At 30.0% G+C, this 255,687-nt stretch overlaps 32 protein-coding genes and 2 long non-coding RNA genes across 50 annotated transcripts; 18 read left to right on the forward strand and 16 right to left on the reverse strand.

Annotated features, from left to right (window-relative positions):
* Positions 1 to 5,479: 5,479 nt before the first annotated feature.
* Positions 5,480 to 7,103, forward strand: LOC139086019 (glycerol-3-phosphate dehydrogenase [NAD(+)], cytoplasmic-like). Its single transcript, XM_070634290.1, has 5 exons — positions 5,480 to 5,665; positions 5,729 to 5,787; positions 5,851 to 6,066; positions 6,129 to 6,238; positions 6,294 to 7,103. Exons 1-5 carry the CDS (start codon positions 5,625 to 5,627, stop codon positions 6,915 to 6,917), a joined length of 1,050 nt encoding a protein of 349 aa, XP_070490391.1. The 5' UTR covers positions 5,480 to 5,624; the 3' UTR covers positions 6,918 to 7,103.
* Positions 7,104 to 32,809: 25,706 nt separating this feature from the next.
* On the reverse strand, positions 32,810 to 34,773 carry LOC139086140 (SOX domain-containing protein dichaete-like). The gene has a single exon (XM_070634471.1). It carries the CDS (start codon positions 34,390 to 34,392, stop codon positions 33,403 to 33,405), a length of 990 nt encoding a protein of 329 aa, XP_070490572.1. The 5' UTR covers positions 34,393 to 34,773; the 3' UTR covers positions 32,810 to 33,402.
* Positions 34,774 to 51,746: 16,973 nt separating this feature from the next.
* Positions 51,747 to 52,669, reverse strand: LOC139085938 (uncharacterized). The gene is made up of 2 exons (XM_070634160.1): positions 52,533 to 52,669; positions 51,747 to 52,477 (listed from the first exon to the last, which is right to left on the reverse strand). The coding sequence occupies exons 1-2, from the start codon at positions 52,555 to 52,557 to the stop codon at positions 51,789 to 51,791; spliced, it is 714 nt and encodes a 237-aa protein (XP_070490261.1). The 5' UTR covers positions 52,558 to 52,669; the 3' UTR covers positions 51,747 to 51,788.
* Alg1 (ALG1, chitobiosyldiphosphodolichol beta-mannosyltransferase) lies at positions 52,633 to 54,292 on the forward strand. Its single transcript, XM_070634159.1, has 3 exons — positions 52,633 to 52,862; positions 52,925 to 53,871; positions 53,937 to 54,292. The coding sequence occupies exons 1-3, from the start codon at positions 52,707 to 52,709 to the stop codon at positions 54,142 to 54,144; spliced, it is 1,311 nt and encodes a 436-aa protein (XP_070490260.1). The 5' UTR covers positions 52,633 to 52,706; the 3' UTR covers positions 54,145 to 54,292.
* A 157-nt stretch (positions 54,293 to 54,449) lies between these two features.
* Positions 54,450 to 58,525, forward strand: Opa1 (Opa1 mitochondrial dynamin like GTPase). Of its 2 annotated transcripts, XM_070634156.1 has the most exons (10): positions 54,450 to 54,611; positions 54,717 to 54,984; positions 55,103 to 55,238; positions 55,308 to 55,427; positions 55,545 to 55,586; positions 55,698 to 57,645; positions 57,706 to 57,820; positions 57,878 to 58,007; positions 58,067 to 58,141; positions 58,205 to 58,525. In XM_070634156.1, exons 1-10 carry the CDS (start codon positions 54,583 to 54,585, stop codon positions 58,267 to 58,269), a joined length of 2,928 nt encoding a protein of 975 aa, XP_070490257.1. In that variant the 5' UTR covers positions 54,450 to 54,582; the 3' UTR covers positions 58,270 to 58,525. The 2 variants fall into 2 exon arrangements, with proteins under 2 accessions (XP_070490257.1, XP_070490258.1); XM_070634157.1 differs by lacking the exon at positions 55,545 to 55,586 and having other exon boundaries at positions 54,454 to 54,611.
* Positions 58,526 to 59,570: 1,045 nt separating this feature from the next.
* On the reverse strand, positions 59,571 to 89,173 carry cno (adherens junction formation factor afadin). 6 transcript variants are annotated; one of them, XM_070635126.1, is made up of 19 exons: positions 89,026 to 89,173; positions 78,440 to 78,877; positions 78,200 to 78,341; positions 77,858 to 78,141; positions 77,713 to 77,794; positions 70,949 to 71,301; positions 70,488 to 70,609; positions 69,488 to 69,775; positions 68,572 to 69,247; positions 67,991 to 68,515; positions 67,809 to 67,931; positions 67,563 to 67,749; positions 67,441 to 67,500; positions 63,820 to 63,933; positions 63,606 to 63,762; positions 62,657 to 63,512; positions 61,358 to 62,542; positions 61,170 to 61,291; positions 59,571 to 60,438 (listed from the first exon to the last, which is right to left on the reverse strand). In XM_070635126.1, the coding sequence occupies exons 2-19, from the start codon at positions 78,854 to 78,856 to the stop codon at positions 60,258 to 60,260; spliced, it is 5,874 nt and encodes a 1,957-aa protein (XP_070491227.1). In that variant the 5' UTR covers positions 78,857 to 78,877; positions 89,026 to 89,173; the 3' UTR covers positions 59,571 to 60,257. The 6 variants fall into 6 exon arrangements, with proteins under 6 accessions (XP_070491227.1, XP_070491228.1, XP_070491226.1 ...); XM_070635127.1 differs by lacking the exon at positions 89,026 to 89,173 and adding an exon at positions 88,172 to 88,530 and having other exon boundaries at positions 67,809 to 67,928; XM_070635125.1 differs by lacking the exon at positions 89,026 to 89,173 and adding an exon at positions 88,172 to 88,529.
* LOC139086615 (uncharacterized) lies at positions 66,039 to 67,426 on the reverse strand. The gene is made up of 2 exons (XM_070635131.1): positions 66,358 to 67,426; positions 66,039 to 66,155 (listed from the first exon to the last, which is right to left on the reverse strand). Exons 1-2 carry the CDS (start codon positions 66,803 to 66,805, stop codon positions 66,148 to 66,150), a joined length of 456 nt encoding a protein of 151 aa, XP_070491232.1. The 5' UTR covers positions 66,806 to 67,426; the 3' UTR covers positions 66,039 to 66,147.
* LOC139086552 (uncharacterized) lies at positions 73,173 to 73,641 on the forward strand. Its single transcript, XR_011544033.1, has 2 exons — positions 73,173 to 73,225; positions 73,370 to 73,641. It is a non-coding gene; the product is annotated as an uncharacterized lncRNA (long non-coding RNA).
* Positions 89,174 to 89,312: 139 nt separating the features above from the next.
* On the forward strand, positions 89,313 to 92,076 carry GlnRS (Glutaminyl-tRNA synthetase). Of its 2 annotated transcripts, none has more exons than XM_070634779.1 (4): positions 89,313 to 89,438; positions 89,518 to 89,886; positions 89,954 to 90,601; positions 90,665 to 92,076. In XM_070634779.1, exons 2-4 carry the CDS (start codon positions 89,524 to 89,526, stop codon positions 92,006 to 92,008), a joined length of 2,355 nt encoding a protein of 784 aa, XP_070490880.1. In that variant the 5' UTR covers positions 89,313 to 89,438; positions 89,518 to 89,523; the 3' UTR covers positions 92,009 to 92,076. The 2 variants fall into 2 exon arrangements, with proteins under 2 accessions (XP_070490880.1, XP_070490881.1); XM_070634780.1 differs by having other exon boundaries at positions 89,319 to 89,442.
* A 62-nt stretch (positions 92,077 to 92,138) lies between these two features.
* On the reverse strand, positions 92,139 to 95,245 carry LOC139086355 (protein ABHD18). The gene is made up of 4 exons (XM_070634781.1): positions 94,891 to 95,245; positions 94,769 to 94,797; positions 93,523 to 94,121; positions 92,139 to 93,452 (listed from the first exon to the last, which is right to left on the reverse strand). Exons 1-4 carry the CDS (start codon positions 94,948 to 94,950, stop codon positions 92,395 to 92,397), a joined length of 1,746 nt encoding a protein of 581 aa, XP_070490882.1. The 5' UTR covers positions 94,951 to 95,245; the 3' UTR covers positions 92,139 to 92,394.
* A 1,617-nt stretch (positions 95,246 to 96,862) lies between these two features.
* LOC139086356 (aldehyde dehydrogenase 1A1-like) lies at positions 96,863 to 99,218 on the forward strand. The gene is made up of 4 exons (XM_070634782.1): positions 96,863 to 97,019; positions 97,556 to 97,761; positions 97,812 to 98,206; positions 98,307 to 99,218. Exons 1-4 carry the CDS (start codon positions 96,984 to 96,986, stop codon positions 99,137 to 99,139), a joined length of 1,470 nt encoding a protein of 489 aa, XP_070490883.1. The 5' UTR covers positions 96,863 to 96,983; the 3' UTR covers positions 99,140 to 99,218.
* LOC139086357 (NADH dehydrogenase [ubiquinone] 1 beta subcomplex subunit 2, mitochondrial-like) lies at positions 99,210 to 99,943 on the reverse strand. Its single transcript, XM_070634783.1, has 2 exons — positions 99,774 to 99,943; positions 99,210 to 99,548 (listed from the first exon to the last, which is right to left on the reverse strand). Exons 1-2 carry the CDS (start codon positions 99,869 to 99,871, stop codon positions 99,341 to 99,343), a joined length of 306 nt encoding a protein of 101 aa, XP_070490884.1. The 5' UTR covers positions 99,872 to 99,943; the 3' UTR covers positions 99,210 to 99,340.
* A 979-nt stretch (positions 99,944 to 100,922) lies between these two features.
* LOC139086330 (mRNA export factor GLE1) lies at positions 100,923 to 102,189 on the forward strand. Its single transcript, XM_070634749.1, has 3 exons — positions 100,923 to 101,347; positions 101,413 to 101,947; positions 102,005 to 102,189. The coding sequence occupies exons 1-3, from the start codon at positions 101,007 to 101,009 to the stop codon at positions 102,086 to 102,088; spliced, it is 960 nt and encodes a 319-aa protein (XP_070490850.1). The 5' UTR covers positions 100,923 to 101,006; the 3' UTR covers positions 102,089 to 102,189.
* A 103-nt stretch (positions 102,190 to 102,292) lies between these two features.
* Positions 102,293 to 102,854, forward strand: LOC139086421 (uncharacterized). The gene is made up of 2 exons (XM_070634873.1): positions 102,293 to 102,536; positions 102,628 to 102,854. The coding sequence occupies exons 1-2, from the start codon at positions 102,293 to 102,295 to the stop codon at positions 102,852 to 102,854; spliced, it is 471 nt and encodes a 156-aa protein (XP_070490974.1).
* On the reverse strand, positions 102,843 to 104,387 carry LOC139086333 (uncharacterized). The gene is made up of 8 exons (XM_070634751.1): positions 104,139 to 104,387; positions 104,002 to 104,070; positions 103,890 to 103,923; positions 103,591 to 103,671; positions 103,443 to 103,532; positions 103,307 to 103,379; positions 103,204 to 103,250; positions 102,843 to 103,146 (listed from the first exon to the last, which is right to left on the reverse strand). Exons 2-8 carry the CDS (start codon positions 104,047 to 104,049, stop codon positions 103,001 to 103,003), a joined length of 519 nt encoding a protein of 172 aa, XP_070490852.1. The 5' UTR covers positions 104,050 to 104,070; positions 104,139 to 104,387; the 3' UTR covers positions 102,843 to 103,000.
* Positions 104,379 to 105,368, reverse strand: LOC139086331 (collagenase 3-like). Its single transcript, XM_070634750.1, has 2 exons — positions 104,677 to 105,368; positions 104,379 to 104,618 (listed from the first exon to the last, which is right to left on the reverse strand). The coding sequence occupies exons 1-2, from the start codon at positions 105,196 to 105,198 to the stop codon at positions 104,589 to 104,591; spliced, it is 552 nt and encodes a 183-aa protein (XP_070490851.1). The 5' UTR covers positions 105,199 to 105,368; the 3' UTR covers positions 104,379 to 104,588.
* Positions 105,369 to 108,432: 3,064 nt separating this feature from the next.
* On the reverse strand, positions 108,433 to 112,925 carry LOC139086316 (uncharacterized). Its single transcript, XR_011543997.1, has 3 exons — positions 112,825 to 112,925; positions 108,655 to 108,707; positions 108,433 to 108,584 (listed from the first exon to the last, which is right to left on the reverse strand). It is a non-coding gene; the product is annotated as an uncharacterized lncRNA (long non-coding RNA).
* Positions 110,276 to 112,536, forward strand: LOC139086013 (peroxidase-like). The gene is made up of 5 exons (XM_070634277.1): positions 110,276 to 111,355; positions 111,414 to 111,583; positions 111,645 to 111,972; positions 112,023 to 112,327; positions 112,389 to 112,536. Exons 1-5 carry the CDS (start codon positions 110,276 to 110,278, stop codon positions 112,534 to 112,536), a joined length of 2,031 nt encoding a protein of 676 aa, XP_070490378.1.
* Positions 112,926 to 115,185: 2,260 nt separating the features above from the next.
* Positions 115,186 to 127,969, forward strand: LOC139086022 (transcription factor kayak-like). Of its 2 annotated transcripts, XM_070634294.1 has the most exons (5): positions 125,117 to 125,410; positions 126,193 to 126,294; positions 126,389 to 126,496; positions 126,566 to 127,395; positions 127,460 to 127,969. In XM_070634294.1, the coding sequence occupies exons 2-5, from the start codon at positions 126,241 to 126,243 to the stop codon at positions 127,827 to 127,829; spliced, it is 1,362 nt and encodes a 453-aa protein (XP_070490395.1). In that variant the 5' UTR covers positions 125,117 to 125,410; positions 126,193 to 126,240; the 3' UTR covers positions 127,830 to 127,969. The 2 variants fall into 2 exon arrangements, with proteins under 2 accessions (XP_070490394.1, XP_070490395.1); XM_070634293.1 differs by lacking the exons at positions 125,117 to 125,410; positions 126,193 to 126,294 and adding an exon at positions 115,186 to 115,476.
* Positions 127,970 to 129,573: 1,604 nt separating this feature from the next.
* Positions 129,574 to 133,175, forward strand: ro (transcription factor rough). Its single transcript, XM_070634879.1, has 5 exons — positions 129,574 to 129,797; positions 129,860 to 129,975; positions 132,230 to 132,402; positions 132,464 to 132,525; positions 132,593 to 133,175. Exons 1-5 carry the CDS (start codon positions 129,574 to 129,576, stop codon positions 132,738 to 132,740), a joined length of 723 nt encoding a protein of 240 aa, XP_070490980.1. The 3' UTR covers positions 132,741 to 133,175.
* Positions 133,176 to 133,216: 41 nt separating this feature from the next.
* LOC139086384 (nucleolar pre-ribosomal-associated protein 1) lies at positions 133,217 to 139,179 on the reverse strand. 2 transcript variants are annotated; one of them, XM_070634822.1, is made up of 4 exons: positions 138,907 to 139,179; positions 138,763 to 138,843; positions 134,272 to 138,688; positions 133,217 to 134,203 (listed from the first exon to the last, which is right to left on the reverse strand). In XM_070634822.1, exons 1-4 carry the CDS (start codon positions 138,968 to 138,970, stop codon positions 133,246 to 133,248), a joined length of 5,520 nt encoding a protein of 1,839 aa, XP_070490923.1. In that variant the 5' UTR covers positions 138,971 to 139,179; the 3' UTR covers positions 133,217 to 133,245. The 2 variants fall into 2 exon arrangements, with proteins under 2 accessions (XP_070490923.1, XP_070490922.1); XM_070634821.1 differs by having other exon boundaries at positions 138,763 to 138,846.
* Positions 139,180 to 140,072: 893 nt separating this feature from the next.
* On the forward strand, positions 140,073 to 141,955 carry LOC139086360 (probable serine/threonine-protein kinase kinX). The gene is made up of 3 exons (XM_070634785.1): positions 140,073 to 140,235; positions 140,298 to 140,414; positions 140,480 to 141,955. The coding sequence occupies exons 1-3, from the start codon at positions 140,212 to 140,214 to the stop codon at positions 141,887 to 141,889; spliced, it is 1,551 nt and encodes a 516-aa protein (XP_070490886.1). The 5' UTR covers positions 140,073 to 140,211; the 3' UTR covers positions 141,890 to 141,955.
* A 1,224-nt stretch (positions 141,956 to 143,179) lies between these two features.
* On the forward strand, positions 143,180 to 143,864 carry LOC139086426 (cuticle protein 21-like). The gene is made up of 4 exons (XM_070634880.1): positions 143,180 to 143,194; positions 143,262 to 143,420; positions 143,593 to 143,720; positions 143,780 to 143,864. The coding sequence occupies exons 1-4, from the start codon at positions 143,180 to 143,182 to the stop codon at positions 143,862 to 143,864; spliced, it is 387 nt and encodes a 128-aa protein (XP_070490981.1).
* A 175-nt stretch (positions 143,865 to 144,039) lies between these two features.
* Positions 144,040 to 147,618, forward strand: LOC139085919 (uncharacterized). 4 transcript variants are annotated; one of them, XM_070634125.1, is made up of 7 exons: positions 144,040 to 144,115; positions 144,237 to 144,359; positions 144,421 to 144,590; positions 144,655 to 145,133; positions 145,402 to 145,546; positions 145,621 to 145,820; positions 145,892 to 147,618. In XM_070634125.1, exons 2-7 carry the CDS (start codon positions 144,263 to 144,265, stop codon positions 147,249 to 147,251), a joined length of 2,451 nt encoding a protein of 816 aa, XP_070490226.1. In that variant the 5' UTR covers positions 144,040 to 144,115; positions 144,237 to 144,262; the 3' UTR covers positions 147,252 to 147,618. The 4 variants fall into 4 exon arrangements, with proteins under 4 accessions (XP_070490226.1, XP_070490228.1, XP_070490229.1 ...); XM_070634127.1 differs by having other exon boundaries at positions 145,895 to 147,618; XM_070634126.1 differs by having other exon boundaries at positions 144,073 to 144,124.
* Positions 147,619 to 147,993: 375 nt separating this feature from the next.
* Tis11 (Tis11 zinc finger protein) lies at positions 147,994 to 159,321 on the forward strand. Its single transcript, XM_070634129.1, has 4 exons — positions 147,994 to 148,304; positions 155,856 to 156,196; positions 156,292 to 156,465; positions 156,663 to 159,321. Exons 1-4 carry the CDS (start codon positions 148,242 to 148,244, stop codon positions 157,123 to 157,125), a joined length of 1,041 nt encoding a protein of 346 aa, XP_070490230.1. The 5' UTR covers positions 147,994 to 148,241; the 3' UTR covers positions 157,126 to 159,321.
* A 314-nt stretch (positions 159,322 to 159,635) lies between these two features.
* LOC139086056 (DDB1- and CUL4-associated factor 5) lies at positions 159,636 to 163,684 on the reverse strand. Its single transcript, XM_070634345.1, has 10 exons — positions 162,789 to 163,684; positions 162,623 to 162,727; positions 162,119 to 162,566; positions 161,787 to 162,061; positions 161,598 to 161,728; positions 161,413 to 161,532; positions 161,128 to 161,353; positions 160,834 to 161,066; positions 160,501 to 160,778; positions 159,636 to 160,442 (listed from the first exon to the last, which is right to left on the reverse strand). Exons 1-10 carry the CDS (start codon positions 162,889 to 162,891, stop codon positions 159,764 to 159,766), a joined length of 2,598 nt encoding a protein of 865 aa, XP_070490446.1. The 5' UTR covers positions 162,892 to 163,684; the 3' UTR covers positions 159,636 to 159,763.
* Positions 163,685 to 163,868: 184 nt separating this feature from the next.
* Positions 163,869 to 165,104, forward strand: LOC139086077 (cyclin-dependent kinase 7-like). Its single transcript, XM_070634388.1, has 2 exons — positions 163,869 to 164,002; positions 164,056 to 165,104. The coding sequence occupies exons 1-2, from the start codon at positions 163,946 to 163,948 to the stop codon at positions 165,022 to 165,024; spliced, it is 1,026 nt and encodes a 341-aa protein (XP_070490489.1). The 5' UTR covers positions 163,869 to 163,945; the 3' UTR covers positions 165,025 to 165,104.
* hrm (solute carrier family 16 member hermes) lies at positions 165,068 to 172,551 on the reverse strand. 3 transcript variants are annotated; one of them, XM_070634384.1, is made up of 6 exons: positions 172,432 to 172,551; positions 172,084 to 172,308; positions 169,419 to 169,651; positions 167,685 to 168,125; positions 166,682 to 167,389; positions 165,068 to 166,621 (listed from the first exon to the last, which is right to left on the reverse strand). In XM_070634384.1, exons 3-6 carry the CDS (start codon positions 169,582 to 169,584, stop codon positions 165,861 to 165,863), a joined length of 2,076 nt encoding a protein of 691 aa, XP_070490485.1. In that variant the 5' UTR covers positions 169,585 to 169,651; positions 172,084 to 172,308; positions 172,432 to 172,551; the 3' UTR covers positions 165,068 to 165,860. The 3 variants fall into 3 exon arrangements, with proteins under 3 accessions (XP_070490485.1, XP_070490487.1, XP_070490484.1); XM_070634386.1 differs by having other exon boundaries at positions 172,084 to 172,326; positions 172,432 to 172,464; XM_070634383.1 differs by lacking the exon at positions 172,432 to 172,551 and having other exon boundaries at positions 172,084 to 172,414.
* Positions 172,552 to 172,708: 157 nt separating this feature from the next.
* LOC139086076 (oocyte zinc finger protein XlCOF6-like) lies at positions 172,709 to 175,359 on the reverse strand. The gene is made up of 9 exons (XM_070634387.1): positions 175,183 to 175,359; positions 174,539 to 175,119; positions 174,278 to 174,473; positions 173,935 to 174,195; positions 173,744 to 173,809; positions 173,529 to 173,673; positions 173,366 to 173,468; positions 173,177 to 173,298; positions 172,709 to 173,101 (listed from the first exon to the last, which is right to left on the reverse strand). Exons 1-9 carry the CDS (start codon positions 175,279 to 175,281, stop codon positions 173,067 to 173,069), a joined length of 1,608 nt encoding a protein of 535 aa, XP_070490488.1. The 5' UTR covers positions 175,282 to 175,359; the 3' UTR covers positions 172,709 to 173,066.
* A 139-nt stretch (positions 175,360 to 175,498) lies between these two features.
* Tango9 (transport and golgi organization 9) lies at positions 175,499 to 177,263 on the reverse strand. The gene is made up of 4 exons (XM_070634395.1): positions 177,048 to 177,263; positions 176,830 to 176,980; positions 176,692 to 176,766; positions 175,499 to 176,630 (listed from the first exon to the last, which is right to left on the reverse strand). The coding sequence occupies exons 1-4, from the start codon at positions 177,122 to 177,124 to the stop codon at positions 175,800 to 175,802; spliced, it is 1,134 nt and encodes a 377-aa protein (XP_070490496.1). The 5' UTR covers positions 177,125 to 177,263; the 3' UTR covers positions 175,499 to 175,799.
* Positions 177,264 to 177,949: 686 nt separating this feature from the next.
* On the forward strand, positions 177,950 to 179,209 carry LOC139086312 (farnesol dehydrogenase-like). Of its 2 annotated transcripts, XM_070634731.1 has the most exons (5): positions 177,950 to 178,013; positions 178,080 to 178,203; positions 178,261 to 178,327; positions 178,380 to 178,839; positions 178,897 to 179,209. In XM_070634731.1, the coding sequence occupies exons 2-5, from the start codon at positions 178,143 to 178,145 to the stop codon at positions 179,077 to 179,079; spliced, it is 771 nt and encodes a 256-aa protein (XP_070490832.1). In that variant the 5' UTR covers positions 177,950 to 178,013; positions 178,080 to 178,142; the 3' UTR covers positions 179,080 to 179,209. The 2 variants fall into 2 exon arrangements, with proteins under 2 accessions (XP_070490832.1, XP_070490831.1); XM_070634730.1 differs by having other exon boundaries at positions 177,985 to 178,203.
* Positions 179,210 to 179,714: 505 nt separating this feature from the next.
* Positions 179,715 to 180,401, reverse strand: MED21 (mediator complex subunit 21). The gene is made up of 4 exons (XM_070634338.1): positions 180,275 to 180,401; positions 180,191 to 180,218; positions 180,038 to 180,133; positions 179,715 to 179,979 (listed from the first exon to the last, which is right to left on the reverse strand). Exons 1-4 carry the CDS (start codon positions 180,314 to 180,316, stop codon positions 179,741 to 179,743), a joined length of 405 nt encoding a protein of 134 aa, XP_070490439.1. The 5' UTR covers positions 180,317 to 180,401; the 3' UTR covers positions 179,715 to 179,740.
* Positions 180,402 to 181,295: 894 nt separating this feature from the next.
* Cdc42 (Cell division cycle 42) lies at positions 181,296 to 185,355 on the reverse strand. The gene is made up of 6 exons (XM_070634337.1): positions 185,278 to 185,355; positions 184,023 to 184,238; positions 183,809 to 183,951; positions 183,632 to 183,741; positions 183,351 to 183,548; positions 181,296 to 183,273 (listed from the first exon to the last, which is right to left on the reverse strand). Exons 2-6 carry the CDS (start codon positions 184,055 to 184,057, stop codon positions 183,184 to 183,186), a joined length of 576 nt encoding a protein of 191 aa, XP_070490438.1. The 5' UTR covers positions 184,058 to 184,238; positions 185,278 to 185,355; the 3' UTR covers positions 181,296 to 183,183.
* Positions 185,356 to 185,808: 453 nt separating this feature from the next.
* On the forward strand, positions 185,809 to 241,350 carry mura (murashka). Of its 2 annotated transcripts, none has more exons than XM_070634719.1 (9): positions 185,809 to 186,189; positions 219,171 to 219,512; positions 230,595 to 230,928; positions 232,034 to 232,757; positions 232,816 to 232,976; positions 233,083 to 233,396; positions 233,467 to 233,651; positions 233,739 to 233,851; positions 233,956 to 241,350. In XM_070634719.1, exons 2-9 carry the CDS (start codon positions 219,274 to 219,276, stop codon positions 234,031 to 234,033), a joined length of 2,148 nt encoding a protein of 715 aa, XP_070490820.1. In that variant the 5' UTR covers positions 185,809 to 186,189; positions 219,171 to 219,273; the 3' UTR covers positions 234,034 to 241,350. The 2 variants fall into 2 exon arrangements, with proteins under 2 accessions (XP_070490820.1, XP_070490821.1); XM_070634720.1 differs by having other exon boundaries at positions 230,835 to 230,928.
* The last annotated feature ends 14,337 nt before the right edge of the window (positions 241,351 to 255,687 follow it).

Here is a 255,687-nt window from a genome sequence, read left to right on the forward strand (position 1 = left end):
ACATGCATTGTCACTTCTATACACTTTCTAAAAAGAAGATAAATCAAAAAAGCAAGCATTTATGTCTTTTATTCTCACACATTGTATGACATTACATTATTTCCCTAAATTTTTCTTTCCATTCTATTTTTCACATTTTACATTCTTTTTTCTATTCACCTAAAACGTGCAATACATCAACTTCCTTTTCTTTTAACTCATTTCTTTATATGCTATCTTGATTTGAAAAGAATTGCAGGGTTCCAAGCAAACACTTACAATAATATTCATTCACATTTACAATGCACAAACAAAAAATCTATATCGTTTTCAAAGACGATCTATGTAACAATAACTTTAAGAATTTCATTCACTAAAATAGAATGTCCATTGTTAATATTACTTTTTTTTTCTTCCTATTTAATTTACAGGTCTTTCTCGGTAAAGTCTTAAGTTTTACACAGAGAGAAAAAAATTATCATTCATTGTTTAGTGCCAAAAATAGTGAGAATAAAGTTTACAGGTATCCAAAAAATAATACACAAAGAATTTATAGAAAATACTAAAAGGTAGGTGTTACTTTTTATTTTGTTTTTTTATTGGGAACACAGAGACATCAATTTTGTATGGTTAATGTCCACAATGTAGTATTAATAAGAAAGAAAAGGTAATGAAATGAAATTGATCGGGGCCAGGGATGAGGAAGTAAACTCAGTTTTATGAGACTTTTTTTTTTAAATTTTCACAAGATTTAAATCAATATAGCCTCAACATTATGATCTAGATATTTTGACCTAAATTTCTATGAAGAAATTGATTCAAAACACCAACTTTCTTACTTATGCATGCTCGCCTGCAACAGTCATATTCCAAGACTCCAAGCCATATAGCGCTGCTGATGACTCTAGTTGTTACCTTACTGCGAAATAAATACGCTGCACCGCCAAGATCCTCCACTTAATCAATGATGTGTCGATGATGTTGCTAACAATCAAACATGCTGTAAATCCAAAGCCCTGTGTAAAACTTTTAATGAAAAAATAAAAAAAAATTCACATAATCATAACAAAAAATTATCACAATTGAATGAGCAATAATCAATTCACTTCTCTATTTTTGGCCTGAACAAGCCCCAGGTTTTTCATCATATATAGAGAATCCGCACTGAATAAACAGGAAATCGAAATAAATAGAGAATATTTTTTTTCGGATTCATTCATTCTTTTTGTTCTTTCATCTTCTATTTTTTTCGCCGATTGATTCTCATTGTTAATTATTGTCGATTTTCCTGTGTGTGTTAAAAACTTGTTGAATAAAAATAACAATTTGAATGAAATAATTCATGAATTGGTCATTGAATTAGACGACTTTTTATGTTGCTGATGAGAAATGAGAAGCGGATTGATAACAATGGAACATACTAAAAAGTTCTATAGCATGACATTTCGATGAACCAGAACAGACAACATAAATATAAATCATACATGAATTATACTCAGCACTTCACAGTGCTTTAATTAATAAATGCTGGAAATGCGCCTCGAATCATTTACACTTTATCAGTTATTTATACATTTCTCAATTGAAAAGGTCATGAAAAAATTATGAGCTACTCAATTTCAATTTCTATATTATGCGAAATTGCTCAATTGAGTGTGAAACATATGCAAAAACCGAGAAGTATATTTCTTTTACCTTAGCATTATATCTTCTTATTGGAAATCCATTCTGTTACATACAATTGAAGGATGAGATACATATGAAAAGGATTCTACTTGATTTGGCAGCAAACTCATAAATCCTTCAAAGAATTTCATATTTAGAGCATTAAGAATGAAAGAGAACAAACTTCAAAGGATTCAAATTCTATAGAAGGATTTTTATACCAATCGATTTATTATAAAAAGTTGCGCGTTTGATTGTGTTATTTTTTTCTTCATCATTATCCTCTCGTACAATACTGAATGAATGGAAATAATTCAGATATTTTAAACCGATTGATTCTTCTCATTAGAATATTACCTTCTAAAGATTGAAACCTCTGAGCGAATGTGTATCATAGAATTTTTTTATTATAAATAATGTGTTTTATTAAGTTGTTTCGTTCTTATGTTGCCACGTCTTATTCTATCGTTCTATTCATAAACTCTTTCTGTATTTTACAGGTCTACAGCAAAGATGAGTTTGGTAAACCAGATACTTTGTCGTTTTTTGATGCTGTCACTGATTACTAGATTTGTTTGATTAATTTGCGAAATTTTCAAATTTGTAAATTCTATTGTTTACCTTAGCATACGAAATTCCGTTTACTCGAGCTCGATTGAGTAAAATTTTTATGAGAGAAAGATATGGAAACTAATGCGCTACAGAATCTGAACAAGCAATAATACTTTTACTATTTTCATTGAACATTTTTTTTTATAATATTTCTAGAGTTCCTCTCGAATAATGGATATACAATTTTTATTCTCTTCTGTGAAAACAAGAAGAACTAAAGAAGAATGAAATATCTTAGAGTGGAAAGAATAGACAACAAATAAAACGAAATTATGAATGATTTTTTAAGATATTTATGGAATTTATTCAAATATTTCATTGAGAAAAAAGAAAGAGTATTCAATTGATGTTCTTTCGGGATCTAATTTGAGTACCTTATAAAATCTTTTTGGCGGCACAACGGTCTTTGAATTATAATTTATTAGCATAATACATCGAGAAACTGTTTCAATAAAATTTCTTTGTGATTAGATAAAGGACTATAAATTGCATGTAATCGATACTTTTTTCTAACGCAACAGAAATCTCATTTCGCATTCAATTGTCATCTTGAGAACTCTTTAGAGTTAACAGATGCTCCTCTCTGCATTCATTCTAACTTCCTTTCATTAATCGAAATATTAAAACCGTTTCGGTTTTTTAATCAGTTTAATTAATTTTATTTTTAATAGAATTAACATTCTTTCTCATCATTCTAAAGTGTAATTCAACGGTTTAGAGACACACTCTAACATACATGCCATTCTTTTTTTTCGTCTGTTGTTGTAATCCACAAAGTGTCCTTCAATCAAGATCCTTGCCATCTGTTTTTTCCTCTCAATTGTGTCATTTGATTAAGCATAACATTAAGATCTTTTTTTACTCTAACTCATCATTGTGAATGTTGTTGTGCCTTCTTCTTTCTTTTGTATATAGATCGATTTTCATTCTTTGATAGGCATGTCCTTATACAGAAAAATGTCAAATGAATAAAGGAGAAAGGAATGAATGACGATGAGAAGCTATAGATCGAAGATTATCGATTGACAAAAAAAAAAAATTGTTCAACAATAGAGAAAAATGAAATTTTGCGTGTCATGTTCAATGTTTTCTTTTAATATATCCTTTTTCTAAAGAAAAGGTATTATTAGGTTAGGGCGCTTTTCTGCATTTGACAAGACAAAGATTACTTTGGCAACTTTACTTATTATTGATCGTGTTTGCCACTGTAGATGTTTTCATTTTTCGTGTTAATATTTAGCGTGTTTATAGATCGAACATCCACGCTACTTCTGTAAATGTGGCGACTGTGGTTTAATTAAAACTATTTACTAACTGATTAATAAATAAATGAGATGTTTATTCTTCGAAGTTCAAAAAAAAAAAATTGAACTTTTGTATGAAAAAGGGATTTCAACTAAATACAATAAATATTATTGAAATCTCAAATGAACGTTACAACAACTACGATTTAGGAAAGAAATTGAATTTGGAGTTTGGTTACCTGAGCAGCATGGAAGTTTAATCTTCTTGCAGCTAGTTGTGTCTTACTTTTTAATCTTCCAAGAAGAAGTGCGAGAAACTGGGATTAAAAAATCGATAACAGGCTTGAGTAACAGTAAGAGATTGCCAATTTTCTATTTTACTTCAATATCCTTACACAATACGTAATGCTTTGTTCGTTTCGTAACAATACGCCGTTGTTGTTTTTCTCTCATTTGAAAAATGTGAAAGACAATATCACAAAAGTAGATGAATAAAGAGATTTTTCTGTTTCTATGGTGTCCAATTCATTTTCCTCTCCTGTTCACATTCTACAACATCCATGATAATATCCTGTTCAACCATTGTCTTTCAACTGTTTATCTCAAATACCTTCCATTTCATTCCGTGTGACAATATCGAAAAAGAATGCCTTTATCTTACTTTTTTTTCCTATAGAAAGCATACATGTTAGTTGTAATTTTTATCTTTTGTTTCTATATTTTACTATTATGAGTTCAAGTTACTAACAAAGAAGATATTATTCATGAAAAATAGTAGACTTTGCATTATATTGCACTTATGCAATGTTGAATGTTTTAATATTTTTCTTGAAATGATTGCTTGACGTGGCAGAGAAAATGTCATTGCAGGGACAGCTTGGCTTCCTTAGTTGAAATTCGCAATGGCAACGGTGGCCAGGAGCTCCAGTAATGTCAGCTCAACCTGTAGACAGAGGATTTGTGCTTGATGTGGAGTTAATTGTAGTCATCAGTATTAGGATAGCAGGTCTTATACGCACAGAAAAGATAGTAAAGCAGAGAAAAAGTTCTCATAAGAATTAACTTTGAATACCTACATGAAGAAACATTCATAAAACTTTTATTAGAATATTCAAATGTTAAAAAAAAGGAAACGACGATGAAATAACAATGAAAGTTATAATTGACGATTAGATTTTTGTTTATGTTGTTTTTCAGTATCTCTTCACTTCTCTTTTATTTCATCTTTTCTTTGTTTCTTAAATCTTCTGAATATATCCGAACAACAAAAGATGAAAATAATTTAAATATACCAACACTTAGTATATGACACTTAAGTTGAATAGGTGAGTATGAATGAAAAATTTGGAAATGATTCATTTTTTATTATATACACACACCACACCGTCTCTTGAAAGAAGAGATGAGAGTGTCAAGAATATAAATATGAGAAAGACTTTTTGAGAAGCAATCATTGAATGGAATTTTAGTTGTTACTTATTCATAAGTAATAAAGAATATAAAAATTCTTAAAAGAATCTGAAGATGAAAAATATGTACTTTGTAATGTAGGCATCAATTGTGTGCCGGCTGATCAGTCTTCCGCTATATCTAATATATTGAAATTTTCTCTAGAAAGTAATCTATTGGCACACATGTTGATTGAATATAAGAAAGTAAGTGCCGACAGACACTTGGAAATATTTTTTTTAATATGTAAAAGTTAATTGAGACTTCGAGAAGTTAATCAAAGTTTAATTTTAGTTATTTTTAACGAAGATGTTCCCGATGCTACACCCCGAATGTGATCTAATAATAGATGGAAAATTTCGAAAGAAAACAATCTTACATCGCGTGTTGTTTTTCTCGAGATTCATCGAATAGTATAGATGTTTACAACTATCTATATAGTAGTAATCATACAAATAAATTTAAAGTTAGTTTTAAAAGTAATTGAGAATTAATATTTAACGTATTTAGAATATTTGAATATCTCAGAGAATTTGTACAAAAATAGTCAGTCCGACATTTGAAAAATATTTTATTTTTGTTGTGATAAAAAATTCGGGAAAACAAAAGAAAATTAAAAATAATATTTTAAGAAAATTAGGGATTTTATTAAGCATCTGTTCAGTTGATTCAGTCATGTCCAAGGTTAACGTTAGTATTATCGGATCTGGTAACTGGTGAGTTCAAAAAAATTTGTATTTTGAGTTAATTTAGCTAATATCAAAATAATTTTTGTTTAGGGGTTCAGCTATCAGTAAAATTGTAGGCTTAAATGCAAAAAGACTTCCAGAATTTGAAGGTAAATAACTGCATAATTAAACTTTATAGATCCAGTAAAGCTAATCCAGCAATTGTTATTTAGAACGTGTTTATATGTATGTTTTTGAGGAAATCGTTAATGGCAAAAAGTTAACTGAAATTATTAACGAAACTCATGAAAATGTCAAGTATTTGCCAGGATATTTACTCCCAGAAAATGTTTACGCAACATCTGATATTGTTGAAGCTGCCAAAAATGCCGATATTTTGATCTTTGTTCTCCCACATCAATACATAAGTAAAATTGGATCCCAGCTAGGTAATTCATAGATATATCAATTGATTCAATTATATTTAAACCAAATTCTCTCTTAATTAAAGCTGGAAAAATAAAGCCAACAGCAATGGCTTTGTCTTTAACTAAAGGCTTTGAGATTGGCAAAGACGGTGGAATTGAATTAATATCTCAAGTCATCCATAGACATCTAAATGTAAGTAATAAGATTTTATGTAAAGTAGAGTATGTAGCATGTATTTCATATGTAGATTCCTTGTGCAGTCCTAATGGGTGCAAATTTAGCCACTGAAGTGGCCGGTGAAAAATTTTGTGAAACAACAATTGGCGTAAAAGACACAAAAATGGCACCAATTCTTCATAATTTATTCTCAACACCTAATTTTCGTGTTGTAATCAGTGACGATGCTGATACTGTTGAAATGTGTGGTGCTTTAAAGAATATAGTAGCAACTGGAGCAGGCTTTGTTGATGGATTAGGATATGGTGATAATACAAAAGCTGCTGTAATTAGACTGGGTCTAATGGAAATGATTAAATTTGGCAATGTATTTTATCCGGGTTGTCAATTAGCTACATTTTTTGAATCATGCGGAATTGCTGATTTAGTTACTACGTGCTATGGAGGTCGAAACCGTAAAGCAGGAGAAGTTTTTGTTAAACAAGGAATGAGTTTTGCTGAAATTGAGAAGAAAATTTTGAATGGACAGAATTTACAGGGTCCAGAAACTGCTGCCGAAGTCTATCATATGCTTAAAACAAAAAACATGGAAGACCAGTTTCCAATGTTTACAGCAGTTCATAAAATTTGCATTGGTGAATTAAAGCCCGATCACTTTATCGAATGTGTACGAGAACATCCTGAACATATGTAAAAATAGAGTAAAAGTCGATTAAATTTATTATATAAATTGTTCAAAAGTCATGGAGCGACTTCCACAATCATTAAAAAATTTCTTTGTACCTATCATAAATCTCTATAAGCTTTCATAAAGTAGTTGTGAATGAAATATATTCTTTCACGTACAATAAAATCATCGCATAGAATTTCATTCAAAATATCTACAAATATTTTGCTTTGAAGCCTTCTCATCTTTTTAATTCATTCAAAAAGGTCCTTCACAGTCTCTTTATTCATCTTTTTATTGTGACTCACGTGGCGAAAGGAATGTTAAATATTTCACTAAGCAATAACAGACAACGCAGCGAAGCCATTTAACACCCGCTGATTTTACTTCTAACTAGTGATGCCCCGAGAAGAATTTTTAAGACACCGCCGAAAAGAAACAATATTTCTGTTAGTTATTTATAAACTCTTTATTCGGATTCTTCTTAAATATGGTCGTACTTAAAAAGTGTTTGATTAATATAACAAGGTGCAACCTCCAACCTGACGAACATTATTATTTTTATCAATAGCTAGTAATGTGATTTCTTGTTGTTGTTATTCATTCTTTATACACGAAAGGTTTTATTTATGAATGTGGTATGGAGCGTATGCTTATAGAGTAACTATGTCATGAGTCAATGCTTCAACATTTGGTCCATAGAGTCTATAAACAAAATTATTGGAGATATAAAAGATTTATGTCTGACCAAGTCTGGATCAACAGCACTGATCTTTTGATATTCAAAATGCGCTTTAATACCTAAAAACTTGTTGGAATCGCCATTATTTACTTACAATGCAATGCTGCCAACTGCTTTTTGTTTGCAAATTGGAAGATAAATTATTTTATCAATTAACAAGAGGATGAACACAATTTACTGGCATTATTGTAAGTATTTAACCTGACTTTATGGAAATACTTAATCAATTGTTCGCATATTCATGCACGTCTTCTCGATCTGTGATATTTGCGATTTTCATTTGTTAGTTAGAATAGTATAAAGATTATTTTTCATCTATAGACATGTTTTGTGTTTTGTTAATGATTCAATTGTTTGCTTGGCTGAATACCAAAGACATTATATTTAAGAATGGTTCAAAAGAATCGAGAGAAGATGAAAATGCCAGATTAAAAATCACATTTGATGGACAATAAAACTGCTTTGAGCATAAAACTGTGGTCAAAATTTGCAAGCAAAAAATTAGAAATGAAACATCGTCAATTGGTCATAACTTTTTATTTTAAGTCTTATGTAGCACGCGACGAGAACATGGGATATAATACATTTCATATCCACACCGTCTTACATGAATTAATATCAATCCATAATTACAATCACTGAGATTTTGACTTTATACGGTTTGAATATGAAACACCACAAGACTGCGCGAACACTAAAAATAATAAATAAATACCCATAAAGAATATTTCTCGCCAAAACTGAACGAAAGCAATATTATATAGCTTGTCGTAAAATATAGGAAAATATTTGTGCAAAAAGGAACGCTTTTAATAATTGGAAGACAAAACGAATTCGGTCATAAAATGAATAAAAACGATATTTGATAAACATTAAAATATTGATTGGATGCGAATATATAAAAGATTTTTGAGATGTGGCAAAATTGCTGTGGTTTTAAGATGCTTCAATATTTTATAATTTTAATTGAAAACCAAAGGCAAGAAACAAGTTTGCTATATGGAAAAAGATTTAAATGAGCTATGCTCCCTAACAACCCCGTCCTGTTCAGTAGCTAAGAGCATTTGACACGTAATCAAGGAGGCGTGAGTTTGTAGTTTGATCGCCGTTAAAAACTCATTAACCAGACACCGTTGAGAACTCAAATTTGTTTTGTTAGAATAGTTCAAATAGTTATTGCCATATCAGATAGTCTTAAATCTTGTAATCATCCCTAAATTCGATAAATATTGATTTATAAACCAACCTGAAGTTGGCAATGAATGAAAGATTTCACTCAGAAATTTGAATTTCGAATAACCGTTACAAATATTATTTTCTATTCTGAAACACACATATGAACACAAAAACCAATGTTGGAAGATGAGATAGTAACAAAATGTATAAATAATTTGATGGAACTAAATTCCAATACCTATAGCAAGTCTTTAATTGCTATTATTATATTTTGAGATGTCATTAAAATATTTACTGAAGAACACTTCATAGCTTTATCATGTAAATTCAAGAATATAAGTGTCGAGTGTCCCTATTAAGTATAAATTCAGAAGTGACTTAATCTTGCACTTTATAGAACCTTACGTATGTATTTGTCATTATTAAAAGGTAATTTAAAAGTTTATTAGATGACAATGAATGAAGGTATTTTGAAGTGAATAAGTAAGTAAAGTGAGTAAGTGTTTAAAGAAAGGCTTGGAGAAGAGAGGAGAGAAATATGTATAGCACATAATGTATACATAAATTTTGTTTATAAATCCACTTTTTTATTCTTGTTTGCTGTTTTGATTAAAGTTAATTCCAATTTATTAGCCAATAAATTTTCTTTGTATGTTGTGTATAGCAGGCTCTGTGTTGTATATTTTTTATTGCGGGCATCTCATCTTCTTATTATTACTCATCACTTTTTTCCATTACTATATTCGTATTTATTCTTCTTTTTATATCAAAGATATATTTTTTCAGTTAAATAAATGCCAACCTAACAATGGCATAATTCGAAAACAGACACTTTGTGTGTGCTTGTTACACATTCGTATACAGTTGCCTTATACCTTCGGGGGATGCATTTAATTCTTTTGTATACACAAATACTGAATTATTAATGTAAGTTTTTCGAAAAGAGATTAGAACCTTTTAACCTGTACCATTTTATGACTTTTTATTTAAATTTCTGATCGTTGCAGGTCTCATCTAGTTATCATTGACTATCCATACAATCTACTCCCTAGAAGGGAAAGAGCATGCTCATTAAGTATATTCAAAGTTAGCAAATTCTTAAAAGCATGCTCTTCTCTGTAACGAACTTAAACGCAATTGCGAAGATATTAGGAACATCCTGTTCTATTTAGTATTTGACTTTTAGTTTCTAAAACGAGAACATAACTGTAATTGTAAGAATTGTAGATTTAATTACTAATGAATGTCTGTTTAATACTTTTATGACCTTTCCCAATCATAAAGAGACAGGAAAAGAGGTAAAAAAGCAACAAATTTGATTCGTTTGCAATTTAAACTCTATAAATTATTTTTTGCTTTGTATCTCAGCAACAAAAGACAGATAATAATAAAGGACAATAGATATTTTTTTGGTAATCAAGGAAAATCCTACATTAACCCCTTAAATTTTGAAAGAATTGTCTGTTTTTCGCTCCAAAATCAGAGCAGTCGAGTGAAAACGTTCTAAGACATCTGGAATATGGATCAAGTTAGGGGTTAAAGACTGCAAGCATAACAAACAAGTCCAAATGTAATCTTTTATTTTCAATATAAAATGTTCTGTAAATAATTAAATCGAGCAAACCGAAAAAAATAACTTTTATTTATTTTCATGTTGTACACACCCTTGCGTTTATCTCTTTGATGATCGGTCATAATTTATATTCTTCTTACCTGCTTCAGCGGCTTCGCTAATTTTCCAAGAAATTTCATCTCTTCCTTTTTTTGCTCTCTATCCACTCTTGAATCCTTTTTACTGCTTCTCAGGAAGAAAAATGTTGTTGTCAGAACAAGTTGAGGGTAATTTTTCTCATGTAAGATATGAGCAAAAAATTATACAGCACAAGTATTGTATTCTATAATTCTAATGGGTCTTAAACGCATCATTCATCTTATAATTGATATCAAATTAGAATAATTTATGCAAATGAATTCTGTAATAAATCCTAACCAATTGACCTATTATTCACTTACTAACTGGAACTGTGCTCCGACTTGGCACTTATGAAACACTAGGGCACTTCTTACCTAGTGGATCCGAACCAACGGCGATGAAACATGTTATGTGATGGGTGTTTGGGAATGTGGGATCTGGAAGCAAAACCGAATTCAACAGAATTTTACCAACCTAAGTAGCCTATGCCCTAGTTCAGCATCACCCTGAAACTAGCTGAAATAAGATATGGCTCATCTTGAACATTTTTCTTTCGCTTCCTTTTAAAAACACCTCAAGAGAAACAATAGAATAAATTGAAAAGTACATTCTGTCATTCATCCCTGGCTTTGACACTCAACGAGTATATACGAGCAAAGGTCTTTCGAAAAATGAAAATAAAATCATTGTTTTCTTATACAACATTCTTACTTTTATATTAATTTTTTTATGAAGCATAAAGGGATACATTCACGCTTCAATTTTTCATTCAAAAAAATATATTTTTTGTCGGCATTCATGATGACGATTATTTTAAGGACTAAGGACTATTCAAGGCTATAAATGAAAATTTTCTTTTTATTTAATAAAAGTATTTAAAAGAAGTGAATAGAAACAGGATATGACACAAAAGTATGTATTTGATGAAGATTCATTAGATACAAAGTTAACACATTGTTCCATTGTTCAATGATTATTTTAGTTCAAAACTAGCTACAAATTTAGAGTTTAAAGATATTAGAGCAGTAGTCGCAAAAATGTCACAAATGTCTGTTTCTTGGAATTACTGAGCTTCGTGCCAAAAATGCACCAAAAAAACTAGAACAATGAAAATTTTCCATTGTTCTCCGTGTAAAATACATTTAATAGTGTTAGTAATATTTGAAAATTTAACGGTCACTTATTCATATGACCACATATTTATATATTGGATGTCATAATTGTTCGCTAAATCAACTTTCAATTTATCAAGTCGAGTATAAAACAATACAGGCAAACTGAAGAGTCAAATAAATCCCTTAATAGTTGAATATGAAAAGGTAACAACAGAAAAATGAAAAACGCATTTAAAATCAAATTGAACTTTATTTTGAAAAGGTTCACATGAGTGAGAAAGAAAGATGTCGAAGGAAAAAACAAGATCGCAAAAACATGTCATGCCGAATATCCTTTATATTTCACAACAGATGAGTACAATAGCAGGGGTCTCTAATAATATTCTTTGTTACAATTTTTTTTCATCCTGCGTTTCTCTTTTCATTGTCGATTAACCCCTCGCTATTTTAAATTAATTGAAAGAAAATTATCTTTTCTTCCTTTTACTTATGCGAAAGAAGAAGTAGTCTGAAGTCCTTAAATCATACATCCATGTGACATTTCCTTCATTCTTTACGCTAAATCGAATGTGAAATGTTTTTGAAGTTATCGATTTTCACAAATCTATCGAATTCATCCCTTAATATTTTACGTGGAAACTTATGTGTGCAAAAAAACAGAATCGACCCTTTTAGGTCGATTTTATAATTTTTTAGCATAAACATTTTGCTTTAACTTTCAAATTTCATTGACAATTGTTTACTACAACTTCAATTTTTACACAGTTTATTTATATAGATCAAAGCAGGCGAAATCTTACAAAAACGTTTTTTGCAAAAAAAAAGCCTTTGTCAATTTAAGTGAAAGAAGTAAATTAAGTACAAATAAATGTATGAATTCAAAAATTCTATGCTTTAATTAGGTATTTGAAGTTAGAAGGATTCAGTTTAATTACAAAATGTAACTGTTGAAACGTGTTGTTTTGGCTACCTCCACAATTTGCGTTTTGCTGTGTTTTCTATTATTAAAATACCCTTTAAATACATGTAGTTCCTTTTTTTTGTTCAATTTAAGTAGGATTTCATTCTAACTATTGAAGGATGTTTGTTGAATAATCATTTAAGTTTGTATCCAATGTTGTATTTGTGGTGTGGTCCACGATTGCTTTGCGATATGCTCCCTTACAACCCCCGAGAGCTTAGTTGTAGGAGCAAGCGACCGGAAATCGTCATGTGTGCAGGGTGTATACCTAAAGCCATTAAAATTAACTTTAGTAATTCAAATCACAAATAAAACATTGTTCAGAGCTTGTTGATTACCTCGTATAATGTATGAAAAAGTTGTTTCGAGTATATAAAAATGATAGGACATAAAAAAAAATCCCAAAAATTTTTCTGGACCATTTTGAATAACAGACAATTTAACAAAAGGAGCTTCACAAAAAAATATGGGAATAAATAAAAGTATTTACTTTATTATTAATAAGAAGTTTCCTTTTGTTACCGCAAAAAAATCTTTTTTTTTTTTGTATTGAAAAGAGAAGAAATAATAAAAAAACATAAATTTGTGTTCGATTGTATCCAGAATTTGGTTCTTATATTCTTATTGTATGCTTTCTTATTAGTTAAAAAGGATTTCTTTCTCTGCTTTTGTTCACCATTCTTATCCTTGACCATTTGATTTTTCTTCATTTATCTAGCTTTATTTTGAAAGAAAACAAAAAACAATGGTGAATAGAAATGAGCCTCAAAACCATGCCGTGTTTCTCATCCAGACAGTGTGTCGACATACCTATGTGAACTTTTTTTATGCTTCATATTGTTCGTTACTGTTTTCATTTTAAAACATTTTCTCTTAAGGATAAGATGCTGTTCTCAAGAATTCATTATAATTTGGGAAAGTCCGGAATTAAAGATACTCAATAATGATTAAAGAGTTTAAAACTACATTAGAGATTTACATATTTATTAAAAGATCTATACTTCTTGGATGCTGTAAATTTGAATATGTATGGAAAAATCTGATCCTTTTTAACCTTTATTCGAAGATTGTGCTTAATCTAAGCATGATCAAGTTTCTTAAGAGGCAAATTCATCTCATTTTCTTTGAATCCTTTGTGACACAATTTTTGTTTGTGTTATAACGGTCATTTGTAATTTAAATTATATTTGAATTTAACATAGTTCTTTACCCCCTTTAACATAAAAATTCAGTCTGTTTCTGATCACTGAAGAATAAACATCGTTGTTATTAAATAAAGCTGCCTAAGTAAAGATATTTACTAGAATCACAAGAAGCAAATATGAATATTTTGGATATTATAATGTGTAAATCACTTCATTATGCAAAGTACTTAACATGAAAAATGATGAAACATTGACTGTTTATTGTTGTGAGTAAGTGATCGTTTGATTATTTTTTAAATCATTGCGATATTTGCTACATTATGCTCATTCACGCAAAAGACCTTGTCAGGTGTTCGTTAGCAATTGCTTTGTTGTTTTGTCTCTCTTCACATTCCATTTTCATAAATACCTTTTCTTGCTGTTATTCTGATTCTTTTGTATCATCTTTGTGTTAATAATATTATGCTTATAAAAAGAAAGAAAAGGCAAAAAGAAGAAGAAAATTTAAGAAATTGTTTTAAAAATGAAGAAAAAAAACAAAAATTTAATTTGACCTGCACGTTGGAGATGTTTATGAATAGCAGGTATAGAGTATGGAATAAATGGGTGCTGTGCGATCACTTTTAAATGAAACTCACCAGACATTTCGGCTCCGAGATGTCAAACAAAAAGTTTCATGGGGTGCATCTTGAGGGAACGTAAATGCTCAAAACTTCTTAACCTATAAATTTTCTGGATGTGCTAAATTCTAACTAATTATATTAAAATCATTGAAATTTAAGCATATCTAAAAATGTTGTGTAACATTCATAATCACTTCATTGACCATAACCTCTGGATCACCCCAATTTTATACTACATGCTCGACAGTCTTAAAATTCACATTGCGTTGCATTTTATTTTATTATTTCATTTTTACAACCTTTTAACCAAAAATGAAAAAGAAGAGCATATTTTTATAATCATAATTTATGATCATATCACTTAATTTTAAATTTCTTGGAATTTTTTTACACCTTTTATTCCTTCATATTTTGATATGAACCAATAATTTCTTGAATACAACACTCATTTTTGAATACGAAAAATGACATTTGTCATGCATTGAACTATTTTTTCACATAAAATCTCAAGTAAATTCCTCAGAAAATGTATAATTGATAGTTTTTACTTTTGCTAAAAGGATGTCCACATGCAAGAAAGGAGAAGAAACAAAAAAGTAAATTTGCATGAAAAAGGAATGAAAAATCGTCTACATCGGCGACAAGCTGTCTGACACAAAAAATAGAAAAAAGAAAAGATCCCAACATAAACTCCTTACAAAAAAGTCCTTACACGGTCCCAACTATTAGTTGAAAGAATAGAATAAACGATGATAAATTACCGCTCAGAAAGAATAGCCAAAAAAAAAACAACTAACACAATACCATTGAGAACTAGAAACTTACTAATTCTATAAATGGACGTTTGAAATAGAAAAGGAATTTCAAATACAATTCTCAGAAAATATATATGACTAACAATGTGGAATGTTGAAGAGAGAAAAAAGGATTTTAATGCACAGCCTGAAAAGAAGTCGGTGGAAAAAGAAGAAAGAATTAATAATCATTACACACATCCACAATGACAATGAAGAAATGTATATATGTGTATTTTTTTGGCAAAGCACAGAATAATGGTTTAATTTACAAGTATTTTTCTTTATGATTATGTTAATCCATAACAAGAAGAAGACAAAAGATTAAAGAAATGTTCCTCATATATACATACACTAGAAATGCAAGGTACACATTTTGATAAGATATATTTTTGATACTTGAATGTAGAGTTTGTCCAAAAATGCAAGCCTGCAAGCCTAAAATACAAGCCTGCAGCCTTTGATGAACTATCAGGTACAGCCAAAATATGCAGGCCTGCGTATTTAAAACGCAAAAGATGCACTCCTAAAATTTTTGACTAAACCCTACTAAAATGGAAGATATGCAGATATACTAATACAAAGTACACTCGACCATACGAAATTGCGTATACTGAAATCCAGACAATCCAGCAATCTTCATCATTTACATTATAACTGAACGACTCCCAAAAAATATCTTGCTTAAAACAATTTGTTGAACAAAAGAACAAAAATTAATTATAAGAAGACAAGATAAAAATACCTTGAGGTAAGAACATAAAAAAGCATAAGAATTAACTATTTGTTTTTGGGCTGAAAACAATGAAGAAGGTGTTAAAAGACATTTTAAGCATCTAAAGGCGATTAACAATTGCCCAGATGTTGTTTCAACTTAAGCTTTTGCAAATCTCCACTTGCTTACCATTGCTTACTTTTCTTATAATAAATTTTTGGCACGTATCTGCGGTTAATGTTTATTACCTGATGCATTTTTAATGAATTTGAAAATATGCTGATCGAGGCATGCATGCATGATAAACTCAATCAATTATTGCAATTAAAAAGAAATTACATTAAGTATTTTAATGAGTTGATTGGAATATACTTGATTATTTCTTTGAAAAATGCGTTAAAAAATCTCATAATTCCAAAAAAATTAAACAAAAGTAATTTTTAGGTACACAAAAGAAAGACAAAACCACACGAGAGAAAAAGAAATTTTTTGAAAATTTGCATATGGTTCAGAAAATGTTTTTATGAATGTACAGCTTTAACAAAGAAAACCTCAAGACTTCAATCTTGAGGCATGGACAAACAATAATGAAATAGACACAAATTTATTTTTTCATCTCTTTTAAAAAACCCATATTTCCTGAAGTAAACAACAAAACAACAAGCGCAACCATTATCTTATCGCATCAAAAGCAGACACTTAAAATAAAATTTCAAAAAGCTGCAAACAACAGAAGTAGCAACAACCAAAACTGTGTATATAAAGTAGAGTGAGGTGAAGTGGTTTGGGAACGAGATCTGCAAGGCAGGATATATCAGGATGTAAACAATATTGTTTTACGCTCAACAAAGCACACAAGTGGGATCATATCCTATTGATTAAATCAAAAATAGTAAAATTGTAACCATTTAATGATGCTTAAAAGCATAGAACCGCACTTAATCAGACTTATTATGTGAATCCAGAGCACACTTGAAAATCCAGTTCCTTTGCCAAAAATATAATTTTTTTTAAAAGAAGAGTCTCCTCTCGTTTCCTACTATATAGTAATAACTGCGTGTTGATATTTTAGTAAATCATTTCTTATTCATTGCCGAGCCATTCTTATTGTTCGAGTCTTTTGCATTGTTATGGAAATCCAAAATCTCATTGTACACAAGAAATGATTTGATTCTTCTCTGAAAAGAGATTCCTTTAATACTTCTCTTTGTCGGTACTTGTAAGTTAGTTTTGGTATTAACCACTTTTCAGCTTTATTATGATTCTTTTTCTCTCTCATTGCTACAATCATAACATAGTATTGTACATAGAAATCCATTCCATTTCATGACTGATGCTATTAAATTGAATTTTAATTAGACTATATGCGCTCTTCTTTTTTCTTTCGTTTATATCAGTGTTGTCCAAACTTTTTTTAAGCGTTTGACTTTGGATGTAGATGTGAAGCACTCAGTTTGGACAACACTGGTTTATATGATACATATTTAAAATACTCATGTTGTTCAAATAAAAACGATCGCAGTAGACACTCTCTACTCTATGAAATTTTTATATTCTTCTTAAATGGTCAGTATTGTAATTGTGGCGACTGTAGTTTATTCATAACTACTTACAAATGGATGTAATTACTAACAATGATGTTTATTCTTCAGAGTTCAAAATCAGACTGAACTTTTGAACTTTTGAAAAGGGGTTTTAAACTGTGCACAATAAATATTGTTCAAATCTCAAACAAACGTTATAAAAGTTAGAAGTGGTCAAGCCTTGTCTACTTTGAATATGTACCAAAAAATTATAATGTGGAAATAATGTTGTGTGAAAAAGAAAAAAAATAATTCAAAAGTACTCATAAAATTATATTTAGCTAAAAAGATGAGTAAGAGAGCAAGAGTAATGAATAATGTAACAAAAAAGTTATGTCTATTGTGAAATTAAAAAGAAGGTTTCATTAATCCATTAGCATATGAAACTTGAAATTGTTAAACGATTAAATTCTTTTACAATCATATTAAACATGAAATTCGAATAATATAAACGTGTGCACGGTACAATAAGTCTATTTTTTTCATGATATAATTTAGCAAACAATAAGTAAGAGCGATATAAATCGTTTAAAATTACCAACAGCACGTTCTCGAGTATGAGAGAAGTAATAAATAAAAAACAGTAAAACGGCCTTTTCTTTCAACCATTTTTTTTATTGCTGAATCAGAGAAAATTAAATTGCTTCTAAATTGAGGAGGTGTGGAAATTAAGATTATTTCAACAACTTGCTAAATCCAGAAGCTAATGGAAAAAAATTAATTTTCACCGATTTTATTGAATTTACAAATTTTTATTATGCTGTGATCTATAAAGTGAATCGGGCTCTACCTTTTACTTCCACTTGGTGAAAATTGAATAACAAGCAACATCCAACTATTGTCCAAATATAATTTAAGTGATCAAAAAATGGTAACTCATCCATAAATCTAGAACAATTCAAAATATTAAGCGATAATAGTTCAAACTATTGTTCTGTATTCAACGTGCGACAGTTCATTGACATTAGTCTTCAAAATCATTTTACGCTATAGTACTATACAATAAAGTACTATAATGGTCAACAGTTTAAAATAAATAATGCATGGAACAATTGAACGAATAATTGGCGAACAAAAAGTTGACTTATTTTACACAATATGATTATTAAAGTGATAATCAAAACATGAACTAGGAAGTTTAAACTGATGTGATATCAAAGCACAAAAAAAGACTGAAAAGAAAATAAATAAAAAAAATTGCTGTTGTTGTAAATGATATAAATGTGTTATGAATGAAAAACGTGATAACGATCGGAAAGTTGAACCATTTTAAAGCATTAATGCTTTACTGAAAACGCATTTGCTCTGCTTTTGTAACATCACTTAGGCAAAATGATGCCTTATGGCTTTAATTAATAACAACGATGTTTGTTCTTCAATGATCAGAAACAAACTGACTTAGAAAGGGGTCTTCAACTATGTAAAATATTTATATAATTTGAATTTTAAATGGAAAGTCTGTGCCGTTAAAACTTGATTGGTGCTTCCTGTGCCGAGAAATCGCAAAAAAACACTTTCTGTTATTTAGTTAGTTAGTTAGTTAGTTAGTTAGTTAGTTAGATGCAGCAGATATCTCTCTTCAAACTCAATACTAATTGTTGTTTTTTGACCTTACAGTTCGTCCATCTTACTGGATCTCATTTTAATGGTCTGGAAGTGAACTGGATCCTACTGGATCTCATTTTATTGGTCTAGAAGTGAACTGGATCCTACTGGATCTTGTTTTTATGTATCTGGAAGTTGTATGGATCCTACTGGATCTCATTTCAATGGTCTGGAAGTGAACTGGATCCTACTGGATCTTGTTTTTATGTATCTGGAAGTTGTATGGATCCTACCGGATCTCATTTCAATGGTCTGGAAGTGAACTGGATCCTACTGGATCTTGTTTTTATGTATCTGGAAGTCGTATGGATCCTACTGGATCTTATTTTTTGGGTGAACCCTATAAAATTTTAATGAATGAAAATTTCTTATAGTCATTCAGCCATGCCAACTGCTCTGAAATAGCTTAAAATTCATCGAAACAATTTATGAATCAACAAACAGAAAAAAAGTTTTGATGAAAAGTGCAAAGCATCCGGTGTGCACTTACTACAAAATCACTGAGCATGAAAACTGATTGCTGTATTTAAAACTACAGTCACTTCAAAATGTGTAGATTTATTTCATATGGTTGCTATATGCTCTCAGTTGTTATGTGCATATTTTTGCGACATGAAATTATGAATTTTAATCCCTTTTTAATCAACATCGAGAGCTGCATGGAGTCTAAATGATGAATCTAGATTTCCACATTTAGAGATTCTGTTTTTGGCTCAATAAAGTCTTTCAACTTATTATAATGGTGTAGAAGTGAACTGGATCCTACTGGATCTTGTTTTTATGAATCTGGAAGTTTTTTTTCCATAATAGTTGCCTGCATTCAAACAGCTAATGCGTGAAATTTAAAATTAGAGCAACACGATGTGATTCAATAAATGTAAATTTGCATGGAATTCGGCATGTTCTGTCTTACGGTTCAAATTTAACATTCATTTTTGGCTTCATTTTTTGTTGAACTGTGCTGAGCATCATAGATGTAGGTCATAACTCAAAGTAATAGCGAATCTCAATTTTGAGACCCCCTTGAGACCGCAATCAATACGGGGTACATAAACTTCTGTCCGTCATGCTTGACGGAACTGTTTCTAGGTTATTTAAGAAATTAACTAGACTTCTTGGAATGTCATGATGAGTTTCTAAAGTTTAATTCGAAGCTCACAAATTTTGCGCCCTGAACGGAGCGAAGCGAGTGAAGGAGTGAAAATTTTCCCAAGCAATAGGAACTGCACTTATATCAAAAATGTTGCCGCGAGAAGAAAAATAGTTCGAGCGAAGCTCGAACATTAATAGTTCGAACACATACTTCATTTAAATAAAGTAATCATTATTTATCACATTTATTTGATGAATCTATTATTTTGTACAAGTTGTGTTTTTAATTCTTACTTTTCTGTACAGTTTTCTGATCTACGTATGGTGTGAATATTCCCATGAAGCGTGATCCGCTTCATTACTAGTTTTAATCCCTTTTTAATCAACATCGAGAGCTGCATGGAGTCTAAATGATGAATCTAGATTTCCACATTTAGAGATTCTGTTTTTGGCTCAATAAAGTCTTTCAACTTTTTTTTTCCATAATAGTTGCCTGCATTCAAACAGCTAATGCGTGAAATTTAAAATTAGAGCAACACGATGTGATTCAATAAATGTAAATTTGCATGGAATTCGGCAATCAAATATCGATTAAATGGTGGATTAAAGAACTTTTTAAACGATTTTTTTTCCTATTCTTTGCCTAACTATATCATAAACACGTAAGAAAATCTTTTCTGTTTTTTCAAAGAATGCCGAAAGTTACTGCATTCAGCGTTAAAATAAAATTTTATGGTATAAAATGTAAGATAAAATTTTGAGCATCTGCTTCGAATAGGATATAACTTTGTATTATAAAACTTACTCTAATAGCTTTAATTATAGAATTTCCGAAAGGATCCTTCTTGTTCGTAGTAGGATTCTCACCTTTTTCTGATGTTTCCATTTTAAACGAAAAAAAAAACTTCTCATTTTTTTTGATGGATGAGTGCGGCTTATAAAAAAAACTTAAATTAATCTCATTGTTATTTAACATCCTAAATTTTACGCTAAATATATTCATGTTGTACTTATGAGGAGATCAAAATAATTCAAATACAATGGGAAATGTTGCAAATGTGCATGTACAGGTACGTTAAAGATTTTTTTTGTATTCTATTTCCCTCTTCTTTTTATATTTGGACAGACAAATATTACAGTTGCTGGCTGTTTGATCTCATCATCCCCTAAACGATATAACGATTTCACCAACGATCAACAATTTCTATATCTACTTGAAATCTCGGAGAATATTAGCAACATTATATATTATCCTTTTATTGTTATTGTTGCATTAAGCGTAAATAGATGATCCCTTTCTATACATTTTATGTGTGTGGAAATGTACAGATTGCTTCAATAGAATAAATCTGTGTTACATATTCAGGAATACGGAATTACAAAAGTAGGAAGAACAAAACGTTGCTCGAGATCAACTGGATGCATGTGACTGTCTAAATCTCATCTATTATTTCATTTTAAGTTTTCCAATTGTTTTCGGAAATCAACAAAAGAGATTTTTGATGTTGATAGGGCATAAATGAAAGATTTTTAAACTTTTTTGCAGTGAAATGCATAAATCTCCTCCTTTTATGATGTATTTTAAATGTTTGTTTATGGAAAAATGCAATCCATTGTGTGAATCAAATTTCATTACGCTCATCAATGCTCAGATTTTCATTATTATGTCATACTAGATTACAAAAATTACTGTTGACACAATAAACATCATGGAAATGTTGAATGAAGTAGATATGCATAAATCTAATTTCTGAATACATTTATTGTGGTTCAGGTGGTTCCTATTTTTTCATGTAGTCAGCTCATTGTATGTTATTACAATTTATGTTTCAAATAAATGATGAGTGATTTATATAAAAGAATCAAGGACAATGTGAGGCAATAATAATTCCAAATTGTGCCTTCTTAGATACAAATTTTACAAAAAAGTACCAATTTTATATTTATACCTAATTTCCTGTTTTCATAAGCATTATTAACAATTGATAAATAAGACGATAAATAGAATTCTTGAAATACAGGTTTAACTAATCCTTTCTTTTTTTTATAAATTAAACTATTTGTTAGCAATTTCAGTTTCTCAAAATTAGAAAAGATACAAATTTGTATTAGCAAATGTGTTCTACAGCATGAAAAAGGGCTTATGGAGTTTGAAAATTTTCTGATCTGTTCTTTTCATGCTTTTGTACTTTATGATTTTTAGTTGTAATATAATGGCAATATTGTACAAAATCTTTTTGAGATACAGAAAAAAGCAATTAAACATGTTTCAATATTGAGAGTTTCATGAACCCATGAAAAATTATCAAATATAAAGTTACTTTGAAAACTCAAAATTGTTGTCGCTTAAAAGGTTCAATAATTCAATTATTTACGCGACATTAACTTTAAATTCATAACAACAATAGAAGAAGAATGAAAAAACTAAGCTACAGCATCCTTTTGATCGTAACTTTTATGGTGTCTCGAAAAGGTGAAAGATAAAAACAATTATGACAATTTTTATTATCGTGGCAACTGTAGTTTAATTAAAAAACTACTGATTCACAGTTTTATAAATAAATGAGATGTTTATTATTCGGAGTTCAAAAACGAACTGAACTTTTATATGAAAAATTTTGTCTTAATAGGTAAGATTACTTAATGCTATATGAAAATTTTCGATACAATTGGGTTTTCAACTATGCTAATTTAACATTTTTTGGATTTTTAGAAAATAATTTTTTCTGTGCAGGATCGATTGACGCTCAAAAAATCAAATTTTCTCTTTAACAAGTGACTTATAGCATCAGAAAATCACCTAAAATTGTTCATTTGTTGTTATTACACTTCATTTGATACCACAATAATAAGTGCTGAATTAAGAATAAATTTGTATTTTGCACTTTTTGAACTTGGCGGATTTGTCCATAAATGAGATGTTTATTATTCGGAGTTCAAAAACGAACTGAACTTTTATATGAAAAAGGGGTTTTCAACTATGTACAATAAATACTATTCAAATCTCAAATGAACGTTATAACAATAATAAGTATTTTAACAATGAATTATTGATTTTAACTAGTCAAATATTTTATCAATTGAAATTACATCCACAAAAGTTTCTTAAAATCTACAATAATTGAATTCCCAGAACTTTTTAAAATAGAATTCTATTTGAATTGTAGGTACATTCATTAAACAGCAAATAAAGCTATAAAAAGTATTGAAATGAAGTTTGCAAACAGAAAACAAGAACAAATACAGAAAAATAAAATTACAAATATTTGGAAATATTGCAAAAATAAAGAACACAACTTGATACTATTGTTGTGATCAATAAGGAAAAAAGACCAAATGAGTTGGAAACTTTTTAAAAAAATTCAAGTAAATCCTTGTTACAGTATTGTTCATTCCTTTTCTGCCTCAAAAAATCTGTTTAACTATACAAAGAAAAAATGAGAACATGCAATTGCCAAAATCATACGCATCAAATTGTAAGAATAAGATGTAATGGTAAATGACATTCGATGAAGGTGGTCGCCAGAGGGTCTATTCATCATCACGTTTAACATTTATGTCCTATGAATAGAAAATTAAGACCAAAGAATATTGTATTGTTGTTATAGAACAATACATTTTTATTGTTTCTCATTCAAAAGGACGAAAGTGACCAGCTGGATGACTTTTTAAATGACAATGATGCAACAACATCATGCTTTATTCGTTTACACATGAAGATGTTCTTAGTTATTATAGATACACAGAATTGCTTACCTAATGGTTCGCCATGTATTTTGTTCTAATTTGGTGTATCTAGTGTATTATTATTGAAAATTACACATTTTCATCAACGGCTATTTTATATTCAAATAATCTTTGCAACTATTATTAGTTGATTTTCCCCTTTTATAGTTATTAGTCTTCTTAGAAATGCTAAATTTGTTTTCGATCTTCAAACAATAAAAATCATATTATTTTGGAAATTGTGATTTCTCATTAGCAACTTCTAAGATCCTTCATTTACAAGGTACAGAAGTGATTCCAAAAACTATTTATTAAATTAAGTGCAAATTTATGGATTGTTAATAATTTAGATTTTTTATTTAATTATTGTCTAACAAACAAAAAATAGAAAAAGAGTAAGCTATACAGAAATGGCAAAAGGTGAGTTCACATTTTTAATCTAAAAAAAGTGAATTAGTTTTTTTCTCTTCGATCATTCAAATTTTTCTGCAATATCATTGCTCTTTTGTGTCTAAATTGTATTTTTTATATTCATAATATTGTGTACTAGGCTATAGAAATGGATAGATACAAAATTATATTTAATTTAAAGGGCCGTTTCGGCATATAATGAATTTTAGTTTTTTTTTTTTTTTTTTTTTTTAAAAAAAGAATAATGATTGCGGTATAAATGAATAAACGAAGACCTCCTATGTCGCAAATGATAGAAATTTTTAGATATGATATTGCAAATAACCTAGTAGTGCTTTTCTATTCATGTTAAATTTCGCAGTTTATTGTTCAAATGATCCGCTTTAATTTGTAATTCGATATCAATGGATGTATGAATAAAGTAACATAATACACAATAGTGTTTCACAATAGCTTCTTTTTGTATCGGCAGTAATTAAAAAACGATTGGATATTAAATAAGATTTTTTATTCGATATTTGGATTGATCAAATTGTAGACCGTAAATAAATGTTATCAAATGCTAAGGTATGCTTATCATGAAACTTTTTATTAGAAGATAACTCATTGATTTAAACTGAATATTAATTTAAATCACCTGCTGTGGATTAAAATGCTACTGATGCCTTAAAATAAACATAAATTTAGTCAATCAAGAAAGAAAAATCTTAAACTTGACAGCTTTCAATTTATATTTAAAAGAAGATCCAACTGTGCATAATCAAAAGACACATTCGATGGGAAGTGTCAATGAGGTTTGTCTTCTTACAATAAATGTCTATTCATATTAACTTATGAAAAATAATTTTGAATGCATTAATGTTAATAATTATTTCCGGCATTTAATCTTTCAATGAAAATTCTCTTCATCTTAAGAATTGGATAAAACAAAAGGTAATCGACTGAATAGAGGCTGCTAAGCTTCTCTATGTGGAAGAAGCCATTAAGAGAATAATTTATTGTGAAATCATCAATGGACATTGAAATTTTTTCTCTAAAAATATCAAAGTAAATATCATCATTAACTGAGATGAATATTGAAGCGCTTTTTTATGCATCACACAGTCTAAAATCTTGTAAGCATTCCTAAATTCGATAGTTAATGATTCTAATTTCATTTGCAAACATACCTGAAGTTGGCTGTGATTGAAATATCTTTCTCAAATTTCTTAAAAATACGTTACAAATATTATTTCGATAAGATCGAGTTTTTAACTTTTTTAAAAATTCAAGAAATTTAATTGATTAAAAAAAAACTTGTGACTTTTCCAACCAATTTACTCAAAAAGCTAGATGTATCAAACAAAAAATCAGATAAATCAGTTGGAGTGTTTTTTAAGTATGAATTTGAAATTATTAGAAAGATTGAAAATGTGTGATATTTTTTTCAAAGCTAACGTCGATTCGCTAACGGCGTAATGAATAATATTCAAAAAAGATAATCTCTAGTGAGAAAGAAAATACAAAATAAAAAAAAAAACATTTGTTCGAATAATCGTAAAGAAAATCTACAAGAGCTCCTCTTCAGCTACTGAATTTAAGCTCTTAACTTCTTTAATTATTATTAGTATGACTGTGATTTATGGGTAAAAAGCAATTTCATTCACAATTTTTTTAGTTTTGCTGTCTTAATTTAAGCTTTATAAAAATAAGATTTAGGTCCACTTGGACTTGAATCGACTCTATTCCATACAAAATTCGGATTGACTTAGAGCTCTGTACGAATTCTAAGTTGTCTTTTCTTCTTGTTATCCGAAGATCAAAAGACTCTATTTGGAAGCTAAATGGAGTTCTGAGTCCATATCGACTCCTCCTTCTATTTTGTGATGCTTGAATTAACGTTATTAATTAATTAACCCCAATATTTTTAATCTATTAAATCGATAAAAATACACAATAATACAATAAGCCAACTGTGTATGAAATGAGTCATTGATGATTAAAGTCGTTTCTATATGATAAAAATTCTGTTGTTATGTAATGGACGATTATGAATTCTTTAACATTTCGTTAATGAAATCGACACAAAAGACTCAAAATTGTATTTTTGTTAGTTCATAATATAAAATAGCATGTCTTTGTTGTGGCTACATCCTCAATGAATAGTCGATATAGAGTACGGAAAGTTCAATCAATTCTATGGAAAATTAATCATTACAATGAGGTGCTATATTAGGAGCTATAAAGGGGTCCTTTGCTTATTAAGTCCGCTTTTAAGGGGGGAAGGAGTTACGTTACAATGAAATTGTGGATATGATTTTTGGAATATTTATTTTCACTGATGGTGACTGTCTGTATTTATCTAACTTCATTTTTTTGTCTCACTTAATATTTTTCATTGCTTGCTTAGTTTTTTCTTCAGTTTAGTTTCTTTAACAATTCTAAGCTCTGTTTGCAATGCATCTTTTCAATCCTTTGTTCAACAACGATACAAAAAATATCTCAAATTGCCCATTGAAAAACTACAAAATTCTCCTATATGTTAATTATATTGACAAATAGAGCTGCAAGGTATATCCACTTATCTACTTCTCGAACAATTATTTACAATTCAAACGAAATTCGTTTAGAAACAAATTAACACATACGTATCGTCATTATTATCATCACTTGTACGTTAATACAAAACTGCTTCATGAAGACAAAATGTTGTAATTTATTTTATTTTTGTGACTTCTGTTAGTAAAAATGAGGAACATGTTTACTTTAATGATTGAAACTAATTTTCTGGTAAACTAGCCATGCATGTGATTTGTATTTGAACCAAACGATCTTCTTATTGTTCAAGATTTTTTGAATATTTATGTTAAAAAGAAAGAAATCAACAAATTTACTGGAACAAATTTCCAAAATTTGCAAACTTATTTGTTGTAAAAATTTCAAATTCAGACACTCAGAAAAGCCGTCAATAGAATGTAAAAACGGAAATAGCTTGCATGAAATAAATCAAATTCCATTGCTGAATAAAGCAAATAGTGGCGTTAAAGTTTTGTTTTTTCTTCAGTTTTGAATGTCAATAACAGAGACGACTCTTCGACAACAGGTTTGTGTGCTTTAGTCAGACAACATTCATCATCATTCTATTATATTATTTAATATATAAATGAACGTTTCTCTTGTGATGTAAATAAAGTTTTATTTTTTCATATTCCATCTCTTCATTTCACTAACTTTTTTTTTCTAAAAGCAACTACTTGTATTTTCAAAACAAAGATTACCTATGGAGTGTTAATAGATATATAGTTTGGGTTGTTGAAAATAAAAATTTATGAAAACGTGCTGTATATAAAACTATAGAGACAAAGTAAGTCAATAAAGATGAATAATAAGGAATACTTTTTCATGAATGCTGAATCAATGAAATTGAAAGAATATCGATTTATCATTTCACCGATTAGTTTGTTATAGATTGAAAATGATCAATTGAAATTTATAAAAATATATACATATTCAACTTTTTCTTTGTTATTTAATTTAGATTTAATTTCATTGTATGTATGTAGAATAATTTACATGATTACTTTTTGTCCATAAGTTTCTAAGACGCAAATTGCCCAGAAAACAATATTTAATTAATTAAATAATTCTTTTCCATAATCCTTTTAACTAAACTTAATTGTACAAAACATGCAGAATATTGAAACAAAATATGTTGAGAATTGAAATTCAATGCAAAGAAAAATAACGATTTAAAAAGTAACGAAAGTTCAAAATTCAAAAGGAAAGTTCAAATTTTGAACTGCGGAAATGATTCGGAGAGAAATTCTTTCGAGTTTGAAGATTCAATGAGGAAACATCTAAAGGAAAAATCGTGGATCACAAATGACAGTGCTTCGCTAATCGCATATAATTTTGTTTGTGATGGAAAGGATAATAAGGCGAAACAATAAGAATCCCAGGCGAGCATTCCATTTCTAGATTGGAAAATGTAGAATAACAATAGTAATAATTGTATCATTATATTTAAACATTCTTCTTCTTGCCTTTATGTTCACTTTGGTTTACTTCAATGTGTTATGTGCTATAAAATCAGTCTCATTCGCTCTATCTGACTCATTCATTTCATTTTTATTGTGACTTTTGAAGATATTAATGAATTCTCGAGCCATGAAAATATGCGGATTAAATGTGCGTTCTTTATAAATCATAAAAACATTAATAACATTATATGGTTATGTTATTTTATGTAAACAGCATAAAAATCATCATTAATCATCCTCTACAGATTTTTTTTCTCTCTTTCTCTCAATTCTTCCTTCATCCAAATGAATAGCAACGAAGAGGAGGAAAAATTATTATGAATTTATATTATTTTATAAAAAGTGCAGTGGTGTAGAATGTTAGTAGATTCTTATGGTCAAACGATGGTGATGATTAATTCAAATAATAATTTCAATTGTTGCGTTTTTTTGAAAAATTGTTTTTTATTAGCTAAATCAGTGGTGGACAACCTATGTGCCACTGCACACTTGTATTTTCTGCAAATTCCATGAACCGTATGCCGTAAGTGATTTAAGTCGAAGCAACGTCGAGGTGGGCCGCGAAGAATAAAAGGTTGCCCAACACTGAATATTTCCACCATCCCTGGTCATGCAAGAATTAATTTTAAAGTGCAATAAAATAAATTTTTTTGCTCATCAAACAACCTTCCATCTTTCATCCCCTTGTTCATTTGACTTTCTCGCTGGTTATAATATATAATTTGAGGGTGGTTTGACAAATTATTTTATTAGAGCTTATTAAAAATTATTTTTTATCCTGTAACAATTACAGTGATAATATTCGCTTGTTGAGATTTATTATGTATTTCATAAGTTCTCATAACCATTACCAGCAAATAGAATATTGCAGATGTTTGTATTTAATAATAAATTTAAATAATTTTAACCGTTTTCACTTACTTGAAATGGATAATGTATGATGTGGAGTGTGTATATGATATAGTAAATCTCAAGTATGTGATTTTAAAAATGAAATCAATTGGAAAATCATAAATATGTCATAATTGCTTGTTTATGACTCATAACTTTATCGATATTTCTTTGCAAAATTTTCTTTACTTTAATATTTTGTTCTTTATGTTTCAAAAATGGATACAGACTTTAGGAGAAAAACGAATAACTCATAAAACAACGTGCAATAATTTTTAGTTATGAGCTGTAAGGGTTCCAGCTTTGCTAGGAAAGGAGAAATAAGTGTGGTAATTTAGGGTTCTTTATTGCATTATCTCTCGTTTGGCATTGAACCGTAAACATAGTCAAGATTCTTCCTTAACCCTTTTAATTACTTTATATCCATTTCTCTTGTTTCAGCTATTTCGTTACGTTACCTCCTTTCATATTATATTATGATTATCGGTTGAAAAGAAGGTAACATAACTTTTTATGGCATACAACAAAATATTATCGTCCTTGGCTCAACACACGCACAAGAAACATCACAGTCATAAAAGTTCCTCCATTTGAAATTTAATTGAATAATTAACTAATTAATAAATGATTAAAATTCCTTGTTTTTGGTTACTAGAATTATGTATCGCAAGTGGTTGTAAATAAAACATGATATACGACATACAATTTATTGCCTTTTACTTTTAATAATTTGATAGATTATACTGAATTTAACTGTTGGGAATCGTAAAACATAAGCTTAATATACATTTTTTTCAAACATTAAGGTTATGTTTTTAACCAAATATATTAATCCCGAGCGATATAAGTGAAGAAGGCTCCGCTAAACCACTTTTATTAGCACCATATGGAAGTAGCTTAAATTTGGCATCTCAATGACTACATTTGGCTACTCTGTGGTGAAACCTTCTTCATTTGTGTCGCTCGGGTGGAAGCTTTTGATGAGAATATATAAAATTAGTTTTTCATTTTATTTTCCGAGTACGTAACTCACACTTACACAAGTCAGCCATAAAAAAAACTAATAAAACCACCCCTTTCACTATCCTCAAATATGCATTACTACACGCTAATGACTATTGTTTGTTGTTATAGCACTTCAATATGTTACGATGTGTGGTGTGTGCCGCGACAGAATTCGACTCGATATATGTATTAAAAAATATAAAAGTTCCATAGAAAATTATCATCAATTTCCATCCCCGCACCCGATAATTTTATTTATTTTTTTCCTCCTCTCTATTGTAGTAAATGTTACAGTTGAATATTACAGATACTTATACAGAGGATATAAATTTAATTTATTCATTAGACTCGTCTTCATCACAATAATGGATTACGATCCTTTTAATACAAATGCGTTTTTTATTATTTTTTTCTATATCGAATAAACAACGAACAAAAAATGGCAAAACAATGAGAGTAATATAGGAATTGAGTATGAAGGACGAAGCGCATTTTTTTAGGGATATAAATTTTAGGTATTCAGATATTGAAGAACCAAAACTTCGTCATTTATACGTCTTAGGATAGTTTAACGAGTGAAGGCCAATCCACCTATTTCAAGTCTTAGTCTCCAATTTATATTTGGATCATTTGACGGCATTAATGCTAACAGGCTTCTAAGCGAACTGAATCAGTTTGCTGTTGACATGCTTATAAGCCATTTCCCAAGGCGTTCTCGAACCTATGATCGCTGGGTAGTGTGTCATCGTCAGTCCAGAAAACATGTCAACTACGCCATCAAATCACTTCGACTCAATCAGAACTGTCAGACAGAACAGTCAATAACTTATTTATGTCACAGAAATGGTTCGCTTAAAAAATGAATAGAGTCCATATCGAAATGGAAAAATTGAAGAGGATAGTGGAAACCTATAACCTTTATAAACAATTGACAAAATACAATTTGCCACTGACTTGATCGTCAAACAAATACGAGAGGATAGTTTTATATATTTTTTTTTTGAAGGGGAGGGATAGTTACTGAAAATATAAAGGAATTGTTATTCTGTATTGATGGTGAGGTAATTCAGTAATTGAGTGATTATATCAGTTTAATTATTCAATAATCGATAGGAATTGAGGCATGAAAATATACATACAAACGTATCAAACTCATCTGCAAGGGGATAGATCTTTACAAAAAGAGAAAATTATAGAAAAAATCTCAATTGAAGAATCTTACCCATATTACTTAGATTTCATGGTGTATATACTCGAATGCATGTTGTTGAAATAATAAAAAGAGGGTGAAAAAAATCTCTGCATGCAATTTGCTTTTATGCATGGAAAAAATACTCATGTGATAATTTTTTATGATAGCAAATTTACAGTGAAAACAGATTGTAGCAATTAAGTGGTTATTATTTTTTTAAAGTGAAAAAATAAACAACTATGCAATAAAAATAATAATACTTTTACCGAGTCCTGAGTTGGAGGATCGTTCACTTATTGCGTTTTCTTTTTAGAAGGAAGGAGGTCTACGATTTTGTAACAATCTAAACTAAGGTTCGTAAAAAAATTGCAGGCCTAAAGACAAAATACGCAAGCATGCATCCTTAGACCAACGAGTCACTTCGACTAACATCGACTCCTGACAAAAAATAAATAAATTGCCAATTTTCAATACAAAATACAGTATTGTCTCCTAAATCTTCAATGCTTACCAAAATTATTAAACATTTTCATGGGCATTTTTATAGACAAACTTAAATATTGACCTATTTTAGACAAAAGAAAAACAAAAATTCAAATTAAACACCTTCAAATTGCAAATTTTTATATATTAAGTAAGTATTAAAACCTTGTCTTTAAGAGAACTTTTTCTTGAATTTCATGAAAATCTGTAATTAAATTTAAATTTCTAAATATCAACAATTTATGAGTAAAAAAATGGTAAAATTTAGATTTTTTAATGTTCATATTTTTTTTTTATTAAATTTCTTTTTGTGAGTTTTTAATTCTCTGAAAATTAATTTACAATCTAATGAATTTTAATGCAATTAATCTAATATTATTTCAATTATATTTTCATTTTAAATACAGCAATTAAAATATATCTGCATTAAATTTAATCATAAATTTTTTTATAAACTTTTTTTCTATTTGTTTTAAATTTTTTCATGAGAAATTGTTTCAGTTTTTCTTATTCTTCACTTTATAATGATGATATAATGAATGAATGAATGAATATAGAACAAAGTAAACCGCTATTAAAACACTTTTGTTTTTCGTCTTTCACCAACACAATTCAAATAATTATCTATACACATTTGAATATCTGTTTTGCCGTCGTTAAAAAACATTTTGCACGATTTTGGTTTCGTTCTTTGAATTTTTTTTTTTTGTTGTTGTTCCTCAAAAACTAAATTTTGTCATAAAAATATTTTAAAACCTTATTGTATAATCTTGTTTTTTTCTTTTTGTACATCAGTCATTGGATTTATATTTTTATGAAAAGAAGACAAATCTATGATGAAGTTAGAAAATCTTAAATTGACTTGAAACATAATGATTAAATTGTTTAAAAAATATTAATAAAGATAACAACAAAGTAGACATAGAATGTCACCTGATTATTTTAAACACTCAAACATTATGAAACAGACATTTAAAATAAAAAAAAATAATAATAATATTAGATTATATAAATCTGTTTATTAGCATTCAACTAAATTAATCTATTTATCACCTTTATTTACACAATGATGTGAGAAAATAAGTTTCTTCACTGAACTGTACTCATGAATTTCAGGAATGAATTTACTTTAATCTAAGTAAACTGCGAAAAAAACTAATTTAATTTGAATGATTTTTTGGTGAATGTTTGGATCATAACAGGCAAAGATCATGTTACAGAAAAACCATTACAGTATCTTTACCTGCTAGGCTTATGGAAGTAAATTGAAATATTTCCAAAGTACAAAATTATTACACTATTTCACATACTGAAAAATTCAATTAAAATGTAGCTTTGTGAAACTGTTGAGGTGTATCTATGATTAATATTTACTTTATAGTACAATTATCAAGAGTCATTAACACTTACTAATTTAATCTAAATAATTTTCTTATTTCGAAATTTTATGAAAATTATAAGAAATATTTTTAAATCTTTTTTTTTTACAATAATCACCCTGAATTAAAATTCAAATATCGTTTTTACATATAAGTAGATCTTTAATATAGGACAGGAACAGGTCGTCGGAGTGATGAGGTATCAAGGTCCGGTAGTGCTGATTGTGATCCAGTACTTGGACTTGATCCTGGTGATGTTGATGAAGTTGATGATGGTGTGTACATTCCGGCGACGGCATTTGAATGCATTTGTGAATAGAGTGCAGCTGCAGGTGATGTTATATTATTATAAAGACCTGAATAAAATGATCCAACTAATGATTGTGGTGTTGATGTTGCCATTTTTGCTGATTCCATCGATTGATGGTGTGATTGATTCATCATTGTATTGGCATTCGTTGTCTGATGATTGTTATTTGTTTGTGCTGATAATTTTGATAATGCAAGTGGATCAAAACCACTGAAATATGGAACTGAATAATGTTGATCTAAAGGATGTGATGCAGCTGCAAAATATGGTGGTAATTGTGGGTGGAATGGATTGTATGAATTTTGAAGTGCTGATTGTTTGGCTTGTTGCTGCATTGACAATGAAAGATTCTGTGATTGTTGGGCTAATGGATTTTTTGGTTTTCGTCGTGGACGATATTTGTAATCTGGATGTTCTTTCATGTGAAGTGCTCTTAAGCGTTTTGCTTCATCAATAAATGGACGTTTTTGCATTTCTGTTAAGAGCTTCCATTCAGCGCCCAATCGTTTTGAGATCTCAGAGTTATGAAGTTTTGGATTATCTTTTGCAATTTGGCGACGTTGCATTCTCGACCAAACCATAAATGCATTCATTGGACGTTTAATATGTCCATCTTGACCAGGGCCTCCCATTTGTCCTTGTGCTTGTCCCATACCGCCATTCATCATTTGATGATGTTGATGTCCAATTGATGCCGAAAATGAAAGTCCATTTCTTTTAAGATGAGAATCATTTGGACTATGATTATTATGTGGTGCAAAATCACCAGCGGCTGGAATTTCTAATCCGTTCGATGGTATTCCAAAACCATAAACTTGATGTGGATGTGCTAAACTTGCCATGTTTTTTAATTTTTTTTTCACTTATCACAATATTTATTTGAATTCACTTAAAATGTCTTTTTTTCTCAGTTTTTTTTCTTGTTAATTATAGTTTTTTTATTCCATTTGCTGAAAATCTTCTTTTTTTTCCTTAAATTTTCAGTATTTTTTAATAAATTTTCTTCTTATTTTTTTCTTTTACTATTTTTAAATGTTCTATATTTTTTTTATAGTTAAGTATGCCTTGAAATTTTTTTAATAATTATTTTTTGACACTCGGTTACAAAACGGTGTTCACACGTCGACGCAAAAATCTGTAATAACTTGTTTCTTCAATTCTTGTTTTTTCTTTCCTTTCTTTAATTCTCCCCGGTTAGCTTTGTGTGTGCTCAAACCAAGGTATTGTTGCTATATGATATAGTTGAACACAAAAAAGGTACAATATATAATGAAAAGAATGGGCAAAAAAGAAAGAATTATGAAACAAAATTGTGCTTTGACTATGATATACGGGATTTATTGTTGTATTGTGTATTTTTTTGTATATTTTCTTCTCTTCTCTCACTGTTCTTCCTCTCATACTCTCTATGTATATCTATACATATATGCATGTATTGTGGGCTCTATTTGCTCACTCACTCATATTATAAAAGAAAGAAGGGGCCCCTTTTGTATTCGCGCTTGGCACAGCTTTAAATCGCTTTTGTTTGGGCAAATGTATTGTGTGCTAGTGTGTGAAGTGATTGTTGCGATTGGTTCATTTCTATCCATGCCTTTTTTTCTTATTATTGGTTATTCTATTTCTTTCTATTCTCTTCTTTTTTTGCTTTAACTATGCTACATGCCATTACTCTCCCCTCTTAAATCATACAATTCGATTGTATTCGATTAAACATTACCCTACTGTACCTATTTTATATTGTATCATCATCATCATCAGTGGTAAAGCAACCAAACATGTATGTATGCACGAGTGATTATTATATTTCGAAATAAGTTTTTGTATGATATTTTTCGAAATATGAGTCAAAGTGAGTGTGTTTCATGCACAATGATAGAAAATTACTATTTTGTTCTCTATGTTTTTATACGTGCCTCATTGTAAGGATCCCATTGTAATGTGACTTTATACACTATTTTCATTGTACATACTCAATTTTCTTATTTTCATTAAAACGCCTCCCTTTTGGCATCAATGATGCATTATGTATGTCTTTTTTTCTGCGCTTTCTTGTAATAAATTCCACATAATGCAATATAATGGCGTTTCAAAATAATACATAAATAAAAACTGTCTATTCATTTTAATTTAATTGAATACAAGAGGAATGATCATGTATATGACTTCGTACAAATGGAAATGAAAATTGATTGACAAAATAAGTTCAGTTGCGGAAACTATTTTTGGTCAATCAAAATTGAATTCAATTGTCATACTCAATGTTATGTTGAAGATTTCTATTCTCTATTAAGAATAATGGAATTTATTGTTAATTGAATTACTAAATTGCTAAAAATTGTATTATTAGTATCATTCTTATTAGTCATATGACTATGATGTATCGTATTCGTAATGTTATGTCTATGTTTGAATTTATTGATGCTTAAATGAGATATTTTGTTACAATTTCTTTTATATTGTGATTGCATGTATGTCTCATCTCTATTGTGTGACAGAAAAAAGTTTGATGTAGGGGAAAAATGTATGATATAGTGTGCATATATATCATACAATGATGATGAAAGTGCAGTCATATAGCATATTTACCGCAATAATTATTATAATATTTGATTAACTCAATCATCATATGAGAGATAATTAAGGTTTACTTAATCATTTGTTATAAAACAGAAACAAATGTTTTGAATATTACCAGTAAGTAAATGCCTGTGTCTTGCAGGAAAATATTGTTTTGAGTAAATTGTTTCTTGGAACTCCGATTGTAAAAAAATTTGCATTTATGTTATATTGTATCCCATAAAATATTTTCAAAGTGTACACACTAACTATCTGATTTGTTCTTTTTTTACAATCCTAAGGTTACTGTATTTGGGGAGACCATTATTGCTTTGTAATGCACTTTGGGTTATATCCTAACATTGATTTCATACTTAAAATCTAATTCAAATGCGATGAAACAAATGTTGTCGTTTTTAACGGTCAAAAATTTGAATTTTTGGTTAGCACTAACTAGTGTTTAAAATTTTTAATTTCACTCTTGAGAGCGAAAATCAAAGGAGTCGAATTGAATAAAAAAACTCTTATTTTTATTTTACTCTTGAGCGAAATTGATCAATTTTCCTCACGCTCCTGAGAGCGAAATTTTTTATTTCACTCCCAAAAAATTTCACTCTCAGGAGCAGGAGTAAAATTCTGAATTTCGCTCTTAAGAGCAGGAGCGAAATTAAATGTATGGAAAAATATTTTGGTGGTTATTGGCCGTTATAGGCAATCATTTGATTATTTCCGGAGTCCAGAAAGGTTACTTTCTTTTATGTTTGGACCCAAGTTGTTATTTTAAGAACTAGACATGAACTTTGAACGTCTGGAATTACTTCCTTGTACCATTTTTCTATGCCAAATTAAGAAATTGCACGAAAATTCTCAAAAAGGAAGGCAATAATGATGCAAAAGTTGTGCTATTGCAAAGTTTGCTCTAAAATCGACCATCTTGTGCATTCGGAAGTGAGGAACTGACTGTATCCAGTGCCTGAACTTCCAAAAACTTCATTTTCTTAAATTTCGTTCCTAATTCCATTTTCGAACTTTTTTGAAAAACATGTGGAACCGTCCACTTCCGCTACTTCCAGCACAAATTTTGATGTTCCTATCCACTTTAGATGATGCATATTACCCAATAGCCCTATAAAATGTTCAAAAAGTTACCAATTTCCTTAGTAATTCCAGTTAGAAATTTTTTATTGCGTAATTCACAAGAAAAAGGGATTTTAGGTAAAGGACTCATTGACTTTTCGAACATTTTATAGGGCTATTGGGTAATATGTATCATCTAAAGTGGATTGGAACATCAAAATTTGTGCTGGAAGTAGCGGAAGTGGACGGTTCCACATGTTTTTCAAAAAAGTTCGAAAATGGAATTAGGAACGAAATTTAAGAAAATGAAGTTTTTGGAAGTTCAGGCACTGGATACAGTCAGTTCCTCACTTCCGAATGCACAAGATGGTCGATTTTAGAGCAAACTTTGCAATAGCACAACTTTTGCATCATTATTGCCTTCCTTTTTGAGAATTTTCGTGCAATTTCTTAATTTGGCATAGAAAAATGGTAAAAGGAAGTAATTCCAGACGTTCAAAGTTCATGTCTAATTCTTAAAATAACAACTTGGGTCCAAACATAAAAGAAAGTAACCTTTCTGGACTCCGGAAATAATCAAATGATTGCCAATAACGGCCAATAATCACCAAAATATTTTTCCATACATTTAATTTCGCTCCTGCTCTTAAGAGCGAAATTCAGAATTTCACTCCTGCTCCTGAGAGTGAAATTTTTTGGGAGTGAAATAAAAAATTCGCTCTCAGGAGCGTGAGGAAAATTGATCAATTTCGCTCAAGAGTAAAATAAAAATAAGAGTTTTTTTATTCAATTCGACTCCTTTGATTTTCGCTCTCAAGAGTGAAATTAAAAATTTTAAACACTAGCACTAACACTATAAAAGAAAATTGTCAAAATTTGATTTAGCAAAATGTCTACTTCCAATTAAATTTTGTTAGCACAAAGCATTGCAAATGATTCGTTATATACTAATCTATCTACCTCAAGTCAAAAAACAACGTATCTTTTGATCTTACTGTAAAAATTTTGAATCCAATTCTGCAAATGTTATTGTTTACATTAGCATACGACATTCCGTATGGTTGAGTATGAAATGCGCATTAGTTCTATGTATTTTGGACTTTCCATTTTTCTTCCAAAATGTATTTTAGATGCAAATCAAAGCATCACAACACAATAATTACAGTATGTACAAAAGAGCCAATAAAATTTAGGTTATACATGACCTTTCTTTCTTTTTCTATAGAACAATAAATGCTGGAAAAAATAAGGAAAAGGTAAATAACAATATTTTTTTGACTTTAATTGTTTGAAAGTACTGAAAACAATAAAAGTCAACAAAACTAAAAGGAAAACTAATAAACAAAATTATTTTTTGGCGTCCAACTACCTGACTCCCGAACAAATTCTCATTTTCCCTCAATTATTTTATTACCTTCACGTCCCATTTTTATATATTTGATATTCCTTCTTTCGTTAAAGCTTGTGCCGTGCACATCATATAAAAACAATTGCTAAAGTAAAAACAAAAAATTGACTTTTTAATTTCTGATAAAACGCCCATTTGACTTTTAATTGTCTTCAGTCTATTGGTGACAATAATCTTTTATTGTTATTCAGAAGAGCCTTTTGTCCGTACATAGAAGAGAGAATAATTATCGCATCATGTTGTAAAAATTATTTTAGTGTCATTTGAAAAGCCTTGACTTGGTTTAACATCAACTACTTTTTCCAAGTAAAAGTTATAAAAGTCAACTAAATATGAGAATGTATTGGTGAATTCTCATTGCATACAAAAGAGAATATTGCCAATAATTTGATATAAAAATTTGTCCGATCTTAAATTTCTATAAAAGGACTCAAAAATGTTTAAAAACACTCAACAATGAAGCAAATCCAACCTTTATTATTATTTTTCACACATTTACTTAAAAACCGTAACAATCTCATTCAAAATAACAATAAAAATCAGTTTTGTAAAAATATAAAGCAAAATAGATCGGGGGTGCAAAACACGACATTAAATTACAATGAAATGCAATATGTGTGTCAATTTTCATTTCTACTTCTATTCACACATGTTTATTTAAAAATAAAAATATTTTGAAAAACCGCTTAATATGGCTCCAAGCGACAAGAGACTTCATTTGACAACTATGTGGTAACCGTATATTCGGAGTATATTTGGATTCCTCCTCATATTACCTTGTGTCGTTCGGGTTTGAGTACGTAATATGCGATTTATAAATTTAGGGTTCGTCCTAAAATACATTCCTACAGCCAAAAATGCAGACTTACAGCCTTGAACGAGCTATAAGGTATAGCCAAAAAATTCATTGACTGCCCATTTAAAATGCAAAAAAAATCAGGACTGCGGTTTTTAGTTAGCTCTAATTATAATTAGTTTTCGAAAATTCGATTGGACCATACAAAATCTTAGTCGACTTCGAGCACTAGCTATTAATATGAGTCTTAAAACATGAAATGCGCTTTATGTCATTGCCATTCCAGAAACTCAATACATTTTCAACAAATTTATATCTTTAAATTATTTTGTATACACAAATTGTAACCAAAAGCGGAAATATGTTATGACAGAACTATTGTTATCCATATCCAGTGCTAAAAGAATTTAATACATGATTTTTTTTACTTCCATTTAACACTCCTCTTTCTTATGTTTCCCATTAAATTTCTTTCTTCCTTTATTTCATGAATTCTTTGGCCTGGTATTTGACATTTAGATGAAAAAAAGAAGAAAAGGATCGAAAAAAGTGTGAATTTGACATGATTTTGATATTTAAATTATACATTTTTATTGTTATTTATTTTCACTGTTCACACATACAATTACAATGGAGTTTTATCCATTCAACTTCTTCAAAATTTGAATAGAAAGGACAACAATTTATAGAACGTATTGTATTCAATTGCGATGCGAGAAAGGAAAAACAGCCTCAAAAAGTCCCTCGAGCAATGTGAAGTGCAGATTTAATATTTAACCCCTTAAATTTGATTTTTTTTTCATTCTAAAGTGCTGTGAAGCTACAAACAATCAAGCAATTTTATGGTGATAAATCACACGATAATCTTATAACTATTTTTCTCTTTTGTGCTCCTTCAGGGGATGTATATTATTATTTTTTCTATTTAAATTCCTTAATAGATTTCTAATTCATTCATTTATAGCACTTGTTGCACTATTATAATCCTCTTTAGAAAAGGATTGGTATGTTAACTTTTTATTTGTGTATCAACTGGACACAATATAAAGGAATTTCTCTCTCTATCTCAAAATTTTTACTATGCATGTTTATGGTTTTGAAGATCCAGAGCTGCTACTCTACTAAACCATTCAGACAACGAACCACTTTGACTCACAATAAAGTTACGGTATATTCGCTTTGAATTTAAATCCTATTATGAAGGATATTCTTTTTATTAATTAAGACAGAATTGAGCAGTTCCATTGAAAGAATTTACTGTAATTATTATTTTCGTGTAAATTTTCTCACTGTTCAATTACAATCTTGTATATAGCATATAGCATACACTTATCTAGCTTTTTAAGTGTAAACTCTATAATTACAATGTTGCCTATTAATATCTGAGCGTGGTAAGTAAAGTGTGGGGCGATGAGCATTCACAATTGAAAGAAACTATTTTTAAACTCCAATTTTCATTCAAGAACTTTTTTTTCAAAAAGTAATTTTGAAAAAGGAACTTCCGTTTCATTTGAAGTTGTTATTTTGAATGGACATGAGTACAATGGAGGTATAAAGCAATTGAATAAAAAAATCTCAGAATGAAATTCTTTCTCTCTTTTTTTTTAATTCTTTCATTTCTTCACTTTTCTACAAATCTTAAAGAAATCTTTCAGATCTATTGGACCTTCTTTAATGAATTTTTGTGCAAGTCATTGAAGCATAACTACAATTTTCTCATGAGATGGTGATAAACTGTTTACTCGAAAACATTCAGCAGTCTGGCCACAACCACATTAAGCACCTTCAAGTGCCTCACTAATAATAATTTTCAAGTGCTGATTGCTTCTCCATCACCAATGAGCTTTGATTATATATCATTATTGTAATTTTTTAAAATTTCTTATAATTCATGTGAACTGACTTCTCCCATGCCTATAAAATTCAAAGGCGAGCAATCTACATCTACAATTTTACTAAGTTGTTAATTAATTTAAAATAATGATTTGCTCAATCACCATTAAACTTCGCGCACAGATGGCTGCCTATAATGGTGTTTAATTCCATTTAAAGTTAGAGTTTCTCAAACATCGAATGATTTTCTGTAGTGTTAATGAAATTTTATAATATCCTAATAACAACATCAGAAGCTAAGTTTAAGTTTAATTTGATTTGCTCAGAAGTTTTAAGGAATCCACAATCAGAAACCCTAATTAAAATGTATACAACTACACATAATGTGTGTTGCATGGAATAATAGAATTAAGTACTTCAGCATCTGCGAGCGATTTAAAAGTAAGTTTGCAAAAAATGGAAGAATCAACAAAAGAAGAAAATAATAATCATGTAGATTTATCTAAGTATAAAATAATCATCTTCAAATAGATCTGAACTTTAATAAGTTTTTTCTTGAAGTTTTCCATTCTGTTCATATCAACTTGTAATGTATCAAAAATTACACATTTAAGACAATTAGAAGCAAAATTGTTTGACCGACTTGAGTTTTTTGCACAATGTTTATCATTAATGTTGTAATTGTGGTAAATGTAGTTTAATTAAACAACTTCCAAACGAATTTGATTAATTGTTTATAACAATGTTTATTCTTCGGAGTTCAAAAACAGATTGGACATTTTGCACAAAGAAGGGCTTTGAACTAAGTACAATAAATAATATTTAAATTTTAAATCAACGTTAAAAAACTTACCAATTTTTTTAAATGAATCACAATTGTGTATGTAAAAAAATAGGAACTGCTTAGAATCTGGCAAAATAAAACACAAATCCTTTTCGGAAATATCCAAAATTATTCTCCGAAGGATAAGAAATAAAATAATAGATAAAAATAAGTTCCCTTTGTAGGACTTTTATTTTGCAATTCCAAAATAAATCGATTTCAGAAGAAAACATATTAAGGATTAACTGAAGGACTTGATAAAAAGGGACATCTGTCAAAATATTAAATCTTTTATGAATTACCTTATTCAATAAAAAAGTTAGTCAGTTGACAATTGATGAAAAGGTGAAATATATTTTTTTCTTCGGGGCTGAACTGATTTCCCACTCACATTTTCTCACCGATCATTTGTCAACTGATCACTTACTCAATGGTACTTTTTCATGTGCAATACATTACCCTTTTGAAATGTTTGGAAGCGTTACATAACACTTAGGCTGGGAAAAGGGGGTTTACAATTTAATTATCAACCATGACTCTATTTGATAGGTATACTCCGTATGGACTATTCCTCCACTCGTAATTAGCCGCGTATGGCGACTTCATTTGGTTGACTTGACATCAACTGCTGTTTCATAAAATTTAATTTTCTTGTTTCTCAATTGGCCGTACTTAAAGGGACATCAAAATTCGTAAAAAGTTGATTTCTTTTCATATTTTTCGCTCTTATTTTTGTCAACAATTCTTTTTTATCAAGAAATTATGATAGGGTTGACTTGCGTTATAAGTGTAATTTGATGTAAAGGAAATTGATTTTTTTTTTTCATTTAATGTCTTTAGTATAAATTGCACCCTCCTTAGAATTTTTTTACAAAAATTATAATTGAATTTTTAAGATTGATTGAAATGTCTGCAGAAGTTTTAAACATTCAAATAATTCTATTTTTAGAGAAATTTAGGTAAGAAATTTTGATAATTAAGACAAATAATAAATATTGAGAAGTTTTCAATTGACATGACTTATTACTACATCGATTTTTTTACTATCACTTCATAAGATCCAGTCGATTATTTAAAAATTTATTAACATAATCTTTCACATAATTCATGTGAAAGAAAATATAAGTGACAATGAACAGCGTCTGAATACAGCACATATGATCAGTTGAAAAACATGCATACAGTGCATTGATATTAGTCAATGATCGTTTAATATATTCTCAACTTAAGGAGTTTTAAATGCATTCAAAATCGTGTTTTCTATAAATAAATCATTTTCCATTAAATGGACATACACTTTTGGCGCATTATAATCTCCAGCTTCAGTTCATTTTAAGAATATGCAATAAAAAAGAGAGAAGTTTTTATTTTCATTTAATGGATGAACTGTCTCATGATTTATTGATTTTGAAATAAAAGAGACAAAAAAATGTTCATTTTTTTATTTACTCCCGAAAATCCGTTTCTCTTGTTGCCATAATAATTGCTCCAAAATTAAGCAATATTTCATCCAAACAGTCTATCTTTATGTGACAACTCTTAGTGGACTGTTTGCTTAATTATTCTTTGGTAACATTTCAATTTTTCAGTGATTTATGAATTATGAAGTTGTGTAGTAATTAGATTATCGTCAGTGTTATAACGTTCATTTGAGATTTGAATAATATTTACAGAACTTAGTTGAAAACCCCTTTTAATACAAAATTTTCAGTTTGGTTTTGAACTCCGAAGAATAAACATCTTAGTTATTTATAAATCCGTGAGGAAGGAGTTTTAATTAAACTACATTTACCAATCTCTATGTCCCACAGACCTTGACTTTTAAATCCAATTTTAATTTCGATATCTTCATTTCTCTAAACAAATCTTTTTAATTTCAACTCAACATCGTAAATCCCTAAAGTAAATAATCTGTTCAACAGTAATTAAATAGCATTGTGGGCTGACGTCAAGCATTAAGAGATTAATTTTTCATCACAGCTTTTTTTATAATCAAAATCAACTGCAGAATTACCTGAATAAAAAACATTTTAGAAAGATATAATTATTTGATCAAGTAGTCACTTGAATAAATTGTATTTCACCTCATTTTCTTTTTTTAATTCGTTTCTGAATCTAAGTGGATTTTCAGGTAGGAAAATTTGAAAGTTAGAATTTCGATGACTAAACACTTGATTTTGAAATGGATTGAGATAATTGAATGATTTTTCATGTCATTTTTGTGGAATAAAACTCGGGATTGTTGATAATTTATTGATTTTTCTAACCCATAATGATAGACATAGATCTAAAAAGATGCAAATAATATAATACAGAAATGAATAAATAATCTACTACTTAAATATTAATTTGAATGATTGTCAATTGAAATTTTTGCAATCATCAGCAAATCATAATTCATCGAATACTTATTTGATTGATTAACTGGGAATTATTACAAGTGTCAATAAAATGCGTGAGAGAATCATTTCAATAAAAATACGTTTATGACCTCAAAGTTGTGTAATATTTTTGTCTGACATGAGTTGATTGATTCGAAATTTGAATATATGTGTACGTCTAATTTACATGACACCCAAATAATACAGTGCAATAGACTCATTCAAATATAAAATTCATCCCTATATATTTACTTTAAACACAATAATTAATGAATTGTTGAAATTGAGTGGAAAATGTTGGTTGACAAAAAAGGAAATAAATATAATTTCCTTATTTTCATCAAACATACTGATTATTTTTTGTTAACGTCACTTAAGCGTCCCTACATACTGCATTGCATGCTAGAATCTTAATTTTGAATTTCTCCTTTTTATTTGATCGGAAATGATTTTCAAGAAATTTTCATTGTGTTTATTTTTCGATGAACAAATTATCGAGTAAAAAAGTATAACTAGTCATTCTAAGGAAGTATCCTGGGACGCATATGTTTTTAGAAAATCTAATAGTATCTGTTGAGAATATGTCAACTGTCGTTTAATATTTAAATTATATTTACACCTACAATTAGTTGATATTCCCCTTTCATAGTTGTAGACCCCTTCATGTAAATATTTAGTTTGTTTCTGATCACTGAAGAATAAACATCGTTGTTATTAAATTAAATCCATGTGGAGTCTTTAATTAAATTTATTAATAAGTCATTATCCTGCTCTTAGCATGATCAAAGTGATGATTTTGATGTGGAAAAATATTTTGTTTTTTTTCTGTTTTCTTTCTCCTTTTTTGTGATTGTCACTTCTACATGGAATATCTTATAATCATTATTTTCTATAAAAATCATAATAAACGATACAGAAAAACTTTTTGTAGTATGAATGAAAGGACTTGCGTTCATAAAAATAACATGCATAATTTAACAGATTCATGCAAAGTCATTCTTTCAACATCAATTAAATATAATTGTATTCGATTGCATCTTTTATATTAAAATGTACACTTTGATAGTATTGACGATGATGTCGATGACGTATGATTAAAATAAGAATATTATAAAAAAGCATTGGCTGTCTCATTATACAGAAAAATCTTAACAATTGTTAGTATGTAAACAATGAAAGATGTTCGAATAAAAAATATCTCATCATTCAACACCACATTCATTGCCAATTGATTAATAATATCATTGACCATTACAATGATTCCGTCTTTGCGGCATCAAAAGAAATAAAATAAATCAAAATAACACATAAAAACACATCGTTGATCGTCAATTTATTAAAATCATCACATCATTATTAATTTAAATCTTTGAAAGGAGACGATCACTAATGACGTCTGTCAGAAAATATATGCTGTCTAGCATTAGTTTACTTACATCCAGAGCCAAAAGTCGATTTGGATTCTGTATGTTAAAGTCGACTTCGAGCTCTGTTAGGTCTGCAATCTTGATCGAACGAAAAGGTTCAGTGGATGACTGCAGATCTGTGCATCTTAAGCATAGGAAATGCAGGTCTGCGGTGCCAGGCCCAACTTCAATATTTTTATTATTTTAGAAAAATAACATACAATAAATTCCGTAACTGAATTTCCAATTCCTCGAACACTTCCATTTCATCATATTTATGAACACCAGATATAACAATACAAAGCTTTTATTTAAATTTTGTGCTGACACATATGGATGATTTTATGTCTTCATTTAAATGCCGGTATTTATTCATCATCCCACATTGCGCTATTGCAAAATGAGAAAAAAACGACAATGGTCTATTTAATTGTGCCTGATTATTGTTGCTGTTGTTATTCATTATTCAAGTAGATGCCGGTAAATGAAAAAGGAAAAATATGGTAAAAAAAGTATATGAATAATATAAATATTCATGAATATAATAACTTTTCTGACTTCTGCAATAGAGACTGACAAATGAACGACTACATGCTTAAAAACCCAATAATAATAAAAATGGAAATTTTTCTGCGACAATTCAACGAATGAGAAGAGTGAAAAATAAATTAATTAAAAAATAAGAGGGAAATTCCGGCATTGCTTTGTTCACGTGAATAGGAAAAACTTTTTTTTCGCATTATCCTTCCATAGCTCATCTGAATGGCAAACAGTCAAGTGAAAAACGTATTCATTCGGCTTTTGTATCCTTTTCTACATTATTCTGCACATAAAAAAAGAAAAATAGAAAGAGTCTATAATAATATGATGATGACGATGATGATGAAAAAAATTCCCTTTCACATTTTATATTGCAATAATGAAAAGATTTTCCTTTTCTCATATTTTTGTGCTCTTTCTTATTATTTTTTCTTCTTTTCTGCTTTATCTTCAAGTGAGTATTTTTTATTTTATTTGTCGTGACATAAAAGAGATAAAGAGTCGAACATAATATGATAGGATATTTCATTATAATTGAAAAATGTTTCAATTGAGCCAACATGAGAATTCATTGACCTTAAGTAGCTTAGAACTGCTAATAGGATAATATCATAATATGTTTCTAAATTACAGGTCGGAGTAACTCTGGCTTTGAGTTGAATTTGACAAAATCTGACCCCACGCTTACCTGATCTTCCGACTTTTTCACACAGTGTGCCTTGACTAGAATCTAGAATAAAATTTTCATAACTAAATTTGGAATGTATTTAGGATCTCGTTTTGATCTTCGAAGTGAGTCAATGTGGCTTGTATTCGAAATGGTTTAATACTTTGATACATAATTTTTTCAATACCGACCCAGTGATCACGGGTTCAAGACTAGGCAATTTTAGGTTTAAGGTTTCGAACTTCAATTGACATAACGCGATACTTTCAGGTCTATTCTATCAATACATCATTCCACAAACCGACGATTTTTGAATAAGCACACAAAATTTTGTGGCAAGCGTATTGCTTCTTCCTTCAAAGATATACTTAACTGTTTTATTTATCTCACAGTATATTAAGTATTTATTTATGTGACAGTGACATTTCGGTTGAATCACATTAAGCTAATGCAATCAATTAAACACTTCATGATTCTTTATGCCATTAGAAAACATCATCGTTTCCGTTCAATACGAGAGAATTATTAATAATTTCTCTTAATGCTGACAATTTCAATGATAATTTGTTTGTAAACAAATTTATTGTAAGTAACCCTCGATGAAAACAAGCAACAAAATTGTCAAAACGCATTTTTGTTCCAATGACATAGAAAAAAAGAATAATATAAAAATTGGGGGAATATATTGGGAAAAAAGGCAAAAAGAATTTTTGTTTCCGAAAACAATTGGTCATAAGCTAGTGTCTATCAATGTGCATGGCAATAAATTTCCACTCTTCCTTTATTCTTTCTGCCAAATATTTAGTTAACAGAATCTGATTCAATTCACATTGTCCTGTCTAAGGGTGAGTATATGAGATGTTTAAGCTGCAAATGCGTTTAGGTCATTTGAGTCTGTAACTTTTATGAAAATATATATTTATGCTATTAGCAAGCATATTGTAAATAAAATTGCTTTATGCTGCTGTCTCTCGATTCCTATTGTATATTATCATCATTTATTATTTTATTAGCAGTTAATTTGTCATATTGTGATTCAAAATATTGAGGAAAAGAGAATTGACAGGAAGAAATAAATTTTTCGCATGCTTCAGCAAAATCGACTTTTGTAGTTATCCGTCGGAAGCAAGCGAAAAATTTCAAAACTCGTTTGTCTCCCTTAAAAAATGGAAAATTTTCTCAAAATCTCACCACTATATTTAAGTACAGTAATAATAATAACACAACAATGATTGAAGGAAGGAGGTAATTGAAGGTCTTAAAGATTTTTATTAATTCGCCCTATGAATATTGTAATCAACAACGAAGTCACACGGTTTTTGTATGGCCACAGAAGCTGCAGGGTGAAAAAAATTGGAAGCAGAAGGGTTTTTTGAGAGTTAAGAGGTCCTCGCTGTGCAACGGTATTCGCATGCATGAAAAAAGTATTTCATTATTACTACACGTTTATGTGAATTCTTGAGTGCAATTCAGAATGCTTTGCGCAGTTAAAGATCGATTACAATTTAGAAATAAAAACTCTATATATTCAAGTATGACGACTTTTATTTTAGAATATAGTATGCAAAAGAGGTATAAATTTCAAGTGACTCATGAATAAGCATCTTGATTAAAATTATTTTTAATATATATACCCTCTTAACTATGTGCTCCAATTTTTATTATTGCAATATTTTATGCAATGCATGAGAATTCTTTTTTTTTTTAAGCATAAAGCATGTTGAAATAATGATCTCTTTCTTAGTCAGCTCTTACAGTCCAATCGACTGAAATTTCTATACTGTATTTGCATATTTTGCACATTTTGGGGTTGAATTTTATGTATTGAAAAATAATTTTTCCTTATCTAAAAATAACAATCCATTTTGATACCAACTATTTCCTTTATATGCTATATATCAACTGCTTTTTCTATAGAAATCTATATAATAAATCTCTATTTAAGTCAGTAGTGGGCAAACTTTTATTTTTCACGACGCACTTCGGTGGTAAGCCTCAATCAAAGCCACACACGATATATGGTTCATGACATACTATAGTGGACCGCGACATCTATATTACCCACCCCTGATTTCCTACATTGAAAATTAGAATTTCCTAAATTGTCATTATTTATCGTTTTGTATAGCTTATCAAATAGTCACTAAGTTAATAGCATGATGCATAATCGTTATGAAGTTTTCAAACTTCACTAAGTTTTACTAGAAATCCCCAATTCGTTACTTCAACAATTCATTGAGCAATCAAAAGTTCTCGTTATTGTAAATATTGATAAAGAAAAAGTGATGAAAGTCCTCGTGATGTCGAGTCGGACTTAAGCGCATTGCTTGCCCAGCCATTAGTATATGGTTGGCCAAATGTGTAGAATCAGTAGGATTCTCAACGAAATTTTTCATGAAAATTAACAACCGATTTGTTTTTGAAAATTCAAACTTTAAACGAAGGGGTATTGCAGATTAGCAGAAAAATCACTAATTAAAGCATTTAGCGATATATTCTAGCTTCAAAGCCAAGGGATAAGTCCAAAACTGGATAGCACAAAGCTAATAATTCAAACCCTAGCTCTTAACAATGTTTGGATGCTGAGATCTCACAACTCAGCATGTCACCCAACCCAGCAGATCAAAATGAAATTATAAGCGTCGTATTTTCCAAAAAAGCGCTAAAAAATCAAAATACAATATCAATAAATATTTCATTTTGTTGAATAAATATTGAACACGACAAAATAGCAAGCAATGTGGGTGAGTTTATAGCGAACGAAAAAGTTTAGTTTGGAGGAAAATAAAGAAAATTCTTAAGAAATAAAAATGTTTTTCTTTTCCTTCTTTTCATTCATAGAAATTGCACAATGGACTGTCGCGAAATCTTTTTTCTCTCGAATACGAAGTAAATACATTTGTTTACATATCGGATTAACATTTTTTACGTCTTCCTCAATAAGAATAAGGGAAAAATTTCCCCATGAGACTTTTCACATTTTTCAGCGGTTTATTCAAATATTTTTTCTCATTTTAATATTTCTTTCTATTTTCCACAAAAGAATGAAAATTTCTTTCTATTATTCCAAACATTTTTTACTTACTTTTTTTCTACTGCTGCTGCAAATCTTTCTTTTATCCTCTATTGATAACGTGAAACCTTGCAAAACTTTTGCTTAACTCTCATTTCTCAAAGGAAATAAAATGTGAAAAAATAACGTCTTTTTTAGGGGTTTTTAGATAAATTTAAATGTGAATAGGAGAATAATTTTTTATAGTAATAAATTTAAACCGAGATGATTCCTTATTGGATATAACCTTAAATGTTACACATTTTACTAAAAGTGACTTGTGTGACTTTTTGAAGCAAGATTTCTCTTTTGACTTAAGGTCGCATGAAAATATCCATGTTGTCAATATATGGAGGATCAAGCATATTAAACATAATTTTAAGATCTAGGCAATCTTGTAGCTCTCGTTATTCAGAAATCCGCTAATTGCTTAATTTCGTACATTAAACGAAGTATCGAAGTATCTTATTATATATGGATGTTAATGTGTCTTTGCATATACGATATGAATCATTCTGAGATAAAATTTGCATCCATTGAAATTCTAAAATCGACGTTTAATGGATCTCCCATCTCTCCCGCAAATTGTTCTTTTACATCGATTTTGGTTATGTGGGGAACGACTGATAATTTGAGTTCAATCAACTTGTCTTGTATTCTTTTCAATAAAAAAAAATCTTATTATATCTTAACGCATTGCAATTATTCTTTCCTGCAGGAGAAAAAAAAATTCTGTTCGGCTTTTCATACACAAATAAAATGTAGATTATATTTCTATTGAAAAAATATTTGAATAGATATTAATAAAAAAAGAGCAAATGGACTAAATGGAATGACTCAAGAAAAGGGACAGAATACATTAAAAAAGGTGAAAATCGAAAAAAATATATTAAAATGCTCATTCATGTAATGTCCAGTACTATGGAGATGAAAGGGAAAATTGAATCGGATTATCTGTTTTCATCCATCAATCATAAATTGAATTTCACACATTGTTGAATATCATCTGATTTATACTATTATCATCCAAACAGCAGAAAAATTACTTGACCAAAATTGGCTTTTTCCACTTACCGGTAAGAATACACTGATATTTCTAGGGGAGATTTCTTTTCTTTTCCATTATTCTATTACTGTTATTAACACATGCTCTTATAGACATAAAACTTTATACAATTTTCTCATACGTTTTTGATTGTAGAATTGTAAATTTAGGTCGGAAACTCCTACTTTCCTACTTTTAGTGCAACTACCCTTCTTATTCTTAAGTGAGAAAAGTGGGATGATATGTGCGAAAAAAATAATGGATATAATTGTACCCTCAATGCATGAAGTTGAAAAATAAATGAATAGGTTTTTAACTAGAGTTACAGGAACTTGAGAACACATTAAAGCTAATTAATAATAAATTGAAGCATTTCCCATGTGAATGTATTTAAGTCATGTTTATACTATCTTTCTCAACAAAGCTGTATTTAAGTTAATTTGACCAAACAATGCTCTTCATACCATAACATCACACTGAAATCTACACTTTATAGTGGGATCTGGACCAGTTCAATAACATATCACATTGTAGTTGAATCTCCTTCTAGGCATGTCCTGGATTATGTAACAAAGCTCAATTAAATAGAAAGTAAGACAAAAGACTAGATTTACTTAGCTAAGTCCTAAAGTTCTCTTTATTTTATCAAGCTCATTTACCACATTCTTCCCAGAACTTGTATTTTCTGTCTAACTTCTTTTGCTTCTCTTTCTCAAGAATCTCAAGGATCAACCATGTTGGCATACGACGATTTTTATAGTATTTTGGAGGTGGACTTTCGGTTGCCTTGCTAATCATTTCGTTAACATATTCCTCAGCTGAAAACTTCTGGGCTGTTTTAATTTGATTTAAGAGGCTGTTTAAGAATCGTTTTTCTTTCTTCCATTCTCGTCGCTGTTTTGCTTTTGCCCAAACGAACTTCATCTTCTTTCTTAACTTTCGCAATTTGTGTTTTCTCATTTTTCTCTTTCTGATAACTATCAAACGTGCTGCTTGTTTTATATTATCGCTATTTTTACCATCAGTTGGAAGGTCGATAGATTTATTAAAGTTCGGAACATCCTCAATCACTTTGTTGTTGATCTGATTTGGGATTTCAATAACTTTATTGGTTAGCGGTAGCTCGAAAATTTCTTTCTTCCATAATGGACGTTGAATACCTATCTCATTAATTATCTTTCCATGACTACTTTGCAGATGTAGAGGATATTGACTTTTATTCGGTTCATTTGTGTTGATTAATAATGTTGGAATAAAATTTTGTGTTATTCTTGCTGGATTTGTCGAAATGTTATAATTTCTGCATGAATTTGTGATTAATCTTGTGCAAAATGATATACCTGTAATTTATCACTATTTAGTTAACAGTATTGTAGTGTAATTAATACAAATTACCTTTTATTTGACGAATAAAAAGCATTTTTTAAATGAATTCAATATTTTTAATATGAAAAAGTTCCAACTCCCTCCATTTGAATTTTATTTGACCGTTAATTTGTGCAACAACTAAATCAACAACAACAACAACAATTATAATTTTTTTGTAAACACAGTAAATTTTTAATTAAAATGAGCACAATTAATTCGGTTAATACAAAAAGAGTGTGGGTTGTTGTTTTAGGAGATATAGGTAGAAGTCCTAGAATGCAGAACCATGTAAAGAGCTTTGCAGAAAATGGATATTTAGTCGAAGTTATCGGATATGTTGAATCAAGAGTAAATCAGGTAAAAAAGTAATTTACGCAATATCTAAAATGTACGTAAATTAAATTTTCTACGCATTTAAGGAGATTGCATCAGATCCTAGAGTTAATGTAAACAAACTGACATCATTTCCAGAACTTCAATTGCCACGTCTTGTAAAATACATATTTAAGATTTTCTGGATTATTTTATCGATGCTATCGATTTTCTTTAGCATTAAAAAAGCTGACATTTTGATGCTTCAAAATCCACCAGGCATCCCAGCATTAGCATTATGTTATCTTTATTGTAAAGTCGTTAAGGCCAAATTCATTATTGATTGGCATAATTATTCATGGACCATTATGGCACTAGAATCATCACCAAAAAGTCCTGTTGTAAGATTTGCAAAGACAATCGAATATTATTTTGGACGTAAAAGTGACTTAAATTTCTGTGTCACAGAAGCAATGAGACAAGATTTGCTTGAAAATTATGATATTGAGGCCACAGTACTCTACGATCGGCCGCCTGAGAAATTTCAGTCTGTCTCCGTTGATAAGAAACATGAAATATTTCAGAAGCTCGCAAAGCTTTATCCTGAATTTCGATCATTAGACAAGTATGATGAAATGACAGCTTTTACCGTTACAAATAGTAAAGGTGAAATAAAATTAAGAGACGATAGACCCGGCTTGATTGTATCAAGTACGAGTTGGACGCCTGATGAAGATTTTCAAATTCTATTGGATGCACTTATTCAATATGATCAGATTGCAGTAAATGACGATGTAAATTATCCAAAATTAATATGTGTAATAACTGGCAAAGGACCTCAAAAAGCTATGTACCAACAGAAGATCATAGATCATAAATTGAAGTTTGTGAAGATACTCACACCTTGGCTCGAGAACGAAGATTACCCGTTAATGCTTGCATCTGCTGATCTTGGAGTTTGCTTGCACTACAGTTCTAGTGGCCTCGATTTACCAATGAAAGTCGTCGATATGTTTGGATGTGGACTTCCTGTATGTGCAATGAATTTTAAATGGTAAGCTAGTCAATCGATAATTAAACAATTATTCTCATGAATTAATTAAATTTTATCAATTGCAGTCTACACGAATTAGTCATCGATGGCAAAAATGGATTTGTATTTAATGAAGCCAAAGAATTAAGCGATCATTTAACAAACTGGTTTTATGGTTTTCCTGGAAATGTAGCTTTATCAGCCATGAAGGATGAATTTTCGAGAAATTTAAAGAAGTTCCAGTCTTTGAGATGGACAGAAAATTGGAAGAGGATCGTTTTAAATCGCTTATAATTAGGATTAGCTTAACGCCTTTAAACATAATTTTAATAACTTATCAATGAGCTTGTTTTTTATATCTGAATTTTTTAATTAAGTTTTCTAGCATTTTTGTGAATTCAACGGCTAAAATATATTTGAATAAATTTCATTACCTATTGCACATGAAGTTGGCGACAATTCAAGGTTAAGACACTTTGATCATATTATACATAAATTTATTAATATCAGTTCCTTAATTAATTATTACAGCTTTCTTCTTTTGATACTTTCTTATTAATAATATTAGGTAGCCGGCAAAATATTAATTTTATTAAAAATTCTGATCAAAAAACTCACGGGTGTCTCTTCCTTGCAAAAAAAAATATTGATTTATAAAAAATAATGTGAAATCATAAAAAATAGGAAAAATCATAGTTTTTAATCGTTTTTAAGCTGTAAACTGCTACCAGGATGTCTCAAATATTACGCCGAAATACAAGGTATTAAATTTAGAATAAATTAATTGTTAATTTATCCTTAATTGTCAATATTTGATTATTCAACATTCCTAACTTCTTCTTCTATTGCCAAAATTTACTTTTCAGGATCAACTTTATCTACCGCTCGCTTAGACCGGTAATAATAAATTCAACTAAGCTTAATTATTCAGTATTAAGTGGCAAAAATCAGTGGAATCGATGTGGAAACCTTAAACATAAACAACAACTTTTAGAAAATCAGTTGCAACGATACAATTCACCCCAAATATCTCGTAATTATGGAATGCTTGTTGGAAGAATATTAAGAGGAGCTTTGAAATTACGCTATTTATTGCTTGGCGGTGCTGTAGGTGGAACTGTGACTCTCAATAATGTAAGTTATTTTTATCACATCAGAGCTAATTTTAATTTGCATATCTAGCCTGCCATTTGCTATTACATTGATCATCCTATATTACTCTAAAATTAACTATGTATTTATTATGTTCTAGAAATATGAGCAATGGCGTGACGGACTTCCAGATATGAAATGGTTAAATGAAGTATTTCCCGATAATGATCAATGGCAAAAATTTTCAGCGTCTCTTATAAACGTAACGGAATCACTGAAGAATTCTATCGAAATAGGTATTTCCATAAATTACATCATAATTTTAAAAATACTAAATGCCAAATTGTATTTTTCGTGTATTGTAGACCCCAGACTTAAAACATTGAGTGAACAAAAGATGAATGAGTGGAAAAAATGGTTTGACAGTCGATTGGATAATGCGATAGAGATGGCAGAGATAGAGACACAACTCGAAAATGCCGAAAGTATGCATAACTCATTAATTTCAAATCTTCTTCTAGTTTTAGCCTATCTTGATCGACATTCAAGAATGATTGTAGTTATTAACGATTTTATTCTTTACATCCTTTAATGTCATATAGGACACCATGCGATGCTGGTGATACTCTTTAAATTTCTTGAAGGTAATCTAAATTAAATTAATTCAATCATTCTTGAATTCGCATGACTAATTAACTTTCTTCAAATTTCGTCACATCTATTGCAAAACAAAACTTTTCATTTAAAATTTGTAGATTTAAAAACGGATTTGGTGAACTCATCGAAAGTGGCAGCAAAGGAAATGAATTATGATGAACATAAACGGAAAAATAATTTACTCCAAAAACAAATTGATCAATTACAAACAGAGATCATGAATGTTCAAATTAAATATCAAAAGGAACTAGAGAAGCTGGAGAAAGAAAATCGCGATTTACGTCAACAATATTTGTTAATGAAAAATAATAGAAAAATTCCGACTAAGAAGATAAAGAAATCATTGATTGATATGTACTCTGAAGTTCTTGATGAGTTGTCAGGATACGATACAAGTTACTCTACTGCAGATCATTTACCAAGGGTTGTCGTCGTAGGAGATCAGAGTAGTGGAAAAACATCAGTTTTAGAATCAATAGCACAAGCTCGAATTTTCCCAAGAGGAAGTGGAGAAATGATGACCAGAGCTCCCGTAAAAGTCACACTTTCAGAAGGACCTTATCATGTAGCAATGTTCCGTGACTCAAATCGAGAATTTGATTTGACTAAAGAAAGTGATTTGTCGGAATTGAGACGAGAAGTTGAAATAAGAATGAGAAATTCAATAAGAGGAGGCAAAACAGTCAGCAATGAAGTCATTTCGATGACAGTAAGAGGACCAGGCTTGCAAAGAATGGTTCTTGTTGATTTGCCTGGAATTATTTCAACACAAACAGTAGATATGGCTGCAGATACAAAAGATTCAATTGCTATGATGACAAAACATTATATGAGTAATCCTAATGCCATCATTTTATGTATTCAAGACGGTTCTGTTGATGCAGAGCGATCTGCTGTGACGGATATAGTGTCACAATGTGATCCGCTAGGAAGACGAACAATATTTGTGTTAACAAAAGTAGATATGGCTGAAAATTTAGCAGATCCTGATAGAATTCGTAGAATTTTAAGTGGAAAACTGTTTCCAATGAAAGCTTTGGGATATTTTGCAGTTGTTACTGGTCGTGGACGAAAAGATGATTCAATAGACACTATTCGTGATTATGAGGAAAATTTCTTTAAAAACTCAAAGCTTTTCCAAAGTGGTGTCACAATGTCACATCAATGTACTTCAAGAAACTTAAGTTTAGCAGTTGCTGATCGTTTTTGGAAAATGGTTAGAGAAACAATTGAACAACAAGCAGATGCATTCAAAGCAACGAGATTTAATCTTGAAACAGAATGGAAAAATAACTATCCTAGAATTCGTGAATTAGGACGTGATGAGTTATATGAAAAGGCAAGAGGCGAAGTACTTGATGAAGTTGTTAATTTATCTCAAATCAGTCCAAAACGATGGGAAGAGTTGCTGAACAAAAAATTGTGGGAAAAAATATCAAATTATGTCTTTGAAAATATTTATCTTCCAGCAGCTCAGTCTGGTTCACAAAATTCATTTAATACAATGGTTGATATTAAGTTGCGTCAATGGGCCGAAGATGTGTTACCAGCAAAAAGTGTAGAATGTGGATGGGAATGTCTTCAAGAAGAATTCTTCAATCTTAATGAAAAAGCTAAAAAGAATCCAGATCATGATGACATTTTCGATCACTTGAAAACAGCAGTTATAGATGAAGCAATGCGTAAACATTCTTGGGAGGATAAAGCAATGGACATGCTTCGCGTAATTCAACTTAATACATTAGAGGATAGAAATGTGCATGATAAAACAGAATGGGATCAAGCAGTTAAATTTTTAGAAAGCTCTGTTAAGGATAAACTTCATAACACGCAGGAGACAATTCATGAAATGTTCGGACCCGGACGTAAATATTTCTGGAAATCATGGACAGATGAACAAAAGAAGAGAAGATACGTAAAAGGAGAGCTCGATAAAATTTTATCTAGTGATAAGAAACATCCTCCAATTTTAACTTATGATGAACTTACAACTGTCCGTAAAAATCTTCAAAGAAATAGCGTTGAAGTCGAGACAGACTATATTAGGTACTTAATAGTCATTAAAATTTTTTTTAAATTTATTTATGTCATGTTATTTACTTGTAGAGAAACTTGGTATCCAATTTATCGAGAGCATTTTCTTAACCGTGCATTGTCACGCGTTTATGATCTAAGAAAGGCTTATTATTACTATAGCACAAATCAACATGAAACTTTCGACGTAAGATTTTCTATGAAAATTTATTGAAAATACCTAATTAAAATTGATATTTTATAGATTAACGTTAGCGATGTAGTTCTCTTCTGGAGAATTCAACAAGTTATTAAAGTCACTGCCAATGCTTTGCGTCAGCAAATTGTTAATCGTGAAGCAAGACGTGTAGATAAGGAAATCAAAGAAGTTTTAGGTGAGATTAAGCTTTATTTATTTCAAATGGACTGCTCTATTAATTGTTCCTTTATTTAGATGATTTTGGTGAAGACGAAGATAAGAAGGTTCAACTTTTAACGGGTAAACGTGTGCTATTAGCTGAAGAATTAAGTAAGTAGTCAGCAATATTTTATCTTAACTAAATTGACCTAAAATGTTCTCTTTTATTTCAAGTTCGTGTCCGACACATCCAAGAGAAATTAGAAGAATTCATCAATGCTTTGAATGCAGAAAAATGAAACCCGTACTTTTATTAGAACAGACGAGTGATTTAATTTAGCTTGATACCGGTCATCAGTTATAATTTCAAAAATTATTATTACATCCAGTTTCCTTCCTTCCAAGATTAAAAGTTTTGAGAAATAGACATTTTGAATATAATGTAAATTAATTATTAAAATTTTATAATGAAATGTTTATGTTCTTACTATTATTATTATTGTCTTCATTTGAAAGCTTATTAAATAAATGTTATTGAACTATCATACTCATGAATTTTGTTGCATTTAGCGATAGTGTTGGTCACTTCTACGAATTAGCTCGTTTCAAATCAGTTTAGTAACTGAATTTGAAAATTTGAATTTATTATTATTATTATTATTATTATTATTATTATTATTGTCTTTTATTCATTTCTGAATTGAAGGAAAGGAAAAGCCGCCTGAATAGTATCAAAACTAGTTCAGACTGCATAAAATTTGTTATGTTAAAACACTCTAAGCGGTTGTCTTAGTTTGACACCCCTTAAAGCATTCTTTTGCAAAGCTTTTTGAAACAGAAGCTTTTGCTATAATTAGAATAAAAAACAATACGACAGTAATTCTGTAATACACAAAAATCTTTTTTATTGTTATTATTTTCATAATTTTCCTTTTTTACAGCTCTTATAGCCTATTTTTACTATTCTATCTAAATTTCGATTTTTGAGGATAAATTTTACTTTTTTTTTTATTTAATTAAATGATTTTTCATGTACATAAAAATAACGCTGATAATAAAATTAGAATAAAAAATATGAGTTTACTTCTTCATAGTATAGAATGTTTGATTCTCGTATCATGGTTTTAAATTTATTAATTAATAAAGTGTGTTTTGTTCAATATTCAACAGAATAGATTGTGTAATTAAAAGGATTGGAAATAATTGGGGTAATGCCTTTTTTTGATTAAAATGCTTCCTTACAATTATGCAAAACTTCCAATTCTTTAGAAATAATAAAAATAATATTGATAATTAATGAAAAGGATAGTAACAAATAATAAAGACATAATTAACAATGTCGTAACGCAGTCTAACGTTATGCTTGAAATTTTACATCAAGAGCTTTTTAAAAATACTTTTTAAATTGTTATACCATCCTGTTAATAAATTACGTCTAACTTTTTCGTGGAGGGAAATCTAGTGTTTGTGTTGGGATAATACGTAGAAAAAATGGTATTAAAAAATAGGCATACTGCTGTTCATTATGGTTGAAAATGATCAGAATCCTAAGAAGTAAATATAAATACTTAAAAAAGATGAATAAAATCATCAATTCAAGTCATCAGGCATAACTCTTATTCATTTATTTAAATAGTTTTTTTCATAAAAATTTGGTCCACAGATAATGTTTCTCATAGTTACATCAAGTTATTTATTATTATAATAATTATTATAACGTTATCAAGATATGTTTCTCATTTTTTATAAAGTTTTTCTTTCCTTCTCTTTAAGTGTCGATAATAGTGCATATTTAATATTTAGAGGGTTTTTTTTTTAAATCTCATTAAAAAATAGTGATAATTGTATCAATAATAATTAAAAATGACATTTCGGTCATTCTGAAAGATATAGATAGATGACATGAAAAGGAATCCTTTTGAAAGTTCCACACATAATACAATAGATGAATCATGTCGTGTTATTTAAGTAGCACTTTTGTGTTAATTATATAACATTGCTTCTCCGGTTCATATAATAAGATTATATTCATTGTTTAATTAATTATTTATCGCACCGCGAATCATTTAAATATATTTATTTTCAATTGTTATGATATTCGAACGACTGTTTAATAATATGTCCCATTTATGCTTATTCATTTTTTTCTTAACCAGCAAATCTTCTACTTTAAAATGACACAACTTATGTCACATTGCATAGTTATTTTAAATCTCTAAACTACATACTCTACATAACACACAATAAGTAAATTCCCTTTTAAAAAGGGAACAAAGGATGGACGATATTAATGAACAGCGTCAATATCACGTTGTGCACGAGAAATTTTCAATTTATCTTTTGGAGTGTTATCTTCGCCTGATTCAAGCGCAAACATTTTCATCTTTTCCTTAAATGACAATTTTTCGGGTACTGGTGTTTCCGTTTTCTTTTGTTGCTGTTCAGCTAAACGTCTTTGACGTGGATCACTGTAAAATAAAATAAGAGAATTAAATTTAATATTGACATTTTGAACATTAATAACCCATAAAATATTGTGACACGAAACTGTTTGGGAAAGGCGATAAACCAAGAATATGATGATATCATAAAAAGGAATTACCCATTTAAATATTTATTCATTAAAGCTTAGAAAGGAGCATTCTAGAATAATTATTAATGATTCCTTTAAGTGAAGCATTAAAAGTTATTTGGTTAGGACTTTTAAGCAATCCAGATGTGTTTATGAACATAATTAAGTGTTCCATAACTTTTGCTTCATAAATGCCATCAAAAAATTCTTGGGTACGCCTATGATAAGTACATCAAATACCAGCAATATATAAATTTGTAAATCAACGATCTGAAAACCGCCTCTTATCAAGTAGAATTGTATCCTTGAGAGATATTAAAAACAACCCTTTGAATTTTTAAAAGGATCGGAAAAGAGCATTATAATAAATGAAGATTATATATGCTTTGTTGCTTTTAAGTACAAAATATAATTAACTTGACGATAAAATATAATTGATTTGCATGAGAATTTCAACTGATAATAAAAGGGGTTGAACTTGAAGACAGAAGTGTCTAATTAGTCTTACTAATTACTAAGCAGATTCTTTTTTACAAAGGACATACGAATCATATTACGGTCACATAGTGATGCAACTCAAAGAACTTTTAAAAAGTGAACCCAAATGAGATTTTGTAATATAATTACCGATAAACTTCTTGAGCCCCAATTACGCCTGGCGTTGATTGCATTCCACCACTCCAATTTGTGTCTGACATTTCTGGTGTTTGTGGACTTTGCAGCATGGCTGTTGTCTCATCAAGAAATCTCTGTATAAAGAGGTAGAAAAGATTATAATAACAATAAAATCAGAGAAAAATCAATTCAAAACTCACACTAGGATCCTCACGAATAGCTGATAAATCATGCTCCGATGATGATGACATATCGTATGTATTATTATTTTCATGATCATGAAATGAAACACGTTTATTGTCTCTAATGAATGGCATTGCATTGTTGTTATTGTTGTTAATAAGATTCAATTGTTGCTGAATTTGATGAGCTGTGAAATTCCCGGGGCCAGTCATTGTAGTTGGTGATAACATAGGAGAATGTTCATTAGATGTTATATATTTAGTATTAGTATTTGTAATGATTGGATGTTCATTAAATGATAATTTTTGGAAAGTTCCACTACTTCTTATTTTCTGATGCTGCATCACAGCAAATGAACTTCCTCTCTCGGGTGGTGGAGGTGGAGGATTGTTTTGCTCGTCTGATTGATATTCGATTGTCAACTCATTCATTTCTTTATTTAACTGAGTTAGCATTTGATTTGCATTTGTATTATTCATTGTAATTTCTGTTAGATTTTGAGTCTTTGTGTCAATATGGTGTTGCGATGCAAAACTTGTTACCTTTCCGTGTTTTGAAGGCGATGATGGATTACTATTATTATATGCGTTAGTTGATTTTAAAATACTTTTCGGTTGAACAGGCGGTGGTAATGTTGATTGTGAAATGTTATCTGTTGCTATTGGTGAAATATCAGATGATGCTGGCGAAATATTTGTCGGTGTTGTTTTAATATCAACTTGCTTGAGACGAGTTGTTGGGACAGTAATTTGACTAGGATTGACTGAATTTGACTGAAGACGTAAAACTTCTTGAACGGCACTGTTATTTTTTTGATATTGCATATCATTTTCTTCTTCATTCTCTTCTTCTTGTGCTCGCCTCTCAAAATCCCGCTCAAGAACTAATGTCTTTAATTGCTCTTCTTGTTGTGGTGTTCTCGACGGTTGAAGTGAAAGTTCAACGATCTGTTGATCTCTCCACTGACGAATTTGTTCACGTCTTATTTCTAGTTCCTTTTCTCTCTCCTCTCGTTCCCAAGGATTTGATGCTGGTGCATTTTTTCCAGTATTTGGCTGCGTTGGATAAAGTGCAGTTTTTGGTGCTTCCGTTGCACTATAATTTAATGCTGGTGCAACTTGCGACGATGATTGTTGAGGAGTTCCGTTCTTAAATAAAGGATGCGTGGATGTGGGCGGAAGTGGAGGTTGGTCCTCAATACGCTACAAAAATAATGTCCATGAAATATTAGAAATCAAAATATTCAATTTTAAATTTTGAAATTAAGGAATTTGTAATGTGAATGGAATTAAAAACGTGTGAAATTGTGCTTTTACCTGTGGTTTTGGTGCAGTATTAGGTGCTAATTGTTTTTGTGGGCTTTGTGGATGAAAAACTTGTCGATTTTGAGTATTTGGCGATAACATTTGTGGAGGAGGCATATTTGATTGTGGAATGTGAATATTATCCATTGAATTTGCAAATGGAATTGGTCCATTTATTGGATGATTACGTTGTTGACGCTTCAATAATTCTCCCATTTCAGCCATTTTAGCAGTACCGCGAAGAAGAGATGCTTGATGATTTGGTGACAATTGTGGATTATGCTGTTGTTGCTGTTGATATTGCATTTGTTGAACAGGATCTTGGAATTGTTGCTGAGGCATGTAATAATTGCCAGGAATTTGGTTAACACTTTGCATACTTTGACTTGCTGGAATGTTTGTAGCGTATCCACTACTTGTGTGCGCAATATTTGGCATTGATGGTGCCATCATTTGTTGTTGAGTATTCATTCGTGCATCTCTAATGAAACCTACATTTTGTTGTGTCATTTTATTTGGCATAATAGGTGGTCTATGCGGTGTTATGGGTGAATTAGTTATTGACGACGATGCATTCGACATTCCACCTAAGTTTGGATGCGAAAGATGTTGTTGTGCAGGTGTAGGCATCATATTATTGGTGTTATTATGATTAAATCCCATCAAATTACCCGTGCTAGTGCTTTGAGTTGTGTTAGGAATGCTGGGCGTAGATGATAAATTCATTACATTGCTATTATTGCTACTATTAAAATAGGCAGATGTTGGACGGTTCATCGAATTGATCGTTGTTGGTACATTACTACTGTTTCCCATGCTATTACCCATTTGTGCAACTTGAGGAGTCACCTGATGATTCATTGAACGGCTATAAAAATGTATATAGTTTATGAGCATTTAGTCACAACATAAAAATGTAACAATTTGACAATAACATAGATTAAAAGCTTAATAAACTTACTTATCTCCAAGATTTGGATGACTTTGATTTTGCTGACGATATACGCTTAGATTTTGGTAAAAGCCTTGATCATTTGCCGATGTATTGATATTTCCTGCACTACTACTGCTTTGCGCTGTCAAATTCTGTGTGCTTTTCGACTTATTGCTTGCATTTCCTGTAAGAAAGGTTATTTATTAAGAAAAAGTACATGGCGATAAATTGATTTACATACCAATATGGTGTAATGCTGGAACAGACTTGCTATTTAAGAGTTGAGAACCTGCTATTGGTGGTTTTGCTTCAGCACCAACTTTGGTCATGTCTCTCTCAGACATTCTACGACCTCCTAATAAAAGAAAATACATTCATTAATTTTCGTTTTCCAAACACATAAATCCATGAAAAATACATAAAAGCACAATAAAGATAGTAACAATTATGTAGCAAATAAATTGAAAAAAAGCTCATCCAAAATTCCGTTTATTAGTTTCATAAGCTGTGCACTTGTCACACTACACAATACAGAATAAGGGTAAATAGCAACAATAATAAAAATCATACTACATGCATTCTACATAAATGCTCATTAAAATTTTATATCATAACAATTGCCTCGATGTGGTTCCACATCACGCTACATGTTTTTTCACTTTTCATTAGAATTTTCAGCATAACCAACGTAATTTAAAGTACTTTTAAAATGATTTTTAACCATATTTTCCTATTTGTAAAGATTCTTGATAATGGCATAAAAAATCGAATTTAATTGATTATAAAGTTAATGTATAATGCATCAACAAAAGTCAATCTGAGTGAACTATTGGATATTGATTTTCCAAGAACAAGTCTCCATTCATTGTAATAAAATCTCAGGATGTGTGATGCAATGTTGATGTTCATGAATTACATGTTACAAAAATGTCAAAGTTTAAAACAGACAGTCATCAGAAGCTCTACTTTAAATAAGAGAAGACTTATACTATAATCCCCATAGCAACAGCACTTTGCGGGTTACGTACATTTTCATTCATCAAGCTTTGATGGGTTTTTGTACCCTATAGCTGAATAATCTGTGAAGATATCACAATTGAGAATTATTTGTCTCGGTCGAATAGCTGTGCTTGCAGCCAAGACAAATAAATTCATTATTTTTCGTCCCAAAGCATAAACAGTAAGATAAATAACTAAACCAATAAATTTGTGAAAACTAATTTCGCAAAGGTCAATGATTGTAAGGTAAATAAACACATAACTGAGTAAATCACGGAACTATATCCGTTTTGGACGGCTACGGAAAATGATTTACAGAAGATAAAAAGGATAATAAATTAAACGTCAAGTGAGCGAACTTGTGCAAAACATTAATTAAAGAATTGATTGAATTTTATTTATTCATCAGCCTTTAAAGTCAAAAACCAAAAAAATCAATGTTGGAAAAGTTAAAACGAAGCAAAGGAAGAGCTATAAAAATGAAAATATCATAAAAAGTTCGACATTGTGCATCAATGATATTAAAAAGCAATCGAAGTATAGTCATCAAAAGATAAGAGAATGAGAGAGATTTACAATAAACCAAAATCAAGGAGATTAATAACGGAAGATAAACATCAAAAAAATATTGGAAGATGCATCCTACTGTGTCAAATTATTAGGCTTTCATTGTCATCGTCATGCTTTTGATGGTTCTGTTGTGGCTTTTGATGACCTGTTATCGTCGATTTTGATTTTGAGCTTTTCTTTTTGCACTGTTTCTCCAAATCTCTTTTAAGGTTGTAGCATGGCGATCGACATTTGTGCTTTCCAAAATTATACGAAAATGGAGCTATATTCTCAATATTTGCACATTTTGACTGGCAATGTGTTGATTTTGTTAAGCATTCTGGCAATTTCGGAATATTTTTATAATCAATGTCAGTAAGATCTGATAAACTTGATTGATGACTTTTCTTCCTCTTAATTTTATCTAATCGGTTTAAAATCTCGTGATATTGCTTACAGTCACCATAAAGTTCATTGTCTAGGCATATAATGGGAGATGATGTTACATCCTGCATAAACGTACATACTAATTTATCTTTAGTAGATTTAGGAGATTTTTTCAGCCTATACTCGCTCCATTCCTTCAATTGTTTACGCACAATTGCCATTTCATCATGAGACAGTTTATTATTATCACTATTGGACATGATTGATAAATTTGGTGTTGATTGATGAATTATATTTATGCAATTACATTCAGTTGACATAAAAGGTAATGAATTAAAATAGGATGTTAAGGCTTTTACTTTTCCAGAGCATATTTTGTCATTTTCATTGCGATTAATTTCATCCCATTTAATTTTGTAATTTTTTAAATCTAACTTTTTATCATGATTGTTATCATGCTGGTGTTTTAGTTTAATTTGTTCACGCTCGTCTTGGTACTTTTCTTCCATTTTAATTTTAATTAACTTATCAATTAAGGTACAATGGTCATCATTAGACGATAATGATGAAAATTTAGATTTGGGAACTGATTGTGAACGTATCACATAACCATCCTTTGTACGTCTCACATTACTTATTGCTCTAGATGCATGTTGAGAGGAAATATTATTATTGATGTTGTTATTATGACAGTGATGAAAATGATGTTGATGCGTTGAAGAGCAGGAAGTATGAAAGGAAGGATTAGTTGTACATTTGGAAGCATGAAACAATTGGGGAGTATTATTTTTATTTTTATCAGTGTTATCAAATTTCTTGTGGGGAAGTTTGGGGAAATTTTTACCATTGCTAGCTGAGCTATATAAGCATTGCTGCGATGGTCCACTCTTTAACATGTCAAAACTAACGGTCTTTCTGCATGTATTCATTGATTCCTTTTTCGGAACTATCTCATCACTACTTTGAACACGACATGGCACAAACTCATTTGAATCGTCGTCAATAAAAGGAATTTCAGTTAAATCTCCAAACGACTTAATATCATGTACACTTAAAGCTGGTTGTAAGGAATCATTGCTCGTACAAAGAGTTTCTTTTGACGTTTTTTCATTCTCACTTTTCATTGATTCAGACTTGTGTGCTTCGTCATCACGATATTCTTCGATAAAAATTGATGGATTAGTATCCCACCGTTTTTGTGGAATCAATGGAGCTATTAAAGGTGGCGACTGACTTGATACTCTTCTAAACGGTTGATATTGTGGCACTATTATATTACCAGTACTGGCCATTGAATGTAAACTATTGCTACGAGTACGACAATTTGAATTATTTAGACTTGATGCTGAACGATAATCCCGATACCGCGGATCAAAATGAATTTGATCTAATTGATCATTCGATAAAATATCTTCATCTGAATAAGATGTGCTATAACGACGAGTTCCGGGATAAATATCAGGATTAGAGCATCTACGAGAATTTAATTGATTGAGCGATAAGGTACTCGAAGGACGTGGGTTGAGATGCTGTTTTTGATAGGACGACGTAATTGGTACATGACCTAATCGATAACGACGAATATTTTCATCAGAATCAGATCGATATATATCATCATCTTTTTATACAAAACATTTTTTAATCACACATGAAGAAAAATGCAAGCATTCCCATTATTATTAATAATAATATTAATATGATTATTATTCGATAAGCATGTGAGAAAGAAAATAAGAGAAGAAAAGATACGGGAGAAAGAAGAAACAAATCGACAGAAAACTTTGTTAGCATTGAATAAAGAACCATGAGCAAAATTTTACTTCTGTTAGTATATTTCTAATAATAAATCTTCATTTTGCTAAATAGCAATACAGCACGAAATATTCTAGAGAAAAAAACACAATATACAAAAAACAGAAAGTCTTACCTCTTTGAATTACGGGACTTGGTTGTTGAAGAAGCGTTGCCAAACCATGAAAAATGGCACCTAAGGCATTGAATAAAACATTAAATTGCTTTATGTCGAATAATATTCTCGTTAAATTTTACCTTGTTTGGCAACTTCCAATGTGACGATTGGGCCTGTTCTAACTAAATAGTCGGCAGCACGTTCTTGTGTGATACCAATCAAACTTTGTCCATCGACTCGCAGTAATTGATCGCCAGCTTGTAATCGTCCATCTGCATCGGCTGCACCTCCGGCCACAACAGATTTTATATAAATTCCCAAACGTTCCTATTTAAAAAGAATTTCAGGAATAAGTTTTTACAAAAATAAAGAAACAAAATTCTTACTTGTCCAGCGCCTTTAGCGGCAACGATTGAAAGCCCCATTCCATTTGAATTTTTATGAAGCTTTATTGTTTGAACTTCCGGTTGTGGCATTTTTGTTGACATGACGCTTGGAGAACGACCCTGCTGAATAATAAAATACCAAATATTAAATCGTAAACAAAAATAAATTTAATTCTACTTACATTGAATTGATGCATATACACAGTCCACAATCCTATGCTTGTTGGTTGTGAAGCAAGACGACACCATCCAGCAGATTGAAATTGTGATAAAAAGTCCACTAAACCAGCAGGAATTCCACGAACCACATCACAACTAAATCCATCAACTGGCAATAACAATGCTAATGGTAAATCTGGAGATTCCTCCAATCGAATTTCACGTCCATCTGCTCGAGTCAATTCATCAGCAACGGATTCTGCCATTCTAACTGTTGCATCAATCAGTGCGCGAGAAATTGTTTCTTGTGAAAGTAATGATGCCATTTGTAATGAATTTAATCGAAAGCATGAACATGCTAATTGTTGAACTTCTGTGACGGATGTTTTTGGTGCTTGAAGAAACTCTGCACATTGATTTATTTTCGCTAAATGGCAATCAGCTGCTAATTCTAGGCCTTGCTTTTCTGCCCATAATTCAAGCAGTGCCAAACGATCGCTTAATGCTTTACCCCATGTACTAGTGCACATGTGTGACGTCGTTACAAACTGTTGGGATAAAAAATTAGTAAAATATAAAAATTTGCTCCTTCCTATATGCTTACCTTATTAAAACAAACAACATTGATATAGTGGAATAGTTGAGAAAACAATTGAATTGTAAGCGCCGCATTTACTCGACATCTTCTTAGAAGTGCCATAGCGGAGCCAAGAACGGATAAAACAAGACCAGCTGCAGAATCATGATCTATATTCTCAGACAGGAATTGATTTAACGTTTGTGATAATTCTGAATGAAAAATTGATACGAGATTTTGAAATGCAGCCTGTACACATTCAGCTAAAACTTCCTGTGCTTGCACACTAAATGCAGATATATGACGATCTGATTTTAGAAAATGTAGAAATTCACTGCTATTTGCCATCCAGAATGATAAAATTTTCGGGTCATTATATTTCTCTTGAATGATATTATGAATCAAATTTGCGACATGATGCAAGAACACGGTTAATTTATGAGCTCGTTCAGTCGGTTGTAAATCTGGACGATAATGAGTAGATGCACGATATCTTGCACACAAATAAAGTGTATACACAGGAGCGAGTTTAAAATTCGGTGCATTAACGTCTAGTTCTGTAATAACAGATTTCAAAAATTGTTCTTGGCTATGCTCGGGGAATTCAAGAACTGCCGGCAATATTGCTTCTTGTCCTTGCTGTTCCAACATTGTTGGGGTAGCAGACATTCCTGCTGACTGTTTTGCGAACGATTGAGAACGACTGAGGAAGGAAGAAAATAAATAATTTTATAAGTTTTGGTTCGATATTCATATTAAAATAAATCGTTAGTTCGCGATATGACGAGCTTTTCCCAACTTTAAAACAATATTAAACATTTAACAAAAACAACAAAACAAGTACATCGAACAAAAAAAAAAAAATAGTGACAGCTATAATTTATATAAAGTTAGAAATAAGGGATAATAAAAAAGGCGTTTAAACGTGGAGTGAATTTATCACCTGTCCTGACTCCTCATACTCGACACTGATTTAGTTTCATTCTCAATATTTCCTGCGTCATTATCAAACATTGATTTATCATCACTTGATTGCTGTGCTGTTAGTTTGAGTTCATTACTTCCTGGACTGTGCTGCTGTTGTGAATGGGTTATTACTTGCTGTGGTTGTTGCTGTGTCATTTGCATTGCTTTTTGTGGAATTGCTTGTTGCTTTTTATTTGTGTAGTTTGAACTCGATATGCTAGTGTCTTCATCTTCATGCCATGATGGAGGATTTGTGGCAGATCGACTAATGTTTAATTTTATTATGCATTTATGAAATGTTTGTGATGTGATACATGATTATAAATTTTTATGATGGTAACATTGACGATACACATTGACATGGATTGAAGAAAAAATGATAAAACAATAAAAAATAAATAAAATAAATAATGACAAGCAATATGAAAAATAATAAAAATAATAAGAATTGACATAAAATAAGCTCTTTAATGTACACCAATGTTTTTACATATTTTACAACATAAACCAAGATGATTTAGACTTCATTTGAATAAAGGAAATTCCGTGAAAAGTTTGGCATTTATACATCAGCATTTACAGTATACAAACATAATATCATTAGTATTGTACAACGTAAAAGCAGTAGCTTGTGATCTATCAGATTATCAGTTGGAGGTTTAAATATAATAAAGTGTCATCAAATGTAATTACATTCTATGAAGAAGGTTTTCTTTAGTCACGTACAAAATAAATGCCAATCATGAAAATTATTAAGACACATGAGGGCTAATAAATCAATAATTATTTTTTTCATCACAGAAAAATATAGAAATAGTTGAGAGAGAAAGGAAGAGAGAAAAGTAGCAAAAGATGTGGTCAACAGCATAACGACAACATGCTGAGAGTCAATCAAATTTTGTGTCATAGGAAAGTATATAGCTAGTAAAACATGCACCCCAGTCTCCTTAATTGAAAAAATCCTTGATATTACTCACCTCTCATACAAATAGGCTGAATCTAATTGAGATTGTGATAACGCTAAATTATAACGTCCATCAGATGGAACATCAACAAAGCGATATGATGCCGTTCTTCCAAACATCACTACCGATCCATTCTATAAATAAAATATGAAAAGAAAAATAAATTTCATTATAACGACTGATTTTTAATGTAAACAGACGAAAGTTTCTCTTTACTCGTCTTTTCCTTTCAACATTACTTTCTGCTCATTTTTGTAAAGAGATTTCAGAATACAAAGAAATATAAAAATTTTCATTAACGCATTTCTTCTATACATTTTATTTTTTGTTTGTGCAAGTTCAAACTGATGTTTTTATTGTGTTTTAAACTTAGATTAGTTCGGAAAAAAGGATGTCATCTGGGAAAACGTTTTCCATTCCAAATCGTTATGACACAATAAAAAATAATATGTATGTGCATAATATTGACTTACATGTAGTATTGTTGGTTGTGTTATATGATGTCCATTAACAAATGTTAAACCATCAGCATGAAGCGGTGTCACAGTACATACACCCTCGTGCAATGATATCAAGCAATGGCGTGGCTGTATTGATGGTCCAAATAATTGTAAAGCATTTGTATTTGCCGAGCCTACTTCAATGGGCTCAATAGTTAATTTAACACGACGACCGCCATCTCCCGAATGTGTGATTTCTACGAGCATTGGGCCTTCACGTTCTGCAGTCATATTACCGCTCCCATTGCTTATTCCGAGTGGCTTTTTCTTCCGTCGTCGTGGTTGTGAATCAGCTGGACGTCGACGGACATGAAACATAATGGATCCTATATTGACGAGAATAAGAAGATAATATTGAATCAATTACTATCAATTATTAATATATTCTAACAATAGAGTTGCCATTCAAGTTTAATATAATTTCGACAAATTGCAAATTTAATTCAATTAGGACATTACTCAAAATGTCGTCAGCAAAAATAAAAGCTAATCTTCATATCAAAGAGAGCTTTAAAAATATATTTAATTTTGTTTTTCGATCGAAATTGAAATTGGCACGAAAAAGTGTATAAAAAAAGGATATATTGTATAAATAATGTATAAAATCAATAAAGCCGGTGACACAGATTTTTTCACATTTTTATTTTAAGTCTATAATAAAGTGCAAAAGTTGGTTTGGTTTTTTATAAATCCAATTTTCAACCGTAAATGTGATGTATTGTGTAAATTTGTTTTAGTAACCGAGCAGCATAATGTAATCGCTAAGTCGTCATGTTAATGACAAATTGAGAAATTGCCCTGACGGCAACGTAATGTAAACTTTAAGTCACTGAATCACTAAATAGAAGCTAATAGAACAAACCTAAGAACAACCTCGCAAGCACAGTTGGAAGTGATATTATAAGATATTTGATACTTAAAATTGAAAAATTGAACACAACTGTGACGTCACTTTTAAATTAAACTCATTCAACAGCAATGTATGAATCATTCGACACATTGTAATGAGTGAATGAAAATGAATTTTCACATATGAAAACAAAATGAAAATGTGCTGTATAATATTTTAGTGAGCCATGTGTTTAATATTGTATCATAAAGAAAAATGGGTTTGAATTATTTAAATTCCCATGGTTCGTAAAAGATTTTTTATTCCTAAAATCCATAAAAAGAACAGTTTTTAATATTGAATATTCACATTTTTCAATTATTTGAAGCTAAGAAACCGAGAAATTTTTAATAATTAAAAATTAATTCGAGGAATTAAGTGCGATGAAACCAATCAGATAAATTATAATCATCGACATGAAATGGAACATGTAGGAATGATTTTTTGATTAAAGCACATGTTTATTGTGATATCAGAATGCAACAAGGTCGTAATTAATTTTTCACTATAGTTCCATTATTTTGATAAATATTTCAAATTCGACAGGATTTTTCACATATACCTCAGATATTTATTATCTTCCTTAATCCTTATTAACGCAAATGATGTTGACAACAACCAGTGAATTTTGTAATATAAGGTACTCATTCAATAATGATTGAAACTGACAGAACCTTCTATTTGAATGATTATTTACTTCCATTTGAACACTTTATGGTAAAAAATAATAAACTATATGGATTCGTTTGAATTCATTAGATTCAATGAGACAAAAAAAATTATATTTTTTGACACCACATCCACAGTACTTTTTCAAATTTTGTATATACTCAAATACTCGAATGTTTTTTTTTCACACTAATGCAAACTTTAAAGATAATATTAAAGAAAAAGTTTAAACTTAGTCTATGCCGACCTTTTAAACAAATGAAAAGCACCTTGCCGAACACTTGTTTTTCTGATGAACTTGAATTAACAATGGTATGCGATTCTATGACGTTGAAAGCACCAATTGCTTCAAGAACTTTTGTTTTTACTCGGTTATTTTTTTATTATTATTATTTTCTATACTTCTAATATCCTCACATGTCGTTTCCAACTCCTCGCATCGTGTCTCTGTAAGAATGTTAACTGAAAAATGTAGGCAAGAAGCTCACTACAAAGCTATTATTGTATGCCAAAGCACACAAAGAAAAGAAAAAAGCTTATGACACAATAATAAAAGCAATGGAAATGTGAGAAAGAGCACGAAACCGAACTTCTCTTTTTTCTGTTCATATTTTTCATTACAGTACTTAAATTTACATCAGTCAATGTAGTTATGAATTCATTCATGTAAGGACGAGGGAATGATGTGGAAGGTATATTTCTTTTGAGTTTCCTTCGGCAAACTGATAATGTAATGGTACATCATAAGAAGTATCAGTATTTCTTGTTCTTTTATGGTTTCATAACATTGTCAGGTTTTAAAACCTATCAATTCAATATTTTATTGTATCTTTCAGAAAAGCGTAACATCGATCGAAAAAGTTTGGTATAAAAGTATTGACATGGACACAATGAAGAATTACAACAAGGACAAACTTTACTTTTTTCAACAAATGCTTGACATAAAAACAAAAATTATCGATTTCTATGTTCTATTTCATTACAGACGACGAGTTTTAATCAATTAATTTACTCATTACATCTATCGCACCCCCAAATTTTGATAACTTCACCCTCGACTTTCTACTAATTTTTAAGATAAATAAAACACAAATTGTGAGGATCTAAATATCAACAAGAGATTTAAAGTGAGTAAACTAGCTTCATGTAGATCCTGATGAAGATTTACGAATAGCAACCGGAAAGGAAAGGAAATTTCACCACGAGGGAAATTAAAACTAATGACTAAATGGCGACCTAATATTAAGCAAAGAAAATGGAATGACTATTGTAGCTTTGACAATATTTAATTACAGCTGTTTTTTAGACAAAGGTCTAAACTTAGTAGGATTTAGTATATATTTAGTTCTTGTAGATCCATCGAGCATTTCCATTCAAATCAAATTTTGAATAAATTTATAGATTTAAATTTAGAATAAACTTGTTTATTATGCAAAAAGTAGGAAGTGCTCTGGAGATTTCTAATAACTGTTCAGTTTATTCATTCATCAAAAATGTCTTAAAATGAGAATAATAGAGAAATTTTATCTATGTAGCAATAGACGAGATGATTTTTGTTTGAATTCTAAATTATTCAAATGTACGTAGATGCATACTTACTTCGTATACCCCAATCAAGCATATCTCTATCTCGTGTTTATATCCAAAAATTTTTATGAAATTCGTATTTTTTTATTAAATTTAATTTCACTTTTTACACCAAATTCACTTTTTTATTTTAATGTCCATTTTGAGTAGATAAAGTTACTAATAAAATTACTCAATTTCAGCATTTTAACCTAGTTTTGTTGGACTTTCTAGAATCTAGAAATCCAGCCATGACTGTTCAAAAACAATTTATGTTTAAACTAAATGTATTATATTAAAAGGATAATGGAAAAGAGACGTAAACGTTTGGAAAATATTTTCAGTGGATTTTGAGCAGTGCTCTTGTCTGTATAATGAACTTTAAACAAACGTTTACTTTAATATTAATATAACATTACGAAAAATAAGTAAAATTTTCATTCTTTTTCTTCGCAGTAAATAAACTCATAAGGATGGGATCAAAAAATACATAAATGTAGGAAAAACAAGAGCGTAAATTTAATGAAGATTAGACTTTTTCATCATGTAGAAATTTAAGGTAATCTTCCTTAAAAAAGGCTTTAATCCAAAAATGTTTTTCAAAAATTTTGCACAAAAAGAATTGTAAATCCAATAGAAATGAAAAAGTGTTTACATCTTATTTTCAATGAAAAAAAAAAAGGAAATTAAATCTCCATACAGTTATTCTCAAGCATGATAAATATTTATAAAATCTAAATAGATTAGTATTATTTTTCACATTCGTTTCACTTATTGTGGTGGAAATACGAATTTATGCAAAATTTTCCATTTCTCTACCTAGTTAAAATTAAATTATCATTGCCTAATGAAATTACTATACATTACTGAACTTGCCAGACTTTAAAAATGCAACTAGAAATTTCAAAATTCTATCATGCAAAAATGTATGAACTTTAATAAATTATTAAAGAATTCTACTTTGCAAAGCATGCTGGCATGTACTCAAAGTATGAAAAATGAACACAATATAATATAATATTAATTGATAAAGGATTAGTCAGTGAAATGAAAATCGTAGATTCATAAACATTTACATATTTTATTTTATCTACATTCACTGAATAGACATTATCATGGCGCTATGTATATGGTTTAGTGACGTCGATAAACTTAAATTGAATGAAAATGAAAATGAAAATGTTTTGAAGAAACAGCAAACTTTATCTTTCCTATCGAAGTAAATGTGTCGAACAAAATGAAGTTTAGCTAAGTAAGTAACCCCGATATTGAAGAAATTTTAAGTAATAACTGATTTGTCCTTCAATTGAAATGAATTACTGAATAGGGTAGACCACATAAAAGTTTTTAAGTTAATGTGTGTTATATTATCCTAAATAATTGAGTTGATGCGAAAACAAAGAAAAAAGGAACTTTCATTCTAGTAATTTGAGCTGTATTGTACTACTTCCTTATGTACATAAACGATATTTTTGGGAAAAAGGATGTCCTTAGTAATATCATTTATTTTTTATTTGTGAAATGTTTGATATATTGATTGAATAGCACACTTAAAGCTATTTTACGTCCATTAAATACAACTCAAGTGGAAGGATACATTAAGTTTCTGTTTTGTAAACTTTTTCAATTTATCATTCACATGATTTAAAATTTTATGTTTTCCTCTTTATTAAGTATACCACTTTACCGTACAATCTCTTGTATTTACTACTTTTTTAAGTGAATTCCTTATCTTTAACAAGGAAGCTCTTGCTTCTTTTCCATTTATGTTTATAAACTTTATGAGAGGATGTGTGTGCTTAATCGTGAACAGTCATGAAAAGCTCTCGAATGAATAACGAGAAAATATACTTTAGAGATCAATTGATAACTTTTTTCATAAAAACACATAAACTTTATGCTCGTACTGTGTGTTAAGCATCACTTAATTTCCTTTTTAGCTTATTCTTCTCTTTCTTTCTCCCTCTATCCACCACCTACTCGTTATTTCTAGTGCTTCTTTAAATTAATCATGATGAAACAGTAAGACAGTAAGAATTTACTTCGTAGAATTAAGTAAAAGAATGAGAATTTTGAGGATAAATAATAAAGTTTTTCACAATAGATGGATGGAAGGAAGGAAGGAAGGAAAATTAAAGAGACACGATTTAATTTGCCTTAATATTTTCACTGCTTGTTAACTGTATAAATATTTTATCTAAATAAATATTGTTTCGATGGTGCCGCTCGCGCGCGATTTTTCTTAACCATCGCACAACCATCGAACTGAACATAATCACTGAAACTGACTATTTACAATTGAAAAGAAAAAAACGTTTTTTTTCTCTGATTGAAACGTTTCTTTTCTCAACACAAACCGAACAACGATTTTATTTTCTTCTTTCTCTACGACGACTGCCAGATGATTTTCTCGTGTGTATATTTTCCTTTTTTTCCTTCTATAATGAAGTTTAAACACAAAAGAGACGAGAATGTTTGTAAATGAGAGAAGAGAAAATTGAGAGAATTTCCCTTATTATGGAGAAAGAGTGGAAATTCGGAAAATTGCATTGTTATAAATTTCAATCTATTTTTTACATACAACAAAATAAAGAATAAAGTTTGTCAGCATTGTTTCCGTACTGTGTTAAAACTTGAAAATTTATCCAGGCATGAGTACCTTGTCTTTCAAACTCGACTGATTTTGCATTTTTTGGCAAAAAAATTCAGTCGTTCATACAATAATGTTATCATCCCTAGAAATGTGAGCGAAAAATGTATGAGCAAAAAGAAGTTGTTCCAAAGTGGGAGAAAATGTATTAAAATTTAATTTATAACACAATTTTTCGCTTCAATCATTTTATGAAATTCGAGACAAACAAAAGCTTTAATAAAATCAATATCCGACCTTCGCTTCAAGAGATAAAAAATTTAATGCGGAAAATATGAAGAAAGGTTAAATACCATGTGTAAGTATTTGTATTCGTTTTTTGAAATATGATATGTTTACTTGAGTCTCATGATAGCTTTTCTTACTGTTTGATATTAAGAACATTTTCTCATTCTTCGTCTTCTTTGTTTTTGTAAATTCAAATGTGAATTCTCCGAATATTTTTCTCACAAAATGAAATATTTAAGAGCAGTATCTAAGAACTTTTTCTGACTCAATTCTTATTTTGTATTCAAGCTATATTGACAACTAAAATAAGTTTAGTTTTTCTTTTTTAATGGTTGCTACCCCAACAGAAGTTCCAGAAGTGATCCCATCGAATGACATAGATAATAAATGGATCTACTGAATAAAAGAAAAATTTCCGTTGAGTTTGAATTTTCAAACGTTTTTCATCATTTTTACTATACGCCTGCCTAAAATACAAATATGCTTGGATCTGCAACTTTTTTGTCTTGACTACTCAAAAGTTGATGATATTAATCATGAAATTTATCAATAAAGTAAGTTAAGGGTAAATAATTTAAAAATACTGAAGATATGCATACCTCGATGCATAAACATTTAGGAATGTGAAAAAAAGTGCTCGAAAACCTTTCAAATGTTTTGGCTTAAACATTTGTATTGATTCATACGGAGTTGGATTACAGTACTTATTTTGAAAATGTAGTAAAATTGACTTACCTCTAGACGTCGGGTGATTCATTAGTATTGATAAAGGACATTCATCGTCGTCAAGAATATACTCAGACCCATCACTATTAACCTAAAATAATAAATAATAATTTGTTTAAAAATTTGGATTATTATTTGGTAATTACTTTCTTACCTGAACTAGACAAAAGTGACGATCGTCTGTTTTTTCCATTCCATATTTTGATAACATTTCTCTTACAACTGCTTGAGCACAATCACGTATTGACAATAATAGTGTTTTATAAGGCACTTCTCGACACAAACTCTCTCCATAAATTTTTAATGTTCCTCCCGTATCCGGTTGTCCATCTCTTGATCTAAATTGTTGTAACTTCTTTTCAAGTTTCTGTTGACGTCTTCGTCTCATGACAGCTTCTGGATTTGATATTGAACGAGTAAATGATGTCTCTGGAAGCTCTATAATAAGACAAATGGTTTTAAACTTCTGAATGATCCAAAAATGCTTTTAAATTACCAGTATACAATTTTTCAGCCACATGATTTTCTGATTCGTCAGCATTCGAATTAAGTTTTTGCAATTTTTCTTTTTTCTTTTGCTCCTTCTTTTCACGTTTCGATAATTTTCTTTTAAAGTTTGTGTCTGTACTGTCTAACGTCTGTGACGAATTTAATGTGAATAAAGATAAATTCTTTTTATTAGTACCTTATTGTAACATAATTGAAAATAATAAAAAAAATAAGCTTTAAAACTTACTGTGGGTTTCTGATCTAAATCTTTTAGTAAAAATCTTCCTTCGCGATCATCGACATGCCAATTAAGCTGTACCAGTAGCGGTTTCTCATCTGGATTTAATTTTCTTTCTTCGCCATTTGCATGAACTTCATATAATGCATAATTTGGGACGGATAACATTCGCATATCAGGACGGAATTTTTCAATCAGAGTTTCAATCACATCAGCAACAGTCGCGTCAGATTGAACTCGAATACATTTAGTTGCTACTTTTTGTCCAACATCTTGAAAATAAAATCTCATTACACCATGAAATTCCAGATTTTCACTTGGCTCTGATAACTCAAACAAATCTAATCGGTTTGCGTTCCATTGCTGGATCACAGTCCGCAATGCTTCGCGATCCAGCATTCGTTTCTCATTTAATGACATTGTCATTTATAATATTGTTAAATTATTCTGAAATGATAGGAAAGAAGGACATAAGTATAAGATCATCGATGAATGTATCTTCTTTTCAAGTATTTTCTTGGATCTTGTTATTTTAAGATTTTCAATCGTGTAATCTTATTTTGTTATTAGAAATCCGCTCATGCCCTCAAGGTCATGCATTATTTTATTTTATTTAGTCTAAGAATTAATCTAAGGTAAAAATAATAAATAAGGAAAAGGGGTTGAATTACAGTCTAAATCAAAGGAGACATTGAGAAATAATGGAGAAAATATTTCTCATGTTTAATATTTTGTGATCAACAAACAAAAGCCTTTATTCAAAAAAACGCCAAAATATAGCATTTCCTGTATTATATCTTCCTTCAAATCTTCAGTTTATTGACCGATTAGAGAGCATTCAAGGATTTTTCCCCTTCAGCTATTTATAAAACAAATGTATTTTTGAAGATGCAAAGCAATCTGGTTTAAAATGTAAAAAAACCTGAAGAATGTCTAGAATTTTTGTGGAAATATTTCACAATCCAAATTAAGCATGTGATGCTAAAAATTACTTTTTATCTATCAAACTTTCCTCTTGAACGATTTTTAATTTTTGATTTAAAACATTATTTGAAATTATAGAATTCAGCCATTCTCCTCACTTTCACTTCTTGACTGATTCGTTCCATCAATTGCAATTCAATAAAAGAAAGTACCAATACATTTTTGAGTTGAAATATTGGTTGCAAAACATCATCATGATCGTTAGATCGTAAAAATCATATTAAAATTTATGGACTATATGACAGTTCATGAATTAGATGAAAATGTATAGAAAAGAATACAGGATATAATAAAAAAGAAAGGTCCCTATTGAAAGAATATAGTTCAATAGTTTCATTCTTTTGTTACCATATACAACGGGTGATAATGCATACTACACATATCCCTTCAAACTATCTATCATAGAATTGGAATGCTATATTTTTGAATAGCATAGCAATGCAGAGTTGTAACATGTCAATCAACTTAGTCAGTAGTGTGCCTATGGCAATGTTATGTTTCAAGTTTTAGGGAAGTTTCCGAGATACACTTTTTGTGCATTAAGCATTAAGATATATTTTTAATTTATGATACAAAATATTAAATATATTTAATAAATAGCAACTAAAAGAAAGCCTCTTTCCGGGAATGTATTTTTAAGCCATTTGAGGAAGGCTGATTTGAAATTTTATATCAATACCATTGTAATTTGATTAGCATGACAATTTCACATGTGTAATCCGACTAAGTCTTTCTATGTTAGCCTAATTTCAATATTATTTTGCATTAAGCACTGTGATTTAAGGATATAATCCTATATATTTTTCCGTTCACTACAGAAAAGTACACAAACGTCATTCATTTGTCTCCCCTTAAATATTTAGTTCAAATGCTGAATAGGAATAAGAAGCGATGAATGAGAGCGGATTTTGAATGGTCAGTAAAATTGCAATTAAATTTTAATTTATCATTTACTTCTTTTTTATGTTTTGATTCATTTTATTCTTGTTGCGCGTCACAGTAAAAGAATGAAATTCAATTAAAATTTTAAAAATGTAGTTCAACGAGTTTCTCCATTGCATATGCGCTAGCTTAAAATACTAGTTACTTTTTGTGAGTTTGATTATTAGAACACCAGAAGAATTTGCGCTCGTTATTGTGCAATTTATCATTTGATAAATTAAAAATATAATAATTGCAGCGTTGATGGCTATTCAAGGCAAATGCGACTTATCATAACCTATGCAACTCGCCTCTTCTAATAATATGTGAAGTTTTTGTCATGCAAAATGCATAATTTCTGATTCATGTAAATTCACAATGGATTTATAAGACTAATTACTAAGCAAATTACATCTATAACTGACATCACAAGAAAATTAATTATTTCTTCTAATTATCTTCTGTTCTCTGCATTTTTTCATTCTAAAATATCTAAATTGTTCTTATTTTCTGTGAAAATGCATGTACATGTAGTGATGATTAAAAAAATTAGGGCACTCAATTACTGTAGTTCTTTTAATATATCAAATTTTTGTGTGGGCTGTATTTAACACGCAATCGTCATTGTTATTAAGTGATCAAATATAAATACCCGAGCAATACAAATCAAGAAGGTTGCGGAACGGATCTATTTTATCAACACCAAACGAAAGCCGCCTCCGTTTGTCTTAAAGGATCATCAATTGTGTCGCTCGGGATGTAAAGATATAAATCCAAGATTACATTTTTCTAAGAAATTTATAGAATTAAACACAAAATCTCGAAACGAATTAAAACATTATTCATATCATCACCATGACACCGTGTAGTCTACTCACTAGAGTGATATTTTGCTTTGTATATAAAAGCAGACATGCTGAGAAATTTGACTCTTGAATAAAATTCGATATCACGAGTAGGGTATCCCGATTCCCGAAATCTGACGGGAATATTCCCGAATTATAAAAAACATTTTAACCAAACTTTTTTTGACTTAAAATTTTCAATTTTTAGAATTTTTTTCTGAAAAAATGTCTTTTAATTAATAATTTAAAACTAATGTGTTTATATACATTATTTATTGTATATTTATTCAAGTTTTATCAATTTTTCTCAAAAAAAAAATTCAAAAATTGGGAGTAAAAATTACCCGGGAAAATTTATATGATACAGTTTTCTTTTCAAATTTGCCATTACAATCAAATTAAAGAAACAGAATAGCTAATAAAACTGCAATAAATTTGTAAATTATACTAAAAATGAAATGAATAAAAACTCTTAGCTTGTTTACAGAAAGGAATAAAAAAATAGAGTGGCATTGCTTTACAAGTTACAATAATAATCATAAAATAAATAGAAAGAAATGAGACTAATTGCCCTTTTTGAAACAAGTTCTAGTCAAAATGTAATTGAAAACGATACAAAAATTCAAAGTAGCATGCATTTATTGAAAATGAACAATACATGTCATAATGTATTAATAAAAACAAAATAAAATAATCCAGTGATGAAGGTTTAACGATGCATATTTATAATTCCTTCAAAAGTAAACATTACAGCAGCAGACCCCCTAAACATCATCATGGTTTTCTTTTTAAATTTTAAAAGGTTTCAAATTTCACTTCTAAAACACAAAGTAATGTATACATGCAGCGAACGTAATACTCACTAAATCTATTGTGTTTATCATCAACAATTAAGAAAAGTTTTATACCTTTTTTTCTCATTTTGTATTCAATGCGAATTCATATTTCTTTTCTTTTTGAAAAAATTCTCATAAATAAGCAAGCAGCACTTTTTCTTTTTGCTCGTATTTATAAACTCATTTGAAGGAATTTTAATTTGAAATATTAAATAAACTCTTTTGTTCATTCATCCAAGTGCTTCAAAAATGGAAAAATTTGAGGACGTCTATAATATTCATGTCAGTGAAGTATTCCCTGTTGATAACGAAAATACACAGTGCTATTACTATGTGGGTAAGATCTTCAATACCCAAAATTGTATATTCTTATAAAAATAGTTTGATCAATAACATTCCAGAACTTCTGAATGTAAAAAGCAGTTGATGAATCAACGATGAGTAAGTAACTTAAAATAAGCCAAAAAAAAATAGTTATTGTTGACTATTTTAGACACGTATTGTACGTGTTAGTAGTTATATATATAATTGTGTGCCACATTTTCTAGTTTGCTTCCTGACTAAAATAAATTTTAAAATCAATCATTCTATGCGATAATAATGAAAAGTTTAGTAAAACTTGAAAAGACTAATACAATATGGTGTTAAACGCTATTCCAATATATGTTAGCATACAATGTTGATGATCGAAGCGAATCACATTGTAACCAACAAATAAATCCCATAAATCTTCCTAGAGTATTTCCCGCCGAATTCAATATTTTGAAACTATTTTCAATAAATCACTTTATTCGAGCCATTTTGAAATGAGAAGGAGGGGATTCTAAGGGGTTCGTTTGTTTATGTAACTTAATAAGCAAACAACCCCTAACATTAAGACTTTAATGATGATTTTGCATGTTTTTATATTTTTTAAGTCTTACAATCCTTCTTGACATACAATTTTAAGGGAAATATTACAACTTATAATATTCCAGATTTACTTCTTTAATAAATATACAGTATACATCATGCATGACTCATGAATATCAATTACTATAAAATAAATAAGTTTCATTTCGATGGAAGAAATGTAAATAAGCAAAAGAATTGTTAACAAATTGAAAACATATCAAGGAGTGTCTTAAATTCTATCACACTTTGTATGCATCATACATGCTTATAGCAACGCAATAATAAGATATCTATCTTTCGTGAAGATATGCTTAATGATTATCATAAAAGGGCTACAATAGTCTTAAACAAATTAATTGTTTAACCAGACTGTCACTTGAAGTTTTATGGATTTTTCTGTGAAATTTTTTACGAATGGACGTGATGAAATTAATTAATGAGAAGACATGATCTTTTGACCAAGAAATTTATAATTTTCTAAATTATAGCTCATTGCTGCGATATTTATCTTGGTTGATGATAAACAGAGAATTTTAAACTATCAACAAAAAAATTGCTTTACATAAATGATAAGGCAGAAACCAGTTATTGTCTCATTTTATTGATACAACAATACGCCCAGCAATAATAAAAAGCAAAACAACCATAAATTGCAATGACAACGATCGCGTGGCTCACATTAATGATTCAAAGTTTATAAATTGAATAAAAGAAATTAAGTCGAACGGAAATTGAATTTATGTTTTATCAATCAAAATTTAACGGATTGAGACAAAGCAATATTGCAATAAACTTTATAAATTTATCCAAAACAGGTCAAAATGAGAAAGTTTTTATAATTGGGGAAGTATATGATTGGATTTAAATATGATTTTTATCTTATTAACACGAATTGGGTCCTTAATGCTTTAACTTGGCACAGTCTGAATTACAGGAAGTAATTCGCAATCAATGTTTTAAGGATTATAAGGTAGAGCTATAAGTCTCTAGGATTTTGCATGAAGAAGACGACGACTCCATATAGCGAGCTCTAAAGTGACAAAGTATTATCATTTTAGATTCATGCTAATAAGGTAATCATCTTTCTTAACAAAGTCCAATTGTTTAAAAAAGTCCAAAAGTGCTTCTATTTTAAAATTTGTATATTACTACTACAGAAAATAAAGAATTCAAACTTAGTCTTCCCCATTGTTATAATTTTTAGTTTGATTTCCGTTGTGTCATTCATGATCCGTAACGCCGCACCTTCTATACATAATGTTTTTTACTCTTTGAATCAACCGTTTTCTAGTTTGTTTCCTCTACTGACATGCATAATGAATAAATACATTCAGTTCTCATTAAAACTAATATTTTCATCTTCTTTTCTACTAAGATTTGCAGGAATTATCATTATTCTGTATTAGCTTAGTGTATAAAATTCATATGATGTATGGAAAAAGTAAAATGTTCAGTTCAGGGTACTTCCGTTTTGCATTTATTTCCATTTTCCCCCTTTTTTAAGTTTCAACATGCGACTAATAACATAACATTGTAGGACTTTGTAGCAGATTTAATTTGCCGACAAGTGTCAAGTAGCCCGTGAATTAAAGTTGCATTCTGGTGACATTCCTGTATGTCTGTGTAAGATTCCTGGATGTAATAAGTTGAAGTAAATCAACTTGCGGAATTACCTAACGGATCATTGGAGATCAACACTGGTGTACCATATGTTTGTGAATGAACTTCATAAAAAAACTTCATTAGCCTAAACATGTGCAGTTATTTGAGCTATATGCTGTAAATAATTTTCGCAACTTCTTACCGCCAAAAATTATGCACTCAAAGGTCAACAATACTGATTTTTAATTAAATTTTTGAAATCTAGCTTTTCTGTTACCTAGCTCTTGTAAATTGAAGATCTCAATATTTCCTTGATGAGTGAAAATTAGTGTTCCGCCAAAATAATAAGAAGGCTAATTTAAACCATAACACATGATAAAAATTAGCATTTCATTTACACTATAACAAGAGTCAGACTTCTTTGAGATCTTTTAACAATCGTTCTTATTCTCTTTATATTTCTTACTTTTATATAAATTTTTGAGTTTTTTCTGTGTTTTCTATAAATGCAGTTTGAATTAGTTCCAATTATGAATTAAGCAGAAGAATAATACATTCTTTCTTTATACCACAATATAATATAATAAAGAATTTATGTTTAGAGCACACAAACAGAAAAACCAGATCAAAGGCTTATTTTTCGCAATGTTAAGCTACTCATGCTTTGCATTGTTGCCAGTTTTTATTCTCATTCAGTATATTCACATTTTTTTTAATCCATGTGAATATGTAGAATTGTTGTTTCTGTTGATATCGAAATGGAAAAGAAGAGAGAAGAAAAGTTGAATGGCTTCTTTCTTTGGCGTATTAAAGGTACAAAAAGAGCGAAAATAAAGGAATACACAATGCTGGTGTTCGCCATCCGCCACTCTCTCAGCTCTTCGACAACATTTTGTGTATACTTTTTAAATTGTAAAATTAAATTTATTTCACAAAATTATAAATGTGTTTTGTATTTCCCGTACAACGGTATGAATCACAGACTCTATTGAACTTTGTGTGCTAAATCCTTTCATGAGGAGCAGAATATGCATCATAGCACTACAAAATTAAATTGAATGACTTATTAAATAAGAATTTAAAGAGCACATGATAAAGAGGTTATATATCCCACTTTCACTTGTTATCAGAACGACATTATGTTATGACCTTATCTTTATGTCTTTGTAAATATATCAAATGAGGTAATGTGTCGTTCACTAACTTTATTCAGAGGGTTGAGTACTTGCAATTAGAAATTCGAGGAATTCCATTATTTTGTAACGTAATAAGTGAACGACCCCTAATTATGCCAATTTCTATCATTATAAAATTTACCGAAAAAATCACAATTTCTTCACTGCTTCAATAGTGTCAAATGACCTAAATATATTTCTTAGATAATTGAATTTTTGGCAAATAAAAAAACTTATTAAACATTCACTAACGCAATGAAAATAACAATTGAATTTTTGGCATTCACATGTTGATGCCGAATGTATAAAAAAATCAGTTTTATTGTTTTTTTTTAAAGAAAGTTACGAAGAGAAAAAAAAATGACTGTTTCCCAATTAAAAATGCAAACACATATGACTGAGTAACTGTACATGGAGCAATCTCTTGTTTTTCATTCCACGAGGTTTTCTTTTATCGTAAGACATAATATTTTTGTTGTAACTTGAAGCACACATATTTTCTCATTTGTTATTTCTTTCGTTTCGTCACATTATGATGACGTGAATAGTTACAGTACACACACATATTTTTTTCTCTGCTCCAAAAGTGAATAAGAAAGAAGAAGAGAGAATAACTTGGTAGCAGCTCAGATTCTTTTACCTGTTGAAATTTTAAAATTGACGGATTTTTATAACTTAAAAAATAATATTCTATTTATGATGTTCGAACATACAAGAAACAACAAGAAATGGAGACAAGTTTGTGTCTTTACGTATTTTTATGGTTCTTAGTTTCTTTCTATCATACACTTAAATCCTCTTTATAATCGCATTATCCCTAAAAATTTAGGCTTTTGCTTCTAGACATATGACAATAAAAATGCTTAGATTCAGCATTCAGTGACATAAACGAAAGTGAAAGAAATAACACAAGCTATTACGGGAATTCTGAGCTCAGTTTAGTGACTCAAATGCATTTTTCATATGAAAATTTATACAACTAAAGTATAGTTGACACTGAAAATTTTGCACCGTATATGACCATGCGATGTATAAATATGTGTATATTATAACAAAATGCTTTTTTCATTGAGGGTAAGAATTTTGAAATTTTTTTCATTTTTATGTAAATAGTTGCGTGAGAAAAATTATTCCCTTAAAAATTTCTAGTTATTTTGCAAGAAAATTTACAACCCTAATATATTTAAATCATAAGATGAGAAGATTACGGTTTTTGATCATGGAAATTCTATAATGAATTTTTAATTATGATAAAATGATATTTTTTTAATAGATAGCATCATATGTTTACTTTTCACAACACAAAATAATGCATGACATTGTCAAACTATAGTGAATAGGACAAGAAAATGAATAAAACTGTGATGTTGATGATGATGCATAAAGAAGTCTATCACAAAGAGTAATAATGGATAAAAAAAATTGCGAGACATGTCAACAAAGTCGTTGACGGTAAACAAATTCGCGAACTGAGTAATGTATAAAAAGAAATTGTTTTAACCGAAACCTGTTTTCATTTGAGCATGTATTAGCGACCTGAACCCCAGTTATATTAAAAATTCATTTTCAGACATTGAGCGGCAAATCGGAGTGCAAAAAAAACAGCACAACACAATATTATCGGAAGCACAGTAATAATAATAATAGAAATAATAAAACAAAAATTAAAATGGTACTGTCTAAAATTGCTGACCTTTTCATATATATATACGAAATCATACATTTTATTGCTATAAAAACTGTTTTCTTATTAGATATACAAATAGCTTTACACAATTGAAGATCACCATATCTTAAAACATCACCGAAAATTTTAAAACCTGTTTTTGTTTTACTCGGTATCAGTCATACGATTAACATTGAATAATAATTTTCAAGGGTTTTAGATTAATAAATTAAATTAATGGGTTGTAAAAGATATGTTTTATTGTTATTTCTATTGCGTGTACTTTTTCCAAAAACATACATCAGAGACTTTATTTGCACTTTTCTATTTCAGTATAGGTATTTCGAAACTGAATGGTATATACTTGGGGTCAGACGTATATTTTCTCTTCATAACTATTTATTAAAATTTAATAATTATTAGAGGCACATTTGAGGGAAGCAGCATTGAAAAACACTTGATAGGTAATAATAAACTGTTTTGTTATGTCAGCTTCTCACTTGATGATTCAAGGTCTTAAAAAACAAACAGACAAACAGAGAATCGACTTGAGGAATGTGTGTCGCACAGTCTCATATCTTGTTTTGCCAAAGTTCAATAAAAAGGAGAGAACACACATTGCTGAATGTGCACGAATAAAATCAAACTATTTCTTCTGCCGCGTTGCTTATTTTACAACCTGTTGATCATGATCGAAACTTATTTAAATATTTGAATGCGCACATATACTCGGATTTATTTTATTCTTTTTCTTTCATATAGTTAGGTATACAGCAAATATTATCGCATTTTTTCGCTGATTTTTGTATTTAATTTACCTTTACGTCGTTCACTGTAGCTGTAAAGTATTAAAACTGATTTTGGTCGTAGACAAGCAACACGTTGCTAGTAAAATTTCTCTTTATAAACGTGTAATCCAAATAACGACAATTTTCACTTTTTCTTGGTTTTCCACAATATTTTACTTCTTTTTAATTTTCAATATATTTTTTTTGCTTATTTCATCACATTTCTTTTTTCAATTATTTTTTACTTCATTTCATTTCTGCTTTACACAGCTCTGACAAATTAATTAAAATTGAAAAGTATCACAGGAAATAACAAGAGATGCACTTTCAATTTTATTATAACTGTGGTTCTTTAAAAACTTCTTTGGTTTTCAGCTATAACTATTTGATTTGATTTATGTTAATTAAATATTAGGTCGGTAATGTAAATAAATTTAACATTATTAAATTATATATTCCAATATATTCCTGATCTAATTTTATTTATTATTTGCATAAATTAACAAAACGTCTTAACATGACGAGAAGTAAATTTCGACTAAAGTGTGAGTCTGTTTCTAAAAAAATGAGAGGCTCTTTTGCTGTATGTTGTTAAGCAACGTACATAACTTAAGCATTTTTTTTCTTCAAACCAACACATACAAACTATATAATCGCTCTCCAAAAAATATTTTTCCAGGTAAATTAAACAATGTCTTAAAACATCCAGCAAAAATGTATTTGCTTTAATTAATTTTCAAACAATCATTATACTATGATTGCATTATCACTACTTTAGCAATGTCTAATGACTCACAATATAAAATTTAATTCTTAATTAATGATGTATACACAAGATCACAATACAAATACACAAAAATATTAATTCTAACGTAATTTTTTACCTGTTTAAAACATAATGCACAAAAATTAGGCACTAAAATATTGATATTAATGTTATTTTTCACTTTCCAAAGGCACTTTGCTTTATTATCTATATACTTTAATTATTTTTTCCAGCTTATAATCACGATTTTCTTGATTTTTTAAGAAAAATTAATTTTTAACAAAAACAGAAATTCAGAATCTAACGAATTTTACAGCACGGAAGTTAATGACATATCTTCCACGATGTTTTCGATCATTTACATCAATTTTAACGGTTTTCAAAAATTTGAATTTCAGACATTCCGTCAAGTTGAAACCAAAAACATACTATAAAGCAGTCGGCTATTTGCAAAATAAAAAAAAAGTTCTCCTTCCACGCTGCTTAAAAATCGAGAAATTAACATTATCTCAGTGAGCATAGTTAATCGACGTAAGTAAGATGTTTTAATGAATAAGTAGACGATTAATTTAATAGTTAATTCTTATCCCTTTAAATATTTTAATTTTAGTCAAAAATGGCAAATTCTGATGAAATAATTAAAAATTTCATATCATTGGGATTGAGCGAACAAAAAGCTAAGGAAACGCTTAAGAATGCATCTCTCACGAAGAACTTAACGCTTGCATTAAATAGTCTGGAAAGTCAGAAGAGAAAAATCGAAGATTTGCAAAAAACTTCCGGTTTATTAATTTATCATTTGTGCTCAAAAATAAAGGCGCAATCAATGCAATATCTGGATCTTTTAGTTGGAATGATCGCAGACAATAAGCTAGATAATACGCTTCGAGTTGATTTCTCGTTGGAATATGTTTTAACACACAGTGTAAAAGCTGATTTAATCAACGTGGCAGAATTGGAGAAATTTTGTGGAGTTAATGTAATTTGAATCTCTCTGTGAGCTGTGTTATGAGCAAGTATTATTATTTTAATATTCTGTCTTTTAGGTAATTGTAACACCGGAGGAGATCGACAAAGCAGTCGAAGAGATTATTAAGAAGAACAAATCAGAATTAATTGAACAACGCTATCGTTTTAATGTTGGAAAGTTATTAGCCGAAGTTCGTACTAAATTGCCTTGGGCCGATGGTAAGGCAGTGAAATCGGAAGTAGATGTTCAAATTTTTGACTTACTAGGACCAAAAACTGAGGCTGATTTAGCTCCCCAACAACCAGTAAAGTCCAAAAAAGCAGCTAAGCCGGCTACTAAAGCAGTCGAAAAGAATAAGGAAGCAACAAGTGAGAAGAAGGATGATGATACAGCACTAACAATTATGGAATTAATGAAGACTCGAGTTAATTTCCATAAACCTGGTGAGAATTACAAAACGGATGGATATGTAACAACACCAAATACCGAAAGACTTCTAAAGGAACATTTAAAATTAACGAATGGTCAAGTTAGAACTAGATTTCCACCAGAACCAAATGGAATTTTGCATATTGGACATGCTAAAGCTATCAATATTAATTTTGGATATGCTCAAGCTCATGATGGAATATGCTTTTTGCGTTATGATGACACAAATCCAGAAAAGGAAGAGGAAAAGTTCTTTGTTGGCATTAAAGATATGGTTGAATGGCTTGGTTATAAGGTATTAAAAACATTTTTTAAGTCATAAGTGACAGATTTATAATACATTTATTTATTTTTGTAGCCACATCAAATAACACACTCATCAGATAATTTTAAACAACTTTATGAATGGGCAATTGTACTGATAAAGAAAGGTTTGGCGTATGTGTGCCATCAAACAGCAGAAGAAATGAAAGGTTTTAATACTGAATTGAGTAAATGGCGTGATCGTCCAATTGAAGAGAGTTTACAGCTCTTTGAAGACATGAAAAATGGAAAAATTGATGAAGGTGCTGCTACATTACGAATGAAGATTACATTAGAAGAAGGTAAAGTCGATCCAGTTGCTTATAGAATAAAATTCATTGCACATCACAGAACTGGAAATGATTGGTGCATTTATCCAACTTATGATTATACACATTGTTTATGCGATAGTATTGAACAAATTACGCATTCATTGTGCACAAAAGAATTTCAATCAAGAAGATCTAGTTACTACTGGCTTTGCAATGCATTAGACATCTATTGTCCAGTACAATGGGAATATGGTCGCTTAAATGTAAACTATACAGTAGTTTCAAAAAGAAAAATTGCTAAACTTATTACTGAGAAAATTGTTAATGATTGGGATGATCCTAGACTATTTACATTAACTGCTTTAAGAAGAAGAGGATTTCCAGCAGAGGCTATCAATAGTTTCTGTGCAAGAATGGGAGTTACTGGTGCTCAAGGAAGTGTTGATCCTACTATGCTCGAATCAGTTGTACGAGACTTCTTTAATACAACTGCTCCCCGAAGACTTGTCGTTCTAGAGCCATTAAAAGTTACTATAAGTAATTTTATTAGCGATAAAGCTATCAATTTAACTATACCCGATTTTCCTGCTCAACCGGAAAATAAAGCAACGCATAATATTGTCTTTGATCGCGTCGTTTATATTGAACAATCAGATTTTAAGGAAAATCCAGAAAAGGGTTATCGTAGATTATCTCCGAATCAAACGGTTGGCCTTCGACATGCAAGTGTTGTATTGAAAGTGGAAAAAGTGATTAAAAATGACATTGGCAAGGTTGTCGAACTGATTTGTTCATGTGAAAAGGTTGAAGTTGCTGAGAAACCTAAAGCATTCATTCAATGGGTGTCTGATCCTTATGAAATCGAAGTTCGCTTGTATGAACGATTATTCATGCACAAAAATCCTGAAGATGTTAATGAAGTTCCTAATGGTTTCCTTTCTGATTGCAATAAGGATTCATTGAAAATTCTCAAATCATATGCTGATAAATCTTTATCAAGTGCAAAAGTTTATGATAAATTTCAATTTGAGAGAATTGGTTTCTTCTCTGTTGATCCTGATTCTAAGGATGGAAAACTTGTTTTCAACCGTACTGTGTCATTAAAAGAGGATAGCACTAAAGAATAACTTTTAATTTTTTACATTGTTAGCATTTTTAAATGGTTTTCAATAAAAATTAAACATTATTCAATTTATTGTATTTGCATTTCCATTTCTTCTAAGTGATAATCGGGCAAGGATAAGAATTGTTCTGAAGTATTGTATAAAAACTTATTTTTTTTATTTTATTAATTTCTGTGTAAAATATTAACAATCCTTTTATGTGTTTAAACACATATAAAAAGTTTACAAAATGTTCAATTCAGTTGCTCTTTGCGGTTCATCAAAGATAAAGGAACAAATATAAAATATTGAAATTTATAGACAATGTTATCACATTCAATAAATAACTAAAAACTTGTATTACTAGACAAGCAGTGTTTAGCAATTTGTTTAGCCCACTTAACAAAAATTTATGAGCTAGATACTTTAATTTGGTTAGGAATTGCATTGGCTAAAGCATTTTCAGTTCCTTCCTTTTCTTTGTGATCATTTTGATTGTGGTACTTCTTCTTTGCCCTTTCAAATGCTTCGATGATTGAGCTTCTAAATATTTTTTGGTGTAAAACATATGCTGATACGTGACCAGCGTCAAGATACTTTACTGTAGCACCTGGCCAAATATCCTCTAAGCTCGAACAACCTTCTCTTGGAACATATCCATCATCTTTAGCACATACAGCAATTATAAGACTAGTATCGAGAGGTACACTGAAATTTTTCAAGTGCGTACATTCATCCATCATTCCTCGCATAAATTGAGTAGCTTCACGTTCCCACCAATTTGTTTTACCAATAGTAATTTTCTCTCTTACTGGCAAATTAGGAATATCGCTCTTCGCACTATCTGAGGTTGATGATTTTGTAAGCAAATTCATCAGTCGAGTATATGAAAGATTGAATGCTGTAGAAAATATTGTGCTTGAATCGTTTGATGATGTGTCAGATTGAAGTGAATTTGTTGTCAAAGCAGTAGATTGTGGCTCTTTATTATCAGCTACTGTTGAATTTGTTTTCTCTTCAAGTACTTTTTGGTTGAACTTTGCTGTCTTTAATTGTTTTAATGCAATTTGAATTTTTTCATTTAATTCATTAATCTCGGATGCTGTTAATTCACAATTCTCCCCTGCCAATAGCTTGTTGAGCAAATCCATTGATAAATTTAATTTATTTGAGCGACCATTTATTTCAAGAAACTGTTTCTTAGCATGTAAAGGATTTGTTTCGTTGATAATTGTTAAGTTGACTTCCTTGTCCATTTGTAATATTATTTTCGTCGTATCCTTAATGTCTTCTTTTAATTCCTTCATAGACTTTTGGAAATTTTGTATAAAATGTTTCCCTGCGATAAAAGCGTCATCAACAACTGTAACCATTTTGCTAAGTTTCTCACGATAATTTCCATCAGCATAATATTGTGTCTCTAGCATATCCCAGTTAATAGAATGTGACATAACACCCTCTGTAAATACTATAATTTACATAAAGTAAAGAAAATTAGTTCATTTGTTCTAATTTATTATGAATATGTTGTTAATTACCAGAACTAGCAGTAGACCAGCTGAGACATGGTACCAAAACTAAAGGTTTTTTATAATTACTAGCTGCTAAACTTGCCATATGTCCTCCCATGCTTAATCCTGTTATTCCTAATGGACCAAGACCCATCTTTTCGCACCAATTTAGCAATACCATTGATTCTAATATTAAGCAGCCACCCATGACGAATATATCAGAAACATTATGAAGTGCGGATGCAACTTGATCTGCTGGTTTTCTTAAACCATAAAATGGATTTTCAAGAATAATTGCACCAAGTCCAGCCTCTTTCATTAATGGTTTACAAAGAAGATTACGTCTTCTCCAAAAATAATGATCTCCAGTTCCAGCAAGATGTAAACAAACAGGCTTAAAATTCTCTTCTCTCCATTTCTTCGGTAAAATCATTTGAAAGTGAGCATCTTGAGCTTCTTCAGGCACCAATCCAGGCAAATGTAGTTCAAGTGGTGTCATAAATTTTCCTTCGATCGTTATACAGTCTGATGATTCCTCTTCCTTTGTAATTTGTATTGGATAGTCTTCAGGAACTAATTTTATACATGCTTCACGATTTGACATAATTTTTCGGAATTCAAACAATCTAAAATTAACATCGAAAAAAATGAATGATCAGTTAATTTAACTTCTGTGTATAAATAATGTTGTATGTTCTAATAATAGTGACATGTAGTAAAATTAGCCGATAAAAAATAAGAGCAAACTGTATTTAAGAAGAGTTTGAATGTCATCGACTCACTTTACGTAGTACATCATCATCATTGAAACGATGATTTTCTCGTGTACGAAGAAATATCGTACGATATGCTTGTTTGTTATGAAAGAAGATGAAAATATAATTTTCTTGTGGACTAGCTATATACAACGAAATCTAATCTAATGATTTTCATTCATTTATTTATTTGCGCTAAAAATCATCTGTTGATACATTACATACGTAAAATCACATTTCCAAAAAAAACCCGAACAAAATACAAAGTACATAACGAGGTAGTGATAAGAGTATCTTGTCAGGATAGAATAAGAAAACTATTATATATTAAAATCATGAGAAAACTATTGACTTTATGCTAAGTCGTAATATTTTTCATTTAATACCGGTCAATTATGTCATTTATTTACTCTTTTCATTTCTTTAATGACGATTTTGCAATCATCAATATGATTTTCAATGATTCACAAAATATCACGTAGTACATATTTTCGTCACTAAGTTATTTATTAGCTTACCTTTGTAAATTTTTCGGTTCTCCCCATCCCTATCGAGTCATTAGAAAATCAGGTGATGTGGATAAACAAGAAAGACAATTAGATAATGACTAATAAATTAAATTTTCTCGTTTTCTTCTTACTTTTGTGAAGAATTTTCCGAGTAGTAATGATCGATATACTGCGTCTAATTTTGATGGCATCTTTAACTTTCTTATCAATATTAATTAAAATTATATTTGACACTTAAAAAATGTTCTAATTCACTGAAGTATCAACTGCTTTTTAAGCAAAAAGCCTTTTGCTTCCTGAATGTTCTGTATCTCTCTTGTTATTGTTTTTTGTTTACAATTTTTCACTTTATTTTGTTGAAGTATGACAAATTATCTTTAAGAGAAATAAGTAAGCACGATTATTAATGTCTCAATAAAATTTTATTTATTTTCACTTCTATCACTTTTAGAGTTTTTAGTTAACTAAGTTCTTTCGCCAAATATTCGTTGACTTTTATATAGTTACATACAATTTTCTTCTGCTCATCTAAAAATCAGACGATATTTTATTCTCTCCCGCTCACTTTTCTCAATTTTAACTATATTTTTACAATATCAATTATCAATTTTAGCCACTTTGTCCAATTGTTGATATATGATCATGTAAACAAACTTCGTCCTAAACAAAACTAACAATTTAGCAATTTAGATATGAGAAGATCCAAATAATGTTTATTAACACCCCGAATGGAACAAGAACCTACGTCTTACGAGGTTGATAGAATGGGTGTCGCAAAGCACACTTAAACTTACCTATTTTTTGTATCCAGCGATCATTACACAGCACAAATCCATCACGACAGATCTATCTTCTGACGAACCCAACATGAGCTCATGGATCACAATTGATCTGTACAATCAGTAAAACAATTAAGTAATAAATTGTGTTTTACTCACTATGAATAGAAAAATGCGTTTAGATTACTATGATCACAAATTAATGTACTCGTTTTAAAAATATCATGAGCGTTATAATAGACCAGTCAGAAACATCATTTTAGAGACTATAATTTATTTTTATGAATCGTAGATAAATGTGACCGGTTTATAAAAATATGCAGTACTGAAAAGATGTTTTTGTTTATCGATATTTCAAGTTTTGGTGACGATCGTACGATTTTTTAGTTTTAGTATGTAAATAAGCTTACTACGATTTATTTGGGGGCTCGCTCATCGCAGATATATAAATTTAGCCTTGATTATTGTTTACAATTTCTTTGTGATTTTCAGTTTTACGTACAAAATAAACAGCTGAAAACGCGACTAGATTTGTTTTGGAACTGATTTACATACATTACCTAACAAAATAAATATTGAGTCCCTATTTGCACATTAATCATTTTGCATAGTTAACGATATGTATAAATGCCTGCTGATAAGCTATTCTACAGATTCACATTTCAACAACAATCATTTGTTATGAGCAGTTACGAGCTATAATGTTGATTATTGAAGAATTTGATTGTTTTTTAACCTCAGTCACCCAATACATGTACATTAAAAGTTATTTTGGTTCCAATCATAATGATTTGCAATTCCTTATTTTATCTTATCGGACCAATTTTGATACCGAATACTTTAAGTGCTTACTAAACAAAATTACCCTGTTTGTTGTTCTCATTTAAGCCATGTAAATTTAATGATGTGAATTAAATTTTTTTAAAAATTTATGTTGCATGCTTTATAATGCACAGGATGGGAATGCACAAGTGTTCAACTCATGAAAGAAAAAAAATCAAATACATTGAAGACTATTCACACATGTGTATGAAATTGATAAGAGTATGAAATGTTTATTTTGCCGGCATTTAAGTCTAGAAGGGGTTAAAACACATAAATAAATAAAGCCTAAAATCGCTAGATTGCTGTGGTTGGTACGTCAATGCTATTTTTAGTAATATTTTATTTATCGCGTTGTGCTTCTTGAGGACATAGTTAGGAACCAATATTTTTAGAAATGCTGAATCACGCACTAGGTTAAAAAATATTCCAACCCTTTGAAAATCATTTAAGCCAACACCAATACTTAGACACTTGCTAGCTTATTCTTCCATTGTTTTCTCAGCTTTATTGTATAAAACAGTAGTCTGACATGTGATGAGCGCTCATTCTCGTTTTATAGCTGGAGGTGATCAAATCGTTTTCAAGTGAAGCATTTCTATTAAATTCTTTAAGCATTAAATATGGCAAATCCAAATCAAGAGATTAAATATACTAAAGTAAGTACAACTAATAATAGAATATCAGAAGATTTAATTGATTGCACAGACATAAAGTGACATTTGTGAGTTTTGGAGATAAGTGACAATGGCGAGATTAATGTTATCAAAAGCTAGAAATCAGTGTGTCTTCTTATTTAATAATTTAGTTCTTTTGTGCTTTAAAGCGGCATTCTATACATTTTGTCTACAATTTATTAATTCATAAATAATTTTACTGACAATTTCCAAATTATTGTCAATCATACGCCTACTTGGCTCTAATTAATTCAATTCCAGGCATGGACACCTAATGAAATATTCTTTTGTTCCAAATGAAATTTTCGTGTCCATGCCTGAATTGTATTAGAAATGTTAAGCTCAATCATTAATATTAAATGCAATGCTCACAAATGATAAGATATCATTAATGCGTTTGAGCATTGCATGTAAGGAAGCTTAATTGACATTTAGAGACAAATTAGGCAGTCCAAAGTTCAATTTCAAGTGTTTTGAGCAGCTATTGATTTTGCTTTTTTATTATATTTTATCTCTAGCTCTTTATCAACAATGAATTTGTTGATTCAGTAAGCAAGAAGACATTTGAAACATTAAATCCTGCAAATGGAAAGAAGCTTGCTGATATTTCTGAAGGTTTCAAAGAAGATGTTGATATTGCTGTTGAAGCCGCAAAGAAAGCATTTAAAAGAGGATCGGAATGGCGTAACACAACTGCTGCTCAACGTGCAGATTTGATGCTTAAGTAAGTTAATGCGATTTTATTAGAAAAAAATTAACCAATTTCTATTACAGACTTGCTGACTTGATCAAACGTGATATTGACATCCTAGCTAATTTGGAATCATTGGATAATGGAAAACCATTTGAAAGTGCTAAAGGAGACATGTATTTCTGCACAATGTTGCTTCGTTACTACGCTGGGTATGCAGACAAAGCTCACGGCCGTACAATTCCAACTGAACCAAACATGTTTAGTTATGTCCGTAAGGAACCAATTGGCGTCTGTGGACAAATCATACCTTGGAACTATCCAGCCTTAATGGTTGTGTTCAAATTAGCACCAGTTTTGGCCACAGGATGTGTTACAATCCTTAAACCTGCAGAACAAACTCCATTAACAGCATTATATATCGCTGCTTTGACTAAAGAAGCAGGAATTCCAGCTGGCGTAATAAACGTCATCACAGGTAATAAAACTTGACCTTTAATTGTCCGTATAAATGGACCGTAATCTAAGTTACAGTAGATCCAGTGAACAGTTATTAAAGAAATTTAATTTTTAAACAGGATTTGGACCAACAGCCGGAGCTGCTATTTCAACGCACAAAGACATCAGAAAGGTAGCATTTACAGGTTCAACTGAAATCGGAAAATTGATAATGGAGGCAGCAGCAAAATCAAATTTGAAAAAGGTTTCACTTGAATTAGGAGGAAAGAGTCCATTAGTTGTGTTTGATGATGTAAATCTAGATGAAGTTGTTCCTTTAGCTCAAGAAGCTATATTCACCAACTCAGGACAAATTTGCTGTGGTGGAAGTAGAACTTTTGTTCAAGAAGGCATTTACGATGAGTTTGTTAAACGTACTGTTGAACATGCTAAAAAGAGAAAGGTTGGATGTCCATTCGATTCAAACACACAACAAGGTCCACAAGTCGATCAAGTCACATTTGATAAAATCCTTACTTATATTGAATATGGAAAGAAGGATGGAGCAAAATTGGAATTCGGTGGAAAAAGATGGGGAGATGAAGGCTTTTTCGTTGAACCAACTGTCTTTTCAAATGTAACTGACGACATGAGAATTGCACAAGATGAAATTTTTGGACCAGTACAGTCAATCATTAAGTTCAAGACATTAGATGAAGTCATTGAAAGAGCAAATAATACTGAATATGGCTTAGCTGCAGGAATTTTCACAAAGAATTTAAATAATGCCATTACTTTCGCTAATTCCGTTGAAGCAGGAACTGTTTGGATCAATTGTTATAATGCTACAGCCGTTACAAGTCCATTTGGCGGCTACAAACTCTCTGGAATTGGACGTGAACTTGGCGAAGAGGGTATCAATTTGTATATGGAAACTAAATCTGTTTCGATCAATCTTGCAGCAAATGTTTAAATTCCTTCTGTGGCAAATCTGTTGTCGGTGGCTATACATATAAATCTTGAATAAAAATTGATTTCGTTCATTAATTTCACACTTTGAATTTTATTTTTGGATAGAAATTTGTCCATCGTTTAGTTTCTTGTTTCAATTATATACACTTCACGAGTAGTTCTATTGGCTGATGACAAACTTTATATATTTATTCTAATAATTTTATTCATCTTCCATATCATCTGGAATTCCAAGTTCCTTATCGGTCCATAATCTTGGATCAGGTTCTGGAAATTCGCCTGTAATATGTTCTGGTTCATGCCATAAGTGCCACAAAACCCACCACCACATCAAACCAGCTACTACTGGAGCACCGTAACGAACATATGCAGGATGTGAAGAATCTGGTGGTCCTTGACGATAATTCCACCTTAAAAATTAAAAATAATAAAAGCCGTCAATTATATAATAAAATTGAAATAAATTAGTAATGCTAAATAACACTTGATTTGATTCAATTTATCATGTTGTTAGCAGTGTCGAAATATATCTTAACATGTTCACTTGTATGTAAAATTCATTAAATTAATTAACTTTTTCTTATTTGTAAAATTTTTACTCAAATTTCAAAAATTCCTTTTTTGAGGATACTCACTCAGCGTGTGCTCGACGAATCGGCTGATTCTGGACTCCTTTGGATCTTAAACTATTACTTAAGATCCTACTAAGCAGAACCACTCTAGATTGTATCATTTTCCTTGTTTAATAAGAATTGGAAAAACTAGAAAATGTTTTCTTTAATTTCAGAGTGTGCTTAGAAAAATAAATTCAAAAATAAAAAGTCAGTTAAAAGCGACAAGAATATTTTTTTCACATCAGATATTTTTATTAATATTATTAATTAAGAAATATTGTTCACAATGGAATATTTATATCATTTACTTTTGCTTAGTCTTTTTAGAACTGCTTGGTTCAGCACTTTCCGAGCTAGCTTGACTTCTTGATTTTTGCCAGTTCAAAGGTTTTTTACGATAAAGTGGATATGGAGGAATGGTAATCAATAATGCAAGAACAAATCCAGCAGCTAAAATATAGATGGTTTGAGAGAATTGTTGAATTACAGCTCCGAAAATCAGTCCAACAAATCCAAAAAGTGTAATTATCAATCGAGATATTTTTTCGGCTTTTGCTTGCCCTTCAAAATCCTAGATTACAAATAAAATAACAACATTAATATCTTTATGTACTTCAATAACATTTCAATTTTCGCTTACCATATGAGTTTGAACATTAAACATGATTAATATAATTAAATTTCTATTTTTTCCTTCTTAATATTTTTGTTGTCGTGGATTTTATTTTTATTTTGTTTCTGAACGCAAGTTTTTCTTCACTGAACACCTTCAATGTGGTCTAGAATTTCAAAGTTATTGGCACTTATTGTTTTATGATAGAATTTTAATTTCAAGACATCTAATAAGAAATCAAATAAGATTTTCTAATATTGTAAATCTCTTATAAAGTAGAGCTTTTATAACGTTCGTATAAGATTTAAATAATATTTATTATACATAGTTGAAAACCCTTTATATACAAAAATTCAGTCTGTAATTGAACTCCTAAGAATAAACACCATTATTAGCAATTAATTCGTGATAAAGAATTGACAGTAATTATGCTGCCGCATAATTGCACAAAAATTTCCTAAAGAACAAGCATAAGCATTCCTATACATGAATCTTATTTGAAAAGTGCTTTCGAAAATCAAAGTAAACATTCGAAAAATATTTTTACATTGCAAATTTTTTTATAGATTATTTTCATTCCTATAGTGCTTGTTTAATGTTAATTTTTATATATTTTATTGTAATATGATTTATATCAAGAAATGAACGACGAATTTTATTCAAAATTCCCTTCATTCAATAAGAATTCAAAAGAGAATCGACGACATCAAAAGTTTACCGTTGATTATAATGAATTTCTAAGAACGAAAAAGGATGTTCCAATTGAAAATCGGAACAAAACTCTTAAATCTAAGATTCCAGTCTCAAAACCTCAATCTATAGATGTTTTTTCTGTAGAAGAACGAAATAAAAAAGCAAAGAATGAGTCTAGGGAGAAGCAGATATTGTATCAAAAACTCCTTTTACAACAAATTGAGGAAGAAAAAATTAAAAGAAAAATTCAGAAGGAAAAGGAACGAGACAATGAAAGAATTTTAGAGGAGTAAGTTATTAATTTAATTAAATGTCGAATGACCTTAATGACCATTGCCCCATGATATTTTTTAGGCGCTTGCAAAAGCAAATTGAAAGTATGAATATTAAAAACAATGATCCTTGGCCAAGTAACAGAGTAGTAGAGAGAATTTCATTATCAGAAAATGACAAATATTCATCAAGACGGAATAATGATGTTTATCGGTACTTCAGTAAATCGTCCATTAGCCTTTTTAATTATAAGGATAAATATTTTAATGATTTAAATTTTGGTAAACACAATCAAGAAGTAAGACAATTAGCAAATTGCTCACAATGTCACAAAAAAGTTGAGATTTTATGCAATGAGTGTCAACATCATAAACAATACAATCATTTGAATGAAGCATTAAATATCGACTTTCCACCAAATCGCACAAATCGTCCGCTCAAAATGCTTACCTATAGAGACAACTATGCTCCTTATACTTTCGACAATTCTACTAGGCTCCAAAAGAATACTCAAAATGATCTCGAAAAATACAACTATCCAAAAATTTACAAGGAATTGAAGAAGATGAAGAATCCCAATGAAAATGTGATAAAAAACGACGTTATTATTGATAAAGTAAGTTCAAAAAATTTAATAGTTTCTACAAATTTAGTTTCTAATGATATATTACAGAAGGATGAGCTTGAAGAATTGTTAGGAGATCAGCAATATACAGTCATTACTGGATATGCAAAGAGCTTATTAGAGAAAAAATAAATTTCTTCCAGAACTATTAGTATTAGTAAATGCTTATTTTTAAAAAAGAAAGCAAGTTGCTCAAAACTGAGCAAATAAAGATATTTACTGTTATTACTTCACACACCTGACTACCTTTTATTGTTTCTCCAAATCGTCATTATCATTAATAATTTTTTTTTAAAAAATTTTAATTTTATTAGTTGTGAATTTAAGTTTTTCATAATGTCGCAATATTTGAAACATTTTACAGAGCAGGACATCGACAGTTTCCGAGAAGCATTTTATTTATTTGCTAAAAATCGAAATGAAAATCCAATTTATATTAGGTCTGTAGATGAATTGGTATTAATTATGAGAAGTCTTGGATTATCTCCAACTGTAAAGGAAATTACAAACTATATGAAGAAATACAACAATAAAATATCATTTTCCGATTTTCTTGAAGTGGTTCATATGCATTCTAAAGGTATTTTTGTTTTTGTCATAAACATTGTTGCCATACTTTCAACAAAAATCACAAAATAAATAATAATCTATATGTTTTATGCTCGTTTCAGTTGAGAAACTTCCGGATGAAATTTTAGAAGCTTTTCAAGCATATGACACTAGAAACACTGGTAAAATAAATGCTCGTATATTGCGAAACATTTTAATGAATTGGGGAGAGAAGCTAACTGAACGTGAAATACAGGCAACATTCAGAGAAGCAAATATTTCTATGAACGGAGATGTTAATTACAGAGAATTCTTGAAAATTATTTCAACACCCGCACCTGATTATTAAAGAAACCGCAGCAGCAATTATGAATTTTCTAAAAATTCTTTTATTAACTACTCTAATTTAAGATTGTTTAAAAAGTGCATCATAGTATTAAGAAAAAAGATTGAATTGGATAAAACAAATACTTGAGTCACTCCTTGGTGTGATAATTAGATTTTTTGCTTATTTTGCAAACGTCTTTTCTTAAGATTTCCAATTTTTTTAAGCAATTCCGAGTTTTCATCTTCCGCATCCGGCATTGGTTCCCATAATTTCATTTTCTTTGGCAGATAATATAGTCCGGCAAGAGTGATTGCTAAAGTTTAAAAAATAAAGCTTCAGTATAAACCTCAATATATATTTTTATACGTACAGTTTAAGATAAATGGAAAAACTACGTAGAAATTCATTGTTGATGATCTAAAAATGAGGCATTTCTTAATGAAAAAGTTAATTTTTTTAAATAAAATAATTACTTAAAATACAGGCACTCAGTGATAAAAAACAGCATTGTGATAACTAATGCCAATTCTCCCGTATATACTACAGCTGTAAAGACATACAAGAGCTGATTAATAAGAAAAATATTTTTACTTAAGATGCAACTTTTACCTTTGAAATGTATGTATAAAGTGGTCTGTATCAATGTCAACGCTTTCAAAAGTGAATAAACTCCCATTACTCGACTTATTGTAAAATCGGCTAAAAAGAGACTCTTATAAGAATTTATCACAATTTTTGAGGCTTAACAAAATTATACCTTCGATTAATTTTATATCAGTCAGATCTTCATTTCCAGACATGAAGCTACGTCTTTCTACATAATTTCTTAGTGCAGTTCCTAAATTCCAAAAATGTAATTTTAAATTAATCTATTTTATAACGTTCATTTAAGATTTGAAATATATTAATTGTACTTAGTTGAAGACCCCTTTTTATATAAAAGGTCAGTCTGTTTTTGAACTCCGAAGAATAAACATTTCATTTATTTACAAATTCATTAGGAAGTCGTTTTAATTAAACTGCAGTCACAATAAATATAAAAGTCTAGCTGCTTACCTAGATCAATAAATGCTACAAATCCAACAAATCCCTAAATCCGAGAGAAGAAAATTATGAATATTTATAGATAACTTCTTATTTTTTTCATCACGAAATTATGTACACTTACTCTGAAAGCGTACAAAATTTTCGAGTTGCTTGTTTTTTGTACAGGCATGATACAGTGCTTTTGTTTTAACTAAAAATGAATACAGTAAATAGGAAAAGTATGTAATATAAGTTAAAAATCAATATTACAATATATACCTATAAATCACAAATTAGTCTTTATATGTTTTATCTACTTTTTCTGCATTTACTGACTTATTAATTTTTTCACAATTTATTACTGTATTTTTAACAAAAACTATTGCTTTTTAAGTGAACACATATAATTTTACGATTATATACTATACGGTTCTGTATGATAAAGTCAAATCAAAATACAAAGATTTTCGGAAAACTTAATAAACTTTATTAAACAAGAAAAATTAATAATGCGGGAGCACACTATGTTCTTATTTTTATTTGAATAACATAAAATGTGAAACTTTTTACTACACTGAAAGTCAAAACATCTTCTACTTTTAATGCGCATGTGTGATTGGAAATTTTTTAAGACATATTACACAATAGGAAATTGTGTGAGACCACGTGAAAATACTTTGGAAAGTAGATCTATTATAATTTGAAAACTCCTTTACAATGCTGTTGCTTTTATGGTGTTCCATAACGTTTTTGAAGTTCCTTAAAAATTTAAAGAATTTTAAAAAGAATTAATTATAAAAAATTGTAAATAATTTACTTCTCGATCTCCATCATCAAGTTGACGTGCAAAGCATTTCTTGTTTGGATTCATAACTGACGTTTCACGATCAGTTTCCTTTAATCCAATTGATTTTCCAATTTCATAAACAATTCTTTTAAACAAGTCGAAAATTCCTCCATCGGATGTCCATAATACATCATCATTAAATGTAATATCACCAGATAGTTCATGAGGACCGGGTGGTATACTAAATGAAATTTCATCTCCAGATCGAAATATTCCGTGCTCATTTCGTCTATCGAATTTAATAATTATATCAACTTTGCTATCATTCACATGTTTAAAATTGATTCCTGCATTTTGACTCCACAATTTAAATGCTGTCTTGAATACATGATCTGTATAGTTCTTACTATATTGTCGTGGATAGTTAATAATTCGATATGTCAGGAGATTTTTATTCCAACTTTGCCAAGAGTCCTTCACTTTACAGCAAAATAAGTCGACTGTTAGAACAGAAGAAGCAAGAATAATCAGCAAAAAATTGTATATTTGCATTTCACGTATTACTAAATTAACACTGGATGAGATACTGTTGAATTAAGCGCATAAATACAAATTTTTATGCATTCTAAGCTCAGCTAAGCTCAGCTGATGAGCATCATTAATCAATTTTATTCTAAACAACAATTTAGATGCATTGTATTCATATTTTATCATCACATGGCTAACGAGTTGCTTAATAACTGCATGACAAAATGCACAAGTGCATAGAAATAAACGATTGAAATTGCTGCATTTGATTAGTGTATCTTAATATTTTCTTTTTTGTATCTTTATAATTTGTGCAATTAAAATTTTTATTTGTTTCTCAATTTGTTAGTCAATCTTCAGTCTATTAAAAGATTCTTCCTCAATATGAAGTGTAACAACGTTCATTTTAGATTTGAATAATATTTATTTTACATAGTTGAAACCCCCTTTTGATATAAAATGTCAGTCTGTTTTTGAACTCCGACGAATAAACATCTAAATGAACGTAGATGAAGATTTTCATCTAAATGAACGTTACAACATCTCGTCACTATGCATATCAATCATAGAAACATTGAAAATTGTCTCCAATAAGTGTTATCATATTTCTGCTTCCGCAAATAAATTAACAAGATTTTTGTTTAAAATATAACACACTTTGAAACATAATAATAAAGATAACGTGACTCAAAAGCGAGAAAATTTTCAAGCATGCTTCAATTTTCGCCACACTTACTTTTTTTAATCATCCAATAATTGTCTATGAAAATACTTTAATAGCATATTATTATTATTTGTTTATTTGTTATGTATTATGGATGCAAAAGTGTCCTATTTATTTACTGTTAAAAGTTGAATGAGACAAAAGTATTGTATTATGCAATAACTGCGGTAATATTGATTGCTGGCGTAGAGTAACGGAATAATTGATTTATTTTGATCTTTTTTTTTTTTGCTTCTCTCACTTTCTTTTTTGATAGACAAATTCAGTGTTAAGAATTAAAAAATTAATAGCATTTAATAGTTCAGTACACAAAATATTATGTCATTTTAATAATTTTTCTCATTATTTGCGACATTTTTTCAAGTTTATTAATGATATTCAAAGAAAAATTATAAATTTTTAATTAAAAACCTGAGCGACACAAAACACTTTTGCTGTACTGTCAGGCCAAATTCAAGTCTTACCGACAAATCAGCAGTGCACTAGCGAGCACATCAGGGACGTTTTCAGGGAGGGAATGGTTTGGTGGTCAACGCTAGGACTTCGCAACGTTGCCGTATTGACGTGACGTGCTCTATCGGATAAGTGATGTTTATAAATTTGCTGCACTTTCATATTAAATCCATCGGTGCATTCAGGGAGTGGAAAGTTTAGTTTCCAAATGGAAAGGGAAGCCATTTCTTTTCAGGACAAAATTGTTTAAATTGTTAATATTGAAACCCGGTAAATTTATGGATTGCCATGAGACATTTTCCACACTCAAAAAATTTCGATGACCCTGATTAAGTCTTTAAAATGAATTTGTAGTTTTAATTAATCGTGCTGGTTATCTTGTTTCTAATTACTTATTTACAAATTGAAATGTATAAATCAAGATATTTTTTGAGTATTAACTCAGTAAGCATGCTTGAACATAATAAATTAGAAAATCATTTAGAAGAAAAACCTTGCATTATTTGACAACTGACGTAAAAAAAGATTTCTTTAAAATTTGAAATTTTCCCTTTCAGTCCATTGTAATGTGCAAAAACCATCAATGAGTGTGAAAGTGTTTATTTGCCAAGTAATTTTGTCTACTCGCTATTTAGTTGCAACTGTCATTCTTTGACATTGCATAATTTTTTATGCATTCAGTATTTTCACTCTAATTTTTCTATTGCTAATTGTTGTGAACAATTGTATATGAATATGACTGAAAATATGAAATGTACACATTCTGTGTTTGTTTAACAAATTATTCTCTTTTATTATCGATTATGCTCATCATTACGTAAAAGAATTGCATGAAGCCTTTTTTTGTCGTCTTACAAATCTGCATCTTCATGTTGAAAAAGGATGTGCAATCAAATGATATTAAGATTTCTAGCAAAAATATTCTTATAACTCAAGATATATAGATGCTCGCATATGCTGATATTATATGCTGATATTTTTGTAATTATGGTGACTGTAGTTTAATTAAAATTACTTCCTTATGGATTAATAAATAAATGAGATGTTTATTCATCGGAGTTTGAAAACAGACTGAAAATTTTATATGAAAAGGGATTTGCAACAAAGTACAATAAATATTATTCAAATCTTAAATGAACGTTATAACAGAAAATTTGAAAAATTCCATTTTAATTTGTTTTTCAATTGATTATCAAAGATAGATTAGATTTAGCTAGTTAAATTAGTATAAAATAATACATATTCAATGCTACATTTTTGATACCTATAGAAGAGACCTATAAATGAGCGTACCTAACTCGTTAAAACTTTTAAATTATTATTTAAATTAATTATTTTTTAACATTTTTTTGTTTATTACTTTCTTACTTAAAGAGCACTACTAATTGGTGAGCATAAAAAGCTTAAAACAACACTAAAGAGTAAAAGCTCTTTTCGCAAAAAGTGGGATTTCTTTGGAGCTGCTTTACTTTTCTTATGGAAAATGTTCAAAACTATAAATCTTTGAGCGCGGTAAATTTTACGAACAGTTTATAAGCATTTGTTTATTTATCAACACGTCAGTTTCAAAAAATAAATAAAATAAAACAATATTATAAATTGGACAAAAAAGGATTAAAGTTAAAAAGGAATGAGTTTGTGAAATTAAGAAAGAGAATTAAGAAAAATCAACAAAAAATAAATATTAAAAGTAAGAAATGTGAATTTAAGAAGCTTAATGGAAGTGATTTATCTCAAACAAAAGGATATATGAAGCCAAAGAAATGTGAATTTTGAAAGATTTTAAGTTCCAATAAGAAAAAGTTACAAAAAGAAATGAAATTTACAATTTAATAAACTGTTTGAAATGAAAATAAGTTTAATTAGTGGATTAGTTACTACATATGCTTGCTATTTATTAAGTTAATGGATTGAATTCCTGTGGTCATAATCTGTGGTTATGAGTATATTTGTCCTTACCAGTTATGAAAACTGCGGCATTATTTCACTGCAAAAAGTCAGCATTATGGTTTCATTCATAGATGAATATTCAAAATTGTTTAATAGAATTACCTGTTCGAGACTCGTATTTGATCGATTTAAATGGATGGATAGAAATTTTGCATGGATTGCAAAAATGTTAAGAGTTTTGGAATTTTTACATGAAAAAAACTAATAAATTGAAGAATATTTTCAAAGTTGAGGGGAAGTTGGGGCTCGACTGAAAGTAGACCCCCTCGGAATGTGTACACCCCTGAAAGATAGAATTTTAAAAAAATTCAACGGTTTTTCGATCAATTTTTCGACAAATTTTTAAAAATTACTATTGAACATTCCTAAAATTGGGAATTTAGGATCGTAGCCATAAAGGGTCCACCTTTGTAAATTAAAAAAAAGGATTATAGAAGCATATTAAGCGAGAATCAAACAAAAACTATCCATGCAAGATTGTATACAAATGTTTCTGATCCTTAGTCTTAATCTAGCAAGCGAGCCTAACGAGACGAAAAAATGTGTAATTTAGCTATTAACTCAATTTTCATTTACTATGAAATTATGAAATAGAGTTGATTATACGCTATTTTTAGGGTTCGACAAATATGCGCATATGCATGCATACATGCGCATACAGTTAGAGATGTCAATTATTTGGGTTTTTAAATTTTAAAAAAAATTTTGGCCTAAAAAGTTAAAGTCTTTTATTTTTCACGATCAATTTTTCGACAAATTTTTACCCAAAAATTACTAATGAACATTCCTAAAATTGGTAGGATTTTGATAATGATTATACTGAATTCATGCAACTTTACTAAACTTTCTTCCAAGGTACATTATATAACCAAAATATAACTTATATTCAACATAAATGTCTTAAAAATGATTGATTTTAGAAATTTAGCTAAAGCTTTATATTCCAAAATATGAGATTAAATTCAAATTGGCAAAAAATTAACACTATAAATTTTAATGAAAATCAGAAATTTTATGAAAAATTTCCTAAAAAGTGATGACTTTAAGAAGACCCAATTATATTTGGGTTTGTACCCAAATACCCCAAATAGCTCGAAATACCCCAAATATTTGGGTAAATGTTTCTGATCCTTAGTCTTAATCTAGCATTTTTTAAGCGAGCCTAACTAATTTAAGAAAATTTTTCAAAACATTACATATTATAGGGTTTTATTTTTCCTAAAATAAGAGAATTAACTGGGAAAATTAGCATTTTCTTGGCTTTTCATCTTAATATTAGAAAGTTAATGCTAAAAAACACACTTTCTAGAGTTATGTAAAAGTTAAATATTGAAAAATCAAAAAAATTGTATTAATTTCATGCAAACAAAAATTACTATGAAATTATGAAATAGTGTTGATTATACGCTATTTTTTATTTTAAAATTAACTACCTACATATATGTGAATTTGTTTACATAATTTTATATGCTAAAATAGATTTATGAGAAATATTAGCTTATTTTATCATACAACACGTGTGTAAGGTTCACGCATGATATAATTATAACACTATTTAAAACAATAACATATCAAAGTCATAAAGGTATGGAGATGAGAGCATAATAATAAAAACATTTCAATTAGTTTAAATAAGTATGCAGTTTCATAAATTTATTATGTAATTTATGCTGTAGATTAATGATTAACGTTTAATTGATATTTAACAAGCGGTCCAAGACTTATCAAAATGGATTTGACACAAGCATTGCACAATAATTTTCGCGTTTCAACTTCCGAAAGAATATTTGAAAGTATGGAAACGCAAATTTCATGCTCAACATTTCACACTTGATAAATAACTTCCGACATTTTTTCTAGAGTGACATAATTGGAAAGACTTGCTAATTTGGTGTAAAATGGTTTGAATTTAAAGACATTTACTTTTTTTAATTATTATTGCAGATGACTCTATTTCTGTTACTAATAACTCTTATGATAAATTGTGCATTGAGTATAAATGTGCCAACAACATCCTACATATCATATCATGGAACATCACCAAACTATAATCCATTTATAAAGAAACAATATTCAAAATCAAATGGACCTTATGGATCATATTATTCATCACAAATCCATCAATCAAATGCAAAGTCTGTGTTGCCAGTTCCATCACAAATGTGTCCAGCCATATCATCACAATGTGCAAAGTCATTATATCGAACACTAGACGGATCTTGCAATAATCTTAAAAATCCATTATGGGGTGCAGCTAATAATCGGTATGGACGATTGTTGACTCCGCGTTATGGAGATGGAATTTCAGCTCCAACCCTTTCTGTATCTGGCCAACAATTACCTAATGCACGTCTTGTGTCCTTAGTTGTTTTTGGTGAAGTTGATGTACCGGATCGTGAATTTACAATTGCCAATATGCAATGGGGACAGATAATGACACATGATATGAGTTTAGGGGCAGGAGCTACACAATCAAGAAAGCATGCAATACAATGTTGTACAGAAGATGGGAAACTAATAACAAATGGACAAGCTCCATCATGTTTCCCAATTTTAATTCCTAAAAATGATCCAGCACATTCGCAAACGAATACAGATTGTATGAATTTTGTTCGCACACAAACTGATCAGGAAAATAATTGTCCTGGAACTGTACAAAATCGACCTGCTGAACAGCTTTCAGTTGTCACAGCTTATTTGGATCTTTCACTTGTATATGGAAATTCTGAGCAACAGAATCGTCCTATTCGTGCATTTACAGGAGGTAGAATGTTAGTAGAAAATAGAGCTGGAAATGAATGGCCACCACAAGATACAAATGCTACTGCAGCTTGTGATGTACAAACACCTAGAGAAACGTGTTATCTTGGTGGTGATGTTCGAATGAATCAGAATCCTGGTCTAACTACAATGCAAATTTTACTGTTACGTGAGCATAATAGAATAGCTGACAATCTTCAAACAATTAATCCACAATGGGATGATGAAACAGTATTTCAACAAGCACGTAGAGTTAACATTGCACAATATCAACATATAAGCTATTATGAATGGGTAAGCAAAATCAAATTTTGGGATAATCCATCACTATTTCTTTTAATTTTATCAACAGCTTCCGATTTTCTTGGGACGTGAAAACATGTTAAAGAACCGCTTGATCTACCAAACAACTCATGGCAGCTTTGTAAATGATTATAACCCAAATATTGACCCATCTGTGCTTAATTCACATGCAACTGCTGCTTTCCGATACTTCCATTCCCAAATTGAAGGACGTTTAGAGTAAGTCTTTAATTGTTCCTAATGGATGTTCCTTAAATTAATTATGCAAAAATCATTTCAGTTTAATTTCGGAATCGAGAACACGTGTTGGATCACTACGTCTATCAGACTGGTTTAACCGACCAGTTATTGTGGAAGGTGGAGATAATTTTGACTTCCTTAGTCGAGGCATGACAACTCAACCACACGAAACTACAGATATTAATTTTGATGTTGAAATCAAACATTTTCTTTTCCGTCGTGGCATGCCATTTGGTTCTGATTTGCGAGCAATTGATATCCAAAGAAATCGGGACCATGGATTGGCATCCTATAATGATTATAGAGAATTTTGTGGAATTCGTAGGGCAAACAGTTGGGATGATTACTTAGACTTGATATCACAAAGAGTAAGAATTGATTCCTTAATGTTTTCAGTATCTAACTTGCTTTATTTCAGGATGTCGATAATTTAAGATCCTTGTATGTTAGCCATGAAGATGTAGATTTAACTGTTGGTGGATCACTAGAAGCTCATGTAAATGGCGCTTTGGCAGGTCCAACATTCTTGTGCATTTTAACGGAGCAGTTTTATAGAACGCGTGTCGGTGACCGGTATTTCTTTGAACGTGGAGATCTTGATATTGCTTTTTCACGCGAACAGTTGATTGAAATTCGCAAAGCAAGTATGGCACGTCTATTTTGTGATAATGGAAACAACATCGAGCAAATGCAGCCGTCTGCATTTTTAAGAATTTCTCCAGAGTAAATACTTTAAATCTCCAAATACAAACAGATTTATTAATTATAATCTTATTTATTTTAGGAATCAAGTGGTGCCTTGTCCACAACTTCCACAAGTAGATTTGTCGCTATGGCGAGATTCAACAAGCATTCCATCCTACGGAAGCAACTACCTTACATCTCAAAATAATTATCCATCATATTATACACAATATAATGTGAAAAAATGAGAATGGATATCTTAAGCAATTACTAAATATCTTTCGAAAGTTTTGTAGAAGGAAAATATAATTCCTTGATTTTTCTGCCATTTCTTAAGCCTAATCTATTTTTAAATTCAATTTCTTAATTTAATATTTTAATTTAAAAGTTTTTTATATCAATAAAATTTAGATCTGAATCTGATAAAATAATTGAGTCTTTATAATTTGGGAGGTAACCTGCTAACCCAGTGGTGTGCTTTGTATCGGACTTGGCTTACCAACAAAGTGTGCCATGAAAAATAAAAGGTTGCTCACCACTCGATGGCAATTTAATGTCCAGTTGATGACTGGTTCTAACGCATTTCCAGCTGTAAAAGCATAAGTCACGTTGGGCAAACAACTGTCAAATGACGATTCATAATGGAATAATCGACGGCTTTTTTTTTGTCATCAAAACATCGTGTCACTGATCTTTAAAAGCGAACCAAGAATCAAGATCATATAAAACAAGAATATAATATTCCCCATAATGATATCATAATCAATTTTTAAATACATGTAGTTGCACATGTAGCTAAAGAAAAAATAAATGGAATATAAGAAAGAAGAAAAAAAGATAGGAATGAGTCATCAGTTTGTGGAAAATGAAGATCACCACGCGATCACACACGAGTAGCGTAAGAATGTGAGCCATTTCCGGAAATTTTCTCTCCGTGTAGTGTGTAGTAGACAATTATTGTCTTAAGCTCATTTTGAATTATATTCAGCAAAAATAAAATAAAGAACAGAAAAAAAAACAATTCTATTTCAGTGAAGATACATACTAGCACTTAATTTACTAAATTGAATTATTTTTGTATTCTCAATAAAAAAAAGTCCGTCTGCTGATTGTCGACGTAATAAATATAAAGTAAATAAAACAAACATTCTTCTTCTTTTTATCTTCTTTTTTATACAGGTACCGATGACTCATTCAATTGCCAAGTTTTCTCTTTTTCTTTCAATATTTATGTGGATGCATGTTTCTTGGCTTCTTTTCTTATCTCAATTTTTGTAGATAAGTTAAGAATGTGTTCTTGTTCTTCTTGTTTGGAATTTTATTGTAAAAATATTTTTATATCCTTAAGAAAGGTATTTCAGTATTTATGTTTGAGCATTTTTTTGATTTTATATATTTCCTTAGCTATCCTATTAAGTAACACAATGAATGGGGTTTTTGTGGCACCATCCTCTTTCCTCCCACATATTTCTTGTTATGCTTTCTACGCTTGTCGTATAGATGACGCTTGAAGCTGGTTTTACCTCTTTATCCAATATCAAATGCAATGCTGTCTTTATCAACAATTTCGTTTTGTAATTGTGGTAAAAGTAATTAAATTAAAACTAATTCCTTGCGAATTTATGAATTAATAAGATGTTTATCCTTCGGAGTTCAAAATCAAATTGAACTTTTGTGAGGAAAAGGGTCTTCAACTATGTACAATTAATATTATTCAAATCTCAAATGAACGTTAAAACAAAAATCTACTTTTGGATGTTCCTTTTTCGCGCAATTGATATTTTACATTCTACAAGGTCAAACTTAAAGACCTCAAATCATGATTTATCAAACAAAACTCAGATCCCTCTCCATCCTACCCTTCCTTTGCCTTACTTCCGCAAACGGCACTTGTTAAATAATTAAACTAATTTATTATCAAAAAAATGCTTTGCTCTACATTTAATTTGAACATACGTATTCATACTCAACGAATTGAATGTTATTTCAAGATTTTCAATGCTTTCGTAATGGTTATGTCTATAAAGAGTTTATTCAATTTCCAAGAAATCGTCTGATGTGGCGGGAAAATCCCAAAAAACATACTCTTGTAAAAGAATATACGCACATAGTGAATTGCATGAAGGAGAAAGAAATTTGAAGGCAATGTGCTCTTTTATGAATACGAAAGAAACTGGTGTTAATTATTGAGTTATAATCAGTGTATTGGCTAAGGAATGTCGGTAAATTATTTAAAAGATCATGGTAACAAATACGAATATACTCAATATATTTTAATATGAAACTGTTCTTGGTATAGTCCATTGCGTCATCATCGAATTTTCGAGAGAATTGAGCAGAGCAGCAAAAAAATGAGAGAGGATTTTGTGAGAATATGAAAGTCGTTTCGCTTCCATCGAATTGCATGTAAAACGTTTGGGGAAATATTTGTGTATTGAACGTCAGTATCTTCAGGTGTTTTTTTTCAAATCGCAAAGCAAATTTTACATAATTCAAGGACCTAGAAAATTACATAGCAAGTAACAATCCGTACTAAATAAGTTAAAATTCATTTAATAAAGGAAGAGATATAAACAAATAACAAATAAATACACAACTGAGAAAATATGAAAAGACATCATCATCACCCTGTGCTTGCGTTTCTTTCTGATTGAACAAAAAATAAAAAAATAAATATAAAATTGGAATGTTTGCGAGCAAATCTTAAGCATGTGTTAGTAACTGACTCATTTCATTTTCCAAGAAATTCTCCATTTGAACGCAAAAAGTATTATAAAAAGATTCCAAATTTGAAGTCACAAAAAAATATTAAGAAAAAATATTAAAATTAGTGTATTTTCTTGTAAATTTAATTTATTTTATTTGTGATAATAAGCAGTGCAATTTATTGGTGGACTATAGTAAATTGAAAAGCTTGATTAAGCGAAAATTTCTTGGGTGTTGGCGAAAGCTTAATTAGTGAAAAGCAATATAGATTTTTTTTGGATTAAAAGTAGCAGCAACAATATATTGCAATAATTATGAAATTACGAATTCCAAGACGAATTAAGGTAGAGGATGATTCGTCCGACTCAGAAAATGAGCCCATCACATCAACATCAGCTGGAAATTTAACAAATGCACAAAATAATATTGAGAATGGAACTGAAAAAGACAAGGTGCCACTAGCATCAAAGGTCACGCTAGCGGTAAGTTAAACAAATTAAATTTATTTCAATGTTTGAACATATACAAGCTTTTGCGGATACGATACATTTATTATTTTGTATTAAGGCTTTATGTTTTAAAAATAAAAAGAAACAAAGAGACTTGACTTTAAATGAACAATAATATTGGCTTATCACTCGAAATAAACTAAATGTGTACATTTATCAATGAATACACATGTAGTGGTAAATTGAAATCCTATGTCATATTTATAAGTAGAAATTGTTGTTAATATACAGTTACATCTCTAATGTGTTTATATGAAGCTCACTTAATTCTTTTTTTTTTTTTTGTGTATTAATATAAAAGCAAGTAAGGGGGTGGCACATGCTTGTTCATTTAAATAAACAGAAATTAAATTTTTACCATTCGCACATATGAAGAACTTTTACTCATGAGTATTGCTGAATATATTAAAACTTAATGGGATTCCGAACAACACCATGTGGTCTGAACAGGAGCGTACTAAGGGCTTTGACCTCACACACCTCCCCTATTTTGCAAAAAATACTTCAATTTGTTTGGGTTTTCCCAAAATTTACTCTAAATTTATGCAATCCATAACTGGTAACCCCGGCTACCTAATGACACCCCTGGGTCAAGACATCCTCATGTCTACGAAGTAGCAATCCTCTAGATCCTACATTGTGAAATTTGGGAAATCTCTTGTTACTTGAAGAAAAATGAAAGGGAGTCTGAGTTTTGAAGTGGGAGGGAGGCTCTCAAAACCAAGAATTTCAAATTTGATATCTTATCATGATCGCTCATATTACCATGCGTCCCCCTCATTCAGAAAACAATAATTAACACATTTTGCAGTAAGTACAAAGTTGTGTTTAGCACAAAATAAAATGTATACATTCATAATGTAAGTTGAAAGAAGCGTCCTCTAATCTTGACTCTTAGGGCATGGTTGAATGATTTGTAACACTTTGATGAAAATATTAAAGGTATTAATGAATTTGATGCTTTGTTAAATTTGTCAAACTTTTTTTAAAAATCTCCAAATGGAAAAGGATTTTTGCTTAACTTGTGTGCTGTGTGTGCATTATAATTTCATTACTCTGACGAGAGCAAGACACGAGACATAAAGAAAACTGGAAATGACTCTCACATAAAACTAAATATAATAAGAAGGGTAGAATTTTTGTCGCCGATTTGTGTATGAAAAATGCGGAAAAAATCAATAACTTTTTGGTTGCAAAATTCTATTCAGAAGAAAATTTAATTTGCTCATTTTTTTTGCATCCAAATCGAACAAAGGAGGCATTTAAAATTTAAGATTTTACAGATTAAATCCCCAAAAGACATGTTCCTACAAGATAACTTTTGCAAGTGCAAAGTTCATTCAGACGATACAAAGAAAAGATACTAAGAAACAATAATAAAGATGACGTCATCCTACAGCAATCTTCATATATTTTCATGGTTAATGGTAGTTATTTTTACGCCTATGGAAAAATGACGTCATTCTCTTTTTTCCTCTCTTCTCTTATTTCTCTCTCTCTCTCAGAGAGAGTTTCAATACATTCAATAACTTGATATTGTTGGGATAGATTCTAACATGTGAATATATATTTGATTGATCAATTTCGTGTATGTTTTAGTAGGTGAACAAATAAGTTACTGGAAATCAGAGATTATTTCTTGGAAAACAATGACGAATGCGCTAAAAATATTGACGATATGTTACAATCCTAATAAGTACAAGGTTAATAAAATTGGAAAAATTACCTATGTGATATCAGACAGACATGATTTTTATTAATAGAAGTATTTTCGCATTTATGTCATTTACGATAGAACTGATAACAAATCTACCTCAATTGTCTCTTCTAAGAATGAACTGTGCTATAATGAAAATAGCCATTCACACTTAAAATACACTTACTGATAACAAGATATCATTCAAATGAAGATACAGATTATAATTTACTATAATTCTATGTAAATCATCTAAAATCATTGAAAACAACAAATAAATTGAGAATATCACGTGCTTATTAAAACAATATGATTATGCTGAATACACAGTATAACAGAGTAGCATACATAATCGTATCATAAGAATGACGACATCGTTTTTATCCAATAGAAATCAAGCAAGTCTGCAAAAAAACAAAGTATAAAGTATATGTGAGCAGTTTGTGACGTCACAAAATCTCTCACAAAAAACCTCTCGAAAATTCTCTTATTCTCTCTCATATTATTTTTTATTAATGTTTGTAGTATATAGTATAAAGCAATGATTCACACTGGATTTCTGTTTTGTTATTTTTCAACTGTGAAACAGTAAAGATCGTCCCAAAAAAAGTAAAGTTAAATATATATAATATATAAGTTTTTTGTTAAATGTTTTTCGAGAAAAGAAGAAGTTTAAGATAAATAAATTATTGAAAATATTTACAAGAAGTACCTAAGAAAAAAATAATAAATAATTAGGAAAAAGACATAGTGAATAAAAAAAGTGAACCTATACAAATATAGAGTTAATTAAAGAATAAAAATGACATTGGATAATTCGCTAATAAATGATCCCTTCATGTATTCCTACTCATTGGATTATAATGCACCAACTATCACACCGGTTACATATTATAGTAATAATAACAACAATAATAATTTTATGTACAAAACGGTGAGTTTAAATAATAAAATGTTTTGCTTTTGTATTAAAATTATTTTCGGCAATAATCAACATTGAGGTCAGGAGAAGGTCTTAGAATTTTATACAGAATAGTATTTTGAATATTAATGAAATTAAGTTTTTCTATTGACAAATAATGTAAAGTTCAGCATTTAATTCCTGACAGACAATGAGTATACTACTCTCCTAGATGAGCATGCTTCTTGTCTGTTCTGGAATTTCAAAGGAATTATGAACATACATTTATCAATTTTAGTTAGATTACTCCGCACATGTCATCCTACTGCGGTTTTTCTTAGCTCATGCTCGTTATCATTTATAAAAGATTTCATATGTCATATTAGTTTTGTACAATAATTCTTGCGATACTGCAAACCGCAGAATCCTTTTCTCAAAAATTAAATTATGTGGTCGATAAAAAAAATGATTCAAAACTTTTTTAAGCATGAAAACAATGATATGAATCTTTTCAGCCTTTATCTATCATTAGCTGGTTATTTTGTTGGCTCATACACCGAGCGACATAGATAATGAAGGCTCTGCCACAAGCCTAAAATGTATTAATACATGTATCCATGACAGAGGCTTCATTTGTCTTTCGGGTATCTTGATAACATTTATTAGGATAAATCATTTAATCTTCGATAATAAGCTAATACATTCATATCTAATTTAATGCTTGAGCTGGAATAAACAGTTGTACTGAAGGGACTACTATAATATGAATATTATGGATCAAGATTTTGATCATTTAGAGGGGTTTAAAATCTGTTCGCACATTTAGCAGACATTTTTTCATTACTGTTCTGTGCCAAGTAGCTTTTGAAGCTCCTGTCGCCAAAGCAAACTTGTGTTTCCGTCCCAACAATGACATTTTTGTCACTAAAACTTAAACTTTTATAACAAAATCTAAAGCTTTTTATTTGTGTCAAGTTTAAAAGATTTAAAGATATCCTTTAAGGATGAAGAAAACCCCCCAAAAGTTTAAATTCTTTTAAAATCAATGTAAAATAAATCCCTGAACTGATCTCGGTTATGGAATTCCAATATTTCCATGAAGGAGAAAACGTAAAACATTGCATAATTTTGGTTTAAAAAATAGATGTATCACAACTTACCAATCTCCTTCTCTGATTTTAAATTTAAAAGAGTGTTGTGCTACATTCGACTTCTTAAGAAACTGATAATGACGTCATGAGACGGAACTCACTTAAATGCGTTTTAGTTTCTTGGTTTTTGGCGCACGATCGTTTGAATTTACAACATAATTGAGGATTCTTTTATAATTTCAATATATTCTTCGTCATGCATAAATGTAAAAATTATAATTACTTTCATGAACCTCAATAGAAATATTCTTTTTCGGGTGTGAAATCCCAGATGGTTTTCGTTGATGAATTTATGCATCACGAAAATATTTGTGTCAACAATTCTTGTTTTTTGCATGGCTGAATTGAACAAAATAATGATGCGATTTAAAAGGCAATAAAAATTTATTTCACATTTTGGAATGTGCCATGATAAGTAATTGTAATTGAATTCCCCAAAAATATAATAACATTAACAATAATAATTTTTGATGTACAATTGAAATATTGTAACGATTTAGTAATTCTCATACGTGTCAAATATCTAAAATAAATTTACACAAAAGTTGCAAAATACCTAAAAGAAATAACAATTTTTTTTTCTTATGGGGTCGATCAGAACATGATAAAAATTTACAAAATTAAGTGCAAGTGTTGATTTTTTCATATTGACTAGCGTCTCGAACTACAATAGCAACTGCAACTGCATGTTACAACTGGTTCCTTTCACTCTTATTCATACAATCTTTCTTCTATATACATTACTATGCTTACTAAGTTGAAACTATTATGAACCAAATCTAAAATTCATTTTTACAAAGAACTTCCAATAAGATTTCAAAATTGGACAATTATTTACATGTTAGTCTTTATAGATATTGTAATTGTGATGGATGTACTTTAATTAAACTTATTTCTTCGCTAATTTATCAATAAATGAGATGTTTATTCTTCGAAATTCAAGAAAATAATGAAATTTTGCATAAAAAAGGGGTTTCAACTATGTACAATAAATATTATTCAAATCTCAAATGAACGTTACAACAATAGTAATGAAAAAATGCTCAAAAAAAACTTCGCATAGCCAATAGTTTACATAGAAAATGCAAAAATAATTTCGACCAGCTGATCATTTGAGATATACTAGTTAGAAATAAAAAAATAACTGGATAAAAATATATAAAGCAATAAATTATTATTTCTTTGAATGTCTCAAGACCTTTTTTCTTTAGTTCATGTAATTTGTTGCAAGACGCACGTGTGTTTCAAGTATAAAGCCTTTTTGCTGTTTGTTTCTTTTCGCTATATAATATTGCTTTCAATTCTCCTAAATGATCGTTGTATATTTTCATTGTCTCACTATAAGAATTGAGAAATTAAGCAAATATAGAAACGAGATAAAAGTTGTTTGTGAGGCAACAAGAAATTAGCTTTAACTTAACAAATATGATAATTTGGGTAACTGCATTTTCTACCTTCAGTGAGTTTTTTTTATTAACAAAGGATAATGATCGACACTTTAATTTCACTTTATAGTTTTTAGTTATTTTAATTTTTTCATGGTGGTCAATCAGAGAAGGCACAATAAATTTAATAATTACATTCCTTCATGCAACGCTGATGAGCTTGTCCTCTTTATTATAATATAATGCAAATTATAATTTAATGCATATGATTGCAAAATAGAGAAATTAAATCTGAATGTTAAGGAATATTAAGGAAAGAAGATTGTATTGTATTCAATATTAAAGAAAAAATCACATGTCAACTAAGTATGATACTTATGAATTTATATAAATGGTAAAAAGAAGGTAATTACAAGAAAAGGATGACGATGGCGAAGAAGAAATTAAAATTGTAAATTTAATTTAAATTCATTTGCACATCAGAGCGGAAGTTCATCATTTTAAACCGAGAGACAAAGCTTTGTTGCATGACAACTCGAATGAAATGTATCAGGAACATCTGAAATAAAATATATAAAAAAGGTTGCAAACATTTGCAAACAAAGAAACTCACAGAAAGTAATTTGTCGTGTATGGTTTTAATTGAATTTTATCCACATGCGAGTAGCACTATAAAAAAATTATATTTTCAATATAAGCTGCGAGAAGAAATGTCAACAAACTTAGAAATTTTATAAATTATTAATTTGTACTTTTTAAAAAATATACGTTAAGGTCAAAAACAAGGAAAAGTAGAGTCAACTTTTGTAGCAACTGCGTAGAGTAGAATCTGGGATGTCAAGCCATATAGGGGCTGTTTACTTATTATGTAACGCTATTTGGGGGTTGGGTAAGGTGGTGGTTGAGGAGATTCTGTCATTATAAAAGCAAGCCCTCTAAGGTCAATTGGTACAGCCACAGATCTATAAATTACATAGGGTGTTGTCCTAAATGACAAGGATCCGCACTATGCTCAACGACAGTACTTTACGGCAATAAAAAATCAGTAAAAACTGAATGCCACGTATTAGCCTAATAACCAATTGAATTACTTACATTAACGCGTGTCATTCCATTTTGCCAATCAAAAAATATATGTGTCCCTGTATTCTCAGATTTCTACATCTCGTCTGTCACATTTTCTTTTTCAAAAGCGAAAATGTGCACATTTAATAAAAAAAAAAAGTTCTCATTTACAGTTAAAATATAAAATTATTATAACTGAAAATAATAATAATAAGGAAAAAGTATAGTTACTGAAATTAGTAAAGTTCAATCATTCTATATACTGTTTATAATTGCTAATTTGGTTGCTTTAAAAGTTAAACTATTGTTTAGTCTTTGAATCACATAAAGCAAATGCTCTAAACGAACACATGTCAAGTTTTTAATTGCGTTTAGCTGGACAGTTTTATTTGGTTCAGACTAATCTTCATTGGGCTTTGTTCATGTATATTTGCTTTGATTATCGTCTCTAGTATTGCTGCTATATTGCTGCAGCTTTTTTATGACGATCATACTTCCTTACTTAATTGTTTAATTTAATTAGCTTGCAGTTGTTAAAAACAGATTGCATTTATCGCTGAAGCACTTGGACAATATTGCAGATTACTTTAATGTCGCGGCCAGGTTTAAGAGATGAATTGATACTTTAATCACATTGGAGGACATTAAAAAGTAGAAAAAAGAGAAATAATGATCATTCGTAAAAGATGCAATGTATTAAAATGCATACGAGTATATGTGAACTATCATATACTTGACAAAAAAAGAATCTGTTGAACTTTGTGGTTTTTATGGCTTATTGGGGTGTAAAATTAACAATATATCTCTTTCACAGTACGAATGGATCATACAAAGCTTTGAAAAATAAGAAAAAAAAGAAACAGCAATAATAAAGAGGTCAGTTACCATAAAGCTGAAAGTCCTTAATTGAATGTAGGCGTCAATGCCTGAAAGACAGTCAATGATACAGACAAAAGAATTATTAAAAACATTTTTTTGCGCTTTGTTAAATATGGAAGAGAAATAAATTTTTTTGACAATTAATGCCTGGATGCAACTCTGATAAATATTTACATAAATATTACAATAAAATGTCTTTCCGTTGTGTTTGCTGTCTTCACAAAAAGACTTTCGAGAAATTCGGATTGACCAATCTTCTTTGGTCTTGAAGAAATTATAATCAACTTGTTTTAAACATTTTCTTTTACAAAGTGCTTATAAGGATCTTTTCAGAGATCGAAGTCGACACGGATTTTCTATGGAATCGACTTCTTTAATTGCTTTACTTAGGCTTTAATTAATAACAACGATGTTTATTCTTCAGAGATCAGAAACAGACTTAATTTTACTAGAAAGGGGTTTACAACTATGTAAAATTAAATACTATTTGAATTATAAATGAACGTTATGACAACTTCGAGAACAATTGTTCTTCCTTCATGAAAAGTTGCATAGAATCTAATAGGATTTTCGTATTTTGATTCTATATGCGCACATGGCCACACATAAGTTTTTAAATATTATTCACTGCCTTAACTGTATATTTATTGCTTAAATATGTCTGTCAAATCAAGTTGTCGGGCAAAGGAACAGTCTTAGTCAGTACAAAGCAAACTTTACATGTGTGAAAAAGAAGGTATTAAAAAAGGCAGACACACCTTTTAGTCAACATGAATTGCGCGTCGCTCGCAAAAGTTACAATGGATTGTTACTGAAGTAAAAATAATAATGAAGTTAAGAAATAAGAAAACTAAAATTTTAATATTTTTTTAGCATTTGTGTACAGTATTGTTGGAATTTCCTTCTTAGAATGATATCTGAGTTTATATCTAAAAAGGATCCATTGTTGACTACTGTAGCGACACAAGGCTCGATTTGAAAAATTGTATACCACCAAAGGTTGTTGATCGGAACATTTCGATTCATAAGACAAAAATCTATTACCTTGACCGAATTCGCGTACGATATTATTTGCTTATTTTTGATGCAATGAATGTGTACGGGAATTCCCAAATCAAGACAACGATATCATTTTGTGTGACATCCTTTAAGATATATTTAAGGGTGATGAACAATTTCAAAAAAATTAAAATAAAAAGTTTCCGTCAACACTTTTTCTTTGTAAATCTACATTTGAATCATCTAAATTTCCAATAATAAATTAAATGATCAGATGAGATCTCTTAATTTTTCTCTTGGCATGTTGCCCAAAGTGTTTCTTCTCTTAAGTATTCGCATTGATATTGTGGTGAAAGAAGTAAAAAACTGTAAGACAAGCTTAAAATCGCAAAACGAATCAATATTTTCATATAAATTTCTGATATGTGCTATGTCCTCAATAGATTAATCTGTAATATATTTTTTGTTTTGTGGTTTTGAATTAAAAGTATTATAATTCAAAAAAATTAAACTTATCTCTCTAATCAAGATTAAGGATTACTAACAATAAAGTTTTGATAATATTATTCATACATAATTCGTAATTCGTTAGGACAATTGGATCTTATCTAAATAAAGTAATTTAAAAGTATCATATCAGCTTATTGCTGAAAATTATTCTAATCAGGAGCTGCCAAAAAACCCCACCCTCCCCTACTTGTTACAAAAATTCCATACAAACTTGTATATTGGGTAGAAACCCAATGCGGATATATTCACACTGTACCATAATAAAGTCTCGCGGGTAGGCCAAGGTCTTTGCTTGGCGTATATTTGAGCGATCAAGCTCAGCGGGTAGGACAAGTATAGATTTGTCTAAGCTGTTATGAAGTCATAGACAGACCCCCACCATACCCCCTAAATATACTTTTAATATACAAATAGGCTGAAAATATTGAAAATTGTAGGTTCGATCGTTCATTTCCTGTAAAACACATTTTTTAATTTTATGAGTCATCATTAAGTCTTTCCTATCATGTATGACACATAACACCTCTATCTTATCACTTGTTAGAAGAAAAAAACTGCTAGCTTTAATTTCTCTCCTTTACTTTTTTGAATGTATTTTAAAGAAGAAAAATTCCTTATCACTTATAATATTTTCACACAAGCAACCATTGTGAACCAATACACAAAACTTTTATTAGGTATTCAAAAAAATATTTATTTAATATCCTTAATTATCATTTTATATACAAATAAGAAAATTCTTGCAATTATTTCCATTTCTTTGAAATTTCTTCATTCAAAAATTGAAATTCTTCTCCCACAATGATCGTCGTCGATTTCGTCTATAATTAAAATATTCACTCACTTATATTTTTCGCACACAATGAAGAAAGAGCCATGAAAATATAGCAAATTTTTTTGAAGCTCTCGTTGTAGCTTTATATATTATTTTTCAACGACAAATAACGTGTCGACGAACACTTTTTTTTTTCTTTTCGTACACATGTGTTTAAAAAAGTTAATGAAACACAAGAAAAAAAAAACTTTAAAATAAATTTCTCTCAGTCGACCCCGAAAGCCGAATGGACTAGAACGGGATAGTGCAAAAAATTTGTTAATTATCATTTTATTTTTTCATTCTTTTCTTTTTGAAACCAAAATAAATTAGAGAAAAAAAAATTTCATATCGATATCGCGCCCCATGAGAAAACTTAACTAATAACATACGAGAATTGTTATATTGAAATCGAACGAACGAACGTTGCGAGTGGAGCATAAAGAATTTTTCGTATACAACAAAGAATTAAAAATACGCTTTAGTGAAAATTTATATTTTCCACACGTAAATATTTTTCTAGCTAAATGAGAAAGGAAAAGTTCAAATTTTAAAAACAATTTATTAATTTAGGCTTGCAAAAAGTTAAAGAAAATGACGTAATTTTAAGTTTTTCGTCATTTTGACAATTTTTCAGTTAAAATCTCAAACATAAGTTACAACGTGCATTTGAGATTTGAATAATATTTATTGTACATAGTTGAAAACCCCTTTCTATCCAAAAGTTTAGTTTCATTTTGAACTCCAAAGAATAAACATCTTATTCATTGATAAATTTGTGAGGAAGTAGTTTTAATTAAACTACATGTACAACAAATTGTACATTCTTGAACACCCCTTTTCTTACAAGAGATAAAGAAAATCTGTTTCCGATATTAATACAAGTCAGATCTTGTTTATTTCTCTGATAAAGAATTCTAAATTGCTTCATTTACAAGGTTACAGTTACAATACTTCCTTTCTTGTTGTCTAAAAATTTGGTAATAACAATAAACATTGCGAAATTTCAAACAAATTCAATTACTTCTCTTTGCATTTACTATGTCAGACAAAAATGTTCTCTTCTTTTTATTCTCTATTTCTTATTTTACTCTTATTTATATACCGAGCTTATTTAAAAAGAAAAAAAGCGTGGGTGATTATACCGCGCAAGAATTAGCAATGTCGCAAAATTCTAAGAATTGCTTATACTCTCGAATATGAGAAGACTAAATACTAAAATTTGAACTTTTCTTAGAAATTAAAAGGGAAATTTTAAGCATATCCTAATCTTAATTTAATTATTAAAGTCTCCTCTCAACTGAAATAAACGAAATACACAAATCACCAAAACTGTCATGGATGCTTGTGAAATTGCAAACTTTTTAGCTAGTGAACTTTTTATGCATCAGGTTAAGATAAACACTTGACTTATATTTATAATATAATCTTTATGGTCATCATATTTCATAACTAATAATATTGTTATATTTTATTTACTTCTAGTTCGTAACAAGTGATACGGGATACAATGGTGGACTTAGTGTGATAAGTGGAGCACCGACAAGAACAACATCCACATTAACACCAACAACTTTAAGAAATATTGAACAGGTAATAATTAAATTTTAAGTTCTTCAATGTGAAGCAATACTAATCCCTTAAATCTTCTCTTCCTTTTAGACATTTCAAGATCTCACAAATGATTTATCACAATCCGCTCCTTATCAAGCCGGTTTTGTTCCACCACTTCCAGCACCTATTACAAGTCAAGATCAATATGTAGTGCCTGCGTATCAGCAATCACAAGCAATGATTCCCTCATTTTTAACTGAAGAAGCAAATAATAGCATTGAGTCGTTAGAAACAAGTTCAATGTCAGATAGTTCATGGCATACACCACCGCCACCAATGGATGACATTAAAGGATCTGGAAAAGGTCGTCCAAGAACAAATTATGCATCTAGTTCAGCATCAACACAAAGTAATGAAAAACCGAGACGAAATGTTGGAGGAAGGAAACCAAATAAGCCATCAAATATTTCACCAGAGGAAGAGGAAAAGAGAAGAGTACGCCGTGAGAGAAACAAACAAGCTGCGGCAAGATGCCGTCGTCGGCGAGAAGATCATACGCATGAACTGCAAAAGCAGGTTGATGATATGGAAGACAAAAAGCGACAATTAACAGCAGAAATTCAACAAATGAGCAAAATGCGTGATGAGTTATGCGAATTAATAGAAGAACATAAGCGATCTACTGGTTGTATTATAGGCGATAGAGAGTCACCAGCTGACGTAAAGCCAAATGTTAATGGAAGAATCGATAATATTCTTACGACATTTACATCGACATCGACGATGTCCACACAACGTCCTGCGAGTTTCGCAAATCCACTTAGCAATAATAATAACAATAATACAATGAATGCCAATAGTAAATTATCTCTCAAAATTAAAGCTGAACCTCTCGATCTCTATGACGATGAGCCACCGACTAAAAAACGATGCGAGATGTAAGTTCTATTTTTATTGAATGAATTATTAAGGTTACTAATAAATGATTGTTTTGTCTTTTAGGCTCTCAGGACAAGAATTTGATATTACAACTCCAACAACACCGTACATGCCTCAATTGAATACACCAACATTTATTCCAAATAAACAGTCACCGATAAATAAACCAAATCGTCCATCCTCACTTAATGTGCCTGCAAATTTGAAACCATCTGAAGCATTACAACGAAAGAATGTAACAGACCTTGCTGGCATTAACGTCTGTACACCATCAACAGGCATGTTTAATTTCGAGTCACTCATGGAAGGTGGTACTGGCTTAACACCAGTATCAAATCCTCTTATTCCATGTTCAACGCAAAATCGCAACCCATTAGAAATGCTTCATACTCCCACTAGCGGAAGTGAGCCAAGCAAACTTGTCAGTCTTTGAAACATCGATACGTATAACAACAAAACTAAGCGTATGCATTCATTGCTCCTCTTACTTTCTTTTACTATTATAATTTAATTAAAAAACAAAAACGCATGTAAAATTTCAAGTCAAATTATGCAAATGAAAGAAAAAAACAAGTCTTTTTAATTTTTGCTTAGCATAGATATAAGGTATTTCCGCCCATGTTTTATAAATTGTATCCTTTACCACCCTATCTTCTCATTTCTTGTCGATCAAGTTTCTAAATTTAATATTTAAAAAATATACATATAATTTTATAAAAATTATTATCTTGATGCTTCCTTTTTATTTTCATTGTCCTTTTTGCTTAAAGACATCAAATATTAAAAATTATTATTATTATTATTATTATTTCATTTTAATGCTTACTATTATTATTATTATTATATATATATTTTAATGTCTAAAATATCTGATTATACTGTTAAAAAAATGGCGTTGTGATTTATATCGATGATTCGATTAATTACCATTTTAAAATATATATTTAAACATTAAAAAGAAAATCAAAAAATATACCTACATACATTAACTAATGAAAATAAACAATTTAATTTAACAATTTTGTCGCCATTTTTTACCAAAAAGCATAAAACATAAAATATGAGAAAAATGAAAATGAAAATTATTTTTATGAAAGAGTAAAAAGATACATTTTTTTAAGGTATACATGAATAAAAAATTATATAAAGTATATTTACATAAATTACATACCTATAAAAAATTAGAGTGCTTAAAATCGCATAAATAAAATTTTCATAAAAATTACTGTCATTGTTATTATCTGCTATTGGAACTGTGCCTTTTTATGACAGAAACTTATTATTTCTTTTGGATTTGAAGATGCTTCATTTTTAATTTAATTCAAATATTTTTCATGCAATTTTTTGATAATTTTTAAAATGTCAAATTAAAACTTTAGATGCCATTTCATATATTTTGATAAATAAAGTTTATAAAACAATAAAATTTAACATTTTATTATCTATTCATGCTTTCACTTTCAGTTCTGCCAATGCTTATAATCATTCACAATTAGCCAGTCCCATGCCTTACTAGAAATTTCAAATATATTTTGACATCTAGATGGCGTTGACTTTTTAAACTAAAACTTACAGTTAAAGAATTACTCTTCAAGCTTTCAATCTGATCTCTGATTGGTTCCTCTATAGCATCTTAAGGCAGCCAATGGGAACAAAGCTTTTAATTCCCATACCCATAATTACGTTCGTTGTATGCATTGTAAAGTTCCAATTACGATTATTATTAGTTTAACCATTATTACAATATTAAAATATTAGCATTGCCTATGCCAATATCACTACTAATTTAAGGCTAAATGTAAGGAACACTAATTGAAATAAAAATTGTCACTTTAATATTGAATCAAATTTGAATTTTTCATAAGAAGTTCCTTATTGTATGATTTTAATCGCATTATCTTTCATTATGTCTACATAATAATTGTTATTGATATTTGAGGCATTTTAACTCTGATTGTGTATGTATGTATGTGAGCTGTGTATTGTTGTTGCAGAATCACTTAAAATTTTTCGTACTTACCCCTCAATTTTCTCTGTTATTATTTTTTGTTAGGATGTGAAAAAAAATCCTCTGTTTTTTTTTTTTTTTATTTTTTTGGTCAGTTTGAGTGATTACCTCCGCAGTTGTTATTAAACATTCGGAGAGGTGTGACGGTTTAAAAAGAGATTCCATAGTGATGTCAATAAAAGATAAAATCTGCGTTCAAGTGAATTCTCAAGAGAATGAAAAAAGTCATAGTCGAACTCATCATACAAGCTTCTTTGAGAAGCTATATGGAAATTTAGAAAAATCTAGTGATCATGAGGAAAAATTAGAATCAGAAAGTTTAATAAATAGAGATGCAATTCATTCACCTTCAGAGTCAAGTGGAAGTTCATCTAGTGATATTAATGTTGAAAGGTTGATTATACAGCATAAATTAATTAGTGATAAAATATTAAAATTAAATATGTTCAATATAGGCCTAGCATAAAAGCTCCAAATAATTTTGTGTCATCAACTATTTTACCTACGCATTTTGCTGCAATAAGATTGCCATTATTTTCAACAGATCCTCATAGTCATTTTGCTGCATTTCGTAAGTAAACCTTTAATTATTAACTTAGTGCTTGAAGTCGATTCGGGGCTACTTGACTCTTTATAAAAGTGTCGAGTAGACTTCAAGCTTTTGGGTCGATTTCTTCGGTATGGATACGGTACGGCATTGATGTAACACCTTACTATAATTAGTGCACCATTATATTGGCACAGTGGTTTGTCTATACTGTACCGTACCATACTCAAGCCGGCCTAACTCTAGTCTGGAGTCAGAATAGTTGAATTCGAATTTTTCGCCTCTAGTATGCCATGTGTCTTTAAGGACCAGTAAACATCAAAAATTCTAATTCTTCATCCTTCTATCTCTTCTGTCTCAAAGCAAAAAGATGCCAATTGTCACACAACCTCAGACATAACTCACGCTTTAAACGTAATAAGTGAACAGTCCCGAAGGGAAAACTCACAAGTGTCTTGAAATGCTCATGACTTTTTACATCCACTTTCTGGCTAAGAACGGAAGCCATTTTTTCTATTCATATTTTGCACTTCAAAAACAAATCAAAGAATCATAGTTATTATTCATCCACATTTCCGCATGACTTGTTTTGACATGTAAATTGATCGCAAAAATAAAGAACTACTCATTTATACATTAGAGCGATATTCTTGAGTAGCATAAATTAATATAATGTTACGCATATTTACAAATTAAAGGATATTATACATTTACTGTGCGTATTTTAAAGCCGTCTCGGGACTATGGTGTTGTCAAATCTTAGTGGTAAGCCACAACCGAAACCAAAGCATGCGGTTCACGATATTTATAAACGATTTCGACGGCACACTAGTTTGCCGCGGTACACAGTTAAAACAACATTGCACTACTATATGTGAATTTCAATTAGATATCTAAAACTCAGTGGTCAGTTGGTGATCAGGCAGTTATCATGATGCTTTGTTCGGTAACTAATTAATGGATTAGTTAGAGTCCGTTTTCTTTTTACGTTTGCTTTTTAAGAAGAACTATGAGTCTGCCAATTCTTAAGAGTTTAAACTAGGGTTCATGAACCGCAGGCTTGCATTTCCTTTGTTTTTGATGGGTTGGGTCGTAATTATAAATACAAGATGATTTCGTGTTGTAAACCTAACCATCTCTAATCTGATTGTGGGGTAGGATAGGCTACCCTTCTGTTCAGGTGGTTTGGATAGTATTTTACTTTATCCTTTAACGCACTTATCCCGGCACACAACTCAGTCGTCAGCGGAAAACCACTAGAAGGTAAACACTTGACATTTGGTCAACGTCTTAGTCAGAATTAGAATTTTATATGGAGTCGAGTTGACTTTTTTCATACAAAATCCAAATTGACGTCAAGCTAATAAATTCACAAGCTAAAGAAAATAACTTCAAGTGCAAAACATGCGGAAGATGATATAAAATTATTAACGGAAGGCGAAAATTGATATATCAGTATAAAAAATACCAAAAAATCTCTGCTTCATGAAACCTTAAATATGCAGTTAATTGAATTAAATGAAAGGGAAAAAATGTCTAACCACAAAGTAATATAAAGACATTAAGGTAATTTGTCACTCATTTAATAAAATGATATAGATGTTGAATGAAACATCACTGAATGGTTTTAAAAAGCAATTTTCATGTTTGTCTTCTAAATTGAGATGAAATCAACAGCTTATTAAATGTACGGTAAATGATAATAAATAGAAAAGGGAGATTCCAATTGAAAAGGAATGAAAACACATGTTTGTTTTCACACAAATGATTTAAACACTTGAATAATACTTCAAATAAAAATTATAATTCTCAAAATATTTTTGTTAAAGGAGACAATAAAAAATAAGGCATGAATAATAGTGGAAGGTATTTGAGTTTTAATTTTTAGGGACGCAAACAGCAATCATGTAGTTAAATATGTGTGGTTGGAAAGTATTATGCGATAAATGATATCTTAATATGAACGTTTAGTGTCGTGCATATATGTGATTTATGTTACTTCAAAAAATAACAACAGGACATCCTTTTAGCCCTAAAACATCCTCTTTAAATATGAAAGTATAAATAATCATGACATTTATGAAATTGATATAGAACTTGTCGCATATGGCATATTAGTGAGAATCTGTATTTTTTAATTAAATTTTCAAGTATAATACCTAAATGAATATCATTTTTCATGATGAGTACTATATAGAGTAATTAGGTTGTGAGAATTTTTTCCATATCAATGCACAATTATCAAATTGAATTTAATTTTTTGTGAATTATTATGTAGTTGCAAGGCGTCGGAAAAAGGAAGGAAAGCAACGAAGACAACGGACAACATTTAGTAGTGATCAGACACTGAGATTAGAAGTGGAATTTAACAGAAATGAATATATATCTCGTGGTAGACGATTTGAACTAGCTGAAAGTCTTAAATTATCTGAAACGCAGATAAAAATATGGGTAAGTTCTTAATTAACTTGGTATGCCTGCATATATTACTTTTTAATTCCACATCTTTTAGTATCAAAATAGACGAGCTAAGGAAAAAAGGATTGAAAAAGCTCAAATAGATCAGCAATACAGGTAAATAAGACTATAACTATATCCATAAGCATATGATTAATCATCCTTATTTTCTTATTAATCAAAGAAACTTGGCGGCGTCTACTCTCATTCCGTTTAGCCTGACTTATTCGCAACCGTGTACTGCTTTTAGTCAGCCAATTCAAAATCAAAGCAATTTTCAATTACTTCCAGACTCTACATTTTCACAATTCCAATCTTCAACAACAACTTAGTAATTTTCCATTATACTTATGTTCTACAAAAAAGACAATAATTAAAATGAAGAAGGATAAGAAAGAAAGTAAAATTGTTATTTGAGGAAAGGAGATTGTAATGATGATTTCTCATGAAGACTCTATTGTCCGTTCCCTTACTCGCGACTCGTGTATAATTTTCTAACAATACAATATCTCACAAAACCTTTATAATTGAAGGAAAATTGTTGTATTGTAAGATATGCACGCAATGAAGGAAAAGTTCTTCGGAAGTAATGATAATAACTAGACAGAATAATGAAAATAATTAAAAAGAAGAAAGACTTGTGCATTTTACCTATTTTTTGGGGGATTGGAAATAAAATTATTAATTTCGAAAAAAGAAAAAGTTTTTAAAATTTTGATTAAGGAACCTAAGAATAGGCAAATAAAGATGTTAATTACAAGATTAGATACACATATCATTTAAAATTAAAAAGTTTTTATTTCTGTAACTGTATTTCAATAAGTTCTCAATTCTAGTTTAAGAGTTATTTGTATTGTAATAATTAATCATAAATTCTCTAACTTGAGCAATAACATCTATCGTAGATTGATCAGCAGTAATTGATTTTGTATACAAATCAGTTGCTTCAAGATATTTACAAGCTTTGCTATAGTTCTGGATGTACATTAATTGTTGCATAAATTCAGTTGGGATAAAAACACTAGCTATTTCCTGGATTATAATACAGTCATCCTTACTCACAAATTTAAAATCTTTCATTTCATTAATGACCTTCAGCACATGCAAAAATGAATTGATTGATAATTTGGTTTTGGTAAACTTTTTCAGCAGTGTCAATGTGGATTCTCTCAATATTTTCAGCATGTGTTCATTTTCTTTGCTTGAATGGAAAACATGATAAATCAGTGAGACAATCACTTCAATAATATCATATTCAAAAGCTTCAACGTTTACAGATGTTTGGAAAATCCACAGTCCAAGTCCATATTTATCGATTAAATACTGCGTCTTGTCACATTTAATTACAAGCTTATCAACAATCTTAAGAATTAATAAGTCAATCTTTCGGCTTGATAAAGGACATTTATAGCATGATAAAATCATCTTTAAGAATGGTGTATTGTTTAAGATTTTAAAGTCTAAACCATCATTAATTCCATTATTGATCATATTGAGAATAAACAATCTAGTTTCTTCATGTTGAACCTCACTGCTGTGAAAAAGTACCAGCAGCTCAGGAATAGTGGAGAACTCAAATTTATCTTTTATGATTAAATAATTTGACACAGTATTATAAATTGGATGAAGCTTGTTTGGAATTATTCTGGAAAATTCAGCCAACATGCGTGTTGATATCGACGCTGGACGTGGAAAATGCTTTTCATCTTTATTTTCAGATTGCGTGCCTTCTTTTACATCCGCTATACCCTTTTGCATTGAATCATAATATCGTATCCAAATTCCTTTTGTTTTTCTGTAGATAATGTAAATAAGTATAAAGTCAGTCAAATTGTCATGGATAAAAATAAAATAATAACTTACTTCTTTGCTTCGGTGTTTTCACGACATTTTAAAAGAATGTGAGCAGCAAGTAGTCTCATATTTTCATCTTCACAGGATAGTGCAGGTGGTATAAGAGAAATCAACTCATTTTTGACCGCAACTGATAAAAATTTGAAAGATGAACCTGTAAGGATCATTTCAAATAATGGAAGGAAATATCCTGGATCGTAAATGTTGTCATCACCATCATTATTGAGAAGGTGATTCATATCCTTTATATCAACTCCGGCCAATTGTCTCTTAATTGGATAATTATTTAATGTATTCTCGATAAGTGACTTCTCAAAAAGGCTTAGGAGTTTGAAGAAGACGCCATCCATTTTATCAAGTGAAGTATTTTTGATAAATTTCAATTCGTTGTGCTCATGAGATGTAAAATGAGTTAAAGCTGCTTGTCCGAACAAAAGCGGATTATATTCGTGAAGATCAATTCCACATCGAATCTCGTAAAATCGGAGTAAATTCAAAATCAATTGATCACAAGATGACATTGTGGCTTGATATGATGATAAGTATATTGGGATGTGTTTTTCGTGTGCTATTTCCGGATTTTTCTGTGCTAAGACATTAATGAGGTAAAATAAATTACGTTTCCAATTACGAGTAAGTGATTTCATGTTGAAAGCAAGTTTGAAGAAATTTGAATGGGAAAATATCATGTCGAAAATAGTAACGATTTCCTTCGGTTCCACATTGATAGTAGCAATAACTTTTCCCAAAATGACCAACATTTGTGAATGCTCAATAGATTTTAATCCATTTTTTAAGCAAGTTTTGTAAAACTTATTCCAGTTTTCATCATTCACTTGAATTCGTTCATCCTCAGTTGTTGGAACATACTCAATCCATTTTGTCATTATATCAAGATAGTCTCCATGATCCTTACTATCAGATAATCCAAAAAGTTGAATCCAAAGACTAATAAAATTGTAGAAAACTGTATCGTTTTGTTCAGCTTCAAGGGCTTTTGTAAATATAGCATGTAACATCTTAGCTTGAAAGATAGCACTTGATTCAAATTTAAATTTCTTTGTTGTTATATCTCGACACTCATTTTGTGGCATTGCAAACTTTATAAGTTGTATCGATGATTCAACATTTTCACGATAAATTTGTGCAGCTTTATTTGGTTTTTCGATAGCTCTTACGATACCAGATTTGAATTCAGCATAGAGAGGCTTAAGCATATTATCACTAACGATGTTTTTCTTGAAAGCAATGTGAAGAAGTGGATATAAATATTCTTTCTTAACTTTCATGGCATCCTTGATGAAAAGCTCATTCCATTCATTTTTGCGACTAAATAGCAAAACTACCAATTGCAAGAAAGTTTTCGTTAATGACACATCATCTTGAAATACGATTTTAAAAATTTCACATGACATATCTTCCATGCTGTGAGGGAAAGTTAAAAGATAATTTTTTAAGCTTTCATCAAACTGATTTAAATCAAGGGTCGTATTAAGAACTGAATTAACATAAATTTTCTCCAATTGTTGAATTTGTGTGGTCGATAGCGGTGTTTCCTTCAATTGTGTAATTTTATCGATACACAATTTGATTGCTCTTATTGATTTCTCATCTATAGGCTTATTCATTAATAAAGTCATCAAATCATGATATTGATCACTTCCAAATGGAAACATTTCAATGACATTTAAGGTTGATTCGGTAATTGTAGTATTCTTCAATTGTGTAACGATTTTCAAGCAATATTTCTCAAGCTTCTGAGCAAAATTATCACTTGTGTTGAATACAGAAAGAAGACTTTCGATTAATTTTGTAATTTGATTCATCTCAATAATGTTGAAATCATTCAGGAGAATTGAATTGTGTTCGAAAATGTAGCTAACTAAACTTGACGATATTAACTGCATATCATAATCATATATTTTATTGGCAGTCTTTCCAACTGGTTTATTATCATCCTTTAGTAGCAATTTATTCTTATGATCAGCTTCAAGTTCAAGAATCTTATTGTAAAAACATTTGATATATTTTGTTAATTCAATCACTTTTTCATCCGTTAATGAATCACTATGAGAAAGCTTTAATCCACAGAAAACTGTTTGCAAGATTAATAGTTGTAACGATTCACCATCAGCACTTGAAACGCCTTGAAACTCGCAATCATTAACGATGGAATTTTGAAATTCCTTATAAACTGAGGAACTACATCCAACTAAAATGTCGTCAAATGTGGTCAGACTTTTCTTTTTGATGTAATTGACAATTTTAGTGTTTAGTTCCAAATTTTCTCGTTTTAGTAGAGTTATAAATGACTTTTTCATCTCCGGAAATGAATGATAAAGCAATAGAATCAACACTTCAACAAATTCAATGATTCTGTTAAGTTTTTCAGGTTTAAACGTAAGTAATATTGGTAAAGCATTACTTAATTGGCAACTATAGTTCACAACACTATCATCAGAACGTTCACTATTATTTATCGAATCAAATAAATTTATGTCGTATGTTGAAACTGTTCCTGAATCCCATTTAAAGTTCACTTCGACTGTATTTTGATTGGATTTTAAGACTTTAATGAAAGTATTGATAGTTTCCTCCAAAATTCCTTGTGGTATGATTCGGAGAGCTTCCAGCCAAATCGATATTTCCAAATCACTGGCGGACGAAAAAAGTGATATGTTTTTGATAATCTTAAACAATAAAGTCCTCGATTCTTTTCTATAAGCCTCATTTGTACTACAGCAATAAACTTGAACCATGATCGTGAAGATTCTAGTAAACATTTCGGTTTCTAAAGAAAGAATGTTTGGTTGAAGAGCCAAAATAATCTTAACAATTTTCATTTCAATTTCGATGTTTTCATTCTTATTGGTTTCATCTGTAGCTGATAATTGATATTCGTAAACTTGTCTCAATGTTTCCAAATAATCAACAACTGAAGGAATCTTTTCAATAGTTGATGGAAAGCTTTCAATAAGTAGCAATAAAATATCCAGCGTATTCTTCAATTGTGATTTCACAAGTGCTCTGTTCCTGTCAGACTGACTGCGTTTACAAATCACGATGCTTCGATATAATGAATTCAAAATGATATCGATGTGAGGAAAGAATGTAAATAAATGATTGATTAAATCAAATCGTATTCTGTGTTTCTCAAAATCTTTTAATGTGTCAATTTTACTCAGCTCACTCAAATATTTACAGCATTGCTTAAGCATCAAAAGTAATAAGTCCGCGGATATTTCTCGGATTTCTAAGTTGTCTTGTTGAATAAGAGCATTTTCACTCATATGCTGAAGAATAAACTGTGACATTGAAAACCGTATAATGTTGTTGGAAATCTTTTTTGGTTCCAACGGAGCGATTAGTTTCATCATTGCCGAGGGATCGATCTCAGAAATTAATTTTTTTGTAAAATTTGCACACATGAACCAATTCGTAGTTACTTTTGGAGCTAAGCCAATAACTAAACGATGCAATAAATTTTGCATTAGATCAGGACATGATTTAACCATCTCAATCGTAAGTAATGAAGGATATTCATGCATCCAAACATTCTTGAAAATTCCCAAAATATGAAGTTGTCTCAAGTTTTGACGATGTTCAGTTATTCCTTTAAATGCTATTCCATATTTTCTATTTGTAAGCAACAATATCAAGAAATGGTGTGCTAGATTTACAACATTATCTTTTTCATCATCAGATCCTTTCCATTCGTAAAGTTTTAAAAGATGCTTGATTGATTCATCAGTAAAAATTTTCAATTTCTCTGGCTTACTGAATGAAGTTGATATTAAAACACTTTTCGTAAGGCAACTTAAGACGTCTTTAATTGTTTCGTATCCATCATGATATAGGTTTTGAAGGAAAAATTCAAATAGTGCATGCTTTTGCAAAATCTTCTTGCACATTATGGCATCCGTTTCACGAAGTAAGAAGCTCATAAAAAAGTTGACGAAAGATTCTCTAACAGTCACAGTAGATACAGTTTTCTTTCGTTTTGATTTTACTTCCTCTTCAAAAATTGCGAGATCACTTTTTTCATTCACTTTTGAGAATATTGTGATATTCTTTAAAATATCATGACCGAGTTCTCTGTCAATTTTTACTGCAATTGTTAAAATGTTCAGCATAGTTATTTTATCAGCAACATTTGATGACGATAACATCTTCATTATAGATTTATTATTCTTATTCACAAGATATTTTAATGATTGCACAGTTGACTCGGGACGTTGATTATCATCGTTCATGATAGCTTTAATGATAAAATTTAGCATAGTATACAAGTTTGAGAGTATTTCCAAGCTCGATTCTTCATGACTTTTTATTGTTTCCACAACTTCTAATGGCTTGCCACCGCCGTTTATAAAGTCAAAAACAATGTCTTGAGTTTTAGTTGCAATATTAATAAACAGTTTCAGATCTATAGAGATAACGAGAAAAGAACATGTATTAATTTTAGAAAATATGAGAAAGCAAGTATATAACAGTATTTACCATCAAAAAAATTTCCAGATTTCTTCAACTTTTGTCTGAACTGTTTAACATCAAATTCCTTCATTTTCACTTCCGCTCCTGCTGCTGATTTCAAATGAGTACATATTAATATTAACATTTAACAGAAATAATGCTAGAACTTACCATTTTCAATCTTTGCCTTCTTGTCATCCTCCTCTTCATCTTGACTGCTTAATTTTCGTTTCATTTTGGCACTTATTTATCAAAACAAAAACACGTGTATGGCAATATTTATTAAAAATATTTTTCTTAGTAAAAGACGAACCGACAGTTTCTATTTCCGATTTTAATAGATCACTTAAGGCTTTATAACTAGTATGAATGCTTATAAATCAATTATTTCCATACAAATTCACTTATTTAATTATTTTAAATAAATTGCCGAATTAATTTGTTTCTTTTTTGAAAATCCAAGAGAAAACTACTATTTTGAAATTTCAAAATACGTTAGACATTTGACAAAATTTTAAATATAGGTGAATGTATGTCACAGTATGTCAATTTATAATATTAACTTAATAAAGGTAATAACATTGAATTTAAACAAATAATAGCCTTAAAAAGAAACATGAGTTGCTAGATGAATTAATTAAATTCAATATTTGGAATACATTTTCCCTAATGACGTACGTAAAGTTCAGATGGCTTGAATTACATTTATTAGCTATTCACATAAAATTTCAATAATTTATGAATGAATTGCTATGTGTCTTGCTCAGGTTTATTGAAATTAATTACATAGATACATGCGCATTTGATTTTGTGCCATTTTCAAGACTGCTCTACGGAAGAATGTCAATTTCCTTTTCTTTTTGAATTGCATAATATTTGTGTAGTAAGCTAATAATATAGCAAGATCAACATTTTATGGAACTAGTTTGCGGTGCATATCCAATAATATTGATCAAAAGCACATGCAAAATTAAGTTTGATAGCTCTGTTCCATTGAAAAATAATGCTGTCGATCATTCAGGGTCGTATTCAAGAAGAGGATTTTGGGGTCAAACCCCAAAACCACCACCACCTCTCAAAAATCGAAAGCATCTCCCCCCTAAAAAGTTAACATAATTAATGAGCGACCCCATAAAATTACATTTGATGACATTTGCAGACAAATGTACAATTAAAAATGTATTTCCCATTTCCACTTCTTAATGCTTATGACTCAATCGATTACCGCATATCACAGACATTTTCCTCCATATTCAGAGAAAGTATGGAAAACTAGTTTTTTTACTTGAACATTCTTTTTCATCTCCACAAGATTTGCCACGCACTATTTCAATGAGGAAGCGTGAATTGTTTTTCTTTTATTTTAAATTTTCAAGCATTATTGCAACACTGCTCAGACGGATAGTGAATGTGATAAAGTAAACAGTTATCAAAAGTGAAATTAAAGTGCAATATATTTCTTATTTTAAAAACACAATGACTTCAAATATATTTCTTATTGTGAGTAGCATAATAAATGATTACTAAGATGAATAAAATAATGTTTTCTTATATCACAACAGTTTAGTGGCCTTATGTTGATAGTTAATTATTCGAAGTGTGCTAACTATGAAAGAGATAGTAACGTAAATCATCAATTAAGCTCCAATCGAAGATCTTTTATTAGGTTCATAGACGAGGTATTTTATAGCTAAAGATAGAATTTCCCGCGCTTTTCTTAACTTGTGTGTTTATATCTACTTAGGATAAATTAATGTCATATTTGTCATCTTTTGGAGGCAATCCTAATGCAGAAGAGTCAAGAAAGCATATGGTTTACAAGCGAGCATCAGGTCGGATTAAGAAGGTTAAGAAAAACTCAACAAACAATTCAACACTTACAGTATTAGAACCAAACAAGAAGAAAAGAAGTGAAAAGAAAAATCATGTTCCAAAAAATTTTACTTTACCATCGCAATTAGTGAAATTTGAACTTGAAGATGCAAAATACAGTGAAGAATATGAACAGTTGAAGAACAGTAGAAAATTGCGAGTTAAAAGATCAGCAGCTGGCAATAAAACAAATGTTGAAAATAGAAAAGAAAAACAATTTATGAAGGAAAAGTTTGTACAGCCTAAAGAATTCTTAAAATTCGTTTTATCTGATGCTATCATTGCTGTTTCATCAAAGGCTTCTGCTAACGAAGATAAACAATCAAAAGGCGAAAAGAAAATAAAAAGGGAGGTGAGCGCTACTGATTCCACATCAAGCGATACAACACGAAAAATTAAAATTACACATCCATTATCATCTACTTCCCGCATCAAACACGTTTCATTCGAAGAATTACCATCAAAGATACAAAAAGTAATTGAAAGTACAATTAGTGATGCAATATTAAAAGGAAAAGCTAGTGATGGAGATTATTTGAAGTTTTTTTATGGAGACCGAATTATAAAAGTGCCAGTATCACTATCGAAATACATTTCGCCAATGAAGGAAACTCCATCTAAAGGACTCTCAGATTATTATAGTACAATAAAAACTCAAAAATTCCAAAAGGAAGATGTAGTAACTGAGGCACCATTTTTACCAGTTTCTAAAAATACATTTGCAAAATATCAATCATTTGTTAAGCATGAAGTTAAACCCTACATGCCAGAAAAACCACAATCTTATGCAAATTACGTAACTCCCATCAAGGAAAATCCCATGCCAAAAATTGAAAAAGAACCTATTCAGGAATATCCAGCAAAAAAATCAATTTATTACTATTCAAATGAAAATGAACAAAAATTGTCAAGTCCAGTCATATATGAAAGCCCTTCACAAGAAAAAGAAACCAAAGAAATTATACGAGAATCGATTCCAATAACAGAAGATTTCAATGAAAGTAAATATGATGAGCAAATTTATCCAACAAGTTATATGGAATATGATGACGGTTTTTCAAAAAAATCTATGGATTACCATGAAGACAAAAACTATGCTTTCGGTTATCACGTTTCAGACTACAAATCAGGTAATAATTTTGGACATACTCAATCGAAAAATAATAAAGAGATAAAAGGAGAATACTCAATTTTACTTCCCGATGGAAGGGTTCAAACTACAAAATATTTTGCTGATGATTCTGGTTTTCATGCAGACGTTTCCTACCAAAATATCCATTAGCTGTTTAGCAAATATGTTTAGTAAATAAGAGTAATCAATGTGCAATAATGATACTTACTACCTGCCATTTCCATAATGTTAATAATTTTAATTTATAATCATCTATGTTAAATTGTTTTAATAAATTGATTTAAATTGTCTTAAGCATTCGAAACTTTTTTTGTTGCTTTTCTTGATGTTGACGATCGATCCCAGATGTTGGTAAAGATTTTCTTTTACAAAGCATACTTGATCATACGAAATTTCGCATACTAATATAAACAGTAAAATTTTTAAAATTAAATTTTAAATTTTTTTACCGATATATCTATTGATGTATTGCTTTAGGTAGTTATATTAGGGTATATATCATTTACAATGCATCTGAACTAACAGAAATCACTTGAAAGTAGAAAACTTTCCAAATCAAAATTTGAAAAATTTCTTTCGTAATGTTAGTTTTATTGTTTACAGAAAATTCAAATACCTTTTTGACAGTTAAAAGTTGCAGCAACTTTGTTCGGGAACATCTATTCATCTTCGACCGATTATTAGAGCTGTGATCTTTAAAGCTAAAGAGTTTATGTATAATACATTTATTGATTTCTTTTTTTTATAATGTCATCATTTTATAAATTCTTACAGAAAAATCAATATCACATTTTAAAGATCTTAAACAAACCTTAATTTATATTAAAGCATGTACGTTATGAAACCCACAGTAACTCGAGTCGAAACATGAATTGAACTTTTATTACAATTCAAGATGAATTACACAATTTTAATTCTCTACCGTTTTGATTTTTATGCATATTATATATGCTACAATAACATGACAGTTCTTCTTTGTTATTGACCTTCGATTTTCTAAACCCTACCATGTGTTCTTGTTAAGCCTTATAAGAATCTTGCTACTTGTAAAATCTTTCTTGCTTGAATAAATTTACGAAATTTGCTCTTCTGATATGAAGCAATTTGATTTTTCAGCTTTTTTTGCAGGGCCTTCTTTTGTTTTTCCTTTCACATTTCATTTCATTTCATTTAGAAGAATGCTACATTATTACAACTAACTATTATTAAATTCTACATTTTTATTTTTTCATTGAAATGCAATACACTCTGCTGTTGCTGCTGCATTCATTCGCGAATATTGCATTGATTGTATATTTTATTAATGTTAGGTAGGCTATGTATTGTATATAAGAAGATGAGTGTTCTTCAAGAAGACATCCATTCAAGTGTAAATCTTCGAGAAAAACAGATCAGACTGACTATATTTTCCGCATTGCTTTCATATCAAGATAATTAAAAATGTTCAAATTGTTTGTAAGTTTGATTCTATCCCAAAGTGATGTAGATTAAGTGATGTGTAAATTTTGATTCTATCTTTTAGATGCTTTTTGGGATCTTGATTATCGTGCAAAAAGTTTCAGCGCAAAAAAGCAATTTGTATCTTCCTCCAGAAGAAAATGGATATGACTATCCTCAGCCTCCAGCTGGAAATAAACCAAATAAGCCTAACGCTCCTGGAAAACCACCCGCATCAAATGAGGTATGAGTTCCGAGTGTGATTCAAACCCACGTTTTCTGAGCTACCATGTGTTTTAGACAGCATGTCACTCATTGTACAGCTCTTATTGTTGTGTTGGACCAAGCAACAAATCCAACTACCTATAATTTATGACATGATTTCAATTGAATTGCAAATATATTATAATTTACAGGCTCACGAACCAGGAATGCCTTTCGATTTTCAATATGCCGTGAATGAAATAGACACAACAAATCAAAACGTGGATTTTGCTCATACTTCCAATTCTGATGGCGACGTGACAAAGGGCGAATATAAAGTGTAAGTAATTGAATTTTATGCCTAATTTAAACTAGAAATTAAACTTTTTATGATTGCAGTGCTTTACCCGATGGACGTTTACAAGTTGTGAAATATACAGCAGATTGGAAAAATGGATATAATGCAGAAATTACATATGAGTAAAAATGTTAATGTTCTTAAGCCAAAATTTATGTTTCTATTACCAATATATTGACGTATACTAGTTAAATATGTACTACATTTAATAAACAATATCTTGTTAAAACAAATTAAAAACGTGCCCTAAATTATTTATTGTTATTTTTTCTAACGGTCTTTTAAATTTTGAAATGATGGCTTATTTTTTTCTGAAGCTGAGTTTTTTTTTAGCGCTGGATCTTTAATATCTTTTCACGTTTATTGCAATTAATAAGGTAAATTAAGTGAGTTAAATTAATGTTTTGTATTGTTTATGCAGCTAATATCCATTGTATAGTGAAGTTATTGGGTAAATTTGTCAATAAATTATAATATTTGTGATTTTCCGGTTTTCAGCGAAGAAATAAATTTACCAAGCTATTATGGAGAACGTTTCTAATGAAGGAAACGGGAATGTTGGAATTAAACGCTCGTTGTCGTGCTCAGAAGATGAAGATGGGTTTTTAGGATTCGATATCGGTAAAAGATGCTTAATTATTTAATCCAGTAAAGAAATTAAATCTAATTGTCTTGATTTTAGCTGAACAAAATGACAGCCAGCATATGATACAGAACATAAAGAAAATATGCACAGACGAATCTTCGGATGCTGAATCATCGATATTAAAAAAGCATTTACCTAATCGTTCAACAGATATACTAGATCCTGCTTATAAATTGCCTTTTAGATATGGCTGGAAACGGGAACTTGTGAGAAACTTGATTATTCTATTGATTTTGCATTCCAATAAAATGTTATTCAATCTAATTTAAGGTTTTACGTGCTGAGCCGTCAATGAGTAAAGAGAAAGGTGAAGTTTATTACATTACTCCGAGTGGAAAGAAATTAAGAACAAGACATGAAATACAGACGCATCTTCACGATGACCTAACTATAAATAATTTTACGCTTGTAAAGGAAGCTATTGGAGCTAGTCCTGATGATGAAATTATAAGACCTGCTAAATATTACAATTATGCTCGCCGATCAAACGTAGATCCAGTAATTGGAGAGGCTAATCAGCAGCCGTTACTTGGAAAGCGAATTCCAAAGCCAAAAATGCGTTTTGGATCGAGTCCGCCTCCACCGAGCATTAATAACAATAATAATAGTAATATTTCGAATAATTCGAATAACAGTTCTTTATCGCCATACCAATTAACTAACAAATCTTTATCGAGAGACAACAGTCAAGACGCAACAAAAATGGGATCATTTAAGAAGCAAGGCAGCTCAGTAAAGTCCAAAACAAAGTGAGTATTATTATTCGCAGAGTTCGAAGCCAGTGAAGTGAAATCATTTTGTACTCGCTTCGCTCTTCGATGGGCAATTCCACGATTTACATAAGTGAATCTAAAAGTTAGTCGTATCATATTATTTAAAACGAAATTTTTGGAAAAGAAATTATCGTGGAATCAACCCTAGACAAATTTGATTAAGAATAGCGCGAAATTTTGTGATTATATTCGGCTGATGATGCTTAAAAATTTGAGCTAAATTTATGTATTTTCTGTCCATCAGAACGGGTGACGCGAGATGTACTATAAATTGTTTGGCCGCATTAGGGAAAATACCACAATTGCAATGCAAAATTTGTTTATGTCTATATCACCATGAGTGTGCTAACAAAACCGCGAATATCGATGGCACAACTTTCACATGCGAGGTAATATTTGACGCGATCACTTTTGTACTTTAATTTAAGTAGTTGCCTTCAATTGTTTTTGTTTGTTCTTTTAGAATTGTAATTTCAAATTTTCCAAAAGTGCTCAAAACACTCCAAAAAAGCATCATCAGCCACCACAGCCTTACAACTCAGATAAACCTCCTCATAATTTTGAAAATCAACCACAAACGCTTGTTACATATAACGGAAAAAAATTCATCATGTTTGAATCTGACGAAAGCAGTAATGATGCTAAAAAGATCATTAATCGCGCGTAAGATCATGAACTAACTTTGAAAACGAGAAAAATATAAATCTATCCTTTATTTCTCTGTATATTTTCAGAAGTGTTCAGAAAACTGCCGATACAAATGCGAAACAATCCAATAACTTTGTTCAGGAAGCTGCAACAGTTCAAATTTCACCTTTCAATTTCTCCTCAAACTTTCTTCGTAATGTATCAATTGGATTTGATGTTCTATTGCATACTTTTCAATATCTCAAAGTACAGGAGTTACAGCGTGCAAGCCGAGTTTGCCGAATGTGGAATATGATTGGAAACAGTAGCATATTATGGAAGACAGTTCGTATGAAAAATTCGCATGTAAACGATTGGGATGGATTTGTCAAAACTTTAAAACGCAACGGAACTATGCATTTGGATTTAAGAAAAGTTTTGATGGGAAATCAGGAAGAATCGTGGCGTGAATTTTCTGATAAAATTGGAGAGATTGATCAATTACAAGGCATTGATTTATGTCGTTGTACGTCGAATGTTGTTGAAAATTTATTCAAGTCAAATCCCGCACTAAAAATTATTAATGCTGTGTCACTAAAAGACGAAAAGATTAATCTTGAGAGCTTAAAGTTGAGAGATTCCAGTTTAGAGGAATTGAGACTCCGAACAGTTCATAGCAATAATCTGACACTACAAAATTTTGATATCCTTCCACTCATCAATGTCCGACACCTTTCGTTGACTACAATAGAAAATTTGCCGAGCATATTTAATGAAAATAATTTTCTACGGAGTATGACAGCATTGGAATCACTCGAATTAGGATTTTGTGAGCAATTAAATGATCAGCAAATTGCAGAAGATTTAACTTATTTGAAATGTCTTCAACGTTTCCGCATTGAGAAAGGTTCAAATAATTTCAGCATTAATAAAATTTTAGTTTCTATTGCAAAATCACTGCCGAACTTGTGTCAACTTGAGCTAATAAATTGTGATGTTAAGAATAGTTTTGTAGAATCAATATCACAATGCCAACAATTGAAGCGATTACTGTTGATACCGACTTATGTTTCTCAAAGCGCTGCTACAAACTACATGATTATGCAAGGAGTGATGGAATTGCAAAACTTATTAAGTCTTCATTGGGTCGTAACAAATGAATTATTGCGCGTAACTGAATTATATCTCGATCAATCCGACAGTAGAGAGAAAGGCAAAAAGTCACCTGATAAGCATAGCGGAACATCGCCGACAAAAGTCAGAGATTGTATTCCTGTTTTAAAGCCGGTACCTGGAAAACAGGAGGATGAGGAAGTCGAAAGTGCTGCAAATAAGCAACAACAAGTTGAAATCGTTGCTCTTAAAATTGTCGAATCAATACTGTCCAAAAAACTCGACAATACAAAAGTAAAGCTATTGAAGATTCCTCATTCAAATACTTGGAAGCAAGTTCTAATTGAATCATAATCATCAGAATTCAATGGAAGTAAAAAGAAGTGAAGGAATGAAGAATGTTTTTAAATAAAGTTCAAAAAAAGTAAATAGATATGAAATCATAAGTCTTGATTATCAAGGTATTATCTTGTGTACATAGAATGTAAGTTCTCCCTTTATCATACATACTATTGCTCTACTCATGTCATGAAATTTTAATGGAGAGAAGCAGCAGTCAGTTTACTACAAAAGTCCTTGTTCATTTCAATATTTTGTTATATTTCTTATACATGAAAAGCTCAGAATCCGCCGCGATAATCTTTTTGAGAAATAAATAAAATAAAATTACATATTAAAAAATTTAAGTCAATAAATGTATTGAGAAACTTGCGAAGAATTACTTACACACGACTCTTTTCTTCTTTTTGTTTTACAGAATATACGCGTCAAAATAAATATAAAGTATATAAAGTTCGGCAACCGGCAAACTGCTCTGTTTTCAAAAATATTTATGCATGATAATTGAGTTCATTTTTATTGGCTTGGATATGATCAGTGCGTCTATAAATTCAAACAATATGTATTTAATATCAATCGTCACATGTGTTGGTAGTTTAATGGCATGCATGTGTAAAAATTTAAACTTTTCAACGAATAACGTATTTTAGAAATTTAAAGAGCATTCTTTCAAAACATTCGTAAAAGCTTAAGAAAGCTTTGGTTTGTTTGTATTGGTAAACTTTATTATTATTTTTTCATTCAACTAGTAAACAGTCAGTCAGTTTATATTGAACATCCGCAGCGAATAGTTCGGTCGGGTTTCTGCTTAATATTGTTCTTTAATTGTGTATTTTGGAAGAATAAAATAAGATTAAGAAAAGAAAAATTGAAAGAAATTCAAAGAGAGAAGAGAATAATAATATAACCAGTGCTTTTAATTAGAGTTACAATTATATATATATTTATATATAGTTTATTATTATTTTTATGAAATTGAAAGTGATATAAAAGCAATTAAGAAATATGTCTACTGCAATTTTACATGCTGGAAGTTTTATTCATGACTTTAATGATATTGTAATTAAGGTTAGTATATGATTTTTTATCATCTTATTCAAAACATTATCGCTATCATTATTCTAAATATCGAAAATGCTTTGTTAAAAGCACATGGTTTTAGCTTCCATAATAACATCGTCTCGTCTATTTTACAAGCATATATAATATCTACAAACACCACATTAGACTTAAATATATTTACAACATATTTTAAAGAAAAAAAAAAATATTGTTTGCCCATTTTCAACAGCAGATAACGTGTGTATACAACAATTTTTAACAACAAAAACTCGTGTAGAAGGCAAACAGTCTCTTTCGTGCATATTCACACATGATATTTTTTTATTCCTTAATAATATTAATTTTGTGGACATAAATCCTATATGATCGTTCCACGATCATGAACTATATAGTCTCAAACGGTGTGAATATTGAGGATCGAGGACTGTTGCGTAAATGATGTGTATGTCATTTAAAATGAAAACTGGATCTTTCATAGACAAGTTGATCACTCAAAAAAAAAAACAGGCTCTGAAGGATTGTATAAATATACATTTTGCTGTGTGTGAGACAAATTTTGTTGAAATCGACAGCATAATGTAGAGTATAGAGATATGATCGTATATATATTATATAGAAATAATAATCCACCCTCAAAAAATAAACTTCAAAATCAAAATAAGAAAGAAAGGAAACAAGAAAGAAAGAAATGAGAAAAATATAACAACGCCATTCTATGTGTTAATATTTGAGCACATATATGTACACATATTTCGTTTTCATGTTTTCTACTTCATTTCTTCCTTCTATTCGCCTATATAGACATACATATGTGTAAATTGTTGTGTGTATATATAGGCTCACTTTAGAGTTGTTTTCGTTATTTTGCAAAAGAAGAAAAAAGTATAAAATCGTATGTTTGCATAACAATAATTCGTAATATTTTATATATACATGGCATAAGCTGCGGCAAAAAAAAAACTTTCACTGAATAAATAATAGTTTATGTCATCATCATGATCATTGCCGTACTTACCATCACAATATATATAGGTATATAAATATATATATATTTTAGAAGAAATTGAACTATGCCTTTATTGTTATTTTGTGTTAATGAATGTTTTAATCAATTTTGATTACAAACTTGTTGATTACATACATGCGTTCGCCTACTTTATGTCATATAATAATTGCTACACAATTTATTTCTCCCTTCCTATAAAGGCTTCAATATATTAAAATGTCAAGAAAGCTACATGTTTATTTAAATATCCTTAAAAGTTAAAGAGCAATTCAAACATCCGGTCTGTTACCTTATCTTAGATATCAGCATTTCACCTCAATATAGATTAGCTTTAAGCAGTAGTTGAATTGATAAATCACTCAAAATATTACTTATTTTGAAGCGGACTTGAATTTTTGTCAACGCAATACTTACCACATGGAGTATCTCTACATTGACTTTTTATGATACACGAGACAGTTACAGATTATATTATATTAAATAAAAGAAATGAAAAGAACTGATCCCCTAGAACGTTACGATCTTGATGATGATAATAAATATAAAGCGTTTAAATAAAGTCCCTCCACTGCGCTGATGATGCTCTTAAAAGTTTTGTGTGAGACAAGTAATGAAAACAATAAATAATAAGAAAAACCTGCTTTGTGTGCACTTCAATTTTGCGTTTTGTATATAATTTTATTATTTTTTTTTTGTTGTGTATCATATACATCTCCATCTCTGCTATACTCAACTAAGTGAGTACTTATTGAAAAAATTCTTATCATTACAAAAATAAAGAAGAAAAATATATATAAATACATTTTAGCACACTCGCTTGATAGAGTAAATAAACGAAAATATATGTATATATACATCTATGTATAAGAACTGACTGGAAAGGCGGCAAATCTTTTCTATAATATTCACACCTTATTCTTCTTGACTGTTGAATATAGATGGGCTATTAGTTGCTTCTTACTAGGGTTTGTTATGCAATGCAAGGCCTGCTTGGACAAACTATAAGGTATAGTCCAAAATTGTATGCTCGCTGCCTTGTACGAACTGTAAAGTACAGTCCAAAAGTTCAGACCTGCACATCTAAAATGCAAGAGAAGGTCAAACTCTATTAACTGCGAAGTTTCTTTAAAATGAAGCAGGTAAAGCATAAGTCCACACAAGTGTGAACATTCAGTAAATGACATCAAATCGGTTTTACGGAAGAAATTAAGTGTGCGAGTTGATAAAAATTATCCTAAAGTAATGATAACATAAATCTACAAGTTTATTACTCTTGATAACTTCTTTTTTTGCTATTTTTTCCATGATTCCCACATTTCACTTCGTCGTATACTGAATAGCAAATTATTGGATTGAAAACAATGCTAATCTTCTCATAATAGACTCGCTTCCTCAAAAAGTAAAATCTTTTAATGTAACAATTAGCAATAATTAACAAAATAATAATCTTCGTAATGGAATGAAAAGCCTTTATAGAGTTTAAAGAATCTTGGTTCCTCATAAAATAAAGGAATACATGATTTTCTTAAAAATATGAACATATCTTTTTAGAATGAGAATATTTAAAAGCCTGTTATAGTTATGAAGGTTCCACTTTTTTAACTAACCGAGCTGAACATGCTTGTATGTGTAAAAATATTCTTTCATTCCTTCTTTTATGCTGTTTATTTACAAAAAAAAGGACCAAAGCAAGTATGAAAAAGACGAGAAAAAAATATCATAAATGTATTCTTTTTTTTCATTTTTTGGGTATCAACAAATTAAATGATCTAACTGACGTGCTGTATCTTTGGGTATCTTTTTTTCAAATCTCATAAAACATACAAGGATTTTTGAGTTTTGGATCATTTGTTATGCTACTTGCTAGAACTTGCCAGATTTCTAAATACCCATTAAATATTGTATTGCTATTGTATGACTGGCATAAAGGATCGATTGTGTGACGAAATCGTAAAATGGATCCCTCTAAAGACGAAAGAGAGGCAAAAAAACTTGAAATCCGTTTTTAAAAAAAAACATACGAAGCACATGTGTATGCGTGAATGTAATTTTTTCTTTTCTTCATCCATTCAAGAACTCTAAAAAAAGAGCCAAGATGAATAAATTTTGTATGGAACACATGCTAAGTTCTCTTTTTTATTATTATTATTTTTTTGTTGTTGCCAAAAAAAAATCATTCTCAATAGAAGGTTGTGTAAGATCTTTTTATCAACATATTCTCACTAGTTTGGGAAAGAAGAAAAAAATGAAGAAGAATACTTGCACATGGAAGATTAAGCTTCTGTGCTGCTATTATAATAAAGTAATTTTCAAATCAAATATTAATCTGACTACAGTCAAAAGTGTATTTTTGATTATTTTTAGACATATGCGTTATCAATATACACATATTAATGTCCATGAAAACAAATTGAGCTGCTTTTAATAAGATCACCGACAGTAAGAGTTGTTTCAAGTCAAAAAACTACTTTTCCCATACATTTATCCTCATTTTTGTCAAAAATATAGCTGAGAATTAAGATTCCGAATTAATAATTTGATCCAATTGCTAGTCTAGACCGATAAAGTGTAAAATGTTTGAATCAACTACTTTTGTTCTCCGTAGTGGTCGTTCATGTATTACGTTATGTCAAAAAACGAAAGGTTTCATCACCCTCGTTACAAAAATGTCATTTCCCATGAAACGTTTCGAATTCATAGACTTATCTCTCCAGGAGCTTATCTATTAGGGGGGCTCGACGGAAATTTTGTTCTATATATAGTAATTATTAGTATTTCACATTTACCTCCTTTGAAGGCGAACGGACTATGTGAACGACCCCCTTAACTGATCAAGAATAATAAGTATCCGTAATCAATTTCTGGATTGTCAATATACACAAGAATAAGAATGAAATAAACAACAACAATATAACGTATCTAAGCTACATCTTCGCATTTGTAGAGAGACGAGAATTGATAAAATGCTAAACTTATTCTTAAGAATTAATAGTTTTGTTATGCCTCTCCTGCTTACACATGTGTCTGACGAACTCTCGCCTTTTCACTCGGTCTTTGCTTTAAAAAGTGTGAAACAAATAAAGACCTGATCTGAAGCTATTGACGAAGCGCATTTTGTATAAAGCAACAGCAGTCAAAATGTAGATGTTTGGGAGAAAGAAGCGCTAAAATGGAAACAAAAAATCAAGAATGAATTTTAAATAACGAATATTTTTACTATATGTATAATTTTAAACATTTTTTGTTTCTTCTGTTTAGAATATCAATGTTCTTTATTCTTTTCTGCACTCATACAAAATCGTAAATGAGAAATGTGGTAGTAAAGTTTTTTCTGTCACTTACTTTGTACATATACGTCGCGTTGCGTTAAACATTTTAAAATGCTTATGATTTCCTTTTGAAATTGATTTTAAATTTTTCTCTCATAATTCACAGAACATGTCACAGTCAAGACAATATTGTAATGGACATTATCAATATGCTGTATGATAATTGCATATTTTATAATTGCAAAATTCCCCAACCCAATATACTGTATGTAGATTACAGCTTAAAATTATTAATACTATTGATGTATATTTAAGTTCTTTCAACATATTCACAGTCAGTATATATATAAATGCTTTGAGAATGTTGTCTCGAATGCAAAAGAGAATGTACGATAATATGTGGAAAAAATAATAAGTAACGATCATTTTGTTGAAAAAAGGGAGAGAAGTCTATGGTTTCACAATTGAAATTTATTGATAAGGGTATATTATGCATTTAATGATTTAAATTTTATTCTTCATAATTCTTTATTGTGTGAAAATTTGTACTGATGTGGGTAACACGTGTCGCATTAATATCAGAATTGCTTTATCAGCCTTAAAGATAGATTTTCGCAATTTTTGTAATTTTTAACATAAAGGTCATGCACAAATGTAGTCTATAAAATTAAAATAAGTAATGTGACCGACTAGCTACCATTATATACAAAGAACATCCTTTCATGGTATTATTAGGGTTCAGAAATACAGCTACGGTAACTAAAAGCGGTCCCTTTGCCTATTAGGGCTACCTTCTGGATGAGAAAGTCATTTGACATCCGGATTAATTACAAATAACCTATAAACACAGTTTAATTGATTCTCATTTCATTATTCATCGAGGAAAAGATTTAGACGTCAAAAATCCTTCAATCAAGATCTGCCTGATTTTGTGCTATCTAAATAACGCTTGAGAAAATGTTATAAAATTCAATTCTTCCGCATTTCGCTTATTTACCGGTTCACTAACAAACACGTTGTACGCGCTGTTACTTGCTTTGTGAACGTGAACCAGTTATGTATGAAACTGAAATGCATTTCTATGTGCATTACATGAGAAATTCCGGAAATAAAAAAAATAACGCTAATTTACTAATTTTGTAATATTTTTTTTTCTTTCCTTTTCCTTCTTCTTCTTCTTCTTCTAGTGCACTAAACATTGTTTTTATGCTTACTGCTAGTTAAATGCACTTTCACTCTTGTCTTGAAGTCAACAGTTTCCCGTATCTATTTGAATGGTTTTCGTGGGCTCATACTTATAATAATGTAAAACAGTTGGCTGTGAAAAATTATGAACAAAGTTGGAATAAACTCACAAAAAAATGACTTCTGAAAAGTAATTATTCAATTGAAAAACTTCAGAAAGCGGATCCAAATTAAATTCAACGTAACAGCAACAATAATAATAATAATATTGTACATAACTTGCTTCAATGTTATCGCTTGTCGTTCAAGTATTTATTTTCAAACGCTCATTTTTTCGCATCGTTGCAAAAGTCATAAAACTTATCATCCCTCGTTATTTGTTGTTGTCTTGCTAATATAACGTCAGATTAATATTATGCTGGTTCCTAATACATTTCTACTTCCGAAGTTGTAGATCAATAATCCAACCAGAGTGTGGCAAAAATTCGTTAATTTTCAAATTTATTTTGACCGTTACTTTCACTTTTCTTCGTAACGTAAATTTTGATTTTAAAATGAGTTGAGTTCGAATTTTTCGACAATCTAATGTCTTTAAAAACTCGAATTTGAGACGGCCATACTCTGATTCCAACGTGGTTAGATACATGACCAATCAGCTGTTGCGAAGCAAAAGCCAAATTCTCACCTGAAGAATATGTAACAGTCGTGATATAATTTTAATAATAACACTTAAGTAACAACTATATGTTTACGAAATGGATGAGATAAAAAAAGAAATGAAATATAAAAATAAATATAAATGCCGGAAAACCCCATTAAAAAAAACTACGAAAAGAAAGAAGGAAAGAAGAAGAAAAAATGTTACAAGACGTATTGCGCAACTTTCGCTGACCATTTAAGTATTGAAGTAATAATGTTTAAGCAACGACTCAGCTGTGTCTATTGTACATCTTTAAAGGTTGTATTAGTGTCAATGTAGTGAAATCGTTATATTGGCCGAGTTTAATTCAACTCCAGGATCTTATAATATATGTAGTCAGTCATTTATTTTTTTTGTGTCTTGGCAATATGAGAAATTATTGGCTTTGGCGCCTTTACACAACAACAAATGTCTCAGCATTCAATTTGCATCATAAATAGTAAAAGATAATAAAGCTTAAAAAATACACTCCATTGAAAGTGAAACCGTACCAACCGTTTGCTTGCTTGCATGCTTTTTCACTCTCTCTCTCGATCCAAACTATTGGAATTATTTAGTATTATGTAAGGTTTAAAAACAAGAAAGAAGAAAAAAAAGTGTTATGCCGCTGTTGCTTTGAATGTGTGTAGTCAAGTCTTGTTTTCTCGTATTTATGCTATATAATATATATACTTCTATTTCGCTTTTAATATCGTCTTTCGCACATGACTTTCTTGAATGGGCTTCTATAAATGTGTAAATAATGTGCTTGATCATAGGGAATTTACTGGTGATTTATTATGCGATATGCTGACGAAGTGCACTTTATTGTTGCTATTTCTTCTTTGTGTTAAATTAAACAAGGTATTACATATATATCAGGAAAAGAAAGTATGTTTTCGTAAGATACTCAGCTGCATAGTAGCAAAATTTTAGGTAAATGGGCCATCGATTTCTTCTTCATATTACTTTTGCTTTTTTTCGTCGTTATTACTCATGGTGTTACATATTATTACTGTACTCTAGTAGTAATAAAAAAGTATTGCATTAGCGATGAAAATTAACATTGAATACGCAACGAATGCTGAAATTGAGAGTTTATCGACTGTTAAACTCTGCTATATAGTAATTATTTAGATTTACTTCCGTTTAAATAAGGAATTGTTAGATTATACAATTTCACAACTTCTGTTCTAATTGTCATAAATTCCGATAGTTTTGAATCTAATGTATGTACGAACACATGTGGTATAGCATAATCGTGTGATCTCCATTTTAAGTTTTCCAAAACAAGATAACAAACTATGTTAAATATTTACATTCTCAAAACATTCTAAGTAGATACTGTCACTTGTTCAAATATATGATTAAGAATAGAGCATAACAAATAATTCTATAATATATTTCCTTCATTTTAGAATCAAAATTCCAGTGCAAAGATAAATGGATCTATTAACAATCAAAATTATAAAGAGAAATATCAACGAACTGAGGAAATGTATTTTTCGAAGCAACAAAATGACGCTTATGTGACAAGTTTATTTGCAACGACTCAACAGAAGAGAACAATAGACGCGGGCAATCATCATGCAGTTCTGGCGAGAACGGTTTCAACACCAATGACAGATCAGGCAGCCGTTAATAATCTCTTTACTTCCCTCAACGACATTTTAAATGGTACTGGTGCAGTTCATCGTAAATTGGAGCGAACACAATCAGAACCGATACCTCAATCGATTTCATCATCACACACATCACGGTATTTACCATAATCCAATGATTATTCATTTCATTTTCTGTCCGTATTAATAAACTTTTTCTACGCCTTTTCTTTTTTTCTCCTCAATTCAAAAGCTATAAGACGGAACTCTGTCGTCCTTTCGAGGAAGCCGGAGAATGCAAATATGGTGATAAATGTCAATTTGCACATGGTATGCACGAATTGCGTAACTTGCAACGACATCCAAAGTATAAGACCGAATTGTGCCGCACTTTCCACAGTGTTGGGTTCTGTCCATACGGCGCGAGGTTTGTAACGCAATTATATAATTAAAATATTTTAATACTTGAGATTTCTATGTATGAATTTTACACATGATCAGTCTGGTCTATGGATTACAATTCCAATTCCAAAGAGCTGAAAAGATAAAACCTCTAGAAACTTAAAACTGATTTTCCTGTATGAAATCAAGAAAACTGATATTTAAATTTATATATTTTTGCAGATGTCATTTTATTCACTCTTCTCAAGAAGCACTGACCCATAACAAAAATGTAGCTGCTTATCAAGCACGTTTACAGCAATCACGTATGAAAAGTTTGAGTATGTCGACAAGTTCAGATAGAGAAACATCTTCAGTTGGTTCTTTGTCACCAACGATGACGAATGTTCAGAATCAATCGGCAAATTGCTTTAGTGATCATCAATCGTCAAGTCCAACTAACATATTTTCATATTCATTTAGTCCATCAAATAGTCCGATTCTAAATGAAATGTCATCATCTATTTCACCACCGCCTCAACAGCAACAACATCCAACTCAAATATCTGGCACAGGACTGTTTGTTAAGCCAACATTCATTGATCAGAATCATGTCAATGTTATGAAGCAAATTCCTGAAGATCGGCTGCCAGTTTTTAATCAAATCAGTTCGGTTATTGATTCTATGAGTACTTTCAAAATTTAACCGATAAAGGATATAGATGAAGTTAACTAAATAAAAATACATAGTTAACATCTGTATTTATAAAAAAAAAAAACATCCAGACACAAACAAACATACATACATAAGAGACACACTTGCGTAATTTTTTGATTTTTACTACATTATACCTCTACTAGCACCATAAAGAAGTACTCAATCTATGTTGCATTTCATGATTTTTTTTTATAATATAAACGAAATTTATATTATAACTACATACCTGCGAAAAATTATTGAATCTTCATTTGAAACTATAATTAGAATTACATTTTTGAAATCTGTATCAGCTTCCGATTGATTTTTTAAAGAAAAAAAAAAGAAATGAAGAGTTAATATGTATAGTTTCAATAAGAAACAGAGATAAACTTCAGAGAACTATTTTATACTTCACAAGTCTTGTAATTAATCAGAAAAGAAACGCTCGGCACATTTAATGCCAGTAAGTTATAATCAATATTTATTTCTCATATTTTGATAAATGTTATTTATTATTTTTGTGCTCTCCGTGAAAGAAGTTAAGCAGCAGCACATAAACAAAGAAATATTTAAAAATGTCTTGCTGATTTGAAATTATTATCTAACATATTCATAACTTAATTAATTTACATTATTTATCTAATATCTCTGCAAGTTTTCTTTTATATTATTTTTTTTCCTAGAATTAAGTTTATGCCTTCTTTTTTTTACTATACTTCCTTTTTTTTATTACTTTCTATGAAATACATTTAATTTAAATCGCTCATGAAAACCGAATTGCAAATTATATTTTATTATTATTATTTTTATTTATATTATGAGAATTCATTTCATGTTTGCTTCACATACTACATATTAGTGTGCACACATTTCCCGACAAGCTATATATCCCTTTGAATAGAAAAAAACATTGAAAAAATATTCAAGGATCATTTGGCGTAATTAATATAGAAATAAGGGAAATGCAGTGTTTTTAAATGAAATATTTAACGGAGAGTCATATAGAGGAACCAAATATGAAAAAAAAAAGAGATAATATTGAAACGAAAGTTGTTAGCCTTAAATATCTACACTTGTTTTGCTTTTATCGCACAAAGAGAACTATATTATGTAGTAACTGAATGAAGTGTCTTCCTCCCTAATAATAAAAAAAGAATGTAGTTTTCTAAAGACTTATTTGTTAAAAACTAACTAAGACGTAAAGTGCCTTATACTGCAATTAGCACTTGAGAGTGGCTTCCAATACTTTTTTACATGAATTTTTATGCTAAATTATTAAGAAAAAAGAAAAAAAAAACAGAAGAAAAATTCCTTAAATTAATTTTTTTTTCATTCAGATATTAAGCATGCGATATTGATTGATTGATGAGAGGAAAAGACTCATGTCTCATTAACTTTTTTAACTTTACTGAATGGATTTTTTTCTCTATATTTTATAGTTTTTTGTCTTCTCAAGAGAAATAACACATAAAAGATTTCGTGATATAATGTAAAAGACGTTAATAATTGATAATTGAAATGATTCGATATAAAAGTCAGAGATAGTCAGTTCTTCCAAACGATTTCTTCCTTTAATTTTATGAATAAAAAAAAATATACATATATATATTAAATTATATTACAATGATGATGATACACTCTACTTTGATAAGGAATTAAGCTTATTTATTATTATTAGTTGATTTTTGAATATGACTTTAAGGATTAAAATCTATAAAAAAAAATGAGAGTTCAATGCATTTGTGAAAGGAAACGGTGAGAATATGATGAGAAGGTAAAACGAAATACCAAGATTAAGTTGCCATATTAATTCTTTTTTTGCATTGTTGAGTAAAATAACGATACTGAATAGCTTTTATCTTACACATATTGGACCTAAAGACAGACAGAATTGGGGATGTGATGAGATATTGCCAGAAATGCATTGAACAATAGCTTTAAAGTAAACAGCTAGAATTTAAAGCTCTATTTCTTATGTAAAACTTATTTAATTTTATTATATCTATTTAATTTTTTCATAATCTTATTAATTATTTAAATGATGTGAAATACGGTTTGTCTTCCACTTCTAGAAACCCGTAAAAGATTTCCTTTTCAATAGATTTTGTTTGTTACATACCTACATTATAATGTTAATTATACAATTTTGTATGAAGATCATTTGAATTAAATTGAAATTTGTACTTTTATAACAAAAAGAAATTTCGTTGTTTTATTATTTTTTATATCCGTTTTCAGCACATGACATTCATACTTCAGATATTAACCAATTTTATCAGTTATTTGGTTACCAAATAACTTCGAGTACAATTACAAATATTGTTGATTCAGTAGAAATCAGGCCACTTCCACTGTCAAAAAAAAAGAGATTCAGCAGGATCCGAGTCATTCTCGAAACCATGGTGGGTGTCAATATCGATGTCAAGTTCCAAAATTCATATCGTCTCTCCAATGAACAAATTAAAAAGCTTTTTAAAGCTCTGAAAAAAGCTTTTATATAAAATTGGAGAAATTAATTAGAGAATTAAAAATAAAACTAATATTTTATTTCATTAAAGTTAATCAGTATATGAACATACAATGGATGAGTTTATAAAAATGATTTTGATGAATTTTCACAATAATTTTGGACATTAACAAGTATTTAGTCAGAATCATCTGATGTAATCATGTTTTTTCTGTAGCTTCTTTTTACAGCATCAATTTTAGTTATCACGTTATTAAAAGAATTACTAGCACTTCCTCTCGAGTTACTAGAACTAGGAGTCATTGTATCATCGGCAATGCCACTATCAGGAGTTTTCTTCATTGGCGGTGTCTCAAATATATTGCTACTTGAAGCTACACCATTATTTGGAAGAATTGTTGATTCAGTTTCACTTGTTTGATCGAGTTTCCTCTTCTTGGCATTGAAATATTCATGATAACTGTCATTACTGCTGCTTTCAGTACTTGATAAAAGTGAGTTAGAATTGTTGGTTGAAACATAATCTTCAAAATCATGCTCACTCTCGTGAATTTTATACTTTTTTCGTCTTCCGTTCTCGTGATTCTGAATATGATAATTGTGACTTTTTTGTGATGAATTAAAAAAGCTTCGATGAGTACTTGTACTTGCTCCATCATTATAAACCAAATTATTAGAGTTTGAATTTATTGCAGAATTATTAGAATGATTGTGATTATTGTTAGATCGCAAAAGATGATTATTAGTTGATTGGCTGGTTCCAGGAAGTGGCTGGTCATCATCTGAATCGTATGTATTGTTTGGGGCACTTGCAAAACGAAATATGAAATTCTTTCCATTTGCTGTTATACCCGTACTAAAAAATTAACAAAAAGTCATTAATTGGTCGAGAATGTTTCACAAAAAAGGCATACCTGGTACTTGGAATAGGAATAGAAGGACTTGATGTGTCGTTGGCATTACTGATATTATTTATCGGATTAATATTGTCATCATCATCATAGTCTGAGCTAGAATCAGATTTATCGGCAACTCTTGTGCTTGTATTTGAAGCTGCTGACGATAATGGAGTTTTGGCTTTCCTTCTAAATGAGCGATATGACAAATTCCCCGTATGTGAACGATTTCGACGTCTCTTAATTGGCACTTCTGAATCACTTGTCTGCTCTCTTGATACTGGCTTATATTTACTCTGCAAAAGGATTATGACTCAAAAATATTTCATGACCATTGAATAACATTCATACCTGAACGCTTAGTCTTCTTGTTTTCTTATCATAAGGTTTTCTGGTTACGTTTCTCAAATTTGCTGCTCGCTTACTTTGTCTTGGAACATACTTATTCTTCATTCTTCTAGAATTTACGTTTCTGGCACAACGCTTTAATGCCAATCTTTTAAGGGATTTTCTTTTTGTTGCTATCAGAAATGCAATTCTATTTCGATATTTATGACGCTGACTGGCTTCACCTCGACGTGAATCTATTAAGAATCAAGAGATTATTTCTTTAACTTAAGGAATTATAATTTATATAGTAGTTACCGCGATTTCGATTAATGACTGTTTTTACGGTTTGAAAGTTAACTGCTGTATCTCTTTCTGTATCACTGGTAGGACTATCGGGACGTGATTCAGAAGAATGATCTGAGGTTTGGTTTGAACTCTCACTACTCCATCCTTCAATTTCTTGTTGCACTAGATAATCGAAAAATGCAATCATTCTTGGATCTTCGTTTGTATTTTGATTGCTATAGTCATGAGTCATATTCTAGGTAAATAAATTTATTATTAGAGATTATTTCGAATTTGAAATAATTGTTGACTTACTTGTCCATTAGAATGAACTAGGGAAATATATTCTTCATGTGTAAAGACTTCTCGAACATTATCAATTTGAGTCTCCGCTAAGCTACCAGTCCAATTATCTAGTTCAAAGGGCGTCCATAGCTGTCATAGAAACATATTTTTCATTCAGCATATGTTAAATTTCAAGCATAATTGTGAAATAATACCTTAATGATTTTTTCAACCCCTGATGAAGCCAGCAAACATCGTTGTGGGTTGTAGCGCACTTGATTGACTATAGATCGATGGCCATATAGAACAATTTGATTTTTATCAACCCATTGATGACGACTTTCAACTAAATAAGATGAAAGAATTTATTTAAATGTTTTAAAAGTGAAGCTAATAAAACTTACGATCTGCATCATTGACTCTCCACACATACAAGTTAAAATCATCTGAACCGGACAGAACATACTCATCATAGGGACCTGCAAATGTGCAACTCTTCATTGTGCATGAATTATAATAGTCTTGATTATAAAATTGACAGATGGGTTCCTGATCAATTGTTGAATATAATATAGGAGGGAGACGTCGACGGAGAGCTAATAGAAGTGTACCATTTGCATTAAAACGGACACTCATGCAACTTTGTGACGCATCTTCACCACCGTAACGAATAATAGGCCTATTTTGGAATTGCACTTTGTTAAGAAAGAACTGATTATCATGAAATTATACATACATTCTCTGAGATCGATTATCCCACAATGCAGCTCCTTCTTTTGCATTAGCCGTAATCATGAAATTGCTATCAGTTGGATGAAACTGAACAGCATGAAATGGAGCACGATATTTGACGATAGTTTTTGGCTCTGCATTAGAAGCTCTCAAGTCAAACAGCAATACACGTCCATCTTCACCAGCTGTTGCAAATAGATTATCATTAAATGGATCAACACCTAATCCATAAATTGGTTTTGTGTGATAAAATACATCAATACAATCGCCACTGGCAATGTCATGAACAATGGCCATATCATCATTTCCACCCGAAAATATTCGCGTGTTTTGTGAATCAAAACTTAAGCAGAAGATATTACTCAAATGCTGTTTCAGCATAACTTTAGGTTCTTCTCTATTAAGGATACTCTTGTGCAAGTTCCACAAAAGTACGCGACGATCATCTCCACCTTGATTAGAAATTTCAAATTAATATTTAGTCATTAAGATCAATTAAGTATCTTACCAGATATCAGCCAATTGCCTTCTCTTGAAAATTCAATTGCATTAATACAGCCATAATGAGATACCAAGTCTCTTTTAAATAGATTTTTGGAAATCGATAAACGATCTGAAAATACCATTTAATGAATTTAATTTTATTGACATCATGAATATAAGGTTCCATTTACCTGCAAAGAGCTTTGATTGAAAGTTATATGAAGAACTGATTCCATTTTCCCTTTGAATAATATTTCTTAAAATATTATGAGCTATTGGATTCGTATTTGCCATACTCTAATATCACTCATTCAACTAATATATTCTTAGTTCAATCTTGTTACTTGTTTTAACTTAATATTATCACTATAATGAGTGAAAAATCGCATAAATTTCTCAAAAATTTTCAATTTCTCACTGCATATATTTTTTTATAAACCATAGATATATATACATATATAGGTATATACTTTCAGGGCTGTAATGGCTGTTTTAACTTTCTCATATCTTGAACAATTCTCAATTCTAATTGAATCAAATTATAATCACAATTTAATAAAGTCCATGTTTATATTCACATAAAATCAATGCTGTTTTGATTGGGATTTTATGAAATCTTTTAAAAGTTATCAGAATAACAAATCTAATGACTTCGCCTCTGCTAGATTTTTCAATCAAATACTTTTTCACAATTCAAAATTTTAAACTTTATCACATTATTAATGCATAGCTTATATCTATAATAGGTATTTGTATACTTTATGATTAATACTTTTTAAACTTTAATTTTCTTTGTATTAAATGTTAAGTTAAACAATGGATTATCTATTTTTTTAGAAGTTTATTTTCCACAAATCTTGTATGTGAATGCGCCTGTACGAAAAAATATCATCTGATTTATGTAAACATTTGAATTACAAAGGTTGCTCCTCTTAACAGATTTGTGTAGTCCTTCTCATGTATGTCAAATATCTATTTGATCAAGATGCAATTTACGAACAACAAAAACATCGGTTGTTCATTCCTTTAACATCAATTTCAATGATAAGTCAACGATTCAGTCGAGAATTCAACTAACGATTCACAATATTTCAATGATTTCTAAGATCAGTCACTTAATAGTTAATAAATGAATTGTTTACTACTTTGAAACAATGTTTAATAGTTTTGTTTACTGTGACGGTTGCATGATTGTTGATCATTGATGTTGCGTAATTTTGAATTTTTAATGGCAGTTATAGTAAAAACATCAACAAAACATCATAGAACAATAACAACAATATTTCAAATTCGTCAACGACACCTTTGTTCCTTAATTTTAAATAGTAATTATAGTTTAATTAGTCAAATGGCACCGTCAAATTATAAGAAATATGAGAAAATATCCTTTCTCGGTGAAGGACAGGTAAGTTCCTTATTAATATCATTAAAAATCTTTAATTTTTAAATTTCATCTAGTTTGCAATGGTATACAAAGCAAGAAACATTGAAACCGACGAAATAGTAGCTGTAAAGAAGATTAAGCTAGGAAGTAAGGAAGAGGCAAGAGATGGAATTAATAGAACAGCATTGAGAGAAATCAAACTATTACAGGAACTGAGTCATGAAAATGTGATTGGTTTACTGGATGTTTTTGGACATAAATCCAATGTCTCGTTGGTTTTCGAATTTGTAAACACAGATCTAGAAATTATTATTAAAGATCCAAAAATAGTACTAACACCGGGCAATATTAAGTCATATTTGATACAGACATTAAAAGGATTAGAATATTTGCATCGATCATGGATAATGCATAGAGATTTGAAGCCTAATAATTTGCTTGTGACAAGTGCCGGCGTATTGAAAGTTGGTGATTTTGGTTTAGCTAAGTTTTATGGATCTCCTACGCGAATTTATACACATCAAGTTGTTACAAGATGGTATCGTGCACCAGAATTACTTTTTGGAGCAAGACATTATGCAACAGGTGTAGACATGTGGGCAGTTGGATGTATTTTAGCAGAACTGTTACTTCGAGTTCCTTTCTTACCTGGTGACAGTGATTTAAATCAATTAGATAGAATATTCTCAGTATTCGGAACTCCAACTGAAGAGATTTGGCCAGGAATTAAACTTCTTCCTGATTATATCCAATTTAATCCATATCCAGCAATTCCATTGAAAGAAATTTTCACCGCTTGTAGTGATGACTTGATAGAAGTAGCTGAAAGTATGTTTTCTCTATATCCTATGAAGAGATGTACAGCAACAGAAGCATTAAAAATGTCATACTTTTCGAATCGACCACCACCAACGGAAGGAAGTAAACTTCCAATGCCTGTAAAACAAACTGAAGAGGATTCAAGTTCCAAACCGAGTCTGAAAAGAAAATTATTGGACCAAATATCTGATAACATACCAGGTAAAAAAAGATTGCAATTTTAGACATGCATTTTTGGATTTAATTTTATTAAGTTAAATCTCAAAATATTTCTTATCATCTTGTAAAATTCTATCTACCCTGTTATATAATTAAGTTTAAAGTTATTTCTTCTTACAAATCGTCATTAAACTAATTGAAGAAAAAGAATACAAAAATAATACTCGCATTTTATTAATTATATTAACTACTTCCTTTGGAGATTATTATTTTGTTTTGTCATCTAATTTTTAAGGCCATCATATCAATAATAGTAAGGTATATTTTATTTATTAAAACTAAAAAGGAAACAAAAGGAGGAAAATTTAATTATCACATCTTGTCGCAGTTACTGTCAAAATTCGTCCTTTGATTCCTTCTTATTTATTAAGCTTAATAATATCACTTAAATATTTTCTACTTCCGCAATTTGTTTAAGTCAAAAATTTTCATCATGCTTCTCATATAGTGTAGACTCATTCTTTAAAGTTTTACTTTTGGCATAGAAATAGCATAGTCATATAGCCTCTCGCAAGGATACATTGCTATTAAATCTTAAGCTAGAGATATTTTCATTTTTTTTAGTGGTGATTGCTTCAGTGTGTGAACTTTTCTAGATATCTATGCTAAAAGGTCACCAGTAGCAGTGCATTTTTGCCATAATCAATATTGGTTAGTTAGTCAAACAGCAGAATTTTGGAATTAAAATGTAACGTATTTTTGGAATTCAAAATTATAATGGATTTTCGAAAATTAAAATTTTGCAAAAATGCACTTAATGTTAGTAGGTAATGTAAACTTAGCATAGTTCACGCTACTCTTAATATACGATTTGTAAGCTACTAAAAGTCATGAAAAATAATTAAATCATTAATTCTTGTTGTGCTTCTGCCAATTTAGCTTTCTTTCTATTTTGTACACATGGCATAAAGCACCACAAACTGCTTCCAGCTATAATAGTCAATCCAAGTACGAAGAATATTGGTTGAAATTCACCAATTCTTTCAAATGCTGATAAACAGATTGGCGGACCTAATAATTGCAAGATTCCATTGACAAACAAACTAATTCCATACGATGATGTCAAACGTTCAGCTCCCAACATATCTACCATGACTATAGACGTAATTCCAACATAAGTTCCAGTTGCAAGACCGAAAATTGAGCAAATGGCACTAACCCAGCCATATTGAGCTACAAATGGGAGTCCAGTTAATCCAAATCCAGAAATTACGAGACCTCCAACAAAGAACCAACTTTTAGGTATCAAATTTAAGTCACTAAGTGCTGAGCCTCCTATTCGTCCGATAAGATCAAAAGTCGAAACAATAGATAATAAGTACGCAGCTTGATCTTTGGTAAATCCAAGTTCCAATGCATAAGAAGGTAGTAAAATGATGAAATTTGTGTAGGATATTGCATTTGTACAATTTGATATCAACAGAATTAAGTATCCAGGATCACGAAGAAGGGACAGATCAAAATATTTATCACATCCAGACTGTTCTTCTTCTTTCTTTGTATCAGACTTACGACATGTAGTCATCGGATTGAATGAACTAGCAATTGAGCGCAAAGATAAGTGCGAAGAAAATTCATTGGGTTGGAGTGAAGACAAAGTACCTATAATACGAGAATAAATTCTATTAAGGAAATTTGGAAATATAAATTTCTTAACAATACCATGATAAGGTGTTGAAATATATTGAAAGCTAGAGGTGGAAGGTGACGCTTTTAATCCTTTCGGTCGACTGCTGACACGATTTGAATTAAGTCTATGTAATCGCATGCTCGAATTATGATTATCAGTTAGAGACAAGTTTGAGTTTAATTGTGTAGTAAATGAAGTAACAGTGCCATTTCGTTGCACATTGTCACCACCCTTCATTGGGGTGCTGATTTTACGAGTTCGATCATTTGACATTACGGCTGATATTGATCGTTCAAAGCTATTTTTAGGATATTTGAAAATGTCATGTTTATAGTCCATTGTCGGTGTATTTGCAATTGGGGTTGCACAATCATCATGAGTAAGGATGAATTTAGCCAATTTCTTTGTTCCATTCTCCATGCCTTCGCTCGGTTCTTCTTCTACGTCTTCAAGAATTTTATCATTTCTAAATGACTTTCCAGCTGCAAGATCTTCTTGTAATTCTTCCTCATCATTGTCCTCTACTCTCACTCTTTTCAAATGTTTACTGACGTCATCGTAAAAAAGTGCGGCAATAAAGCAATTAAGTGTAATACCACCCATAATAAGGCATGCACCACGATATCCAAAATTGTCTAATAATACTCTCAATATTGGAGGAAGGAAGATTGATCCTAATGCACTTCCACTAATGCAAAGTCCGTTTGCTAATCCTCTAAGTTTGACGAAATATGATGTCACTAAAAGAGAAGGAGAGTGTTAAAAATTTTAACGGCTTTTTTCAATTCAAATTTTATGCAACTCCACAAAAAATTAATTCCCTTCAAAATCAACTTAAAGCTGCCTCGAAACAACTCAGTGATATAAAAGATTTATTACAACCACTTAACATTGTAGATTTCGTAAGCATGAGTGCTCATCGCTTTTTGGCATTTTGAAATCAAAATTTAATTTATGTTTATTTTGAGAAATTTGACTTTCGAAATTGCATAAAATTCAAATATTTCATTAACTGATTTTTGTTGAATTACTTACCTATATATACAGTTGGTGGAAATGTAAGTCCTGCTCCAATTCCAACACACACACCATAGCTGATGTACAAATACTCGATTGAATTCGTAAAATAGGTCATTATTAAACCAAAACTACAGAAAGCAGAACCGATGAAAGTTACAGTCCTATAAGAATACTTTACGGATAATATTGAGGAAAGAGGTCCTAATGACGAATACAGGAAATAACATATAGCTGGAATCCAACTTGCTGATGACGGCGATGCATTTAAATTTTCGAGAAACTCCACAAACAATATTCCAAATGATTTGATAGCTCCACCGGGTATAAGTATGTTCACCAACATGGCACCGAAGAGAACGAGCCAAGCATATCCACCGTCGGGAGGCACTAGCTCATATTTCACCTCTTTTCCATTCTCCATCTCTATTAATTTTTCAGATTCTTCTGGTAATTTTACTAAAAATAGAGAAAAAAAGAAAATTACTTTTGTGACACAAATGAAGGGATTTCGGTGGAAATTCGGTATGTACATTAGGAAATGTGTAATAAAGGAGGTCGTTGAATAACCCACATAAAAAGGAAAACTCAATTGTAGTCATTATCGGCGTAAAATCGCAGAATGCTGACAATTCGTGGTTAAGGTTATACGGCCAAAAGTCGTTATTAGCACACGATTTCACGTTTTGAATCATAATGCCATGTAACTCAAAGGCTTTATAAACAAAAGTAGCGCAAATCATACGACTGTTTACGTCATTTAATGTTAATCAGAATAAAGGAGGTCGCGGATAAAATGTCATGACATATTACTTTGTAAACATGATAAATGCTTTGAAGTAGACGGAATTTAGTTTAATTAAGTGTTTAAAGGATGTATTAAACTTGGAACAGCTGTTGTCAGTTTTATTTATTTTTTCTGGAAATTGAATGTAAGATTACATCAGCATATTCACTCTTCCAAGACCTGAATACATCTCATCCAAATTAAATTGAGGTCAAAAAAGTTTAGAAAAATAAGGAAATTAGAAGCCATGTGCAACTATAACCCTTTGACAACACTTGAATAAACAATTTTGATAACAAAAAAATAGTGAGGAACACGCGATTTTCATTTTCTATCAAAGTAAATAAATGGCGGTTAGAGACAATCCTAATCTAATACATTGTAAACCAAAAGTCTATACGAAATGTGATTAAACTTGAAATACGATTCTGTGTTTTTTTCAAGATGAACTCATCGTTTTTCCTCAATAATTTGTCATCATTCGTGCTATCTTGATTAATTAAGAGAAGACCAGTCATAAAGAAATTTGTAACAAACAATTTGATGAGCGCTAAATATTTTATGAGTCGCAGATGTCAATTGATACTTAGTTAACATCAACAAACCTCATCAAACAAATTTAAAATCATATTAAAGACAATCAAACTATCAACATCGTATATCTTTCACATTCAACGACTTAATATATGATTCAGTCTGTTTGGATGCAGTTTGAGTGTCTGACGAATGAAAATAACATGATAACAATTTAACGGATTTTTGAATTTCAAATATTAACGGTTTTCAAAAATTCAAATTTAAATATTTTCAAAAAATTCAAATTTTTTTTAAATAAAACTGTCAGCAGTTTAGCAAGCGTTTCCGTCAGACGTTAAGCATTATTCACAATACTGCTTTTTAATTTATTTTACAAACAAATTTATTCACGCTATTGTGTATATTGAATGTCAAGGATTCCCACTCACCACAATTTTTCTCGCTGACTTCCTTAATATCTCCAACATTCCCGTTCATTTGTAAATGATTTTCAATAGATGGATCATATTCCACGCTGCCATTTTCATTCGTGATGCTTTTTGGAATGGACTCAAGTGACAAATGTGATAAATTTCTTGCTTTTTCGACCCCCATTTTTTGCTTAATTAATTTGAATTTGAATCAATTTAAAACCAATTATTTCCTGCTGAACTGAACAGATCTGAAAATATACAAAATAATGAAAATTAATTGTTAGATACAGTTTAGTGTTGTCGCTTAATTTGTTAATATGTATAAAAAGAGTAAACAAACTACTTGATAAGAGGAAAAAATGCGTCCATATTGTGTAAATATAAAGCTATGCCGTCACATGTTTACAGCATAATTGGAAAAAATATTTCAATGAAACATTCTCAGTAAATTGGAAATCTAAAGGACACGCCAATGATTCATCTAGGCGTTATTGAAATTTTTCTTAGAATTTTCAAAGCCATAACATCAGTCGCACGACATGTAGTGCGAATGACTCGTAGAGCTTTTAAGGCAGGCGGAAGAGTATAAAGAGAGACCAGAGTCAAATAGACTGAAAGACGATAAAAATAAATGTATTTGCGACATGAACAACAAAACGAAAAGAAATATATTGAAAATGAAAAGAGAGAAGCATGCACAGTGCCTTGACCTAGGTCTGATTTTTGTTGTAAGATATCAAGCAGTCTTATTATTCTTTTCATTTTATTTTTATCACCGAAAAAATGATTCAGGAAACATCTGATACAGAAAATTTTATGAATGTCACTAGGCTAATGATGATTAAGGCGTATTTTGTCATTAATCTTTTTGTAATGTTGCGAAATATCTCTTTTTTTAATCTTTTTGTAATGTTGCGAAATATCTCTTTTTTGGCGTGATTAAAAGAGTTACTTCATTTCTTTGTTTAACGGTTATTTTTAATTTGAATTTAAACGGTTTTCTTAAATTTGAAAATTTGTCTAAAATAAACTAAACTGAACTGAAGTCGTTCAGTAATTCATTCATAACAAAGAAATTTTGAAATTAAAATTAACTGCAAATTTCCTGCAAGAACTTAAAACCCAAAAAAATATTGCTTCCGCCGCCTAAATTAGGGTATTTCTTCATTTCCGCTTTATTTAAGCTTGTTTCTACCAAGCAAAACGACACATGAACTTGAATAATACTGCATAATACATTTAAAATGTATTTAATGACTCAAACTATAACATTTTTTATGTCCACTAAAAACATCCAGCAAAATCCCAAAGTGACTTTGTGTATCGCATTTCGGTTATAAAAATGCACAAAAATAAATTGCCGTCTTACGTTTTGTCATTTCTCTTTATATGAGTGGTTACGATTATTATCATTTACTTACATTCGTGTCGTGCAATTGAGGAAGACTGATATGTTTCAATTCATTTCATGTGAGGACTACTTAAGAAAGAAATGAGAATTACATACTTTCTGAAATGTATATTTTGACATTGAGATTACTTCTTTAAGTTTGTGAAATTATTTATATCTCATTACCTAACAATGTGATATAAACAGAATCACTTGTACTACAATTTCTTGATACTTGCGATGTCAGATATGTCAATCAATTGGAAATTCTGTGCAGACTGTGTTCAATTGACAACAGACTTAATTAACATACAATATTTCCGATGGTTTCGCTTCATAAACTTTCGAAATAGCTCCTAATTTACTTTAATTTATATCCACCAATTTATTGAGATTTTCAAATAAACAGTCATTAGTAAGTCAAACAAGCTAACACTCGAGCACTCGAGTCGCAATGCGAAAAATTGTAGCGCAAGTGAAGCAACATTTTTTTCGATGACGAGCACATTGAATTCGTCATAAACTGTCTTCCTCACTCTTCAAAATAATGACCTTTAGATTAAAGCACTTTACACGTTCAAGCATTTTCACGAAAATGTACACAGTATATGTAGCAAGCTTTTCCAATAACTAGCTGTATTTTCATTCAATTAACATTTTAAGCTATTTTTGCATCGCAATTTTCTGTATTTAGTTTACTTTTCGCTGACTAGATGTCTACGAATTTGAATAACTATAACTTAGAATTTGCATGCTAATGCTTACTTATTAAAGGAAATTCACAAGAATAAGAATGTAGACCGGCAATAATCATCAATGAATGAGCACTCATATAGAAATTAAATCAAAAAGAAATCAGACACAGGCACAGCTGAGAGGAAGTTTTTCCTTTTGTCTGCAGCATAACATCTTCTTTGCGCTTTGTATAATGACACTCGAGTATGCTTATGAGTCATCATGAATTAAATGGAAAAATACAAAAGTATATCAAAGTTCAAGGTCAATTAAATATATGCCATATAGCATAACAAAATGAGGCACTTTCCCTTATCAATTGATATTAATTTAACGATAAATATATAGGCGCACTTCAATTTCAATTCAAGTAGTTTGCCTGCCTCATTGTTCGTTCATTCTGTTGCTAACGAAACTTGTTTCTTAGACAAAAAAATAAAAAGTTTCCGATTTTTCGTGTGTACGAAAACAAATGTCTATATTATCGAAAAGTACTGTGTTGTATGCATGTAGATATATATCTGAATATATTTTTTTCAAAAAGATTTCACTTACTATAGAAAGTACAAATTCCTCTCCTTTCCTGAATGCCAAATTTCAATTTATGTGAATGTAAATTTATTATTTCAGTTCATCACACTTCCTTCCATCAACTTTTTAAGTGATCAATGTTGTATATCCACCATTAATAAAAAATTTTTTTTTCTAGATTTTCTGGTCTAGATTCTTGTTTGTAGCCTTTTTTCACTTATTTCACTATAACACACCCATCATTTATATCTAAATTTGATTAATTGTCTATTAAAAATATTAGCACACTCATTTTTTCATAAAGAAAATACAAATATGAAGGAAATCTTCTTAGTTCAATAAATTTATACTTTTTTTTTTGTTCACACTTACAGAGTAATTGAATTGCGACTTGATTCTACAAACATTCGACTGAGAATGAAGAAAAACTGTATAATGAAAAATATTACACATGGGGTACAAAACGAGAGCGTAAAAATCATCTGTTTTGTAAAATGAGAGAGAAAATAGAAAATCAAGACAATAAACTGTGCTTTATTATGTGAGAGACTTCTCACGACTAGCCAGTTAGTTTTAATTTATATGTTTCGAGAAAAAATGTTTTTTGTTTTTGTTTTTCTTTATTAAAAGTTTGATGAATTCTCAAATAGGCATCATCTGTTTCGAGCATATTCTTTTTTTTCTATGTACAATATTACTTCCTATCCTAATAAAGAGGGCATTCCAAATTTGTAAACGAATTTGAGCAAACCTCAAGATTATTTTTTTAATCCGATGGATTTAATTTTTAATCCTTTTTAATCCAAGAGATTAATTTTTAATTTGTAAAACTAATTTGAATCTTAAATGACCGTTATTTTATTCAAGTCTGTTATGAATCATAGATCATTTATCAGATTCATGTACAGACTATTTTTATACTCTTAAAGAGAATAAGCGTTTTGGAAAACCCTAATACCTTAAAACTTAATATAAAATCGATAAAAATAAAATTCTCATCAAAAGTTTCACGATTTAATGCTACGAAGAGCAAATACTGCGGCTAATTTGTGGAAAAAAGATAAAAGAGAATCAAGTCAGTTGATGAAATATTCAATAAATAATCACAAAAAATTACCCTTTCCCTTCCCATGTATTGCTTCAAATGCGGCCAATTCCTCAGGATGGTCTTTAAGTTTGTGCTTCCTACAATTTGATCCATTAACAAAGCTTCGGGTACAGAAACCACACAAAAATGGTCTTAAAAATTGAAAACACATTTTAAGTAATTCATGAACATCATTGAATAATAAACAAGATCATTTACCTCTCTCCACTATGTAAATTCATGTGACATTTGAGGTCTTTTGATCTTTTGTATTCATTTGGGCAGTAAGTGCACTTAAATGGTTTTTCCTCAGAATGACATACTGTAAATACAATTAGCATTTCTTAGGGATGATTGCAATAGCTTGATATTATGTCATTACCCATATGAGCTTTTAAATTATTTCGATTACGATAAAGATTTCCACATATTTTACATTCATGAGACTTTTCCAAGTGAGTCTTTTTATGCTTCCGCAAACTATCCATGTTTTTGAAACGAGCTGAACATATATCACATTGCACGTTCTATAAGAAAAACGATTGAAAAGCACTTGAAATAACAAGTACTGTTATCAAAAGTATGAGTAGTCCTCACCTTTTCAGTACTATGAGAGTATAGATGAGATTTTAAATTTGATTTGGTACTAAACGATTTGCCACACTACGTAATAAAACAAGAGGAATAAAGGCATTAATTAAAGATCTTTTAGATAAGTTCAATCACTCAAAATGTCTTGAGAACGAATTGTCTAACCCAAATAAATAAAGTTTTTAAGATGCTCGTACCTGTTCACAAGTATATAGCGATGCCATTTCGTGCACACTCGTTATGTGCGATTTTAAGGAATTTTTGTTAACAAACTTTTTCTGGCAAATATTACACGGAAAAATAAGTTTGAGTTCATCAGGTAAATGCGTTTTTTCATGAGCCATTAATGTTCGCGAGTCTTTAAAGCAACGTGCACATTGATGACAGACGAATTTTTTAGCATCTGGTCCATGTTTTTGTTTCATATGATTGAGGAAAGATGCTTTCATCTTATATACCTTAAAAATAAGTTTTGTTTACCCAAATTTATATCAATATTATACTGTTTTTAAGGAGAAAGGAAATGTCTATTTGACTTACCATTTTACACTCTTTACATTCATAATCGAATTTTTCTGGAAAGTGTTTTTGTTTATGGATTAAAAGTCGTTTCCATGTTCCCAGTGTTTTTCCACAGTAACACATCACTTGAGGCAGGCAATCGTGAGCTTTACGGCAATGACTTGAAAGTTGACACATTTTTTGAAAATCTTGCTTACAAATATGACACGTAAAACTAAAAAGAAGGAATATAATCGATTCTGTTAATGCGACCCAGGCGGCTATTAAGTAGCTACTTACTCAAAAAGTTTTTCCTCGTCAGATTTCCGATATTTTCTTCTCTTCTTCGTTTTCAGTAACTGTTGATCTGATTCTGAAAGAATTTCATCTTCGGACTCAATTTGTTCAAATTTCAAGCATAACTTTGATTCACTTAGTTCCTCAATCGTTGAAATTTCACTCTCCATATCAAGTTCCTCTTCCAGCATCTCTTCTTCATCATCATTATCGCCAAAATCTTTACTTGATGTATTCGACTCATCGCCTATCCTTAGATCCAAATTATTTTCGATTTTTATCTCTAAGGCACCAGATATTATATTCGATTCTTGAAATAAACTCTCTAAAATTTCCTGATTTTTATCTTCTAATACTTTTAGTCCGAAACGATTGCGTATATTATTAACATTTTTCTCATAACTATAGTCTATTGCACTGTCTTGATTGATCAACATATCCGCCGGATCTTGTTCCTTGAGCAATTCTAAATTCTCCAATTCATGGAACATATTTTGCATTAACTTAACTTTATGTAAAAATTGGTTTATGTCACTCAAATAGACATTGCAATCCATGCATATCTTTATATTTTCTGTTGTTATCTGCAAATTAAATATTGTTATTGTCATAAAATTTATCAAGAATTTGATTTCTTCGAATTTTACCTGTGTGTTTAGGTTTTTCACAATTTCAATAATTTCTGGATCAACCTTTGATAAAGCTTCAAAGTTTCCACACAGTCGGCACCAATTTTGCCAGTCCATTACTCGTAAAAACTTAATTAGAACCAAAATTAGAAAAATTCTCTATTTATAAACACTGTGCGATCAGAGTTGGCGGAATACACTTGCATGCCAACTCAAAATTCAGCTGAAAATTTGAAAATTTAATGACCGTTGAGATTAACGGTAAAATTCCTTTGCTTACCATCGAATCTCCTCTAATATCATTGATTCAGGCATGCATTAAAAAGATAATAAGTTAATTTTTCATAATTTGGCTTTCTTTATTACTGACATTTGTTTTGGATGTTTAATATAACATAAAATACATTATCTAATAACAAAATAGGCTATGTCGAGTCATAATAATATCGGAAAATTGATCTAATGAAATTAAGAACTAATATGTTGAGTAATCAGAAAAATATTTACCTAAATAGCAAAACAGATCATAGTATAATAATATAAGCTATACCGATATTTTCTTTCAAATGTTTCCAGTCTCATTACTTTTTTGAATTTTTTGTTTCACATAGTAAAATATTAATTAAGTCACAGATTTATGCTTGATCAGCTTGTTGATTAACGATAGGTTGACGCATCTCATCATCTTCTGATGCACGACAACATAGACAGCGTCCAATAGCTCTCAATGGCTTCATCACAATTATATCATTATAGATGCACATGCCGAATAAAAGACTTGCAAATCCGAGAAGTTGTAATGGATGGAAATTTTGCCAGCCAATAGCCAATGAGACACTCCAAATGACAACTGTTCGAATGGAATCAAGCACCATGCGGGTTGTTGCTGAGATTTCTTTAGTTACTGAGATGCCAGCAAAATTGAAGAATGCAATTGAGAAGACAGTTCCTGTAATTGGAACTAAAAGCAAGAGATTGTGCTTTATCATGTAGAATGCATCAATTGCATCTTCTAAAACGTGTCTTGGATTATTCGAAAAAACTTCTGGTACATGAATGAAATACATCGGTACCAAAAGAATCGATAATACAACAAAGCCGAAAATTCCCTCCCATCCAACAGCTTGCAAACTTGGAATATTCAATGATCCCACATATTTCTCTTCATAAGTCATTTGTGTAGCCGTTATAATTTGAGCCAATACAATTAAACAATCACCAATCAAGATTTTCGTCGTATCACCCTTATTGTCATTTGACAGCATATCCGAAACTCCGACAATTGCTAACCCAGTGGCAATAAACAAAATTCCAATCCATCGTCTTGCTCCTAATTGTCTGCCCAAAAATATTTTCGAGAATAATGCGACAAAGATGATGACAGAGCCTCTTAACATTTGGAATGATGAAGCATAAGTTAATGTAAGTCCGACATACATTGTAGACGTTGCAATAAGATCGCACATCTGTGAATTTTTGATTATATTAATAGAATAAAGTACATACAAAAAATGATCATCAACTTACAGCTGGTGGCATCAAAATGAACTGACTAAAATTGCGATTTCCCTTAGTCAAAGTATGTTGATCTTCACTTCCATCCTGTAATAATTATCAATGTATAAATTAAATCTTTATCATAGCTTATGAGTCATTAGAACTTACATTCTTTCGTTGTAATCGACAAAAAAGAATTTTAAATACAACTACGCATAAAAATTCGCCCATGAACATAATGCATGCTTGGACAAAAGGATGATTAAATTCTCTTTCTGTTTTATCATCCTTTCCATACGATTTAATCTTGTCGGTCCATCTATATAAAATTAATTAAATAATTAGTTCAATGTTTTGGTGACCTTTAGAAAGTGAAATTAACTTACTTTGTTGAAATTGTATTAATGGAACCGCAAGTAACCATTAATAATGCTAAAAATACTTGATATCCAGTCCAGGCCATATTTAAAGCTATCAACTAATCACTAAATACACAAATTTTTAGTTTAAAATCAAGAAAAATTTCTTTGTTGTCCTTATTTCTTGTTTTTTATGGCGTATCTATTCTCTGAGTGACATTCCAATACTGAGAAATAAGTTTTTGTTTCTTTTATGCCAAATAGACGAGGGAGTAGGTACTTGGAAACTTTCATCATATTCATAAACTTTATATTTTGAGATTTCCACCCTCAATATTTTGCAAAGTCAGTCTATTATGTCCAATTCAATTAAAACTGTATGCTGGGTATTAATTTTGAATATTGACCGTTAAGCATCAAACTAACAGCATGCTGTGCAGATGAATATGCTTTGATAAAGGCAACATTAATTTACTCATGACAGCATCTAGCACTACATCCTGAGATATTGACTATTACTGCAATGATTAATGAGTCTAATATTAATGCCTATCCAAAACATCTTAATCATGATCGTCCGCAAAAAGAGAAGTGATCTGTGAAATTAGTAAATAAATAAATTTCAATTAGATCTGACACGAGATGCTTGACATTAGGAAGGATTAACGTAAATATGCTGTCTCTTGACAATTTTGATATAATTATTAATGACACTCAATATTCGAGTGCCGTCTATGTGCTTTCCATTTCTAACATGATCGATCGCATCTAATAAATTGCATCCTGCATTACTATTACCTTCTAACGTTAATCAATTAATAAGTATTTATTCCTGTGAAAATCTTTCATCGTCAAAATGTGTCCAAAAATATATATCTCATCCCCAATAAATGAAGAATGATCGAATTATTTTATAAAATCGACTATAAAAGTGTTGTGCAGTCAGTTGAATAATTTAGTAGAGATTTGAGGGAGCTGAAGTGAACAAGTCAAGTAATTATAGTGTGGATCTTCTCATTATTATATTGCTGTGCATAATAATATCTATTACATTAATAGTAAAATTCCAAGCCACTAAGCTACAGAATCAAGTATTGAGATTTAACGCTCATTTGGATAAAAATGGAAGAAAGCATGAAGCGATGGGAAGGTAAAGTTGCTGTAGTTACAGGAGCTTCACAAGGTATAGAACATTATATTGTATATTCAGTTCCATATTTAAAGTAATAATGATTATTAGGGATTGGTGCCGCAGTGGCTGTGACTTTAGCAAAGCATGGAATGATTGTTTGTGCATTAGCTAAAAGGTAATTATTTTGGATATAATCAGTGTAATTACACCTAATAATTAATTTATAGAAAGGACAAAATCGAGTCATTGCGTGTTGGATTAATTAAAATTAAGGGACAACTGAATGCTGTAGAATGTGACATTGCTAATGAACAATCTGTTCAAACTGCATTCACATGGGTCGAAAAGACTTTCGGAGGTGTTGACTTGTTGGTTAACAACGGTGGAGTCTATACCAAAGCCCTCTTTACCGATGAAAACAATTCACGAGAATTGAAAAACATCATTGATAATGAAATTTTAGGAAACATCTTGTGCAGTCGTCAGGCAATCAAGTCAATGAAAACTCGTGATGTCAATGGACATATCGTGAACATTAATTCAATTTTTGGTCATAAGGTTAATCAAGCTGTTCCAGGAAATAAGCCAATGAACTCCCTCTATCCACCAGCTAAGCATGCCATCTCGGCTGTGACTGAATGTATTCGTCAAGAACTTTTGTATTTGCAGACTCAAATTAAGATCACTGTAAGTTATTAGTCATCTTATATGTCCTTGATGTTATTAATTGACCTAATTTTACAGTCAATTAGCCCTGGATTGTGCGAACAAGACATTATTACTAGCTGTACTGACAATGAACTTGTAGGTTTGATGCCAAAAATGAAGCCAGATGATGTCGCAAATTCAGTCATTTACTGCATTACTTTACCAGATACCATTAATGTTCACGAATTGGTCTTGAAGCCAATCGGTGAATTCGTTTAAATCTATGCTGAACAAAATTCTGTCTAGTAAATATTAAGTAGAAAATTTAAAATATCCAAAAATAAAAATAAAAAGCATTGAGATGTCGTGTAAAATTTGCAATTGAGCGAAAAATAATTCAATAAATAATTGAGAGCAATTTAGATGATGAAAAGAATTAAATACTTGTTGATTCCTTTGACAAAACCACTGAGCGATTAATATACTAATTACTATTAATATGTAGCTTTCACATTGGACGATTGATTTCCGTTAATGTTGTGAACATGCATATTTTTCGCAAAGAAGAGTAAGAAAATATTTATAATTGACTGCAGTGCTATAGACATCTATAAATTACGGAGACATGCAGTTAATAAAGAACTCTCTCAAAGCGGCACATTCGTATTAGCGGAATTTATGAAATATTGTTCAAAGTCTTTCGCCAAGAAATTGTTTCAAACTTAATTGATGTAATAAAACATCAAGTCACCGCACATGAAAATCTCATATCATTTAAACTACTTAATCATGAATTCCATTGCTAGTTCTGGTCAGTCTTGAATTCAAATAGTATTAATAAAAACCTTATAAATGCATCTTCTTAAACAATTGTGTGGTTCTGAAATTTGAATCTTGAATGTTCGTTGAAGATATTCTTGAATTTCATATTTATTGAGATTTAATCAGGTTGAATCATATGTTTAGCTATATCACTAAGAACTGCTTGAATTTTCTCCAGTAATTCTTCTCCTTTTTTTACTACTTCCTCTAAACGTTCAGCCTCGAGTCGATTCTCTTCTTCTAGCATCTGTAAACTTTGAACTTGTAATTCTGGGGAGCTTTCATCGTTTGGTAGGGAATCTATTAGTTGATCAATGTCTTTTGCACATCTTGTGATTATTGTGGCGAATAATTGGGCTGTAAATGGAAAAAGGATGTTGTTTATGACTACTAAAATATTGTTACTGGATCTTACCATAATCTTCTTGATTATTATTTTGTTGAGGAGTTTGAGAGCCAGATCTTTCGAATCCTGTGAATTTGCTTGGAACAGAACATTGTTGGAGAACACCTAAACAGAAAAAACTTTTAATTTCACTTAAGTTTCGTAAATATTATTCGTGCTTACCGATTGAGTTACAAAAATTCTCCGCTTGCTGAAAATATAAAACTATTAAAATATAATCCACATTATCCTGGTTGATTAACTCACCTGATTAACCATGTCTTGTAGTTGAGTAAGTCTATCTGCCATTTTAATTTAATTATTTTAATTTTTATGATGAAAAAATACTTCTGTTTACGTTTTGTTGATTTCTACTGCGGCAGTAAAAAAGATGAGTTGTCAGCATTAAAGCGCATTTACGATGATGATAATATTGTCAGAAAGTTTATAGTTGACAGACAGACATTTAATAGCAAAATATTCGTCTAACCAAAAATTAGTATAGTTGCTGGGATTTGAAAAATATTGAAAATTACTTAAAACAATGAGGAAGGCACCAAATTACAAATTTTTGGACTTGGCACATAGAGGAGTGGTTGTTACGTGCATTGGACTTACACTTTACGGCTCATGGCTACTTGGCAGTAAATTCTATACCTATTTTACAGTCATAAAACCTAGAAGGCAAGAGGAAGAATTGCGAATAATTCAAGTAAGTTAATTCTATTAAAAATAAACGATTAGGTGATTTAATATGTATGTATTTTCAGGAATTAGATAAAATGGATACTTCAGTTTTGATTGATAAGGCAAAACCCTTCAGTAATTGAGCTTTGTAAATTTTCATTCTGTGAGATCCAGTGAATTAGATTTTAAAATAAAGATTGTTTGTTTATAGAAAACTAATTAGACATCCAGTTTAAATTTAGTTATAGTCAATGATTGTGTATCTTCGTCGCAGATTAACAATAGATTCCCTGAAAAGTTTGGTCAATTTTAATTCAATATGAATATTTTCCAAATTAATTTTAGAGGAAGTAGTCAGAATCTAAGCCAGCCGGCAATCACCCCATTAGAGATTCATATGTAGGTTGATCTTAAATGAAGAAGGATATTAAAGATGTCCATGATTTTTCGTTTGAGTGTTTCAAAACCGTACAAATGTTTCAATAAAAATTAATTGTACCGTTCGAAAATTCAAATGTGAAACGGTCGTTGAATTTTCTAAATTTAAAATTTAATAAAGTAGATTTGGAATCCTGAAAATTGTAATAATTTCTGCAAGTAATAATGTTAAAGCAATTGGTTCCTTTTTTTTATTTTACTCTTATAAAATTTATTAATCAATTAATTGGTTATCGGTTATCTTTTGTATTCTATATATCCTTTGTTGTTGCTGTAACTAACTCAAAGTTTTTTTTTCATTATTTTATTTAATATTTTTTTTTTAGAAAAAGACCCCTTAAAAATTATTTAATGCTTGTTAGTCGCTTTTCTCTTTAAACAAAAATATAAAGAAATGTCTTGCTGGGGAAAAAAATAATAAATCTTATGGATTTTACATAAATAAATTAATGAAATGGCTTATCTACCATAATTTAATTTCTTGCTAATCTAAATTCTTTTCTCCTATATCTCCTCATCCTCATCCTCACATTCCCGAAAAGAAAAATAGTTAATGTCAAATTAATTAATAAATTTCTCTTTAATTCTTGCACATTCCATTCTTTATAAATTTTCTTTCTTTATTATACTTAGGAGCATATAAAAATGCAAAAAAGGAAGTCGATTTAACGATTTTTTTTATAAAAATAATCTGAATTATTCTCTTTTTTTCACTATTTACTAAAAAAGTTATTAAAACTGTTGAATTTCATATGAATAAAGGCTGAAATTATTATAATATAATAATGGATCGACAGACGTATACGTGGGAAATTTGAAGTAAACTTTATCTTCCTTTACGTAATTAATGAAAAATATGAAATTTTCATATTTGTGTGCGAATTTTAACAATTACTATCGTTTATGATTGTTGGGTAACTTATGAAAATTTCATTACATTTTATGTTTAGGTAGGATCGATTTCAATATCAGGTGGATTATCTTCATTCCTATTTGGATATTTTATGAATCCAGTTTGTGTCTAAGATAAGTTAATTGACTAATTGAAAAGCTATTAGGTATTAAAATGCCGCTATTATATTTCAGAATGCTTTGATGTCCAATATCTGGTTTAAAGTGTGTATGGGTCTAAATAAAGGATACAGGAACATCCCAATAAATTGAGACCACTCCTTCCTCTTTATAGATACACTCCTATTACTGATATCAGGTCCTAATGCCATAAAATTATCATTAAGATAGCAAGAGATTTGCTGTAATCTCTACTAATCCAAAAGCTTTATCAAAAGTCACATGAATTATCATTAACTAGCATTAGACACAAACTAGACTCATCCCAAAGCAGAAAATAAACTTCATTTGCAAATCCCCCACGCTTTAAGATTAAATGATGATAAATAAATTAATTTCATAGAAAAATATCCACGATTTTCATTTTTATGGAGCAATAATAGTTTTATGCAGAAAAATAATAAATTGAAATAGAGTAGCTCCATCACATTCCTCTCTCATAACCATATCGTCTATACTTTGATTGATAATTTTTCTCCATTTCGTCACTATACTTTATAAAATTATTTAATTTACCATCTCAAATGTAATATACTTCCTAACAATATTTTTTTTTCTTTATGTATGATAAATTATCTGGACTTGAAAAATAAATTCCAGATTAGGAAAACCTTTAATTATTTTTTTTGCTTCTTCTATAAAAAAGAAATACATATTGACGGATAATGATTATGTAAAATCAGTAAAATAGAATAATTTATAAATGGTTAATAACCCAAAAATAATAAAGATGTAAGAATCTTATATAATGCGTTGCGTACGACATAGAATAAACATTATTTTCTTTTCATATACTTTTTCTATCCCATAATTATTTTCTGCGATAAGATTTTCTTATTTTTTTGTTTATAATCTTGGAAAAATTGAAAATTATAAGAAAAATTAGAAAGCTCTTTTAAGAAAGTTTGCATTTAGAACTTTGATATAAAAAGATAATAAGTCGATTGTTGTTGTTGATTTGAAGATAGTTTGAGGCCTTTCTACAAGATCTTGCATCTCTTCTTTTTTGCGGGTTCTGGTGGCTCAAGAGCAGCTAAAATCGCTTCATCAAATACATTTTTCAAGCCTTTCTGCAATGAGTCCAAAGAAGCACACACAAAGATTAAAAATTAATTATCAGATGAGCGGAAGTGATGATACTACATACCTGTGTCAATGCCGAACATTCAACATATTTGACAGCCTTCAATTCTTTTGCCAATTTCTCGCCTTGCTCTAATGTTATCGGTTTTTGTTTGTTCTTTGCCAACTTCTCCAATGTACCATTCTCGTCGCGTAAATCGATTTGTGTACCGACTAGCAAGAATGGTGTCTTTTGACAATGATGTGTAATCTCTGGGACCCACTATAAAGTTGTCATGAATCATAAAAAAATAACAGTATTAACATCATGAACATGTGCTGACAATTAACAATATTTTTTTTTACCTTTTCTTTAACATTTTCAAATGAACTTGGACTAACAACAGAAAAGCACACAAGAAATACGTCGGTTTGTGGATATGACAACGGTCTCAAACGATCGTAGTCCTCCTGACCTAAATTCATAAAAATGGAGGATGATGAATGATATTAAAATTCAAAGCGTGTCTTTAGGGTATTTACCGGCTGTATCAAACAATCCTAGTGTGTATGGCTCGCCACCTATCATGACTGTAACTGCATAGTTATCGAAAACAGTTGGAACGTATTCAGATGGGAATTTGTTAGTTGTGTATGAGATAAGGAGACACGTTTTACCGACAGCACTGTATAGAAGATGAAAATTAAGAGGAAATTAGATAATGTGACGACAGAAAATGCCATGACGAGTTCTTACCCATCTCCAACGACAACACATTTAATGGTCTGCATTTTGGCCTCACAAGTCTATTAAATAATCTTTTATATGGCGTAAAGTTTAGTTTTTCTCACAATCAAATTATATTGATGGATTTCACACTATTATAGGCAAATTTGTGTTTCTAGCTTCCAATTATGTCCTTACTTATATGAATTCAAGTTTAAAAATTACAAATTAGAAAAAACTAAACATCTGAAAGTAAATAAATTAAGTAAAGAATGGAAACGATTAGAATTTAGAATTGGAAATATCTGTGGGAGTGTCTATATATGCAAATACTAGCAAGTCCATTCGTCAAAAACAACAAAATAAATCGTCACTGTTTTAGTGCTCACAAATTGCCAAAATTATAGAACTTCCCAAACTTCTTCTTATTCCGCTCACTTAAAATTGCATACACAAAACAGTAAGTATCTAAACGACATTTGTAAACGAGCTACTTGCCAAACAAAAAAAATTTTTTTTTTTGAGTCATACGAATTGATTACATTAAGCCATAAGTGAATTTAGAAAGCATAAAGCATCGAGTTTATTAAACAGAAATGTAAAAATATAATAAAGTTATTGAGAGCTTATGAATGATTCATCATTATTAAACATTTTATCTGCGATCACTTAATACTCGTTGCTTTAGATAATATTCTTTCTCTCTTTCCTATTATCGTTTTATCACTTATTTTCATGAAAAGACAAATATTTTCACTCAAAATTTACACATTAATTGATTATGCGAGAAACAGCAAAAAGTCCATAAACTTAAATTTACGAGAAAAATCTTCAGATTGTGTGATGCTTCAGAATATGGAATTTTTATTATTTTATTAATTTGCATTCGAGAAGAAAAAAATCTTTGCTGAATCATAAAAATCACTCCCTTTTTGCTGTATTGATAGCATTGATCCAGCATAAATTTTCTTAATTTTACTCAAAACTTGATTTAAGATCCAATATTTAAGAAGTTAATTATAAATATCAATATTTTCAGCATCGATTAATGCTTATCAGACTGATTAATTATAGCGTTTAGGGTTTGTGACATAATCTTCAAAAATATCCCGGAATATATGAGCAGCCATTTTCACGCTAACTTTCATTAATTGTTTCACATATTTTTGGCACTTTATAGCACTTTTTCGGTGATTAATTTACTTGCACACGATTCTTTAATGTTTTAACTAAAGTATTATACACTTAATTCAATGATATATTGATTAAAAGATCACTTTATTACCTATAGAAGTTTTATAAATCTTTCTGTTGTTCGTTGCGAGTTAATTCTCTAAAGGGCAACTAACTCAGTGAATTTATAATTCCGTCGTAGCTTAATTCCTGAACAAACTAATTCAAATTATTTTTGTAACGGATATTATTTCCAATTTTTTCAAAATTTTATGAATTCAACGTATGTTTTAAATTTGAAATGGAAGTAGTGGAAAAGTGGGCGATATTTGGGTATAAAAGGAACGAAATATTTCAGGAAAGTTCTTTCTCGCTCGAGATTCTGAAGAATAAACACAAATTATAGATCGCATTAAAAGCAATTGGATAATAAGCAAGAAAGACCAATTAATCGAGTTTTCAGCTGTAATTTCTTGAAAAACTATTAAATTCACAGCAAGACCCTCATGTTTACAGCAGTTGTTGTAGATCCAGTATAGAAAATGTTGCTGAGTTTGCTTGCATATTTAATAACACGAACGAAGTTGCCGTCATGGCTTGCTCAGTTCACTTTTTTTATGAGCCCCTACATGCAATCTTCTCATTCGTTTTTGATTGTTCAGTGGAATCGGATGTTAATAACGAATTAGTGTAGTAAATTAATGAAAAATTGTCACAAAAGCCTCAAATAGAGGCATTAAATTAAAGATTCTCATAGTTGTGATATGAAAAAAATGTGCAAAGTGAAAAATCATTAAATAAAATAGAGAAAATTGATAAAGAAAAACTGTGAAAGTAAAAAAAAGAGAGAAGATACGAAGAAAAATTACTTAAAATAAAAATATTAAGCCATTTTTTCAATAAATAAAGTGAATAAATGATTGTATAAATTCTATAAATAAGTGAACGCTTAGTGCTATATAAGAATATTAAAAAAGGAGTGCTTAAAGTGCAAAAGATTTAAATAAACAACAAATTTATACAAGTAAGTCTTTTTTTCTCATTTTTTATCGATACTTTGATACAGTCGTACTGTCTCACTCTGACTAATGTAGAGTATTACTGGCGACCAAATGAAAACAAAATGTATGAAAAATAAGAAACAAAGAAACGAGAAGAGAAAAAAAAGTAAAATTTTGATGATGAAAGTGAATGAATATTCCATACGTATTATTACTATTATTATATGCTGAAAACAAGTTATAAATACATGTATACATGCTGCTCTTTTGGAATTAATATGACTTTGCAAACTTACCTTACTCACAAAAAAAAACGCAATATTTCATATATGTACTACGTCTATGCTCATTGAATAAAAAGAAAATATGTGTGTATACATATGAAAAGAACATAGTACAAAGTTTTTTATGTCTATTTATGGCATTAGTAAAATGAGAAGTTGTAATTTAATTAACTAAATACTAATAGCAGCAATTTTTTATCATTCCTAATAATATTATAAAGTCTAAGCTCGTATAGCTTTGAAATGTTAAACTGTATAAAAAGACATATACAATCATACGTGGAAGTTACAACTTTTGAATAAATTAATTTGAAATTATGTTAATTTCTGTATAGAATAACTGCTCATAGTAGTCACAATATGTGGAAGTAAGTAACATCTTCACATATGCGTGAATTTTTTAATTTCCTTCAAAAGCTGAAATTATTGAAACGCACACAAAATACGAAATTGCTGTATACTATACACAATACATATCCTCGTCACATGGTGTCAATAAAATTTGTAATACGAATATATACAGTACAGAAATATTATTGCAAATCTCACAAACTTGAAATAAAATAAAATTACATTTCGATGAATGTATGTAGTAGTAGTGTACGTACATTTTCATTATACGGATATATCTGATTCAAGGTTAATTATAGCAACCACGGCAAAATACTTTTTGCTTCCCAAAAAAAGCCATTGGCTTGGCTGGGTCAAAGTTATACACTAAATTGTCTTAAAACTCGTCATTGCTGGTTGATCATTATCGCATACAGAAAGAAATAACATTGTGGTATGCTGTACATTAAGGCCCTGATGAATGAAAACGAAAATTACAATGTCGAGTCGATGAAGGAAAACGAAGACATAGAAAAAAAAATAAATTGCAGTAGGAATATTAGAAAGATTAAGCATTGAGAATAACTCATTTTATGCCTGAACGATTGGTGAAATGAAGCGAGGTAATGTTCTGACGATGAGAAATGTAAATCACTTCAAATATTATGTATATATAAAGCATACAAATACATAAGACGAGATCTTGTGAATTTGAAAAAAAAGAGTACATATATATGTATAAAAACATATAAAGAATGCTGTGAAGAAGCGATGATAAGAATAAGAAGAAATGCTTTGTTGAGGATATATGTACGTATACATAAATGTATGTAAAAATTGAAAAAAGAAATCGAATATATGTATAACATTTGAAACGATGATGGTTAAAAAAGACAAGAGCTTCATACCTCAAACCCAATAAGTGATTTCGTCAGTAAAATGATATGGTGAAAAATTTGATCAACATTATCATTCCTCTCTCTGTTCAATTTCCTCAAAAAAAAAAGAGAGATGAATGTGTAAGACATTAAAATTGTAAATTGGATATTCCTTTTTATTCTTTGGTCTCCTATGTCGATGAATTATACATCATCATCATCATTTATTCCAAACTTTTTATATTCTTGTTGCCATTTCCTTTTGCCTTTTCAATCAGATAATACCAAATTTCCATAGATTCATTTTCCACTGCTAACTTACTTAAAAAGCTTCAATGTTGGAAAAGGAAAACTTTCCCATTTTTCTTTGTTGGCATAAAAAATTGCCTTTTTCGTTCTATTCTTTTTTATTTGTTTTATATTCTTTACAATTTTTTTTTTTCATACTCATGGCAAAATTGAACGAAATTTTTCATCATCACCAGTAATTCTCCATCTTGGTTTTATCTTCTGGTGAATAAAGAGCCCGTCTTCTGTTTTTCTTTTATTTTATATTCACGCATACATTAATGTGAGAATGAAATGGAAAGAAGAATATAAAAAATCTCGATGATTGTTCATCATTCGCTGTTAATCTAATTTCGCTTTCTTTGAGCGATGAATGAATTGCTGTCTATATTACGAAAGAGAGAAGAAAGTCACAAGCGATATAATGTATTACGAGATGAAGTAAACGTAGCAAGAATTACATGACGACAATACACACATATAAATAACATGATAGATATACGTTGAAACTTTCTGCTAAATTATCCATATAAATCACTTTGCCTTTTGGGCAAATAAGCAATTTTGCATCTACTTAAATTGGATTATTCTATTGAGAATTTTCCGACTTTCTCTTTCATTCTTTCTTCCTTGATCGATTCCTTCAATAATGGTTATGTATACATAAATGATCTCTTTTATCAGCTACTTTGTATTTCCCATTTATGCTATTCTTCCTTTCCGTTCCTTTCTGTTTAAATTAGGGATTCCTGTTTGTTCTAACTTCCAGGTGGTATAGTCTTAGTAACTTTTGATGATGTAGGAACAAGAAGACAATTTTCAAATCTAAGTTTTAAATGAATTTGGGTCTGTTCTTGTAGACTATTCTTGCTTCTATCCCAGCTACTTATTATTCACCAAAAACAAATCTGAGTACTTCCGATTAAGGATCCCTAAACTATATTTTTGTTTCCTTAACCTCCCAGCAATCATCATCTCTTTTATTCACATACACACACATAAAATGAATAAACAAATCTTTTGGCACTGATGGGATTGAGAAATGAGTTTCACATTCGTATACAATAAATTTCTTATCAAACCATCCATACAGTACCTATAGCAACCTCAACAACAAAAAATAAAGAGAACAAATGTTGTACAAAAACGACAGAAATATGGAACAAAGAGAAAAAAGGATGACACATCAGTCAAGGGGGGCTTGTGAGTTGTTGTTTTTTTGCATGTTGGATCTTTTGTCGTAGCGTGCGTATACATTTCCGTTTATGAATATGTTAAAAAAAATGTTCAATTCTAACTTTGACTCACGTATAGGATTTTTTGTTGCTAGAAGAATTGCCAAAAAGTAAAGGGTTGAAAAGGAAAAATCAGAAAAAAATAAAAATAAATTTTGTGGGCCATGAAAGCTTTTTCTTTTGTTTCAAAGACATGAAGTAAGAATTGGGCTGAATCCACAAAATATTTAATTTATAGTGAATGAATTTCCTTCCTACCATTTTCATTGAAAGCCTCTTAAGAATTTTATATTACTTCATTTTATGGATATATCTATTCTTTCATTAGTTTTAACATAGCAAATTTAGGTAATGTTTGTTTAACAAAAAGGTTTTGTGGCAGAAACAATAAGAGTTTCTGTTACTATTTTTATCATCGCATACACAGATGATGACGAATGAATTTTGATATGACTCCCTTCATTTCAAGCTTGACTTCTTTATCGGATAAGGGTGAACATTCATTTCATTTAATCACACTTCCTTTTGTGAATAAAAACACAAAAAATTAATCCAGAAAAGCTTAATAAACATTTTAGAGACATATGTGCAATCCTGAATGATGAAAACTATAGCTGGATATAAAATATTTTATGATCAATTCTTATGAAATGTTCCTACAAAAATATATTCCCTACCTTAGACAATATCATGAGGTTGTGTAAAAGTTTATGACAAATGTGTATAATAAGATCGTGGGAAGAGTAATAAAGTATTTGAGTTGCTTAAGTGTCTTTTGTAGTGATAAAAAATTCAAGATTGGATTCTAAAAATAACAACGAATACGAGAGCTTTTCTTCCACTGGATCTATATGCTTTATTAAGAAAACAATTTTATTCTTTATGCACACATATCTAGCCAAAATATTGTGAACCTAATTTATTATAATTGGATATCTTAAAAGTTCATGAACATCAGCATTATCATCACGAAAGAAAAGCAAGAACGACGACAAAGTCGACAAAAAGAAATGAAGAAATAAACAGAATAAAGTCGAAGTTTATTTAACATCAATGACATTTCTGACTTATAAATCCCTATGCCGTGAGCGTAAAAGAAACAAAATTGACAAAGTGAGTGAGCGTATGCATCTACAACTGTACGTATAAGTCGAAAGCATATATGAGCATATAAGATGTTGTTTTAGTATATAAATAAAGGGAAAAAATGAGAGATAGGAAGATATAAAATGCTGATAAAGGAGATACTTATGTACACATATTTCGTACAATATATAATGATTGAAGAGAGCTGTCATCGTAAAAATAATGCTGTGGATAAACATTTATATCATTAGAATTCTTTATGTACTTTGTGCTTTTTTTTCTGTTTTTCTTATAAAGTCGCATCAAATGGAAATTCCTGTAATTCTTTATATGTCTGTAATATTTTTTCGTTTTTGTTTCTAAAGCAGAGCACATAATTCTTTTGTCTGCTTTACAATGTCTTCTTGGTTGACATTTCTATTCTCTTATCTCATCTCTTTGTGAAATTCTTAAAAGTATTCTTTAAATTTCACAAAAATAGACCGTAAAAAGTAAGCGAAAAGCGATTCTCAGTAAATGAAAAAGAAGTTTAGGATGACATGCAGTAGCTTGGCATTTAAACGACTTGTACTGAAATGCTTGTTGAGAATATTTCAACGGTTATGTTAAATTTAAATATGTAACAACAATTAGTTGATTTCCCCTTTTTATGGTTGTTAGTCCCCTCAATAGAATATTTAGTTTGTTTTCTATCTCAAGACAATAAAGATCATATTCAAGTAGCAGAAGTGATTTCAATATCTAACTTGCTGAAGTATCTTCTGCAACCTGATCAGCTAGTCAGCAAGACAAAACGAAAGTATATCATATCATCCATAGAAGCACAAGTAAGCAAAAATCTCAATGTCTGAACAGTAACGAAAAACGAAACAACAAAAGTAGCGGTAGTAGAATGAAAGTGAAAAGATTCAGGTTTATTTTTACGTTGAGTAAACAATGAAATGAAAGAAAGAAAAGAAATATATATCAAAGCAGTGCTGCTGCTTGCAAAGAAATTTTACGGCTTTTAACTAACACCCACAAAAATTATTGTACATTACAGCAACTTTTTTCTCTACATTATCTCTCGCATGAACGGTCATCAACCATTTCATGATGAGAAAAAGAAATTAAGAGAAACGAAGGAGGCCTTCAGTTGGGTTACAAGTCTATGAGCTTCTTAGTTCGACGATCTTTCCTTTTTTCCTTATCTACTTATTTTATGAATATCCATAGATATTTTATAAATGTGCATCTAGTTTGTATGAAGGCAACCAATACAATAACACAGGCGTGATTGCCTTTCATAAATTCAATTTCTTCCCTTTTTTCTTGCGTACCGTCATTCTTGATGTGAAGGCAAGAAAAAAAAATCAATAAAATCAAGCGGAAAAATGAATGAGAAAAGTTTGCTCCCCTTCTATTCATCTCTCTTGCTCACATTCCTTTATGCCTATGAAATGAAATGAATTGTAAAAAAATTAAGACAGTTGAGCAAAAACAAGAAAAAATGATGAATCTTTAATAATTTTTTCCTTGTTGTATCGAGGGAAGGAAGACTTCATGCCTTTTCGACAGTAATCAACTATGTGATATTTCCTCGTCATTGAGCAAGCCATTGCTGTTTTAGGGCTTATTAAGCTGTCCTTTTGATGGATATTCAAATTTTTGATGAATTATCCTTTGAAGTTGCAGTACATACAACTTAACGTTCATTTGAAATTTGAATAATATTTATTGTACATTGTTGAAGACCCCTTTTCCTACAAAGATTCATTTTGTATTTGAACTCCGAAGAATAAACAATTTTATTAATAAATCTAACTGATAAATGGCAATTCAAAACATATTCTCATGCTAAAACAAATGATTACTGTACAATCTTTAGCTTGACATGAACTGTGTGAAATCGGAAAAAGAAAAGGAACTGAAAAGCGCACAAATCGTTAGAGAAACCTCGTTTAACGAAAGAGAAAAGTATTAAAACAGAATGGCAATTACAAAAGTCACAAACAGCAATTGGATCTTTGGCAAAAAGAGAAAAAAAAAAAACTTTTCCAACATTTCAATTCTCTTCCCATTTAAATGACTTGTTGTGTTATATTGTATACACGAAAGAGATATTTCCATGTAAAACATGTCAAAAAAGTTTGCTGTGATTGATTATTATTTCGAGAAACTAATGAGACCACAAGAAAGTTTTTCATGAAAGAATACATCTTATTATGGAAGCTAAGAAACTTGGGACAACAACAAAAAATGCTAATTAAAAAAGTATTTCCGTTTTTGTGGTCAGACGAAAAGTTTGTTCTGATTTTTGCTGAAACAACCATTTCGAATAAAATAATTAAAAAATCATTTTTCAACATAAACCACAATTAGAAATTTCTTGGACTTCCATTGCTTTGCATAAAACAAGAAAAGGAACAAAAGCGAAAACTCATCATGCGGCGATAACAATCTTTTGCGTTTTATAACATAATAACTTCTTGAATGGATGTTGAATTAGTGCTGTTTTTCATAACGTACGCCAGTGCTGTCCAAACTGTGTGCCGTAGCACACTAATATCCACTATAATTTAGAAATACCATAAACCGCATGTCATGTGCCACTTTTATCATGGCTTATCGATGCCGTGACACAAAAAAGTTTGGACAACACTGACGTACATATATCCATAAAGTATGAAATAAAAGCACACGTAAAGAGGAAATTAAGGTGGTAGCTGAATTAAAAATTAAATTCTAAAGTTAAAGAAAAATCATGTAAAGTGATGGAAAATCAATAATCTAGCCTAGCTTGTTGTTTTGCCAACATCATGTTCAATCTGATATACATACATTATGATGATGGTCGCTCTTAACCCCTTTTTATATGTATGCTTATCAAAATGGACGCTATGGAAAGAACTCATTACATGCGGGTATTTTGTGTATGTCTATAGAATAAAATTGCTATTTTGTTACTTGGATAGGCGACAAAAAATTACTGTAATAACTATGGCGATTTACCAAAAGATTATGTATTGAATATAGGGCATTTTTCTGCGATACTCACTTTTTCTATAGAACTCAAATCCTTCATGAATGAACAATAATGCTCACATTTTTGTATGCCATTACATTTACATCCATATTGAAGTGAAAATGATGATGCTTTGCTCCTATTGTTATTTGTAGAGGCAAAAATTGAAAAGAAATTGAATAACCACTTGAAGAAATAAATGTATGCATATATACGGTATGAATGCAGTTCAAAGTCGAAGCTCCGCATAAAATTCTGGGCTTGGTTGGTTTCTATTATTCAACACTTTATTTATTCTTATACATAATCGTTGAAGAAGAACTGAAAGTGCTAAAGGAATGGGAGTAGAATAGTCTACAGGATATAAGTGCATTGGACGTATTCAAGAGACTGCTCAGTTAGTTAACCTATAAATTAATGTCAAGATATCGTGGTTCCATAAGAGACAATGAGTGCATTTATATGGAACCATGATGAGGTCATGAAGGTTTAGTATTGTTCAGGATACCTCCTTAAATGAGTAGGCTTCCAGTTTTCAGTTGTACATTATAGTTCATTCAAGGCTGTAGATCTGCAGTTTTGAACGAACCCTAAATAATTCCCACCCAAAAAGGTTCATACTCTTAAGTTGAACAAACTGTCACCCTTAATTCTCATCTGGTTCCAAAACTACGCTAACAAAGAATATGAATAGAACGTTTGCATTTGAAATGGCAATTATTCATTTAAAAAAAAAAAGCAAAGCGAAAATTTTTCTCATTCTTCGCATTCAATTATAATTGCTCTGAAAGGTTTTTGCACCCAAACAATTTTCTTTTTCAGAAATAACATAGCATTACCCTTTTGTATATTCACAACGTCCAAATAAATAAGCACATAAAAACATATGGTGTTTGTAGTATTGCTATGACTCGTCTTCTTATTGCTTCTTTTGGAACTTATGCAGCATTAAAATTTGTGTGCCTACATAAAAAGAATATACATAATAAGAAGCAAAGAGATTAAAACTTTTTCTCTTGCAGTTTTTTGTGTCTGCTCATTGATTACAATATTATGTAGGTAAGGGTTGGAAGAAAGCCCAAAAATTGTCACATTTTCTCTTTTACCTAGTCTCATTCATTCTTGTCTTTAATGGAAGCTTATATCGTAATTGTATTGGAACAGTGGTGTACAACATGTGTGTCGTGGCACGCCTTTGCGGTCAGCCTCGACTGAAACCGTACACGATATGCGATTCATTGCATTTCATGGCATACTAGTGTGCCACGGAACAAAGGTTGCTCATCACTGCCTCAGATGATGAGGATGTTGTTTGGTTGAAGAACAACGATGCTTTGGTTTCCAAGGAGAAAGTGTTATAAAATAGTTCTATAAGAAATAAGGTTAAAGTTGTTAAAAAAGGCATTTTCTGACTTAATTATAAAATAATAAAACTTTAAAGCCTTTTCTATGCTTCAATAATACAACATGCTGCAGAACAGCAAAACATAAAATAAAAAGCATTCTGAAATGAATACTTTACGGGACTTTATGAGGGGTGAATGAAGGAAATTTTCTTCCATTTAAGACTTTGCATAGATTCTAAAAAAAAAGGCAAATGACTTTCCGTTTATTTCCTTTCTTTCCCTTAGCTCCACCATTAAATAATTCTTTAACTGCAGCAATACAAATTTCCATTTTCTGCTTCTATTACCCTCTCATACCATAATTAGGATTTTATAAAATCAATAATCGGAATGAATGAAAAATGAGGCATTTCATATAATTTATATGGATTCGTTTGAAAACTTTTTTCAAAATAATTAATTCTGATGCCTTTCTATATAGGAATAATGTTATTTAATATTTTTTGGAATGATATTTTCAACTAGATTATTGTAATTGAAATTGTTTAGCTTCCTCATTTCATTTAATGATAATGATAAAAGTCAGTTATGGGCAATCTTTTGATTTTCATGGCACACTTTGGCTGTTTGCTTCGAACTCGTGTCGCGTCACACAGGCTTCTTATCACTATTGTGTTGCGTCACACAAGTTGCTGTCACTTTTATGTTGTGACACAAAGGTTGCATGTCACTAGTTTCTCGCGACAACACACAGGTTTCTTGTCACTAGTGTGATGTGACACACATGTTGCTTAACACTAGTGTAACGCGACACACGAGTTGCTTGTTACCAGTGTGACGCGACACACAAGTTGTTTATCACCAGTATGCCGCGTTGCAGCAGTTGCTTATCACTAGTGAGTCACGCCACATAAGTTGCTCACCACTGATCTAAGTAAAATCAGGTATACTTAATTTAATACTTTTCGACTACTTTAATGGATTAATCATTGTACTTCTTAAAAAGCTATTATTACTAAATTGGTTCAATCCAAAAAAGCCAATACTACATTACAACAATTTCGAAATAATATAAAAGTATTGAAGAACATGCCACGAACAAATAAATTGACAAATTCAAGGTTCCGTTTCATGATAGCAATTGCCAATAAAATCATAAGTTGTATGAAAACCCCCGAAGATAGAAAAAAATGCTTTTGTGTACGACAGTTGCAATTATCATCATCATTAACATCATTCCAAAGGCACACCACTAATTGTTTTTGATTTCATTATTATCATTATTACGATAATAGTCATGTTATATTTTTATATGTAGTTGTTCATATTGTTGCTTCTTACAACTTATTTTTATGTGTATATCTACAAGTCAGTGACGTTAATAAAGAACAAAGAGTTGACTTCATTATTTCTTGACGACATTCACATAAAACACTTAAGAACCGTTTCTTTAATGAGATGCTTCATGCCCTTTTTCTCTGCCTTCACACAATTTTTTTTTCTTTTGCTCCTTCGATGAGCTTTTATCATTGAAAACAGAAGAACAAAAATGTAATGCGATTATGGCGATAATTACACAACTCGAATTCTTTTTTTCTCTTTCTCTTAAAATGTTAAAGGATATAAAAAGGCTGTTGTCTATGGTATGAGAATATCATTCATACAGATATGTTTGGAGTGGGAATTAAGGTTTGTGCGAAAAGTTTTTTACTAGAATAATGATTTTCGTAGCTTAATGATAAAATTATTTTTAGTCATGCCAACTTTTTTTTTTGCTGCTTCCATTACAAAAGCTTCTAACCCTAAAAATCTTCATTGTATTTGCCAGACTGTGGAAATGTTGAAATCAACAGATATTTTTATTTTTGAAATTTGAAAAATAAATAACCGGTAATTTTTGAATCTGAAAAGATCGTTATAAAGCTCATTTTTATAACGGTTAAAATAAATTTGAAATTTGTAACGTCCTTCGGCATTTACAAATCCTTCAACACTCAATGTGCCACAGTTTGGCTTTGGTAAAGATTAAAGCGAGTAGCTTAACGACATGAGCAAAAAGATTATAAAATAGCAATTATTTTCTCAGATGCTTAAACATTTTTTGGCAAGGTTGAACAGTTTGAAAAAAAGAAGTGGGACAAACAATGTAACTTTTTGCGTGAAATATTCAGCTGCTTTAAGGTTACATCGAATTTTATGTACCAAGTAATACCGATTGGCACATTTTATTACTACATTGGATATTATTTTTGCGTCAATTTTATGCTGAAATGCTTCCCCTGACATAAAAGTTTGTCATCGCTTTAAAATTGAATTCAATTTCCAAGAAAAAAAGTTTAAAAATGTCAGTTTTCATCGGAAAATGTTTTGAAACTGGTAACATCTGTGCGAACAAAGTTGTCGTGTACCAAAAAAAAGGTTATGAACAGGATTATTAAAAAGAGACATGGATGACCTCTCATTAATTAAAGCAAATGTAAACTGACATAAACTTGTTCATTTTAATGTGTACATAAATAGCGAAATTCAGTGTTGGAAACAAGTAATTACTTGAGATATTTTCCCATCCATTGATAAGGCTCAAGTTGTTGTTTGTGTCTATGATGTATGAGAATTATTACTTAATATTTTTTTCCCTTTCATTTGAAATGAGCAACATCAGAATCAAGCATTTCATAATATTTTATGGCTTCCTCATTTCATGCTTCTATGTGGTGTTGTTGATGATGATGATAGGGCTACGACCAGAACAAAAAAAAGCTATTATATGGAAAATGGAAAAAAAATCCATAAAAGCGTCGAAATAGTATTGATTAAATTGTTGTAGCAAAATATGTATATGATTGAGGGTGGCAGCAGCATAAAATAGAATATCGTAATCATTTTTTTCATGGGTCTCATTTTGCCTGTTCTATAGGACAATTTTCCATCCGTATCATATTTAATTTAGGGCGAGCTCGCTTAAATAAATGAAAAATTATTTGACATACAATTGTGATTTTTGTCACTGTCCTCCCACTCCTAACTGATAAAAGAAAAATGAGGAACGCTTTAAATAGCAACACATTTAAAAAGCAGGGCGCAATCATTATTGCTTCTGATTCTAAATGCTTTTAAAGATATTTGAATTTTTCTTTCACTTTCTTTTGGACTAAGCCATCCAGCAGTTATGAAAAATGATGAAACATTATACCGTATCATGCTTTTTTACGGTGATCTAATGCAGAATGTTATGAATTAAACACGCACATGAGTGATGGTATGAAAATGGGCGTAAAGTTTTGATTTTTTATCACGAATCATTTTTTCTACATCAGGGGTGGACAACCTTTATATTGCGACACCCTAGTATGCCAACATTACTATCAAAGTGTGCCATGAAAACTAAAAGGTTGCCCAACACTGTCATACATTATTGAAATTATGTCTTGAAATTTGATAAATTCGTCAAGGCACAAAAACTGTAGATTTTCAATATGAGTAAGGCATTAACATAAAGGGATATTACAGAAAAAGAGTTATTAAGGTCTTGTGCAACCGATGTGTGAAAAATTATCATATTTTTAGCATAAAAGCTTCGTAAATTCTACTACCGCATTTGCGCATATGAAAAAATTCCTTAACCAACTCATATACAGAAGATAATATATGTGGTTGATCAATTTCATTATGAGTTTCATACAAAAAAATTGAAAATTTTCCAAAAAAACCACAAAATGTTCACATACCGAGAGTAGAATGTTTTATCATAGCTCGTTAAAAAAATTGGAATATTCATGATTTTCTACTGTCTTTATGGCATGCATGAATAAAATTCATAAATTCATTTAATCTTTTGCAAGAAAAGTAAAGAGATTAAGCACACATTCATTTGTAACTACCCAAACCACAAAGTAACAAATCATTCATGTTTATGAGAATCACCCAAAAAAATTTAATTAAGTCTGTTCTTTTACAAAAAAATGAGAAAGTGCTTGTTCCTACTGAGTGACTTTAGCGCATTTATGTGTTGAATAGAAAATAATATTTGCAACGGTTTTTGAGAATTTAAATTTCTGAGAAATGTTTTCATTCGCAGCCAACTTCAGGTATGTTTACAAATGAAATGTGAATGAAATTAAAATCATTAATTATCCAATTTAGGAATGATTACAAGATTTAAGAACAACGGCAGCCGACTTACCGGAAAAAGTGTTTTATTAAGCTTCCAAAAATGCTCTAAAAATGAAAGTTCAGCATTTAAAGTGGGCTTGTTTATTTACCTCATACTATTAATTATAATGACTATTTGTATGCTGCTTTATTTATTATGGATATTCTTCTTACTTGAATCTAAACAAAAAACTTTGTATCTTCTCGAATTCCTTGGGTTTCTTTCTGGAATCATTTTGCTTTATTATTATTACGCTTTATAAATTTGATTAAAATTTTCTAATACATTGAACATTTTTTGAAGAATCATTAAAAAAGTAAACTTTGAACTTAATTTAATACAGTAAAGGAATCAATATTCAAACCATGTCATAAAGCTCATGACTTTGATTCTATTTAATTAATTTGATTCTAATTAAATTTTATTCTTTTTATCTTTCTAGGTAAGTTTATGATCTCTCACCTGTGTCTGCTGAACTTTAAGAGGATTGAGATGTCCTACTTGGATTTATAACCTCAAAATTGCTATCTGTTCAAAAATTCTTAAGGTATTTAAATGAAAACCACAATTAAAATTGCTCAACTGCCAAGGATATCCTGAATTTTGTGCTACTTGCTGGATATATACCTTATAGCTCCCTTTACAACCTTTCTTTGCTTTTCAATTAATTAATTTTGCAAATCATCAAATAACCAGTAAAACCAACGAAAAATAATTTTCGTCTATGAAAATATTTGAGTTTGAGGAGGCAAAGCGTGACTTCAAATCAACCTTTTTACTATTAACATTTTCCTTCAATGTATTCATAAAAGTTACGTTTACATTTTGCGTTTATCCACCATGATTGTACCACACTGATTTTCATATATGCCTCAAAGGATGAATGGAAACAGCAGAGAAAGAAGTAAAAGTAAATCTTTAAAAAAAAGTTGCAGCATTTCCTCATGTTATAATTTTTACGACTTATCATTTAAACCCAATCTCGGTCTCTATAACGTATAACATAAAAGTCAGTCGTTTAGCACGATTACGCCATTTTTCTGCACTGTAAAAATCATGCTTGTGATTAATTAATCTTTTAATCTTCTCACTGTTGTACCAAGCTAGTTGTGTGATAAATGAACCGATTCGGAACATTTGCTAACATAATTTAAGGTGAGAGTGAGAGTGTAAATTTAATGTAAATTTCTAATCAATTTTCAACGTTCCGTCACAATGTAAGTTGTATTCTGTCTTTGTTAGGCAACAAGCACCAACCAAAATAATATGAAAAATTTCCAATTCCATGCAGTGTGAAAAAAGTTTTTTTTCTCAGTTGTCGCACACGGCAAATTCACATTTTGTACGTCACAATTCAGCTTAGATTTAAATTTTAATAAATCACGAGCACATAAAATGGAAATGCTATATATACGTACATTATTTAGAAATGACTACATCGAGTAGCTTTGATAAAAAAAGAGAAAAAATATGGCAACATAGCAAAATATGCAAAAATAATAGTAATAATAATAATAACAATATTTTAAGGTGTGATAATATTCAACTAAACAATTTGTCGTTAGGCAGCGATGAGAAATGAAATTGAGCACGTCAGGAATATTAACAAAACTTATTGTGCAAGGCTTTAACATATGAATATTGTGAAATAAATCCTCGCATGTTGGCATACGAAATGCATAAATTTAGCTCTACATCCAACATTGGCATTTATGCCTCAAAATATTTTAATGAATTTAATTACTAAATCAGTCATTAGATGAGGCTATTTCCATAAAAATCCGCAAAAAAAAAAAACTTTCAAAAGTGTGAGTTCTTTGAAACTCATTGTGACATGAAATCAGTTGTTTTGTGTTCTATACCCAACCCAAGTTTCATTTATTGTATTTTAGAACAAAAAAACTTTTCACGCCCAAATTAGAAACGCTTACAAAACAGCAGAATGAAATGAGATTTAATTGTATTTTGCTTTTCAGAAAATAATTCTTTATTAAAATTGTATTTACGTCATTATGTTTTGAAATGATTCGAGATTGGTTTCGATGAATTCGAAAATGATTGCGAAAAATTCGGATATTCAAAAAATATCTTGTTTTAACGTATTTTTTGATTTTTGAAATTTGTTACAAGTATTCAATATGGCATAAGCATACTGCGATAAGATAATTTTTGAAATTAGATCGAGGATTGTTTTAAATTTTTAAAAACTTTTTCATAATAATTTCAAGTACAAAATATACCGGAAATTATATGATTTATTGTTATTCATTCAAGGTTGCTGAAAAAATTATATAAATCAAAATTCATGTGCTAAATTATTTAATGAAATGTGTCTGTTTTAATAATTAAAAATTGTCTATGCATATCTACCTAACTCATTTGAATTAGTTTTAATATTAATTTGCCATATATTTGTAAACCTGTTAAATGTTTCGAGAAATTTCTTATTTAGTTTGGCGCAATTTGCAAATTGATTTCTCTCGGCAAAAGATTTCACAGCCTCCACCCGTGAAGTTTCAATTGAACTATTGTCAAATATAGCAACACCGACTTTGAAAATTCAAATGCGGAATGAGAAAGAAAACCTAATTCTTCTTTTGCTTCAATAGTCTCTTTAACAATGAACTACATAAAACGTATCATGCAATCTATTTGTGCCTTTTTTGAAACTCAAACTATAATTTTAAATTTCAAATGACTAAAACGTAAATTCAATAAATATTCTATGTAAAGCTCTAGCAATTCTAGCATTTTATAATGCAATTCACTTTTTGAGCACTTGCATAGAATTGGAAATATCACAAATCATCAAAATATGTAATATTCCTTTTCATCAATTCTTTGCATGGGGTATGGCAATATTTCCAGGTCAAATACCTTTAAATTCCATAATAAAATATTAAAGAGAAAGAATTTTAATAAGCACAAATTCCCAATAATCTAGTGATGCAACCCGGAATTTCATATTACTTCGAACATCGATATAGATGCATTGAGGGAAATGACAAAGTATTTAGAGAATTTAATTTTCCATTTCTTTGTACTCAATCATTTGAGTATGTTTCCGAGTTTGAACTGCTTATCGCTGAATTGATATAGTTGATACGTGTCACTATATCTCGTATGCTATGAAGCTGTTACCATATTTGAGTTTCTTTATATAGAACAGAATATCTAAAGCTCTTATCACAATCCTCTTCGCCTCTTAAATGATTTATATCGAATTGAAAAATGGATATTGTACGTTATGAGATTGGGAATTGAATTAAACATAGTACATCCATATGTGCACATTCGAACTAGTGTGTAATGTAAACCAGTAATACCAAAAATACATGCACAGATACGTTATGGATATGAGGTTCTTTTTGTGTGATTCTGACTAATGCAAAATTGAAAAGATTTCAAACTATACTCGAAAACCTTTTCCTTTACAACCTTCACTTAATCTCTTTTACCTCGGCTTTAAAAACGGAAATTCTAAAGAAAAATTATATCGTTGCTGCATAATTGCTCCTGAATAATTTAATTTTAAGCCTATTTCAGATATGCTCGAAATTTATATTGAGATTTTTTTATGTATAATACATTACTTCCACCTATATTGCTTCCTCCCAATTCTCTTTGTTGTTATTGCACAGATTAAATAATTGATAAAGATTATTGATGTGCCTTTACGTAACGTAAAATATACTGATTCTGGAATGGTGCTGTGCTTCCCATGAAGATACACAATATAAGTTCCAGAATAACACATAAAGATGTCTTATACTTTATAGAATGCAGGAAAAAGGGTGAAGACATGTGAATTGGCAAATATTGAGTGTCATGTTATGGAATTCTTATTTATGGTTAATTCTAAACGATTTATTATGCATAAGAAAACTGTACTTGGAAATAAATTGAAATAATATTTTTATTCCTAGTCAAAAGTACGTGATCTATGTATGCTTTCATGATATTTGCATTAAATTCATAAGTAAAAATATTTTCTAACTATTTCTGGTATTGCCTGTAGTTTTGGACACTTTCCAAGCAGAAAGGACAGATAAGTTAGTGCTTATCTACAGATGTGCAAGTCACGCCACTTAAATTGAGCACTTAGATTGTTGAGAATATGTCAACCGTCATTTTATATTTGAATTGTATTTCAATTACAATAAGTTGACACTTCCCTTTTACAGTTGTTAGTCCCCTCAATAGGAAAGTTTAGTTTGTTTTCGATTTTCAAAGAATAAAGTTATTCAGTCCAGTTATTACTTCCCGGTAAAGTTATTCTAGTATTGCATGTACAATGGATATTCAGCGGACCAAACAAAAACAATTCTCTTAAAAAATGTGCGCAGAGATTTTTTTACACAAAAAAACTGGAAAGAACAAAAGAGAGATTCATAAATCATCTGCCATCTTCCGCATCTCCACTAAAAAATTTGCATGTTTCTCAGTAAAAATACAATTGCATAAAAAATTTCCACTAAATATAACCTCACATGAGCAGTATCACAATTAACATCAATTTCCATTTTCTTTATGCTATGCAATTCACTGCAATATAGAAATCCCACAACAGAGAGAATTATCTGCTGAATACACAACGAATATTAAACGTTATTCTTTTTTTTCTTCACTTATTAATTTATTTAGTCTCGTTCATGTACACATATAGCAATTTTTTGTGTATTTTTCGTTTGTGTACATATTAAAATTGATTTTGATAACAGAAAAAAACGTTTTTTTTTGGCTTTTTGCCGCATATTTTTCATCTCTTCCTTCATATGATCGCTAAAAGCTTGGTGAGATGCGAAAGAAAATTGTGATATAAAAAAGCAAGCGCCGGACGACGAGCTGGAAAAAGAAATAATATGGTTGAATTATGCAAATATTGAAATTAAGCACTCATGGAAATTTTTCCTCTTTTGGTTGTTATGGAACTGATGAAAGAATTCTTCTTTTTTTGAAGTAGCATACAGATTTGATGCGAAATTGCGAAAGGTATACAGCAGTGGTGAGCAACCTTTGATTTTTCAAGGCACACTTTGATGTTAAGCTTCGACCAAACCAGCACAAAGCAAACAGTTTATAGCATTTCCAAACATGTGCCGCAGCACACAGGTTGTCCACCACTGGCATACAGAGATTATTTTTAGAAGAAGAGATCTGCATGTGGGATTTGGATACCGTTGTTTGATGCCATCTTATTTGAAAAGTCAGGTTCTATTACGTGGAAATATCATACTGATATGATCTTAAAATAATATTTCGAGTGAAAGCATTTGCAAATCCCTTTAAGGCGTGTTATCATGCTTCAACTCCATACTGCATCATACGAAAGTATAATTTAAATTAATTTTGATAGCAGCAAGCATGCTTCATGTCCACAATAATGTATGTACTATGGTGGGTTGTCTGCGGTTACAATAACGTAAATTTTCAACCATCCCCTCATTCATTCAGTCTATATATGCATGCATACATTTACAACACATGGACTAAAAGTTTATTTTTCCTTTTGTTTTTTCATGATTTATTACGTTAAGTGGACGCAGTTCTAGCTGTTCGGCCGATTTGAGGGTGATTTATAACAAAAATTAAATCCAATATTCGAATGAATCATTTTATATACAACATAAATTTTTTTATACTGTATGCTGTACAATAAAATACCAACATTTAATGGACTTTTAAATGCTATACGATATCACTGTCTATTAAGTGTTAATTCAACTTATTCGTTGTTCATTCTCTCGCAAAGTGCTCTTACGAATTCACATAAACATGCAAAATTTATAACCTACGAGATTTAGTAAGGTAAAGACAAGACAAGGTGAAGTCGATCACGTCAGCGAACACTTTTCCATATACATTAATTTTAGCTGCTTATATACTTTAATGGAGAGTGAAAAATTTAAGTATTTTTGTGAAATTTCCTTAAATGCTTTAATGAAACGGCTCACTAGATCAGTGGTGCGCAACCTGTTTGACGTGGCACTCTAGTGGAAATTTCATGAGCCGTGATACATGACAGCTGTTTCGATAGAGGGTTACCAACATAGTAGGACATGAAAAATAAAAGGTTGTGCAACACTGGACTAGATAAACGTTTCTATAATTTGTGCTATTAACTCTTCACTCTCACACACAATGACTTTTACTTCTATTCTTCTTCAATCATCACAACAGACTTTTTCATTAGCGAAGAAAGTTTTGTTGCTTCTTAGTCATGTAATATTAAAATATTAATTATCATCATCATCATTGAGAAAAGATGTTGTGTTCTGACTTGGCATTAATTTTAAAATTTATTAAATGACATCCTTGGATTTAAGTTATGTAAACTTTAAAGCTATTCAGCATACTTATGTCAATAATTAACACGATGAAGATCTGTAAATTGAAATTTTATGTTGGAAGCAATTTTCATGTTACAATGATATTCATCCCCGGAGGCTCACATTCCTATCTTCCTAATATTACAGCTCACTTGCGTTTCCTTCTCTTCTTCAATTTCTTACGTCATTTTCAGTTTTTTCTTCCTTCATACTTTGAAACAAATTGAATGATATGATAATACAAAGAAGATTTGCTTCATTTTTATCTCGCTGCAGGTACTGCGAACGATACAAATTGAATAAAAAAAACTGTAACTGTATGTAACACATTGTGACAAATGGTAACAAGCAAAAAAATGAAATTAAGACTTGATGATGGATTGAATTTTGTTTTATGCCTACATTTTTCCACTAGACTTTCGTTGTGGTATCACCATGATGATGGATATTGATATTTTAGGCAATGCTAGCTAATAAATTAAAATTCAAATTCAATGAATCAATTAAAATTATTGAAAAAACTTTAACCGAAATGCTAAATTTGAATAATTGAAAAAGCAAGCTTTGAAATTTTCAAAATTTCAACGCAAAACTTTTTCAATTCAACATTAAAAACCGCATTGAAATAGTTTTTAATTCCATTTAAATTGAAAACCACAAAATATATCTGAACACAACTGTGTACTTCTCAAAACCAAAGTTTTAACATTTAAATAATTGTTATAATAAATTATAGAGTAGTTCTTGCTTTACCTCAAGCGGTATTGAAGCAATTTGTAGATTTCTAATATCGGAAATTCTTGATGAGCCAGCAAAAAGTCCCAAGTTTAACAAGGTTGTTATTGAATTGATTAAAATTGGCTTATTAATATTCTCGATGAGTTTTGTACAACCTTGAATGATGAAGATTATAAATATTTAGACCAATGGTAGACAACCTTCATGGTTAGCCTCGACTGACACACGGTAACATTTCCAAGTAGCGTGTCGCGACACAAAGGTTGCCCAACACTGGATTTAGAGTAAACATATAAAACAGACTCTCATCTTGTGTCCATGACCAGCTGTAAATATAGAGGACAATTGTGTGCCAAAAAAATTATCCGATAAAACAAAATTTACAGCCAAGCGATTCCTTCCGAATCGCCATGAACATAAAACCATTAAATTAAAGATTATAGCATCACTGACAACGCCAAAAAAGAGACATTCCAAACAGAACAAAAAAAAGGTTCAACTTAATTCAATAATCGAAATAGCAAATCGTACATTTAATAATCACAGGACATTTTTCAAGCCTCACAATATACGACATTGCATAGAAATTCCATCTATCTCTATCTGGTTTCAAATTTATTAGAAAAGGAAATGAAATTTTTTTCTCACATTGCACATTGCATGAGAATTTTAATTAAATTATTTCTTCACCCATGGTAATGAAAGGATGGATTAGAATGAGGAGAGGAAATTTCAGCATGTAATAAATCTTTTGATCATCATCATCATCTCATATCATGCTTGAATTCATTCGAAATAGATTAAATATCTTAGAACAGTTGTAAGCAACCTTTGAATTCCGTGGCATACTTTGATTGTCAGCATAGACCAAAAATGCACGCAGTATAAGGCGTACCGCGTCACATAGTTTGTCCATACCTGCCTAAAAGTGTCATACGTTTCAATTTTTGACTACTTAGTACTTACAATCTTTCTCAATCGTGCGCTTATAGTCATTAGCATAAAATATGTAAGAAGAGGTTGAAGGAAATTCCTAAATGTGCGCCAAGCCACAACTTACAAACATCTTCTCATTAAATTTCACTGCCATTAAATTTTAATAAAGCTATGAAATTTTACATTCTGAACAGTATGCAGTATACATACATACGTCCATTAGTAACAGCTCCTATTCATCTTCATCTTATAAACGAAATGATGTAGCAAAAATCAATTTTGATGACACATAAAAATTGCGTAATGTGATGATATGTGTCTGCAATTCAGGCTAAATTGAATTCAACATACTCTTGTGGGGATTTAGGAGAATAAGATGAGTAAAAAGAATGAATCGAGCATCTGAGGTTCATTTATCGTTTATGGTCTCGTTTATTTTCTTATTTTCCGTCTGTGAATATGTATGTAGATGAGTGCGTTTATTGGCTATTTATACTTATATGTGGTAAAAACGATCCATTACATATTCGTAAATGTCTGCAAGCCGAGAAGAGCATTAAACACACATAATATAAGGGTAATGCGTTTTTGGGGTAGCAAAAACATAACCTAAATTTATTGGGTATTTTAATGGGGGACAGTTTAGTCATTACGTCACAGAATAATGGAGTTACTTAAAAATGAAAAAAGGAAGTCTGGGAGTTTCTTTTGCTTAATTGGAATTTACAGCACCCCCGCCTCCTATGAACATAATTAGTGAACAACCCCTGCCGCGAAAAAGCTCATTTTCACCAGGCTTAATAATAAAATTTTCCCCCATAATACTGGAAACCTGATGATTAATGAATAAAATTTATATTTGAGAATCGTGCGGCATAAAATGTTTCCTGTCAATAGGCACGCAAAGTTTTCTTTGAGCTGTTTGGAATTAAAAAAGTTTCTATCATGAAATTTTGATTGCCTTTTTCCCGATAATTCAAATGATATGATTTACATTTCATTCTAATCTAGTAGATATAGCTAGCAGAAGGGAAGTTATCATTAAGATTGTCATAGTAGTCACGGTAAAAGATGATTTAAGCGCATCATAATATTTTGTCAATTCCATTAACATGTTAATTTCATTAAGACTAACTTTGTTGCTGGCTTGCTAAAGAAAGAATGCAAATGGATATTTCATGTTAAGAGTTATGACTCAAACAATTTTTTCAGTCAACAAGTCAAAGCAAATACATATACACGAATATAGTCATGCAAAGCATTGACTTGAACAAAATATTTTTCATCGTTAGAGATCATTCCTGCTCAAATAGAAATCGATTCTGAATGTTCTTTTTGCTGTACATGTCTGATACATAAATAAAATGATCAACGATAAACGCCAATTTGCAACGGAATCGATATTTTTTCCGCTTCTAAATGTATATTTTGGTTAGTATCAGACAGTAAAGTTATCAAATATACAATAAAAAAATTATTTTTATACTTTTATACATGCAAGAAGGAGAGAAGTCTGTGTATAGATTGAGAATTTGAAACGAAAGAGTGCCGTCAGGCATAGAAGAAGCAAATTATAAACTGAGGCAAAAAAAAGAGAACTAAAACATATGGAAACAACAACAATAGCCGAAAAGGTGTAGAATGAAAATAAAAAAACAGCTGTGCGCACGGGAAGTCAAGGAGATGAAGACAGAGAAGAAAAAAATCACAAAAAATATATTCAACTCGAAAAGATTTTTGTGTATATACATAAACTTATTTTATCGTCATCGTCATTCATTTTCTGTTTACAAACTTGACTGAATACTAGTAGACAGACAACTGTTTTGTGTCTGTGTTAGTCTATATATATCGTATATTCTCCTTCACTTAAATAAATAATAATAAAACTCTACTGTATGTGCGAGTGCAACACTCGCCCGTGACTTTTTTTTTTCTTTATTTTTAAAACATGTACATACTCTCCTTCTAGAAGTAAGCGTATGAGAAACACCCAAACACAAAAAAATTCCAAATGGAAGTGAATTGGAAATGACTAATTAAATAACCTAGAAGAAAGTTTGCTGAAATTAATTGTGTGACCGTATGAACTTATGGCAAGATATAAAAACTGGCTTCAATAATTAGCAAATTCTTGAAAAAAAGGCAGCTTAATAATAGCAGTCTGTTCTTCTGACATAAAAACTCAATAATTAGACAACCTCGAGAGTTCTGGTTTGTTTTAATAGCTCAATTCTATCGAGTTATTGACCCGTCGAGCAATTAAACGTTTCAAATCAGCACATTAATGCTTTAATTAACAATTTTTCAATTTGGTAAAAAAAGCACGCTTTTTCATTGTTTTACAATGTTTTTTAATGATTTTACAATGTTTTATGAACAAAGTTTGAATTATAAAAATCCGTTAAATTATAAAATTCATAAATTTGTCGTATTGTAACATTAATCTTAATGGATCTTGGTTTTAGGATCTAGGAAGTGATTTGAACCCTACTTGATCTTTTTTTTTGGTCTAGAAATCTTGTTTTTTGAATCAAAATAATGATCACTGGAACAAAAATGCGCTGAAGTCACTCGATATGACAAGATTACTTTTGTAATTTGTTTTACTATTTGAATAGCTTTTAGTAAGAGATTAATGAGTATAAGGTCAAAGATTTTGATACAAACTTTTTTATGAATCATAATGTTTTATTGTTAGTAAGTGTTGTGGATTTTTGTGAAAAAAAAATTGATTGCTCGTTTAGTAATGGGAAATATTTTTATGGCTGTGGTTTCAGCTCTTTTCATCAGAAAGGAAACCTAAAAAAATTCGTAAAAGTTTTTTATTTCATCAAGATAATGTGAGTCAATTAGTTCGTGAGTGTAAAAATTGAGTCTCTTAAAACTGTCAAGAGCCATTAAGTTTCAATTAAAAGGGAGATTTTTAATGCATATTTTTTCAGCAGTTAATTGAAATAAAAATTCCAATACAGTTCTACATTAACAGAATCGCATTGTTATTTCCTTCTCTCGTTTATTCCAAATTCATCACAATTTTTCATTGAAAAGTTTTTTATTTCGAATTTACCTCCTGCATGAAAAATATATAATATATATAAATGCATATACGTTCATACACAAACGAATGAAATACAAAGCAATTTGAACTCCTGCATTGAACATATGTCTTTATAAGGAAAGTATTCAAGGGATTTGACACTTGTGAACGTAAAAATTTGTTTAAAATCGATTAAAATGTTGTTCAGGAATTGCTCTTGAGTATGCTTATGGATACGTGAGAAGGAATAAGCCTCATACTTATGCTTAATAACAACAAATCAATCAATCTTTGTATAACAATTTACGAAATTTCTCATTTATTTTTATAACGGTCAAAATGAATTTGAATTTTCGACATTTTTCAAATTTTATAATCAGATTTTCACAGCCTGCTTCTTATTGAAACTCATTAAGCATCAACATTTTTAATTAAATTTCGAGATTTAATTACAGTTGAATATAAAATACAAATTTATTCGAGTTAAATGAACTTTACTTTACGACTTATTCACACAACTTCCCAAAAAGAAGAAATTCAATTTACAAATGAAGTTCCTTATTGACTGTGAATTTTCAGGCCCTAAAAAGTCAACATTAATCTAGCACAAATTGATTCCCACACATATGTATTGCCTCAATAGCATACCCTTTATCACAATCCATTATGTTTGCATAACCCTCTATTGAAAAAAACTACAGAATTTGCTTTTGAGCATTTATATGAGAATTTTTCAGAATATCAAGCATTTAATAAAGACCCGTATTTGTGGAAGAAACAAAAAAAAATGTTTGCATTTTATTTCTACTCTAAAATTATAACACAAATTTAACATAAATGGAAGACTTCTGTGAGAAACATGAACATGACGACCAGGGGTGGGCAACCAATGTGTTGTGTCACGCTATTGGAAATTTCATGAGCCATATGTCGTGTGCGATTTCGATAGAACAGAGGTGAGCAACCTATAAGCGAAACTAACCATCAAAGTGTGCCATGAAAAATATAAGATTGTTCAACACTGGCAGTGCCATAGAGAGAGGCTGTTACGCATAATTTGTATTTAAAAATATTTCTTCAATAAATTTTCCATCCACATGTATGTTTATATAAGCATTAAGAGTAGCATTTGAATGTAATGTATTCAATTGAGAGATAGATTGAATATTTCTGTACCATTAGTCTTGTTACATTTGCTTCCTATTTGAACTATGAATGTAATTCAGTCTAATATTAAAATTTTATTTATGGCACACTTTCGTTCATCCTTATCTGCAATTATAATTATTGAAATTGATTAATTAATTTGATTCCAAATTATATCCTCTCGAGCCTCACAAATCATAAAGATAATTATTATATTTCCATAATTAAAAGATAACGAAATTTCATAACTGCATTTGTTGCAAATATCATCATCATTATTCTATATTAATTTAATACTGTGTAGGTAGCAGTTCCTTCTATCCAACGTCAGAATTAAAAGGTTCATTATAATTTGCATAATGTATATATTTTTCATATATTTAAAAATCTCATGTTGATTATAGCAGAATCATCATTATGTGCTCAAGTGAGAAATTTTTCTTCGCTATGTGGTATAAATGCTCATTTCATTATGCAATATATGATGCATAAACTACGCAACACAACACAATGAATCAAAGGGAAAACTAATGCTTTATGTCACTCTTATTTGATGACTAATGCGCATTTCCACTAGATTTCAAGTACTAAATTGAGTGTCTTGTGTTGTTTCCTTTGTAGATGTTGACTTCTGCTTCCTTATTCCTCTCCTGATAATAAAATCAAATTGAAAAACTCCCCTGGTGTTATAACGGTCATTTGTAATTTGAATTATATTTAAATGTAACATAGTTGCATACCCTGTTTCATAATAAGATTCAGTCTGTTTTTGAACTCTGAAGAATAAACATCATTGTTACTGGCTATAAAGCAGCTTCTGCCTAAACAAAACAACAAAACATAGACTAGAGCTGCTGATTGATCGGTCAACATGACAAGACAGTCATTAATTCATAAACAAATATTCATAAAATCAGCTTAAATGCATCACTTGAAACGTTTAGTAAGAGATTTTTCCTTCAACAACTTCACAAGCTCCTCTTCGCAAACTATTAATGTATAATGTAATTGTTAAATGCATTTGAAATATTAAATTTCTCATTTTTTACTCATGATGTATTTTACACAACAATCGCATCACAAAAGCATCGAATTGTACGATAATTACACAAAACATCCTTTTAATTATTCATACACAACTCATAATAATTGTTGTATTATTATTGACAAAATTTGCAATTTCAATTTAATTACAAAACAAATTGTGAATTTTTTTGTATTATGCATTCATCTGTGCTGTGATCGCTACAATTGTGTGAGATGAATAAAATCAATAACGAGAGAAAAAAATGGAAATTATGAAATTAAATTAAATTATATAATGATGGCAGTGATGATAATAACAGTAATGAAATTTTCGTGGATGTGTCAATGACACTTTAAAAATATGAATAGAAATGCTGAGTGCTAGTCCTCGAATTTTTATCAAAGAAGAGTTTGTGTCAGATTGAATAAATTTGGGGCATTTTTTTCGCAGTAAAATTAGTTTTATGTAAATAGAACTGATGACTAAATGTCCATATGGATTAAGTCATGACAACATACGCTGCCGCAATTTTCTGGATAGTCAAATCATATTAGCTGTGCGTTATCGTAACGATCATTCTGAATTGGCGTTTTTAATTGATAAATTGATTGATTTGATGACTGAAATTGCGAGATCTCTCCAACCAGACATCGTAGAAAGCTTGGATTTGAAGCATTAGCTTTGTCTTATAGAGTTACTGGTTTATCTCTTGATGTGGTACCTTAAAACTATCTCTAAATGCTTTAATTATTGATTTTTCTCTGAATTTTTTAATTTATTTCCAAAATCCTTTGAAAAATTTCAAAAAAAATTTGGCCGTTATTTAAATTTTGAGCCTTAAATGCGCTCAAGGCCCTCAATGACAAGAGGATCTTCAACATCCCATTCTCGAAATGATGCCAAATAAAATTTCAATTTAAAAGAATAAGAATCGAAAATAACATCCAGCAATGTAAATGTTGATGATTCAAAATTTATTCTTTTACTGCATTCCGTTCTGCATCTTTAAGCATTTCAACTGAAATTCGTTGAAAATTGTCTCGGAAAAAGACAATAAAAATTTACTTACAGCACAAAAAAGTCCACACAAAAAATCATTATTGGCATAATATTGAATTTCTTTTTGGAATCATTTCATTTTTACAGTTTCTCTGGTTTATTGTAATGCATTACGAAAGAACTGGAAATTGAAATTTTAAGTGAAATTGATTTTTTTGCTTCTTCTTTGTTTTATGGCAATCGTAAGATTTTAAATTTTTCCCTGTCGAGTGCTCAATGATTCTTAAATTTGAATTTCATGATGTTCAGCATAAGATGGAAGAATCTAAAATCTTAATTATATTTCATGCATAGCTTTTAAATACATTCAAGTCATAGAATCTTTAAGTTCAGTATTAAAAAAGGTTTCTGGATCTTGATTCATATTGAATTGCATTAATTTAATTTACGATTTTCCAACACGAGAATCTCGATTTTCATGTAAGTTCGCATTTCTAAACGATTCTGTTGTTAGGAACCTCCTTTTCAAAGTTATTCAATCGCTCTCTACTTTTTCATTTCAGTATCAAATGAAACTCACAGATTGAGCTTGTGAGAAATTTAATTTAGTAAGTTAAACTGTGCCAAGACTTCCTTAATCTTAAAGAATTCTAATAATATCCATTGGCACACATTGAACAGAAAGTAAAGTAAATAAATCTATCGAACGTAAGTTTTGCAGCATAAATTGAAACTTAATTTCCAGCTGCTTTAATTTATGTTCGCTTATGCAGCTAGTATTCTCTATTGTTGAAAGGATATTACGTATGGATGAAAATTTTCCACTGCTAAATTTATGCGAGGAACTCGAACTGAATTAAAGATTTATTTGTAAAGATTGTGACTTAATAGATTTTGTTCACTTACTAATGCTATTCTTTTAATTGGATACGCTGAACATTTTCCATTTCATTTCGTCTACATAGTAAGCTTAAATTGTAAAACGAGAGTAATAATGTTCACCCAAACTACATATAAAGTAAGTCATTTAACTCTAAAGAAAGCTTATATTATTGTATTAAATCAGTCAACCTACCTATGGATTATAATGGGGAGCAATAGTGAGTGGAACTGCTACTGTAATGGAAAGAACAAAAGATAAATCAAATGAAAAAGCATGACGAAATTGCGAAAGGAAATTGAATATCTCGCCACGCTATGGCAATGTAGTATTGTGACTTTATGCTGTGCAAAAATAAATCAGCAAGTTGATTTGCTACACATACTTAACATGAGAGGCAGCCATTCAAAATGAATCAAAAACTCATCTATTAAGTAGAAATTTGCTAAAAAAATATGGTCGAAGACTTGCACGTGAAGTTGGTACACATTTAATGGATTTGGAATTCCTTCATAAAACTTGTTTAAAACTATCAAGATTTTTCATTAAATAAAGTTTTGTGGATGTTGAGAAAGTTTAAGCTTACATAAAAAAAATCCTCAATTTTGGAATTTCTATAGAGTATACAGTACATACAGTCAGCTTATTTGTTGTTGAATAGCTTTCAGCTTGTGATAACAAAGCAGGAAAAAAATTGAACAAGGGCAATTTCAGCACACACACACAAAAAAATGGAAAGAAAATCTTCTCAAAGGTTTGAAGGAAATGACTTTCATAAAACATCCCCAACTCTTCTTATACATACTTTCAATGTATATGACAACAAGCAAGAATCGTTTTAGTTTATTTTTGTCTTACGTGCTTCAACTTATTGCTCTAAAATTCACATCACGTTCGATGGGCGCCATCCTCCTGGAAAAAAATAGCACAAAAGAAGAAAGAAAATCCTATAAATTTTACTCGAGTTAAAATGAGTAGCATTGAGGCCTATAAGCTTTCCGAAATTATTTTCGTTTATTGACTTTTGATGTGATGAAGATTCTTCATATATGCTGTCATGTATTCGTCACATCTGTTCGCTAGAGTTAGGTGATAATGTGTTGCTGTTGTGTGCAAAAAAATTCCACCTCAGGCAATAAAAAATAGAAGGATTTTGTGATTAGAAAGTCAACGTAATGAAAAATTTCGGAATGTGGGACTTGAATTGAATTGAGGATGGCAAATTTAATCGAATCATCAAAAACTGCTCCTACATCACATTCTATAAATGACTTTGTATGTTCTTAAAATATTCTCGTATGCAAACAAAATATCTTTTCCTTCACATGTCAGTGATTCTCAATATTTTGAAAGGTAATTTCATTTCACACTCAACATAACTTTTAATTCAGCACGTGTGAATATTTCGTAGAGTATTTTAGAAAAAAAAAAATCAACTCATTTTATTTAAATTCGGTTGAATGATTTCATGTGCCAAATTCATAAGTGTATACAGCAAGCAGCATATCCTTATTTTTATGCTATCGTGTCACTTTTTAATTGAATTTTTCTGTGTCAATGTTATAACGGTCATTTAGTATTTGAATAACATTTATTGTGCATAATTGAAAACCCCTTTTTAGATGTAAAAGTTCAGTCTGTTTTTGAACTCTGAAGAATAAACATCATTTTTAATAAATAAAATTAAGTTTAATTAAACTTGTTAATAAATAATCGCTTTGGCACACATCTCTACAATTAAACAATTATAAATATCAGCGAATGCTTAACAAATCACCCACTTTCGACTATTTTCTAGTGAATTATTTTCAAAAAACGCTCTAAACATTAAAAAAAAAAAAATCATTGAAAAGCAAGCTTTTTCACCAAATTTCACAATTCGTTACATTTCTGAGGGGCAAAAACAGTGTTGCGTATGTATATCCGTATGAAAAATGACTAAAGTAATCGTAAATGCTCTCTTGGTGACAAAAATCCACATAGATTTCTTCTGGGAGTCCATTTGATCACGTTTACAAGTGCTGTTAAATGAAAGAGAAAGGAGAGTCAAAAGCAAAAAAGGGGCAAAAAAGGCACGTTGATTTATAGCTTTTAATAAAAACAAAATTAATGGTATTTTTATCTGGAGATTTTTCTCTAGAATGAAAAAATGGTATTGGATGGATGATGCTCATAATAATAATAATATCGAGAAGCTTCATGCGACTTTATTTTTATAACTTCCATACATACATAAAAGGCTTTTGCCAATTCTCTCGGGTCAAAATCTCTGAAACTCAAAATTAGCGATGTGAAAAAAATAAAAGTTTATGTGTATAAAAGATGAGGCTGCTGGGTCAGCTAAATGAGACATTTTTCTTTCCGTTCAATATAAATTGTTGTCTATAGACATACATACGATCATACTTCACGGCACAGTGATGACGAAAAAAGGAAAAGGAAGGCGAATTTTATAAGAAATGGACGGAATTTTTTATTGTACTGTTTATGTGTATGTAAAGACTGTTCTTATTGAAAATGTTATCATAAGCAGAACTAGAGTAGAAAAGAAGAGTAATGAAAAGGGACAAAAAGTCATGTGGGTAAAGTCTATCTATATTTTATATTCTATATGTACAGCATGTGCATGTTTCACATGTATAAGGCAATCATTGGTTTTCCATGTATCGTCTCTATTGATAAGCGCTATAAATTGTTCCTTCTCCACCCTCTTCCATCTCCTGCACATCTCAAACCTGATTTCATTCATAGCAGGGAATAAAAACTTTTCCGTTTCATTGACACAATAAGACTGAAAGCGAAGGAGACAGAAAAAGGAAAAAACCTTTTTTTTTCTATCGCATGAGATCAATGAGTTAGTGCTGCGGTGGATGTAATAAATTAAGAAGTGAAGCATATAAAATTGAAATGACAAAGAAATTCCGATTTATCTAACTTTTCATGTCGTGTATGCATCAAAGAAGAATTGCTTTCAAAATTGAGCTTTTATGAAAGAGCATAAAGTTCAATTGGATTTATTTCAGGACCGTTTAGCATAAAATTGGATTAAATTTTGAGGTTAACTGAGAAAATTGTCCCATATTTTATTGATTATCCTGAATTCCTTACCTCAAATATTTTTCGAGTAGGAGAATGTCAATAAAAATAGAAATAAACCAACCTGTCTCAATATTTACTGACTTGAGGTAATTTTCTAATTAATTTTCTTCTCTTCCAAGTTCACAATATCCATCATCTACGATTATTGTTTTCGATATTCAATATTGATTTTTAATTTCTTAATGTTCATAATATTGTTAGCATACCTATGCTAAAAAGCAATTTATTGGAAAATATTTGAGATGATCACAGTATGAGTATCTGTATCAGTATCTCTAATTGACAGTTATGAGCTGTCGATGTTAATTGAAAATTTCTCGATAGACTCCTTAACTTTCCACACCAGACCAAATTTAATTAAGTTCATAAATATCACACAATAAGAAGCCACAGAGCAGCATATTTTGAGATAATAAACCAAACAGAAAAGTATACTTAGCAAGTGTGTTTATGAGAGATAACAAGCACTATGCGTTAAATATTATGAAAAAATTCTATCAGATTCGATAGTTATAGTAACCATAAAATTGCCATAAAATATTTTTCATCCTACTTTTCGCTTACTATGATGTTGAAAGAAATGCTTGATTTTTTCTCTCTATTCTCTCTTAAATCGAGTCGTAAAAGAATATGAGTATAGACATAATCGAGATGTATGATGTTGGACGAAGGTTATGTAAGATGGGTTGACTTTCTAAGACGATGTAAAAAGGGCTTGACACTTTACCTTTTCATTCGTCCTCATACGACACAAATGATTTGCTTTCGTATTGTATTTTAAGCGTATCCCGATCTGCACAAACTTTTCATGGGATTCCAAGTGGTTGCTATATGGAGTCTAACTGGCCATTTTTCACGTTAACTGCCATAAATTTGGATGTTATGTGGTAGTCGTGAAAAACATGTGCTGCTCGGGTATACATACATCCACGTGTACTTTCTGAGAACAGAAATCAAATGCTAATATGCTTTTTCTTTCTTGACTGTCTGAAATTTCTCTTTTATTTCTTTCCAAATGTTGTGTTAGACAAATTACATTGCTGTACTTGAACTGGCTTTGAATTCACAATTCGTGTGGGTGTTAAAGACGCATTTTCTAAAATTGATGACTGAGCAGCCATACTTGAAACCTTTTAAATCACGCTACCTCTGCAAATTGCACCAAAAAAGGCAAAATTACACAACAATGGAAACTTTTTCTTATTTTTCATTTGGAAGAAATCATCAAGAAATTTTCATAAATTGAATTGGATTTTTTATTAAAAAACTTTCCTTTTCCGTTCCCTTTTTTCTCTGTGTGCAAAACATAAAGTACTTTTGGAACTTATTTCCTCATCTATAACTACACAAAAAAAAAGTTTCCTTTCCATCTACAATTTATTGTTTATGTGTACTTTTGAGAAATATTGTACATTGCAAGATGTTTAATGTCATAAATTATAAAACAGTATCAGGATCTGTTCTCGGAAGGAACAAAAAGGAGTATCAATAATACAGAAAATTGTTCTTCTGGGTGACGTCATGCCCAATGGTACGTACTCAATAGTTTGTGAAACTTTTGATGAAGAGAAATAAAAGAAAAGAAAACAGTAAGAAGCTTTTTGTTTTCCTTTGTTTGATGGAAAATATCCACTGATATTGACTTCTTTTATTTGAATCTTATTGACAAGTCCTCAGTTTTTCACACCATTTATTCAGAAGTTACTGCTCACTGGGTTCATAACAATGCTTTCGAGAGCAAATCTCAAAGCAAAACAAGAAAGAAAATGAGGAAAAATAAGAAAAACTTTTCTGCGCGATTGTCGAGAGAATCAAAAAGTTTCTTCTTGTGCTTTTCATTACTGCTGCTCTTAAAAATAGAAGTGGCCACTGAAGTAATGAAAGCGACTCATTTCGCCATTTAAACAGGAATGTTGATAAGCTAACGAGGGTGAATTTGGACAATTTGGGGATTTTGGGTGTTTTGGACATTTTGGGGATTATAAATTAAATTGAATCTAAATGACCTTTTTCGGATCATTCAGTTGAAATAAAATTAGTAGCATAAAATTACCGAAGAGGAGGAGTCACAACATCTTTAAATGACAGCAAGAATAACTTTGAGGACTGAACAAATAGCTTTTCGTCGATTAAAAATTGCGAAACTTTATCCAACATCGAGATTATTATTAAAGTTTGTCTTTTCCTTCTCTATATTTCATTTTAGATTCTGCATAACGTAGTTTTCTTAAAGCCATAAATAATCAAACTCAGATACAGGAGAGGAATAGAACGAGAGATAGTTAATTAATACACTATCAGATCAGGAAATGAATCAAAATCATACAATAACGATGAATTCACAACAAATTCAACGTCGCCCGTATATTAATTCTCGTGGTAGTGCTCGTGGGGGAAATAATATGAATCATCGATTGCAACGAATATCATTTGGACAAAATCAACAATCACATCATAGTCATCGTAATAATAATGGCAATAATGGTGGCGGAAATAGCAATCAAAATAAAGATCTTGATTGCTATAATGGAAATAGTTCTCATTCTGGGTAAGTTATGCAGTTTAATTAACTTTACTTGTTTAGATAAGATAAGATAAATTCTTAGCTGTTAAAAATTTTTTAGTGATAAGATTATAACTTTCTTTCATATTTGTGCATTTTGGCTCTGAAGCTCTTTTTCAAAATTCTTCTTTTCCCCATTTTAATTTCCATTTTTCTGTAACTTTTTTGTTGATTTTTCTATCGCCAAAGAAGAAAAATCAAAATTTTTATTCTATGTTGCCTTTGATTTTCATTTTTTTTTTTTGTTTTGATGTGAAGGTAGCTTGATTTTGTCAATTTGCATAGCAAGGCGTGAAGACTTGAAATTTAGTGGACTTTCAAAATTATTTTTGCACTTTTTTTGAATGCTAAGATTGAGAATTTGAGTTTTGAGTTATTGACTGATTCTGTGGAAATTGTTATTGTTGGTTGAGGGCTTAGACTTCCATAGAATTGGTAATGTCAAGTTATCTTCACAAGTCAGTGATCTTCAAATTATTTGATTCTTTAGTTAATTATCTATGCAGAGACTAAATTAATTTTTTTGAGAAAGTCAGAGACAAACTTTCATACACAATAAGCACACATACACATTAAAGCTTCTAAATGATCAAATTTAAGTCTATTGGAAGTGGAATGAGATCTTTGTTCTTAATTTGATGGAAAATTTAGATTGTCGCATGATTAATTCCTCAAATTTTATTTAATTTTAATCGACAAGACCTTGCAATAAACTTTTAATTCGATGGGAGCCCGATCGGCACACATGAAAATTTTTTCATGTGACATTCAAATGGCGGCCACATGGCATCCAAGTGACAACCTGAACGACATGTGACAGTCACTTGAACGACATGTGACAGTCACTTGAACGACATGTGACAGTCACTTGAACGACATGATTAATTTGTGCAGATCGGGCTAAGATCTCGTCAACTGGCAATAGACACAATTAAAAAACACAAATCATTACATTTGGAATTTGTTTTCAATTTATCTGTCTAATTTAGTGAATACGTTTGTGAATTATCATCCTTATTGACTGTCTTGACTGTTTATATAAATATAGGAACATAGAAAGCTTCAATTTTTTAACCTCATGATGTGTCTTGTCGCAAGATTCTTTATTAATTGTGCATAATTCTTTTCAAAGTACAAACATTTTTTAAATGGTGATTGAGCAGCTGCACTGAATTAGAAAAAAAGTACTCATTTGTGTTTTAACATCTACTCTTTTTTTTCTCGTTTGAAATACCCAGATATTATAATTATTCGAAGAATGCTTTCTCTCTCACTTTACAATTCATACACATTTCATTCACGCTTTTAAACATTTTTTCTTATAATTTTGCAATCATGCATTTTACGTGTATCTATTATTTCCTCTTTAACTCTCGAGAAAACTGCGAACTTCTTCTTTTTATTTTAATGTGCATACATTTCGGTTAAGTTATGCGAAGAATTTTTTATTTTTCATAATTTTGTGTGCCTTGTAAGTTTTTTCATTGAAAATTTCTGTCAGTTTAGTAAAGTAGGCGTTTCTTTGGAGTTGTGCATTGAGTTTTTGGTGAGGAAAAGATTTAATGTCTTACAGATACTTATGTTGTTCTTGCTCAATTTCTGGCATGCTTTACCCGAGTGAAGTGACACAAATGATGCAGGCTCTGCCAAGGAGTTTTTAAGGCTATGTTAAAAATAGGTTGAATCAGTTTGACGTTCATATGGCTATCAAACTGAGGCAGCTTCCATTTTGCAACTTCCATTATCGAAACATTAAAAGCTCCAAGTTGAAGCCTTACTCATTTATGTCACTCGGGTTAAACTATATCCACAAAACTCTCACTTTCTCATCTGCTAAAATAGTACATGTTCAAGCAATAATTTTCGTCCAAATATGGAAATTCCTAACTTAATTAAAATACATTTGGATTTAATATGAAAATCCAAAAAGCAAAGAATGCTCTGACAGTTTCGATTTGATCTGTTGAAATATGCAGATTTTATGCTGGAAAAAAATTTTTGCCTTACAATGCAAAAAACTAAACTTTTTTTTATATCATTCCACTCACATCGTACTCGAGCAGAACCTAAAAGTGCGGTGGAAAACTTCTCGATCCGATTATTAAACTTTAATATTTTTGAAACTTATTTTTATGGTTTTATTGCTCTCGTTAGCAACATTTAAATAATAATTATGTTTGAAATGCTAGAAATTGTCAAACTTTTTTTCATGTTATGTGTATACACTTAAATTAATTTTCTATTCACATTTATTTTTAATACGAAGCTCATCATAATGCTTTACTTGCAATTCCCCCCCCTCGCCTCGCTCATATAAACAATGTACCCAAGCATAGACATACATTCTTTTCACTTAGTGATTTTAATTTTTCTGCAAATATGAGTTTTTTCGTACAATGAAATTGACCCATCCATTCTCCTCTCTTTTTTTATATGTACAATATATTTTCTATGTATTTAACATTATTATTATTATTGTTATATTCTTTCAATTGTTGTGTCCGAAAAAGCAATTTTTCGCATCTCATTTTGGGTTCTATTTGCTGTTATTGTACAGAGAAAGAAAGGAAGAAGCGAGACAGAAATAGTGGAAATGAGAGAGAAAGCAACTTTTATGAAAAACAAGTATAAAATGCTGAAGTGCATGGAGCGCATTTTCTATGTTTCAATGATCTAAGTAGGTGGCGTGTTTAAGGGGTTGAGTGAGCCACCCTCACCCTTCCGTATCAAGATCTCGACCCATAACCTCCTTCTCACCCTCTAAAAGCGTGACGTAATAAGTGCATACCCCAAGGGTTTTTTGTAACAAGAATCCCGAATAGTCCTCTACTCCTACCCCACCCTCTTTAGGGCTCTCTGTCTACGCCCCTGGATCTATGTGCCGGATTAACATCCAGTCATTCACAATGTATCCTGTTGTTCTAAAAGAGGAAAAAAAGAATGCTTTAAGGAAAAATTTAAATATTTAAAACAGCACTTTTCTCTTTTATGTTCATAAAAAATTGTTCCTTTCTTCTTCCTACCCACCCACAGTTTGGAGAGGATATTCATAGAATTCCATACCAAATGAGAAACTTTCTATTATTTTTTTTCCTCAAAAGAATCTTAAGAATTGCTGCCGGAAAGCAGAAAAATTCTTTATTTTTGCTGTTTTGAATCCATAAATAATTGAAGGATAGACTGAATTGAGGGAAGAAATTTTCGTCACCGAATAAAAAAGTATTTCATTCAGATAATTCAGAATGAAAATAATAATAATAAAGTTCCTTCCTCTTATCGCATTTATAATTTTCCATTTTTCCTCTTTCTACTCGACATTGACCCCAAACACATTTATAAAGTTCCTTTAGATTAAGCTATCTTTTATGCTAAATTATTTTCATGCTTTGATAGTCAAGAATTTGTTTTGACAAATTTTTGACGCTTTTTGATTATTCGTCGAGCAATTAAGTGATTGAGGTTGATGGTACAGATAATCTGTCTTTGAGGCAGCAATTTTATAGATCTTAGAAACCCCTTGAAAGATTTATTATTAATCACCTAATATGTCAAGCTTCAAAAAGGATTATGCGGTAAATTTTATGTAGTTAGAGATTTATCTCAAGCTTAATATTCAAATTTATAGACATCTTAAGAAGAATTTATGTGGACAAGATAGCATCATATTGAGGAATTTTTTCTAATTGCCGGAAGCTTATTACTTGCAAGGGAGTTCTAGAGACACTTCCTGACAATCATAGTTCGAGTAATATTCGGACCCATGTCCTCTTGATTTCGTGTCAAGAGCTTTTATCTTGCGGATGTTGTTAGGGAGCGTAAAGCTCATAAAGCTTATTTAACCTTTTTTCCCTAAACCAGTGCTGCCCAAATTTTTTGCACAAGAACACACCTTAGTAGTAAGCCATGACCAAAACCTCACTAGACATGGCGTTTAATGGAACTTTCAAATAAGTCTCTTGGACACATTAGTGTGCCATGACACACAGGTTGCCCACTACTGCTCTTAACATTGCTCATTGCAAAGTTCTTATAGTCTTACTGGACCAAGCTCTAGATCCAGCATTTTCAAGTAACATCAATAACATTCCGAGAAGTTTTGTGCGCTGCTAGGTCAATCCAATCCATTCGGAATCTGCAACAATGAAAAGAAAAATTCAAAAGTTTTTTTTGTTCCTTATCATTATTATTTCAACACTTTCATCTGCTCTAGACTTTCCTCAAAAAAATTATTCGTTCCGTTGTGTTTTTTTCTTGTATTTTTCTTATTTTTCCTTCTTCTAACTCAAAACAAACATTTTTTTTATTGTCATTCTTTATTCAGTTGTTGGTACCTCCTTTAATTTTTTTTAGTTGACATAGAATGAAAAAGAACTCGATGAAAAAAAAAATTCTTTATTTATTATTTTTATATAGAGATAAAGAGTGTTTATGTATGATGATGATGATGATGATGAGGTTGAAAAAATGAAGTTATTTATATTGTTATGTGTCTGTTTCATGTACGTCTCATGACAATGAATTATTTAGTTGTTTCATGTTTGTAGAACTGAATTTTAAAATGCATTTGAGAAATTTTTTTAACTTCATTTTTTCAATCTCACTCGGCGAGCACAAAACTACTGGAAATTGCTCTCTAGTAGTGATAATACACAAATCAAGAAAAATTAAATTAATTAATTGATATATATATATAAATATTGAAACCTACTTGGAATGGCTTGTAGTAGATGATTAAATGATGACAAAAAATCATAATTTTTCTAACCATTTGTTAATGTATTGATATTCTATATATATATACATAAATGTATTTTATTAGATATTTTCATATATATAAATATACTATATATATATAAAGTGCAAATTCTGTATTAATAATGGTTTTGGTTACACTTTTTTATAATTCATAAAATCCACAATTTAAAAAGAAATTAAAATTGAAAAAAATTACCCCTTCGCCTTTTCCCCTCTCTATATCTATGCCCACACATATATTACACTCACTTTTTTCATTAGTTTCGTGCTTGCTGGGTGCTTTTATTGATATATTACATAAAATAATTTTTATATTTATCTGGATATGTAAAGGAAGGATTTATTAATTTTTATTTGTTTAATTACAGCATTACTTTTTCTATTTAGCATAAAAATAATTAACCAGCAAAAAGCGTTGATTAACCTAATTATTGCTGCTTTTGGCATATATTGTATATCAGAAATGAAACTCTTAATTTGTGTTTGTGTTTTTTGGATATTATGACTCTTTATAAATATTACATTACATGTACTTTTTTTATTCTTTATTTTTTTTCTTCTATCCTTCTTTAAAATAAGATCACGTTAATGAGATTAGGACTAACTGATGTATTTTTTTGGGTGTTAATGAAATGGAATAGGCTGTGAATAATTTTTAATGTGCACTTTTTTATCTTGTTTTTATGTTGCATAAAATTGAAAACTTTTTCATATTGAAAATTAATCTGTAATTTTTAGAAAATTCATTACTAACAAAACTTAGACATAATCTAGTAGTAGAGCAACTGGCACCCAAAAATATTCAAGTTTTAATCTCAATTAATGTCATCATTTTTCAAAGTAATTAATTTATTTCCTTTGGGGTGTAGACGTGATGATTTATTCGGAATTGAGGTGTTAATTGAGCATGAAAATGACTCTTATATAAGTTATCTGCCAAACATGATTATATAGAAAATGTGCCGTAATGGCTTAGAGGTTTCGACATGATCAAAATATGAGTTCGAGTCTCAAATTATTAAATGCTACCAAAATATTAGTTAGCGACTAGTAATTTAATTATTTTTTGTTGTGATTCGTACTTTTTTTTGTTGAATTTTTCAAAAGATTTGAATTTTTGAGATTTCATTTTGAAAAAATAACGGTTTTTATCAAAAAAACTTTAGTTTTTGAATTTTAATTTTTTAAGTTAAAAAATTGCCACTTAACCAACCCAAATTTATTTGTTTGGTGGCCTAGAGGATAGTGTACTACTCTAGAAATCTAGAGTCAACGGTTCGATTCTCGCTCTGGGCAATTTTTTTTTCAAAAAAACTTTTTGTAACGGTTTTTAAAATTTAAAAATTTTCCCACACAAAATCAGAGTTGACATTGAGCTCAGTCTGAGTGTTATGATATCACTAACTAGTTTTTAGCACCTCAATTTCAAATAAATTAAGCTTTACTTTCACACCCTGAATTTTTATTTACTTACTAGAAAAAACCTAATTTAACAATTTTGTGATGACAAGAAAAAAAAGATGAAGAAAAAAAATTTCATTTCCCATTTATTTATTTCTTATTTCATTGAGAGAGATTTGCTAGAAATTAAAGATATGTGATAACTAAAAACGAGAGAGAAAATATCTTAGTTTCATTTTTGTTGTAAATGGGCCTGTGATATGCATTTTTTAATACTTTTGTACCTCTTTTATTTGTGACCTTTTTCTTTACTTTATTTAAAATGCAAAGCAATACATAAAAATAAGTGATATGAGATGAATTAGATGTAAAAATCATGTTAGTTTTAATCATTTCTTTTGACCTTTAATTTGTTTATTTTTGAGAGAATTTTGGTTAATGGATTTAAATTTAAGGAAATTTATAAGCAAATTTAAAGTGTTATTTTTGGTATAGTCTTGATAAAAAATTATTTTATTTTCACAATTTAAGAACAGATTTACTAATAAATTAATCACATTCTTGTCCTTTTGTTCCATATATAAATTCCCATCATTGTTTCCTGTTCATTTGCATATCTTTTAATTGCAATCCCATCAATGCTAAAAAATAATTAAAATCCACATGTACACATTATTCTTTTTTGTGTTATTTAACATGTTGTGGAATTGACAATAAATTTTTCAATTTTCTTCTTTTTTTAACGTTAAACACGAATGACCAAGTCAGTGCTGGACAACCTTTTTTTAGTTGTGGCACATCTTGATGATATGCCTCGACCAAAACCGCACATGCTATATGGTTCGTTGCAATTTCTCACTAGTGTGCCGCGACACATCAGTTGCCCACCACTGAATTAAAATTGAAATAAATTACTATAATCTAGTGATGATGATCAATGTGATTCATTTTAAATAGAAATTTCATTCGCTGATTTAATTTTTTGAAAAATGAAAAATTAATTTTCGGAATAATAGCCATTAATGCGGCTCATATGTAATCTGACCAAAATAATAGCTTTTAAAACTCTTTTTTGGAGATGAAATTTCTCTCTTGGCTATTTTGATGATCTCATTAATAAGAAATTTTTTGTGTTAGGTCAAGTTTTGCTTGGGGTTGTATGCTTTTTGTAGCTATTTATAGTCATTATACAAGCAAGCTCTCTTGGGATTGTTCATTTATTACGTTAAACTTTATTCAAATATGTATGATTGAATTCTCAGATTATCTATTGAATAAGATACAGTGAGTTGAAGTGGCTTGGTGCCGGAATGGCTTCGTTCTTCGGAATTTAATCATTCCAAACCGACCAAGCGAACATGGGTTCGAGACTCGGCATGGGAAATTTGTTCTCTTGTCCTTTTTAGAATAATTATATTTAAAATTGCCTCACTTTACAGGCTGTAATGTCGTCCAAGGAGTGGCTATACTGTAGATCTATTGGTTATACTGTATATCTATTGAGTACAGAGGCTTGACTGCTTCACTCGTTTAACAACCGCCCTATCATAGCTTTGGTTCTCTATGATCTGAATAGCTAAAGGTTATAGCCCATCTTAACGTAATAAATGAACGCCTCCCCAATAATTTGAACAGATTCTAGATTTTCGGACATAAAAAAAGTATATCAGTGAAATTTTTAATCAGCTTATAGGATTTTGTTGCTCAATAGACTATAATCAATCATATTAGGATGATTATCATAGCCTAAAATTGTACATATTATTTAGAGATTTGATAAAATTTATTGTGAATTCCGCACATCCTGTAGTAGACACATTCAATGCTCACCGATTGAATGATTATAAAATAATTTTTTAATAATAAGTGAATGGGAAAGCTCCTTATATGTTCATAAGTTTTTAATTTATCATCCTTACTTTCCTATTTTTCTTTCTATTTTCTTTTAATTACTTTATTACCTTTTTATGATGTAATGCAAATAAAACAAAAAAAAAAAATACATTAAAAGAGTCATTATTAATTAAAAGTGGCAGTGGAAGTTGTGTTATGCTACCAAATGATACAAAAAATTGCTAAAATAATTTCATCTGTAGATTTACATATACTTAAAAATAAAGTTGTATGAATTTTTTTGTAATATTTTCTTAATATCTATATATATACATATAAAGTTGTTTAACAAATAAAATATAAGACTGATGCAAAAAAATAAGTTTTGATAAGCAAGTGATGTTCACCTTTAAATAAAACAACCAAAAAATTATTGTTTTTTACTATCTACTGTTTCACCTACATCATTTTTGCAGAAAGTATGTGAAGGGAAGATGGAAGTACTGTGAAAAGGAATCTGGACACAGTGTGTGTATGAATGAATGCTTCATTCATTGTTGCTCATTTCATTGTGCTGTTTAACGTTTTAAAATGCCTATCCTATCTGGCTATATATATTATATCCTGTGACCATTCTGTTTTCTATGAATTTCCACTTCCCGCTACATGAGAATGAAAATGAGAATGGATATTAAAATGCTTTTTACAGTAATGGAGACATTTCTTTCCTTTTATTTCCTTTAATAGCAAAATAAAATATTTATTATGTGTGATTCTTTTTTACTATACATTTACATTCTTATATTTCATAAATAATACAGCATGTTCTGGGTCAATAATGTCTTAAACATTCGGTTCGATGATTTTTGTATGACTTTTTGTGACTTGTTAGTTTCTTTGTGACTTATGATGTACTTTTGGAACATTGTCTTTTGAGGATATTCTTGGATGAACTTGATGCTTAATACATACAGTCTATTAACCCGGAAGGCACATTGTGTAGAAATTGTTGAAAATCCGGTCTCAGATTGAATTGAGATCGGAATTCATCGAAACTGGCATTGTGTCAGAGTCACTCTGGCCGTTGTCCAGATTTTCGTCATGTGCTTTCCGGGTAACTTTTCCCCAATATTCAGACACTTAATAGAAGCAAAGACGTAGCCATCAGAAATTTGACGAACCTTCAATCCCTAATTCCCCCTGAGCCTTTGCCTTCCCACCCCCTTGACTTGACATTTTAAAACTGAATAAATCAAGCACTCGACTAGCAAATCATTTTGGACATAAACTAAATATGATAAATCATCAAACTCGAACAAGTAGACCTACTGACACAGCACATTGCTGAACATCTGTTTAATTAATTATTTTATTTTTTGCATTCGGTGAAGAGAAATCCAAAACTTTTGCTTGTTTAGTGATGTTGTGTAATTTTATTCTAATATTTTGTTACATATTTATATAATTTTATTTTGGACGATGGGTTTGAGTACCAAAAAGTAAAACATGAAATTTAGTCACATATTTTCTCTCTGCTGAATGCTATGTTGTTATTATTGCAAACCAAAAAAACAAAACCAACCGTAAAAAAATTAATAAAACAAAACTTGGCTGATGGGTGCTGACAAAAAAAATATTGTAAAAGTAATATAAAAACCATTTTAATGGAAGTATTGAGAATGCATCTAATTGTTGACATAATATAATTACATTTTTCTTTCATTTTAGTTTAACATTGCAGTTTACACAATGATACACACCTATATAATTTTTAATTTACACTTAATTTTCTGACGGAGATGATTTTTAAGCAAAAATTTTGAAATTTTTTTCTTGAGCAAAATTTATGACTTTTTAAAAATAGGAACTTTATAAATAATTTGTTTACTTGGCATTTTCCGAAAATCTATTAAAAGCAATTCTATTTTAATGGAAATTCAAAAAGAGTTTTGTATTTTTTCGTGAATTTGTTCAAATCTAAGAATAACTTTAGAGTACGTGTACTAAAATTTGGATTTGTTTTTTAGTACAACTTTGGAACAAATTTTAGAAAATTGGAAATTTAAGTACTTTCTACACATTTTACAAGCTCATAACATGTTAAATACATAACTTTGGGCATTATTCTAACAAAAGATCGAAACCATGACAAGCTATTAGATCCAAAAAGGACTAAATTTTGAAAATCAAGATATTTCAAATTGTAAACAATGATTTGAAATTTTGAATTTTAAACTTTTTTTTTCAAAGGTTACCAAGTTTTAAAACTTTTGAATGGTTACAAAATGAAAATTTGATAATGAATTGTCACATAACTTTAATCGTAGATGCTTACATGAATTATAATTTTTAATCTGATAATGCTGAGAATTATTAATAAACTTTTTCATAAGAATTGTCTTGAATATCATGCAATTGTCATTCTCTTTCATCTTTTATGAATAAATAACGTTTCTTATCTTTAAAAGCACGTTTTGCATAGAATAGTAACCAAAGAAAAAGTTGTTAACTTAATCAAAAGACATTTTTTCTCATTTCTTATCTCTAGGAGAATCCTTTCGAGTCGCTTATTTTTTACAAGAGTTATTTAGATGTTGTGCTCTGTAGTGGAACCCACATTGCTCAAGAAAAAAATTTCAATTAGAATATAATTTTAGAAAAAGATGAATTTTAATCTATAGCGCATGCTTTTATTTCTTTTTTCTCTTTTTATGTTTATTTTTTCATATTTTTTTGGGGGTAAATGTGTAAAAAAATTGATGCAAAAAAAATAAAAACTTGATTGGACTTTGGCTGTAAAATTTATACTTACGTTGTTTATTATTTTGTGTAAATAACAAAACAAAACTTGAATTATTTTTGATTCCTGCCATATCTACACATCACCATCTTGTAATTATCACCAAAAAAAAAATATTAATCAACAAAAACTATATTTTAATTAAAACAACCATTGCGTTTTGTTTATCAAATTGTGCTCGTGCTCGTGTTTATTCTTATTTAATTTTATTATCATTTGTCTATAAACAAAAAAACTGAAAAAAATTACAAAAAAACTTTGAAATCAAACTTTGTCAGTGAGAATGGTATTAATATTAATAGTTCACATCAAAAAGATAACTACTTAATTACAACAAACAGTTCTGAAAATTTCAATAATAATAATTTAAATAATTTGAATCCATATGCGAAATCAACAAATTCGACATCAACGTCAATCTCATCATCAACGTCAACGACATCAACATCAACGCCAACGATTGAACATCAACTACGCATCCTTATACCTAATTATGATGACTTGATGGATACTATCAGAAGCCAACAGCCACATTCATCACGGCCTGGTGGCTCGGGAATGCAAAATGATCGACGTAACATGATGAATGATCGACGAATGAATTCCATGATGGTAAGTTGTTCTCTCAATTTCTTATATGTCTGTCTTTAGTCTTATCGATATCATCAATCAATTATGATGACTTTTGTACCGGTTCACATATGGGTGATTCTCCCAAACGGTTGCATTTTGAAAAATGAGCTATTTTAATCCAAGGTTATTTGTTTATTGATCACAAAAATATTTTTATCAATATCTTTTCGAATTTTTATAATTTCAAAGTATAAAACTGATAAAAACTATAAAATTAATTATACTTGCATAATTTATTAAAACCTGTGTAAAACTTAAGCACAAATGAAGAATTTTACTTTTTCGTTTTCAAAATTTTGTAATTTTTCATGGATTAGGAGAAAAGTTTGCAAAAGGTGCTTTGTGACCAAAAGTTGACGTTCGGAGAATCGATTTTTCTCCTTAGTTAAGCTTTATTGATTAACTTTGAACCATAAATATGATGGAACAGTTCAAAAACTATCAACTGATATGCATTTCATGACTGAAGAATAAGCATTTAATGAATAAATATTGATTCCCCTATAAAAATTTTCACAAAATGCAACTTTTGGTCACAAAGCACCTAGCCGAACTATCAAAATATCTCTTGAAATAAGCTGTTTCAGAATTGTGTAATTCAATTATATGATAGAAAATGTGTAATTACACTTGAAAAACTGAAACTTAGAATAGTTTTAGTGCAAAAATCAGAAAAAAATTCAATTTTAAGTTAATTTTTTTCAATTTCCCCTGTGGAGAATCACCCATATCACATTTTTCTAAAGAATTGGTTCTTTGATAGTTCCGGATGATGAAACATTTCAAGAAAACCTCAATTTTGTGGTCATTTATAGACCTTCTGGGAAATAAAATGTTCTCTATTTCTGTGTATTTGAGCAGTCCGGTGGTGGGCAACCTTTTTATGCGCGGTGCACCTTGATTGTAAAGCCGCAGACAAAACCGTACACAGTATGCGATTCATAAAATTTCCGATAATGTACCGCGTTACACAGGTTGTACACCACTGACATAATTTATACTTCTTAATCTGTTATTTTAGTTTCTAAGTAAAACATACCCAAAATAAATTTTAATCCTCTTATTTTTTGCTAAAATCCCACAGAATCACTACGATTCATCGTCATCGTCACATCGTAGCTCAGATATGATGATGGATAATCGTCCATCAGACGGTCATCGAAATAATAATATGAATAATCGAGAGCGGATAAGTCCTCATTCAAGTAATGACTATTATCAGGAGAATCAAAACAATGGTGGACCAAATATGAAGTCGGACAGTCCTTCTCGAAAGCGGAGACGATTACAACGAATGCCAAGTCAATCACCACCGACAATTTGGGAAAATAACTCTCATTCCCATAATAATCCAATGATGCAAAACCAAAATCAATCAAATCAAAATGGTTACCACATCAATAACGGCAACAATAATTTAAACAACATAAATAATAATATTATCAATAATAATAATAATAATAATAATAGCATTATTAATAATAATCCAAATAATAATATTAACCTAAATCGTCGATTATCAATTCGACAGTATAATAATAATATAAATCCTAATAATAACAATAATAATATGAATCAACAACATTCGCCACCAATTCGAAGACAACGATTCCGTGATCAGCAACAGCAATCTCAGCAACCACCACGTCCATGGGATATTAATCCAACACCAATTTTCCAAGCTTCACCACCGCATCATAGTCATCATCATACGTCTCATATGATGGAAATGAATCAAGTTCCAGTAAGCTTACCATTAAGCCATCATGAGCAAATTTGGACTTATCCAGCACCACATATATCAATATGTAAGGATATCTATTTTTAACTATAGGCGTATTTTATGACATGTATCTTTATATATAGCTCCAGCAGCTCCTCATTTGCCTCCATGTCAAGTGCAAAATGTATATTCGCAACCATTTGCTCAAGCCTGTAATTTGAATGGACATCATTTCATGCAACCGCATACACAAATAACAGCAACACCACATCATCAACCACATTTTCAACATTTGGCGCAACAGGTGATTACTTGCTGAATTGAAAATTGATTCGAAAGGAAATAATTGTATTTTTGGTCTATATCTCTTTCTTCCTCTCCAATGCTCTTACTTGACTTCATTACTATAGAGTGGTTTACATATGGAAGGAATTGATCATCATGTGACTCCATTAACGCATTTTAATTCAACACAGATGGCACAAATTTCACCGCCACAACCGATTTTCATTTCCACTGAGGGTCGACCAAATCAAATGGAATTATTGCATCGTACAGCTAGACGTATAACGGCTGCACGAAGAAACTTTACACGATTCCATTGGTCGCCTACACATCCAACACCACATTTACATGCACGTCAAATACAGGCTCATATTCCACACCAAACTCCATTGCCATTACAAACTGCATCCGCTTATTCCGGAATTTTACTTAATTTCTTGTAAGTCTTGATACTTTTAACTGACAGCTATGCCAGATATGATTGATTAATTGCTATTTCCCACACACAGAGCCATGTTTCCATTGTCGCCATACGGTCAACCAGAAACTTATTCTCCTGATTCCAATGAAACTGAGAATTATGAAGCACTTCTTAGTTTAGCTGAACGTCTTGGTGAAGCTAAACCACGTGGACTTGGACGATTAGAGATTGAACAACTCCCTAATTATAAATTTAATGCTGAAACTCATACAGGTATGTCAGTGACTATAAAAATGAATTTTCAATTAATAAACACATAACTGTTATGAAAATGATAATTTTATGTCCAATCGCTTACAGGCGACCAAACATCATGTGTTATCTGCATTTGCGATTTTGAGCCACGACAAACATTGCGTGTATTGCCATGTTCACATGAATTTCATGCAAAATGCGTTGATAAATGGTTGCGGGTAAGTTTTATGTTTTTGTCATATATTATGGGAACTAAGTAGCATCCATGAGTAGCTATAGATGAATTTTCATCACTTTTCTTTCTTCCTCAATTTCATTACAGTCTAATCGAACGTGTCCAATATGTCGCGGAAATGCATCAGATTATTTCTCATCCGAGAGTGGTAGCGAAGAGCAATAAGTACACTAACCTAAAAAAAAGAGGAAGTTCTTCTTATTTTCTAATTCAATTTCATTTATATAAATATTCTATATAATAAAAATGTAACGAAAATTAATGGAAAAATGCCGCAAAGGAAAAAAAAGAAAAATTAGCTGGCATGAAATAAGCGCGTAACATGAAAGCATGGTGGAAGTGAAATGAAATATGAATCTGGCTGATGTATACGTCTATTTATATTTTTTTGGATTGTTAAAATTAATATAATTAAATCATGTGAAAGAAATGCGACATCAAGTGGATAAAAATCTCTCGTTTTTTAATTCAGACTCTGAATGAAAAATGGTTAAAATATTTAATAATCGAAGCAGAAGCATAAAGCATATAAATTAAAGAGATTTCTGTTGCTTTTTGTGAAATTGCGTAGAAAATTTCCGAATGATGATAATGAAAATGTTGTTAGACATTTAAATGGATGATGATAAATTTATTGAAATGCTTCGTGAATGTCACTTTCTATCCTCACTCAAAATTTCGTTCTATTCCAATTCTATTCATGATAAAGAGGTTCAGTTTGATCTGTAAATGTGTCACATGCATCCTCTCTTGTTATCTTATCACTTCTGATGAATGTGGAAAATATATTACATAATACAGTGTTGTCCAACCTTTATTTTGCTTCGGTTCACCTTTGTGGTCAGCCACGACCGAAACCACACGCGGAAGTACTCTAGTATGTGTCGCAAGCAAACTAAAATGGTGTGTCGACAACACAATACAATGTTGTGTCGCTAACACATTAATATGTGTCGCTAACACACTAAAATATTGTGTTGCACCACACAATTTGGACAACACTGTCATAAAGCGACACAACGATTATCTATGAAATATTAAAGTTTCCATAATTTTTAACCATAATTTTGGGTTTACTCTTTAATTAAAGTACTCCAGCATACAGACAAACTAGATAATGCCTGATTAAAAACATGACTTTCCACTGAACAGAATCAAAAACGAACTTTTCCAACAAATAGTCATAACAAAACTAATTTGCTAGATTAAACATTCTCTAGCCATGAAACCAGGCATTATGCTAGTCATGCTAGGAGTCAGTACTACTCATCATTCAGAGATAATTTTGGAAACAAGCTGAAATTGAACGTTCATATTTGTTTGTTGTTGATCGCATTACTACTTTTTTTGATAGCTGTATATCATCTCTTTTTATACCTAAATACAACTATATGGATATACTATGCAATGACTGTGAGATAAATGAAATATAATATTTAACGAACATTTTCAATAAAATTACACAAGAATTTTTTTAGTTCCGCAAAACATTAAAGCTGAGTAGCATGAGAAAATTTAATGGAGGTCAAGGTGATGTACACAATGTATGCTGTGTCCATATACTCAATAATAATGTCTCCATACTTACAATTTATCCTTAAGAAAATGTTCCTTTTATAAATTATGAGTGTATGGTCCATAAAAGTTTCTCATGCTACTCGACAATACCAAGCAAATAAACCGCAATTCCTGATGCACTGAATGTTGATTGGCGTGCGTGTGTGTGATGATATTGAACAAGTCTTTTTTTTACTAAATCATAGATTTTTCCGTGTATTTTTGCTAATTGTTACCAGCTCTCCCTGAATGTTACAATTGCTGGCCAATTAATACGCTTTTTTATTAAATAGATGAGACATAATAAGATGAAAATTTTTTGCATGAAAAGATTTAATACCAATTATCATGATAAAAGAAGTACATTTATAAGATGAAAATAATATATATAAATATATATGAAAAATATGTTTGTTGTGACACAGTAAACAATTAAATAAGGATAGAGATTTTCAACGGTATATTAAAGTTGCTATGACATCAATCTGGCTGAATATATCTTACGAATAATTTCACCATGTTGATTTTCTACTTCTTATGATGTAATATCTTTAATTATAGATTTTTTTTAAATTAATATATCGTATTTTTCTCTACCATTAGAATAGACATAACAATGAAATACTGGGAAAAATCGAAATTTTGTGAAATTCACCTGCAATTCCAAATAAATAATAAAAATAATTAATGAAATATGTGAAAAAGCACACGCAAAAACATTAAGAATGGGAAGCATTTTTGACTTGATCATTGAGAACCACATCAGGTTTGATAATTATCAAAGTTTGATAATTGAATGCAACTGTGCGCATACTTGCGCGTATAGTTGCGCATACATGCGCAAAGTTGCGCATACGTATGTATGCATATCTGCATAAAATTGTCGAACCGCACACAAAAGTATACAAATAATTTCAATTCAAAAAGGATTCCTCTTCTTATGGCATATAAAAAATATAATTTCTAAAGCTTCGAGGTATATAAAAATAATAAATAAATGTAAAATGAATTCAAACATCAATCAACATATTATAAGATGTTAAGTGAAGTGAAATATAAGCAATAATAATCAATAAACAATTTAGGAAAATCGTATGTATGTATGTTTACACGTTAATAATTGAGAAAAAAGAAAATTCCTTCATCTTTCGACTCTTTAGTTTCTTCTTATCTTTAAGTCTTCCAGGCTAAAGACATGAGAAAAAATTACGCATCTATATCTCTTTTATTGCTGCTTTCGATATTTCTTGTTCCTTCTTCTATTAAGAAAACCGATTAACTTACATCATATACAGAAAAATTGTTTTGAAAAACTTGAAGAGGGTTTCTTTGTGGTTCATGAAATGTTTGAAGTTGATTCTATCAACATACTATTTATGTCAAGCTATATCAAGCTGTGCTAATTCAGAAAGCCTTGACATCATTTTAAAGCATTAAAATTTATGATAAATTGATTCATATTTTACGATTGTGGATGGGGGAAGGCTTAAGAAGATTAAAACAAACTACATTTAATACGAAGATAGTTGTACCGATTAATGAGATTTATGGTATTCTGAAACTTTTTTTTTTTTGCACAGAAGCCTTACACTCGCAGTTGGGGATTCGTCAATATATGATTTAGATTCATGTTTTGCTGCGACAGCACAGCATATTCTCAAAGTGTATCTAATTTTTACTAAATCCCTATAAAAAGTCATAAAACACAAAACTGCTTACCCTTCTGAGTAAGCATCTTCAAGTCATATTGACAGATATTGTCAATCATTAAGCAGCTGCTGCTTCTATTGATATAACATTTCATCATGTCATAAACCACAAAGGAAGGTCTCGAATAATCAAATCAAAGTGAAGCTACAAATCAAAGTTTATATTGAAAAGAAAAAGTTGCATCAATTGGCAGAAGCAAGAAGTAAGAAAGTTTTGACATCTGTTGACATTCAATAAATCAGAATTTAATTATAGAAAGAATCTAGTCGGTTGAATTTCAGTTGATATAAACTCAAGTCTCAGTTACCCGAGAAATACATACTTAAATTTAACGATCTACAAGAAAAAGTAAAGTAGTTCAAAATATGTTACAAATAAGTCTATCAGCAATTTTTACGATTCTCTCATTATTTTTAATTACTATTATCATTCAGTTAACTAAAAAGTCTAAATAAGCAAGTCACATAAATATCTGAACTGACATTTCTGGCATTTGCTTGAAAATGTAAATCGTGAGCTCAGTATACAATTTGTGATGATTATTTTGACCTACAACAGTTGTTGATAAAAACTAAAAATTTTAATTGCACTTCTAACGAATGTTCAGTTATTGGCTGTAGCAGGGGTGGACAACCTTTTGTATTTTCGGGTATACCCTGATTGTGAATCTAGAAAGACACCGTACATGGCATATGGACAGTTTATGGAATTTCCTGAATTTGTTGGTACCACGACACACAGGTTGCCCACCACTGGCCTATAATATTCTACAGCCAGCAATAAACTTACGGAAAATAAACTTTCATCTTGCCAAAAAACATCATTTCAGTACAAAAGACAGATTTTCTTACTTTGAGCTTCTGACCTGACTGCATATGTCTATAAAACTATTTTTAAAATGAGAAAACCATACATACTGACGTATACTTTCCATTAAGCTTTCATCAAGTCTTAAAAAAAATTCTCAAAAAAAAGAAGATATTTTTCATGCTGCGAAAATTTACACATTTTTCTTTAAAATAATCATTTTGAGTGTGCCATTAATTCACCACATGTTTTCGCTTTTTCTTCGTGACATTTTATTTACATTTTTTTGTGAGAAATTAAAATCATCAAGTGATATATCTCTCGTGTGTTTTTATGATTATGTATTGATAATGTTAATATTAATGAATCCATATCTTTTTTGTGGATATTTTTTAATTATGATTACTGGTGATGGGAAATATTTAAGACTATTTTTACTTCAAATTCTCTTTTTTTATTATTCTGAAAATGAATTTTGTTACTTAGTGGGTAAGCTATTAAGCATGAGAGCGAGAGGATTTTGATGAAAAATTGGATAAATTTTCTTCTATAAAAATTAATTATGTATAAATCGATTCCAAAATGAACACCAAAAAATACAGAAGAGCATTTAATGAAGAGAAATGTTTCAATAGTTACGATATCCTTCTTGTAGATAGACTGTAGTTCTACTGGATTGAAAGTTTCTGATTCAGTTTTGAACAGTTTTAACGGTCTTTTTTGAACTTAAAATTCAAATTTTACAATTTTAACAGTTTTTTTGAACTTAAAGTTCAATAAAATTCAAATTTTACAATTGTAACGGACTTTTCCACTCTACACATTTTAAATTCTAACTTGTCGTGTGGATTATTGAATGTATAAGTTCAAGGATGAAAATTTCCAATCCAGAAGAGCTGCATAAAAATATCGAATAAACTCAATCGCATAAAAATTTAAGAGCTTACCCGAGAAGAAAAGGAGATAAAAAAGAAATGTTCAACATTTTATTTTAGAAGCATTTAATTCAAATTTATTTAGTTCTGCCTTATTTTCTTAATTACTAAACTTTAGATATAAACGAATTTTCTCACCTTATCATCGTGTCTTAAATTTATTATCTTTTCTTCCGTATAATTGCAATTTAATTTAGTTAAGTTTTTCTTTTATTTCTATCTCCAAACACGCTCGTTTCTCTGTCAGCTTAGCGTTAAGATAATGTGATTAAATCAATTACTATTCCTTTTAATTGCTTTAAAGCTGTACGCCATGTTTCGGTTCTTATGAACCCCTCATTCAATTTATTTAATTTTGGTAGTCGAAACGAAACTGAATATAAATTTTAACGAGCTTTCCACCTCCACATCCTTCTTATGATTATTATTATAATTTCTTGTACCTTCTTGTTTACGGATATAGGCAATAAAATTTACTTGTTATTTTTCCTGTTTATTGCTTAGTTGATTTTCTCGCATTTTCTTGTTTTTCTCCCAAAGATTTATAAACACGAAAAAAAAAAATTAAAAAAAAATTGTGAAAAAAATATGAGTATAATTTACACTTTGCGCATTTTTTTCATCCAATGTAATAACAAAAAACAAAGTTAGAGTAAAACAAAATTTTAAATTTTCTGGGATAAGAGTTACCAAATAATAATTTTTTAATGCATAAGTAAATGTTAGAAAGCTTTCATTTTTTTATTATAATAAAAAAGACATTTTTAATAACAAAAAAATACTAATTTGCTTATTAAATTTATTTATGATCTCGTTTATGGTGTTTTTGAATGACTTTTTTTTTTAGATTTCTTATTCCTCCCTATCTCTTTTAGTCTGTGTATTTTGCTGCATTTAAATAAAGTGTTCTTGATGTTTTTTAAATTGAATTATAGCGTACCTAGGCAGAGGTAACATATTCGTAATCTAGATTAAGCTTATATTATTCCTGAATGAACCCTCAATTTGATTTATTTCTATAATGATAATACTTTTCAACGATTTTACGGTTGATGTTCACTTTTGAGTCGACTCAAGATGTCTCTAAGTGATCTGGTCTTTAGCAGCATTTGTAAGAGCTTACTCTAGTTGTATAATCTGGTTTTATTCGATAATTAATGATTTTAATTTAATTCAAATTTCATTTGTAAACATAACTGAAGTTGGCTACGAATTTAAGATCTTACTTTGAAATTTGAATTTCGAAAAACCGTTACAAATGTTAATTTCTGCACAGAGCTCGATTCCTACCATTTAGAGTGCCCCAAGGTCTCATTTTGATCGAAGTCAATTGTGAACATCTCCAATATACTAAGAAACTTATGTAATGCTATAAAAATATCGAAATAAATGAACTAATAATAAAAAAATAAAGTTTATATGCACGCTGAGATTTAAAAAAAAACCATTTTCATTTGTAAATTCTTCTCTTCCTCAATCATAGCATTTACAAGAATCTACAAGAAATATTTAAATTGCATATCTGCCTTGCACAAATCACTCAAAATAGAAATGTATATTAAAAAATTGTAATAATATTAAATAAACTCAAGCAAGGATTATTATTCCAACACCCACGGTTGTTTTGTGAGTTTCTAGGTCAACTACGATGTAACGGTGATGCTTATTGCTTAAAGGTAACAACTGAGAAGTGTTTTGAAATGAAATTCAATGTCTGCATTGAGAGACTTTGCATCTGCTCAACCCACTCAGCTGTCATCATTATTACTATAGAATGGATAAGAGGATTGCACACAATTTTCATATCTGGATGGATTAGCATTAAAAAATAGCACCAAAAAATTATATTGGAAACGGCAATGCAAACAACAACTTTAAATACCACAGCTCAGTTAATTCCCATGCAGCTCAATAAAATATTGGCCTTCATCATTGCATTACCATTTGCCTACATAGGTGGGATAAAGCACTGGCCTAAATAACAATTACAATAAATCCTATATGCTTATGTGTATTAACAGTTTTCCCTCACAAAACTTTAATTGTTTTTTTTTTTTTTACTTCTTTCCACATTTTCATTTTGCAATTTGTTATGTGCTGTAAATTTTTTTGTGAATGGTCAAAATTGCAGTTTGTAATTGAAAATTTTTTTTTCATTTCCCACTACCAATTCCCATAATGTCGATTACAAGAATGAATTTATGTATCAAAATAGAATATAAAAGTTAATTTTCCTTATGCTTCAAAAACAATTCATATATGCTGTACAATTTAATTTGTTCAGCTACAATCTATTTCTCGGCAGTAGCAGTAGACAAAACAAAAAAAAATGTAATAATAAAGTTTTTCGCACACATAAGAAAGGAAAGAATATGAATAAAGTTATAAAAAATGTATCATGTAATTCATATATGAGCTTTTGCATGCAATAAAAAATGAATATTTTTCTTCATGTTATCAAGACACAAGAAAATATGTTGTTTATAATACTTTATGATAAGGAAAATTGAGAATTATTTTTCTTTTTTCAGGTAGCTTGCAGCTAGTAATTGGAATTTTTGTGGGTTGTAAGTTTCGAAGGTTTCTTTAACATGACTTTCAACCCTAACCATTCTATGAAATATGTTTCTACATCTGCTATTTTAGTTATCCCTGGATCAATGTAGATCCAAATTACTATTGGACGGCCATTTACACAATGGTCTTGTTGAGAATATGTCAACTGTCGTTTAATATTCAAATTGTATTTACAACTAAATTTAGTTGATTCTCCCCTTTTAAAGTTGTTGGCCCCTTATTATGAATATTTTAGTCTGCATTAAACTTCGAAGAATAAACATTATCTTAATTTAAATCCGTAAGGAAGTTCTTTAATTATTCTCATTTGTTAATATGCAATTGCTGTTTTGTATCCTTAATAGTTCTATAAGTCCAATAACGCTAATAACTAAATAATCTCTGGCTAATTGTCAATAAACATATCAAATCGTAACATTTCCGTCAGTAAAAAGGTATTAAAAGTAGTAAGGAAGATAAAATCAATTGAAATAATTGCAATTGAGCATATTTATACATACATAAATTCACGAATAAAAACTTCAATAAGTATCAGCATAAATTGAATTTTTATATCAATAGAATCACAATTCAAGTATTGATTTCCATCTAAAAAAGCAGTTTGTGTAAGAATCTAAATTGACTCAGAAAATTACATAAAATATTTATGATGACGATGTCAAAGTTGAGTTGATGATAAGAGGATTTGTATGACTTTTGAACAAAAAAGGATTATTTAACTTTCAGCAAAGTTTTTCGTCGCAATCAAGTCAAAATTAGTCATCTTGCCAATTTGAAGTCACATAAATGTTGACAGAGATTTTATTGAGTTTATTGTGTGCTGGTAGGTTTTTATATGACATTGATTTGTTATTGAATAACAAAGTAAGCTTTGAAATTGGAAATGTCATAAATGTTTTTGTGTAAAAAGTTGATTTTGTCATTTAATGATACAGGAACAAGAATCTATTGGCACACACTGATGTCTCAGGAAGTTAACTGTGAATAAGATAGCAAATCGGATCATAAATTTGTAAGTACAACAATAATCAAGATTAATCTCTTAATTAATACCATCTTCAATCCTTATTTACCGAAAAAAGGAAGAATGTTGTTTTAATTCAATTTCCATGTCAATGTTTCCTTGCCACTTCCAATTTGCTTTCTTTCATCGTCTTAATTAGAAATAAGGAATATGAAGAAAAACTGCATGTTGCTATATCCCATTCGGGTCTATTAATTCTAATTATTATTTTGTCCTTTCTAAAGCATTTGCGAGATTAGCTATGGCAGTGAGTTAGTCAAAATTTAGGAACCTAATAAAATCCATTGACATAACAAAAACGAAGCTTAAAAGGATAAGTTCTACCTGTCTTCATTTTTATATCATCCAGTATCTAAATTTATAAATGGCAGATTAACAAAATTGATGTCTGTAGTGCATTCAAGAAATCCATAGATTGACACACAATGATATTTAAAAAAAACTGATGATACTTCTATCCCAATTCAGATGTACTTCAGTAAAAAACAAGCTAAGTAACTTTTCTCATTAAATTCTCTCAACCATTGCATCTTCCTTCATTTCCTTTTTCGCTCTTTTTTATTCGTAGATAACGAAAGCCTGAGCTACTTTTCGTCCTTAATGTTTTCATTCAGAATCATATTATGAAGCTTCTCAATATGAACCGCTGTTAAATGAGATCTTTTTTCTATGATTTTATTTTATTTTATCGTTAATAAATTATGTATTCAGGAAAAGTTAAATATCCACCCACAACAGGATCTCATGAATAGCTCTAATTGAGGTTAGGGCTTATCAAGTTTCTGAATAAACTTTGTTTTTTGAGACCGGTCTAGATCATTTATTTGGGTTAGTCTGATATTAAGTTTTTGATTGTTGTTGTTTTTGCAATTGTATCCTCTAACTGGAACCAAAAGTGTTGTTATTGCAATTTATAATTTCACAATGATGTTTATTCTTCGAAGTTCAAAAATAGACTGATATTTTATTCAAAAGGGGTTTTCAACTATGTAAAATATAAATATAATTTGAATTATAAATTACCGTTATAACCAAAAATGTACAAAAATGCTGATGAGCTTACATATTTCCTACATTCCATTACTAGGCATATTCAGCTACGCCACTGCCAGCTAACAATTTAAAAGGGATTTAAACAAAAGACTTGATTGTTCTAAGAAAAACTCATCATCATCTAGTCCCAATTTATTACATTCAAGGATCTCATTTAATATCCCTAGTGATGCCTCCCACTTAATATGAATTTTAAAAAATAATTTTAAACACTTAAAAGCTTTTAAGCTTCTTCGTCTTTCCATCTCATAAAATTTTACCTCAAAGTGTACTTTAATCTCAATTGTTTGCATATTTTTCATTATGTAGTGCTGAATAATGAAGAGGCAAACAACGAGCTTCGAATTTTTGCTGTGGTTATTTTAATTCTTAATTAATTGAATAAAATTCAGACTCCATCATCACTATCATCATTATCCTCTCAGTTTTCAATCGAGAGAAATTTTACAAAGCTCTTTCTCCATTGACGATAATTGGATTCGATATTCCAGTCCATTCATTGTGTAGCATACTTTGAGTATGTATATTTACTTACACATACAATACATAAATTGCACAAACAATTATTTGACTTGATTCTCGGGCATTGTTGCTCATGAAAGCCAGAACCCTACACAAAGCTTTGTTGTGTATAACATATCAGGACATGAATTTTTTGTGAGTTGTGGACATGTTCATTATGTAAACATCAACTTGTTTATTTTAATGGAAACTTCAATAAAATTAAATTTTATTTTAAGGTTAGGGTGAAGCTCATTGAATGTCCACAAAAGTTTTAGACGTAATGTGACACAAACAAGTTTCTTGTTACTATGGTTAGATCAATTATCAATGTTAGTTCAGGAATCAATAGACTACAATGTATACTGATATTTATCCGGAATATTTTGCAACTGGTCACATGAATATTCAAAAGGACTCAGCATATTTGCAATCTCGTCATAATCAGATTTGAAATTTTTAGGCTCATTATTTTGATAAATTGAAATAAAATTCGACATAAATCATATTTTCCATAGAAAATTGCAATTAATCCTCTTTACTTCCGTTCTCTATGATTTGTGTACAATTTTCTTTCTGAATGCCAAACGTAGGTCAATATCGTCAAACTGATATGTAGGATGGAATATTCAAAATAATGATATGGCTTTTAGCACAATGAAAATGCAATACTTATGACTAATTATGCACAGTAATTTACTTTTTGTGTTATTTTTGATGTGGATTTACTTAGAAACCTCGAACTGTATTTCATCTGAAATGTTATGTATCCTGCTGGGAAATGTAGCATATTGCTGTAATTGATTCTTCCATATTTTAGCGAAGAAAAGGCAGCTTTGTTTGACTGGATGGAAGGCGGGTTGGCTAGCTGGATGATCAATAACTCGAGGAATTTTAGCATTTTTTAAATTCCTCAATTCTTTTAAATTAATCAAAGCTTTACACTTATAAATAATCGACGACTAAGTACACATTACAATTTTAAACTATTTCGAACAAAACATGCATTTACTTCCATTAATTTAACATCGAATACAGTGGTTGAAATGGAAATGAAAAGCGTAAATTTAATTATAGATTTTTTTTGTTGCCTCGTCCTCCTTCCTCATTTAATTACAAATTCATGAATGTAAATCATTTCGGGAAAGCTCTTTTGAATTTATGTATAAAAAAATGCAACAAAATGAAGTGCAAATGAATTTATGCTGGAAATGTGAACGAATTCATCAGAACGGATATTTAAATTTTAATGACAGAAAGGGGTTTAGTTGCTTATGATGTCCTGTATTATTGTAGAATCGCTGTATTATGACGAGAACAAATTATCCAAACCTTTCAGTCTACGTACCTGCCAAAATACTCCAAACTTACTTTAAGAATCGCTGCTTTAAATTTATTCACAAACATCACTGAATCCATCAAACTTCCTTTAACTTATTGATTTTTCATCTGTTATCAAATTCAATTCAATTCATTGATCCAAGAAGCTTGTGATTCATAAATTTACTGCTCATGTTATGAATCATAATAAAATTTGAAGGGGTTCGTCAAGCAAATGAAAGTAACTGTAATCAAATGTATATGAAAGGAAACTGTCGCTGATAAAAGCAACTTGAAATGTTTATTGAATTTTTCAATTTTAAATTCCCGACACTTTTTCTACTGCTGTTCCTGTCTCCACCCTTTTAATTTACACGAAATTCAATTAAATTACAATTTTTTACGATATGAATGCTTGCACAATACACCGGAAATAAGAGAAACATTTCATTTCCTATTCCACTCATTTCAATCTTATGTCTTGTACAATATTGCAAATGTTTGATTGACACTGTGCAATATTTGTTATTACCATTTTTCACATCATTTCTAGTATCAGCTTTTGGTTGTATCACTGGCTTTTAAATTACTGTAATTGTACATTCAGAATGTAAAAAGATTTTAGCAATTAAATGTTATATGAACAACTGTAACATGCTGTTTTTCTCTTCTTGTTTCACTCTCATCTCATGTTTTTCGATGCCGAGTTTTTTTGGGGAGAAGTAAGCATGTTGAGTATTTTTTTGATCATTTTGTACAACTCAGTATCTACTTCCGAATAAAATAAAGGTGAATGATATCATACACAAGTGGCCAAGCAAGTAATCAACCTAGTCGAAAGGAATTAATCATGGATGTTGGGACAGTGAAGTCGGTCAAGTGTCGGAATTTCAGGAATATTCAGGATTATTCACCTTCTAAGTAGAAAATGCCTAACATGACTCCTTTTGCAATCAAATCATAAATCCAGAATAAGAAGCACATGGCTTAAAATGCACTCATGATAATTCGTCCCGTAATCATCATCCAACTCATCTTCGGAACTAAAATAACATACGGAAAATTGAGAAAATAAAAAAGTTTTTTATTCATTTTAATTACCATTATTGCATTGACATAGTTAAAACTTCCCTTCTCTACCATATTACATACTACTCGTTTTTTTTTATTGCAACTTCCATTTTAATTTACATTCCCATATTCATTTGCTCTGCTTTTTTTTCTCGAAAAGTTGTTTGAAAATTTGCAATAAAAAAATATAACAAATTTGTATTTGAATGATAAAGAAGAAACTTTGCTTTTGATGAGGAACTTGTTATGGTTTACGGGAAATTGTCTGAACAGAAGTTTTGTGGCTGTTGGACGTAAAGGAGAGAAATAAAGTTTTTTGAAAATTAATTCAATTTTGGTTTTATAACGTTCATCTGAAATTTGAATTGTACATAGTTTTAGACCCCTTTTCATACACAAGTTCAATCTGTTTTTGAACTCTGAAGAATAAACATCTCATTTAATTATAAATTAGATTTTCAAGCTTAATTCGCTCCTTTATTGTTGATTATTAATTTTTCCATGTCACTAATCAAGAAAGCTTTGGGAAATGAATTGTTGATTTTAAAATCTCTTATCATCTTTGCCTGAAAATTAATCATGCTGAAAATCAATAATAATGATGATTAATGAAGGATCTTTAAAAACATATGTAAATTCTGGAGCCAGTTTTGCTGATATTTTATGTATTGTCACGTCTGTTTAGATAATTTTAAGGAACCATATTTATACATATCAAGATTTCTTCCTTCCTACTTCACCCTAATATTCATCAATTCTAACAAACATTTATCTTAAAAACAAACAATTTGAATGCATTTATAGTTTACTATAGAGAATAAGCAGCTCTACATTTATTTGCCCTTTTATCGAGAGCTTACAGAACGAAAGTTTGTATCTAAATATTTTTGTAACAAAATAATAACATCAAGGCATGTTGCTGTGTAGCTAGAAGGCTTGATTAAATTTGTATGAATCTTTTATCAATTCGACTGAAAAATGACAGCAAAACTGTAAAAAAGCCACAAACAAGTTGATTCAGAATATATACATGATAGAATTATATGCAGCACCAACACGCTAGTGAATACTCATACTTTATTTCCAAAAACTTTTTTATTTTCTATTTTTTGTTGTTTTATTCAAATTATTGAGAGTTTGCCTTTGTAGCATTTTCTATAGCTTTAGAGCTCTGTGAGACATAAAGGCAGGATTTTTGAAATGAACGTGAAAAGCTAAACAAATTGAAAATGTCATGTTGTTCCAAATGACATTATACATAAATATGAGAAACTTCAATCAGGAGAAGAAAAGAAGGGAATTATGTCGTAAATCTGTTCCTTATATTCAGTATTTGAATGCTTGGAAATTGAGTTCATCTTCTGGATGTCCTTTTTCAATATAATTTAAAGATATTAAATCAATAAAAAATGTCAATTTCACATTTTTATTTCTGAGAATATCCTAAGTCCTTAATTCCAATTTATTGAACATTTGTTATTCAAAAGGTTATAAAAGAATTCAAAATTGACATGAATACAAAATAAATTTGGAAGTAAGCTGATTATACCATAAATATGCTCAATATTTTGGACATCTTGTCGCTTCCAGAATTGAATACTGATTGGGTTCCCGAATATTTACAGGTGACGTAACGACACCAAATTGATAACCTTTATCGAATTAATTTTAAAAACTAGCATAATCACTTGTTAATTGAATTAATAATTTTTCAATAATGTAACACATGTTTCCCATAATCGGATCAATTAATTCTGCAAAATTGTATTTACGAGGGATTTTTAACACTCACTATAAAATCCATAAAATCATCGATAATGCGAATTACAAGAAACATACTTAATATGTAAATGAATTCATGTTGGCGATTTATAATTAATATAATAAATTCATTAAAGTACTTCAAAGGTAATTAATTTAACTTGATGGAACAAAACATTTTTTTTTTTATAAAAATTAATTACAAACGAAAATTTACAGTAATTGAATGCAAAATAATGAGCTCATTGAGCTTCTGGAAATGAGCCACTCATTTTGAATAGAATTTTAATTACATTTCATAAAGAGCTTCAAGCATTTTTTGGAATATTTCAATTATTTTAAGCTTACAGTTGAACAAGGTTGCTTTTGTTTAGAACGAACTCTGTCGTAACGGTCATTTGAGATTTGAATAATGTTGTACATAGTTGTAAGCCCTTTTTTGGTGCAAAATTTCAGTCTTTATTTGAAATCTGAAGAATAAACATCAAATTAATTTATTTCCAATCCGTAAGAAGCTCTTAATTACAATTAGAACCGACCATAATTACAAAAGCGTCTTACGCAAATGATTTGGGTACGATTTTATAGAATGTCAAGACAGATTTAAGTTAAATATCGTAGTAAACCGTATTTCTTGTTAAAAGTTACATATTAATATTCGCGTGGAGGGCTCAACAACTATAAAAGGGTAAAACCAACTAATTTGAATATTAAACGGCAGTTGACGCATCGTCTATAAAATTTGTAACGTCATAACTCTACGAACCATTAATGACAGAAACAATAATAAATGAGAAATAACCAAAAACAACACAAAAGTAATTCAATTGATGAATTTCAAAGACACGTAAATCACCAAAAAGTTCCAAAGTCCTTTTCTATTTCAAAGGACAAAATAATTACAATTTTGCTTGAAGCACAGAACTGACAAGGTTGAAAGAAAAAAAAATACTTGAAACCATTAAAACTTTTTTTTCTCGACATTTTCATGATTTAGTTTCATTTTACTTAAAAAGTAAGGAAACTTTTATCAGACGAAAAGTTCAAAGATGCTTATATCCTTAAAACAACTTCCTTAGCTTTTATTTTATTTTCACTTTAATACAATTTATATTAAAAGTTTTACATCACAACCATACTCAAATATTTATTCAAATTGCAACATTTCATATCTAAATATAGAATGCATTTATGTGTTGCTCGTAAATTGTATGGATGTATTCATAAAGTTAATCAGTTTCCCCAAACGGTTATGACGATCAGCTTCCAGAATTGGAAAGAGACAACCAAGCAGCATAGCTGCAGGGAATAGCATTGCATTTTATGACTTTAAGCAGTGGTAGTCAACCATTTTTTTTTTGGGACTTCTGGTGGTAAGAATCGACCGAAACTCACTCAGGCTGCTCAACACGGACTTAAAGAGTATTTATATAGTAAAATGAATCCAGTGAAGGATCTGCCATTTTATATCACATTTCATAAATTCACCAGAAGCAGTAAAAGTAATTTTTTTGAGATACCTCATCAACAGCACTACATATTGAATGAAAAAAGAAATAATTAAATTCCTTTCTTATATGAATTCATTTTTATGCTTCTTGTTTACCGTAAGTGTATATGTTTGCAGACATATTCATGTATATATCGTAATGAAAAATTGCATTCGACTGAAAAGTTTTTCATATTTTCTTGAAGGAAGCTTTTTCAATTCAAAGAGAAAAAAAGTTTCTCTTCAATCTTATTTCCACTTACGCTACTTTAGGTCTTATCCACAGAAACGCGTTTTCTATGTTGATTAAGAAGGGAGGAGCTGGTTGAAGCGGTTTTATGGCTGACAATCTGGTGTTTGAGAAGTTTTTGTCGAATATCAGAGATTTGCTATTGATGGACTTGAATGACATACCAAGACGTATTAGACAAGTACTAGATTATACCAAATTAGGTTCATGAACCATAATACAGAAGCCTTTATCTTAACGATATGAGTCTGCTGATTCTAAAAGCGCCACCAAAAACCCAAACTTCCAATTCATACCTTACTCATCTTATTTTTCCTTCCGTTCTTCTTCTTCCTTTATCATCATCAACATCATCGCTATCATCATTTCTCTCAATTCAATAATTTAAAATTCATAGCTAGTCCTTAACACTTTTTCTTCCTTCCTGCATTTTCCTTTTGTTTCGCTTCGTTCTTTGTCTATATACAATATACAACTCTCATTTTTTTCCTGATGTGCTGTGTAGTGATGATGTGGATGAATAAAATAATTCTTTTTTTCCCTTTTTTGCACCCTTTTCCGAGTTTTTTTTTGTTGCTCTTCTATTTTGAAATAGAAAAATTGTGAAATAAAGGAAGACAGAACCCTTTTAAACCGCTAAATCCTTCCTTTAAATTCCTTCATTGAATTATCTCTTATTTGTCACCAATTTCGAAATAAACAGCATTTACTGCTACAACCTTTTTTAGTAAGTTCATTTCATTCTCATATGCAGTTACTATTAGCATGTAGCTATAGAGAAAATTATTTTTATGTTCTTGTCCTGATTTTCACGACAAAAAATTATTAAAAGATTGGAAATAGCAAAAAGGAAATTTTTATGTAGCAAACGTGAGCTCCATTTCGGTTCCATTGATATTATTAAGTTGCTTACATGAAAAACAAATTTTTATGAATTCTTTTTAGCACATTTTTGGCATCATTTAAGAATCCTGGGAATGATTTCATCAGAATTTATGTCTTGAAAATTCAAATATTTTTGTTCGTTAAATTTCAAATATTTTTTATCTGTTAAATTTCAATTTTTAATTTTTTTTACTGTTATCTAAAATATTGCACAAAATTGTTACAGAAGCAAATGACCTTTTGCTTCCCTTATAAATAAATTCATAAGCATTAAAGCCCGTTTTGATCTTTCTATTTACCGACATTTCTCCTTTAATAAAATTACAAATGAAAAATATTATTTTGATGATGTTTTTTTTTTCAATTTCCAATGACTCAAATACAACATTTATCAATGTCTTTTCAAATAAATGGAATGGATGTTATTGCTATTGAAAGAAATTTTCTTATTTTTCTCGCTTTGAATAAAAGAAAATAAATATTTTTTTCTGTGGTCTATGAAATGCATTTCATGTTGATTATAATCGACATATATTATGAATAGCCATGAATACATACAATATGATGGCAATTAAATAGCAAGAAGATTTATTGGAACTGATATTGTATTGAGATGTTTGTAGTTGCTTACAGATTGTTGAGACTATGTCAACTGTCGTTCAATATTCGAATTATATTTGCAATTACAATTAGTTGGTTTCCCCTTTTAAAGTTGTTGGTCCCCTTGTTGTGAATATTTAGTCTGTTTTAAAATTTCAAACAATAAACATCTTTATTATTTTGCATAATTTTGCCTGAATTACTATTATAAACAACACAAATGGACTTGAAATTGACATAAATTTTTACGATTTGAAGTTCTGCTTTATGTAAGTTTAACATCAGAAGTTATTTACTGGATATTTCCATTCTTTCCTCAATTTTTCAAATTTACTGTCGACATATCCTAAACTAATAATTATTATTCTTGCTTCTTGTTACAACATTAAGTGCTAAGTTATGAATAATATCAATCCAAAGCAATCTAACAACATTAAGACTTGTAGAACCAACTTTTCCTGTTCACTCAGCAAATTTACTAAGAAACCAGTTAAATATCTTAAAACATGCAAAATATCCACGCTAAATTTCCATAAAAAATACCGATAAAGATCTTCTGCGCAATATAAAATCGTAATTAATGCACAGCAAACAGTAGTGAACGTTTGCAAACTGATGATATCATGTAAATATCAATTAATTTCAAAGGAATTTTTTTTTCATTCCATTATCTTTATCGCTCAAAAGCAAAATGTGGGATTAAAAATGTGAGAATCATCACGATTCATTTACAATTTGTTGATTTTTATTAATCGTGAGTCTGCAAGGTGTGTCAACTTTATGTCTGACGGAATTTATCCGTCGTGTAACCCTTTAAACCTTTACAAATTTCATCACCTTGACTGCCTTTCATACTTTTAAAGTTTAAACATCGAATTTAATTAAAAAACCGTTTTGTGTTATGTTTGCATGCCTAAAGAGTTATGATTGTAAAATAATTTCGCGAGCGTGATTTAAGGGAAATTATTAAGGGTTATAAAAGTAAAAAAGAACGATAAAAAAAATTTTTTTTTGATACCTTTCACAAAAAATAACGACTTCTTAAAAGGATTGATATTGAAGATCCTTTTAACAAATATTTGACCATCATTTTCCTTTTTTTGTTTGTTTATTTACGCTCTTGCAGAAAATTATGAATTTTATGAGATTTTAAAATTAATATAAAAAGATGAAAAGACGGAAAATCTTTTCAGCACTTTCTTATTTTCGGCTTGTTTAAGGATTTCGGATGAAAATTAAATAAAGGTATTATTAAAATGATGCTATTAACTGTGCCTTAACGAGCTATATTAAAATTATTTCACGTTCATTAACTTTACTTCAACGATAATTCCTTTACGACATAACGCTCATTTGAGACTTAAATAATGCATAGTTGAAAACCCCTTTTGCTAATAACTTTAAGTTCAAATTTTGAACTCCGAAGAATAAACAGTTTAGTTTTAATTCACAAACCTATACGGAATTATTAATTACAGAACCGAAAACTTTGCAGACATATCAAATTATCAGTTGAAACGTAAACGAACTTGAAAAGAGATGAGCACTAAAGCCACGCTTACAAACCTTTACATTACTTTAAAGAGATTCACACGACTTTAATCAATTACTTCCAGTCGATTTCCGTTCAGCTCTGTAAAATACAGCAATACATCTCCATTCCATATTTTTAATATCATAATGGATTCATAAAAAAGTATAAATATCCTTCCTGAACTCTGTTTTGTTTCATTCAAGGATGAACATATGAATCAAAATTGCTGTATTATCTATCTTTTGGATTGTATCGCTATTATTTTTTATAGCATCATTTCCTCTCTCTCTCTAGAGCAATATGGTACAATACGTCATGAGCATAACGTAAAATAAATAATGATAAAATATGCATGTAACCTCAATTCCGTTGGCTTTGAAACTATATACCGAAAAAAAATTGTAATCACGAATCCTTGAAAATGCATCATTTTATTAGATTAGGTACAGTGTTGTGGAAGCTACTTTTTTATTTTTATCTCACATATTCAGTCATTAAGATGGCATTGAACACTACTGGATGAGTCACTTACTATGTAATCCATTTACCCACTAAGAGAAAAAAAATATGAAACTGAAAGTGATTGATGGAGCTTAGTACGCTACTTTACTGTAATCCAACTGGATGCACTCATTTTTATTGAATGGATTTTAATTCCATTTCCTTCATCATTCTTTTGTTTGAACAATGGTCTATATAAGTATGTAAAAAGGATTAGTATGACGAGCGTAAGCACGAAACAATTTGGAGATGTGGGAATATGAAGCTACAAGTCAGGCTTTAGTCTTAAAGTGAAAAAAATCAAGCAAAGCTTACTAAGAATCGAAAATGTAAATTGATGTTTAATTAGAAGAGAATAATTATTGCATTAATGTGAGCTATTTATTGCTAGGTTGTATTATTTTACATGTCAAGGACCGATGATTAACATCCATATAAATTGTAATATCCTTTTACCCGGAAATTGTTTGTTCCAACAAAGAAAAGAAATTGATTTTGTATTGTTTACAGAAATTCAAGTCGTTTCTCAATCATCAATAATTGAAGATAAATTACTTATAATGAGGTAACGATATTCCCCCAAATCATTAGAAAAAAGCACTGTTATTAATTATTAATCATCGTTGTTGATTGAAATTATGGTTAATTGGTTAAAAGGCTCAGAATGTAAAAAGCAGCTTAAATGTTTGTAAACTTGACAAGCCTCCCCTCCACGTAACATCCATTAAAATAAAATTATATCGATTCTGTGAGATTTTCGTAGTCAAGCTTCTTTGTAGCTACACAATGTGTGCTGTGTTAAGCATGAGAATTTCGAGTTTATATAATAAATTCATGTGAGCAGAGAGCTTTTAGCCGAATAAATGAGATTAAAGAATGCATTGAAATATGAAGTGGATGAGTGTAGATTTTCCAATGCCTGAGGATAACAATTGAAATATTAAATTCATTTCTTTATGTTCGCAGCTTTAAGGCTTCTGCTAAGCCTTTAGTAACGATTACTATGCTACGGAAATTCGATGTAATATCCAATAACTCTTCTTACTTCTCTCTTCATGAAATTTTATGGGAAGCCTTATTAAAGGTGCTGTAAATTCCTTAATCTTTAATATTGGAAACATTTTTTACTATTTATCCGGAAGTAATTCCCCTTATCGCACGTTTTCAAACGTCAAGAAAGAAAATAATCATTTCGATTCGTTACTAAACATAATTATAAAGCTTATCAGTGTAACAATTACATTGTGTATAAATGACTATTAAGAGTGAAGCCTAAACAGCACACTAAGCTCGCTTGGGCACCTATGTGGTGTATTGATTGCTCTACATAGCCCAATTGGGACTCGAACTCATGTCCTACAATTTCATGTCGCATGCTTCTACCATAGAGCTAACGAGGGATGTTATAAAGCGTGGCATGAAGTACTTTTAAGCCTTCTTTCTCTATCCAGTACTCATTACACAGCTCTTATCATTGTTTGTTGTATTGAACCACATCACATACATATCCAACAGGAAAATGTGGTTTGCCGCATTATGCCGCTCGGGATGTATTTGTAGTAAGAGAAATCTATTCATACAAGTCATTTCTGTGGCGGTTAACAGGCAAACAATCACATTATACAATATTGTTATCACATATCAACAAATACAAAATTCAATACGATAAAGTATTAAGCAAATAATCAAATTCGTTTCTGTTGAATATTTAAACAATAATTTTCATTTGGTTTCAAACTTTCCTCATTTTTGGAATAAGACATAAGAAATCCACAAGCAAAATACTTGAAAGAATTTTTCTTTTTTCTTTTGTTTTCCTTGACTTTTGAATTTTTCAGCAAACAAAAAAAGAAAAAAGGGAAATGCTTAAAACTTTTCATCTCATGAAACTCGGAATTTTTTTATCCACCAAGAATGTTCGATTTCTTCTTATTTCCCCTCCGAACCCCCAACCATCTCAATATTGAAACCTTTGCACATGCCAAAACTTTTTTAGAAACAGAAACTTTTGAATAATCCATGTGAATTAAACATTCATCTACCTGCTTCATCTTTTGTTATTGACTCAACATAAAGTGGAAGCAAATAAATGCACAGGATGACTAGTCACAAATTTTAATTAATTTCCACAGCAAAGAGAAAATTAACATAAATAATGACTGTATGTGTTTACTGTTCTCGTCTTTCCCGAGCAGCACAATGCGGAGAGCGGCACTTTTCATTGTAAAAATGGGCCAAATTCTG

The sequence above is a fragment of the Chironomus tepperi genome, unplaced genomic scaffold, assembly GCF_022539635.2.
Source record: "Chironomus tepperi strain 1889 unplaced genomic scaffold, CSIRO-AGI_Ctep_v1 contig_85, whole genome shotgun sequence".
In the NCBI taxonomy this organism is placed as follows: Eukaryota; Metazoa; Arthropoda; class Insecta; order Diptera; family Chironomidae; genus Chironomus; species Chironomus tepperi.

Coding starts and splice junctions, on each gene's coding strand:
- LOC139086019 (XM_070634290.1), top strand. CDS start 5,625: ATGTCCAAGGTTAACGTTAGTATTATCGGATCTGGTAACTG. Junction 6,067..6,128: donor TAAAATTGGATCCCAGCTAG/GTAATTCATAGA, acceptor TCTTAATTAAAG/CTGGAAAAATAAAGCCAACA. Junction 6,239..6,293: donor TCATCCATAGACATCTAAAT/GTAAGTAATAAG, acceptor TTTCATATGTAG/ATTCCTTGTGCAGTCCTAAT.
- LOC139086140 (XM_070634471.1), bottom strand. CDS start 34,392: ATGGCAAGTTTAGCACATCCACATCAAGTTTATGGTTTTGGAATACCA.
- LOC139085938 (XM_070634160.1), bottom strand. CDS start 52,557: ATGCTTTTTATTCGTCAAATAAAAG. Junction 52,478..52,532: donor TTTTATTCGTCAAATAAAAG/GTAATTTGTATT, acceptor GATAAATTACAG/GTATATCATTTTGCACAAGA.
- Alg1 (XM_070634159.1), top strand. CDS start 52,707: ATGAGCACAATTAATTCGGTTAATACAAAAAGAGTGTGGGTTGTTGTT. Junction 52,863..52,924: donor TTGAATCAAGAGTAAATCAG/GTAAAAAAGTAA, acceptor TACGCATTTAAG/GAGATTGCATCAGATCCTAG. Junction 53,872..53,936: donor TGTGCAATGAATTTTAAATG/GTAAGCTAGTCA, acceptor TATCAATTGCAG/TCTACACGAATTAGTCATCG.
- Opa1 (XM_070634156.1), top strand. CDS start 54,583: ATGTCTCAAATATTACGCCGAAATACAAG. Junction 54,985..55,102: donor GAACTGTGACTCTCAATAAT/GTAAGTTATTTT, acceptor ATTATGTTCTAG/AAATATGAGCAATGGCGTGA. Junction 58,142..58,204: donor GCTATTAGCTGAAGAATTAA/GTAAGTAGTCAG, acceptor TTTTATTTCAAG/TTCGTGTCCGACACATCCAA.
- LOC139086615 (XM_070635131.1), bottom strand. CDS start 66,805: ATGGCCAGTACTGGTAATATAATAGTGCCACAATATCAACCGTTTAGA.
- cno (XM_070635126.1), bottom strand. CDS start 78,856: ATGACAATGTCATTAAATGAGAAACGAATGCTGGATCGCGAAGCATTG. Junction 63,763..63,819: donor TCCAGCATTACACCATATTG/GTATGTAAATCA, acceptor CCTTTCTTACAG/GAAATGCAAGCAATAAGTCG. Junction 63,513..63,605: donor CATCCAAATCTTGGAGATAA/GTAAGTTTATTA, acceptor ACATTTTTATAG/CCGTTCAATGAATCATCAGG.
- GlnRS (XM_070634779.1), top strand. CDS start 89,524: ATGGCAAATTCTGATGAAATAATTAAAAATTTCATATCATTGGGATTG. Junction 89,887..89,953: donor AGAAATTTTGTGGAGTTAAT/GTAATTTGAATC, acceptor TCTGTCTTTTAG/GTAATTGTAACACCGGAGGA. Junction 90,602..90,664: donor TTGAATGGCTTGGTTATAAG/GTATTAAAAACA, acceptor TTATTTTTGTAG/CCACATCAAATAACACACTC.
- LOC139086355 (XM_070634781.1), bottom strand. CDS start 94,950: ATGCCATCAAAATTAGACGCAGTATATCGATCATTACTACTCGGAAAA. Junction 94,798..94,890: donor TCGGAAAATTCTTCACAAAA/GTAAGAAGAAAA, acceptor ATGACTCGATAG/GGATGGGGAGAACCGAAAAA. Junction 93,453..93,522: donor CTGGTCTACTGCTAGTTCTG/GTAATTAACAAC, acceptor TGTAAATTATAG/TATTTACAGAGGGTGTTATG.
- LOC139086356 (XM_070634782.1), top strand. CDS start 96,984: ATGGCAAATCCAAATCAAGAGATTAAATATACTAAA. Junction 97,762..97,811: donor CGTGCAGATTTGATGCTTAA/GTAAGTTAATGC, acceptor TTTCTATTACAG/ACTTGCTGACTTGATCAAAC. Junction 98,207..98,306: donor CGTAATAAACGTCATCACAG/GTAATAAAACTT, acceptor ATTTTTAAACAG/GATTTGGACCAACAGCCGGA.
- LOC139086357 (XM_070634783.1), bottom strand. CDS start 99,871: ATGATACAATCTAGAGTGGTTCTGCTTAGTAGGATCTTAAGTAATAGT. Junction 99,549..99,773: donor ATTCGTCGAGCACACGCTGA/GTGAGTATCCTC, acceptor TTAATTTTTAAG/GTGGAATTATCGTCAAGGAC.
- LOC139086330 (XM_070634749.1), top strand. CDS start 101,007: ATGAACGACGAATTTTATTCAAAATTCCCTTCATTCAATAAGAATTCA. Junction 101,348..101,412: donor AATGAAAGAATTTTAGAGGA/GTAAGTTATTAA, acceptor GATATTTTTTAG/GCGCTTGCAAAAGCAAATTG. Junction 101,948..102,004: donor ACGACGTTATTATTGATAAA/GTAAGTTCAAAA, acceptor GATATATTACAG/AAGGATGAGCTTGAAGAATT.
- LOC139086421 (XM_070634873.1), top strand. CDS start 102,293: ATGTCGCAATATTTGAAACATTTTACAGAGCAGGACATCGACAGTTTC. Junction 102,537..102,627: donor GGTTCATATGCATTCTAAAG/GTATTTTTGTTT, acceptor TGCTCGTTTCAG/TTGAGAAACTTCCGGATGAA.
- LOC139086333 (XM_070634751.1), bottom strand. CDS start 104,049: ATGCCTGTACAAAAAACAAGCAACTCGAAAATTTTGTACGCTTTCAGA. Junction 103,380..103,442: donor TTTATACATACATTTCAAAG/GTAAAAGTTGCA, acceptor ATGTCTTTACAG/CTGTAGTATATACGGGAGAA. Junction 103,147..103,203: donor TTTTCCATTTATCTTAAACT/GTACGTATAAAA, acceptor TTTAAACTTTAG/CAATCACTCTTGCCGGACTA.
- LOC139086331 (XM_070634750.1), bottom strand. CDS start 105,198: ATGCAAATATACAATTTTTTGCTGATTATTCTTGCTTCTTCTGTTCTA. Junction 104,619..104,676: donor TTGATGATGGAGATCGAGAA/GTAAATTATTTA, acceptor TAAATTTTTAAG/GAACTTCAAAAACGTTATGG.
- LOC139086013 (XM_070634277.1), top strand. CDS start 110,276: ATGATAAATTGTGCATTGAGTATAAATGTGCCAACAACATCCTACATA. Junction 111,584..111,644: donor CAAATTGAAGGACGTTTAGA/GTAAGTCTTTAA, acceptor AAATCATTTCAG/TTTAATTTCGGAATCGAGAA. Junction 112,328..112,388: donor TTTTTAAGAATTTCTCCAGA/GTAAATACTTTA, acceptor TATTTATTTTAG/GAATCAAGTGGTGCCTTGTC.
- LOC139086022 (XM_070634293.1), top strand. CDS start 115,309: ATGAAATTACGAATTCCAAGACGAATTAAGGTAGAGGATGATTCGTCC. Junction 115,477..126,388: donor CATCAAAGGTCACGCTAGCG/GTAAGTTAAACA, acceptor ATTTACTTCTAG/TTCGTAACAAGTGATACGGG. Junction 127,396..127,459: donor ACTAAAAAACGATGCGAGAT/GTAAGTTCTATT, acceptor TTTGTCTTTTAG/GCTCTCAGGACAAGAATTTG.
- ro (XM_070634879.1), top strand. CDS start 129,574: ATGTCAATAAAAGATAAAATCTGCGTTCAAGTGAATTCTCAAGAGAAT. Junction 132,403..132,463: donor AAACGCAGATAAAAATATGG/GTAAGTTCTTAA, acceptor CACATCTTTTAG/TATCAAAATAGACGAGCTAA. Junction 132,526..132,592: donor CAAATAGATCAGCAATACAG/GTAAATAAGACT, acceptor TATTAATCAAAG/AAACTTGGCGGCGTCTACTC.
- LOC139086384 (XM_070634821.1), bottom strand. CDS start 138,970: ATGAAACGAAAATTAAGCAGTCAAGATGAAGAGGAGGATGACAAGAAG. Junction 138,847..138,906: donor GAAGGCAAAGATTGAAAATG/GTAAGTTCTAGC, acceptor ATTTGAAATCAG/CAGCAGGAGCGGAAGTGAAA. Junction 134,204..134,271: donor GAAAACACCGAAGCAAAGAA/GTAAGTTATTAT, acceptor CATTATCTACAG/AAAAACAAAAGGAATTTGGA.
- LOC139086360 (XM_070634785.1), top strand. CDS start 140,212: ATGACTTCAAATATATTTCTTATT. Junction 140,236..140,297: donor CTTCAAATATATTTCTTATT/GTGAGTAGCATA, acceptor ATATCACAACAG/TTTAGTGGCCTTATGTTGAT. Junction 140,415..140,479: donor TTATTAGGTTCATAGACGAG/GTATTTTATAGC, acceptor ATATCTACTTAG/GATAAATTAATGTCATATTT.
- LOC139086426 (XM_070634880.1), top strand. Junction 143,421..143,592: donor AACCACCCGCATCAAATGAG/GTATGAGTTCCG, acceptor TATAATTTACAG/GCTCACGAACCAGGAATGCC. Junction 143,721..143,779: donor ACAAAGGGCGAATATAAAGT/GTAAGTAATTGA, acceptor TTATGATTGCAG/TGCTTTACCCGATGGACGTT.
- LOC139085919 (XM_070634125.1), top strand. CDS start 144,263: ATGGAGAACGTTTCTAATGAAGGAAACGGGAATGTTGGAATTAAACGC. Junction 144,591..144,654: donor ATGGCTGGAAACGGGAACTT/GTGAGAAACTTG, acceptor ATCTAATTTAAG/GTTTTACGTGCTGAGCCGTC. Junction 145,134..145,401: donor TCAGTAAAGTCCAAAACAAA/GTGAGTATTATT, acceptor TCTGTCCATCAG/AACGGGTGACGCGAGATGTA.
- Tis11 (XM_070634129.1), top strand. CDS start 148,242: ATGTCTACTGCAATTTTACATGCTGGAAGTTTTATTCATGACTTTAAT. Junction 148,305..155,855: donor TTAATGATATTGTAATTAAG/GTTAGTATATGA, acceptor CCTTCATTTTAG/AATCAAAATTCCAGTGCAAA. Junction 156,466..156,662: donor TTCTGTCCATACGGCGCGAG/GTTTGTAACGCA, acceptor ATATTTTTGCAG/ATGTCATTTTATTCACTCTT.
- LOC139086056 (XM_070634345.1), bottom strand. CDS start 162,891: ATGGCAAATACGAATCCAATAGCTCATAATATTTTAAGAAATATTATT. Junction 161,067..161,127: donor AGTCATTAATCGAAATCGCG/GTAACTACTATA, acceptor GATTCTTAATAG/ATTCACGTCGAGGTGAAGCC. Junction 160,443..160,500: donor ATTCCTATTCCAAGTACCAG/GTATGCCTTTTT, acceptor TTAATTTTTTAG/TACGGGTATAACAGCAAATG.
- LOC139086077 (XM_070634388.1), top strand. CDS start 163,946: ATGGCACCGTCAAATTATAAGAAATATGAGAAAATATCCTTTCTCGGT. Junction 164,003..164,055: donor CCTTTCTCGGTGAAGGACAG/GTAAGTTCCTTA, acceptor AATTTCATCTAG/TTTGCAATGGTATACAAAGC.
- hrm (XM_070634384.1), bottom strand. CDS start 169,584: ATGGGGGTCGAAAAAGCAAGAAATTTATCACATTTGTCACTTGAGTCC. Junction 168,126..169,418: donor AGTCAGCGAGAAAAATTGTG/GTGAGTGGGAAT, acceptor CTCTATTTTTAG/TAAAATTACCAGAAGAATCT. Junction 167,390..167,684: donor TCCACCAACTGTATATATAG/GTAAGTAATTCA, acceptor CTTCTCTTTTAG/TGACATCATATTTCGTCAAA.
- LOC139086076 (XM_070634387.1), bottom strand. CDS start 175,281: ATGGACTGGCAAAATTGGTGCCGACTGTGTGGAAACTTTGAAGCTTTA. Junction 174,474..174,538: donor GACGAGGAAAAACTTTTTGA/GTAAGTAGCTAC, acceptor CCTTCTTTTTAG/TTTTACGTGTCATATTTGTA. Junction 173,299..173,365: donor AATTTACATAGTGGAGAGAG/GTAAATGATCTT, acceptor TCAATTTTTAAG/ACCATTTTTGTGTGGTTTCT.
- Tango9 (XM_070634395.1), bottom strand. CDS start 177,124: ATGGCCTGGACTGGATATCAAGTATTTTTAGCATTATTAATGGTTACT. Junction 176,981..177,047: donor ATTAATACAATTTCAACAAA/GTAAGTTAATTT, acceptor AATTTTATATAG/ATGGACCGACAAGATTAAAT. Junction 176,767..176,829: donor GTCGATTACAACGAAAGAAT/GTAAGTTCTAAT, acceptor TAATTATTACAG/GATGGAAGTGAAGATCAACA.
- LOC139086312 (XM_070634731.1), top strand. CDS start 178,143: ATGGAAGAAAGCATGAAGCGATGGGAAGGTAAAGTTGCTGTAGTTACA. Junction 178,328..178,379: donor GTTTGTGCATTAGCTAAAAG/GTAATTATTTTG, acceptor ATTAATTTATAG/AAAGGACAAAATCGAGTCAT. Junction 178,840..178,896: donor AGACTCAAATTAAGATCACT/GTAAGTTATTAG, acceptor CTAATTTTACAG/TCAATTAGCCCTGGATTGTG.
- MED21 (XM_070634338.1), bottom strand. CDS start 180,316: ATGGCAGATAGACTTACTCAACTACAAGACATGGTTAATCAG. Junction 180,219..180,274: donor TACAAGACATGGTTAATCAG/GTGAGTTAATCA, acceptor TTATATTTTCAG/CAAGCGGAGAATTTTTGTAA. Junction 179,980..180,037: donor TAATAATCAAGAAGATTATG/GTAAGATCCAGT, acceptor TTCCATTTACAG/CCCAATTATTCGCCACAATA.
- Cdc42 (XM_070634337.1), bottom strand. CDS start 184,057: ATGCAGACCATTAAATGTGTTGTCGTTGGAGATGG. Junction 183,549..183,631: donor TTGAAAATGTTAAAGAAAAG/GTAAAAAAAAAT, acceptor ACAACTTTATAG/TGGGTCCCAGAGATTACACA. Junction 183,274..183,350: donor AATGTTCGGCATTGACACAG/GTATGTAGTATC, acceptor GACTCATTGCAG/AAAGGCTTGAAAAATGTATT.
- mura (XM_070634719.1), top strand. CDS start 219,274: ATGAATCAAAATCATACAATAACGATGAATTCACAACAAATTCAACGT. Junction 219,513..230,594: donor GGAAATAGTTCTCATTCTGG/GTAAGTTATGCA, acceptor AAACTTTGTCAG/TGAGAATGGTATTAATATTA. Junction 232,977..233,082: donor TTCAACATTTGGCGCAACAG/GTGATTACTTGC, acceptor TCATTACTATAG/AGTGGTTTACATATGGAAGG.